This window comes from Rhinichthys klamathensis, unplaced genomic scaffold (assembly GCF_029890125.1).
Source record: "Rhinichthys klamathensis goyatoka isolate OS25496 unplaced genomic scaffold, OSU_Roscu_1.1 h1tg000133l_1, whole genome shotgun sequence".
NCBI classification, from domain to species: domain Eukaryota; kingdom Metazoa; phylum Chordata; class Actinopteri; order Cypriniformes; family Leuciscidae; genus Rhinichthys; species Rhinichthys klamathensis.
The window spans coordinates 4,482,908-4,771,265 of record NW_026606668.1 but is presented as its reverse complement, the minus strand read 5'-3'; the positions used below and the strand labels follow the sequence as shown (position 1 = coordinate 4,771,265).

General features: G+C 40.7%; 4 protein-coding genes across 7 annotated transcripts in view; 2 read left to right on the top strand and 2 right to left on the bottom strand.

The window, feature by feature from the left end:
• Positions 1 to 9,543: 9,543 nt before the first annotated feature.
• chrnb3a (cholinergic receptor nicotinic beta 3 subunit a) lies at positions 9,544 to 45,868 on the top strand. Of its 2 annotated transcripts, XM_056256937.1 has the most exons (6): positions 9,544 to 9,847; positions 29,664 to 29,815; positions 40,286 to 40,330; positions 40,416 to 40,525; positions 44,384 to 45,287; positions 45,376 to 45,868. In XM_056256937.1, the coding sequence occupies exons 1-6, from the start codon at positions 9,787 to 9,789 to the stop codon at positions 45,505 to 45,507; spliced, it is 1,404 nt and encodes a 467-aa protein (XP_056112912.1). In that variant the 5' UTR covers positions 9,544 to 9,786; the 3' UTR covers positions 45,508 to 45,868. The 2 variants fall into 2 exon arrangements, with proteins under 2 accessions (XP_056112912.1, XP_056112913.1); XM_056256938.1 differs by lacking the exons at positions 9,544 to 9,847; positions 29,664 to 29,815 and adding an exon at positions 39,835 to 39,861.
• A 33,167-nt stretch (positions 45,869 to 79,035) lies between these two features.
• On the top strand, positions 79,036 to 187,449 carry chrna8 (cholinergic receptor, nicotinic, alpha 8). Its single transcript, XM_056256936.1, has 10 exons — positions 79,036 to 79,216; positions 96,654 to 96,793; positions 139,375 to 139,419; positions 149,338 to 149,447; positions 177,612 to 177,691; positions 181,187 to 181,354; positions 183,934 to 184,128; positions 184,250 to 184,336; positions 184,462 to 184,571; positions 186,864 to 187,449. Exons 1-10 carry the CDS (start codon positions 79,144 to 79,146, stop codon positions 187,398 to 187,400), a joined length of 1,545 nt encoding a protein of 514 aa, XP_056112911.1. The 5' UTR covers positions 79,036 to 79,143; the 3' UTR covers positions 187,401 to 187,449.
• Positions 187,450 to 188,369: 920 nt separating this feature from the next.
• On the bottom strand, positions 188,370 to 270,841 carry dnah6 (dynein, axonemal, heavy chain 6). Its single transcript, XM_056256930.1, has 78 exons — positions 270,489 to 270,841; positions 269,215 to 269,388; positions 268,861 to 269,126; positions 267,979 to 268,246; positions 267,646 to 267,780; positions 267,234 to 267,348; positions 267,026 to 267,140; positions 266,259 to 266,427; positions 265,365 to 265,472; positions 265,135 to 265,245; positions 264,946 to 265,035; positions 262,785 to 262,905; positions 262,531 to 262,682; positions 262,194 to 262,346; positions 261,793 to 262,044; positions 261,020 to 261,148; positions 260,774 to 260,887; positions 260,285 to 260,428; positions 259,471 to 259,626; positions 259,209 to 259,259; positions 259,033 to 259,125; positions 258,771 to 258,890; positions 258,497 to 258,677; positions 258,161 to 258,257; positions 257,850 to 258,060; positions 257,575 to 257,739; positions 257,391 to 257,501; positions 257,084 to 257,209; positions 256,606 to 256,761; positions 255,913 to 256,074; positions 254,133 to 254,270; positions 253,865 to 254,032; positions 252,653 to 252,801; positions 250,211 to 250,318; positions 248,931 to 249,486; positions 248,695 to 248,817; positions 248,309 to 248,491; positions 247,379 to 247,522; positions 246,033 to 246,254; positions 245,783 to 245,930; positions 245,546 to 245,703; positions 243,381 to 243,512; positions 241,915 to 242,086; positions 241,213 to 241,359; positions 239,750 to 239,823; positions 239,397 to 239,551; positions 239,000 to 239,231; positions 237,205 to 237,357; positions 236,917 to 237,057; positions 230,730 to 230,972; positions 230,322 to 230,489; positions 229,872 to 230,107; positions 226,524 to 226,785; positions 226,233 to 226,356; positions 224,903 to 225,099; positions 224,407 to 224,610; positions 221,225 to 221,350; positions 220,651 to 220,815; positions 219,548 to 219,615; positions 218,846 to 219,026; positions 217,596 to 217,775; positions 214,252 to 214,485; positions 213,345 to 213,480; positions 213,037 to 213,209; positions 211,950 to 212,140; positions 207,936 to 208,096; positions 199,815 to 199,903; positions 198,993 to 199,139; positions 196,703 to 196,841; positions 195,937 to 196,056; positions 193,198 to 193,319; positions 192,969 to 193,098; positions 192,719 to 192,846; positions 192,373 to 192,558; positions 190,014 to 190,086; positions 189,700 to 189,851; positions 188,935 to 189,157; positions 188,370 to 188,566 (listed from the first exon to the last, which is right to left on the bottom strand). Exons 1-78 carry the CDS (start codon positions 270,765 to 270,767, stop codon positions 188,463 to 188,465), a joined length of 12,489 nt encoding a protein of 4,162 aa, XP_056112905.1. The 5' UTR covers positions 270,768 to 270,841; the 3' UTR covers positions 188,370 to 188,462.
• A 2,029-nt stretch (positions 270,842 to 272,870) lies between these two features.
• The window catches only part of kdm4c (lysine (K)-specific demethylase 4C), a 24,614-nt gene continuing 9,126 nt past the window's right edge, over positions 272,871 to 288,358 (bottom strand). For 2 of the 3 annotated variants that reach the window (XM_056256933.1, XM_056256935.1), the window contains 10 exons: positions 288,222 to 288,358; positions 287,905 to 288,124; positions 286,696 to 286,772; positions 286,508 to 286,563; positions 286,199 to 286,307; positions 279,401 to 279,589; positions 278,440 to 278,610; positions 278,094 to 278,213; positions 277,904 to 277,996; positions 272,871 to 273,072 (listed from right to left, as the gene is read on the bottom strand). The exon at positions 288,222 to 288,358 is cut by the window's right edge and continues 45 nt beyond it. In XM_056256933.1, coding sequence (XP_056112908.1) covers positions 272,911 to 273,072; positions 277,904 to 277,996; positions 278,094 to 278,213; positions 278,440 to 278,610; positions 279,401 to 279,589; positions 286,199 to 286,307; positions 286,508 to 286,563; positions 286,696 to 286,772; positions 287,905 to 288,124; positions 288,222 to 288,358 — 1,334 coding nt within the window. In that variant the 3' untranslated portion in view covers positions 272,871 to 272,910. The remainder of the gene's footprint in view (positions 273,073 to 277,903; positions 277,997 to 278,093; positions 278,214 to 278,439; positions 278,611 to 279,400; positions 279,590 to 286,198; positions 286,308 to 286,507; positions 286,564 to 286,695; positions 286,773 to 287,904; positions 288,125 to 288,221) is intronic. The other variant, XM_056256934.1, reaches the window with a different exon arrangement.

The window sequence follows — 288,358 nt, the reverse complement described above, 5'->3', positions numbered from 1 at the left end:
ATAAATGTTTATGTTCACATGTGGACTAAACAGCAGTTCATAAACTATTGCATCAACTGATCTCAAGCTTCTTTAACTTCAGTTAACAGAAATGAACGAGTAACTGCACTTACCTCTGCTCAGCCATGCACTGGTTGAAAGCTGATGACGTGACATGCAGATAGGCCCGCCCTCACGTGATACTGATTGGTCGATTGATAAGCTTAAATCTGATTGGCTAAAGAGTACGACTGCTCTGTGTTAGGAGTACGACTGCTCTGTTTTACAAGTAAGCGCTGCCAGGAAAGTCTCAAAAATACACACACACACCTCTAAGGCGATTCGTACGTGAATGACGATTTGCACATTGAAATTCAAGGACACTCTCATAGATTTTAAACATTCAAAGGTTTTTGTGCACAGTTGTATATCTACGATTTGTGTTTTGCATTTGTGAAATGTTTTTATGAATATGTAATTTTATTTTGCGCATGTGAATTGCTTTTTGTGAATATAATTTTTTTTCACACACGTGAATTTTTTTGTGTGTAGGTGAATTAGCTTTCACGCATGTGAAATTGTCTACGCACGTGTGAATCATGTTTCATGCGTGAATTATATTTGAGACTATTCTGCTTCCATAGCTAAGTACCGCTGATCATCAGCGCCAGCTGATTTCACTTTACATGGACTATATATTCCTGTGACTGGTATCTCTTGTTGTCAGATCATTTTGGTATGTTCCTGTGTTGGTTCCTGTTCCGTTTCGTGGTGGTCTTCGTGGTCTTCATGTCCTGGATTGTTCTTCGTGTCTGCACAACTGATCCATCTCTCGTCATTCCCGGAGCCTGGTTATTCATCTCAGATCATCATTCACCACCCGGTTGGCTGTCGAAGTCCCTGCGTCACTAGCCTTGTCTGTTGTCTCTGTGTTTTGTGTCCTGACCAGCATTAATATTTATTCTTTAAATAAACATCATTTACTGCACTTTGCTTCCAGTCATTCCTGACAATAATAAAGAGAATAAACTATATATAAACACATCTCAGTAAGATCAACATTTCAAGATCGACTTATGTCGATCTTGAAATGTTTTTTTTTTATCCACTTTAACCCTTAGAATCTCATTGGGGTCATTTTGACCCCACTGGACTTTTTCTTTGATTTTTTAAAAATGTTCCCTTCATCTCAGGGCCATGAAACTCTGTGACTTTTCCTACATAATCTATCTAAACATGCACAAAAAAACTGGGTTCGATTCGGTTGTTCTAAAGGTGTGTAAACAAATTTTTACCATTTAAGGTCTTTGGGGTCAAAATGACCCCAATTGAAAATGAATGGGAAAATGAAAAAAATGACTTTTTTTATTTTGTTTGTCAAAAAAATAAAAGTAAATCCATTATAAATCTGAAATGTTCTACATATAAACCAAGGTCTGGTCCTAGAGCATAAATAGAAAGTAGAACAAACTTTCTATCTCATACACACACACAGACACACACACACAAACACACACATGTCATGACTGCAACAGAGAGCATTTTTACAGAAATTGGCAAATAAAATAAACAAAACTGGCATAAATCTTTAAAAAAAATACATTTAAATCAAGGCCTGGTCCTAGAGCATAAACACAAAGTGGAACGAGCTTTCTATCTCACACACACACACACAAACACACACATGTATGCATATGTATGTATCCTGTTCATTACAGTTTATTGGTGCTGTTGTTTTGTATTATATTGGTTTATTTACTTGGTTTATTTAATTTATTTTGTTCTAAAATCTCTTGTTCTAAAAAAATAAATAATTGTTGATAAATAATTTTCTGAAATAAATAGTGTGTGATTACAGTCATGTCATAGTGCTGGCTTGTAATGTTTATGCAAATGTATGTATAATAATTTGCAAAAACAAATAATTCAAAATATATCAGACAACAACAACAAACTCTAACTTTGACATATATATTTTGTGAATTGCATAAACTATTTTTATCATATATATCAAGTATATCAAACCGTTTAGACCGGTTTAGACAAATGAGTGAAAATGAATGAGTCTCTACCTCTATTGGACAGATGTGGTCATTGCACTTTAATTTCTTAACTATAAGAAAAACAGTTTTTCGACTAACCACCAGATAGTAGTATTTTATCCCTAACACATAGAGCAATGTCCAAAAACTATTTAGATTTAATTATCATCATCATTAAAGTGATTTTTTCTTTAAAAAATCATTTTTCATGTGCCAATTTATGGCCTAGTTATGTAATTGTGCAGTAAATATGTAAAAAACCTAAAAATTTCCAAAAAAACACAGCATTATTGTATAGTTGAGGAGTGAATAAAAAAAATGATATATAGTTTTCCATATAAAAAATGTATATATCCGTATGCAATCACTCTTTAAAAGTTTGGGGTCAATATGACCCCAAAGACATTTTGTGTTGTCTTTTTTAAAGTTTTTTTTTATTGTTTACATTTGTATCATTATTTACATTTATATCATTAGACATTAGATAGATAGATAGCAAAGGATCCATCTGTTGTATTCTTAATTTCATGGGAAACAAAGGACGCATTTGGATTGGGACAGCCTCTGTCGTGCCGCGGTGACGCAATTGACTGTTTAATGTACCCTTCGAAGGATGCAGCCTCTGAATTGGGACTCAGCTTATGTCTCCATATATTTTTTCATTGTCCTCTACTTGCATGTGTGCTGCATTTTCCTTAGCTGTGTGTTAGCACTAGCTGGAAGAGATTGTAGCGTATCTGGACTGTGTCAGGATGACTCATTCAATTCTACATGTGAAAATGCTTTTAACCCCTTTGACTCTTATCCGTAACTCTGGCCTGGCACCATAGAGTCTGCGTTAAAATTGCCCATTGACACCTTTACGGTATGAGTGTTTACCCAAACACCAATAAAATAGAACTTGCCCGAGTCATCAAAGAGAAAGCTCCTCTCTTCACGCACACTCACAGACTTGTACATTAAACTCAGAACATAAGCCATTGCCAACTGTATATGATACGTTCCTGTGTATATGCATGTTTCCCAGTTCATATTAGTCTACTTATGATTTCCTAGTGTATCAGTGGAACTCTAAGTGCATGTAATTATGCATTTAGGTGTATCTTTGTATTCCTATTATGTGTGTATATCTTCTTGGTATCGTTTTAATCCTCTCTAGCTCACAGAGTTAGACACATACAGGAAATTACAGTAAAATGTATGATTCTATGTGCAACCGCTTTCTGGTTAGAAATTGCATCTTTTAACAAGGCTGTAAACTATGCAGATGAGCTGCTTTGACAGGACAAAGGAAAACTTTTCCCTCTCGAAATCCTCGAAGGAGATTGGCCGTTCACCCCAAAGGAGGTGTGAACTCCATTGTCCTCAAAAGGATGGAACGCCAGTTCCTCCTGGTCTTCAGTCTTCAGCTCTTCATCTCTTCTCTCTTCTCTCTTCGACACTTCCTCTTCAAGATCTTCTTTTCAGTCCGTTAGTTTAGTTTTCTTTTGTTTTCCCGTTTCGTATTCTACTTTGTTAATTTCCACAGATGAGTGAAATGAACTTAGCCTGAATTATTTTTCTTTGAGTAACTTCACTTCAAGGGACCTTTAAATCCGCCGCTCCTCCGCACACCGGAAGAACCACGGAGAACGCGTGACGCTCAGAAGGAACGAACGACAACCACGCGACTTCCTTACTCAGCAACATAAGAGAACCATATGTGCAAGTATTCGTTTTATCGAGCATTCAAGGTGTTTAAGAGTTGTTTAGCGCCTTTAGGGTAATTTGATATCTTGGTGTCTCTCTCTCAAGGTTCCTGTCTCTGTGATTTTGCCATACTGTTGACCACTTTCTACCTCTTTTATCTCTCATTTCCTTTCATTGTTTTGTTGCTTTAATCTGTTGTACATTTATTCCGTGTAACTTTAGTTCACCTGTATACGTAGTTTTCCTTTATTAAATACATTATATTCATTTGATTGACATTTGATGTTCGATCAAGCTACGAGCTTTACAAATTTGTCGATACTTAAATAGTATTTTTATAGAACAGGAAAGTTATTTTTCATGGCCAGAAAGATAGCCTTTCTTGCGAGTCTATAAGGGTAATTTCTCTTGAGGATTGATGAAAGATCGTACGATCAGTTTTACTGGACAAAGCAGATCATTCGATAATAAATGATCCCATGAAAGGTTATCCTGACAATCAATCTATTTTAGACAGTTGACATATTAATGTTTAATTATAATTCGTTGTGATTGATTATTGATAGCACAATTGATCTAATTTTGCCTACGTGTATGGAAAACATGACTATAATTTGTTGTATTCTGTTGTCCATACAGAACAACAGAATACAACAATAAGTTGGGATATACAGGAATAAGTTGGTAACTTATTCCCTTTATGGGTAATTTTAATCTATGTATGCGATTACTGGACATATTCATGACCAGTTATTAAAATTATATTCCCTTTATTTGAGCTAAGAATCGCTACAAGATGAACTGCTAAAGTGCTGTCTCAGCTAGAGCTCTGGCCAGTCTCTCTTTCCCTTTCTCAGTCTCTCTTGGTGAAAGCAAGTTTTTTGTGAGGCATAAATATTTTAAACCGACTGAAGTTGTGCACACACAAAGCTTTCCCTCTCTCTTCTGTCATTTAGTTAATTTCAGTGTGTTTTGAAAGGACGATACCTGTTCTGGTTAAACAAATAAATAACAGATTTATAGACGAATGGGAGTAGCTGAACTTCTGCTGTGTATTGTTCTATCTGTGAGTATGAAGATGAGCTTGGCAGAGTGTGTTGGAGAGATCAGGTGCTGGATTCTCTTGCTGTTTGATGAGCTTTTCATGCTTAATTAGACTCACATTTCACACTTCAAAATTCAGAACCTCCTTTTCTTAGTTGCTTTATGCTGATGTGTGATTTGGTTTGCCAGTGCCCATCAGTTTGGGGCTCCCTCATGGCCCAGCAGGGAAACATATACAAACTATTTTACACACACATGTGCGCACACACACACACACACACACACAATCATGCATGCAGTATAAAGGTTTAAGTGTGTAACAGGATCCCTGCTGGTCTCTGTTGATCTGATCAGTGGAGAGTCTTAATTAGTTATGGGAGATTTACCCAGCATGCTTCTTTAAACGCATGTCTCTTTGCACTCTCTTCTTTCTCACAGTCTTACTCTCCTTCTCCTTCTCCTTCTCCTTTACTTTATTTTATTTTACTTTTAAACTGTGTTAGTCTTTTGTCATGTATAGATTAGCAATCTGATAATATTATAGTACAGTTGACTAATTTTGTTTGTGTTCTTGTGTTGCATGTCTTGGAAAAATATTTTATCTTGTGCATTACAATCTCTTATAAAACATTATTATTCCATACCTTGATTGTTTCATTAATCAGTTGAAGTGCCTATATAGTGTTAGCATGCTATCTTGTTTTCATATCTTTGACCAGCTGGCAGGCTAATCTCTTATTTCATTACACGGATATTAAGTGTTTGGCCGTGTCTTAGATTTATTTTTCAGGCAGACCATATTAATGATAATACAAATCCTGACTGGGCCCTGATTCTAAAGTTAGTAGTGGTAAACACTCCTACTGTAGGTATTAGCAAATGAAAAATAAAGTGTCTTTTTCTGTTTCAACATACTTTCAAAGCTGTGGCTGAACGTCACACTTATTATATCTGCAGCACAAGCACACTTTGTCAGTGCATATTGTAAGGTGGGTAGGATTCTTCTAACTATGAGCATGATCACATTAACATAATCACAGTATTCTGTTTGCATTAGCTTCAATTTATTCAAAGTACTGCCATAATCGCATTATAAGGGTAGATGTAAATTTAGCTTGTCTTGATGGCAGAATATAAAATAATAGTTTACTGAATACAATATGGTGAACTAAATAGTGATGAAAGCATTTTGCAGCATCCCAAATACAAAAATGTGTGTATTCGGACGAAGCTCAAGAAAATATTGTGTGCTTTGTGTGGTCAGGCACTGTCCACTTCCTGCCAACCATTAGCCACAACCTTTTTTTTTTTTTCAAAGTATGCTCTGGGTGGAGAAGACAGTCACCTTCAACAGAACACTTGAGTGTCTAAAATTTTGCCTTGGAGGAAGTGGGCTTAGATTTGCCAAGACAAAGAAAAAGATAATGAATAGCCATCAAAAACTGAAAGTCTTAACACTAATGTATTATTTGTATTGGTATTATTTATTATTATATAGTTATTATTGGTAAGAAAAAAATGTGTCCTTGAGAGGATTAGTGAATGAATTTTGACAAATTTATAGATTTTCTATAGATTTGATATGGAACCCAAATAGGGTATAGAAAAAATAACAATGGTCTCAGTGCAGCACCTTGTTGGATTCCACTGACAAAGGTGTGGGATATGCATTGATGGCATGACAAAAATGTGCACAGTCCCAAATCTTTCATCACTGATCATGAGCTGTGACATGATAAGCAGACAGGTAGAAATGTTTTTATACTTCCATTTTATAGTTATAAAAGCATAATAACAATAATAATTCAATATAGGGAGGTATTGTCTCGTTTTGACTGAGTTTAGTTTGAGTTGGATTCATTGTTTCCTGTTTTCCATTTCTGTTTCCTTCCTTTGCATTAGTTTCCATTGTTTTTCATTGTTTGATTAATTCAATCCACCTGTTTCTTCTTTTCTTCCGTTTGTAGATATAGAGCCACGGAGAGCCATGTCTGGCCAAGTGCGTGAGCAGACTCTTATATCCTTCATGGAGCTTACACCTGAGCCCACATTATTCCCGGTGTAAGAAAAGGTAATGAAGTCTGAACAGGTGCGAAATCTTGCACCGATGTCCATTCCAGTGGGCATTTTAATGGAGTATGAGGGAGTGGAGTGGTGCCCCGCCAATTCTCCCGGTGCTGAAGCGAATGTGCAGAGCTGAATCCCTATTGTGTTATTTGAGGAATGGGAAATTACCTATTCTCCAAGTACGTTGTCCCCTCTGATGAGTTCTAAGTCTGTTTCATCACTGCTGGTCCTGCCCAGCTCCAAGTCTGTTTCGGCTCCAAGCACCAAGTCTCCTTCATTGCTGATGCTCCCACCCAGACTCCCACTCCCTCCTCCTATGCCATCCAGTTCTTCTGCCCCGTATCTGCTGGTTGCTCTCAGCCCTCCTTTGGTGGCTCCACCTAGCAGCTCAGATCTGCCTTGGGCTTCCAGGTCTCCAGCTCCACCCTGGTGTGTCGATCTCTTAGCTCCACCTCGGACCTCCGAGCCTTGGATTCCACCTTGGCCTGTCGATCCATGGGCTCCACCATGACCATCATCCCTCAGGCTTCGCTGGGCTCCTTCATCCCTCTGGCTCTACCTTAATCAGTCATCACCCTGGTTGCACCACAGACATTTTTCTGTCCTTTTTCTTCCTTCCCTCCAGCTCCAACATTGACCTCACTCCTGCTGCACCCTGGCTCCTCCCTCCTTCTGTTCCACTGTGGGCCTTCATCTTAGTGGCTCTGTTGTGGGTTACTCCCTGGCTCCTCCCAGCGTCATCTCCTCCCTGGCTCCCCCGAACGTAATCTCCTTTCTGGCTCCTGCTAAACAGTCTTCAGTTCCCTGTGCTCCACCGTGGGGTTGCCAGTCTTGTCAGCTCCAATGAAATGGTCTCCGTCTCTGTCTGCTCCGCCTTGGTGGTCTTTGGCTCCATCTGATCTGCCATGGTGGTCACCTGATTTGCCATCTCCACCCTGGCCACCTGCTCTACCTCAATTCCCATTTCCCAGACCACCTTCTACTTCAGTGGCCTGGCCCTCCCTCATTCTGCTTCCGCTCCACCTCCCTCCTAGACTGTTTTTGGAGCGTCTGGTAGCCGCTCCTTTGAGGGGGGCTATGTCACGGTCCTGGTTCTGTGTTTTGTGTTTTGTAAGGACTTTTATGTCAAAATGCATTATACAAGCATCTGTGTATTTAAGTTTGTGCTTTTCAGTTGTGTTTTGCTAGTCATTGTTGGATCGTGTTTGTGTATTTGGTTGAGAGTTCCTGGATGTTTCTGTCTTCTCGTGTGGATTATCGATGTTTTTGCATTTTGCTATTAAAGTCGTGCAGGCATGTGGATTCTCTCTCCGCCTCGTCTCTCCGCACCATTACAACGTCAGAACCTGGAAGACTAATTTGCCGTTAGTTCCTTTTTAAGATTTTCCTATGGGGTTTTATAGTGGGGTTTTTTAATTTGAGTAAAAACCAGCGGCCAATTTGTCTTCTGGGTTCTGACATCATACCTGCACCAATCTACACGCCCACTGTCATTTCAAAGAATAATACAACAGCTGGCGCATCAAGTATGAACGCCTTGTCCATTTGGATAGGTGTGCGCGCAATGAGCGGAGGCTGGCGGTCGAGAATCAGCGAAAGTATAAACAAGGCTTTATGAGGCAGCGGCAGAAACTTGGGAGGCTGTATGTGTGGCTTTATTCTCTGCTCTCGTCTCTGCTGGTTTTAAAACATGTCTCCGTTATATTGTCATTTTCTGCTCGTCCAGCACTGCAACAAGTTTTACATGGCGTGAAAAAGTCACATAAACCATGCGGAATCCGATCAGAGCATTTCAATTTGAATGGGATTACAAATCACATTTGAATGTAGCTCAAAACAGAGTTGTAAAAATCACATTTCATGTGAATTTTTTTATGCTCACACTTGCCAAATATGATTGGATTTTAATCGGATATGCACAAAGAAACGGATTCGGAATGACAGTCTGAACGAGGCTATATCATCTCAATCTTCCCTCCAGTTGTATACATGCTTTCTACCAGCAGGGGCTAACAGGGCTATACCAGGGCCAAAACCTTGACCCCAACAGACCGCTGAAATTATGGCATATTTTTGTTAGCATCACCCTGGCCCCTTTTACAAAAACTCATTTTCCATTGGCTTTTAGATTTTTGCAGAAAATACAGTAAAGCTCTGTGATAAACAAGTTCTGATCAACATGATAATCTTCACAAATGAACACAACTTTTTAAGCCTAAAAATAATCACCAGAAGCAAAAAGCTAGACATAGGCTATAACGAACGGTAAAAACAAATATGCTAATATAAAATACAATAATTAGTAATAAAAAACTTCCCCCGTTGATTTGCACATGCTATGATACTAGCTTAAGATAATTAATAAAATTGCCTTTTATTAATATCAATTATTTAATTTTTCCTTTGCAGAATATTTCACATTAATAATGTTGCCGGGTCTGATTAGGTAATACAAGTTAGTTTTCGATTGTAAGGACAGTTTTAATGACCTTTTTTACAGTTGTGTGTCACCTGCCTACTGTAAACTCTGACGTGATTAAGCAAAAAACAGTGTCTTTAATGTCTTTACGTAAAGTACATTTTCGTTTCGAAGACTTTGGTTTGTTTATCCCCTCCCCTTCTCGATGCGAGCGCTCACCCTGCTCCGCTGCAGCTGCTCCAATGAATGGCATCTTTCTCGACATCACGTAAACGCCGAGTGGGGGGATATAGATAGAGAGCGTCTTCCTCTGTTGTTCCTCTGCTAGATGGAGCAGGCTAAAAACTCTCTGTTGATGATTAATTTATAGCTTCATCACACTGCAGGTTGCAGTACGTCTGATCGTTTAACAAAACGGCCCGGTGTCCGGCCGTATGAATAAAGGACAGGATATGTATATCCCCCTTTGTCGATGACAGGGACTCACAATTCAAACAGCATGAAATAATTCAATTGCACGAAGGAACTGAATCCGGAAAAGACAGCATGCAGTTACAAATCTCCGGTCTTTTGCTCGTAATGGCTGTAGCCTATGCAACGATAGAGGGTGAGTAATCTACTGCAGACGATCTTAGTTTTCCTGCGTTTCTCTGTATGACATTCGTCAGTTGTATGTATTTTATAAGAATTATTGAAATTATGTACGTGCTTTCGGTTCCATTATAATGTGACTTAAAATGTTAAGACAATTCATAAATGATCAGAATGAAGCAAGAGCAGTCAAGCGCCCTTTTATATTGTGCATTCAACCCTGAATGATGCAAAAGATATCTGTCCCATGCTTAATTTACGCTTATTGCTTGACTTCTAGCGCCCTCAATTGGGTCACTGAGTATAGATGTTGTGTGTGACCTGTTCAAAGTCACACAACCATACACTTTTACTGGTTTCCCATACCCACTCTTTATTTTGAACCAGCTGTGAAGCATAAAGAATGATTTTAACAGACAACCAACACATTGATGAAGCACTAATGCAAGAACATTTGTGTTTTGTCTGGGTTTGGCAGCGTGTAAAAGTGAAGATGGCAGAGTGTAAAAGTGAAGATGTGGGGTTCTTATCAATGTGGAGGCAATGAGTGCCTTCATCTGCAGCTGTAATCTGAAAATGGAGCTGCTGGACTCGATGTTCATTTATCGGTCAGCAGCACTCAGGAGAGAAATACTTGACAACAGCTTTTCTCTTCCTCTCTCTGTTCATTTTTTTTTTAAATGAGAGAAAATTTTTAATCAAGGGGAAATTGCTGTCAAACTTGGCATTCGTTGATTCACAGAATTGCAGTTCTGCTCAAACGGATATTGTACATGCTGTTTCATATAACACAAGGCAAGGCCTATATAATATTACATTTGTAATCTTGCTGTTGCTCTGAATATAAGCATGGCCATATGCTGACTCTGAGTTATATTCCCATGCTGATATTGATTGCAGCTTGATTGCAAGTGTGATTTAACTTTTTTATACAACAATTCCAAAAAGGAGTTATTGTTGAGTAACATTTTAATTTAACATGGCTGGTTATTTTGTTAATTTGACCCCAAAGAAGTCAAAGCAGGATGATTTGACTGTATAGCGCCATGACAATTATTTATTTTGACTCTTGTCTTTTGACTCAGCCCTAAAATGTACCCAAACTATCTTTTACCCTTAAAATCTTGCTTTGACCAGATGGCTTGCCGTAGGGGAGGAGAAGAGGTCGTCTTTTCACATTTGCAGCCAATGAGTAATGAGGTCATGTCTGTGAACTTTGTCCACATAGATATGCAAATACATCCATTTCTTTCATGATTTTTTATTTCATACTGTAAGAAGGAATCATTTTCCCAGAAGAGTCTACACAATGTTGCAACAGATGAATTCCAATGTCCTTGGACTGAGAAGGCTAGGCTATTCATAGTGAGTGTGTGTTAGGCTCTTTTGTGTAATGAGGTTCTATGAATTGAAGCTTGTCTTGAGTGCATTAAAATGGCTTTGAACGTCCTGATGCAATGGACAGTAATCTTACTTCTCTAGAGAAAAAAGAGGAACTCATTAACACAGAGAAATAGAAAAAAGACTCACGCATAACCATTTTCTCACAAAACATTAACCTGTTCTTACACTGAAATAGGTTAAAAGGGCTAAAATAACATACACTTCAACATGCATGTACAAACACATTGTCTGTTTTTCACACTCTCTCTATCAGCCTCCTCCCCTTTCTTGTCTTTTGATTTACACATCCCTGTCCACTCTCTAGTTGGTCGAATCGTAAACCCTGGAGAAATGGCCTGCCCTGCGTACAGTCTTTATTTATGATGTCATTTCATACACTTGCTGTTCCAAGACCCACAGCCCTGCTCAGCTGGGGGGGCAAAAAAACAAAATGGCTTCCTAAAGCCAGGCAGAAAAGCTTTTTTGACATGCAGGGCATGACAGATTGCGATGATGAGGAAGGATGCTGGTTGTTCAGCAACAATTTACATCCTGTAAAAAATGTCATTAAGGTGGTGGAGCACAGAATCGTGTGGCACTAATGGTGGAGGCACCAGGCGTGTGTGCGTGCCTGTGCTTGTGTGCATATATATAACAAATATATATTCAATTGCACGAATAGTACATATACACTCACCTGAAGGATTATTAGGAACACCATACTAATACTGTGTTTGACCCCCTTTCGCCTTCAGAACTGCCTTAATTCTACGTGGCATTGATTCAACAAGCTGCTGAAAGCATTCTTTAGAAATGTTGGCCCAGTTGATGGAGATTTGTGGGATGCAGGGGCGGAGTGGCAATCGGGAGAGTCGGGAGTTTCCCCGGTGGGCCGGTAGTGTTTCGAGGCCCGCGAGGGCCGGTCTGATAATAGTTATACCATGTTAAAGCTGCAGTAGGGAGTTTTGAGAAAACGTTGACTTAGCCTGAAAATTTGAACAAGCACAACTTACAGGTCCCACCCCCTTGCTCTCTGCTGCACTACAGCCCTCCCTCCACAGCTCGTCCTCCACAGCGGAGCCTGTCGTGAACGCGCAGGCTAGTAAACAGGGCCACCGATAACAGCGGATAAAAATGTATATGGCACATTCACTAATAGGGACTAAACGTCAATAATATGCTTTACATTGACTATGGCCTGCCCATACTTTGACTACAAACTTGGTCCTCAAATCATTATGTATTTTCCAATAGCCTACATGTAACTTTATAACGTTGCACTCTTTCTATAAGTTATAAATAGCTAGTAAGATAACGTTAATATAACGGTAAACTAACGTTACAGCATGCAAGTAATTATTCTAGCGATATATAATGCTAGATAAGGTGTGCTAGTACATTATTTCAGCAACATGACAAGCCAGTGAATAGCAGGTTTCAATTGTTGCTTAGCAGAGTGCGTGACATTTTATCTACATGTTATGCGGCTAGAGTTTTGACACCGAGTCAATGGGCTCTGTGTAATTCTTTCTTTTTCGCTTGTTTATCGTCATCAGTCTTTTTCCTTTTACCTCTTTGTTTTATGAGCAGGTGTCACTCGAGAATTGGCAGTTTAGGTTGTTTCTCCGTCATAAGCACAGCTGCAGCACGCCGGCAATCTTGAGTTTGAACGACGGCTCGCGCTCCAGCGCTCGCGCTGTGCAAGAGAGGGGTGTGATCAGCGTGTACACGAGCTTGACTGACACAGCCAAGACACTCCTCTCGGCTCTGATTGGTTGTTTCTGACCGGGAGCGTGTATTTCTTGCAAATGGCAATAGGACCACTGGGAGGAGCCAGAGGAGCTTGATTTTTACACAGATTATCTGTCTCATATTCTACTGTCAGGACATAATGACAGTTTTAGCAAATACATGTTTTCAAAAGTTACCCACAGGAGCTTTAAGTGTTATAGCCATGCGCACTTGAGGCCCAAGCAAGGGAAAAAAAACCCCGTTTTTTTTACATTTTCGATAACGGAGCGTATTTGCACTAAATGCCTGTCTTTTTAACAAAAAGACGCAAGTCGTGAAATAGCTACAGTGGCGTGGGTGGTAGGGTGTGTAGTGCCAGAGACTATTTATATAGAGACATGCCACTTCCCCAATCCTTAATACAACTATATAGGGAAAACCCGTAACGCCAAAGATGGCGGTTGTATGCACATGCCACGCCCCTCCCGCTGGAAAGCCAATCGTCTGCTTTTAACAGTCAAGCCGGAAAACATTTGAGCCTATCGTCTGGTTCCACCGACGCATGCGCACAGTTGAGGTTTGCGACAGCGGAAAATATGTTACTGTTTGAAAAGGCGGCAGATTTGATGTGTTAGTTGTGTAAATATCAGACATCCCAAGTCTCCCGGAAGTTCCGGGAGTCTCCCGCAGATTGATAGCGGCTCCCTGATGACCGCAAATTAGTTCAAATCTCCCAGAATCTAGAGCGAGCGAGCAGTAGCGCGCGCACAACAGAGAGCGAGAGAACCCTTGCGCATGCGCAGTAAAAGTATAACCTGTGGGGAAAAAGGCGTTTTAAACCTTATTTTGGGGCAAAGTCATCACACTTTTTCAGCGATTTTTATCATATTTTATTAGTGTTTGTATACATGCAGTTTTTATGTCCCGGTGACCAGTGAAAGTGCAGTTCTGGGTCTCTGCCTATTCATTTAGATAGGAGCCTGGTCTTGTTAGTCCGAAATAGCTGCCCGGAGGCGTTGCCAAGATGGCGGCCGAGTGGCATGACTTGCCTAAAAGGACTTTGGTAGTGCTTGATAGGAGCTTTTGACGCGTTCGACCCGAGTTCGAATCCGCCTTTTGCCGAACTCTCTCTTCCCCCTTTTCCCAACACATATGAGATGTAAACTACTGCCTATACTATAAAGGTCTCTAGCGTTATATTTTGACAACGAACTAAAATCGAAACCATGATATGGCTTTGTGCCTTTATAAAACAGCACAAGACTTTAATTAAGTATATGGGCATTCTGTTTGTGCTGCGTGATTGAAAGAAAAGTGCGCTCTTTGCTCACGCGATCATGGTGATCTGGTGTTTTCTCCTATAAAAGCTCAAGGGTTTATTTCTTGCAAGTGAAGAAATTAGGACAAACGTATTTTAATTTTCCTATACTATAGTGTAATGTAGGCTAAAATATACTTTGGAAATATTCATTTTCATTTATACAGTACATTTATAGGCTATATGGATTTTACGTCATAGGAATAATTATATAAATCATTATTACATTATTATAATAATTGTTTGGCATCCTAAAACACCATTGATAATGTAGACTGAGACTCTCATAACTAAAAAGATGCTTTAATGTCCAGGTACAAATCAATGCTTTTTCTTTGTTCAACGAGCAGTTCTTGGGTTGAAGCTCTTAATTTTGATCTCTCAAAGAGCACCAGATTGATGCATTTAACCTTAAAATGTAAAAAAATTTCTTGCGCGGGAGCATGCCCCCGAACCCCCCTAGAGGCACAGAGGTCTATGGAGGGATTATTGGGTCAGATTGAAAACTACAACTAAAAAGTCTTAAACGAAAACCAAAAGTCTAAGTTTGAAACTAAAAGTCTAAATCGAAAACTAAAAGTCGAAGTCGAAAATGAATTTGGTATTTAGGATTGGGCATTTGGTATTTAGGATTGGGCATTTGGTATTTAGGATAGGGCATTTGGTATTTAGGATTGGGGATTTGGTCATTTAGCCATTTAGGATTTAGGATTGGGCATTTAGGGATTTAGGATTGGGCATTTAATCATTTAGACATTTAGGATTGGGCATTTGAGGATTGAGGATTGAGGAGTGTATGCAAATAAGGAGGCGTGGTCCAAATACTGGAGGCTGGGTTTGAAATGGCTGGTGCAGATACACCTTATGGACAGCAGAGGGAGCTCCAGTGCTAAGGAGCACACTGTAATGAAACCGAACAGAGCGAGTGAGCAGGTCTGGAGCGAGGACTGTACTTTATAATGTGATAACTTCAACTTAATGACAGCGTTGTATAGGGGTACTGGAACGGTACATGTATTCCTATTGAACCGAAACGGTAGCCTACGGGCGTCACGGTTCGGTGCACGAATTTACACAGAGAATACACGGTATAAAAATAAATAAAACTCTAAATAGCGATACATTTCGCTCTACTCGCGTTTGGTGTGAACGCAGCATAATAAACAGGCTGCGATGTCAAGATTGCAATGCTGGAGTGTGTGTGTGCGCGCGCGCGAGAGAGAGAGAGAGAGGGAGAGGGGGGAGGCGCGGGCGCGATCGAACTAGGTGTGTGTGTGTGTGTGTGAGAGAGAGAGAGAGAGAGAGAGAGAGAGAGAGAGAGAGAGAGAGAGAGAGAGAGAGAGAGAGTGTGTGTGTGTGTGTGTGTGTGTGAGATTTTGGTTGGGTGACAGTTCCCAGATAGCACAAGTCTATTTGATGTTATATTTACATCTGGAAGACGTATTTTTAAGAGTGTTTGCTCATCTGCAAGACGTCTATTGGACGTTTCCTGTCAGATGTCAAATAGACGTTTAGAAGATGTCTTTAAGATGTAATGATTTAGAATGCATGTTAAACTGACATCTTCTAAACGTCTATTTGACATCTGACATCTGGGTTGTAGGTTACAGTTTGACAAGATTTTAGAGTGTGACAAAGGCACAATATTTTATTGCGAGTGTACACAAATATACACACTTTGCAGTTTGAACTTTGCGCACACACTCCAACATTGCAATCTTGACGTCGCAGCCTGTTTATTATGCTGCGTTCACACCAAACGCGAATAGAGCGAAATGTATCGCTATTTAGAGTTGTATTTATTTTTATACCGTGTATTCTCCGTGTAAATTCGTGCACCGAACCGTGACGCCCGTAGGCTACCGTTTCGGTTCAATAGGAATACATGTACCGTTCCAGTACCCCTATACAACGCTGTCATTAAGTTGAAGTTATCACATTATAAAGTACAGTCCTCGCTCCAGACCTGCTCACTCGCTCTGTTCGGTTTCATTACAGTGTGCTCCTTAGCACTGGAGCTCCCTCTGCTGTCCATAAGGTGTATCTGCACCAGCCATTCCAAACCCAGCCTCCAGTATTTGGACCACGCCTCCTTATTTGCATACACTCCTCAATCCTCAATCCTCAAATGCCCAATCCTAAATGTCTAAATGATTAAATGCCCAATCCTAAATCCCTAAATGCCCAATCCTATTTCCTAAATGGCTAAATGACCAAATGCCCAATCCTAAATACCAAATGCCCAATCCTAAATACCAAATTCATTTTCGACTTAGACTTTTAGTTTTCGATTTAGACTTTTAGTTTCAAACTTAGACTTTTGGTTTTCGTTTAAGACTTTTAGTTTTAGACTTTTAGTTTTCAATCTGACCCAATAATCCCTCCATAGAGGTCCACCCAACATAGTTTTACAAAATCCTATGTGAAAGAACAACCATTTATGAACTTTAATCCAGCATAGTACAACAAAGTTCCTTTTAAGTCATGAAAACTGTAAATGCCATATTAAAATGTCCTTGGACATAATATACATTTGGCCTGCCTAAGAGGGGGCCTACAAGACATTGTGCCCAGGGGCCTCTGAACTCTTAATCCGGCCCTGCCGGCGACGAGGGCCGGTGGTCTACGAAATTTCCCGGTAGATTTTTTGGTCCCACTCCGCCCCTGGTGGGATGCACATCCAGGGCACGAAGCTCCCGTTCCACCACATCCCAAAGATGCACTATTGGGTTGAGATCTGGTGACTGTGGGGGCCATTTTAGTACAGTGAACTCATTGTCATGTTCAAGAAACCAATTTGAAATGATTCAAGCTTTGTGACATGGTGCATTATCCTGCTGGAAGTAGCCATCAGAGAATGGGTACATGGTGGCCATAAAGGGATGGACATGGTCAGAAACAATGCTCAGGTAGGCCGTGGCATTTAAACGATGCCCAATTGGCACTAAGGGGCCTAAAGTGTGCCAAGAAAACATCCCCCACACCATTACACCACCACCCTGCACAGTGGTAACAAGGCATGATGGATCCATGTTCTCATTCTGTTTATGCCAAATTCTGGTTCTACCATCTGAATGTCTCAACAGAAATCGAGACTCATCAGACCAGGCAACATTTTTCCAGTCTTCTAATGTCCAATTTTGGTGAGCTCTTGAAAATTTTAGCCTCTTTTTCCTATTTGTAGTGGAGATGAGTGGTGCCCGGTGGGGTCTTCTGCTGTTGTAGCCCATCCGCCTCAAAGTTGTGCATGTTGTGGCTTCACAAATGCTTTGCTGCATACCTCGGTTGTAACGAGTGGTTATTTCAGTCAAAGTTGCTCTTCTATCAGCTTGAATCAGTCGGCCCATTCTCCTCTGACCTCTAGCATCAACAAGGCATTTTTGCCCACAGGACTGCCGCATACTGGATGTTTTTCCCTTTTCACACCATTCTTTGTAAACCCTAGAAATGGTTGTGCGTGAAAATCCCAGTAACTGAGCAGATTGTGAAATACCCAGACCGGCCCGTCTGGCACCAACAACCATGCCACGCTCAAAATTGCTTAAATCACCTTTCTTTCCCATTCTGACATTCAGTTTGGAGTTCAGGAGATTGTCTTGACCAGGACCACATCCCTAAATGCATTGAAGCAACTGCCATGTGATTGGTTGATTAGATAATTGCATTAATGAGAAATTGAACAGGTGTTCCTAATAATCTTTTAGGTGAGTGTATATATGTAACCCCCTAGAGTTTTACACTGTTCTACACTTTTGTTAGTTATATGCAGTACCGTAGTTTCCCTGTAGGGGCCGCTATATGAACTGGTTGACTGAGACGTAGATATTGAGAGAAGAAGACTGTTTATAGCTGACACCAAGGGGGTAATCCACCAGCCGGAAACTGAAGCCTCCCTGGGGGCCGCCATTGGTTAGCAAGCCTTCACCTGCTGTTAGCATTCCATTGACTCCCATTCATTTTGGCGTCACTTTGACAGCAAATAACTTTACATCTGAGGCGTTTAAAGACTCCATTTCTCCATTGTTTATTTCTAAAGAAACACGACAATGTATAAAAGGCTTCATTACCTTGTATCTTACGTTATGGCCCCGTAGAAGCAGTTTTTGTACAAATAGGCTAACGATTGCGTCATAACCACGCGACTCTCTGTCGCACAGTAGAGAAATTACCGTATAGACAGTAGGAGAAGCTTGCGGGCAATCGGGGGGACGTGGAGGCATTAGGTCCAATAAAGTCAAGGGAGAAGCCCATAGAGAGTCATAAAGTTGATCCTGCTGCTAGCTAATGGACAGCTCCTACTCACGCTCTCAGTCTCTGCAAGATTCGGAAGGGAATGATTCAGATTCCTCTTGGCACAGCTACTAGAAGTCAGACTTACAACTGTCAGACAGGTTGCTCACGTCACATCTACGTCGTCAAGCTCAGTTTGAGCCTGCACAGTACGCTCAGCCATCAGGAAGTGAGTGCTTCTAATTGACTTCACTTTTCTCTGTTGAAGTCTATGGGGTCGCTGTGTCCATTTCTTTTACTGTCTATGGCTGATACGCACGAGGTGATCAAGCACTGCTTTTGAAGTGTTACAAGCAACTGCGCGATTTTCTGACAAAAGATGTGTAAACTTTTCATATAAAATTGTTGAAGTATGTTCATGGGTTTCAAAAGGAATTCCCATTGATGTTTATTGAGAAACATTACTTCTGCGAACTCTGATTTTGTTTTTTTTGTTGCCTGATTCCATCCTGTGACATGATCAACTGTGAGCTTATGTGAGCTATGGCGAGCCAGACTGTGATTTGGTGAAGGGCCTACTGCGCGTTTTACTGACGTTCAAGCTGGACCTGCGCATCGTGGGATTCTTTTCAATTACATCTAAGCTGTTACTTTATACACACACTACCCGGGTAGTAGGGGGACAAAAAAAGGCCTCACATATACATTAACTTTACACTACACACGCATCAACTTGCGAAGGAACCAGGAGGACTTTTGAAAAAAAAAATTTTTTTTTAATTTTTTTTAATTTTTGAATATTCCTGGACCTTTCATGCACAACCTGTACTAAATATTGCTTTTCTCCATTTCAGATAGGGTTGTGTTGGAACGAGACATCCATATATTAACTTGCACGTACCATTGTTTATTGTGAGTGTTCTTTTTTTTTTTTTTTTTACTCGACATGATAAAGAAAAGAATTGAGCCGATAAAAGCAACTTTTAAAAGCTTTATAAAAATATTAGTGGGAACCAGAACTGACAGTATGTCGTTTCCTAAGATGAAAATAGATTCACTTCCTCCTGGCTGAACTCCCTCCATATCAACCCCACCAACTTGGGGTGGAGTCTCCATTCCCCGGGCCTCAGCCCCTGCCTCGATAGGATGTCTGCTCCCTGATTCAGGTGACCAGGGATGTAGACTGCTCTCAGGATCTGGTGTGCCAGTTTGTAAAGTAGGCACGACTGCAGACCCCCCTGATGATTTATGTAGAAGACAACCGATGTGTTGGTTGGCTGTCTGGACAAACACATGATGGCCCCTCAGTTCTGGGAGTAAGTGTTTCAAAAGTAGAAAGACAGCCATCATCTCCAGGCAATTTATGTGCCAAGAGAGATGATGACCCCTCCAAAGACCCTGTGCTGACCCTCCATGATGGATAAAGCACACTTGACATTGAGCCTTAACCCCAATTTCTTCATGTGGGCGAGGACGACTTCTCGATGCCAAAGCGCCATCTGCTCCAGTTGAGCCTGAATTAACCTTTCGTCAATGTAATTCAATACACAAATGCCCTGGAGTCACAGAGAAGCCAGACCTGCATCCATGCATTTTGTGAAAGTGTGGGGTGACAAGGCTAGGCTGAAAGGAAGAACCCAATACTGGTACTCTTCACTTCCGAAAGCAAACCTGAAGAACTTCCTGTGTTATGGAAGTATGAATACATGGAAGTATAAATACATGGAAGTATGAATACATGGAAGTATGCGTCCTTGAGATTTATCGTGACAAACCAGTCCTCAGATCTGATTTGAGTCACGATTAGTTTCAATGTCAACATTTTGAACTAGGGGTGGAACGGTACATGTATTTGTATTGAACCGAAGCGGTACGGGCGTCACGGTTCGGTGCATGCATTTACACGGAGAATACACGGTATAAAAATAAATAAAACTCGCATGCAAATTAAGGAATGTAATGCGGAACTACTGTTGTTACGGTTGGGTGTAGGCAGGAAGCACGAGGAGATCAGGATTTCCAAAAACAATATACTTTACTAATAAATCAAACTCAAACTGATACAGGCAGGCAAAGGATGCACAGGTAACATACACACACCTTTCACAAACGAGAACCGACAAGGAGTAAGGGAGAACACAGGGTTTACATACACAGAGAACGGATCATGGGAACAAGACACAGCTGGGGCAAATTAACTAGAAACAGGTGAAGGAACTGAACACAAACGAGGAGCGGGAAAACTGAGATACAGGACTGAACCAAAACACAATGCAGGGGGAAACACAGGACACACATGTAACATAACGCCCCCTCCAAAAAGGCGCGTCCTCGCGCCGTATAACTTCAATAGGGGTGGGGGGGCGGGCGCCCTGGAGGCTGACGAGGGCGTGGCCTACCCTGAGCAGGAAGCCTCCAGGGCGGAGCAGGCTGGTCAGGGGGCCATGGCGGAGTAGGAGACCACCCCTCGGGCGGTCCTGGCGGAAAATCCCCTTCGGGCGGCCATGGCGGAGAATCCCCTTCGGGCGGCCATGGCGGAGAATCCCCTTCGGGCGGCCATGGCGGAGACGCACCTTCGGGCGGCCATGGCGGAGACGCACCTTCGGGCGGCCATGGCGGAGACGCACCTTCGGGTGGCCTATATCCCCCCCCCCAAAACTTTCTTGGGGGGAATCACAGGCTCTGGGACAGGCTCTGGGACGTGGACAGTCTCTGGGTGGGCAGAAGGGACGTGGAAAGTCTCTGGCTGGGCTAGCGGTGAAGGCCCGGCTATGCTGGATGGAACCAGCGGTGAAGGCTCAGAAGGACTGGACGGGACCAGATGGAAGACATCATAGACTCCCATAGACATCATATAGGTAGACGCCCTATCGACCGCTACTGCCTATTGGCACGGACGAGAATTGGAGCCGCCATCTTAAACCGGTCATTCGCTCCGCTCAGTGTAATCTGAATGGCAGGTGAAATGAGCTGTCAGCACATTAAATTAATCATATCTCACTGAATACTGAACTGATTTTCACGCATTTTTTTGCTGCAAAGGTCATTCATGTAGCTATGATACAGGACACATGGTTCGGCGTATTTTAATATCCATAGTAGGCTTAACAGTAATATAATATTCTGATATAAGATATAAAGTGACCAGACACAATATGTGTGATGAAGGATATAATCAGGGTTCTAAATTAACACCCGCCAACCCGCCAAATGCGGGTTAAAATTCATTTTGGCGGGTGTTAATAAAAACTTACTAGCCAGTTTGGCCGGTGATGCATAAGGTTCTGTTCTCGGTCATTTATCCCCCTGGCAGTACTTCCTACATTTCCCATAAACACTGTGCCGTAATGCTACGTGATGACGTTTCATACGCCTATTGGCTGCGCGCAGTTTGCAGTGAAACCAGCGCGAGAAATGATCATGGAAACAAACGGAGCGTACGCGTCCGTCCACCAGAAAACACAAGGAAGATGAAGAACGAGCCAGAGCAGGGAGCAGACTGAAAGAGGAGGGAGCTAGTAAAGTAGCTAAAGTAAAAAGTTAAGATTAAACAAAATGCGGCAGTGGTTGGGACAGACTTCTGGGTTTAAATTTAAATGTCGTTTAACGAGAGATAGCCTACGTTATTTTTTTTTTAAGTTTAAGGTTTTTGTCATTATTTCTTACAAGCTTATACATTAGGCAATAGCCTATACACAACAAGCTTACTATATATCTTAAGGTTTTCTTTTAGTTGAAAACATTAAACAATATGTGTAAACAAAATATATAAACAACAAAAGCATTTGAGCTCAGGCAGCGCAAACGAAAAAAAAGAAGAAGCAGACTGCGCAGTTATCGTACAGAACGTAGTCAGCATACTCGAGTCAGCATATGATTATCGTGTTTATATTGTTTCACGTTCATGTTGAGAAAAACAATAATATCCACATGCTCGAGTGAGAAAACGCGCTGCGCTGACACACAGGCGTTGCAGAGACGCGCGCGTGTGTGTGTGTCTGTGTGCAAAGTGAAGTAACAGCACTTTGCGTTTTCTGTTCTTAAACCTGTCTCCCTCAACGAAACTTAAAGGAAGCATATGTCAAAATCATTTTTCTACCAGAAGATATCGGGGTACAGCTGCTGACCTGCAGTCGTTAATGCAGTGATGGACAGCTGCTTCCTCAGTCGACTGCTGTTTCTTTGGATTTCATGTGATTTCTCATTGTGGTGGTGATATTATGATAATAATTAATAATTGATTAAACGTAATTCCATTTTGTAATAGGCTATCATTTTCATCTAAGTAATTCCATACTTCGCGAGGCAGACAACGACATTATGTGATCAAAAACACTGTAATCAACCTCATGAACAGCCCTACGGTGGTCAAAAACTCTCAACAGCCAGTCAGTTGAATCAGAAAGGGTTTACACTTTATTTCAAATATATAAAACTCTTGATCACGGATACCAGGAGAGAGAAGCATGAGAGAACGGACACACAAAAAGACCCGCAAGGCACAAATCATCTACACACAGTAAGTTTCACGCTTAACACGTCACACAGTGCTTAAAACTCAACGGGACACTACAATCCATAGGCACACAGTGAACACTAGTATAGGGCAGAACTATCCGGTCTCGATTCCCCGACCTCCCTCCCTGGCCCGCTATTCGTTACACACTCACAACAGTTCATTCATACAGGGATAAATTAAAAGCACTTCCCTCCCTCAGGGTGAAGAAGACCCATCCATAAAGGGTAGTTAGTGCAGGCAGCCTCCGTATTCACAGCCGCCACCAAACTGCACGCCAGGCGGGGTTTACAGCTCAAGTTCCTTCGAGTCCGGTTGATGTTCACGTCATAGCAGGTTACTTTTCTGAGTCTCTTGGTATGTAGGTGACAGTCAAGTCATCTTCCGAGGTAATTGGTGACACTCTAATAATTTCCCCCCCTCTAACTATCCTCTCTCGCCCCCAAGGCTGCTAACTACCTAACTATCTTCATCTCCGGAGGACCTATTGTCCCCGAGAGACAGCCAAGACGCTCTCCACAGGTCACCACCCCAGAGAATCTCTCGCTTGCCCCACAACTCTCTTTTAAAGTCCCCTTTGTGTCCTTCCACAGGTGAATGCCATCACAGCAGTCACGTGATCGCCCAATGACGACACGCTACAACACAATCCACTTGTTAAATGCTCCACCCAGTGCATTTAATTATAACTGCGAAAATAAATTGAAGAAAAAAAGTATTAGTATTTTATTTTTTAATAATAATTACAGAGCGAAAATTCGAATATTCGTGCACATCCCTAATAGAGATAGATCCCAAACTTGAAATGAAATGTTTGCACTTTCTGTCTTGTATTGTACTTTATATGTGTTTTTCATGCCAACAATGTTAATAAAATTATCAAATGCATTCAGTGGCACTCATAATTTCTCTTATTTTCACCGGAAAAAATTTGGCTAGTGGAAATTCTAAATGGCTGGTAACTTTAGAAAGTTACCAGCCACATTGGCTGGTGATCAAAAAAGTTAATTTAGAACCCTGGATATAATGTATTTTATCAATCACACACTATAAATATAATAAAGAAGCAGAAACAGATAGTTGCAGTAAAGTAAGATATTTTAATAAGTTGAAGAAACAATTTATGATTTGTGACACGCACATACACACGAACAGACACACAAACAAACACGAACAGACACACACACACACACACACAAACACAAACACACACACTTTCACACACATAACGCAGCCACCGAATCCACCGAACGCAGCCACCTGTAATAAAAATTGAGAAGAAGCTTTTCAACGTGTTTGCATCAGTAATTTCTAAAAATTAAATTCGGACAACATTAAGCCTATACCTTTTTTATTGTATGTGGATGTGGGAGGGGAAAATGTCGAGACTAAAGCCCTATTCGGATTAACTTTACAAGGGTAGATGGAGTAAGTTAATAATGTAATTTTACCACAGGACTTCTGTAATATCAATAGCCAAATCGCATGTAATAAGATATAGGTTATCAATAAAACTAGAAGTTGGAGGGGTAACTCAATTTGCGCATCGCTGTAATGCTTGTATTTACATTGCTTCATATCATGTGCGTGTAACTGGTCTCCTGACATGCGCAAACACAAATAACATACAACAGGGCAGTTGAATGCTTATCTGATAACCTAGAAGCTCTTGTAATTACTACTTAAACAGTTACCCCACCTCTCCATGCCGGGTGAACACCGGCTGATGCAGTAAACAGCATTTCACAACGATTTCAGTACAGTAATAGCAAATATCCTTGCTCCTTCTTGATTATCTGGTAATATTCTATTCACAAAATACAACCAATAGTACGGTAATGTTAAGACTTACTTGTGAAAAGCCCTATTTTCGATGGTCCGACGATTAGAACAGGAAAATGCTCCACAATGCTCTGGCATCTTATCTGCTGCCACGCAACACAACTAGGAATACGACCGGTTCAAGATGGCGGCCGGATTTCTCGGTTTCCAGCGGCCAATAGGGCATCTAGTCTCTATATGATATCTATGGGACGGACGCGTACGCTCCGTTTGTTTCCATGATCATTTCTCGCGCTGGTTTCACTGCAAACTGCGCGCAGCCAATGGGCGTATGAAACGTCATCACGTAGCATTACGGCACAGTGTTTATGGGAAATGTAGGAAGTACGGCCAGGGGATAAATGACCGAGAACAGAGCCTTATGCATCACCGGCCAAACTGGCTAGTAAGTTTTTATTAACACCCGCCAAAATGAATTTTAACCCGCATTTGGCGGGTTGGCGGGTGTTAATTTAGAACCCTGGTGGCGACCCACAAGAGTTAGAGGACCCGCCGGCCTCTTTAAAGCTGCTGTCCGTAACTTTTTTAAGTTAAAAATAATCCAAATTAATTATTTAAAAAAAACATCTTCAGCCAGTGTTCAAAACTATCTGCTTGCCATAGCTAGATTCAAAACAGTTAGCTTGTAATAATGATTTTAATTCCAGTGGTACTGGTGGGTTTTCGCGGAAAATTCGAGCATGTCTTTGCGTCATTACGTCACATCCGTACACATAAAGAAGGAGTTTCGGCTAGCCGGCTATACTGCGCGTGAGGAGATGTAGAGATAGGCTTTTCTCGCAGCACTTTACATGATTAAACTTATGGCGGATCCAGAAAGATCCAGACAACAATCATCAGTGTCAACTGGAGATTAACCAGTTATAAAACCCAAAAGACTTCGTACTTCGGATTTAAGGTGGAAAGAGAAAGAAACCGTCTCATGCGAACACAAGGATACACATCGGTGGGTTTTTGAAAGGTGCGTGAACTCCCGAAGGGGTTCGAAACGGAAGAAGAGACAGCTTTTTCTGCTGAACAAGTAAGACCTTTCAATAGTTCAATCGTGTAACAGTACGTTTTCTTAATTCACACAGTTATGGAGTTTCCTTTGTTGTGCCTTTCTCGTTTAGCTATTATGGAGAATATGAATTCTGAACTACACAGGTAAAAAAAACACATTAAATAACGTTAGTCACGCAATGCTGATGTTGTTAACATGAACAATTTGAGAACAAAGTAGGCTATAATTTGCACGGTTGCTGTAAATCGCATTGATTAAATCTAACGAAGCTTATCATGTCGAATGCTTTTCCCCCCTTAGTTGATCAGAACAAAAATGGATGTTACTTACTTGTTCAGAAGACATTTTCCGGTGAAAATTCTTATGTTGGTCAAGCTTTCAAAAAGTAAATCTGTGATTCTGAATGACAGTATCCACACAGCGCGGTGATTGATAGCAGCACTCGCCTCAAAACACTGTGTTCATCCGCGCTGTTTCATGCCGATTTACAACCCACGTAAAGATGATAATTCCGCGAATCACTGCAGTTACAGATTTCGAACAGAGATGGTGACAAAAAGGGAAAAAGCTACGGACTGCAGCTTTAAGATCGCAAGTTTGGGAAAACTTCGGTTTCCCAGTCAGTTACAATTAATTAAACCAACAAGCTTCAATATTAGGTTACTCACTTTCGCTCTCTCTCTCTCTCTCTCTCTCTCTCTCTCTCTCTCTCTCTCTCTCTCTCTCTCTCTCTCTCTCTCTCTCTCTCTCTCTCTCTCTCTCTCTCTCTCTCTCTCTCTCTCTCTCTCTCTCTCTCGCTCTGGTTAATTCATTAAAAAACAGCGCTACTTTATTTCACTTCAGAATTCTAGATCTGAGCTGTAGATGAACGGGAGGGGAAAAAATCTGAACTATACATATTTTCCGTTTGACCAGCAAAACATTCATGAGTCATGACAGTCAGCTGTTATTTTATCTATTTATCCATTTAAAAACAGTCTGTGGGAGCCAACTTTTGGATATCCATGATCATATTGCATTGGTTTTCATTTCTTGTCCTCAAACAGTGCACTATATGTTTATTTTTAAGTTACACAGTCTACATTGATTAAAAAAATACAGAAATAAATTATTTATAATTCTGATGAGAATAAAGTTAGTGTTCATTTAAAATTTTAAGGAAAACAAATATATTGATCTGAAATATAGCAAATTAATTCATTATGAATTAATAAGATTAATTATTACATTAATTACATGAATTACTCAAATATACTAATACACTAGGTGGTACAGCCTGAGACATGCACAATAAAAAAAAAATTGCCTTCTGCATTTTTGTTTTGCTTTTCCCTCCATTGTACCGAACTGATATCGAACCGTGATGTCTGAACCGAGGTATGTACCGAACCGTATCTTCTGTGTACCGTTACACCCCTATTTTGAACTGTACGTTTTTAGTGTACGATTTAACAGGCGCAGCCACAGATCTAAAATCGGACGCTACCCCCCAATTCTTTTTTGGAACTATAAAATACTAGTTGTAAAACCTGGATTCTCTTTTGGGTGGAGGAACATGCTGTATAGCCTCCTTACCCAAAAGAGCTTTTTCTTCCTGTTTCAATACCAGAGCCTGCTCGGGGCCTACCACTGTGGGTAGGACCTCCTTGAACCAAAGTAGACAAGAACAAAACTGAATTCAGTAGCCTCTTTCTACGGTCTGCAGGACCCATTTGGCTGAAGTTTCCATGCTGCCAGATGGTCTACTAAGGGAACCAGCCTCTCAAGACTGGTCTTTGGTATATTTCGAGTAGTCAGCTCGGCGCCCTGAAGCCGATGGCCGGCAGGGAACAACCGACCTGGCTTCTCTAAAGTCCTCCTCGAAGGGCATGAGTCTCCCAGTGCTCCAACATCTTCGGGCGGACACTGAGACCTGAACTCCCTGGAAACCGCTGTGCCCCAAAGCACCAAGGTTGGCGGGGTTGGTAAAACAGTCCCCTGAGGCCTGCCCTCAGAGGCCTGACAATCCTGGCGTCAGGGCCTCTTAGCCAAAGCCTTCTTAGTGAGAATGACGGTCCTCAGATCCATCTTCCCCTTTGAAGGCTCCAGCCGAGAGTGCCACCCCAACCCCATTTCTTTTTGTGGGGGGTCTCCTGCGCCTTGTATGAGGAGCTAGATGACGGCCGAGGCTGCTCTCGCCCCAGGGCCTTAAGGGACGATGCCGTATCAGGGGACAGATATCTCACAAGCATCAGTTCCATCTTAGGCATTGCCCCATACCTGTGTTGTTTCAACCCCATTATGTTTGAATAATTTGTAATTTGGGGGCTGAAAAGACAGGCATAAAGACAAAAATAGCCAAAAGACCAGCTTAATTTAGTGAGATGTAATTTAGTGAGATGAGAGATGTAATGCAGATCTGTGACCGCAAGATACTGGATAATATTTTTTTACTTTTGTGCGTTATAATGATGGCTTGTGAAACTGAGCAGCTTTTCCAGTTCATATAGATTTAAACCACATATACACCATCCTACACTGACTACAAACACATTTCCTATCATGTATGGCTATGAAAGATAGAGTGAATCAGAGTAGGTATGGGGCAGAGCAACATGTGCAGCCCCACCCCAGGTTTAACCCCGTCCCGTTCTGCAGGCTGCAGCCAGGTGTTCTTGCGCCAATCTGCCATACATAACATTGTAATAAGAACAGTATTGATTGAATGTTGTAAATTCGGTAACGCTTCCTTTTACAGTACAGTACTTACTTGTACTTACAGTGTACTTACCTAGAAAGTACTGGCTAATATAAGGTTAGTACATGGGTTAGGGGTAGGTTTAGGGGTAGGTTCAGGGTAAGTACCCAGTTATTACCCAGTAATTGTAATTACTATAGTAAGTACATAGTATGTACATTGGAAACAGGACTGTAAAAGGAAGCGTTACCGTAAATTATTTGTGGTTTAGTTGTTGTGTTTTAGTGCATTGTTACGGGAAGAGCGCATCCACAACGGGAGTTACACATTCTGGTTAGCTCGTAACTTAGTTCACCTGTATTTGCATCATTTTGTGCAGATACAAGTTGTAATGTTACGTTTACGTTGTGTATCTATAATATGTGATTAATTTCATATAGAACGGGCTTCAGTTTACTGGTGTTCATTCACTCTTCAGCTTCACCTATTCACCTCAGCTTTTCCTCATCATTCCTTTTAGATGTTTCTTTCAAAATGTTTAAAAACATTGATGCATTATTGATAATCTTGTAGTGTTATTTTTCTAATTATATTTTAATATTTCTATAGACATATTTTCATGTCTTATTTTTATTTGTCATCATTAGTTTTCGTAACAGTGTTTTACTTGTTAAACAAGTACTCGAGGAACTCATTTCTGAGACCTATCTGTAGTACTCAAAATGAAAAAATGCTCATCCTTGTGTATATGTGTGTAGTTGTAGGGTCGTCTTGTTCTCCTGACGCTCTCTGTACAGCTCTTGTCTGAGGTCATCATATCATGGCAATGGTTGCGTCAGCAGAAGGAACTCTGAGGAGCCTGGGCCAGCTTTCACTTCATGACTCTGTGCTCATCTAACACTCGTGGGAGAGTGTGTCTGAATATAATGTGTCATTCATCAAGATGGCATATCAAATGTGGACCTACTTCCTACATAACCAGACTGATCTGTTTATGTATAGGCCTATACAGCACTGAAAATTAGCATGGCAGCTTTAGATTATACCATACCTTATCACCACATGCCACTTGAGGCTTTAATGTCATTAGTTTTTTCTAAATTGTTCTCATATTGTTCCACCCTTGTTCTAGCTCCTGAAGAGTTTGTCTCATTGGCTGAGATGGAGGACACTTTGTTGAGGAATCTTTTTCGGGGCTATCAGAAGTGGGTGAGACCTGTCCTTCACGCCAACGACACGATTACCGTACGCTTCGGTTTGAAGATCTCCCAGCTGGTGGATGTGGTGAGACACACACATATCCACTATAAAATCTGATCTTCAACTAAGTCACAAAATGAATGAACAAATAGCACACACATAGGGATTGATGATAACAATATCATATCGAGATTGCGTTAAAATTTACGTCGATAACGATGATAAGCTCTGGACATTTTTACTCGATGTGGATTAATCTAACAGCCTATCACGCAGTACAAATTAAAGGGATACTCCACCAGTTTTTCTTATTAAACTATGTTATTCCCTTAACTAAGACGAGTTGATAGATACCTCTCTCGTCTCAGTGCGTGCACTATATCGCTCTGTATTGCCGCAAAACTATGTTAGCACTTAGCTTAGCCCATGCATTAAATATGGGCCAAGCAGAGAAGCGACCAAACACTTCCACGTTTTCCCTATGTAAACACAGTTACTCGAGTAGTGTAACTTGACCTGGGCTGGTGACACAAAATAAACCGTTGCGCTTTTCTAAGCGTTTAAAATTGATGACTATATTGTATGGCGGAATACCATAACAAGTGCTTTTGAGCACTTCGACTTGGCGCAATAATATCTTCACTCGTGAAAAGTCCCGGCTCCCGCTTCCTCTCCCCCTCCCTCTGACATTTCCGTGGTGGCGGTATGGTTCTGTTCTGGGCAAGAACTCCATGCGCATTCATGCAGCCTAGCATGGATAAGAGCAGGGAGAGCAGCAATAACCCCCCTTAGGGTAAACAGAACAGAACCAACATGAATGTATTGCAGATATAATTAAAGGCACAATATGTAGGTTTTTTTCGTCACAAGAGGGCGCAGTTTCCAACAGTAACAAAGGCGTAGGTTTATGACGCAGTGATGAGCTGAATGATGGGACTTGCTGTCAAGCTGATGGATCTAATAATGTTTATGGATGAGTGCAAACATTCATGTTTTTTAACATTACAGTGGTATGAAGCAGGTCGCGATTGCTAAAGAGACAGATATCACACGCGAGTCCCGCGGATATAAAGGAATAAGGACATTTAATTCTACCGAACTACCCGCAAGTGCTGGATTACTCACACAGGTCAGTTTATTAGACAGATTAAACTTGTGAGGTAACGCAGCGCTGCTTCACTTGGTCTAACGTTACACTATCGGCATTTAAATGTGTGTTGAAAGTTATAATGTTATACTACGTGTTAGTTCGTTTGCTATACGAAACTAGCAGTAAGCTAGATCAACATTAGAATAACATACTGACCATATTCTAACATTTCATCATGTTGAGCTAACGTTATATAACATTGATTTGTTTTATGTACATTTGCTCACCTGTCTAATAAAGCTGTCAAGTCGTGACTGGTGAAGCTCTGTCAAGTCCAAGTTAGTCGCGGACGTGGAGCTCTCGGCATTTAAAAAACGCCACGCTGATATTGATCCTCATTTTAGTTCTCCTTGTTTGTCCCAAAGTCTGCTTGCCATGGTCTATGTTTGAAAGAAACAAGAACTGCGTGCCGCTAAACGTTACGCACTGCGCAGTTGTTCACGTCTGTCGCCATGGTTACGTCATGGCTATGGCAGTATGAACGGAAACCGAGGATAGCGCGGATATTGCGTCATTGACAGGCGACATTTTTTTTCCGGGATGGCCACTTATTTAAAATTGGAATTTCTCTGAAATAAAAAATCTTTGGAGACTTTTGGGATATTGTAAGTACACAACTGCAGGAAATATATCACACTGTGCAAGTGATTTTTGGATATTTTATTACAAAATTCTTACATATTGTACCTTTAATGTCAATATTTTAATGTACAACATAATTCGAGAGTTTAGTCTGATTCAAGGGGCATCAGAATGCCAAATCCTGACTGGACGAGAGGAGGAGCTGGGGATGGAGGAGGGAAATTCACTCCTAAAAAACGTGATAGCTGCTGAAAATACTGAAGGAGCTTATATATGGATGCTGTGATAGGCGTCGTATTCCTATAGGTAGACATGGATCAGCTGAGAGCCAGCTGATGCGAGCTTGACTAACGTGACCTGCCAGAACTAACGCTACGCTTGATGTTTGAAAACAACCATTTGTGTAACTGGACTTTTGACTCATAACCTTAAAGGACAAGTTAGGTATTTTACACTTAAAGCCCTGTTTTAAGATAGTTTCTGATTAAATAGAACGGTTAAGATTGAAATTTGGACACATTTTCAGTTTCTGTGGTAACACCCCCCCACCTCCACAATGGTTGCATAGGTGCACTGGAACAATCCTTCCTAAAACTCATTAAACTTTAGTTTACAAAGACGTGAAACTCACCGAGTGGTCTGGGGTGTTCACTGATAAGCTTACACAAAACTCGCTACAAAAGATGCTTTCCAACAGGTTTTATCGTAGTTTTTGTCCAACTCCATTGACTTGTATTGGATGTGCTGTGAGGTACGGTATTACTCCGCTGCCGGAAACGGAAATGGGGTTGTTTGTATTCTTCTGCTTCTTCTGTGTATTCAATGAAATGCCAGTGGTTTGCTTGCAATTGGCAAAGGTGCATTATCGCCATCAACTGGGCTGAAGTGTCTATTATTCAAGCTCTCAATGGAAGAATGTACGGGTGTGAGGCGTTTGGAAAAATAGGTCCACAGTTTTACAACGAATGGTAAAACACCTGTTGGAAAGCATCTTTTGCAGCGATTTTTGTGTGAGCTCATCAGTGAACACCCCAGACCACTCGGTGAGTTTCACGTCTTTTGTAAACTAAAGTTTAATGCGTTTTAGGAAGGATTGTTCCAGTGCACCTATGCAACCATTGTAGAGGTGGGGGGGTGCAACCACAGAAACCGAAAATTCTCGGGCCAGCAGCATGTGTCCAAATTTCAATCTTAACCGTTCTATTTCATCAGAAACGATCTTAAAACAGGGCTTTAAGTGTAAAATACGGAACTTGTAACATAGCATTGTAACATCTTCCCTTTGTCACAGCTAGCCTCTGTCTCCTCTGTGGCTTGTCAGGATGCAAAATCAGTCCTGCCTCTGCCATGTGTCTTGTGGAAAATGTGCATATGGTTATGCAGAATTTTCAGATCGGATTTGAGGTTCAAGTGCTTTGAAATATTTTAACATTTTCGTCTATACCTAATGCAATAAACCCGACTGTAAAATGGACAGTTGTGAATCATTCTGTTAGAAAATATTATTTTATAATTATTACATAATTATGTTGATTAGCCCTAGAAAACCTAACTATGCTTTTCTTTCAAACATATTGGCAATCATTTGTTTTATGTTGATGCATTCAGACATTTATTATTCATTAATTTTACCATTGTGAATAAGCAGAGAGTAAAGCCAGTTGAGAAGGTGTAAGGTGCTGTGAGAAGAACCCCTCTGGTCACTATGAATGATCTGTCACTGTGTGGCAAGAGCTGCAAAAGGATTCTTCAGATAATTATTTGAACAGGATACAGGTTAGGAACAATGAAAGTAAATAATCACAGAATTTTCACTTTTATGTGAACTGTCCCTTTAAGCTACTCCCAGTTGCCCACATTAAATCAAATCACAGAGTCTGAGTCAGTGCAACAGACCATAAATCCATAAGTCACGCAATAATGCAATGTACAGAAAGTGTGTGAGTAATTATGTCTTACTGTATGAGCATGTTTGTATGCGACACTTCCCCCGTAACTACTGGCTGACGTTATAGTGAGACTGGCTCTATTTAATAGTGTGGGGTTAATAAATCTACATGATGTGTAAATGTTTAATCTTTTACCTATGAAATATTAATTGCCTTTGCATACTTCACAGGAATCAGAGAAAGGCAAACACTTCTTGGTGATCATTTGATCTTTATTGTAGAGACAAGTTGTTAATACAATTACATTTGATTACGTATTTACAATTATTTCTATTAAAAAAAAACTGAATTTACACTGTGACACGTTCACAAAACAATTCATGCTGAAATGTGCTACATACAGTAAATAGTTTGATTGAAATGAGCATGGACCTAAGCTGCATAAGAATCATATTGTCTATACGATGTCAAGTGTCTGAACACTAAATAGAGATTTTGATATATAAATGTGGTTAATGTTTTAGATTTCTAACATGTAGCAATGGATTTCATTCCTTTTTGTTGTTTCATTAGGGGAGGGAGTTTTTAATTCTGAAAGTTATAATATGTTTTCAAATGAACCTTGTACAGTGATTATAATGGGAATATAATGAATTCTTTAATTTCAGAAGAGCAAAAAAAAGCTTCCTCATATTGCTGTATTCAAGTCCTCTTGAGATGTGCCTACTTACAATTTCACAATTGCAACATGAGGTGCATGAAGTGATTTTATCTTTATTGCTTTATTGTGAAGTATTATCAATATTCTTTATTAAAAGCACACAAAATGTGAACAGACTAAATTGTACCATGAACATTCAAACTTATTATGATCAGTACCAATTTGTTTCTGTCATTATTCTTTAATTGAAAACTTGGAAAGACGTGGCTTAACGAAGATCGAGAGTTTCTCACTGGCAGTTACAACTTTATTGTGGAGTTCATATGTGCTCAACTTGTAAATTTGATCATACCACAAAGATGGACAGAAATAGATTTTTGGGCGAACTATCCCTTTAAAACCTTTCATTCACATAGTGTAGAACGTCTCAGGTTACGACTGTAACCATAGTTCCCTGAGAAAGGGAACGAGATGATGCGTCAACGACGCTTTGGGAACGCCCCCAGCGTGAATGCGTCTGAAGCATCTATGTCAACTAGTCCAATGGAAAGAATGAGCGTCACGGGCGGGTGACGTCATGACCAGGAAGGGATAAAAGCACATCCGGTGCAAACCGGCATTAGCTTCGAAAAATTGCCGAAGCAAGCCGATCACAGGGATGCAGGAAGTATGGCAGGGTGACGCATCGTCTCGTTCCCTTTCTCAGGGAACTATGGTTACAGTCGTAACCTGAGACGTTCCCTTTCAAGGGAACTCGCGATGCGTCAACGGTGCTTTGGGAACGAGAATACCCAAAACACCAGAATTACAAGTACCTGAGTGTTAGTTGGTTGTAACTAAGCACTAAGCACCTGAGAACCTGGGGCAGCATCCAGGTCTAAGCTGTAAAACCTAACGAATGTGAGCGGTGAGGACCAGCCTGCCGCATCACAAACATCTTGAAGAGAAACCCCAAATAGTAAGGCTTTAGAGGCCGCCATACTCCTCGTAGAGTGAGCTCTGACCGCCAAAGGACACGGCTGGTCAGAGTACTCGTATGAAAGTGCAATAGCCTCAATTATCCACTTACTAACCGTCTGTTTAGAAGCAGGAAGACCTATCTTAGGTGATCCAAAGCAAATAAGTAACTGGTCGGACTTCCTCCATGAAGATGTCCGATGAACATAAGTGTCCAATGCTCGCACTGGACACAAGAGGTTCAGCCTTTCCTGGTCCGCAGATGTAAAAGGAGGAGGACAGAAAGCCTGCAGCACAATAGGCCTCGGAATCAAGGTCGGCACCTTAGGGACGTATCCCTGTTTTGGTTATAAGAATGCTTTGACCATCCCCGGCGCAAACTCAAGGCAAGTGGGGGAAACCGAAAGGGCCTGAAGATCTCCAACTCTCTTAAGGGAGGAAATAGCTAGCAGAAAGATAGTCTTAAGGGTAAGAAATTTCTCTGAAACCGAATCTAAGGGCTCGAATGGAGCCCTAGACAGGCCGTCTAGTACTACAGCAAGATCCCAAGCTTGCACCCTAGTGCGAGTTGCAGGCCTCAGCCTCTATGTGCCACGAAGGAAACGTGTAATCAGGGGGTTTCGACCCAACGATGTACCCCCCACCAGGGCGTGGTAAGCCGCAATGGCCGCCACGTAGACCTTGAGTGTGGAAGGACATAGACCTGACGTAAAGCGCTCCTGCAGGAACTCGAGTACTGTGTTCACAGAACAGTTAACCGGATCCCACTGATGTCGGTGACACCATACAGAAAAAACTCTCCATTTAAGCACATATAATTTCCTAGTAGCTGGAGCTCTGGAGCTTAGAATGGTCTCAACAACCTCAGTTGAGAGACCACTCTCTATGAGTTGGGCCCCCTCAGAGGCCAAACCCACAGGTTCCAAATCTCTGGCCAGGGGTGAAATATTGTGCCCCCGGCCTGAGACAGAAGGTCTCTCCTGATCGGGATCTCCAAGGGAGGACCGTCTAAGAGATGGATCAGGTCCGCAAACCAGATCCGACTCGGCCAGCGTGGTGCTACTAGCAGTAGGCTTATTCCGTACTGGCGGACTCGCTCCAGAACTCCTGGGAGCAGAGCAACAAGGGGAAATGCGTACAGACGTAGCCTCGGCCACGTCTGCACCATAGCATCCAGCCCCAGGGGGGCTGGGTGAGTAAGGGAGAACCAAAGTGGACAGTGCGTCGTATGCTGAGACGCAAACAGATCCACCTCTGCTTGGCCGTAAAACTCCCACATTTTCTCCACCGCCTCGGGGTTGAGTCTCCAGTCCCCTGGCCTCAGCTCCTGCCTCGACAGGATGTCTGCTCCAATATTCTGGTCCCCAGGAATATACACTGCCCTCAGGGAGAGTACCTTCCCCAGAGACTACAGGAGGATCTGGTGCGCCAGCTTGCAAAGCGGACGTGAACGCAGACCCCCCTGACGGTTCAGATAAGAGACCACCGATGTGTTGTCTGTACGGACGAGCACATGATGGCCCCTCAGGTCTGGGAGGAATTGCCTCAACGCATTGAAGACAGCCATAATCTCCAGGCAATTTATGTGCCAAGAAAGATGATGACTCCTCCACAGACCCTGAACCGAGCGGCCTTCCATTACCGCTCCCCAGCCGGTGAGGGAAGCATCTGTCGAGATCGCAACTCGATGGCAAAGAGCTCCCAACACCGGACCCTGGGTTAAGAACCAGTGTTTCCTCCATATAACCAAGGCGCGGAGACACCGCCGCGTGATCTTGATTATACGAAGTGGGTTTCCCCTTGGGGAGAACCCTCTGGTCCTGAGCCACCACTGTAAAGGTCTCATGTACAGCAGGCCAAAAGGTATCACGTTGGACGCTGCTGCCAAAAGAACCAACAGTCTCTCGAACTGTTTTACAGTGCGTTGACTGGCCTAGCCTCAGCTCTTCTGTGGCTGTCAGGATAGCAGCTACACGAACGGGCGATAGAGTGGCCCGCATCATCACTGAATCCCATACCACACCAATGAAAGTGGTTCTCTGTACTGGAGAAAGCACACTCTTCTTGGCATTGAGCCTCAACCCCAACATCTGCATATGAGCGAGATCGACACCTCGGTGCCGAACCGCCAACTGCTCTGATTCCGCTAGAATCAGCCAGTCGTCAATGTAGTTCAGAATACGTATGCCCGGCAGCCTGAGCGGGGCTAGAGCTGCATCTACGCATTTCGTGAACGTGCGGGGTGATAAAGCTGGACCGAAAGGAAGTACCCGATACTGGTATTATTTGCCCCCGAAAGAAAACCTTAGGAACTTCCTGTGCTGAGGGAGGATGGAGACATGGAAGTAAGCGTACTTCAGATCTATCGTGACAAACCAGTCCTCGGATCGAGTCCTCTCGAGGCTGGTCTCTGATATTAACGAGACAGCCAGTTCTGGAGCCTGAAACATAATGGCAGGAACTACTTGAACTGGCTGCTCTAGAACCCCCCTCAGAGGGCGCGAAACCGATGCAGTGCCACAGCATAGCATCAGCGACTCGCTGGAGACCGCTGCGCCCCGAAGCACCAAGGGTGACGGGGTTGGCAGAACAGTCCCGTGAGGACCCCGAAGTGGAACGGGCACCGTATTCTGAAGTGTACATCGCTCCACTTCGGTCGGGGCTGTCCTCACAGGTCTGACGCCAGTGACGTCGAAGTCTTCTTCGCCTGAAGAACGGTCCTCAGATCCGGCTTCGACTTAGAAGACTTCGACTGAGAGTGTTGCGCCTGTTTCCAGTGTTTATGTGGAGGTGCACGAGACGAAACACTCTCTTTCTGTTGCGCACGATATGAGGAGCTCGACGGCTGGAGCTGCTCACGCCCAGCAGCCCCAGGGGGCTGGACACGGCGAGGGAGAAACTTTTTAAATGCCTCCGCTTGCTTCTTTGACTCTTGAAATCTCTCAACGACCGCATTGACTGCGTCGCCGAAGAGACCAGAAGGCTCAAGCGGAGCATCTAGTAAAAAAGCCCGATCTTTTTCTTTTATTTCGGCCAGATTTAACCAAAGATGTCTCTCAGTAGCTACAAGGGCTGCCATAGACCGCCCAATTGCTCTGGCGGTCTCCTTTGTAGCCCTGAGAGACAGATCGGTGGCCCGACGAAGTTCTCGAACCTCGTCAGGACCAACTCCCTCACTCCTATCCAGATCCCCCAGCAGGTCAGCTTGGTAACCCTGGAGCACTGCCATAGTGTGCAGACATGCTCCAGCTTGACCTGCTGCCGTATAAGCTTTGCTCACTAAAACCGAAGTTGCTTCAAGCGGTTTAGTGGGCAAAGCTGAGGCCTTCAGAGACGATGCTGGACCAGGTGTCAGATAGCTCGCGAGCGTCTGTTCAGCCTGGGGCATCGCCTCAGATCCGTACTCTTTCAGCCCTCTTATACCTGAATATAAATTAACCTGAGGGCTGAAAAGTCGTGACGAGTACGCCTTATTCCACGATCTAGATAGCTCACTATGAAGATCGGGGGAAAAGGGAAGGCCTCGTGGTGGAGATGATGTGGTTGAAGAAAGGAAGCGCTCGTCCAATTTGCATTTGGGACGAGCGCCCCTTTTCTCAGCTGGCCATTCAATATTTATTTTCTCTACAGCCCGAGACATCACCTCCACCAGCTCCTCATATGCTGGGGAAACAGGTGGCGAATCTCTTTCCCCAGTGTGTGTGCTTTCACTCTCCATACTCATTACATCAACCTCCTCAGAGGAAGAGCACTGAAGTAATGGAGGACTCTCTCCCCGGGCAGAAGAAGCCGCAGAGCGGGCTTCCGACACTGGGGGGAGAGCACTGGATCCTCCGGGTAAGGAAGGAGAAAAGGCCCTCGGACCCGTCTCCAACCCCTCCGAAAGATCCTTTTGCGATTCCCAAGAATGCATTCTCCTTGTTGCCTCGGCAACAGCGGGTCCTGCACCCTGAGGATCGCAAGCCTGACCACTCTCGTCAAAGAGTGACAGGCGAGAGCGGAGCATGCGAAGCGGAAGCATCTCACAATGCTGGCACTCAGCCCCCTCGAAGGGCATGCTCCACTCCCAAACAAATGACATAAAGCTCGTGTGTGTCCCCACCCGTTAAATAACGCGGGCAGGGAGAAGCACACTGTTTGTACATTTGTTTCGCCATAACTCTTTCCAAATATATGCAACAGACAACATTAAATAGACAGAGACAGTATAACACAGATCGCTTGCTGAGGCAACAGAAGCTAATGCCGGTTTGCACCGGATGTGCTTTTATCCCTTCCTGGTCATGACGTCACCCGCCCGTGACGCTCATTCTTTCCATTGGACTAGTTGACATAGATGCTTCAGACGCATTCACGCTGGGGGCGTTACCAAAGCGTCGTTGACGCATTGCGAGTTCCCTCGAAAGGGAACTATGGGTGTTGAAAATGTGGCCTATGCAAGCAGGACGTCGGAAGCTGTCCAAATCGAGTGTTTACATCCACATAACATCCTGCCAACTAAGATGCCTTTATCTGATTGATTTTTTTGAAGGCTGCCTATGATATCCCACAATCCTGCCTACCTGTTTTTCAGTGGTTTGTGGAAATAATAAAAATGGCACCCAATGAAGAATTTAATTATTAAAATAATTTATAAATATAAAATTTTTCTAACTTTACATTTTTTTTAGAAATAAAATATAATACATATTTTAGTCACTAAATATTTACTTAATTATGTTTAAATCTCACTGTAGACCTGACCAGGATAATCAGCGTGACAATATAGTGCTTTGTTGGAACCTTGTTTAGTCTGAGCAGTGAGGCAGCAAGGTTTTTTTTTTTAGGATTCAGGCACATGCTATATATATATATATATTTGTCCTGCAGAGCCACCTGATGGTCATATCCTGTAATCAACATGATATTCAGCACTCACCTTGTTGTCACGATTCGACAGTGTAAATTTTCTGGCTGGTGAAACACTGAACACTGTGGGAAGGAACAATTGATTTTCACACCATTCTTATTTATACACCATTCTGTCTCAGTATATTGGTTCCTATTCAGGGTCTGAATTTCAATTTAATGAAACAAAAGACATAAAATACTATCTTTAGAGCTGCATATATAAATAGCACAGTTGAGTTAATCCTCTGAATGACACAAGTAGGTCAATGGTGAGAGATTTTGAAGCTTTGAGAGAAATAGTGCATTTGGGTTCATTTAAAACATGTTATGTGGTTCAAGCTCATGTATGGTGGTGTAAACGCATTTTAGCAACTATCGAATTTTTTTCACCTTTCATTGTGTATTTTCTTCATTTCTCTCTTCAGGATGAAAAGAATCAACTAATGACTACAAATGTCTGGTTGTGGCAGGTAACCCAAAGAAATGTGGCTTTCATTTTTAAGTATGTCCCAAAATACCTTCTTGATTCATGCTTTAATGGTCTCTTTCTTGTAGGAGTGGACAGACGCTAAGCTTCGTTGGAATCCAGAAGATTATGGTGGAATCACATCCATCAGAGTGCCCTCAGAAACTATCTGGCTACCAGATATCGTCCTTTATGAGAAGTAAGTCTTTTTATGACCTCTTATACGTATATAATGTCATACAGGTGCTCGTATTAGATAATGCAGTTGTGTCTTGGCTTCATCCAATGTTAATCGGACTACAATTGGCCAGTTTTTGTGCGCTTGTTCTAGATGACACACAATTTGTATTTAAAGCACCCTGTTATGCTTTTTCTGATATTACCTTTCATTTAGTGTGTTATATAGCTTTGAAGAAAGATCAAAAGGCACAATAAATGGAGCTATTGTCTCCTGAAAGAAAGAACCGATTCTGAACTGCCTGAAACAAGTCGTCTGTAATTCCAGGCTTACTTCCTGCTCAAACCTACGTAGATTTGTAACAAATGTGCATAATGCCAGCCTATGGTCTTCATTGGCTGCCTGTGAACATCTAAAAAACTGTAGTTGTAGCTGAGGCTGGAAGAGTTTGTTTCAAGCATAGCAGACATAGAACAACTGTACCAGGAGAGCAAATATTGCCAATATCCAGCAAAATTAAAAAGCAGGAATTGTAAATATTTTATTTTTATAACTATTTTATTCATAATAAATTTAAATTATTAAATAGAAACAATAACATTACATTGAATTTTAATTTAGTCTAATTTTAATTAAAGTTTAAGTTTGTTTCATATTTAATCGCACCTATGGGTTGTATTTAAATACCAATTTGACATATCAATATTTAATATCAAATAACTATTGGGGAGAAAGTACAAAAGGTTGAGAAACACTGCGTCAGACAATTTTATGAAGTTTTTATGAAAGTATCTCCTCTGGACCTTCCAGGACACCATAACGTCATGTCTAATGATCTATAACATATTCAAATAGGCAAAGAAAATGCAAATACTTATTAGAAGAGTAGAAATGGAATGGAAATTGAACATTCGGTCACTGAAATTAACAAAATTATTATTGTTTATTTAGCTCATATTTAAATAGTTAGATAATGTTTTTTATGCTTTGTTAACAACTTATTAACTGTAAATAGTTCTCACTTTAGATTAAGTCACGGAAAATCTAAAAAGATTTCATTAAGTGCTTTAAATCAACCTTTATTGGACATTAATTGCATTAGTATTAAGTGTTCCTTAAAATGTTTGCAAATACATTAAGCTATTGTTGGAGAACTTACAGTTAAGACCCAGGACCAGATATTATAAAGACCAGGAGTCAGAGTTGCAATCAACTGAAGAAAATTTTACTGAAAGCGGTCATATAATGCCATTTTTGTACAAGCTAATATGATTCTTTAGGGTCTAAATTAAAAGTTTGTAATATACTTTAATTAAAAATTCTCATTAGTATTGTAAGAAAACACTTATTTTACCTGGTCAAAAACAGCTCTGTTTTCAGCACGCCGTTTCAGTGCATATGCCTTTAAATGATCATGAGCTTTGCTCACCCCGCCTCTCTGTTCTGTGCATACACCGTTTGTAACACAATAACACAATAACCATAACGGTTGTTCATTATAAACGTGGGATTATGAATTATATTGAGAACGTTGTACATAGAAAACATGCCGTAATGTACCCTGAGTGTAAACCGACGCATTCATCGTGAAGCGTGCAGCTGGCGATTTGCAAAGATTAATATAAAGATTAATAAAACGTTACACTCACTTTAGTTCTTCTGAAGGTTCAGCAGGAACACGAATAGGTTCCGATCCTTTATTCAGGTGCAGCTTCTCAGCAAAACCAGCTTTACACTGATCCTCGTCTATAAAGCAGTCCACTGAGAAATGATTCGGCAAACATGAGAGCATTGACGTTGCTCGTGGGGAATATTCCCTTCGAAAACAAACACAGCCACTGCGTCTTCAGCGGTTCGGATTTAGGAACATTAAAATGACTGCTGTGTTCGTTATTGCACCCAAGAACAGAACACCACAATCGCTTGGACGCCATTCTGCTCATAGACAGTGCTCCAGTATATCAACAATGACCGCGCCTGTCCGCGCAGACTATGATTGACAGGACGAGCGAGGGCGGGTCTGTGTTGAAACCCGGCTGTCAATCAACAATCGCGGAAGGGGCGTCCGTTTTATTGACGTCACAAAAACGAACGGCTCAATTTGAGGCAGGGGAAAACATATAAGGAGATTAAAACAAAAACACTGGATGGATTTTTATCATTATATGATGGTTGTGTACAGGCACTGCCAACACACATTTCAGTACAATCAACTTGTAAAAGTGCATGTACCATTATATGACCCCTTGAAGAATAGTTTGCTGCTTCATCAGCAGAAGTCAGCTTCACACTCAGCAAGGAGTTTGTAGGTCGCTCTGGGTACACACTCAATACAGCAGCAATTATACTCTAACACAGGTCACTAAACTACGTCATCAGGTCAGGTTGAATGATTCTGATTGGTTAAGACATAGATAAACTTCCAGGTACGGGCTGTTAGTCAGAAGCATATCTCCATTGATTGTCTGGATGACACCCAGGATCCCTGAGGTCACACATCTGAGTTTCTAGGCTCCAGTTTGTCTGTCAGATGGTCATTTCATCTCCCCTGGGGGCCAGTTGCTCACCTCACGAACATCAGGTCCTATAACAAAAGGGTACTGACAAACACGCACACCCACAGACACACAGCTGCGTGCTTAATGTATTTGTAAACATTTTAAGAAACACTTAATATGAATGCAATTAATGTCCAATAAAGGTTAATTAAAGGTCCCGTTCTTCATGTTTTTTGAAGCTTTGATTGTGTTTACAGTGTGCAATATAACGTGTTCATGTTTCGCGTGTAAAAAAACACTGTATTTTTCACACAATTTACTTATCTGTATACTGCTGTTTTCACTGTCCAAAAAACGGCCCGATGACTTCCTTGTTCTATGAAGTCCCTTCTTCAGAAATACGTAGCGAGTTCTGATTGTGCCAGCGGTTCCTGTGTTGTGATTCGACAGCAGCTTATCGCACGTTGCCCGGAAAGGTCTCGCCTCTTACCATAAATTGGAGATGCATGTGCAGATGAAGTGCTTCTTCTCCGTAGGAGCGCAACAAGACCACACCCCTTTTTTGTGTATTCCCGTGGGCGGAGATTAGTCAAAAAACTGTTCTAGTTACGTCATTAAAAAAGGAAGTAGAGGGATGTAGTCCAAACAGGCCGTTCGCTGTATGCTTTGAAAGGGGACTTCTGTTAAATAAAATATCTCGCTAGGCATTGAACTTTGAGCTTTATAATTTTACAGGTATTATTTATGCTCTAACAGCAACATTACACACTAACTAAAGTTTGAAAAATGGAATCGCGAAGAACGGGACCTTTAATGACATTTTCTGACCTAATCTAAAATGAGAACTATTTACTCCTGATAACAATTAACAACTCCCTTTAAACTACTGGTTTAAAATACTAAACATTTATATATGGTTAATAAGTTATAAAGCATAAATAAAGCATTTAAAACATTATTTTTATGAGCTAATTGAACAATAATAATTTTGGTAATTACAGTGACAATGAATGAAGAGCACACTATTTGTATATAGCCTATTATTAATAATGTATAGACTACAATATATATAAATATTAATAAACTATTAATTAATAGTATGCAAATGATTTGTACATACTTTATTACTGTATACTTAATATAAAGTGTTACTGCAATGTCCAGAACCTCTGAGCATTGCAGCATTGACATTTGCATGGGCAATAAAAAAATGTGAAATGTAGTTGCTAATATCATGTCTGTCTGTCTCTCTCTCTCTCTCTCTCTCTCTCTCTCTCTCTCTCTCTCTCTCTCTCTCTCTCTCTCTCTCTCTCTCTCTCTCTCTCTCTCTCTCTCTCTCTCTCTCTCTCTCTCTCTCTCTCTCTCTCTCCATCTCTCGTAGTGCTGATGGTCGGTTTGAAGGGTCTCTAATGACCAAAGCCATTGTAAGGTCTAATGGTACCATCATGTGGACTCCTCCTGCCAGCTATAAATCCGCCTGTACCATGGACGTCACCTTTTTCCCCTTCGACAGGCAGAACTGCTCAATGAAGTTTGGATCATGGACATACGATGGCACTATGGTGGACCTGACCCTGGTAGATGCATACGTAGACCGTAAAGACTTCTTTGACAATGGCGAATGGGAAATACTGAATGCCACCGGCCAGAGGGGCAGTCGGCATGACGGCATTTACTCCTATCCCTTCGTCACATATTCGTTCATAATGAAGCGTCTCCCTCTCTTTTACACACTCTTTCTCATCATTCCATGTCTCGGCCTGTCATTTCTTACCGTGCTGGTCTTCTACCTTCCCTCGGATGAAGGAGAAAAGCTTTCCCTCTCCACATCCGTCCTTGTGTCTCTCACTGTGTTTCTTCTCGTCATTGAAGAGATCATCCCATCTTCCTCTAAAGTCATTCCTCTGATAGGAGAGTATCTGCTTTTTATCATGATCTTCGTCACATTCTCAATCATTGTAACTGTCTTTGTCATCAATGTCCATCACCGTTCTTCTGCCACATACCATCCCATGGCACCATGGGTTAAGAGTCTTTTCCTCCAGAGATTACCCAGACTGCTCTGCATGAGGGGGCACTCTGATCGGTATCAGTACCCAGACATCGAGCTAAGGAGCCCAGAGCCAAAACGAGGGATGAAAAAAGGGCAACAGAAGAGTGCCGGAGGTGGACGAGGGGGGTTAAAGGAAGATGATAACCAGGCCTGGATTGCCCTGTTGGAGAAAGCCACTAACTCAGTGCACTACATTTCCAGACACATCAAGAAGGAACACTTCATCAGAGAGGTACCACTCAATCAATTATCAAATTATTGATAATAAGTGCTTGCTTTATACTGTGTATTTAGTGTACATGGGTCTGTTTGTTTCTCAGGTCGTTCAGGACTGGAAGTTTGTGGCTCAGGTGTTGGACCGGATCTTCCTATGGGCCTTTCTCACAGTTTCTGTGCTTGGGACAATCCTCATCTTCTACCCGGCTGTGCGGGTGTACCTTAGCTCATCGTAAAAACCCACAAGATTTCAGCCTACCTAATCTCTTTTTCTCAAAACAGCATTCTTATGACCCCTTTGAAATATATATGTAGTCCCCACAACACTACAGTAATCCTTCTAAAAGTCCTTTTCTGACTTAGCCACATCTGTAATCCGCTGCAAATTCAGCTTCTCTCTCTCTCCCTCCTAGATGCTGTGTTTAATAGTTGGACTGAAAATAGCAAAACTCAGCTGAAATGAAGTTTAGGAATCTTCTTCCCATTAAACATATAACTAAGAGGCAGCTGATACAGTTGGAGGGGTTTGGATCTGTGTATAATCACTTTGAGGGGATCATGGTTTTAATGATCTTCAATAAATTGACTTTATTGTGATGTATGAGCCTGAGGTGAAACCACAGGTCTTAGGCTTCTCATTTTGCTTTCAGATTTATTTATTTATTTATTTATTTATAAAATTATTTATAAACATGATTTACCAAATATTTTTACAGGTTTAATGTGTCCAGTGTACGTAATATTTTACTGTAACAAACCTATTTGCACTGCTTTTTAATTAAATTCACCACAATGCAATCTGTATGGAGTTTAAATCCGAAATGATCACCATGCAGGCTTAAACATATATTAATCTTACTGCTCACATTTTGTATTAGGTGTCTTTAACTACTATACTTACATCATCATCATAAATAATAATAATACATGTTAGGTACCATGTAGTTATTGTGTTCATGTTGTAATGCAAACACATATAGGTAAGGTTAGGGTAAGGTTTCGAGGTATGGTTAGGTTTAAGGGCTGGTTAAGGTGTAAGGAAAGGGTCAACAATGTAATTCTAAATGTAATGACAGAAAATTAATTACAGCTGTAATTTCATGCAGGAGTTTTAAATACGATGTATGTGCACAATAACTGCATTGTAACAAATGATTAATTTAAATGTTAGTACATAGTTGTTAAAGACACTTCATATAAAATGGGCCCCTTTTATTAATAATATAACGTTTTTTAATAAGTCTGGATGATAACTTTTTCTTTTAGTAAGTATAATCAATTATAATAGTATCTCTCTTATTGGCACATGCGATATTTACTGTACAGTCTATAATCTATTTTCCTAGTTTTTAGTACTGGTAAATGCAGTAGTATCATGCCTTTGGATGGCATTATGCATATGTACATTTTATTCAGATGAGGCCATGCATAATACAAAACGCACGTGTATGTATGTACAATCTTCCACCATTTGGAATTTATAATAATAACTTTGCACTGGCACATATGGTTTTATAAATCTTAATATCTGTCATTTGCACTCACGCTTACTTTTTAGGATAAAGTCTACGGCAAGTGTTACACACAAGGCCCTAGATCTTTATGGATACTGTTGCTGATCCAATGGTAAGAGCACATGGCTGGTATTAACTGATCACAACTAGTTGTTTATTAGGAAGGACTGGGTTATGACACCCTCCTTTATTTCTGGTCATTGTTGTTGTATCATAGTCTTATGTTGTTTGAATATTTAATTGTACAAAACAATTAATAAATAATCTTGTCAGTGACCTGTTTTCTAATGTCTTATACTCCATAGTGTCATATCAGAAACATCTCTCTGGTTCAGAATAGCCTGGCATTTTGCATTGTAAACTTTGAGTAAATCAGTGTTCTCTTACGAGAGTATCTCTTGTACTGCGTAATAGCTTACGCTATGGGGAAAACCTCTTTTCCACGAGATATTGAAGCCAAAAATTATCCATAATTTTTTATTAATGTAAAACGCTTTGCAGCAGCAAGCAGACACAGGCTAAACAGCTCATGCGCCTATTGGCTGCTCTTGCGGCAAATGCAGCAGCCTATCGAGAGAGACTCTGCGTGACGTAATGACCAATGGGGGCAACTCGCGCCCATATCGTCACATCCCGCCAGAAAGGGCGTGGTCTCATTCTATAAATATGCTCGGTAGGCTGGTACAAGCTGATTTTCATCTCTTCAGCGAAGCACACGCATCGCTGGATCTGGAGTGAGAAGCCGCGCCGTCGAAGCAAGCTTTTCAGCGGGACGAGCTCTGGAGCTCCCGTCGCTGAGTGCCGCGCCCCACTCAGCGACGGCCTGCCTGGGTGAGGATCACGCAGCCATCGCGCTCGCTGACGGCGGATGCCCTCATTGCGAGTTTTTGCCTATGGTGACTCTGAGGACTCGCCTGGCATCATTCTCCGAGCCTTCACCACAGCCCGCCGTGGTGCCGCGCCCCAAGAAGCGCCGCGCCCAGCGCGCTCCCGAGCTCTCTCCAGCCCACCAAAGCTCGCCGGTTCGCCCGCCGGCTTCGCTCGAGTCGCTCACTGACGGACAACGGCCGCCGCCTGCCGCCGCGTCCGTCCACGAGTTCAACGAACCCACCGAGGCGTGTTCTCTTCTGGCATCTGATAGCGAGGATTGGGCGAGCTCCGTGGACCTCCCCTCCGCTAGCGTTTCCCGCCAAACCACTGGTAAGAGAGCCGGCATTGAGACTGAGCTGATGCGTCTGCTCTCTCTGGCCGTGGAAAGCATCGGCCTCGACTGGGAGGCGCCCGCGCAACCGCCGTGCAACAGGTGAGCTCTGTGGACCTCCCCCTTCTGTCCGCGAGTCGTCAGGGAAACGGGCCAGCATCAAGACCGCAAGCCCTAAAACCGCGGCTAGCTTTCTTTACGTTATAAGAAATCTACCCCGCCCCCCATGGGCGTGCGTCACTGGCAAATGAGAAAAGAGTGTGTTTTAGTCCCCGCCGAGGCCGGACTAATCTCCATTTCTCAAACATTTCACATCTCCTAGTTTGAGCGGCTGAAAATGTCATTATTGCAGCAATGAGCCTGTTGTATAACACGCACACCTGCATACAAACGCCGACACACACAAAACTGTGATGACACTCTCTTATCTGCTTGCGCTAATGTAGTTCTCCCTGTGGCCCAGTGGCGGAACCCGAAACCTTTGCGTGAGAGACCCGTGTTCGATCCCGGCTCTCGCAGCAGATAAAAATTTTGTCTCGCCGCGGCCAGACTTCCACCGAAACTTTTCGCTCGTTCAGTTCCAGAAAATGCGACTGTTCCAGTGTATTTTGCAGTAAACAAGCTGGTACCACGGCCCGCTTGCCTGCACATAAGGGCCGTTTCCACGGTGACCCAGAAAAATCATGTAATCATTCTATTTCTGGTTTTCCGGCCACAGCCGATGGTGTTATAAGTGTAATAAAATGCTCACAGCCCAGTGTTCATTTCTACACACAAACACAGCCCGCCACGGTACAGGGCTCGCACAAATGAAATCGACGCATGTCAATTGTGCATTAAATGTAGTGAATGTGCCCACAACCCAGTGCCCACAAACACTACCACGGTTTCTGTAAAACGAAACCAACACAAGTCTTCCTAGCCTCCTAGGAAATCGACAGTGTTTCAGTCTCGCCGTGGCCAGACGTCCACTGAAATTTTCGCTCGTTCAGTTGCAGAAAATGTGACTGTTCCAGTGTATTTTGCAGTAAGCAAGCCAGTACCATGCCCGCTTGCCTGCACACAAATGCTGTTCCCACGGCGACCCAGATAAATCACATAAACAGTGTATTTTCTGGTATTCCGGCCACAGCCGATGGTGTTATGAGTGTATTGAAAATGCACACAACCATTTCTACACACAAACACCGCTGTTTGAAAAACCGAAACCGCTCATTTCTACACACAAACACAGCCCGCAAAAATGCAGGGCTCGCACAAACAAAATCGCCTCATGTCGATTGTGCACTAAATGTAGTGAATGTGCCTACGTCTCAGTGCCCACAAACACTACACACCACATGTCCCACGGGTTCTGTAAAAACGAAACCAACACGCATTCAGTCAGCTCAGGCCGACGGTGTTTTTCAGTGCAGTAAATGTGCCCGCTGTCCTGCGCCCACATTCACTCACAGACATGTTAAGCCCCACGGGGCTCGCCCCGCTCTCTCTCCCTCAGCAAACTGCTATAAGGGTTTTGAGCGCGGCCAGGCTGCCCGCCGCGATCGGCGCGCCCCCCGCCTCACACACTGTAAACACAGTGTCTGCGTTACAGCACGCCGGAGCTCCCTTGCCGTCACTATGTCTCTGCCAGAGCCCAGATCTCATTCTACCCCTAGCTATTCACGCAAAAGTGTGGGCACAGCTTCCTGGGGTATCAGAATGGGTGCTGAACACTATAAAAAGAGGCTATTCGCTACAGTTCGCTCGACGTCCCCGCCGTTATACGGCGCGCGTCGAGACGACGGTGAAAAACGAAGTATCTCATCTACTTCGAGCCGAGATAGCGAAACTACTGAGCAAAGGTGCTGTAGAACCTTTATCTCAAGCTCAGAGCAAAGGGGGCCTACACAGCAGATATTTTCTGGTACCGAAAAAAGATGGAGGTCTCAGACCCATTTTAGATCTGCGACAGCTGAACAGAGCGCTTGTGAAACGCCAGTTCAGAATGCTTACGACCAGGAAAATCCTCGCGCATGTGCGCCACGGGGACTGGTTTATGTCAATAGATCTGAAAGACGCCTATTTCCAAATACAAATAGCCTCCCATCACAGGCGATTCTTGAGATTCGCTTTCGAGGGCCAGGCATATCAATACACAGTCCTGCCGGTCGGCCTGTCCCTAGCACCTCGTACATTCACGAAGTGCATGGACGCGGCGCTCGCACCCCTGAGACTTCAGGGCATGCGAGTCCTGAACTACTTGGACGATTGGCTGATTCTAGCTCGATCACGATCGGAGCTCATAGAACACAGGGCCGCATTACTCGAGCACCTCGAGGAGCTGGGCCTCACAGTCAATTGGGCGAAGAGCTCACTGTCTCCCAGTCAGAAAATTTCCTTTCTGGGAACAGTGTTAGACTCGCTATCCATGACGGCACGCCTGTCACCAGAGCGCGGACTAAATATTCAGCGCGTCGTGAAATCCTTCCGCCACGGCTCGATAGTTCCGCTCAAAAGGTTTCAGAAAATGCTGGGGCTGATGGCCTCAGCGGCCTCTGTACTCCAGTTGGGCTTGCTTCGCATGCGCCCACTGCAGATGTGGCTGAAAGCGTGGGTTCCACCCAGGGCATAGACAGCGGGTCTGTTTCGCCTCAGGGTCGACCTACAGTGTGTTTCAGCTCTGGAACCTTGGAAAATAACCGACTGGTATCAGTCAGGTGTGAGTCTGGGGACCGCTTCGAGTGTGAAGGTGGTGTCTACGGATGCCTCCACCTTGGGGTGGGGAGCGCTGCTCGAGGGCAGACCGCTAGCTGGCCTGTGGTCAGAACGTGAAAAGCTCCTTCACATAAACTGCTTGGAGATGATAGCAGTCGACAAAGCGCTACGGCGTTTTTGTCCCCAGGTAACAGGCCACCACGTCTTGGTCCGGTCGGACAACATGTCAGTGGTGGCATACATAAATCGCCAGGGCGGCGTCAGGTCACGAAACCTTCACAGGCTGACGGAACGCCTCCTGGTCTGGGCTCAGCACAACCTGCTCTCACTAAGAGCAGCGCACGTGCCTGGTCACCTGAATGTGGGACCAGACAGACTGTCCAGGAACAATGTTCCAGCAGGGGAGTGGTCGCTGCACCCGCAGACGGTCCAGCTGCTGTGGAAAACGTTCGGCAGAGCACAGGTGGACCTATTCGCATCCCACGAAAACGCTCATTGCCCGAAGTTTTTCTCGAAAAGCAAGGACGCGCTGGCTCATGTTTGGCCCCGCTGCCCCCTATATGCTTTCCCTCCTGTCTCGCTCCTGCCTCAGGTGTTGGAACGAATCAGGGAAAACGGATGCCCAGTGCTGCTCGTAGCTCGTAGCACAAACCAGACGTGGTTCCCAGCCCTGATGCAGCTGACCAGCACTGCCCCATGACCTGTACCATTGAGGAGAGACCTCCTCTCTCAGGCGGAGGGCTCGATTTGGCACCCTCGCCCGGAGCTGTGGTCCCTGCACGCATGGGCCATCAACGGGTACCCGCTAGCCTCCCAGAAGGAGTGTTAAACACGATCGCGCAGGCTAGAGCTCCGTCTACCAGGCGGCTCTACTCCTCGAAATCGTTTGTTTTCTCTGCATGGTGTCAAGCCCAGAGCTTTTCACCTGTGGAATGCGGGGTTTCGGAAGTGCTTTCCTTCCTTCAAGAGCTACTGGATAAGGGCAGGACCCCATCCATGCTCAAAGTATATGTGGCGGCCATAGCAACGTTTGCAAAACCGGTGTCTGGCCAGTCGCTGGGGAAGAACGACTTAGTCGTGCGTTTCCTTAGGGGAGCTAGGAGGCTAAACCCTCCCAGGCCCCCTTCAGTCCCGACGTGGGACCTTTCCACGGTCCTGGAGGCCATGAAAGGCGCCCCGTTCGAGCCAATTCAGCTGGTGGACATGAAACACCTGTCGTTCAAAACAGTGTTTCTCATGGCTCTCGCTTCAGTGAAGCGCATAGGGGACTTGCAGGCGCTTTCAGTAAGCGCGTCATGTATGGAGTTTGGGCCTAATGACTCGAAGGTCATTCTCAAACCTAAGCACGGGTATGTTCCGAAATCCCTCAATACACCGTTTAGGGCCCAGGTAATTTCCCTGTCCGCCCTTCCGGTTCTCAATGAGAAGGAGGACGCGAGTCTCCTTTGCCCCGTCAGGGTATTACGAGCTTATGTGTTGCGCTCGTCCGTTTTCAGACAGACTGAGCAGCTTTTCGTTTTGTTTGGCGGGCGCTCCAAGGGACTTGCCGCCTCAAAACAGAGCCTATCCAGATGGATAGTGGATGCCATTGCGCTCGCTTACACTGCAAAGGGCCTGCAGTGCCCCTTGGGTGTCAGAGCGCACTCCACGAGAGGCGTGGCCTCTTCGTGGGCATGGTCTAGCGGGGTTTCCCTGCAAGATATCTGTACGGCCGCGGGCTGGGCCTCGCCGTCTACATTTATAAAATACTATAACCTGGAGGTACCCACCTTACAAGCTAAGCTTTTGGCGGTCTAAAATTCAGTGCTATCTGCCCCGCTGTGCGGCCCAGATGCTGAGTTTACTGCAGCCCCATGAGTGTTGACACACGTATGGCCACCCAGATCAGGCTGAAAGCTTTCACCCTGGCTGCGCGTTTTATTGTCATATGATAGCCCCGCTGGGTGCTATTTTATAAGGAATGACGCTTCCAGCCTCTCTTCCTCCACTCTATGTGAGTTTATGGTGATTATGCACTATATGAGCCCTGGGCTTCGGCCCCTGGGACTTTGGTGTTGGATCCCTGTACGCACGGCGTGTTGCATTGTGTTCCCCATAGCGTAAGCTATTACGCAGTACTCGCTCCCTCTCTAGAGAGAACCGAGGTTACGTTAGTAACCGAGTACGTTATTATTTATCCCTTAAATCAGTGTTTCCCAACCTTGTTCCTGGAGGCACACCAACACTGCACATTTTCGAACTCTTCCTAATCAAGCACAACTGATTCAGCTCGTTAGTAGGGACTCCATGACCAGAAATATATCCTTCAGGAACAGGGTTGGGAAACAATGCCTTAAAGGCGATTTGTTCCAGAAACATTTGTTATGCTGGTTGAAAGTCTCTTCACATCCTGATAGCAATCACTAAGTTAAGTGGTCTAAATGTATTTATTATGTACACTCACCGGCCACTTTATTAGGTACCCCATGCTAGTAACGGGTTGGACCCCCTTTTGCCTTCAGAACTGCCTCAATTCTTCGTGGCATAGATTCAACAAGGTGCTGGAAGCATTCCTCAGGGAGTTTGGTCCATATTGGCATCACACAGTTGCCGCAGATTTGTCGGCTGCACATCCATGATGCGAATCTCCCGTTCCACCACATCCCAAAGATGCTCTATTGGGTTGAGATCTGGTGACTGTGGAGGCCATTTTAGTACAGTGAACTCATTGTCATGTTCAAGAAACCAATTTGAAATGATTAGAGCTTTGTGACATGGTGGAAGTAGCCATCAGAGGATGGGTACATGGTGGCCATAAAGGGATGGACATGGTCAGAAACAATGCTCAGGTAGGCCGTGGCATTTAAACGATGCCCAATTGGCACTAAGGGGCCTAAAGTGTGCCAAGAAAACATCCCCCACACCATTACACCACCACCACCAGCCTGCACAGTGGTAACAAGGCATGATGGTTCCATGTTCTCATTCTGTTTACGCCAAATTCTGACTCTACCATCTGAATGTCTCAACAGAAATCGAGACTCATCAGACCAGGCAACATTTTTCCAGTCTTCAACTGTTCAATTTTGGTGAGCTCTTGCAAATTGTAGCCTCTTTTTCCTATTTGTAGTGGAGATGAGTGGTACCCGGTGGAGTCTTCTGCTGTTGTAGCCCATCCGCCTCAAGGTTGTGCGTGTTGTGGCTTCACAAATGCTTTGCTGCATACCTCGGTTGTAACGAGTGGTTATTTCAGTCACTGTTGCCCTTCTATCAGCTCGAACCAGTCTGGCCATTCTCCTCTGACCTCTGGCATCAACAAGGCATTTCCGCCCACAGAACTGCCGCTCACTGGATGTTTTTTCTTTTTCGGACCATTCTCTGTAAACCCTAGAGATGGTTGTGCGTGAAAATCCCAGTAGATTAGCAGTTTCTGAAATACTCAGACCAGCCCTTCTGGCACCAACAATCATGCCACGTTCAAAGTCACTCAAATCAACTTTCTTCCCCATACTGATGCTCGGTTTGAACTGCAGGAGATTGTCTTGACCATGTCTACATGCCTAAATGCACTGAGTTGCCGCCATGTGATTGGCTGCTTAGAAATTAAGTGTTAACGAGCAGTTGGACAGGTGTACCTAATAAAGTGGCCGGTGAGTGTATATCTATATATATCTTCTGTGGAAGGCGTAGGACCATAAAATGTTCGTCCAATCCTGTCTGTCAGCATATGGATTTTTATACCTCCGCACTCCCTGCTCGTGCAGACATCATATAAAAATTCCCTCTTACCTTTAAATTAATTAAAATAATGCTTAAGGTTTAAAGGTGCCATGTGGAATGTCTGCCAAAAAATAAATTCATACTCCACATATTCCATACCGGACCCCATCCATGCTCAAAGTATATGTGGCGGCCATAGCAACGTTTGCAAAACCGGTGTCTGGCCAGTCGCTGGGGAAGAACGACTTAGTCGTGCGTTTCCTTAGGGGAGCTAGGAGGCTAAACCCTCCCAGGCCCCCTTCAGTCCCGACGTGGGACCTTTCCACGGTCCTGGAGGCCATGAAAGGCGCCCCGTTCGAGCCAATTCAGCTGGTGGACATGAAACACCTGTCGTTCAAAACAGTGTTTCTCATGGCTCTCGCTTCAGTGAAGCGCATAGGGGACTTGCAGGCGCTTTCAGTAAGCGCGTCATGTATGGAGTTTGGGCCTAATGACTCGAAGGTCATTCTCAAACCTAAGCACGGGTATGTTCCGAAATCCCTCAATACACCGTTTAGGGCCCAGGTAATTTCCCTGTCCGCCCTTCCGGTTCTCAATGAGAAGGAGGACGCGAGTCTCCTTTGCCCCGTCAGGGTATTACGAGCTTATGTGTTGCGCTCGTCCGTTTTCAGACAGACTGAGCAGCTTTTCGTTTTGTTTGGCGGGCGCTCCAAGGGACTTGCCGCCTCAAAACAGAGCCTATCCAGATGGATAGTGGATGCCATTGCGCTCGCTTACACTGCAAAGGGCCTGCAGTGCCCCTTGGGTGTCAGAGCGCACTCCACGAGAGGCGTGGCCTCTTCGTGGGCATGGTCTAGCGGGGTTTCCCTGCAAGATATCTGTACGGCCGCGGGCTGGGCCTCGCCGTCTACATTTATAAAATACTATAACCTGGAGGTACCCACCTTACAAGCTAAGCTTTTGGCGGTCTAAAATTCAGTGCTATCTGCCCCGCTGTGCGGCCCAGATGCTGAGTTTACTGCAGCCCCATGAGTGTTGACACACGTATGGCCACCCAGATCAGGCTGAAAGCTTTCACCCTGGCTGCGCGTTTTATTGTCATATGATAGCCCCGCTGGGTGCTATTTTATAAGGAATGACGCTTCCAGCCTCTCTTCCTCCACTCTATGTGAGTTTATGGTGATTATGCACTATATGAGCCCTGGGCTTCGGCCCCTGGGACTTTGGTGTTGGATCCCTGTACGCACGGCGTGTTGCATTGTGTTCCCCATAGTGTAAGCTATTACGCAGTACTCGCTCCCTCTCTAGAGAGAACCGAGGTTACGTTAGTAACCGAGTACGTTATTATTTATCCCTTAAATCAGTGTTTCCCAACCTTGTTCCTGGAGGCACACCAACACTGCACATTTTCGAACTCTTCCTAATCAAGCACAACTGATTCAGCTCGTTAGTAGGGACTCCATGACCAGAAATATATCCTTCAGGAACAGGGTTGGGAAACAATGCCTTAAAGGCGATTTGTTCCAGAAACATTTGTTATGCTGGTTGAAAGTCTCTTCACATCCTGATAGCAATCACTAAGTTAAGTGGTCTAAATGTATTTATTATGTACACTCACCGGCCACTTTATTAGGTACCCCATGCTAGTAACGGGTTGGACCCCCTTTTGCCTTCAGAACTGCCTCAATTCTTCGTGGCATAGATTCAACAAGGTGCTGGAAGCATTCCTCAGGGAGTTTGGTCCATATTGGCATCACACAGTTGCCGCAGATTTGTCGGCTGCACATCCATGATGCGAATCTCCCGTTCCACCACATCCCAAAGATGCTCTATTGGGTTGAGATCTGGTGACTGTGGAGGCCATTTTAGTACAGTGAACTCATTGTCATGTTCAAGAAACCAATTTGAAATGATTAGAGCTTTGTGACATGGTGGAAGTAGCCATCAGAGGATGGGTACATGGTGGCCATAAAGGGATGGACATGGTCAGAAACAATGCTCAGGTAGGCCGTGGCATTTAAACGATGCCCAATTGGCACTAAGGGGCCTAAAGTGTGCCAAGAAAACATCCCCCACACCATTACACCACCACCACCAGCCTGCACAGTGGTAACAAGGCATGATGGTTCCATGTTCTCATTCTGTTTACGCCAAATTCTGACTCTACCATCTGAATGTCTCAACAGAAATCGAGACTCATCAGACCAGGCAACATTTTTCCAGTCTTCAACTGTTCAATTTTGGTGAGCTCTTGCAAATTGTAGCCTCTTTTTCCTATTTGTAGTGGAGATGAGTGGTACCCGGTGGAGTCTTCTGCTGTTGTAGCCCATCCGCCTCAAGGTTGTGCGTGTTGTGGCTTCACAAATGCTTTGCTGCATACCTCGGTTGTAACGAGTGGTTATTTCAGTCACTGTTGCCCTTCTATCAGCTCGAACCAGTCTGGCCATTCTCCTCTGACCTCTGGCATCAACAAGGCATTTCCGCCCACAGAACTGCCGCTCACTGGATGTTTTTTCTTTTTCGGACCATTCTCTGTAAACCCTAGAGATGGTTGTGCGTGAAAATCCCAGTAGATTAGCAGTTTCTGAAATACTCAGACCAGCCCTTCTGGCACCAACAATCATGCCACGTTCAAAGTCACTCAAATCAACTTTCTTCCCCATACTGATGCTCGGTTTGAACTGCAGGAGATTGTCTTGACCATGTCTACATGCCTAAATGCACTGAGTTGCCGCCATGTGATTGGCTGCTTAGAAATTAAGTGTTAACGAGCAGTTGGACAGGTGTACCTAATAAAGTGGCCGGTGAGTGTATATCTATATATATCTTCTGTGGAAGGCGTAGGACCATAAAATGTTCGTCCAATCCTGTCTGTCAGCATATGGATTTTTATACCTCCGCACTCCCTGCTCGTGCAGACATCATATAAAAATTCCCTCTTACCTTTAAATTAATTAAAATAATGCTTAAGGTTTAAAGGTGCCATGTGGAATGTCTGCCAAAAAATAAATTCATACTCCACATATTCCATACCAGATGGGGGCAGTATACCTCCAGAAAGGTGGCCTACTCTAGTCTGTTTTTTAGTTTCGGGTTGTTAATCTTCTAAAACCGTCAAATCGTCCGCTTTGTCCCGCCAAAGCCTATTTTGATCGGTGAGTGATGTAGAATATAATGACTGCTGCGCTTGACAGGGCTTATAACGAGCAGGGAGAGAGAGCGCCCCGGCCGCGCGCGCGCACTCTCACGTCTTCAAACAACACGAGCGCAGTCCTCCTGCTCTCTCTCTCCCTCGCGCATATTAATCAAATCAATTGACACGATAGTAAGACCGCAGTTCATTTGGAGATTTTTAGAGATTAGAGACTCAATGAACAACATCTCAACACTAAATTATAAAGGCCGGTCTCATATAGACGCGATTGACATCAGGTTCAAGTACGCCCACAAGCCGTGCGAGTTATTCGTGTACTGCAGTTTGGCTGGTGGTTATGTATGTTGCCCGCATACCGCCTCCCATGGCCGAAACTGGTATTACGACACCAGTCGGGCCGGCGCTAGTAATTTAGCATGCTAATTTAGGTTTATATCTCGGCAGCACTATAACTTGTCAATTTTTTAATGACATCATTGCACTTATTTCTTCTCATTCTTTTGATGCGTGTAGCTCATTTTTTGGATAATTTTACCTCAATTTTTACATAGGGCACCTTTAATGTTTAAGGACCAAACTTTTTTTTTTGAAGACTAGATGAACAAAGTTCAGTTTACATTTATGAGAAAAGTGTTATTCAAAAGTAGATATTGGCAACTTGGATATCGTTAGTCCCTCTCAAAAGCATCCATTGTTTTTCTATTTATTATTCTGATGTCACATTAAAGTCAACATGAAATCTTACTGTACATGATTTATCAGTACTTACTCTGCCTCTCCAATGACTTTTATTAGTGGCTTTCAAAATATGATTACAGAAGTAAAATTAATGCATGTTGCCTTTTGTATTCATGAAGACTACATTACTGAATGCTGCTTTTGTATTGCATCAAAGAGAAATTATTCAAATGTACAGCGCTGCAAGGTGTTGTTGACAGTGTGTTTTGGCTTCTTGATAGACAGGCTTTAATCTCAAAGCACCTCGCCTGGGAGTAATATTGACAGAGCATGAAAAATTTCCATTTCTAGAGCATGTGAATTCCTCAGATAGGCCCATGTTTTCAATCTGGGCTCTGTAATCATTGACATAGCAACCGATAATGTGTAAACGGTAGATTGAATTTCTCGCTGTTGTGGCATCCCTTTCTTTTCAAAGCATGAGCTGTAAGTGCATTCTCTTGAGGCACGTGCTCTTGCAAATCACAAGCTGTTCTCTATGTTAAAATATTCATGGATCAAAAATAATTTTTGACTATTATCAATATCATTCTAATGCATATCATAAAAATAATTTCTTTTATGTTCAAGCCAACATAGGCCTACAGCCAACACAGCATTCTATATGTTGTACTAACATGTAAAACGTCTCGGTTACGGATGTAACCCTCGTTCCCTGAGTAGGGAACGGAGACGTTACGTCGGATGACGGAGAATGGGGGTTTTGCCAGAAAGCCTATCATCTTCGAGTATTAAAAAACGAGCCTATGGCAATGAAATGCCATGGGTCTGCGGAATTTGCATAATGTATCTCCGCCCCACCGCGTGGGTATTTAAGGAGAGACACCTGCAACAGCAGATCATGTCTTCGCTGAGGAGCCGAGACTGAACTCAGGCGTCTACCCAGCGGTACAGCGGAAGTGGCAAGGAGACGTAACGTCTCCGTTCCCTACTCAGGGAACGAGGGTTACATCCGTAACCGAGACGTTCCCTTTCGTAGTCACTCCGAGTTACGTCGGATGACGGAGAATGGGGGTCCCCGTGTAATCACGCCACCTTCACAGCTGTCTTCCAGTGCCCTGCGAAGTCTGACCTCCCTGTTGTGATATAGGCACGGACGAAGGAGTCCTACTTAACACAGGAATACCAAGGTACACTGGGAAGCATATCTCAGGGGAGATATGCCGCAGCATGCCTACCCGTAGGGAGGACTTAGGAATACACATTTGGCCCGAGGGGGCTTCATATGGAGGAACACTGGAGTGACCAGCCCGTGGGGTGGCAACTTTCAACTCCAGGAGTGGCAAGGTGGCTTGCCGAGGGAAAGACACATGCTCAAAGAGGCTTACAGTGGAAATACACATGTGGGGGTTACTCAGAGGAGGAACCATGCACACGGAGGCACCTAGCCGATGCACAGGCAATAGACACTGGCGCCAGCGTCAACAGTGCTGGAGGAACTCAGGGCTTGAGAGAGGAAGGCTCACCTGAGGAAATATCGCACGTATCCAGTCCATGGAGTGGAATGGCGAGCAAGCGAAGACACCTAACGGCTCCCATGTTAGCTTGAAAAAGACAGTACATGGGAGGAGACTGGCTCCACTCTGAGATTGTAGAATCTGGCGAATGTGTTAGTTGTCGCCCAGCCTGCCACTCTGCAGATGTCTGTTAGCGAGGCGCCATGCGCTAAAGCCCAAGAGGACGCCACACTCCGGGTGGAGTGGGCAGTCACACCAAGGGGGCACGGTCGACCTTGCTGCTGGTATGCCAAGGCAATGGCGTCCACTATCCAGTGAGACAACCTTTGCTTGAAGAGAGCCTTTCCCTTCAGCTTCCCACCATAACAGACAAAGAGCTGGTCTGAGGTCCTGAAACACTGCGTCCTGTCTACGTAAGCACGGAGAGCGCGTACTGAACAGAGCAGTGCCAAGGTTGGGTCTGCCTCCTCCCGGGGCAGCACTTGCAGGTTCACCACCTGGTCCCGGAAGGGAGTGGTAGGAACCTTGGGCACATATCCAGGCCGGGGTCTCAGGATCACGTGAGAGTGACCCGGCCCGAACTCCAGGCACGCTTCGTCAACGGAAAATGCGTGCAGGTCCCCTACCCTCTTGATGGAGGCCAGTGCAACCAGGAGCGCTGTCTTCATTGACAGGAACTTAAGCTCAGCTGATTGCAAAGGCTCAAAGGGAGCCCTCTGCAGGGCATTTAACACCACTGAGAGGTCCCGAGAGGGAACGAGAGTAGGGCGAGGAGGATTCAGCATCTTGAACGGCAGCCTGCGAAGGGAGCGGTTCAAGACGCGCAGATCCAGGATTGGCCGTAACCCACCGGTCTTCTTGGGGACAATGAAGTACGGGCTGTAAAACCCTGACCTCATTTCGGCTGGAGGGACAGTCTCGATTGCACCCTTTGCCAGCAGGGTGGCAACCTCCGCTCTCATGATCAGGGCATTGCCACCGACCATCGTAAAGCGGACTCCCCTGAAGCGGGGAGGAGACCGTGCAAATTGAATCGCATAGCCGAGCCTGATAGTTCGGGCGACCCAGCGGGACATGTTGGGAAGCTCTAACCAAGCTCCCAAGAACTGAACCAGCGGAATCATCCGAACCACAGACGTCCCCCCGGAGGGGCAGCGAAGCGGAGTGACAGCAACACTGTAGAGGGGGGCGTGGTCCGAGGACGCATCGTCGGATTGTTCCACACCGTCACCCTCAAGTCACCCTGTCCACCAGCCGAAGTACCACCTCTCGTGGAGGGTGTAGATCGGGGTGTGGATGAGGGGACTCTCTCTCGAACGAGATCATTGAGTCTCGACCTCAGTGTTGCGATGGTCATGTTCCCACAGAAGGAACATGAGTCATCCACAAGCGCTGCTTTAGCGTGCTCTAAGCCCAGACACGCAAAGCAGCGATTGTGCCCATCAAAGGATGACAAATATCGACCGCACCCAGAAGAACACGGGCGAGACATCTTTAAAAAGATGTGCCACGTGCAGCTCTTTTAGAGAGGAAAAACTCTGCGATGCTGGGGCGACCAGGGAGAGACACACAGACAGCAGACCACTGCTCAGATCGCAGGCAATGTGAAGCTCGCTGGGTACCGCCGTAACACCAACACCGGAGAGTTCCCTCGTCTCGAAGAGATGAAGTCACTGATTAGAAACTCAGGATTTGGCTTGTGGAGTGAAGAGATGCTCTTGGCTCCGAAGCGAAAACATGATCTGCTGTTGCAGGTGTCTCTCCTTAAATACCCACGCGGTGGGGCGGAGATACATTATGCAAATTCCGCAGACCCATGGCATTTCATTGGCATAGGCTCGTTTTTTCATACTCGAAGATGATAGGCTTTCTGGCGAAACCCCCATTCTCCGTCATCCGACGTAACTCGGAGTGACTACGAAAGGGATGCAACATGGTTTTCTGAGGGGCCATATATTGAATGTAACTGAACCTAAGATAAATTTCATGATGGGATAAGGAGATTTTAGAGACTTAAAGAGAAAGCCAACTCCCTGGGAAGTTTAAGGTCTGGTGCTACCAGTTTACACTCTACAGGAGGGTGATGTGGCCCCTGAAAATGAGTGAGATTCCCTCATCAACTGTAAGTAAGATGGATGGAAAAGCCAACTCATTCATCCGAAAGTGGTTGGGGTTGCCACGGTGCCTATCTGAAACCGGTCTATTTGGAAAAAACATGCTGCAGCTGCCACTGCAGTCCATACAGTTGGGCTACATGCAAGAAAAGACCAGGTTGGTTCTCGAGCTGAGGGAGTCCACAGACGAGTCAGTAAAGAACGCAAATGCCAAGGTTCCTACTGGCCGCAAGTGGAATGCCCAAACCGAGGTCGATCAAGCTGTCGGTCGGCTACAACACCGGGAGATCATGGGCAGAGTTCAGGTAGGAAGAGCAGGTCTAGGATGGGGAGAGACGCCACGCTTTTGGTCCAAGGCCAATCGCAAGCAAAGGAAGGAGATGGTGGTAGCAGAGGTGACGAGGATGGAGGAAGATCGCTACAAAATCAAGGCCGTGGCGCAGGGTCGACAAGGAAGCTGGACAACCTGGGAGGGAATCATGAACCGGAACATCAGTTGGTCAGACGTGTGGAAGATCCCACAGGCAAGACTTAGTTTCCTTATTCGTTCAACCTACGACACGCTTCCCTGCCCTCGGAACCTCCACCAGTGGTTTGGAAATGAAGAATCCTGCGTACTCTGCAATGCTCCCAACGCAAGTCTCCAGCACATCTTGGCAGGCTGTAAGATCGCTCTCTCACAGGGACGCTACAGATGGCGCCACGATCAGGTCCTGAGAAAGCTAGCCGAAGTACTTGAGGAGTGTCGACAGGGTGGCAACCAACCACCATCAGCAGAGGACCCCACCATCTTTGTGTCGGAAGGAGGGGTAAGGAGAAGCACCAGATCAAGAGAAACAGCAAGGCTCTTCTCCCCCAACCAGGAGTGGGACATGAGGGTTGACCTAGATAAGCAGCTCCGGTTCCCCACGGAGATAACCACCACATCTCTCCGGCCAGACATAGTGGTGTGGTCAACCAAGGCGAGATCGACGCACCTCATTGAGCTCACTGTACCACTGGAGGAGGGGATCGAGGCCGCCTTCGAACGGAAGAAGGCCAAGTACTCGGAGCTTGCTGCCGAGTGCCGGGAGGCTGGCTGGAAGACGACCATCCACCCAGTGGAGGTCGGATGCCGAGGTTTCCTTGGGGTGTCAACCATACGCCTCTTGAGGGAAGCAGGAGTGGCCGGAGGGAGGCTAAGGAGGGCAACAAAGGATCTGGCAGAGGAGGCAGAGAAAGGTAGCTTTTGGCTCTGGCTGAGGAGGAAAGATAGGTGTTGGGGGAAGAACATCTAACCCCAGATAACAGCAGCAGGGAGAACAGCTATCAGCTGCAGGGGGTGACAGGGAGACGTCCCAGTCACTGCTCCGCCACCTGGAGACGTTCCAGAATTAAAGGAGCGAAACGTCGGTGAACGGTGGTTTCTGGCTGATGACCCTGCAGCTGACCCATGGGCACTGGAGGAGGTGCGACAGGCAGCAATGCCCAGCAGGTGGTAACATCTTCCTGTGCAATTACTGAAGTTCTGGCGAACCCAGTGACTACTGTGAATAGGGCAGTTGGAGTCCAGGGAAGACTGGAGGACAGCCAGGAAAGACTGGATGGCAGCAGGGAAAGACCGCACCGGGAGTGGGTGGCTAGTTACCTAACCCACTAGTCTTTTGCGAGAGAGACACCCAAACCTAACTACAAAGAAACGTAACGAGAAACAACCCGCGGGCCCTCCGAGAGGTGGGATGAAAGATGGGCCCAACAGGACAGACCACACGGTGACGACGGCAACGAACATGGACAACGAGAACACCAGAACTCCAGTAAACGAGGAGAAGATCCTCAGAAAGTGTGCATGTGGATGGGAGAAAGTGACCACGTTTAGGGGCTTACGGATTCATCAGGGGAAAGCGAAGTGTGGACAGAAAGGCCAACAGCAACCTTGCACTGCGTTAGCAGGTGAGACAAGAAGGACCAAAAGCCAGGGAAAAAACCACAGAGCCGAAGGACCTAACGTTGCTGAAGGCATGAGAGTCACAGAGGAAGGTCCCCTGGTGGAGGCTGAGCCTCCACGTGTGCATGAAGACCCAGTCCCCAACACGTTAGACAGAACAGAGCCAAATGAAGAGACCAAAGAACCAGCCAGAAGGAGTAAGCTGAAGTGGCCGAAGTCAAATGAAGCAGAGGCATGGCGCAATTTGGACTTGGACCTGATCAAGACCCTAGAGGGATCACTGCGAGGAGGGGGCGAGACTAAGCTTAACCTGATTGGAGACATAATATACCAGACCTGCAAAGACAAGTTTGGCGAAATTGTCCCCAAACAGAGGACCGCCAGGAGAGAGAAGGGAAGGAGGGAAAGGGAAATCCTCCAACTTGTGCAAAGGCGTCGGCAACTCCGCAAGAACTGGAGGAAGGCAACCCACGCAGAGAGAGAGGGTCTGAAAGTCCTGTGGGAGGAGGTCCGGAAAAGGCTAGCCGGGCTTCGCAGAGCTGAACGCATCCGCAAGCGCAACCAGCGGAAGCAGAGAGAGCGAGCCAACTTCTTCAAGGATCCCTTCAAGCATGCCAGACAACTATTGGAGGAAAAGAAGAGTGGCAGGCTCGAAACCACCAAGGAGAAACTGGAGCAGTATGTCAAAGAGCAGTACAGTGATCCACAAAGGAGCGTCCCTTTAGGAACTCCAGGATACGTGCCCCAGCCGGCAAAGCCAACAGTTGAGTTCAACATCATGCCCCTCAAGCTCAGCGAAGTCAGGCAAGTCGTGGAGAAGGCAAGGTCCTCTTCCGCACCTGGTCCCAATGGGGTCCCCTACAAGCTTTATAAGAACTGCCCCAAGGTACTAGAGCTACTATGGTATCTGATGAGAACTGCCTGGAAAAAGCAAATAATTCCATCTGAGTGGCAAAGAGCGGTAGCAGTCTTCATACCTAAGGAAACGAACTCCAAAGACATCAGCCAATTCCGGAACATTGCACTACTGAATGTAGAAGGAAAGATCTTCTTCTCAGTGCTAGCCAGGAGGATGACTAACTATCTGCTCGAGAATGGCTATGTTGACACCAACTGCCAGAAGGCAGGAGTTCCAGGTTTCCCAGGATGTGTAGAGCACTCCACTATGATCTGGGACCAGATCCAGAAGGCCAAGCGGGAGAAGACCGACCTGCATGTCATCTGGCTTGACCTTGCCAACGCGTACGGATCAGTTCCGCATCAGCTGGTCAACTATGCCATGGAATTCTTCCACATGCCCACCTGCGTCAAGAGCCTGGTAGCTCAGTACTATAGCAACTTGCAGATGTGTTTTTCCCTCCAGGACTTCACCACCGGATGGCAGCGGCTCGAAGTAGGAATTGCGATGGGGTGTACTATTTCTCCAATACTGTTTGTAGCAGCCTTTGAGATAATCCTCATCGGGGCAAGGCAAATGGTTGGGGGGATCAAACTGCCAACTGGCAAGAGGCTTCCCCCACTGAGGAGTTACATGGATGATGTCACCAGCCTCCTTCAGACAGCAGCATGCACATCAAGACTGCTGAAGAGGATGGACGAATTGATGTCATGGGCAAGAATGAAGATCAAGCCCTCCAAGTCTCGGAGCTTGTCCCTCAGGAGAGGAGTCAGAAATGACAATACCATCTTCGTCATTGGAGGGGAAAAAATCCCACTTCTATCAGAGCAACCGATCAAAAGCCTGGGGAGGCAGTACACTGCAGACCTATCTGACAAACAGATGGGGAAAACCGTCATGAAGCAGCTCTCCGACGGACTGGCAAGGATCGACCAAAGCCAACTCCCTGGGAAGTTTAAGGTCTGGTGCTACCAGTTTACACTCTACAGGAGGGTGATGTGGCCCCTGAAAATGAGTGAGATTCCCTCATCAACTGTAAGTAAGATGGATGGAAAAGCCAACTCATTCATCCGAAAGTGGTTGGGGTTGCCACGGTGCCTATCTGAAACCGGTCTATTTGGAAAAAACATGCTGCAGCTGCCACTGCAGTCCATACAGTTGGGCTACATGCAAGAAAAGACCAGGTTGGTTCTCGAGCTGAGGGAGTCCACAGACGAGTCAGTAAAGAACGCAAATGCCAAGGTTCCTACTGGCCGCAAGTGGAATGCCCAAACCGAGGTCGATCAAGCTGTCGGTCGGCTACAACACCGGGAGATCATGGGCAGAGTTCAGGTAGGAAGAGCAGGTCTAGGATGGGGAGAGACGCCACGCTTTTGGTCCAAGGCCAATCGCAAGCAAAGGAAGGAGATGGTGGTAGCAGAGGTGACGAGGATGGAGGAAGATCGCTACAAAATCAAGGCCGTGGCGCAGGGTCGACAAGGAAGCTGGACAACCTGGGAGGGAATCATGAACCGGAACATCAGTTGGTCAGACGTGTGGAAGATCCCACAGGCAAGACTTAGTTTCCTTATTCGTTCAACCTACGACACGCTTCCCTGCCCTCGGAACCTCCACCAGTGGTTTGGAAATGAAGAATCCTGCGTACTCTGCAATGCTCCCAACGCAAGTCTCCAGCACATCTTGGCAGGCTGTAAGATCGCTCTCTCACAGGGACGCTACAGATGGCGCCACGATCAGGTCCTGAGAAAGCTAGCCGAAGTACTTGAGGAGTGTCGACAGGGTGGCAACCAACCACCATCAGCAGAGGACCCCACCATCTTTGTGTCGGAAGGAGGGGTAAGGAGAAGCACCAGATCAAGAGAAACAGCAAGGCTCTTCTCCCCCAACCAGGAGTGGGACATGAGGGTTGACCTAGATAAGCAGCTCCGGTTCCCCACGGAGATAACCACCACATCTCTCCGGCCAGACATAGTGGTGTGGTCAACCAAGGCGAGATCGACGCACCTCATTGAGCTCACTGTACCACTGGAGGAGGGGATCGAGGCCGCCTTCGAACGGAAGAAGGCCAAGTACTCGGAGCTTGCTGCCGAGTGCCGGGAGGCTGGCTGGAAGACGACCATCCACCCAGTGGAGGTCGGATGCCGAGGTTTCCTTGGGGTGTCAACCATACGCCTCTTGAGGGAAGCAGGAGTGGCCGGAGGGAGGCTAAGGAGGGCAACAAAGGATCTGGCAGAGGAGGCAGAGAAAGGTAGCTTTTGGCTCTGGCTGAGGAGGAAAGATAGGTGTTGGGGGAAGAACATCTAACCCCAGATAACAGCAGCAGGGAGAACAGCTATCAGCTGCAGGGGGTGACAGGGAGACGTCCCAGTCACTGCTCCGCCACCTGGAGACGTTCCAGAATTAAAGGAGCGAAACGTCGGTGAACGGTGGTTTCTGGCTGATGACCCTGCAGCTGACCCATGGGCACTGGAGGAGGTGCGACAGGCAGCAATGCCCAGCAGGTGGTAACATCTTCCTGTGCAATTACGTGCCTGTGCAACAGATATATGCAAAGGTCGGGGCATCCCAGAAAGATATCCCATAATGAGATGTTGAATTCGACCAAAATAGAACATGATAATATTAAAATCATAGTAGATTAGTTTATTTTTAAAGTATTTATTTACCATTATAAATTCAGCTCTTCTTGATATATTATTTGAATAAAGCATAATGCAATTTTAGACAATGCTACAACATTCTTCACCTATAAAATAATTGAATTACAAAATGGACACAAATGCTTAATGGACCTGTCCTTTAATTGAAACAAACCTAAAACAGACAAGCTCAGGTTTTAAATAGTCTGACTTCATCTCTTCCTGTATAATTCAGTAGAGGAGATGTTATGTGGTGTGACAGCACTGGTGCTTGTGCAGTCTCAAGTCAGAATCCTAACAAGTTTCCCTAACCTACTTTACAATCCACTCTCACAACTTTATTTCTTTTTTTACAACGGTCAGAATGAATCTGTTATGAATGAATATGAATGCTTGAGTCCTTAGAAAAACAGTATTTTGCACTAAATTTAAGGTATAAATATCATTAAATGGTTTGGTTGTATTTGTTTGTTGGGTGAGATAAGGAAACAATGTACACATTTAAATAATTATTTAGCATGCAGGATGATGATGCATCAGTCAAAGTGTTATTAAGGGACACAAATAGAAACATTTGCTAATTCAGTTGTCATAGCACCGGCTACACACAGATTCAATTGAAAAAAATTGATTCAACACACACACACACACAATTAAAATTGATTCATGTCACACAGTTAGCCTTTATATTTTAATGAATAGTGTGATGTCTGAAATGTACATCTAACTAATGGAATTACTGAATAATAACCCAGGAATTACAATAAGAAGCCTATTACAATTTAAAATTATAAGACTAGTAACTACATGTCATTTGGGACCTTTTGTCCCAATTTCTTTCCCCCAAGGGGTGTCTAATTATATATTTTCACTATATATATATAAATATATAAATGTTGACATTCAGATGAAATTGCAAAATGAGTGAAAAAAAAAAAGGCATTGCTTGCCAACAGATGGCAGCATATCCTACTGTAATGACATTGGATGGAAATTATATCCATCTTTATGACCAACATTACTTGTGAAAGATCGTTGACTTAAATAATACATTTATCTGCTAAAAAAATAAAAAATAAATGTTTTTACTGAGTTAAAACTACACTGCAACTCTCTCAGAAGGGGTTAAGCTAATTTTCTGCTCTCATTCCTGTCCTTGATGTGTTCTGGTGTGATCAATCACTTAATTAACTGATATTTGCAAGTTAATGTTCATTTATATTGTGCAATGTCTTCAAGGTTGCCTATAAGTGTCTCAGGTTTGCATTTTCAGGAAATCAAAATGTATTTATTTCCATGTATCTGTATATTCTGATGATTTATACACAGGCAAAAGTGTTTCGTATGGTTAAACAATAGTTTGTTGAAACTTCACATCATGTAGAAATCAGGTGCCATGGTAACATGATAACTAAAAAGGACCCGGTGTCATCTGCTAAAAGTAGTAAAAGTCAGTTTGTATTAAAGGTACAATATGTAGGAATTTTTCACCACAAGAGGGCGCAGTTACCAACAATAACAAAGGCGAAGCTTGGTGACGCTATGAGGGAGAGTTGAACGATGGGAGATGTCGTTTTCACCATCCAGAGATGTTATGGAATTAATGAATCATGATCACGGATGAGGTAATTTATTTGTTTTTGTATTACCTGTACGTCTGATCCCAATATTTTATGTCACCATAATGAATTAACTGCAAGGAACGCGAAATGTTATGCTATATTATCCTGTTACAGCTATTTGTCAAATGATTTGTTGGGTTAATGCTGCGCAGTTTTACATGTTTATGGTTAATGCTGTGTTGTTTTACGTGTTCAAACCAATTGTACTCAAAGTAAATTTGAACGAACATTTGCAAGTAATGGCTAAATATTGTTTAACAACATATCCGATTGTATTTAATTGCACTGCTATAATCTCGGTCAAAACACAAGTGATAAAAAGCATTACCAAAGTACAAAGAGCAATATAACTGTGAATTTTCATCAGCATAACGATCACTTGATAGTTTTTGAGGTGAATCAACATATGCATAATGATTGATCTGTCACGTCATATAGGCCTATGTATCTCGCATTTTTTATAAGTGATATTATTGACAGCTACGTGTGTTGCAAGGAAACACAGATACATCCTTTTGTTTTATGTACATTTGCTCACCTGTCTAATAAAGTATATGCAAGAGCGGTGTTGCTCCAAATTAGTCGCGAACGTGGAGCTCTCGGCATCTCGAAAACGCCACGCTGATATTGATCCTCATTTTAGTTCTCCTTTTTTGTCCCAAAGTCTGCTTGCCATGGTCCATAATGTTTGAACGAAACAACAACAGCGTGCAGCTAAACGTTACGCACTACACAGTTGTCCACGTCTGTCGCCATGGTTACGTCATGGCTATGGCAGTACGAGCGGAAAGCGCGGATATTGCGTCATTGACAGGCGACATTTGTTTTCCGGGACGGCCACTTATTTAAAATAGGAATTTCTCTGAAATAAAAAAATCTTTGGAGACTTTTGGGATATTGTAAGTACACAACTGCAGGAAATATATCACACTGTGCAAGTGAATTTTGGATATTTTATTACAAAATTCCTACATATTGTACCTTTAACACAGACACACTCTCAACTGTGCTACGTCTTTATCTCTATAAAAATTAAATATGTTCTGATGCATCGTTCATAAAATAAGCTTTTGGCAAATGAAATGAAACAGTGCTAGTTATTTTGGTAACGCTTCCTTTTACAGTACAGTACTTACGTGTACGTACAGTGTACTTACCTAGAAAGTACTGGCTAATTTAAGGTAGGTACATGGGCTACGGGTAGGTTCAGGGTTAGTACCTAGTTATTACCCAGCAAATGTAATTACTATAATAAGTACATAGTATGTACATGGGTGACAGGACTGTAAAAGGAAGCGTTACCGTTATTTTTAAAAACATGCATTTCATTTAAAGTGAAATCAAGAAAGCTACTCTTTTTTTCCTCATCTCTTCTTTTTGAGTTGATTTAGGGTCAGTCACAAAAGTTAGATTCCGTTTCTCTCTTTTTCTATGTTTTTTCCCTCGCCTTCTGCCCTCCAATCTCTGGAGCTTTTACTCCAATCTTCTGAACACTCATATTCTTTCTCATATGATGATAGGTGAAAGAGTAAAAGATAGGGTGAAAGATATGGAAGCCTTGATAGCGTGCCCAGGGTCTTCTGAGGGGTTATAAGGGTAATCTGATATAAATCTGTGCCTGGAATGCTTCCGATCACATCTCTCTCTCTCTCTCTCTCTCTCTCTCTCTCTCTCTCTCTCTCTCTCTCTCTCTCTCTCTCTCTCTCTCTCTCTCTCTCTCTCTCTCTCTCTCTCTCTCTCTCTCTCTCTCTCTCCCCCTCTCTCTCTCTCTGTACTTTATAAGCTCATGTTATCTGATTTCTGCTTTTTCTTTTTTTGTAATATTACATTCTAGTATGTGGATATAATTATTTACAAACATTTGTAGCATTTATAAAATGTTCTTATAATACATAATTAAATTAATAATTAAATCTTATGAAAACACATTAAAATGTTTTTGTGAAAGCAGGATGATTCTAAAGACTAGATTTAGAACAAATAAAAATCCTTTGTTTCCTTGATGAATGTGTTGAAAATTTTAGTACAGGTTCTAAAGGATTAAAACTAAACCACATTTCCAATCCAAAGGAAAGTGTGATAATTTTTCAATATCTCCAATGAGAACTTCTCACCTCTAATGTTGCATTCATGGCCAAAGGCTATGTTTAAATATATGATACTTGTATTCAGCCGAATGCAAGATTTCAATGGCTGCAGGCTGCCAGAAAGGAAATGACTTTTGACTCCAAGAAGAAGAGGAGAGCGCAATGAGAATAATGTGTTTATTGTTTTGCTAAGTTAAAACTCTCTCATTTTCATACAATAAAAGTTAGTTCATGCGCTCTGAGTCAAGCTGACAGTGCATGAGGCTTGCCTATATTCCCCAACTGCTCTCTGCTCTCGTCTGATGCTGAGAGACAGTTGTGCAAAGCTTGTGGATGTCGTGAGAAGGAGAGAAGAGGGAGAGGTCACATACCGGTGTCTGCCACCGATGGGGTTTTGGGGACTGTCAGATTCAATGCACTGCTCTCTCATTCATAGTCCTGTGTGAGAATGAACGTCTGCCGGGGCACCAGTGTGTGATGAATCTGTTTGCAATTCATGCGGCTGCAACGTGCAGTACACTGTAGAACCATATGTGCTCCAAGGGCCAGTTCAATTTTTCCATCATTTAACACCAAGCATAATAAAGTGTTCAAATGGATTTGAATGATAATTATTTCGTGCTGGTAATCTCTATTCATTTATTGGATAAAGAATGTATTGGATGCCTTATATTGTGAATACATCCACACAATACAACAATACCATTTAGCATTAAAGTAAAACTACAAACATCTTTATATTTCATGGTGGGCCCAATGTTGGCACGGTCAGGCCTCAAGCCCATACCGTGCCTACATTGTATTTTAACTGATGAACAGTTAAGCATTATATAATAAGATGCTGTTGGTTAATTTTACTTGGCAAACTTGTCATGAATTGTTACCATAGCATTTTATTCGTAGACAGAAAGTAGATACAAGGTTTTAAATTAAAAGATCGTCTGTTTAAAAATATCAGTTGGCTAAAAATTTAACACAATGAAATCACATTGGCACTTTAAATGAAGTTCCTAAACGTAAATTAGGGAGGAGCGAGCCCATCCAATCTTTCAATCAACAAACAGAGTATATAAGCAGCCGCTTACCTCTCCCTAGTATCAGCTGTTCCAGTATGCATTACTGCCGCAAGGAATAATGTCCGACATCACGGAAATCCAGCTCTTTCCTTCAGACGACGAACTGTCAAGCCTTCCTGGGACACAGCCAGTCACACCCCGCGTGAGATCGAATCTTACGGATCATCTTCATGAGCGTTCTGATCGAGAAATCCAGCGCTCATATAAACCACGTTCCAAAAGGCAACGCTCTCCTCTATCTTCAAGATCGCCAGTTTTAACTGAGCCTCGTCCATCTTCTCTCCATTCTTCCGCTGCTAATACACCGATTCCACCCATTTAAAAATGTTCAGTCAACAGCCTACGTCAAGTCCTCTCCAGCTCCGGAATCCATTTCTCCTGCAGATCAGCAAAAGCTCAACTCTACGATCTTTACATCAGTTCTTACAGTTCCAGCATTCCATCAAACACTTCAGCATCTTATAAAAGCAAGACTCGCACCTCTTCTACCTCCGTTTCTCTCCCGGTTCGGCGTTCCGAACCCACACAATCCCAACGCGCCGATCCAAAGCCCGCCGGCGCCGCCGCGCAATAGCATCCAGCTGCAGCTCACACTTCCTTGTCCGCCGGTATTTCCACCCGGCCAGCAACAGCGGCCGCAAAAAACAGTTCCGCTTCTTCTCCAGCTCTCACAAACTTCATGCAGTCAGCCCCACTCCCCAGGCAAGAACCAAACTCACAAACACATTCCTCCGACTTCCCTCTGCTTCTCCAGTTCTCTCTAAACTTCTTTATAATAACCCTTGTGCCAGGTCACCCTCGCACACCGTTACATTTTCTCTCACCCTCAAACCAACCTACTCAAAGAGCGGATCCTAGCGCGAGGTTGCCTTCGCTAGCCATCTTCCCTCTTTCCTTCCATTCCAATTCGCCTCACCCCTTTTTCCCCTTCTATCTTCCAATTGTCTCCTAATATTCTTTCCAGTTCACATCAGAGCGTGAGGTTGCCTCAGCAAAGGATTTCTACACTTTTCCACACAAAACCTCCCCTTCCTCTCACTTAGGCCATGCCAGCCATCTTGGACACCAGCAGTGTTCTTCTTCTTCGTCTTTTACTGGCGACTTGCAACCAATTGGAGCATTATTGCCACCTACTGTATCTTATTTACTTTTGCTTAAATCCTTAGGTTTAGTCCAGTTTGTTGTAGATAAGATGATATGATTTTAAGCACCATCTTTCTGGATTTATTTGAGAAGATATTTGTAATGTTCATTTGTTTGATTCCTTCATGTTCCAGTCCATTCCTTAAATCCATTCTTTGATTTGAGTATTTAATACACTCAAACAGCACATGTTCCACAGTTTCCACCAGCAGTGTTGGGGAGTAACGGAATATATGTACTGGCGTTACGTATTCAGAATACAAATTATGTGTAGGCCCATCTATATTCCGTTACAGTTACAATTTAAATAGTTGGTATTTAGAATACAGTTACATTGTTGAAATCATTGGATTACATTACGATACTTCTGTTTCACGAGTTTAGTGACTCTCTAAATACATTAAGGCAACTCAGCATTTCCCAGAAGCCCCAATGTGAAAACGAAAAATGTGCGGTTTGCGTGATCAGTCACAATGAGTCGGAAGAGGAGCAGCGGGAGCTAGAATAGAGATGTAGCCGGAACTACAACAGAGACGGGGCAAGAATGCGTTTCGATCTCGGAAATTCAAACAGCATTTCACTTTAAAGAAAGAGAAGGGAGAACGAAATATAGCCTAACTGTGCAGTGCAACCTCTGCTTGCCAGCAACCAACCTCCTTTCAGCGTCCAAAGCAAGGGGGTAATCCATCAGCCGGAAGTTGAAGCTGCCTCCGGGGGCCGCCATTGTAGCTGGCTATCACCTGCTGTAAGCATCCCATTGACTCCCATTCATTTTGGCGTCACTTTGACAGCGAAGAACTTTACATCTGAGGCGTCCAAAGACTCCATTTGTCCATTATTTATTTCTAAAGAAACACGACAATGTATAAAAGACTCCATTACTTTGTATCTTACACGTTATGGCCCCGTAGAAGCCATTCTTGTAAAAATAGGCTAACGATTGCGTCATAACCACGGGACGCTCTGTCGTACAGTAGAGAAATTACCGTGTAGACAGAAGGAGAAGCTCGTAGGCAATCGTTTACTGTCTATGAGGCAATCGGGTGGACATGGAGGCATAAAGTCAAGGGAGAAGCCCATAGATAGAGAGTTCATAAAAGCAACGGGACAAAATATTTCAACAACAGATTTGTTTCAGATTTCAATTCAGATTTGTCCCGGCACAGCTACTAGAAGGTCAGATTTGTCCCGGCACAGCTACTAGAAGGTCAGCTCGTCGTCAAGCTCAGTTTGAGCCTGCGCCGTGCGCTTGGCTATCAGGAAGTGAGTGCCCATGTTGGGCTTCAACTCTCTCCGTTGAAATCAACGGGGTCGCTGTGTCCATTTCTTTTACTGTCTATGGTCCAAAGACTCCACCTCCAACCTGAAGAAGCATCTTAAAGTACAATCCGCTTGCCAGCCCATTCACTCTCAACAGCAGTCCATCTTCCAGCTCCTAACAATGCAATCGCCATGGAACCACTACCAGTCCCAGCCCATCTCCGTTTCCTAATTCTATCAGGTGCAACTATCGATCTTCCTTCTCTACTGACTTTCGTCCCTCTCAATGAATCCCACCGCTCGTTTGACTTAAATCGTTGATCTTACAAATTCTGTACAACCTTCAAAACGAGTTCTCTCACTTTCAGAATTTTGCGTTGCTTTTGCCAGATACACAGAAGTAATTTGCTCTTCATTTCCAGCCAGACGCAAGGAATTAAATGACTACCTCTCTACCATAGCAGAGCTCAGTCTCTCTTTCGGAGGTAGTAATTTTTATACATACCATAAGCTTTTCCAGCTAAATCCTAAATGCGCCGCCCGCGTCACACCCTGGAACCAGTGTCCTTACTGGGAGCCTTGGACCTCGAACTATATAACAGAGTCTTCTTAGGCGTTCGAAGCCCTTCTTGCGCCATCTGCAGGTCTATCATTCATTCTACTTCAGAATGTCCCCAAACCAACTCAGATCTTCCGAACCATCCAGCTCCTTTCCAAGAAAAATCCACTTGATATGTCCCTCAATCAAGGAATGACCGTAACCAGATTTCTACCTCAGTTCCAGGCAGACAAGTGTGCAACAGCTTTAATTCATCACGTTGCAACAGACAACGATGCCACTTCCTCCATGTCTGTAATTTCTGTGGCGGAGCTCACGCCCGTTCTATGTGCCCTGTGCGGCGCTCCTTTAGCTAACTTTAACCGTCGACATTCTTAGCGTCTGCCTAACCACTCTCCGCTCAGGTCTTGTTCTCCTAACAAAACAAGAGCCCCAGACGCCATGTTCAATTTGGCTTTCTTCCGATCACCAAATCAAAATGCTAGGTCGATGGTCGTCCCTCGCCTTCGAAACATACGTTCGTTCAGATCTGCATAACATTAGGCAAGCACAGCAAACACTAGCATCCCTCTAAGTCTGGACCGCTTCTCCCTACTATTTTTGCATCTCCCCGCTTACCTAGCCCCGCAGGGCGTGTATTCATCTGGATGCAGTGAGAGCTCTCCCTTTTCAGATGTGCGTGACCTACCACTCCTGGAGTGGGGTCTCCCATCTGAATCGCCGTGTGGGCTCTTCCGTTCAGAAGCATCATAGGCTCTCCCGTTCGACTCGCTGTGTGGGCTCTCCCGTTTTGATCGCCGAGTGAACTCCCTATTTATACATATGGGGGGGCTCTCTCCTTCGAAACGCTGCGGGAGCTCTCCCGGTCGAATTGCAGTGTGAGCTTTCCGTTCGGGCGCCGTGGGGGCTCTCCCTTTCCGAATCGCTGTGTGATCCTTCATGTTTTTAACCATGGAGGCTCTCCCGTTCGGATCGCAGTGTGGGCCCTCCTATCCGAATAAATCAGGACTGGAGGTACCAAGGATCGTACGTCCCTCGAACGCGACGGGCCATTGTGTCTTTATGTGATCTCCGCCCCCTGCGTCAGAAGGATGGTAGTTCTGCTTTTCCTATGTATACCGTAGGCTCCCTCTTGCTGCGTAGGGAGTTTCGCTTCAGACACCGGTGGCCCGTTCGCCTTTAGGGACGAGGACCTTCTTCCCCATTTGTGACATCTGGAAGCCCCATGTTCTCTAACTCCATGGAGCTCCATGTCATGGATGTGGCAGGGCGTTCTCCAACCTCGTACTCAAACCTCCAGTCCCAAGATACTCCCGCAGGAGTAATTTCTGAAAGTCACTGCCGCAGCAGTGCAGCGGTGAGATGTACCCCAGTCAAATTTCCACAAGCCCATGTCGTTTCACTCCACAATGAACGCAGGCACACTCTTTCAAACACAGCTCCCGCCGGAGCTCCACTCATAGCCCCACATGGTGGGCATAGTAGGGAGACGCAGTTCCAGCCAGGAGCCCCTTTAAACATATCACTGCCGCAGCAGTGTCCATCCATGCTCCATACAGCTTTCAATTTCCACTCTTTTGGGGGGTAACATACTTTAAGCTTATAGGCATCCCGTATTTGATCACGTTATTCTAACTTGCTGTCCCAAATATTTATTCAACACTTTTGGGGGGTATATCAGAGCTCGAGTTGAAGCTGCTTCATCGAGCCCCTCTCCAGCGGACAGCAAGCCAAATAAGTTTAACCTAATATCTTAAAGATTTTATGGGCAAACGAACTCGTTAAATGAAGTTCCTAAACGTAAATTAGGGAGGAGCGAGCCCATCCAATCTTTCAATCAACAAACAGAGTATATAAGCAGCCGCTTACCTCTCCCTAGTATCAGCTGTTCCAGTATCCCTCCACCTCCCCAAACTCCACCTTCATCTTAGGTACCTTGCCCTTTAATTAACAGGTCCTACATTTAGCCACTGGGGGGTATATCAGAGCTCGAGTTGAAGCTGCTTCATCGAGCCCCTCTCCAGCGGACAGCAAGCCAAATAAGTTTAACCTAATATCTTAAAGATTTTATGGGCAAACGAACTCGTTAATCACAGTTTTGTATGAAAGTAGAAAGAAGATAAACTTATTTTGCTATAACTGATATCAGAGTCAAAATCTTGTTTTATTTCTCATCATTTTATATAATTAAAAGGTCCTAAATGTGTATTTAATTGATCTTATATCGCCCTACAATCCATCACCCTCTTTAAGGTCACAAACCTCTGGACTTTTAATATTACCTAGGATATCTAAGTCCACTAAAGAAGGGAGAGCGTTTTTGTATTTGGTTTCTAAACTCTGGAATAGCCTTCCTGATGATGTTTGGGGCTTAGAGACACTATCCCAATTTAAATCTAGATTAAAGACACATCTCTTTAGCCAAGCATTCACATAATGCACCTCATAACCTTGTACTTCAGTTATTTCAGATGAAATGCACATGATTATCGTTGCTTAAAATGTTATGAACAGCAGCTACACTAATTACTTTCCATTCGCTTTTCTATTTTATCTCGGGATGCCCATCCTGAGCTACCTAGAGACTACGTCAGCTCCAGTTTGGATCCAGCCTCTTACAAAGGCTTCAGATGCCACAACACCTGTGAAGAGACGACTCCAACTCCTGTGAGGACCTCAGATGACGCCAACTCTGAATCAACACGCACCAATGCTACATTTCTATATCTTATAACATATCTATAAAGATAAATCTTTAATTATATCTATAACTTGTAATAATTACTTTAATGAGCTCATTGTTTCTGTCTAAATCCAGGTAGATGCTGCACATTGGTGGTGGTTGAAGAGATTAAAGTGCTTTGCATGGCGAGAAAAGCGCTATAGGCTATGTAAATAATTATTATGTATTATTAAATAATACATGATGTTAGCTAACTGTGTGAATTGTTAGCTAACTGTGTGATTTGTATAGTACACTACATTTCTGAAATAAATTACTTGGATACATTCACCTCTGATGTAGACAATTTGTAATGTAGACACATGCATTTTCTGTAAAGCTGCTTTGAAACTATATGTATTGTGAAAAGTGCTATACAAATAAATGTGAATTGATTTGAATTGAAAATATTAAAAAGCTTTTTGTAGTCAATACTTCAAAAAATGAACCTGTACCCTGAAAAATATTCACTGAAGTAGAAAGTGTGAAAACTAACCCCGGTCTGCGCTATCCTAACTGCAACAGTCTAATACACACCTTTGACTTCGCATTCCCTCGTGAACAATATGGCCTTAAATGCTTTGCTCATATCATATGGCACAATAGACAGGAATCATGAATTAAACCACAGAAAAAAAATCGACCTTCCGATAATTAGGTAACGTCTTTAACCTCGAAAATAAATAAACGAGAGGAATGTAATACCTTGGCTACTTCAGATTTAGTGCACCGTCCACAAACACCTGATGATGCGCTCGGGCTGCAAACTCATATTTATAAATCCTAACTGAACCAAATAATGATCCATGAAGAACATTGCCCAATAAGAGGCGTTTAAATCTCCCCTCGGATTCAATACTTTAAATGCAGATTTTACAAGCAGTATATCGTGCTTGCAGCATATTAACCACAGCAAGCGATAGAGTGAAATGATTTCTGCGGATAGCGCGTGTCCAGATGGCGTCTTTACGCATAATGTAGGAGCGCGCGCAATCCTGCAAACTGTTTATATTGTAACGCATAGTGATTAGACTTGGCTGAGATTGATTAACCAAAGGAAAAAAAAAACAGTTTATGGGTCACTCACAGTTTATAAGGATAACATGCTGATTTATAGACAGACTGATCTTGCATTGCGGTCAGTGAGTGTGTTTGAGAAATTAAAAGCAAATGGGAGCGAGAGAGAGAGAGAGAGAGAGAGAGAGAGAGAGAGAGAGAGAGAGAGAGAGAGAGAGAGAGAGAGAGAGAGAGAGAGAGAGGGGGAGGAGGGCGCGCGCAAGTGTTCCACCTAAGCACACAGCTCGGATGCTGACAGACTAAAGTTTCGTCGGCTTGTGTGAATGAGGACAACTTCCAATTAAAGGAATGATGCAGAATCAAAGACATTTTGGAATTCTACACCTTGGATTTTTTTTATGGACGTCGTTTTGTATTAAAGGTAGGTGCTGCTGTTTTTCTAGTTTAAGTAATTTGCGTAACACAATTTACTTGATTGATTTGTAATAGGCTAGTAAAAGTGAACTCCGCGAAGGTGCATCGTATCTAGATGAGTTGCTTTTACTTGTTTTAAAGTGTAACTTGGCGTGAATAGTACGTAGCTAAAGTAGGCTATGACAAAATAATTACTTAGACTTACTGAATTAGAGCTAGGATGGATCATTTCACTGTATAAAAATATGAGCATTTATGTTTGTTTTTATGTTCTTGAGTGTCTGTGTGCGATTTGCCTTGCAGCACATCGACCTCGTAATACCCCGTAACATCTGGCATGATCGCACTGACAACTGACAAAAATATAGTTAAACATCCTTAGATCTGCTCGCCAATACGCCGATGTGAGACGCAAGCAGCCATGTAGCAAGGACATGATCGAGGGATTTATAACCTATAATTTCAGGGTAGGCTATAGGCCTAATAGGTTGGCTCATTGCATGAATGCGCGCGCATCAAGTGCATGTCTATATGCTTGACTTTTGATACTTTCAATAACGCCTTGCTCAATAATTTTTTTTTATGCGCGAGTGATATTATGCCTGAGTGGCATTTAATATTGATTAAATCACGTTTCAGACAAAAATTGACGAGTTGGTATTCCTTTGCTGACACAGAAATTTGTTCCAAAAGAAACCAAAGGATCAATCTTTGTTTGTAAACACAGAAAAGCAGGCTGATATAAACAGTGAAATGTCCGATTGACTGTATATCAGCACTTTTGGAACATCACTCAGCCAAACAAATGTTAGGAACGAAACTTTGTATAATCCTCATCTCTTACACATTAGCATTGGAACGGTTCCTCTGTACATTTAGGCCTACTTGGTTTGTGTCATGATGACTTTTGGATAAGCAACACATTCTGTTGCTGAGACATGAAAGAGGTCTCTTAGTGTCCTTTTATTTCCCTTGAAGCCAAAGCAATGAAAGCATGATTAAAACTCTTAGATTGATTTTGTCTGGACATTCAGTGTGTGTGGGGGGGTTTTACTTCTAACCATTTAAGGTCTGGGATTGCCCTAAAACTATTTACAGAGGTCACTCTCACACAGCTGTGCCAATTATGGTAATATTATAATGCGGACTGCAGATTTCTTTAAAAGGTAAAACATTTGCAGACAATGGCCTCTGGATTCCTGGATCACTCATATCTATTCTTTAATAATAAAATTGTGGGCAATGTTGTCTGAATTCAAATTCAAGGAAGTGCGCCAGCGCGAGCAGGACGCAGATCCAGTAGCTCCGTACGTGTTGTGTTATTTTTAATACTTTAAGTGGTTTAAAGCACTTAACTCTTTATATAAAACTTGCTGTGTAAAACCTTATATATCCTATGGATACAATGACTTTTTACGGACAATACAGCGGTGGACAACTTGTTTATTCAAGGGAGAAGCTGCTTTCACTCCAAACAATGCGACGAGCCGGCATTTTTCACCACATACCTGAGGAGTTGAGGAAGAGGCACCGAGGATGCAGAGCCGGAGTGAAGGTGAAGGCTAGACAAGCGGCTAAGCGGTGGAAGTACAAGCCCGCAGTTCCGTCGATAGTGATGGGGAATGTGAACTGTCTGACCAACAAAACGGATGAGCTCGCTGCCCTTGTAAGGACGAACAAGACGTTCAGAGAGTGCAGTTTACTTTGCCTCTCTGAAACCTGGCTAACCCAGAACACTCCAGATGCTAATGTAGATCTATTTGGTTTCACTACAGTGAGAGCAGACCGGGACTGGGGACGCAGCGGCAAAAGCAAAGGTGGGGGACTCGCACTGTTTATTAACAACAGATGGTGCAACCAGGGGCACGTTACGGTGAAGGAGATCGTTTGCAACAGAGATATTGAGTTGCTGGCGGTAGGTCTCAGACCGTATTACATGCCTAGGGAGTTCTCCCACGCCATTGCTGTTGTTGTTTACGTTCCTCCGCGTGCGCACGCAGAGAACGCATGTGACGTAATCCACTCCACCATTGCGAGACTGCAAACACAACATCCGGATGCATTCATCGCCATTTCCGGGGACTTTAACCACGTGACATTGGACTCCACACTGTTTGACTTTCACCAGTTTGTAAACTGCCCCACAAGAAAAAACAGGACATTAGATCTCCTGTATGCAAATGTGAGGGAAGCTTACATCGCCACTCCTCTGCCTCCACTGGAAAAAGTCTGATCACAATCTGGTCCTCCTCACGCCACAGTACAAACCACATATCCAGAGACAGCCCACGACCAAACGCTCCTTTAGGAAATGGTCTCCTGAGGCAGCGGAGGCTCTGAGAGACTGCTTTGAATGTACTGACTGGAGCGTCTTGCAGGAAGTACATGGGGAGGACATTGAGGGGGTCACACACTGCACTACTGACTACCTGAACTTCTGCATGGACGTTGTGGTCCCCACTAGAACGGTACGCTGCTTCCCCAATAACAAGCCCTGGATAACCAGTAATGTCAAAGACATACTAAACAGGAAGAAGAGGGCATTCAAGGATGGTAACAGAGAGGAGCTGAAGTGTGTACAGGGGGAACTCAAGGTCCACTTGAGAGAAGCAAAGGAGGATTACAGAAGGAAGATAGAACAAAAGTTGCAGCACAATAACATGAAGGATGTCTGGGATGGCATGAAAACCATCACAGGCTGTAAGAAGAAGGGCAGTATCACAGGAGAGGGGGATGCTGGGAGAGCAAACCAGCTGAACCAGTTTTTTAATAGGTTTGATACACCACCTCCCATAACCAGCGACACCCCACTACATGCTCCCATGTCCATCACTTCCCCCAATGCCACCACCATGTACATTACCACCTCAGACTGCAGACCACCACCACCCTCCACACACAGGGACAGCTCAACACCCCTCCCCATCACCATTACCAAAGATCAGGTGAGCAGAGAGCTGAGGAGGCTACGACCAAGAAAAGCAGCGGGCCCGGACGGAGTGTGTCCAAGGATGCTTAAAGCCTGCTCTGCGGAACTGGGGGAGCCACTTCAGCATGTCTTCAACCTGAGCCTGCAGCTGGGGAGGGTTCGGGTGCTCTGGAAGACTTCATGTCTCATCCCGATTCCCAAGAAAAAAACACCCAGGGAGCCGGGCGACTATAGACCAGTAGCACTGACATCACACCTCATGAAGACCTTCGAACGGCTGCTGCTCCGTGTCCTCAGACCCCAGGTTCACCACGCACAAGATCCACTGCAGTTTGGATACCAGGAGAAGATGGGGGTGGAGGACGCCATCCTCTATCTGCTTAACAGGGCCTACTTACATCTGGACAAGGAGAAGGGAGCTGTGAGAATATCATTTTTTGATTTCTCCAGCGCCTTTGATACCATACGGCCGCTCCTGTTGAGTGACAAGCTGATAGAGATGAGGGTGGATCCACTCCTGGTAACATGGATTACGGACTACCTCACAGACAGACCACAGTACGTCAGACTGAAGGGCTGGACATCAGACACTGTGGTCAGTAGTACTGGAGTGCCACAGGGGACCGTGCTCTCTCTTGTCCTCTTCACTTTGTACACATCTGACTTTCAATACAACTCCGGGCTCTGCCACGTACAGAAATACTCAGATGATACTGCGATAGTTGGCTGTATTAAGGATGGACAGGAGGGGGAGTACAGGAGCCTGGTTGAGGACTTTGTGAGGTGGTGCAGGATCAACCATCTACAGCTGAACCCCTCCAAAACAAAGGAGATAGTGGTGGACTTCAGAAGGAAGCAACCACATCTACAGCCTGTGTCCATCGACGGGGTGGATGTGGAGGTGGTCAGGACCTACAAATATCTGGGGCTGCAAATGGATGACAAGCTGGACTGGACAGCAAATATGGACACTCTTCTCAGGAAAGGGCAGAGCCGTCTGTACTTCTTGAGAAGGCTGAGGTCTTTCAACATCTGCAAAAAACTCCTGCTGATGTTCTACCAGTCTGTGGTGGCTAGCGTCCTCTTTTATGCTGTAGTTTGTTGGGGAGGAAACAGCAAGAAGAGAGACGTCAGTCGACTGGACAGACTGGTAAGGAGAGCTGGCTCAGTAGTAGGCTCAGAGCTGGACTCTCTGGCGATAGTGGCAGAAAAAAGGACCCTGGACAAACTGCTGTCCATACTGGACAATGCCAACCACCCTATGTATAACATCTTCGCCAGGCAGAGGAGTGTGTTCAGTGGCAGACTGCTGTCTCAGCCTAGCTCCACCAACATACTTAAAAACTCTTTTGTCCCACTAGCCATCAGACTGTACAACAGGGAGGATAATAGATAATTGGACAATTTTTCTACCTTCCACTTACCTGTACTTCTTGTACTTCCATCTGTATCTGTATGGTTTACCTACATCTCCACTCCATTAGCACTATTTACTGTCTTTGCACTGCTTACTGTGGCTACGGTGTTATAAGGTAATTGTATTTTAATTCTATTTTATAGGTTTTAATGTATGTATATTTCTATGTATGTTTTTGTTTTTGTATGTTACTGGATACCTAAATTTCCCTCGGGATAAATAAAGTAAAAAAAAAAAAAAAAAAAAAAAAAAGATTTTTTCCCTAAACCTAACGTCAGTGGGGCAGAAGCAGAAAACGTACATGAGATTGTACAAATTCATATGAATTAGCCACCAATTCGCCAAAACATAAAAAAGTACAAATTGCCATGAGAGTGTGTTGTCCTTACCCACATTTCAAATCTGTATGCCTTTTTTTTCTGCGACACTGTGACACGCTGTGCATATGTGAGAACCAATGCATTTAAAAACAGTTTTTTTTGTTGTTAACGGCATTGGTATTTTCCTTATATTGGCACCACTCTCCCAGCTATCATGGAGGGTTAGAATTTATACCATGACCTTAAAATCCCACACAAGTACAAAGTTTTTTTTTTTTTTTTTTACTTTTGACATAAAGAGTTCCTTAAAATTGAGCCAAGAACCCTATAGTTCTATTTAAAAAAACTTTTTTCTAAGAGCATACGACATGGAATTAAGATTTATCTTCATAGAAATTACAGGAAAACTAGCTAAACCTGTGTTAACTCACACTTATAAATTATCAGATACAGTAAAGTAGTATGCGTATTTGGCGTGCTGTCCGAGAAGAGGGCTCCGAGCTCGGTATTTTGTCCCGTATTATCTCCTCCTGTATTTTTGGTTAGGAAAGTAACCAGGCTAGTGTGAGGAGACGGGGTGGTGGGGGAATGCTGAAAACTGTCGAGGAACTCATGCCTCCACTCATGCTGATTGGGTAGATATGTTGATTATTGATTGTTGACATGGTTGGAACGACGTGATGATTGGGATGGCATGATTATTGGAATTACGAAATGATTGGATAGATAATTTGAACGTGTTCCTCCCAACTTTGTTAATAAAACATCATTGAATGTCTTTAGCCATATACAGTAGTCTACACACCTGCTGTTTAATGGTAAATGGACTGCATTTATATAGCGCTTTCACAGACCCAATGGCCACCAAAGCGCTTTACATTTTGCCTCACATTCACTCACTCATTCATACACCGACGGCGGTGTCAGCCATGCAAGGCGCCATCCAGCTCGTCGGGAGCATCTGGGGTTAGGAGTCTTGCTCATGGATACCTTGACACTTGGTCAGGTGGAACCAGGGATTGAACCACCAACCTTCTGGTTTGTAGACGACCTACATGAACCACTGAGCCACTGCCGCCCACTGCCGTTTAAGGTTATGGTAGAATTAACTGATGTGCGGTCCCAGGTGTGCATATATCGGTAGTGGTTTCGTGCATGGTGTATCCAATCAGAATTTAGACTCTGTTATGTGATTTACAATTAGCCTATAAACACAAAGCTGTGGTAAAGGTGCCTCTCCTAAAAGAGTTCTAAATTAGACTAGTTCTCCAGCGTACACACCACACATTCACACACAACATCTGGACCTTCTGATGCACATTGCATCACAAAAAAAGAGAAATAAAACCAGTTCCACTGTGACTGATTGATATGTACCAGATTGTGGCATTGGGCACTTACGAAAAAGAACTACTACCAATGTTTTCCAACGTTATTCTGCTGGGGTTTTTTTTTTTGTGGGGGGGGGGTATATATATATATTATATCAAACCCCCCCACCCCCTGCATATACTAAGGCTCCTCAAAACTAATACGCAGGAATCTGAGTTCAGTTCCAATCCCGCACCAACATATCTAATGATCAGGTCTTCCAGAAGACTTGTAAGCAAACAGTTGTTCTGCAAAATACATTGGATTGTTGACCAGACTTTATTCAAACAAACAAAAGTCTGGGTGTGTGAGGATACATTCACACGCACACACACACACACACACACACACACACACACACACACACACACACACACACACACACACACACACACACACACACACACACTTTGCAGGGGATGGAGTTGGGAAAAACCTAGTGGTATTTTGAAGGAAAAGATTAGGCAGAGGCATTTTTTACCTCTTTGTGCACATCCAGTGACTGTTCTGTATGCATTCATCACTTATAGTCCACTTATAATTAAAATATTGACCAAATAATCATGATTATGATTTTTGACATAATAGAGATTCAATCATGTAAGACATTTCTCCTAATATAGATCCTTTTTGGCATTCCACTAGTGGCATATTGATGGAAAATATTTGGCAAAAGCATTTTCTACCTCTTTGTGCATATCTAGTGACTTTTCGGTATCCAATCATCACTTAATGCAGGCAGCAATTGGCAGCCAGAAGAGTGAGAAAAAAGAGAGGACTAACATGAGCCATTAAGGTCTAACTTGAAGACCACATGCATCATCATCTGATTCATTTTTAAAGGTGTAATGCTGCATATAGAAAAAAACACTGCTGCAGTCAGTCAGCATAGGAAAGGTCTGATTTTCTTAATATTATAGAGCAGAGGTTCCCCAAAATTGTCATGCTAGGATTCACCAAAAACTTTTTAGAGTGAATTATGTGGGTTAAATAAACACATTTATTCACTATTCAAATATACATACACATACATTACCAATACTTTCAGGAAGACACAGGGATCTCACTTCTCAAATTCCTTCTAAAAAAGTAGCATCTAATATTTATCGCTAAATACTAATTAACAGTTTACTAGATAATTTGACTATTTTAGAAATGGATCTAGAGTAAATCCTATCAGGGAAGTAAGTTTATAAGAAAATACTTTGATCGTGTTAATTTACAACAAAAAATATGTTACTTGTCATCTGATTACAGTATGTAACACACATTACTTTTTTAATGTTCTGTAATTGTTATAAAATGAAAAATAAAAATGAAAACATTTTACAGATTAGGCCTGAATTCCAATTATACTGTAATGATGAATAGCTATATTCAATTAAAAAAATCCATCCATTCAACCGAGGCATCAGTATCAGTATTTAGTGATAGCCTACTGTCCTACATTCACAGTATTACTGTTGTATAAACAAACATTTAAAATGTCAAATATTTAACATCATAACAACATATTTATACAACAATATATATATATATACATAAATATGTTGTTTCATTTAGAGATTAAATGTGAAAATACATTTATGATAACAAATTGTAATGTTTGGTTTGATTAGAAATCTGTACAATTAATTATGGTTTTTTTAATCGGTTGACAGCCTTACTTTTAACACATTACCCTGGATTTTAGCTATAGGACATGTGATTGTCCTCAGAGTTGACAAATCTAAAAGCAATGATTTGTAGGAAAAGTGATAAAGTTAATGTAAAGTTAATAAAGTTAATATTTCACACTCTAAATAATGTGTGACCTTATTTAGGCTCTAGAAAGCAGAGATCATGATAATAAGGGATTAGTCACTTTCCAGGGTTAGTCTCTTCACCCCTATTCTCTCTACTCTGCCCCTTTTAGCCCAGTACTGCCATTAGTGAATGACTTTATAGGGAAAGTGTGCTTTGTTTAGCCCTGTCCCCCCACTATATCTTGTTTTTCATCAGGAAAAGAGTGGTGTGATAGCCATTCAGCTTTTAAAGCCAGACGTTCATCACTAATCTGGACTATATCACAATTCTACAGAGAGTGAGCTGACCCATTTATTCCACAGGGATTTTCTCTTTCTCTCTCTCTCTTTTTTCACTCACTTTTTTCCAAACGCATGAGGTGCAACTTGATGTGTTATTAGACCGGATGATTTGATGTTTGAGTCAAAGAATATCTTGTTCCTGATCAGGCTTCCATATAAAATGATTTACTCTTTATCCTCAGTGGAGAAGAAGAGTAATAAAATGGGTAATTTTTCACATACAAGTGTACCAGAAGATTAAGCCGAATTTACAGCGTTTCTGATTCTGATCTAACTTGTGCCGCCATAATCATACTTAGATAAATCCCCATAAAAGGCCTGGACTATGAGTAAGCAAACACTCATACACACGCAAAGAACATCTGCGTCTGGTGCTTTCCAGCAGAAGATGTAATCAGAGAAAGAAGAGCTTGAGAAATTTAAAAAAATAAATAAATAAAAACAACATCTGTCTTTTTCCATTTCTTTCTTTTTCTCTCTCTTATATTGTCCTTTCTGACTTACATGCATCCTTCTCTTTTCCTCTAATACAGTGGTTCTTAACTGGTGGGTAAAGACCCAAAAATGTGAAATAAGTAACAAGAAACTTTATTTGACAAGACACACACTGAATTTATAGGAAGTGGCCAGCACCATTCAAACAAAAAACAACAGAAACAACACAATGGAGGCTTCCATGTCGTTCCGCCATCTTGAAAAACTATAATAGCAGAGAGGGACAAAAAGCACTAGCCTACCTCAACGCGTTTCCACAACGCATTTTCATTCAGAGCCAGCGTCAGGTGACCGAAACCAGCTGAAATGGACAAGGAGATCAGTGAGAGGCGCTTGTCACTGCCCCGGCAAATTTGAAAAGGCTGCACTGCACGGTACTTCTTATTGCAGGATCATACTTATGCCGACCCACAGGAGAAGCAATCCTCGTCGCCAAAAATTTTAATTTAAAGGTGTAATGTGTAAAACTTTTGATTATCTATTAACAGAAATGCAATATGACATCCAAAACTATGTTTTCAGAGGTGTATAAAGAACTTACTTAATAAACCGTAATGTTTTTATTACCTTAGAATGAGACATTTATATCTACATTACCGCGGGCACCCCCTTCTATGAAGGTCGACATATTGTGACGTCATGTTTCTACCGTAGCCGAACGCGAACAAACAGCGCTACAGAGCGCGTTTCGTCACTACCTTGAAAGAGAAGCAGCAGAAAGCTAGAAGCTAGCCATAAACACCGTGAGTAGTGACTTTTCCCTTGTCAGTGGTGTAAAATATGTAGTTGGACTGTTTCATGTAACTTAGTTCTTCTCCCTCACTGTGTTATGGCTTTGCTATGTGGGGATAAATGTGCTGGTTACGTTCGTGAGACAGCTGATTAGTAGGCCCCACTCTTGTCATTGACCGTAAAAAAGTATGTTACAGGAATCACAACCCGTCGATCGCGGTCGACAAGTCGATCTTGGAAGCAATCTAGGAAGTCGATTGCGAAGAGTTTTCAAAATCAGAGAAAAAAAGCCTATTGTGTGTAGTAAATGGTGTCTAGGGGATGCGGAGGCGCGCGCGCTGTTACAAATTACAATCATGTCATTTTTGCCGCGCGCACCTTTGCGCTCATGCGGACGCGTCAAGTTTAAACAAGGCTTTACGCTTTAACCAGCTCAGCCACAGTAACAGCTCATATTTAGCCAGCTAAACTTTTACTACCCTGTTAGAAAAAATATATAGTTGCAGAGTTTCATGTGGTTCTTCTCCCTCGCTGTATTATGGGTTTGCTATGTGGGGAGAAATGTGCTGGTTACGTTTGTGAGACAATCAGCTGATTACTATTATTATATTATATATTTAGACCGTTGATCCTCACCTGACTATGGCTTTGTAAACTTTATCCATGATGTGGTTTATAATGGACTGTGGTACAGAAACAGTGACAATGTTACACACTCTTGGCTTACTCTGGCTATTCCAACCCGATCTCACGACCAATTCGTACGAATTTGTACGAGTGGCTAATTCGTAACAATTCATACGACCTGACTCGTACGAATTTGTACGAATTTGTAGGATTTTTGCTAAATCGTACATATTTTACGAATTCCAAATTCGTATGAATTCATACGAATGACCTACCCCTGACCCCGCCCCTAAACCTACCCATCACGTGGGTTTAGACAAATCGTACGAATCCGTACGAGTGAGTTCGTATGAATTCGTACGAATTAGCCACCTTTTAATCATTCGTACAAATTCGTACGAATTGGTCGTGAGATAGCGTTGGCTATTCTCTGCTGTCTCAGACGACGATATGTTTGTCCCGTTTTAGCCACCGTAGCTTCTTCGGAAGGGAGGGGTGAGCGGTGGGCTGAGCCCTTAGTGCAAACTCGCAACCGAACCGCTAGATGTCACTAAAAATCACACACTGCACCTTTAAAAGGAAACGTGACTGGCGAATTCAAAAAACGAGGTTAAATATCGGGACAGCCCAGGTGGAAAGAGCTAATGAAGGAGAAAGACTTTGAAAGGGACGCTGAAGTTGCCTGCTTTCTTCTCGACAGGTAAGTCAATGTCACGGTCTAAATTACAAGCTTTTTTTCATTGCTTGGTTGTGTAATTCATTATATAGGCATAGTCAAAGCTTGTAACGGCTACCGTAGTTGCAACACGCATTTGAAAAAGCGAGGCGCTAGAGAGCACTATTCGTTTGAATGCAAAATGGGAGAAATTCCTACACAGTGTACCTTTAACACAATATATTTAACTAAATTTAGAGCCATGGATACAATTTTAGTTAATGCAAACAGAATACTATAAGACAAAAGTCACATTGATCAGGACATCACATTTTCCTATGTCCCCTCTAATACATTAAAGTTGGTACACTTCTGGTACTCACTTCCTTTTGTATTCCCATAAAAACAGTTCAACTTCTGTTTTAACCTCTTTGTCACTAGACTGGTCCATTCCCACAACACACCAGATACTAAACATTTCAAGTCATCTTAATTAAAAAAATGCATTTGAACCATTTTAGTTGTTTTTAAAACTACATTTTATCCAAAGAGGTTTTTGTTTTAACGTTTTAACCTTAAGCCAAATGAAATAACTAAGCCCGTGCACGTACAATTACAAATAAAGATATTAAAACAAACCAGTTTAGTAATGTCTTTTCATTTATTGATCAATGCAAAGATGAATGTATAAGAATCATGTGTGGCATAAATCCTGGCCATCACAGAGTCAAACATTTAAACAAGGATACATTACTTTACATCCCCTCATCCACAAAAAACATTAACAAACCTTTGTAAAGTAAAACAACAACAACAACAAAAATGTATTAAATACAGGTTCCCTTACAAAACATCATATGTGTGTGTGCCTCTTAAATATACAAATAAACAAAAAACGAAATGAATAATAAAACATTTATATTATATTTAATCATAAAAGTAATTGTTATTATAATTACATATTTTGTTGTAATAATACTAATACATTGTTATAAAAATAATAATACAGTTTGAATTTTAATGGCATTTTTGTTTAGTTTTGTAATAAACTAAGAAGTAGAAAAGTGTTGCCACTTGATGGGCAATGTAAAATACTAAAGCAAAACCAGTCAAGACCACTGCACTAACACATTCTCTCACTATTCTTAGTTCTCTTTTTCTCTTCCATTTCTTTTCACTTTATATCCAGCTTTCTCTTTTGTGACCAGTCTCGCGGTCACAATGCTTTCATTATGCTCTCTTCGCTATTATGTTTCACCATTTGCATGAAGTTCAAAAAATCACACATCACACCATCACTGTCAGGTCCAGACTCTCTATGTGCTTGCTGATCTCATAGCTACCCATTTCCCTCTGGAGTCTCCTTGACTGTTGTTATGGGGTTAAGCATTGAATGCTAGCACTCAAGTGAGGTGTGAGGAAAAGTTCAGTGAGCACTTGTTTCCCAAGCAGGCTGAAGTGGCATATACTTGTTCCAGTCTGTTTAAATATGTAATATCACTCTACCCCGCATTGTGTTTCACAGCATCTGTTTCTCAGCTTATTTATTTACCCACCTCCTTTGTGATTTGTGTTCGTAATTCATGGTCTTTTGTCTACTTTTTTTACCGAATGTTTTTTTTTAAGTAAGATTCATCATGTTCTAGTAAAATTATTAGCATCTAATGCACACATTATGGAAGCAATGTTAAAATAATTTAATTGTGTTGATGTCAAAATACTAAAAACTACTTGACAAATTATTGGAACTATAGTTTATTTTTTGGCTTTTATTGAATGGATGGATGGATGGATGGATTTATTAAGAGTGCTTACAAAGTTAATAAAATGGGTTTGTTTCCCCAAGGCAATAGAGGGTTAATCAATGACGGCACATACATTGAAATGAGATTGTGCTGACCAGTGGGAAAAAGGATTTAAATAAGTAATGAAATTTAACGAACGTGATTTAAAGACTTATGTGCTATAGATGTGACCAGAATATTGTTGGTCTGGAACACAACAGCCACAGTATCTCTTTCTTGGTTTCCATCAGTAGACAGTCTTCTCCATGCCTTAAATATGCATTTGAATCACATTCACCAGATACTGCATCTGCCCTTAGGCTGATATGTGCCTGAGGCCCAAACACTTATTCCATTAGGAAGAATAGAGTAATCTGGAATACCTAAACTTTGATGTGTACATTTCACAAGCAAGTCTACAGTGTGTTAACACTAGACTCATTTGAGATGCCAAATGCCTCGCATTCAGTGTAAATGAGAGAAGACGGCTGCAGTCAGGGGAGGAGTGAAAGAAGAGCAGTCAAATCAGACAAATCTCACTTCTCATGTGGATCAGCAATCTACATGTTAAGGCAAATATTGCTTTCATTTTCTTTCTGGCCAATTAAGTGGATATAGTTGAACAAGTCCAGCGTATTAAGCTTCAGTAGATTCTGTCTTTGTTCCTCCATTTTAGTGTTTATAAAAGCATTGTCTCAGAAATATAATTAAAAATCATACATTTTCGAAATTACTGTCAGAATGTTCACATATTATTCACACCGATTAAAAAAAAAAATGTACAGGTATATTACACGAACAAACATAGAGTTAACAAGATAATATTTCAGACCAAACTAAACATCACGTTGTTCTAAGCCAATGATTTCTGAGATGTAAAGCCAGTAAGTTATTATTTGCTTTTAGTCATGTTTTTAGTTTGTGCAGGTGTTGGAAAGCAACTGGATGTCTGCCTCTAAAAGAGTGTTTTGGCACATGTAACATCAAGTTGGACAGCATTTCTAACCGGCATACATTATGGTGGTGATCACCAGTGGTCCATCTGTGCAGATTGTTCATTTCAAATCCTAGCAGGGTTTTCATGTGATATCTCAGTCATATTTTGGCTATTCCATTCTATTATGTCCTTTATGAAAAAAGGTGTGATTGTACTTCAATGTATATAAAAAAACTGCACTTGCAGATAAAAAAAAAAATGAAATAAAAGGCCATTCTCTTAGCGAGTACACTTTCATGAATTTATTTCTGAATACACTCAAGTACACTTCTAAAAAGTTAACTTTGTAATAATATCAAATTGAAAGTTTTACCTCAAAGGACATTTTAAATCATTATATTTCAATAATATTTTTTCATGCTTCAAATGATTTTTTAAAATATAAAATATTTTACATGTACTAAATTGCAACCTCATTAATACAAATGTGTAACTATGTTTAAATACATGACAGACAAGTTTCAATAGAGAAAAGTATTTTAGTTTAACATAAGTGCTTGTCAGTACATTCTGCAGTGCGCTTTAACCGTATTTCAAAGACAATAGAAGTAGAAATGTAGAAATTACATTTAAAGATGTACTTTAGTCCTACTCAAGTCTGTGAAACAGCACTCTAAAGTTCAGTTAATTGCATTTCATATAAATTTAAACTATAATAAATTTTCGGTAACACTTTATTTTACAGTGTAATTGTGTTACATGTAGTTACTATAGTAATAACTATAAATTGTGCATAATTATATGCAACTAACCCTAAACCAAACCCTATTCCTAACCCTATAGTAAGTATCAGTTGAAACGGTAGAGAAAGATTCCAGTGAATTTGTCAGTCTAAGAGTTGGATGACATCATAGTAAATTGGATAAATAACAAGTGCAAAAATGGCTTAGATTACTCTGATTATGTAAGAGAACAAAAGAGAATCTATCATTTCCTCTCTGTAGGGACCTTGTTAAGAGTGTCAGTCATTCTCGTCATGGTCTGTAATCCTTTAGTGTCATAGTGTTAAATCCTCTGTTGCTTTCTTTATTGTCAGTGCTCCATGCTGTATTTGGCGTGTGTGTGTGTGTGTGTGTGTGTGTGTATATGCGTGCGTGACACTATTGCTGAAACAATCTTTTAGAAACTTTCAAAGCAACTTTTAATTATGATTTTTTGCTTGAGCGTTTACAAGCCCAGTCTGTATCCTGTTGCTTGACATGTCATGTATCCAGCAGCTATCACTGTACGGGTTGATTCAGACAAAAAAGCAAGAGATTGAAGTCCCATTCTTTAACAAATGCCCATTCATTGAAATGCATGCATGCCATACATTTCTACAATATGTAAGATTTTTGTAATAAAATATCAAAAAATAACTTGTACAGTGTGATATATTTCCTGCAGTTGTGTACTTACAATATCCCAAAAGTTCCCAAAGATTTTTCATTTCAGAGAAATTCCAATTTTAAATAATGGCTCGTCCCTGACTCGCTGTTCACTTGTCGCCTGTTAATGACGTAATATCCGCGTTATCCCTGGTTTCTGCTCGTACTGCCATAGTAACCATGGCGACAGACGTGGACAACTGCGTTACATCTAGCGGCACGCTCACGCTGTTGTTGTTTCGTTATGGCAAGCAAACTTTGGGACAAAAGGAAACTAAATGAGGATCAATATCAGCGTGGCGTCGAGAGCTCCACGTCCGTGACAAACTTCAACTTGACAGAGATGCCACTCTTGTATGTACTTTATTAGACAGGTGAGCAAATGTACATAAAACTAATCAATGTTATATAGCTCAATATGATGAAAAGTTAGAATATGATTAGTATGTTATTATAATGTTGATCTAGCTTACTGCTAGTCTCATACAGACAAACTAACACATAGAATAACATTATAACTTTCAACACACTCAAATGCAGTTTAGTGTGATAGTGTGGACCAAGTGAAAAAGCGCTGTGTTACCTCACAAGTTTAATTTGTCAAACAAACTGAGCTGTGTGAGTAGTAATTCAGCACTTGCGGGAAGTTTCGGTAGAATGAAATGTCCTAATTCCTTTATATCCGCGGGACTCGCGTGTGGCGCTGATATCTGTCTCTCATTAGCAATCGCGGCCCTGCTTCATACCACAGTCATGATAAAAACATCAATGTATTCTGTCATCCATAAACATTAGATCCTTCGGCATGACGACAAGTTCCATGATTCCACTTATCACTGTGTCATCAATCTACGCCTTTGTTATTGTAAGAGGTTAGCGACGCCTAGCGGTGAAAAAAAAATACATATTAGAAGCTTTAATGGAAAGAATTACAATAGTGTGTAGCAGAGGTATGGCTATGACTTCTGCAAAATAATTTGAAGTGACATGAAGACCAAGTATGGTAACCAATACTCAGAATTTGAGTAGTGAACACACAAGCGGAGAAGCGGGCAGCCATTCACTGCGGCGCCTGGGGAGCTTTCTGGTTGCCTTGCTCAAAGGCACCTTAGTCGTTTCCAGACGGTATTGAGAATCAAACCCACGACCTTTGGGTTACAAGGTCTCTCTAACCATTAGGCCACAACTGCCCCCTGCAAGTATCAGCTGTTAGAAATTTTTGCAAGTATCAGCTGTTAGACTTCTTGTGTTAAACGTCTCTGCCCATTTAGTTGTTGTTTTTTGGACAAAATAAGATACATTTGTTTCTATTGAATTAATAAAGAAAATTAATACATTTTTAATAACAACAGTGATATTTTAGGTCGAGCCAGATTAAAGACAAAGCATTCTTGTTGGTTGGCATGTTTCAGTGCTCTCAGTGCATTGATTCAAAACTTGATTCATGCTAAACAGATTTTATGTGAGCTGCATATAGTCTCTCTCCCTGTCACAGCTACAATCTCATGCACAGGTCCACAGAACATACGCTCCTTTTAATTTCCTCATATGCATTGTGAGTCAGGAGAGTGTGAATGATGCCTCTCACTTACAATGTGAATGTGTTCCTTTGATTTATGAAGGAAATTCTGCTTATATAACAGCATAGCCATACTGAATCTAAACATAGACATCATCACAGATGTTCCAAGAAAATTCAATTATTCACATTGAATTATCCTGGACTGCTAATATTATGTCATTCATTAGTTTCTTGACATTTTCCGTTTCATCTCTCCATCTCATCGTGTTTTTACATTTGAGCAAATCCCATTTGTACACATCAGGGGGCTTTAGTCCACCTTTGTGAAGGAGTGTGGAAGCAGTGTGGATATTTTACACTGCTAATATGCTGCAGTCTTCTCCCATGTGTTTTTTTATCTACAGGACAACAGCAATGTCCCTGAGGGAATTAGTCTCTGTTACTGAGTTGCCTATCAGAGCCTGTGGAAATCAAATTTAAAGATCAATAAAAATTTTTACTGCAAAACATCTCTCGTGCATTCACTCCTGATGAGATTGTTCACAAAATTCTGTCATTACTTACACTTGTTTCAGACCATTATGTCGCAAAAAGGGAGAATTGTAATGGATTTTATTTTACCACGCAATTACAGTCAAGCCTGAAGAAAGGATCATAAGAATGGTCTACAGGACTTGTGTGCTAAATATATGTTTTTTGCAGTCACGTGATAGCTTGCTGTGAAAAACAGTCCAAAGTTTATTTTATTATTCACTGATACTATTGCCTTCTGTTGAGCAGTTAACCGCTACAGAGTGATTTTGTGAACAAATGATTTAGACCAGGTTTGTGAACTGGATCAAATGTTTTATTTAGGTTTTTTTTTAGATCCAACTGAAAATGTTTTATTCACAAAAACAACATTGCTACTCATGAACTCTCATAAACCCTAATATCATATGGATAGTTTTTATTATACTTTAAAGTCACCATGAAATCAAATTGGAAAATTCTAGTTGGGTTTTTTAATGTGCACTGGGCCCCACCCCACGCTTGGGACGACCCTACAAAGAGATTTGGAAAATATAACAGAATTCTAATCTTTCTTTCTTTCTTTCTTTCTTTCTTTCTTTCTTTCTTTCTTTCTTCTTTCTTTCTATAGACTCGTTACAAGGGGAATATCAGCGAAAGTTGTATAAGGAATTGATGAACAACTATAACAGACTGGAAAGGCCTGTGCTCAATGATTCTTCACCCATAGTGGTGGAGCTGGGACTCACGCTGCTTCAGATCATAGACGTGGTGAGTTTCTGCATCTGCTTCTCTTTTATGTGATCTTTCTTTCATTATGCTGGTTTGTATCACACCATCCATATTCCGCTTCCCAGTGTTTTAAGTGGTGATTTGCAGTTGGATCAATCTATTCACTACTGCATCCATTGATTTCAGTTTGATTGATAAGACTCTACATGGAGTACAATGAAGGTCACTGTGCTAGGTTTCGGGCATCAAAATCAAATTAAAAAGTGTAAGACTTTCCTTGAAAAAAACGGGGTAAAGGATGTATCTATGAAGAACAAACAAATGACAATTGTTAAAAAACGAACTATTATAAAATCCCTGAATGAACAATATTCAGACTCATTATGTTTCAAACTCTTATCTGTAGGTCCAAAAAGTACATAATTTACCTCCATTCTACCATATCCCAGGACTGTCCTGGTTCAAAAATGGTCTTTGATGGTAGCTTACATGTGGTGGAACACACATGGTCTCTACACACATAAAGCTGATGTAATTGTGTTTTAAGGACATGGACCCCAAATTTACAGTATGCAGGGCCGGCGATTGCTATAGGCGAACTAGGCGGTTGCCTAGGGCGACAAAGTGTTGGGGGCGCGGGCGCCCTCTAGTGTCGCCCTTGGCCTATTTCCCACAGAATTAGAATGACAAGCGAAACAAAAACATATTTGTTTTAACGGCCCATAAAACTCGTTGGCCTACATCGGTGGCCCATTCGTTTTGTTTTGTTTTGCTTAATTGGCGGCGCTGGGTTACTTCCAAATATATAACTTTCTTAGTTTCAAGTATAGAAATTTGTACAATTTGTACAATACTTATGAAAGTTTCCTTTATTTTTCAGTGCATTTGTTTTACAATATAGCCCATGGCTATTACTGTCATGTGATTAATATTATATCTATTATTATGTAGTAGTGTAATGTAGACAGACACTGTAATTAAAAGAGGTTTGAATTTTTCTTTGTTCAATTTCCACACTGAATATGGGTTGGAGCTTTTAGTTTTGAACTCTCAAATTGCACCAGATTGATGAATTTAACATTAAAATGCACACAATTTTATTACGGGGGAAATACCCCCGAAACCCCCTTAACCTTGTAGCAGCCTAATAGATTAGTAATAATAGTAGGCCTAGTGCTGGTAGTTATGGTCAGATAAAATATATTTGTACAATGCAACTATGATATAAATATCCTTGAAAGTTCTTTGTATCATTTGTATGAACAATTTATTGTTTAAGTTTTTGAGTGACTGTAAGAGCAAAACTCAATATCGCCTAGGGCAACCAAAGGGTTAGAGCCGGCCCTGACAGTATGCATTATGCGCAGCAAAATATCAAACAAAAAATGAGTTTGTTAGAACTATAAAACAATAGATTGATTTAAAACTAAGACACAAGACATTTTCTAATTGTATTTGGACACTAGATGGATATCAAACTTTAATGAAGCATGACCATAGTTAATGTGATGAACTACACCTACACCCCTGAGAGGAACTGACTTTATAGATCCACTAAAAATCACCTTGAAAACAGTTGGTTAAACGATGTGGCCAGAAATGTTAAGTTAGATCTTTATCATAATTTGTGTGCATATGTCACTTGGTTTATCTAATGGAAATTAAATGTATATATTTTATTTGTGGCTCAAATGTCCAAAAGTAGACTTTTATTTTTATTTTGATCATTTACTGTAAACATCAAGAGCCTTCTGATTTGTTTTTGTTTGTTTTTTGCTTCAAAGTCCAAAGTCCATACAAACTTAACAATTAACACCCTTTTATAGGGCTGATTTTAATATTTTGACCCGCTTGGACTTACGAGTAGACCACTTCACCTGGGGACTGTGCTGTTAATTAAAATGTTTGTTTTCTGCTCCTTAGCAGATGTTGTTTTCTTTTCGCCAGGCTCTTAATAATTTAAATAATTTCTTTGTACTTCCGAAGGCAACCAAGTCCCAGTACTCAGTACAGTACTAAACCCTTTAATTTAAGAAAATCCCTATTGTTATAATTGTAAGGGTATTAAAACTATGGGTTTTCATAACTCAAGTGGTTATAATTTTTTTTTCTTCTAATTTTGAGAGAACAAAAAAAAGTTAAGAAGAATTTTATGTTTTATTTTTTTATGTTTTGGGAATCCAGGTGAAAAGTTTATTTTCTCACAGGCACAATTTCATTTTTCTTTTTCTTTTTTCTTTTTTTTATATGCCAGACAAATACATATGTTGATGTTTCATCACAGCGGAAGTCCCTGAGCATGAAAAGATCCACATGAAACATTAATAAGATTACTTTTTGGCTCAGTAGCTGTTGCACTTGACTGCATAATTTATCAAAAATATGTGGGCAATGAATAAGGTGGAGAATCAAAAATACAAAAAAGATGTGCACATCCCACACACCTTAATTGGGCTCAGGTGCAGGACAAAAAAAAAAAAAAAAAAAATGAAAAAAAACATGATGTCCGCACCTGATGGTGCCTGATGAAGACCTGACTGTCAAAACGTAGCACTTTCAGTTAAAGTTGTTTGCTGTCAATTCAGTGTGCGGACATCACAGTTCTTTTTTCCATTAATGAAAAAGGCTGTGTGTCCACCAAAGCGTTTTTAGTCAGCTGAAAACTCTAGGCGCTCTGCAGAAAACGCCTAGCTGTGGGCGCTTGAGACCGGTTTGGCAGCGTATCGCTTTTTTCAGTTGAACCGCTTTGCTTGCTATAATACTGAATATCCGCGAAAGTGTAACCCTGAGATGTTCCTTTTCGATGTTCCTTTTCATTGCATTTATGCTATTGGATCACAATGCCCACGCCACCATGGGACATATCCTAAGGCCCCGAACTGGACATAATGTATTAAGCATCTCCTGCTCCTGAGTTTCAAACAGTGGAGGGTAGAAGGCTTGGAGAACAACAGGATGAAATGATGTTGAAGGCACCCTCAGGACATAATCTGGCCAAGGGTGCAATATTACCTTAATTAGTCCATGGGCAAGACCCGGGATTGAAATGGTGGCTACAAAGAAAATCGTTGAAGGTAAAATTTTATGGCCAAACAGACGGCCAAATCATGGCCAAAATCGCACAGTGTGCACCCGGCTTTAGCCAATATTAGCCAGTCACTGATGTCAATTTAGTAAACTGATGCCTTGGAGTCACAAGGGAGCCAGAGCTGCACCTATGCACTTGGTGAAGGTGTGAGGAGACAAGGCTAGGCCAAAGGGAAGAACCCGATACTGGTAAACATCGCCCCCGAAAGCGAACCTCAGGAACACCCTGAGCACAGGCAATGCGTCCTTTAAGTCTATCGTGATGAACCAATCCTCGGATTGGATTTAAGACACGATAAGCTTCAACATTAACACTTTGAACCTGTAAGTCAATAGGGTGCAGCTCAAGAGACGAAGATCAAGAATTGGACGCAACCCCCCGTCCTTTTTGGGTACCAGAAAGTACTGGCTGTAAAAACCTGAGTCTCTGGGAGAGGAACATTCTATATGACCCCTTTGTCCAAGAGACACTTTAATTCCTGCGTAAACAACACAATCTGCTCTGGCTTCACCGAGCATGCCACTGAGACGCAGAGGACGAAACCTGAACTGAGTTCTGTAAACTTTCTCTATAGTTTTCAGAACGGACTAGACTCGTAACCCCCCTTTTCATCTTGCTCCTCGAAGCTAGACTCCCCAGATGGCAGGTCGTCATCTAGACCTGAAGAAATCACAGAGAGAGCTTCCAATCCAGAGTGGGACCTTCAGTCTGTAGAGAGAGCAAGAGAAAGGGCTTGGACTGTCTCACGCTCTTCTAAAAGCTCCATCTGCGAGCTCCATTTGATTCACTTTGGCCTGGCCTGAACTATGAGGTGCAGAGACAAACTCTTCTTCATCATCAAAGATCATCAGAGATTCCTCTTTGTAAACGCATTCCATTGGATCAAAGCAATGACGCAGCATTGATGTTCCCTCAAAAAAGAACAATAGATTGATATCACGGGCTTATTAAGGAGATGGGGTACATTTTGTCTTCAGAACTATTTTAGTTCAGTCTTTGGCCATTGCGCTCCATCTCCCACTTTTTGAAAACATTTCCAGTATACAGCCTTGCATCATAGCCTCTTTGATTTAGTGTGGCCCAAATGGCCATATGGTTAATCCAGCTCTTCTCAGCATATTAAACCTAACTGTGTACAACGTAAGTAAAAATACATACTGTACTCTGCGCTTTAGATTTTCCCTTAAAGGATTAATGATGTTTAGATCTGCTGATATGTAAGGCCATTGAAGGCACTGAACATCATTCTTGCATTTACAAGAGTCTTGAATTTAACAGCATGCAATTTAGCTTTATCATCCTGGAAGATGAGTGCAACATGTTAGCATAACAGATTATCCTGCAAAATAGTTTGCAATTATCAGATTTAAAGTCCATAATTTCTATGAATTGAGGCACCAAAAAGAATGGTAAAAATAATTGCTATTTGTTTAGTTTTGCTAACACTATTTTACTAATTTTCTTTGAATTTGAATATTGCTTTTAATATTTTAATCACTTTCTGTATGCAAACAATAATTTTTTTTTTAAATGACATTAAATTAAAGAAAATAAAAGTATGCATGCCTGACTGTCCCATTTCCGCTGTCCCAAAGGACCCGTCACCTGGCTGAAATCTATCTCCTTCACCCATTTCACTGTGTGAATTATGAAATATCTGTTTATCCTGTGTGTTAAATCATGGCTGCCGTGGCGTGGCTCTTGCACGGCCCCAGATGGCGAGAGGCCCATAAGCAATGACTGGGATGCTGTGAAACCGTGAACGCATGAGTTGTTCTCAATCAGCTAAGGGGGGCTGGGGGTGGCAGCTGCCACACCATTCTACATCACCGCAGTGCCGGGAGGGTTATGAGTGTGAGGATAGGTGGACTGTGAGAAACAAAAGCTGAACAATTCTTGGCATTGAAAAGGCCTCTTTTTGATTTGTAATGCAGTGTGTCCATTATTACAGCATGGCATCGAATTTTATGATCATGTGCAATAAAAAACTTTACGCAAATGTATCAGAAGTGGCTTAAATGGAAACAGCTTGTAGTTTTAGGAGACAATACAGTAGTTTGGAATTAATGTTGGCTGATGGGAAGCCTAGTTAATGGTCTAGAATTGAGTTTAAATCCAGACAGGGTTGACCAATGAACTACTGAGCTAATGAGCTATTGTACCCTACAATCGATTTTAAGGTTGTATTGTTAACCACCGAAAAATATTTTGACTAGTCCTTCATCTTTTTTTTTTTTAAAAAGGAAAATTATTTTTATGGTAAGACACTAACAATCAAAGTGCATGGGGTCAGGCAATAAACTTAACAATAAACAATAAAACACAGTTTCAACAATTAAACATCATACATGTTAGCATGAGTCTGAGTGAATTGATATTTGCCTAATATCATGACCATATAATGCCGATAATTTGTATTATACACTCACCAGAAATAGGAAATCAGAAATGGGCTGTTTACTTTACAAACGGAAGTCGGTAACTCATAACCAGAATCCAGCTAGAATAGTGTCCCCACTTCAAAAATGACAATTTTAGGCAAATGTACAGCTCAAATAATAAACAGCTTTTTACTGAATAATTTATATAAGTGTTCACATTTCAGCTTTTAAATCTCCTGGAGCACTGGCCCGGTTTACTTACGTTATAAGAGCATTGACAACTACAGTTATCATCTACAAAAAAAAAAAAAAAAAAACACAACAAAACCTCAGAATCATTTTTGCTGGTACTCAACATGCAACATTATACAATTTACTTCTTTTGAACCTGAAAAATTCCTTTTAGAGAGGTCTTGGGGAGCTCAAACACCATGTAATACATTTGACCCCTTGAGTATGTGTATACATGTCCTCATAATGGTTCATCAAACACCTAAAGTGAATTCTGGAAACACAAACAGCAGTGTCAGAGGGGAGGTTTAGTTGAGGGTAGGAAACACTCACGCTCACTACCTGGCCAGAGAAACAGTAACCCCTCTGTGACCTCCATCCTTCTGTCCTCCAGTCTCCATGCTGTACAGGCTTCTCTCACTCACCGTCTGCTGTCCTCAAACCACAAGACAGCCAGTACCACTCTCTCTCTTTTACATGGAAACCTGCCCTCATGGAAAGACCAAAGCATTCTGTAAACCATCCACTCCTATTTTTCCATTTCCCACTCCAAGCTAGCTTACTGAACAATGGTGAAAGAAACCTTGCTTTGAGTTAGCTCTATCCACCATATATTTAACCTAAAAGTGGGCGCGGACATTTTTATGTGCAAGACTTCCTGTGTCAGTCACTTCCAGTTACTCTACCTTTACAAAAATAGTCTGACAATGACCCTTTTTTTGCCTGTGAAATTACACTAACATTCAGCTAATGTGACCGAACCTTTAGTCCATTAAAGTTGTTTTCAATATATATATTTTTCTTTTGTTACTTTATTAAAATTGTGAATAAAAGGGTGGGATCAAGAAATGACCTAAGCTGGACAAGATTTCAGGCTCACCTGCACACAAGTGCAATTGCGCAAGATGTCAGAGCATGTGCACAGCCCACTGGGCTACACTTCTGACATTAACACATGGGGAATTGTTGCTGACATCTAATTGTATTATGGGCCGCTAACGTGTTTGTAGCAACGGGACGAGGTCGAGGGACGTGAGAGATACAAGACCGGTGCATCTCACAGGTGTCGTTCATCATTAATCACGCCACCGGCCTGGTGCCGTTCTCTCACGTTCCTCGACCTCGTCCTGCTCGCCACAGTGTTAAGCTCATGATTGGTACAATCTTGGAATGAGCGAGAACACTCAAAAATGTCCAAAATGCTCCTCGCTCCAGGCAAAAATCATACACTTTACTCACATACTCTGGGTTTACAGAGAGTAAGAGAGTAAGAGAGAGATAGAGAGAGGGTGTAGATAGATATGGCCTAGAACAGTAGCTCCGATTCTCCATAGTTCCGCTCCATTGTTCACTTCCACCTCATATCAAGTGCATATTATTAGTCACATCCTCTTTTTATCAAATTAATTAACACATTATTATATTCTCCATTTAAAGATCCTCCAGACTTATGGATAATCTCCAGTCATCTGCAATGTGTGTTCATTCCACAGCTTTTCCATATGAAAGATTCAATTAATCGGTTCACAGAGCGAAAACGCTCACTCGCCTCCTTATCTATACGATCACAATAGTCCGTCACTGCTCATTACCACAGGCAGGTTTTCATGTGTCTCATTTCCTCTAAGTACTGTTGAAGTGTTCATTCACAGAATTGTGTTAGACATTTGCATTATCTAAAAGCAGTTGCAGTAAAGCAGACATGGGGTGTGTTTCCCGTACAATGATGTAACTCGCTGCTTCCTTACCATAGTTCTATGCATCGTTGAAGAAATCAACTAGCTAGTAACGACTGTTTCCCGAAACCGTATTGTCGCAAAGTGGTCATTCAACCACGTTGGTTTATGACGTCACGCACATGGTGGAGTAATAACTACTTTTAATGAAACTGTTTGAGATCGAATTAACGCTAGATGTTTTGATATAAATTACAGACATGGTATCGGAAGACTATTTCAAATTTTTCTCAGTTATTTTGCTTTATTTCCAGATTCAATCATAGGCTCGTTCTTACATAGTAGAGCACGTTCGCACATGCACAGTCTTCAATAACGGTGGTTTACATTTCTAGACAAACTAAAAGACGTAAATTACATTTGTATGTATTCTAAATAAAAGACACAGGTTGTACTGAATGTCGGCTTGCTTGTTTAGCTCAAGATAAAGATTTATTAAGTCCACATTTCATGCAAACTAGAAACTGTTTTTAACCACAGGTCGAGAGATATCGTTCCAACCACACAGCTTTGCGATGCTGTTTGCGAATGTTCGTTGGAACGATGGTTTCGGGGAAACACTGACTCGTTGAACTATGCTGAGAACGACGGAACTTGCGACCATAGTTGGCTAACGATGCTTTTGGGAAACGCACCCCAGACTAGTTAAACTCATAGATGTTATTGACTGTGAAGTTTCATGAAGCCTGAACAGGTAAATGAGCGAGTCACAATGTTACTCTCTCTACAGCTATCTACAAAATCAGCACTAAATAAGCAGCTTATGAACTCATGATGAACTCAACTTAAATATGCTGACTTTCTGGATATGCAGATTTATATTAATGCCTGGGTTCTTTATATTTATGCCTTTATATTAATATTAATATGTTAAATTTATAGTATGCAATGCATACTGTAAACAGTGATGCAAGACTGTGCGGTAGAATCACAATGATTCTTTGCATTACAGTGATCTCTTATGTATTGACAGATAAACTGTAATAGTGTTCACAGAAATGTGCTGACACTTACAGAAGTTTCCCAGCATGCAATGTGGCATTAACACATTATGTGGTTGCATGTTATCTTGTTGGCTTTCTTTGCTGATCCTGTTGTTGTTTTAAGCTATTTAATTTATAATGTTCAGAGTTTGACCTAAAATATTTGTTGTCACCGTTGTTGAGTTTTGTATGCTGAGTGTTGTTATCTGCAGATGATAGGTTAATACTTCAACCTCATGTTCAATAGTGATGATAACCACTCCTCAGACAAATAGCCCACCCCCTTTTGTCACAGAGTCAGACACACCGTCACAGCCCCAATCATCACTCAATCACCAGGACCCGCCCACTGGTTCACAATCACCAGAGTACTGACTCATCAACACACCCGTTATATGCCCCGTTTACCTTTCACTCCTTGTCTGGTCTCGTTGCAGTATACACTGCTTTATGTCAGACACCTTACCAATCTACTCACCTGAGATCGTCTCGTCCTGTATCCAGTCTTCTGTCCGTCTTCCGTCCGTCATCCTGATCCAGATCGCCTGTCTTCGTGTTCACTTGTCACCTACACAGAGAATCCACTTCAGTCATCACCAGCTAAGTCACCATCATCATTCTACAAGTCACCATCCTCTCACCATCATCTGGTTCCCGTTGTTCCACCACCCCTCTGCTTTTAATAAACACTGTGTGCACCTAAACCTGTCTGTCTCATCCTGTGTTTGTGACAGAAGACCAGACCATCATGCAGAGTCCTGTTGGAACCAGCGGGGAGCATCCACCGGATCAGTTTGCCGAACCTGTGCAGGCGGTTCAGCAAACTCTCTCCTCTGCACCACCCGCTCCTTCGCCACCTGCCTCTGCCAGTCCCATGGCCTGACCAGCGACATACAACAGTGAGCCGGAGGATTGCAGCGGGTTCCTTCTACAATCTTCACTATATTTTGAAATGCAACCACAGCTTTTCTCCACCGAACGGGCGCGTATCACCTTCATGATTTCCCTGCTATCTGGACGCGCACTCCATTGGGCCCAATCCATCTGGCACGCCAACGGCCCAGTCACAACTTCATTGGCATTCTTCATCAGTCACTTCAAGGAAATCTTCGGTCAAACCGCATCAGAATTATCCATCCATGATTGGCTGTTCAACCTCCGCCAAGGTAATACTTCTGCACATTGGCTGCATCTAGCGGCTGGAATGAGACGGCCCTATTGACAGCCTTTCGCCAGGGTCTTAACCCGGTAGTGCGTCACCAGATGGTCATTTATGACAACACCGTTGGCTGTGCGTATCTCTCAATGTCTTTCAGCCCACTCATTGGATAAACCCGCTTCGCATCCTCCCCCCATCTCTCCATCTGTTGCCCTTACAGCACCAGAACCCATGCAGGTAGACACTTACCATCTGTCCAACGCTGAGCGACAAATAAGACTAACACAGCACTTGTGTCTGTATTGTGGGGGAGAAGGTCATATCATCACCAAATGCCTGATACGACCATCACGCCCAGCGGTGAGTACCATCGAGTTTCTGGCCAAAGTTGCACCTCTCACTCGCACGCCTGTCCAAATTCTAACCCCAAAACGTCTTGTTTCAGTGCAAGCGCTCATCAACACCGGGTCTGCAGGAAACTTCATCTCTCATCAACTTCTCCAAAGACTCAACCTCCAGAGGAAACGCTGCTCACAAGAAGTAGCCATTCACACCATCTTTGGCAAGCTGCTGAGCCGTGGTCGTGTCTGCCACTTCTCTCCCACAGTCACGCTCCGTGTTGGCTGTCTGCATAAGGAGAAGATCTCGTTCTTGGTGCTGGAAGGATCCACGGCTGATATCATCCTGGGACGCCCCTGGATGACCCAGCACAAACCCACTATCAATTGGAACTCTGGAGAGATTCTACAATGGAGTGATTCCTTCTTCCAGAACTGTCTGTCATCAAACCGTCTACACGTCGAACCTGTCGACATCTCTCAAAATCTTCATCCAGTCTCCAGTTGAACTCCACCTCCGTCGAAAGCCCAGAGACGGAGAGTAAAACTGAAATCCCTCTAGAGTATCGTGCGTTCCAGTATGTATTCAGCAAACGGTTGACGACCCGTCTATCACCTCATCGGCCATGGAACTGCGCCATCGACCTGCTGCCTGGGGCGACACCACCTAAGGGTAAAGTCTACCCACTGTCCATTCCGGAACAAAAGGCCATGGAGGAGTACATTCAGGAGGCTCTTAAACAACGTTTCATCCGTCCATCCTGCCGCATCCAGCTTCTTCTTCATGGTCAAGAAGGATGGAGGCTTGCGGCCGTGTATCGACTACCGGGCCCTTAACGCACAGACTGTTTAATACAGTTATCCTCTTCCTCTGGTCCCTGCCGCGTTGGAACAGTTTAGTGGGGCTCACATCTTCTCCTAGCTGGACCTGCGGAGCGCCTATAATCTCATTCGGATATGCGAGGGTGATGAATGGAAGACAGCGTTCATCACTCCGGCAGGCCACTTCGAGTACGTATGGCCTGTCCAAGTCACCCTCCGTATTCCAAGGCTACATGAATGAGGTGTCCCAGGAGTACCTCCAACGCTTCGTCATCGTCTACATCGACCATATCCTGATCTACTCCCTGAACCTGGCCGAACATCGCCACCACGTGACGCAGGTCCTCGAGAAGCTGAGAGAACACCAACTCTATCTCAAGTTGGAGAAGTGCGAGTTCCACACACCATCTGTTTAGTTCCTCGGTTACATCATCGAACAACAAGTTATCCAGATGGACGAGAGGAAGGTGGACACCATCCACAACTGGCCCCAACCTGTCACCATCAAGGAACTCCAACGCTTCCTAGGCTTCGCCAACTTCTATCGCAGATTCATCCAGAATTACAGTCTCCTCAGCTCACCTCTCACCTCACTCCTCAGGAGCCACCCCAAGTCTCCGTCCTGGAAACCCTTGGCCACCGAAGCCTTCCAACACCTGAAGGATGCCTTCACGACCGCTCCAATCCTGGTGCACCCCGATCCAGAACTCCCATTCGTGGTCAAAGTCGATGCGTCTACCACCGGGGTTGGAGCGGTGCTATCCCACCAGCAGGGTGAGCCTCCTCGACTCCATCCATGCGCCTTCTATTCCAAGAAGCTGTCCCCCGCGGAGCAGAACTACGACATCGGAACTCGTGAGCTGCTCGCCATCAAGATCGCCTTGGAGGAATGAGACACTGGCAAGGTCATCACTGAAACCTAGAGTATCTCCGAGAGGCCAAGCGGCTCAACCCACGACTAGCCCGTTGGGTGCTATTCTTCACACGGTTCGATTTCACCATGACCTAGATTTCACCGGTACCAAGAATTGCAAGGCGGATGCCTTATCCCGTCTGTATCATCCTGAACCTGAAACCTGTCCTCCAGAACCAGCTCTCCCTCCAGCCATGGTAGTCAGCCCAATCCAATGGTCCCTCGACGATCAGATCTTCCATGCCACCCACACCGAACCTGCTCCGCCGGGAGGTCCTGAGGGACGGTTGTATGTACCATCTGCCTGCCGTCTGTTCCTCATGGACTCAGCACACACCTCTCCGGGCTCTGGACACCCAGGCAGCCAGCGAACCCTCTCGCTCCTACAGGATCGCTACTGGTTGCCCAATATCTCCCGATACATCAGAGGGTGCTCAGTCTGTGCCATCACCAACACGCCAAGGAAGCTACCCGAGGGAAAGTTGGAACCTCTGCCGATACTCTGACGTTTCTGGTCCCAACTTGGCATTGACTTCATGACAGACCTTCCTCCGTCCAAGCATCACACCTGTGTGTTTGTCATCGTCGACCGCTTCTCCAAGGCCTGTAAACTCATCCCTATCAAGGGCCACCCCACCGTATTCGAAGCCGCAGAACTCTTGTTGCAACAAGTATTCCGTCATTATGGTCTACCAGAAGACATCGTATCGGATAGAGGTCCCCAGTCCCTGGGCGGAGTATGCCCAGAGATCCCTGCGCCAATCCACCACTGGGCTTACTCCGTTCCAATGTATCCTTGACTACCAACCTCCTCTCTTCCCCTGGTCCGGAGAACCCTTGGAGGGTCCAGCTGTCAATCACTGGTTCGAAGAGAGCGAGAGGGTATTGGACTCAACGCACATGCAGAGTCCATCAGCCGTCAGGAGCCAGCCATGGAGGAGGGGGTACTGTCTTCCGTCCGTCATCCTGATCCAGATCGCCTGTCTTCGTGTTCACTCCTCACCTGCATAGAGAATCCACTTCAGTCATCGCCAGTTAAGTCACCATCATCATTCAACAAGTCACCATCCTCTCACCCTCTCACTGTTCACCATCACCATCATCTGGTTCATGTTGTTCCACCACCACTCTGCTTTTAATAAATACCTTGTGCACCTAAACCTGTCTGTCTCCTCCTGTGTTTGTGACACCTTTATTATTAATTTAATTTTTTCTTAATTTTTTCATAAAATTTCCCTTGTACCTTAAAGTACAATATTGCACAAAAGTACAAGTAATGATTTGACTTATTATAAAAAGCTTATTTTCTTCATGTAATACAGTGAAATCCCCGGTTACTGACGTAACCTCGGTTCCCTGAGATAACAGGAATGAGCATTGCATGAGAGATTTTCTCTCTCTCGCTATGGTGAAACTCTCAGAATACTGAAGCCTGATTGGTTCAGGTCTGTGAATTTCACAGACAAATGGAGTTTCAGCCCACCAGAATGGGTGGGGCCGACTACCTATATAAGTCGCACTGAAACGGCCATCTAGTCAGATTTTCTGGACTGGAGCAGAGAATCGACAGTGCAGACTTGTGCATATGTGCAGTAGCATGGGATGATATGCAATGCTTGTTCCCGTCATCTCAGGGAACCATGTATGAATCAGTATCCAGAGAGTTCCCTTTCAAAAAGGTTTCAGTCGCAGTGTGTGAGATTTTCTCTCTCTCGCTATGGGAACGGCTGCAAAATGCCTTCCTGCAAAGCCAGAGCCCAGGGGCACTCAGTGAGGAGGGCCCCAGGCAGGCTACTAGTGTCAAGGACTTAGAATGTCCAGAAAAGGAAGACTCGGGAGTGACCGGAGTCTGAGGGTATTTTAGAAAACTCCCCTGAGGGTGGGGCTCAATCTAGGCCGACAGAACCCGTGCCAGGACGTCCAGGATATAGAACCTGATGAAGGTGGACGGCGAGGATCAGCCACCGCACAGATGTCAGCCATGGATATTCCACTAGACCACGCCCAAAAGGAGGCCATTCCTCTGGTGGAGTGGGTCCTCACTCCAATGGGGCACTGTAAGTCCAGAGACTTGTAGGTAAGCGTTGTGGAAATTAGGGTTCACGTAGCAACCCGAAGTGATAAAATAAAATAAAATTCTGTATCAAAATTTATAGGCAGGACAAGTAGTTTGTTTATGCATGGTTTGTAGGGAATTACAAACCTGCGCACATATATTCAAATGCACATAACTATAGAATCAATTCTTAATGCGCATGTGAACGCCATCAGCGTTTATTACAGGTTCGCGTTTAAAGTCTGTTTAGAGAGAACGGTGTCATCTTAGCGGCCCCTAATTTAATAACAAATGATCATTTCAACAGAAGTGAATCAATTAAAACTAACTTTAGCTGGAAAATAACATTATTCAAGAACCGCTATAAAACCAACCAATCTCTGTTACTTTAAATTATATTAAGTTTATCTCTGTAAAGCTGCTTTGAAACAATCTTCATTGTTAAAAGCGCTATGTAAATAAGGGATGACTTGACTTGACTTGACGTTAGCGTTATCGCGTCCACTAACCAATGGGACACCCCATGGGAACAAAAGAGAGAATGGACTCGATCTCACAGGAAATGGGGTCTATAAACCAGGCTCCTGTTAGAAGGTGCCCTAGCCTCCAAGATCGTGCTCATGACCTTCCGGGGAGGCTTGGAAGCTCCCGTCGAGAGACCATAGGTGGAGGCTTCACAACTCGGGTTGGGGTTGCCAGATTGACCCTTTCGCTTGGGAAAGGAGGTCCCTTCTCAAAGGGAGCATCTGGACCATTCCCGGGAACCACGGCTGGTTCTGCCAGAGTGGTGCCATGAGTAAGACTGAGATAGGTAATTTCTTCTCTTCTGTCGCTCACCCCTCCTTTGGCATCCCACAAGGCTCGATCTTGGTACCCTACTTTTTCTCGCTGTACATGCTACCCTTGGGTTCTATTTTAAGTAGACATGGTGTTTCCTTCCATTGTTATGCTGACGACGCCCAAATATATTTACCTATCAAGAGAAATGATCCGTCTGCATTAACTTCTCTTTTATTGTGCTTAGACTAGGTTGAATCTTGGCTTGCTCAAAACTTTTTATCTTTAAATGAGCCACTAGAGATGGCTGTTCGAGCTTTTATTACTTTTTGTTTAGACTACTGCAACTCATTGTATTGAGGTATTTCCAAGTCACAAATCGCTCGCCCTCAACTGGTCCAAAATGCTGCTGCAAGATTAATTTGAAAAAGTCGTAAATATGACCACATCACTCCAATTCTAAGAGATCTTCAGCCGGATCTGGGCCGTTCTCGTCCATGTCGCGGAGGAGCTTGGCCTGATATACTTGAAGGACCCCTATCGTGTGGAGGGCGGAGCTAGCCTAGCCGCTTGCGGCAAACACTCTGCCTGCGAGCACATATGTCATCCTGCATGGCTTGGACGGATGGGAAGCCTTGGTCTTCCATGCCGCTTGCGCCAGAAAAGGGGCATTGGACATCGTGGATGAAGAGCACTGGCGAATCAGCACGCTGTGGGGAGAGTGAGTCCCGCAGGCGCTGGGCCAACATGAGTTCGCTTTTCTTCCGTCTTGGCTCGAGATGGGAAGAGAACGGGAGAGCATGCGAGACGGGATTGCTTTCTTTGAGGAAAACGACCCGTGAGCGCAGCAGTGCAAGACTCATATACCTTGCAGTGCGAGCAGCTGGTCTCTGTGAGGTCCGCCTCTACGTGGGCGCGGCCCAGTAGCTGAACTGACATTTTGCAACAAACATGCTCAGTTGTTGGCGGAAAGCCGCAGGGGAGAAGCGGCAAGTCAGCTGTGAGGTGCCGTTGATCCGCTGCAGAGGCTGTTCTCGATGGCCAGCAGAGGCTTTTTTCTCTTCTTCAAAGTCAGCCAGGAGATGTGTCTTCGTGCTGAAGGAGAGTAAATCTGACTAGATGGCCGTTTCAATGCGACTTATGTAGGCAGTCGGCCCCACCCATTCTGGTGGGCTGAAAGGCCATTTGTCTGTGAAATTCACAGACGTGAACCATAGCGAGAGAGAGAAAATCTCTTACGCAATGCCAGTGAACCTTATCGAAAGGGAACTAATTTGTCTGTAACCCAATTACACTCCTTCTTCTTCTTGTTTAATGGCCATTAACTCTTTAGAAGCATTGTCTCCTCCTACTGTACTGGATAGCAAACCATATTTCTTGCATGGGTGATGTGCCTGAAGTTTAAAATCTGAATCGCTGTTTTATACTCCGTCGCAATCCGTGGACCAATCAGATTGTTTGTTCCTGCTAGTGCTGTGTGTTTAGCTCCTCTTATGGTCGCAATTAACACCCAATTGCACTGACTGAGAGAGGATTAATTATATATATAATTAATAATACGGTCCAAATTCCTAGTCAAATGGAACAGCTTATTTGATGCTCATACAGAATTGGCTGCTGCTTGTGGCTGTGTTCATGTTTCACTAGGTTTCAGTTAGATATTGGAATGGAACTGTAATTTACTTATTGTACTGCCATATATATGCAGGAAAATATATTTGGAAAAGCTTAGCCGTGGAGGTTGTATCCATAAATACAGTAATATACTGTATGTTGTCCCCTGTGTTTATCTTTTGGCGGCACATGTTCAATGACCATCTAATGTATACTGCTCACAAAAATGACAAGAATGTGCTGGTCAAATCTGATTGGCTAGCTGGAACACAGTCTAAAAGTCATTGTGTATAGGTTTATTAGTTTGCCAGGAAAAACACTCCTGTTTACAATGTCTTGGGCAGCTAGCTACAATGAACATTAAGCTTCAAATCCACTAATCATTAGAAATTAAGGTTTATGAGATTGGTGGAATCAATTCTTTGAAAGATATTGTCTGAGGAACTTAATAGAAAGTAAATTAGATTTCCACAGCAGGATTCTTTTCACTGTATGCCTGTGAATTTATGGGTACTTATTTATTTTGGATGGACAGACATTCTGATCGAATTGAACACACATTTCCAAGGACTTCCCCATGCCATTCTGATAGCGTAGCACATCCAACTCTATTTTTGTAAAACATTTATATAGAGAGAAATCACGGTTGCACTTTATTTTACATCACGTGCACTTTCAATGTACTTACTGTGTACTTACCCACGAAAATACTACTGTAAGTAATGTAAGGTAACAATATGGGTTAAGATTAGGTTTAGGGGTAGGTTCAGGGTTAGTACCTAGTTAGTGTCATTACTACAATAAGTACACAGCATGTTGTGACAATCAGCGGCTGGAGTGCCCGCATGAGCCACTGGAGGGCACTCTCTTCCTGCGTTATGTTCCACCATGGACTCATTATGTTTTATTATGGTTTCATCAGTTTCACCTGTGCACCCTCAGCAACCCTTTATCTGGACTGTTCTGTTCTGTGCCCATTGGTGAAGTATTGTTTTACCCAAACTCTGTCTTAGTTTGTACCTTTTGTTTCTCCGTGCTTGGACTTGATCTTTTGTGTTTGAACTTGGACTCTGATATAGTTTTGTGAACCTTTGCTGCCTGCCTCTGACCATTGCGTGTTTGACTACGATTCTGGATTGCCCTTGACATCTTTTTAGTTTTTGTCTGCTTCTTCTCAGTTTGTCATCTCCTTCAATAAATATCTGCGAATGGATCCGACCGCCTCAGCCTCTTCGTGACAGAATACTTCACCCCATCAGGATCCAGCAGATTACCGAACAACTCACCGCAAAATGGAACCAGCAGTTGCTCCAGCAGTCTCTCCCATAGTCGTCAGCAACCGGGCCCTGCGAGAATATCTCTCGGCAATGTTTCATGTGAACCAGTCTGTCCAAAGCTATGCTAAGGACTTCCTCTCCATTTGCCATCTCGGAACGCTCGATGAAATCCAGCTCATAGGCCTGTTTCGGAACGGGCTGGATTACCGGATCGCTCGATGGATGCCGAGCGACATTACCGATTGGACTCTGGACCGGTACATTGCTGAGGCTTGCTTCGTGGACTGTTCCATAGCCACGTTCCCGTCCTATCCGGCCGAGCCAGCTCCTCACTACAGTCTTACCAAACCCGCGACTCACGTATGCCCACTCGAGCCCGTATTCCGCACTGGTCCTGTTGGATTTGCCAATCCGGAGACCGCGGAGGTTCCGTCGGCCGAGTCAAGTGAGTCAAGTGCTGCCGAGTCAAGTGAGTCAAGTGCCGCCGAGTCAAGTGCCGCCGAGCCAAGTGAGTCAAGTGCCGCCGAGTCAAGTGAGTCAAGTGAGTCAAGTCCCGAGTCAAGTGAGTCAAGTGAGTCAAGTCCCGAGTCAAGTGAATCTAGCCCCGAATCAAGTCCCGAGTCAAGTGAATCAAGTACTGTGTCAAGTGAGTCTACCGAGTCTACTGTGTCAAGTGAGTCTACTGTGTCAAGTGAGTCTACTGTGTCAAGTGAGTCTACTGTGTCAAGTGAGTCTACCGAGTCTACTGTGTCAAGTGAGTCTACTGAGTCAAGTGGGTCTACTGAGTCTACTGTGTCAAGTGAGTCTACTGAGTCAAGTACGTCCAGTAGTGAATCTAGCCCAGTGAAGCGCCGTCGCAGAAGGAAGAGAGGGAGGACTCGTTTGGCTCGCCAGGCTCCGGAGGGCGTTCCCAGACTCCTCGCCCTGCCGGCCCCGCCTCTGCGCCTCGCCCTGCCGGCCCCGCCTCTGCACCTCGCCCTGCCGGTCCCGCCTCTGCGCCTCGCCGTTCCGGGCCCGCCTCTGCGCCTCGCCCTGCCGGCCCCGCCTCTGCGCTTCGCCCTGCCGGCCCCGCCTCTGCGCCTCGCCCTGCCGGCGCCCTTCAAGCACCTTCCTCCCGTGGATTTCCCCAAGTATTTTTTGGGGGGGGGGCAGGAGGTACCCTGTGAGGGCCTTGGGGGCTGCGTCTACATGGACCTTTGCTAGTAGGTACCCTGAGAGGGCCATGGGGGCGGCATCTACATGGACCTTTGCTCTACTGCCTACGTCTGAGCTTCCTGGATTACTGGTTCCGGCTAACCCAGTTAGGTGTGTTCGACTCCGTTCCCGTGTTCAGTGTGCTCCGCCCTGTTCTCCTGTCTGTTGTGCTCCGGCCTGGTTCCCTGCCAAGCATGCCCCGCCTGGGCTGCCTGCGAAGCTTGCTTCTCCGTGGTCCCGGGTCTTGCTCCTGTCTCCAGGTCCCCTGCTTCTCCACGGACCTGGCCCTCCATCCCATCCCCCGTTGACCTCCCCCCAGAGCTCTTAGGAGCGTCTGGAAGCCGCTCCTTAGAGGGGGGGTTATGTGACAATCAGCGGCTGGAGTGCCCGCATGAGCCACTGGAGGGCACTCTCTTCCTGCGTTATGTTCCACCATGGACTCATTATGTTTTATTATGGTTTCATCAGTTTCACCTGTGCACCCTCAGCAACCCTTTATCTGGACTGTTCTGTTCTGTGCCCATTGGTGAAGTATTGTTTTACCCAAACTCTGTCTTAGTTTGTACCTCTTGTTTCTCCGTGCTTGGACTTGATCTTTTGTGTTTGAACTTGGACTCTGATATAGTTTTGTGAACCTTTGCTGCCTGCCTCTGACCATTGCGTGTTTGACTACGATTCTGGATTGCCCTTGACATCTTTTTAGTTTTTGTCTGCTTCGTCTCAGTTTGTCATCTCCTTCAATAAATATCTGCGAATGGATCCGACCACCTCAGCCTCTTCGTGACACATGTATGCGAAACATGACTGTAAATATGGGCTGCCGAAATTTCTTTAATTCGGACACTCATAATCATCCACAACTGTGTTCACACAAAACACAATTACAAAACACAACAATACATCAACCAGTCAAACGACATTTTCAATGTCAAAAGGAATTTTTTAATTTGATACTTTTAAAAATATTTTTAGTAACTGATACTCAACTTTTTTTAAAAATGATTTTAAGATCAACTTTAATTTAAAAAAGGATTAATTGTAACAAAAACAAACCCTATGTTGTCAATTTAATTCAATTTGAGAAAGCAGTTAGTACGTGTACGTATAATGTGTCACTAGTCTGGCTCTGTGAGACAAGAGCCGTACAGATGAAATTTTGTTCAGGATTGTGCTGGCACTCTTATTACAGTCTTATCATCCTCCCTGTCTGCTGACGTTGATTGTATGTCACAAGCCCTCAGTTTATCCTTCACAGACAACAGCACGTTATGTTCACTTTCTTCTGCAGGAGCAGAAAACAACAGGGACTTTAGTGTGACAAAGGAAGAGACAGAAGGAAGGAAAATAAGAAGAGACAGAGAGCGAGAACAAGAAAAAAGTAAATGATAGATACTCAGCAGAGAAAAACAAAACAAAAGATCAAACAGGCAACTGATGTGTCATGTTTACGGGTGTAATTTTTAGGGTCTCTCTCTCTCTCTCTCTCTCTCTCTCTCTCTCTCTCTCTCTCTCTCTCTCTCTCTCTCTCTCTCTCTCTCTCTCTCTCTCTCTCTCTCTCTCTCTCTCTCTCTCTCTCTCTCTCTCTCTCTCTCTCTCTCTCTCGCACGCTCTCTCTCTCTCGCACGCTCTCAGGTTTTGACACATATGGAGGATATATAGAGAAATTACTAACCTTGTGTGGGGACCTTATATCAAGATGGCTTAACAAATAGTCTTTTACTCACTGAACCCAAGAGCGAGAGGCAATTATTCTTTCAAGTGACAGAGTTTCAGCAGATAGGCCAAGAATAGTAATTTAACAATAAAGATAAAGAAGGGAAAAAACAACAAAGCGTTGTTCCCAAGAGTGAGAATCGACATCATGAACAAAAATAGTAGAAATACATGACATTCAGTGGCCCTAAAATTGAGGCATCCTTAAAAAATGATAAACAAAAAATACAAAGTAGGATAATTTTATTTTAAATATTTATAATAAATGTATTTAAAGATACACTGTATACTCTTCCCCCATTGCTAAAAATAATCTATAATAAACATAGACTTTTCCTAAATTAAATAATTGCCTATGATATCATCATTGCACGCTAGGTTAATTATAATAATATCTAGAAAGTTCGAGTGTCTGAAATATGAACAATTAATATTTCTTGTGATAATTCAAGTTGTTCTACTTTAAAGGGAATATACCACTGACAAGAAGGGCTTTTCATAAAACTTGTCTGTCTATGAAGGAGAAACAAGTACAAAACATTGAACAATTTGTGCTATATGACTATATGACTAAAGAAAAAGAGGAAAAGAAAAGGGGCTATGGCGTTCCCTTTTGCCAAGAACTTCAATTTTGATTTCTGTTGATCTGACTGTATGCAGGTTAGTGTTCTGTAGTGTTAACAAAAGTAGCCTACTTTTTCTGACAAATAAACAGGGATATCCATGGAAGCTTGTTTTCTGACATGGAATAAAAATCTTTAGGCAATTGCAACTTTTTATTTTAGAATTGTGAGAAATTAATTCTTGCAATTGTGAGTTTATATAGTGCAATTCTGACTTTATTTCTTGCATTTGCAAATTGATATCTTAAAATTCTGGCTTTATTTCTCGCAATACCGAGTTCATAACTAAAAAGAAGTCCAAAAGGCAACTGTGGTGGGCATAAATGCCTTTGAAAGATGCAGCACAAATACTAATCTTAAGCCTGTGTAAACATATGTATAAATATTTAGAAATGTATGTAGGTTATATGCAGATATTTCTTTTTTTTTTTTCCTGCAGATACTCAAGCATTTGTCATCTTCTGAACCACAATTTAAAAACCCATTTTTTTAAAACATGTTTGAATTGGTGTATTTTATCACAATTTAATAACCGTCTCTGTTAATGCTGGAATGTCCTGGAACCGAATGGTTAATGCGTCCACTCTGTAGTTGCCAAAAGAGACATCTTTTGCGCATTAAACAGAAAGCTCATTGACAGAGGGACTGGAGACAGAAAGCAAGCACAGGTTCCTCTTCAGCATGAGTAATCATTAGTGCATTAAAGGAAAGATTTGAACTGAAATTCAAGATCAACTGCAACAAAACTGTTGTCAACTTCATTTTCAGCAGTACTTTACTTCAAATGGCTGAATTTATTTGATCAAAATGCATTTAAAACAGTAATATTGTGAAACATTACATTTTAACTGTTGCAATAATTATCTGTTTTTATTTTAATATTTATTTATTTTATTTATTCCTCTGATAAGCTCCCATAACTCCAGTCTAACACTTTACAATAAGGTCTCATTTGCTAACATTTGTTAAAGCATTTGTTAAAGCAACTAACTAACTAACTAAACCAACTAACTAGCAATGAGTAATACACTCACCTGTTCAATTTCTCATTAATGCAATTATCTAATCAACCAATCACATGACAGTTGCTTCCAGGGCCGGCCCGTGGCATAGGCAGTATAGGCAAATGCTAAGGGCGCAAGCGCCTTAAACCCTAGGGGGGGCGCCAGAGCCGCGTAAGGAACTTTCCGCTTTTATTGTGCACTTCATTAACACTGCAACGAGTGGAGCAATTACATAAGCCTGCCAGTGGCGCAAAAAGTGGGTATACCGGTATGTGTAGCGGAGTAGGCGCCCTCATAAGATTTCATCATAGAATTTTGACAGGGGACCCCCCTCCAATAATATCGCGAGCGGGCGCGGGCGCCGTGAGCGCTGAGCGAATAGGCACGAGTAGTAAGTTGTCGTCGAAAAAGATAGATAAAGCAAAAAAGCGGCCGGGGGCTAAAATAGAAATAGCCCATTCGTTTTGTTTTGCTTAATCGGCGGCGCTGGGTTAGTGCTGGTGTAATGCATTGGTAAAAAAAGAAGCTTTTTTTCTGACACCGCATGAAACGCGTAGATCAGCGGCCCATTGGTTGGTTTCTTGATTGACACTGGGCTGGCCCAATCACATCTTTAATGTGTAGTACAGAAAAATACTCTTTCTATTAGTATAGAAATTAGTACAATACTTATGAAAGTTTCCTTTATTTTTCAGTGCATTGTTTTACAATGAGTATTACCATGGGATTAATATCATAACTATTATTATGTAATGTAGACAGACACTAACTAAAAGAGGTTTGAATTTTTCTTTGTTTAATTTGAACACTGAATATGGGTTGGAGCTTTTAATTTTGAACTCTCAAAGTGCACCAGATTGATGAATTTAACATTAAAATGCACAAAATTTTCTTACGGGGGATCATGCCCCGTACCCCCCTAGCCTAGCCTAATGGATTAGTAATAATAGTAGTGGTGGTAGTAATTGTAATTTATCTACTACAAGTTACATGGTCAGATAATATGTATTTAAACAATGCAACTATGTAGGATGATTGAAATATCCTTGAACGTTCTTTTTTAGCATTTGTATAAACAATTTATTACAGTTCAAGTCATAATTTGCTTGTTGAAGTTTTGGAGTGACTGTAAGAGCATTTTTGCAAAATCAATCTCGCCTAGGGCAACCAAAGGGCTAGAGCTGGCCCTGGTTGCTTCAATGCATTTAGGGGTGTGGTCCTGGTCAAGACAATCTCCTGAACTCCAAAACTGAATGTCAGAATGGGAAAGAAAGGTGATTTAAGCAATTTTGAGCGTGGCATGGTTGTTGGTGCCAGACTGGCCGGTCTGAGTATTTCACAATCTACTCAGTTACTGGGATTTTCACGCATAACCATTTCTAGGGTTTACAAAGAATGATGTGAAAAGGGAAAAACATCCAGTATGCGGCAGTCCTGTGGGGCGAAAATGCCTTGTTGATGCTAGAGGTCAGAGGAGAATGGGCCGACTGATTCAAGCTGATAGAAGAGCAACTTTGACTGAAATAACCACTCGTTACAACCGAGGTATGCAGCAAAGCATTTGTGAAGCCACAACAAGCACAACCTTGAGGCGGATGGGCTACAACAGCAGAAGACCCCACCGGGTACCACTCATCTACACTACAAATAGGAAAAAGAGGCTACAATTTGCAAGAGCTCACCAAAATTGGACAGTTGAAGACTGGAAAAATGTTGCCTGGTCTGATGAGTCTCGATTTCTGTTGAGACATTCAGATGGTAGAGTCAGAATTTGGCGTAAACAAAATGAGAACATGGATCCATCATGCCTTGTTACCACTGTGCAGGCTGGTGGTGGTGGTGGTGTAATGGTGTGGGGGATGTTTTCTTGACACACTTTAGGCCCCTTAGTGCCAATTGGGCATCGTTTAAAGCCCTGCCCTGAAGGCTGATCAGGGCCAGGCCTCACAGGAGCAGGAAGCCTCCAGGGCGGAGCAGGATGTGCAGGCGGCCAGGGAGGAGCAGGATGAGCAGGCGGCCAGGGCGGAGCAGGATGAGCAGGCGGCCAGGGCGGAGCAGGATGAGCAGGCGGCCCTGGCGGAGACGCCCCTTTGGGTGACCATGGCGGAGATGCCCCTTCGGGTGGCCATGGCGGAGAGGACCTTTCAGGTGGACGTGGCGGAAACAGCCCTTCGGGCAGCCATGGCGAGGACCTATAGCCCCCCCAAAAAAAATACTTGGGGGGAATGACAGAGTCAAAACAGGCCTCTGGGACAGGCTCTGGGACAGGAACTGGGACAGGCTTTGGAAAAGGCTGGGCAGACGGGACGTGAACAGTCTCTGGCTGGGCAGACGGGACGTGAACAGTCTCTGTCTGGGCAGACGGGACGTGAACAGTCTCTGTCTGGGCAGACGGGATGTGAACAGTCTCTGGCTGGGCAGACGGGACATGAACAGTCTCTGGCTGGGCAGACAGGACGTGAAGCTCTGGCTCAGCAAGCGTGACGTGAAGGTCTCTCTCGGCAGGCGTGACGTGAACCTCTGGCTCGGCAGGTGGGACGTGAAGCGCAGGCTCGGCGTGGCTGACGTGAAGTGAGGGCTCTGGACTGGACGGGACCAGCGATGAGGGCTCTGGACTGGACGGGACCAGCGATGAGGGCACTGGGCTGGACGGGACCAGCGGTGAAGGCTCTGTGCTGGACGGGACCAGCGGTGAAGGCTCTTTGCTGGACGGGACCAGCGGTGAAGGCTCTGTGCTGGACGGGACCAGCGGTGAAGGCTCTGGACTGCACGGGACCAGCGGTGAGGGCTCTGTGCTGGACGGGACCAGCGGTGAAGGCTCTGTGCTGGACGGGACCAGCGGTGAAGGCTCTGTGCTGGAGGGGACCAGAGGTGAGGGCTCTGTAAAAAAGTAAATTAAGTCCTTCTCATCCGGACTCTGGACGAGGATCAGCGGTGAAAGCTCTGGGCTGGACGGGTGTGTTCCAGATCGGGGACCGACGCTCTCCAGACACCAGATAACGGTCTCCGTCCAGCTGAGTCCGGTGGTGTCTGGAAGGTCGATCCAGTGGTGAAAGGTGGCCCCGAGCTGGAACACGGTACACAACCTCTCGTCGTCAAGGGTGCTGTGGACGGCAATGCATTCTGCCTAGATCTTCCTGCTCAGATCACTCTCACGTGACTCAGCTCTCCTGGTTGAGCTGCACTAGTAGGGTATGTGCCATGTGCCTATACAGAAAGGCGCGCTGCTCTGTATTCCCTATGTGTGCTTATGTACAAGTGATGGCCCGCGTGGCTGGCCACCTTATTTTTTCCACTTATGGGGTTCCCCTGAAAGTTCGGGGTCTCATGGTGGATGCTTGGCACGCACAGCGTTGACAAAGTGTTCCCGTAGCGTAAGCTAAACTTACGCAATACGAGAGAACCTCTCGTAAGAGAACGATACTCAGTTACTAACGTAACCTCGGTTCTCTCTAGAGAGGGAACGAGTATTGCGTAACCGGCCGTGCTCGCGCCACGAGCGACTTCGCTTCAGTCGGCTCACTGGTAGGCTGCAGCAGTTGCCCGCAGGGCAGCCAATGAGTACGCGAGATGGCCTGCTCTAGGTCTGCTAGCTGCTGCACTGCGTTGACAATGAATACAAAATTAAGGATAATTTTTTGGCTTCAATATCTCGAGAAGATTAATCTTTCCCGTAGCGTAAGCTAAACTTACACAATACTCGTTCCCTCTCTACACTGTAAAAAATTTTTTCGTAAAATAACGGTAAAAAGTCTGGCAGCAAAGTTGCCAACCACTTACCGTCAAATTACAGTAAAAAAAACTTAAATTATTTTACAGAAAAATGTTGTTTTTTGAAAACGGATTTTTACCGTAAACATTTTCTGTATTTTTACAGTCAAACTGCTGTAGAAAGAAAAAAAAATCTCATAAAAAAAATGTCTGTTGAATGTTAAACGAATGTATAAATCTGTATAAAAACTTACAAATATAGCAGAAATACCTTAAAATTACATAATTAAAACAAAGACTTCTGTTTTAATACAGTATTATTTGGTATATTTTTAGGATAATCCAATCCATCTACAAGAACTCCTTGTCAAAGTAAGGACTTTTCTATGTAAAACACACAGAAAATGTTGTATAATTACCTTCAGATACCCTAATTTAAAGCCTAATACCAGTATATTGATCGATTTAAACTTTTATTTTATGTCATTATTCAATCTATTTACAGTAAATTCCTGTTAAATATTGGTTTTATCCTGTACAAAAAAAACAAGATCTTGTGATATTAAGTTTCAGAAACATATTTTTAACAGTTATTGCTTTATTAAAACATTATTTGACAGTAATTACAGACACATCTCCAATAAATGTACAAGCTTTTACCATTAATGTATGCAGGTTTACTTTATATAAACATTATTTGACAGTAATAACAAGCAACTCTCCAATATTTCTACATATTTGTACCATTTAAATAGTGTGCTACTTTATATAAAGATTATTTGACAGTAATAACAAGCAACTCTCCAAGATTTCTACATGTTTACCATTTAAATAAGGGGATTCACTTTATATAAACATTATTTGACAATTACAGGCCACTCTCCAATATTTCTACATATTTGTACCTTTAATGTATGGGGCTTTACCTTCTATATACTTATTAACATCAATGTATGAGGTATACTTTATATAAACATTGCTTTATACTAATTAAAATCAACTTTCCAATATATCAACATGACATTTACTCAATGTATGGGTTCACTTTATATACACATTAATAGACAGTAATTACAAGCATTTCTCCAATATATGTAAAAAAATACACATGTTTATTTTATGTAACCAATATTTGATAGCAATTACAAGCAACTGTCCAATATATGTACATACTTTTTCCATTACGGCATGGGGTTTACTTTAAAATGCACATAGGCTAAAATGCACATAAAATACGGACAAGTCCTTCAGTCAAAAAGTTCTTTGTTTTTAGTTCAGAAGCTAAGTTCTTTCCAGTAACAAACAAAGTTAACATATAATCAGTATTAATATACAGATGTGAATGTGCATGCTAAAAAAGTTCATTTGGCAGATTGATATTCACCCACGTCCTTTCAAAATTCCAACGATGGCTATGATCCTCTGTAGTGGCTCTCACCAGGCATTGTCCTGAAAAATAGATAAGATGTATCATGCTTGTAAAAATCGCCAGAGCAGAGCCATTAGGTTGCCCCTTAACAATAATTGCAGTTTGGAGCTTGAATGAAAATTGAACTATATGCGTTGCGACGTTCGTCTGTTATAGGACAACTTAGTTTGAATAAACGAGCAGACACTGATTAGCTACTTGCTCTACGTTTATTTAAAATTAACAGCAAGACGACTAGAAGTGAATGTGCTTTCCATTAAATGAATCACACACAGTAAACAAAACCTTAACAAAAAAAAACTTTGCAATGAAGTCGTTCATCCTCGGATGCGGCGCCGTGCGCACTGTTACAAAAAACCCCGTGCACACAGCCAAGCGAAATGGGGTCTTGCGCACCCAACGCGTCATTTTTGCAAGGTGCGCGCGGACCATAGACAGTAAAAGAAACGGACGCGTCGAGTATTAACAAGGCTTTACTCCGTGTCAGCGCGCGCTCTGATCTGTAAAGGTGCACAGACATCTCCCGAATCATCTCCAGCACTCAGCCTCCGAAGCACCACTAACTCTCCACCTCTGTTTCCCTCGTAAGCTGATAATAGTATTTAAACATTCTCTATGATACATTTTTTTTGTAAAAAATATTTTAATAACGGTTTTGGCGGTTATAGAGTTCTAATGACGGGGTTCAACTATAACCGTCGGTCTCACGGTTATAGGGTTGTCAAAAAACTCGGTACTTCGGTACCAAGTCGGTACTAAAAAAAATGAACGGTTACGGTACCAGCTTTTCTAGGTACCGAGTACCGGGTTGATCCGACCGGCGGGGCTGCTAATGCGTTGGCTCTGAATCCACTTGTTGACAAGAAAGAAGGAAAGAGCCACATATGGAAATATGTTGAATTAGGCTAACGTCACGTTGCCATAAAGGGGCGTTCACACGTTCACATAGCACATTTTTTGCGCGTGCAAATTTCAAATGTAGGCGCGCGGGAAGCGCGCTCATAATAGGAGCGACGTGCGAGCTTGTTTTTCCAGGCGCGTCACTGTTTATGGTTGCATAGCGGAGACACGCGAGAGCGAGCGCTTGTGGAGAGAAGGAGAAAGCGGTGCAAACTGCGCTCTCTGTGATGACGAGGAAGTATCAGCAAAGAATTAATTGATTTCTAGCCCTTGCATTCGAAATCAGCTACAGGGTTCTCAAGTTTTGAAGACAGGCAAGAGTGACATTTTTGGCAGTTTTGGATTAAAATAAAAGTAGGCTACAGTTAAGTCAAATAAAACATGTTTTATCTCCTGTATAGTTTGGTAACACTATAATAAGATACCATTCATTAACATTTAGGGATGGGGCCGATCCGATCCAGTATCGGTATCGGGACCGATACCAGCGTAAATTCACGTATCGGATTTTCCCGATCCAACCTGCGGAGATATCCGATATCCATGAGCCATGTTTGCGCTTTAACGTTGTCTGCTGAAATGACTCCAAAATTGATTCCCGCCGGCTAGTCTGCTAGCTGGCTGCAAACTGTGGAATGGATTTCCTGAACGGAGGCGCGGCTCAAATAGACACAGAGTCATGAGACACGCCTCCGCTCAGAAAATCCATTCCGCAGTTTGCAGCCAGCTAGCAGGAAAGCATTGAGCAGCATTATGTCCGCTGTGTGGAAATACTTCACTCTGGAAACACCGCGGAGCAAGACAGCAAAATGCAATGTTTGCAAAGCTGTAATTCAGAGAGGTGGAAGCTCCCTCGCGTCGGTCAACACAACGAACGCAATCAAACATTTAAAAAAGCACCACGTTAAAGAGCACGAGGATTTTTTAGCCAGTGGGCAGAAAGACAACGGGAGCCGTTTTATTGATAGAGTGTGTGTGTGTGTGTGTGTGTGTGTGTGTGTTAAGGCCCTTGCACACGGAGTCCGACATTTTCGAAATTTTCGCACGTTAAAAAAATAAATACGACCTCACGTTATGTCAATCACGCTTGCATACTGCCACTGAAACTTTCGTCCGTCATAAAAAAAATCTGCGTTTTTCGCATCTGTAGCAAGAAGTTTGAATAGAGTTTGAATGGTGTTTTGACAATTCAGAGCAGCTGAATCACGAATAGCCTACGAAAATGTTGGACTATTGCACTTTTCTTATATTTCTAATATTTTACATTTTAAAACCTTGATTTGTTGATGCTAAAAGAGCCAGTGTACTTGTTTTTTTTGCTGTTGATGCAAACTGTTTTATTGATAGTGTGTGTGTAAGATGTTTACACTTGCACTTTTCTTATATTTGACATGACAATCAATTTGAAACCCTTCCAGTTGCATATTTGCTTTCAGAATGGGATTTTTCCTGTTAACAGGATTTCCTGTTTTTCTGACCTTATACTTACCTAAAGTTGCCTTTTAGGACATACACGCATAGATACGTACATATCATACTTGCCTGTTGAGAGGAGTTTATTTCAGCATCATATAAAATCAACAATAATGATAATAATAATATTAAAGCAAACACAGCTCTGGTATCGGAATAGAATCGGTATCGGCCGATATCCAAATTCAGGTATCGGGATCGGATCGGAAGTGAAAAAATGTGGATCGGTGCATCCCTATTAACATTACTTAATGTGTTAACATCAACACACTGAGTGAACAATATATTTTTACAAAAATTTAATACAAACACTTGATTGTTCATGTTTGTTCACTTCATTCATTGTGCATTAAATAATGTTAACAGATAAAACTTTTGATTTTAAAAATGTATTAGTATATTTTTAAATTAACCCCAAGGAGAATAATTGCTATGTATATAACTATGGTTTATTAGGGGTGTAACGGTACATGTATTCGTATTGAACCGTTTCGGTTCGAGGCTTCCGGTTCGGTGCGCATACAAACCGAACGATTCCTTGGACCATTTTTCCTGCCGACAAAATTCGCGCTAGCGCGATCACCACAACGTTGCGCAACATCAAATGGCAAGCGTAATGATAGCGGAACGAAACTGCGCTACTCATTATTGTGCTTCACGGACCGTTTATAAGTTCGGACCAGCAACATCTGTGCAGCGCGAGCCGATCTCGATCAAGCGACACTGTAACTACACAGCGCTAAGAGATCCAGTGAAGAAAACATTTGAATTCGCCACTGAAGTAATAACATCGCTGCGAGATCTAGTGAGAAGCATTCACATTTCTCCGTTATTAACCGTAGATCTCTATTAGATCAAACAGCGCTGACGTGGACACCAGGAGAAACATTGTGCCGTGAATGAACTAGTAATACTTTACGTCCACAGACCAGCAACATTCACCATGGATTTAATATAGTAACACTAACTGTAACCAGTTTGGCTGGAATAGTGAAATGCTTTCAAGTACTTCACACATCTTTTTCCAGCACTTCAAAACTCAAATATTATATAAATAAATATATGAAGAGTTCAGATGCAAAAGCCTCTAAATGCCATTTGAAATTTTCTTCTAGAATGATCATTTTTATGAAGCTTGTATATTTAAGTTCAGTAATTTCACTCAAATGACAATTAATAGGTAATCTTCATTGCCATTTAAGTGAAATTACTGAAGTTAAATATACAAGCTTGATAAAAATGATCATTCTAGAATAAAATTTCAAATGGCTTTTGCATCTGAACTCTTCATATATTTAAATGTTATTTTTAATGTGATGATGACCAAAACATTATTTGTTCATCCTTCAAAGATGACCCCCATTTATAGACCTGAAAGTTTCAAGATGTAGGAAAACTCATACTTATTTAAAAAATATTATTTCATTAAACAAATAGGAAATTCTCTGGCATTTCTTACTCTTTGCTGTATCGAAAACGTACCGAACCGTGACTTTAAAACCGAGGTACGTACCGAACCGTGATTTGTGTGTACCGTTACACCCCTATGGTTTATTGTTCATTTTATCTAATGTTATCTAACAAATAGAATCTTATTGTAAAGTGTTTTTAATACTACAGTTTCCATCTTTGTAACACTTTACACTTTATATATATACACTTTAATATATGTACATTTTATCTAAATTAAGCTTTGGTACCGAAATTGGTACCGAGAACCGTGGATTTTCACTGGTATTGGTACCGAATACTGAAATTTTGGTACCGTGACAACACTACACGGTTATATAATAACCTTCACACCCCTACGGTTACGTGTTTGCAAGAGGCAACAGTAACTTGTAAGATGTAACGTTAAGTTAACAGCTAACGTTTTTAAATTAATGTTAGTCAACCAAAGGTATTTAACGTTAATGTTATGATGGCTGATGCATGTTTCACATTCAGGGCTAACGTTAATAACGGTTTAACTTTATTAGGACCAGCATGTTACATGCTAAAGCTAGACAGACTTTTATAAGGTTAATACATAATGAAACAAACGGCGATTTTTTACGTTAGCCCTGCTGACTCGACATAATGTTAACTTGCATATCGTTAGCCTCATAGCATAATTGCCTAAGTCATTTTGTGTTTTTTCTTGTTTTACAAAGACATTGAAATATGACTTAGGCAATTATGCTATGAGGCTTGTAAAATGTATAAAAGCTGCCGCACTTAACAAGCACATTTGACATTGTGAGGAAACATAAATATATATATATTATGTATATGAAATTTATTTCAATTGTAAAAATGTTATCTTTGAGTAATATCATCTTTGAGACTGTTAGTTGTTACATGATTAAAAATGTAAACATACACATAAAGCATGGCAATCCCGTCAGAAATGTGTATCATAGAAAGGGAAGCACACACACAAAAAATGCCAGTTGGTACACCAAAATCAAATAACCCTAACCCCATCAAATAATTTTACCTGCATCTGAGGGTCTTTCCCTTGCTAATGTTTCCAGTGATTAAAGAAAGGACTGATGAAGGTGAAACGAATCTCCCCTTTCAGTGCGCCACTTCAGCAGAAGAAAGACAAAAGGACAGAAAGTTACTCAGACTTTCCATCAGTAAAAGTATGAAAATCACACTTAATAGAGCTGGTAAGTCCCGCCCATCCGTAAAACTCCAAGTGGACCTCTAGGTTGAAAAAGCGTCAATGCAAGTGAATGAGAGAAAATAATTATTTTCTGATCCCGTTTGAATTGTGCCATGAATGTGAACACATGTTGTCTGTGAATTTTTTATATAATTTCTCATGTAACGAGTTTGACAGTATATTGTATGATTCTTTGGCTAGCAGTTGTGGAATAGACATAACGAGAAAGACTACACGTCGCATGTGATGTCACCGCATAACACATTTTCCCTCCACAAATCACGGTGCGATAATCTAAGGAATTAGATCGAGATGCCTGTGTGTTTTGTACCCAAATGTCACCATTCAAACAAAGGCATGTTTAGCGGGATCCGTGTGCTGGTGGTGGTGACGTATATCAAACGCGTCGAAAGCAGCGAAGAGTTGTAGTCCACAAAGTGCTCTCACACAAAGTCTAACCGTATGAAAATTCTACCCGCTAAATTGTAGCATTCTTTACACGAACATTTATATAAAAAATTCACAGACAACATATGTTCACATTCATTGCAAAATTCAAACGGGATTAGAAAATAATTATTTTCTCTCATTCACTTGCATTGATGATTTTTCAACCTAGAGGTCCAGCGCTGTAAGCGGAAGGGGCGGGACTTACCAGCTCTATACTATCCCAGTGTAGGTTTTCGAACAGTACGTGGGTAAAATTGACTTACTGTAACGTTAGTTGGTGAATGGGTCTTTCTGTTGGGTGTTCTCCCCCGATAAACATCTTATTCCAATGCTTGATCTAAAAAATAAAGTAAACAAATATCTTTTCAATATGTTATCAGTGTTTGAAGAGGTTATGTAAACATACTTCTAACGAATAAATGACGGTTTTATCACTTTACTCATTCCCACGCTTTTTTACCTCTCATGTTAACTTACCAACAACAAAACACAGCAATGTTAAATGGTACTAACACATTGAAATACGTGCTAATATCGCTACGTTAATAGTGAAGCAGTACAAAAACACACACAGAGATAACTTATTTATCTTATGAGGTTGCAGTAAGCCTATGACAGGTAAATTACCCGTGTCCCTAAACGTTAGACTGTTAAGGACTGAAAAATGTTTTCTTACCTGATATCGCCAACAGACCACGTACGACCCCTTCCTCTGTTCATATTCCAGCTTTTGTTCTTCATTGACATAGCAACTAAAATTCGCTCAGAATTTGAGAATTCAACAGGCAGATATAAAATAATCCAGGTCTGACCGAGTAATCAACGCAAACAGCAGCTGCTCACACCAACCGAGAGTAACGGACGTATTTTCAAACTTAAAATAGGCGCGCAGAGCCGCGCACATTCTCATTGGACAGTTTCCTGGAAGACAGACAGATTAACCTATCATGCTCAAAGTAAAACGGAGAAACAACCAATAACAATAGCAATAGTTTGCGCGAGTTGCAGTCTGTATTATTATTTAATTAATTGGTCAAATGACATGACAGTGTATGAATATATAATAATGCAATGTAAACTGTTAGGCAAGCAGACAAAATTGGCAAGCATACAAAATTGTAAATTCACACAAAATCACATAAAGCAAAAGGTTTCTGCTGCACTGCTCTGTTGAGGGTGAAACTATTGTTAATGATAATACTTATATTTTAACATATACATTGAAGAACTGTTATGAAAATCAGAAAAATCATTAAATGCTAATGAATTATCATAATAATATGTTAAAAGGCAGATATTTATGTATGTTATTGAAAACATTACGTTGTTTCAACGTACAGATATTGTAGAAAATTAAACGTTGATTTAGAAAGTGTTTTTGTTAACCTTTTTCAACCATTTAGCATTAAACGTTGTTTCAACGACTGGCATTATTTCAATCATATTTCAACGTTGAAGGTCGGTCATGTGCCGGCTGGGTATATTAATCTACCTTTAGTGAAAGCTGAATGCCGATATCGTGGAAATGTTCCATACTTTATCCAGGCTCTCTACTGCTTCATGACGTATCCCCCTCCCAAAGTCAAACAATATCATTGGTCGAGATTGCCTCTGGCGTATGATTCGTCCAATGATTGTACAACATTCAATTATTTGAATCTGCGCGCACTTTCTTGATATCTAAAGCAAAGAGAAAACAATTAGGATGTTTGTTTACACGTTGTGTAATGTTTCAACCATTTTAATGTCTTCAATTCCTTTACCCCCAGTTTACCAAAGCTCAAGTTTATGCTACAAGAGCCTTGGTTGAACTCGAGCCCCAGAATAAATTCCTTGTCTTTCACACATTGCTCACCTATTGTAAATTAAAAATATATAGCACCCCATTGCAAAGCTTTATTCATAGTGTGGCGGTTTGTTCCCATCAACCGAGAAAATTGTGGAGTGGCCTAATGATTTCACTGCAGTGAGGGCCTTGAATTTTGTTGAAAATAGATTGACTTTGTGTCTTAATGCTTCAACGTTTTTAAAGTGGATTTACAGCCTTTACTTTTAAATTAAATCACATATTTTCTTCTCAAATAAGCATATGAGATACGTGTCAATATAGTATATGGTCAGAAAATCACTGTCAGGGCAGCATTTCAAACAGACAAAAAGGACAATGTCACCCTTAAAAGCCAAGCCAAAAGAGGACATATCAGCACACAAGATTCAAGAGTCCTTTCACACCAACAGGCAGACAGGCATTAGGAGGTTAGTGTCCAGCATTCTTGAGCCTGCACTGTAAAAAATGTGACCAATGGTTACTTAAAAAATTTATGGCAACAAAGTGACACGTAATATAATTGAATAGATTTTAAGTTCTACATCTTTGATTAAAAAGTATTGAATAAATTAACTAAATTTAAACCAAAAAAAATGAGTACATGTTCATAAAAGCAACACTTAAAATGTGTTGAATTTAGTAATAGCATGCAAAATTTTAAGCCAAAATATTATTAGTAAATCCAAATCAGTTTCACAAAGAAAATCAATTTATGTTTAATAAATATCTGAGCAAAAGTAATTTAGGTTTACTAAATATCTAGGAGAAATTGCTTTAGATTTACTAAATATCTAGAAGTGAATTTAGATTTACTAAATATCTAGGAGAAATTGCTTTAGATTTACTAAATATCTAGGAGAAGTGAATTTAGATTTACTAAATATCTGGATAAAAATAAGTTATATTAACTAATATTTTAGCACATTTTTGCCTAATTCAACACATTTATTCTGCGTTTCATATATATCCGTACCTAAATGAATTGTTTAAATTGAAGTTTTAATTGGTATCACATTGCTTTAAATCTATTCAATTATATTGGATGTCACTTTGTTGCCATAATTTTTCTATGTATAATACACTCAATATCATGCCTTCTTGGTGCCACAGGTAACTTAAATTGGGTTAATAAATCATCATGCATAACAGCAGGTAAACATTTATTTGTCAATTTTTTTCTAAACATGTTTATCTGACATTTTTCAAGTTGTTTAGTGCAAAATGTCAAAATACAACAATAAAACACAGAAAGAGACTAAGAAAACAAAGGCAGAAAACATGTATGCGTACAATAGGGACAATATAATGGCATTTGGGATTCGGATGTTAATAAATGTTTGTTCATTTAATGGTGTTTAATTTCTGCTACATCATTGGCTTAAATTTTCCAGTGATTTGTGATGTGATTTAAGGTTTAGTCCTGTTACTGCATTTAAATTATGACCATGACAGTTATTATGGCAGTTTTTAGTCTACAAATTTTTCTTACATTTTCATTTAAAATATTTTATTACATGTGCCAATTGAAATCGTCAGGGCCATTATGTTATTCAAACGGCTAATAGTAATTGATTAAAATATCACATGGAACCTGGGATAAGGTCAAGTAATTCCATTAGCCTAAATTTACTTTTTGCTTAAATAGGTCTCACTTAAACAATCACATGAATTTGTTCAAATTTCTCAATTAAAAGATGTTTAATGGTGTACACAGAGGAATCACAATGTATAATAACAGCTGCCTGTGGCAATATAAATTCAAAAACACAATGCCAAATGAGTATGGTTGGTTTGATATTTCTGAACAACCCCATGTTGCACTGAAAATCAATATTTTTCAGTTACTTAACAGTTGAAAAAGAAAATGCCCAAACATTCATCAAGTGGAAGAAAGTTAAGAACAATCAGGGCAGCGTGAACAATCTTTATGGTGCCTTTTTGTTTAATTTGGTCACTTTTATGAAGAGTAAAGTAATCTTCAAATTCCAAGTCCGAACACTAACGACTGAACTCATCAGAAAGTCCAAAGGTCTCCTTCAGTAACAGTTTGCAGTTCCTTCACAGTGAGTGGGTAACCGTGTGACAGTTGTTACAGTGACTTAATTGTCCCCTTTCATTCTGCGAGGGTCCCTTTTCTTAAGCTAGTAGCTTATTCTTGAGGCTGTTCACTTTTGGGGACAGCTTTGAACAATCCAGCTCAAGGAGGAGTTTCTGGAAGACTTCAAGCGTGTACCTGAGCTCCTTGGGATAGGCAAGATTCACTGCATATGCCAAGCCAATGACCATGAGCAAGCCCTTGGAAAGTTACCCAGAGCAGTCAGAACTTTCACGCCCTCTACTACGATACCGATGTCATCAGGACCCTCTGGCGTAGTAGGCTTGATGTTGTAGATTTTAATCCTTTGTACAGCAAGGTCCTGTGACACACTGTCTTTATCAGCGTCCTGAAAAAGCAACAACATTGGGTATTTCAGACTGCACCACCAAAGGAGAAGATTCTAATTCAACAACTCCCAAATTGTTTTCAACCCTTTGGACAAGAAAACCTGTGGCTATCATGGCTGTTGCACATGATTTACTTCAGTTACAGAAAAAAATCAGAGATAATATACTTCCATAAGCATATTTTCATGCCAGGTAATTTAAAAAGGATCTAATCAGCTGACCACCACATGAAAACAATTCAATGACACCAGAGATGATGGTCTTAATTTAGTCACAGTTAAATCGGCTAAATTAAATCCATTCATTGCTACAGAAATGAATTTCTTCCCAGCACTTGTCTGTGCACTTTGTGATCTATTGCACACATATTATTCTACATTCACTGACACAGGCTGGTCACCTAGTGACCCTCTGGGAGTACTGTATACTGTAGTCTTTTTCCTGGTGCACATCTATGATGTTAAGTTAACCTTAGCCAGCCAAAGAGCAGCATCTTGGTAGATCTTGGTAGTACAAGCATGCTGCATGCATATTGGCTTGGCTGATGAGATTTACTCCTTATCAAATTTGGTACAGAATGACCAGGCACTTTTTAATACTTGTCGAAGCAATTTGGCTGTCGACACCCAGCCCTAGAGATGAGACAGATCACCTTCTTTATATTTTAACATGTTCGTCAACTTACATCATACTCCTTTAAGAGGTGATCTGTGGATTCCCCAAGATACACCATCAAACACCGAATGACAACATCTCTGGTCATGCTGATGCTAGGGTTGCTTGGAGCCTGAAATGACAAACATAAACATAATTCAAGTTCATGATGTAAAAATCATTTAATGACATAAAACATTCTTAAAGCTGCAACTTTTAACAATAGGTGGCTTACATTACTGCTAAACAAAATGTCTTAGTTGTCAACTAACAGTGCATATGAACTCCCATAAAACCACACAATTTTTACACCTTGGATTTTGTATGGATAAAACAAACAAGACATAACATGTCAATCGGTGAGCTTTATATGTGCTGGTAGGCAAATTTTTTGGACAGAGCCAGACTAGCCGTTCCTCAACGTATTCCTTTAAGCAGTAAGTACACAGAACTGAGTGATAACTGGCGCTAAACGAGTCTAATAGGTCTAATAATTAAATGATGGATCATGACATGTAAGAGATTGGACACCTTTGATTTCAGGTACATATGTTAAATATTAAGTTTTTGTCTGACATCTAATTTTTGCAATAAACCATTTTAAAGAAAATTTGCTTAATTAGTGTCAACGTAATAAAATTCCCTTAAATGGTAACTAGGATGTGAAAAAGTATGTACAAACAATGTGTTATCATAACTTAATTGTATGTCTATGAGACATGTTATCAGTATTTCTATTTTTTCTGCTGTTTAAATTTCAAATTTAAGTTGGAACTACAGGTTTTGGACATAATTGAAAAAAAAAACCTGCAGGTAATCTGCTTTTAACCAGGAAATGTTGATACAAGAAATAGTAATAATCAACATGTGAAATGTGGTATCACAGCTTTTTTTTGTTTTTCATACAAGTCAAAAACATACCTATTGATAAATTTCAGTCAAAGTTTCTTCATGCATCTGAAAAGAAATGATAAATGAGCTTAGATTTAATTTGAAATTGTATTTTACACATACATAAGAGGAAACATAAGGAGTAACTAAACAAACAGTAATTATTAAAGCTTAAGAACACTGAAACATGTAATATGCAAATAAGAATAAAGAGTGAACCTGACAAAGAAAATTCCTAATATACAGTGATAATTTGTCTTTTAAACCTACAAGGGTGTTATATTCTACAAGAAGGTCAATCGCCTAAATTAGTTATTTACTCTGTTTTGTGGAGACACGTTCATGACAGAATGAGGATATACTGAGCATGAAATGCTAACATAATAGTGTTAAATGATAAATCTGTTGTTGCAAACAGACGGACGATGCCTCTCTCTGGCAGCACAAGTCCACATCATGCTCTAATTTAGTGACCTCAGACGTAGCTCGCCGGTGTAATCTGTCAGCACGTGCTGAAACCGGCTTTAATGCATACTCCGACAGAGAAAAACTTTTTGCCATCTCCCGTTGTGCCTCATTGTATGTTACCGTGAATTGCGACTTGAAACTGCGTGGCTAACATTACTTAACATGGAGCCTCTGTGAATTTGGGATTAGCACACCATCCAGGCGTGCGCAAAACAGACTAACGTTAGCTAGCTTGGGGTGGGGGAGGGGTGGAGATGCAGGCCGATGCCAGGAAAATTGGCAAAAGTAGATTAACATAGCTGGTATCTTAAAGGCCATTATCTATAACGTTATACTTCGAAAAAAAAAATTGTGATATTTAAACGACTAGGTTACTTTTTCAGTCATTAATTACCACGCTTTTAGTCGAAACAGCAGGCAGAATCACTGTTACTTTACATTAAGTTAACATATCTTTATTTTTACTTTCAACCAATAAAGTTGGAATGTTGGATAACTTGCAGCAATGCAAAACAATGTTCAACTGCTAACTGTTACAGCAACTCCTTGTAAAATGATTATTAACTTATACAAGTCTTACCTTTGGGAAAATGGCAGCCAGTCTCTGAAATGTTGACGATCCATCATGTGGCTGAAAATAGCTGGACCGGAAGTGTGAGGTGATTAAATCCAAAGACCTCCCAATGAGTAACATTTACCAATTTTCTGCATCGTTGACTTTCCTGATAAAATATAATTAAATTCTACTTAACGATTCACAGCTGATTTTATTCAAACAAAACTGAGTAAAATGTTATTAATAAATAACTAGAATTTGTTGAAGTCAGCTCAGTGTGATTCCAAACTACAAATAGTCTTTTTTATTATGTATATGTTACTAATGTTTGATTATTAAATATTAATTGACGCCATTCCCAGTTTTTACAGTGTGGTTGTCTTGCGGAAAAACTGTCCCAAAGCATGATGATCCGAGACTTGAGGCTGCAGCACCAGACAGCAGCAGCTACAGTGCACGGGGTGTGGTCTGAAAATGTTGCCACTCAATTTTTTCTCTGCCACTTATGAAATTGTTACAGAACACTTCAGAATTGTAAACACTGAGTCAGTGGTACCTGACAGTAGAAACAATGGATATAGGATGCATAAACAATCACTGACTATTCTTGATTTAATTTTATATTAAACTTAAGCTCAATTATTTCATGTACAATAACTGTATATTTAGTTACACTGTGCAACAATATCTCATACTGTATTCATCCATCTTTCAAGGCAATATTTTTAGATCTGTTTCTGTAGTATAACACACAGTAATTATTATGTTCAATTTTTATTTACAGCATATCTGCATGAAAGGTATAGCCTACATAGCTGTTTTTTTTTTTTTTTTTTTATGTATATATTTTTTATCTATCACTCTTGTATCTGCACTTGTTGAATCTTAAGCTGATGTGGCCAGCAAAGTTTATCTTTGCTTCTGAAAAATATCTGCATTGGTGGCAGGGGACTTGGAAGTTTTACATTTACCCTGTATTTGATAGGTGTGAGGTGCTAACCTAACCCTAACCCTATACATTAATGGTAAAGTAATGTAGATATATTGGATAGTTGCTTTTATTTACTATAAAACAATCTTTATATAAAGTGAACTCCTTGAATTAAAAGTATGTAGATATATTGGATAGTTGCGTTTAATTACTATAAAAGTAAGTTTATTCAAAGTAAACCTATACATTAATGTGAAAAGTATGTGTTTTACATCTAAAAATCTGTACTTTGACGGGGAGTTCTTGTGGATGTAATTGATAATGTTATGAATTTACCAAAGAATACTGTGTAAAAACAGAAGACTTCTTTAATTGTATAATTGTAAGGTATTCCTGCAATAATTTCCAGTTTATATGCAGATTTATTCATTTGTTTAATGTTCTACAGACATTTTTTTAATGAGATTTTCTTTTCATTCTACAGCAGTGGAACTGTAAAAATACAGAAAATGTTTACAGTAAATATCTGTATTTTAAAAAACAGAATTATTCCGTAGAATAACTTAAGGTTTTTTACTGTAATTTGACGGTAAGTGTTTGGCAACTTTGCTGCCAGACTTTTTACCGTTTTTGTACGATTGTTTTTTTACATGTATTTACCTTAAATTTAAGGTTTCACAGTAAAAAAACACATAGTTGTCTTAATTTTAAATAAGCGATTTTTTTTGTCTTTTTACATAGAATTTAATGTAATTTAACATTCAAGCCAAATCCTGTAATACAAAAGAATAATCCTGTAAAAAAACCGAGGTTACGTTAGTAACGTTTTCTGTTAGTAGTCTGCAGCGCGCTTTCAGAAACCCTCCACCTTCCCCAGCTCCACCTGTATAGATCTGCTACGGGGGATATTTCGTGAATGTTAAATGTACTGTAGCAGCAACATGTCTTACATGCTCACAGCACCATGTCTGTGAATCTATTGGCATTAGCAAGTCTCAGTACTTGCAGCAGCTCTGCCAATATTTATTACCATTACCATGCCAATCTCTGAGAGTTGACATGACAGAGCTAATGTTAACAAAGGAAACCTTATTGTGAAGTGTTGCCCCATTTTAAAAAAAATTTTTTATCAATGTTAAAAATAGTTGTGCCGCTTAATTTATTTTTCTGGAAAACAACATTATTTTTTTCTTCCGGTTTCTTTCTTGAATAGAAAGTTCAGAAGAACAGCATTTATTTTAAATGGATTTTTTGTGTAAAGTGTGTACTGTCACTTTCGATCAGTTTAATGTATCCTTGCTAAATAAATATTTCTTTTAAAAAAATCATATTGACCCCAAACTTTTAAATGTAATGTATAATGTAAGACATATTGAGATCCCTATAGTCTAAATATCACACCATGGTTTGTGATGATATCAGACGTTAATGCAATGGTACTTTGATATATACCGTGGTACTGCATGAATAACATATTGATATACTATAATATTTACATGGTAGCCTAATCCAAGACAGTACAACTATTGTAACAAAATCCATGGTATTACTAATAATATACAGGCCTACATGGCAATACCACAGTACTTTTTTGTTAGTGAAACTCACTCTATAAACCCACTTAAATGAGATATCTCTTCTTTTTTTTTCTTTGATTATTATTTGAAATTATCTTTGATATTGTGTATAAACTGTGCTGACACTTGAACCTGTCTGAAGCTTATGCTGTCTGTTCTTATCGGTCAGTTACTTATTGAACTATAGATGAAGCCAGAAACAAGAATATCTAAGGGTAAAAACATGAGAAATTGATGACACTGTAGATCATCCCTGGTCCGAACTGAATGTAATGTGAGGCAATCAGAGCTGACACTTCTCTGAATGAAACCAACATCTTTGATCATTCAAAGCTGAATGTTCTTGAGCTCAAATAAACACAGAAAGATTCTGACACCGATCAATGCATGTTGAAGTGAAGCTTTAAATCCCAAGACGTTTACTATAAGATCTGTATTGTAATGGTGATTGTCACATTGTGAAACTGCTTTAAGGTTTGATTGCTCCTATTCATTGAGTGTTATAGCTGGGGATTGTTGGCCTTATCTCAAATGCTCCAAAAGGCAAAGTCTGCATTTGTGTGTGTGAGAAAGAGAGAGATAGAGAGTGAATGGTACACAGAGGCCAAAAAAGGAATAAACGTCTTTGTTCATAAAAAGGGTTGGGATTATAGAAGCAGAAAGGAGAATTGTTCAATTTGAAGTAATCCTTCATTTATGTCCTCATTTGATACCAAATCTCTTTTTCTCTCCATTTTCTCTGCCCCAGGATGAAAAAAATCAGGTATTAATAACCAACGCCTGGCTACAGCTGGTGAGTTTCTACTTTCATTTTGTACTCATGCATTGTGCATGTATGTGTAAGTGTGTGTAGGTCAAAAGTCCCTTTAAGGAAACTACTACTTGGTGGCCATTTTGGTAATGTCCCATGCAGGCAGCTACAGTATTTCCTTACTATTTACCAAGTGTCACAGCTACTTTTGGGGATGACCACATTTGTTTTGACTTTTTGTCAAGATTACATTTCAATAACATATTTTAAATCAGAAATAAAACCCAACATAGGCTTATTGAAAAATGTCCCTCTGTCTACATTTTTGCAAAACTCAAAATGTCAAAAAAAAGTACTTATACCATGCAATGCAATTCTCTTCAGTTTCCATCTTAAATTAACACTATAGTGGCAGTAAAACAATAACAACTTTTATTCCTTGTTAAAATTAGGATGACATGGGCAGACTTTTTGCACAGTTCCTTGCACAATAAGGCTTCAAAACCATACACTTTACCAAATTGCATGACTACACGTATTTTAAATACATTGCATACATGTTGCCGTTTGCATCACATAATCAGCTCCATATGTACAGCTTTTCTGACAAAAACTTGCCCGGTAGTTTTGCATATTTTGCATATCTCCCTAATCAAACACATCTGATTCAACTCATCAGCTCATTAGTAGAGACTTCAAGACCTGAAATGGTTGTGTGTCAGATTAGAGAGACATCCAAAATGTGTACTGTTAGGGGTACTCCAGAACCAGGGTTGGGAAGTTGGGAACCACTGCTGTAAAACACAAGTCGTGACACTCAATAAAAGAGCTGAAAAACTTGTAAAAACAAGCTAAAATGGCATGGTTGTTACAGCAAATGCATTTTTATCTAACATTTACAAATGTGATTTTAACGTTTTCGAACTGCCAACGTCCAAGTTGCCAGATTCACATTTATCTGTTCATAGAAAATTGTTCCGTGAAACGTGCAAGAAGCAACATATCATTTATGCAGAAATGTTGCCACAGGCATGCATGTATTTTTTTTCAATGAGCCTGGGTTGATAAAATCTGATCACATTATAATAAATAGCATTGCTTCATTATCTCAAAAATTTATTTTACTGTATTTTTTCTGGACAATTGTGCCTTCTAGAGTAAATTAACACTATGAAAGGCAATCCTCTCATTCCTATAGCCATCGTAAATGAACGATATGATTTCTCTCCCTCGTTCACTATACTGTAAGGCCTGCCCAATCGGTCCAACAACAGTTTCCGATAAGCGGGTGAAGGTTTACTGCGTGTTACTGTCTTTTCCGCGTGGCAAAGTAATTTAATTCCAATTCATCTGTTATCTGACTCCATTTTATCAGGACCTTGAATTTAGGTTAGATTGCCAATTGGTTTTTGGTTATTTATATAATAGTTTAACAATACATTTGATTATTCCATTTAACTCTTTACTTTATATTTTACCTGTTCATTAGGAATCTATGTCGCTCAGAGAGTCCCGCGCCAGTCGTTAATATTACGCGGATCTCACGATCACAAACTCGCCAGTCTGATCGATAACCGGAGGTTATGGCTTAAGCAGTTTAACAATGCCGCAACACGCTTGCTATTGTTAAAAAGTACCCATGTAGCCCCCTACAGTCACCCACATAACAACTTAGTTAAAGCCCAAACAATAACCAGAGGTTATGGCTAATACATTAAGATAATGCTGCTCCAAACGCTGCTATTACCCCAATAGTATTCTTATCTAGCCCCCTATTTGCGACTGCATAACAGCTTAAAGTCAAGCAGTTAGTCAGGAATCTTGAATCCCACCAGATGTGCCTCACGCTCCATTTAAAATGGAATCTAGTATATATACTTAACCCTGAACGCAGATTTGCGGAAACATAAGACTTCACTTAATCTACTTGAGAAAATTATTTCAGAGTAATTCAGAATAAAATCAAATGTAACAATTTATTATGTCAGGTCAATGTATCATGCCAATTTCATAATCAATTCAAAGATAATCAATACAATAACATCAAATGCTCAGAGATAAAGAGTAAAAGATGTACCTGACTCAAGAAATACATGATGCTGAGTGTCTGAGAGACACTCAGCATTATGGGCTGATCTCATTACAAATCGCCCTGAGCCTCTTGTGCTCTTTCTTTAAATACCCAGACCGAGACAGAAACTTCTTTCACATGGAAACATTTGCTAACAATGGGAATTTGCATTCAGAGTTTACACCTTTTGAGAGCAGGGTGCCATTTGCCTGGAAGACACAGCCTCCTCTGTTATCTTTAAACTCTTAAAAACTTTATTACCTTTTGGTTTACTTCTGTGGAGAATGAGTCTTTTGTACCAGTCGCACTGAGACATTCCAAATGATACCAAACATGTATAGTGTTGTATTATAATTGTTCACATTAAACCATATAGATTTTTGGGTGAATTTCAGGTGATCTCAGCATGAGAGAGAGAAGGAATGGGGGAATGGGGGGTCAAGGGAAAGAGATGTAGATTAGAATGATGCTTAGGTGAGACTTGCGTCTCGAATGGTGATGCTAATTTCGTCACAGTTCAAATGTTTTTCTGTCCTGCTCAGTTATGCCGCTCAGCGGCACGTCTTCCTCAAGTGCTCATTGTTCAGACATCACCCTGGAAAGCAAAAACAACAGCAGAATTATTTGAAATTTAAATAGGTTGTTCCAGTTGCATGGCAGGTCACGCTAACAAAAGTTTCAGACATCAGAGCAACAAGATAATGACATTTCAATGGCTTCTAGGTTTAATGTCACATCCCTTGGTCACATCAGGCAGATTTACAACTAAAATAACAGCTTGGAGCGGAGCAGGTCTATGTCTGGGAGCTTGACTTATAATGGCCTTTCTGACTTGATAACTTACATCAAGCTGTTTGCATTTGGAACGATCTGTTCAAGGCTGCCATCCTCTGGTGCACTCCTTCAGACTTCCCCTTTTTTGTAGCATATATTTTGTTTCACTTTAAAATACAGTTCTACAATAAGCAAAGCAGTATAATAAGCAGTTGCTACTAAGTAAAACTAAAAAGAAATTAAAAATATATATATATTATATTATATTAAATTATAGAGACATCTGCATACATCACTTATGTTTATTCATTTCACTGCAGGATTTAAATGAACATCATAAAAAGAGCATATGAACATTGCCATAAGGTTGTTAAACTATTTTCAGCACCCAAGAGTGCTTCAAGATGAGCAATGATGTCAGAATTTGAATAAAGTAGAGTTCTGCAAACCTCATCTGGATATTATTTACTTGAGTGAAAGCTTCCATGATGAGAAACATTAAAAACCTAATTAAATGCAAAAATATCCAGGCCCACTAAACGTGCAAAACGTATGCATATATTTGGTAAACACATAATCAGCTTAAAAGCAGGCAAGTGTGAAATTTCATGAAAGACATGTTCATAAATGTGTATATGCTCACAAATGACTCCAATTGGCTGATGCCAACAGTGAGTTTTAGTTGTTGAAAGGTGTTTCTATCTGTCTGAAACACTCCTTGGCTCTAATTCACCTTTATTGACCTCATCAGCCATAATGCATGATTTTAGCCAACTGAGCACTTAACCATGAAATTAAGCTGGATAAGAAATTTTCCACTAAGGAGCTGCTCTGATTATGAACCCAACATCCAGACCAGTTGCTTTCCAAAGTGCTAAATGGATTTAGAGACAGACCTTGCACAGATGATCACCCATATATTGACTTGAAGGGTTAGTTCACCCAAAAAAAAATAAATAAAAAAAAAAAATTGTCATCAATTATTCACCCTCATGTTGTTCTAAACCCGTAAGACCTTCGTTCAGCTTTAAAAAAAAAATTGTTCCGAAGATGAACGAAAGTCTTATGGGTTTGGAGCAACATGAGGGTGAGTAAATAATGACAGAATTTTCATTGGGTGAACTAAAGCTTTAAAAGATTCTTTGACGTTGTAGATTATGGCAGATAGACACCACATATTAAATGTAGCATTAGAGACACATAAGATTATGATTGAGATAAAGGCTGAGAGAGAGATTGGAGAGATCAGGGACGGTTGTAACTAGAATTATGCGTTTTGGTCCTAGATCAAGTGTGCCAAACTCAGCAACTGGAGTGCACACATTCTTGAAAAGTTTAGTTCCAACCCTGCTCCAACACACATACCTGTAGTTTTCAAAGGACTTGGTTAGTTTGATCAGGTGTGTTTAATTAGATTTGAAGCTAAACTCTGCAGGACTGTGGTCCTCCAGGGAGTTTTGTACCCCTATGATCTCTCAAATTTTAGCATAAAGATATGTCTTACGAACCTCAGTTGCTTTAATATACAGTTGTGGTCAGAATTATTTGCACCCCCAGGAAAAATAAATCTGCATTGTTTATCCTTTTGATCTTTCATTAAAAAAATGAAATGGCCAAATTATTGGCACCGTTTTATTAAATACTTTTTGCAACCTCCTTTTGCCAAGATTTTTTTTAGTTTCATATGACCATAAAATCTGATCTCTTTTGAAGTTCCAGTCGTGTCTGACAAATGAAAATGCTGGAGTTTGTTTTTGGATGAGCGAGGAGGATTTTTCTTGAAACCCTCCCAAACCACATGTGGTTATGTTGGATTATAATTTTATTAGGCTTTCTGGCCCCAAGACTCAACTAAACTCTGCAGTTCTCCATCTGTAATCCTTGGAGAGTCTTTGGCCACTCATACTTTCCTCCTCACCGTGCATATGTACAATATAGACACACATAATATTATATTAAACTATACAAATATTGTAAGTTATTTAAACATTTTAAAATAAAATGATTAGAATAAAAATATCAGCACAAGTCATAAAAATATATAATATAAAATTGGTTTAAATGTACTCTCACCTCATATTTTTTGGTTCAAAACTTTTTAGTGTTGTTTAAAAACATGAAACTGCACGTGACATTGGGAACAAAGTGGATCTGGTCTTTTCTTGGACATGGAGAAATAGTATGTTCGAAGTATGTGTTCTAGTATATAAAATATGTGCAGCGCACATTCCCTGATCCTATCATGTCAGTGCCGAGCAAGCCATTGTGTCCGCAGAGAGAGACATCGCCCCAGGGAATACGCTCACTAAAGCACACTGGGACATCTGAGCCACAGAGAGATGTGTGGGACAGAAACTCCTCTTTCCTCCTGACTGATCTGATCTGATCTGATATGTGAGGATGAAACAAACATCATTTCTCCATGTTGTTTGAACTTAATTAATTGTGCATCAGTGAAAACACACAAACAAATTATCAGAAATAGTTGAAAGGTTGCTTTATAATGATGACAATATGTGAACCTGAAAACTGGCAATGCAAGATATAAAGAGGGACAAATTAAATGTATAAAAAATGTATATTTTTTTTTCTTAAATTTTTTGGAAAGTGCTTAGGGTCTTCTACCGAAATAAAATATTTTAGAGAGGGAGTAACCCTCATGTTGCTTCATACCCATTTATCTTTCATTCATCATTAGAACCCAAATGAGGATATTTAAGATATATTATTTCAAAATTCTGTCTCAAACATGCATGCTTGACATGTCAGAACAAACCTCATTGATTATGTACTTTGTACTACAGAAAAAACCTCATTTGTTATGTACTTTGTACTACAGAACAAACCTCATTGATTATGTACTTTCAATGGACAAAATGATGAGAGAATATTAAAAATATCTTACAAATAAAATATTCGTGTTTCAAAGATGAACATAAGTGAGTCTTGTGGGTTTGGAACAACATGAGGGGGAGTAGCCTAAATTATTTTTTCACTGACCCGACAGTGGAAAAGCTAACTACTCGCTGGGCAGGGCCAATAAGCTCCGCAAGGAGGAGGGAATGGCTTCAGAAACTCCAAAATGGTCGTGGCTTCCTCCCATTGACAGACAGACACGACATGCATCCGTGTATAACAAGAGAACATAAAAAGAGAACACATACTTATTCAGTCACACCAGCTTCAATTTATTTGTGATCACAGGAATGCACAAAACAACTCCATTAAGGCTTTTATATGGTGGCCCAGTTGTGCACAACACAACGAAATTTAAAAAGCAAACATAAGTTCACAACACAACAAAATGAATCCACAACAGAAAATGTACAACATAACAGAAATAATACGGTGGCTTTAAGTCCAAAGGCTTACACATTTAGAAAAACTGTGATTATAACAGCATGTTTACGTCACATTTTAAAAAAAAGAAAATGAGCATTGGATGTTTGAGCGAACTCTCCCATTTCACTATACTGTTATCCTTTCAGCCAGAGCAACAGAGGGAGCTCATGGACAGAAAACAGGAGTTGTGTGATTAACTCTTTCCCCACCAGCATTTTTGAAAGAAGTTGCCAGCCAGCGCCAACACTTTTGATCATTTTTACAAAAGTTGCATGGCCCCCAGAATATTTTGCTGTATGAATATCTGAACATGCTATATATCAAAAGGAAGAACAGACCCTCTGCTTTTAAACAAACTAACAAAAAAAAAACTTTTATTCTAGCTTCATGCATTCTTTTTTTATTAACACTTGAATGTGGGTAAGTTTCATAAAAAAAGCAACATTTTGAGCAAAAAGCTGAGAAAATCGTGTTTTTGTTAAAGACTATTGGCCCTATTTTAACGATCTGAAACGGGAGTATCAAGCGCGAAGCGCAAGTATCTTTGTGGGTGGGTCTTGGGCGCTGTTGCTATTTTACCGGCGGGATAAATGACTCTTGCGCCCGACGCAAGTTTAAAAGGGGTTGGTCTGAAATAGCTTCATTATTCATAGGTGTGGTTTGGGCGTAACGTGAAATAAACCAATCAGAGCGTCATCCAACATACCTTTTAAGAGCAGGTGCGCATGTTGCATGGCGGATTGTTATTATTATGGCGGATTTACCAGGCGCGCGCCAGGAGCGGTTCACAGCCGAGGAGACCGGCGTTCTTGTCAGGACCATGAAAGACAGAGAAGTGACGTTGTATGGGGATGAGAGATTTTTTTTTTTTCTGGTTCTTGACGGACAAACTAATTTGTCAGATGTCCTTATATACATATGTGTCTTGCCACTATTGGGCAAAGTAGGTCTGATCCGTCATTACTACAATTAGCCTGAAAGATTTAGGCCTACATTTTTTTACATCTTCATGGACACCACAATGGTTTCCCTCATGTGTTAATATTTTTCCTTGTTCTAATGTATGATTTGCAAAAATAAAAACTGCTGCATCTGTGTTGATGAGAGAATCAAAGTGTATGCGCGTTGTGCACCCGCTAAATTATGGCCAAGCATACGCGCTTAAAATAGCATTATGAACAACGCACAACGCGCCACTGACTTTAGACTAGGTTTTTTCTGGTCAGTGGCGGAATTGTTTTCTGGAACTGCAAAATAGCACTAGGGAATGTTTGCGCCGAAACACGCCTCCTTTTTGCGCCGACCCGCCCAGGGAGCGCTAGTTTATTTCCTAGTTTACCGACGTGCATCTGTGGAGGGAAAAGCCCGCTTTGCGCGGGTGCAAAATAGGAATGATACATGCGTCAGTGTACAAAGTCATTTGCGCCGGGTGCAAGATAGGGCCCTATGTCTAGATTGTATTCAGAACAATGATCAAAACATAGATGAAGTAGATCGAGTCCATCAACACTGCTAATGCTTGCACAGTCTTATAGCTTGTCTTGGGTCGACATTTCATTCAGTAAAATTAGGCAGTTTTGATTTGTATGCCGTTTAATGTTGAGGATCGCGTTATATCACATATGCATCTGCTTATATATGCTATCAATTGTTTCTGCTTCTTCTTTGTCAGTGTTTTGATCAGGAGATTCAGTACTCTTTCAGAAGATGTGTCATAGCGCCCCCTACCGTATAACAGTGAAATCACGAAAAGACGGAAATTGCTTATTTTCCCATGCCCACGGTCAGTGGTGGGGAAAGAGTTTAATGAGTTAACCGGAGTGTATGTAATTATGACATATGGGGATCCATAAGTCCGGTATCAACAAAGGCACAGGGAAAAGACAGATGAAACATGAAACCAAATAAAACACAATTATAAATCATACATGATTTGTCTAAGTTCTTCAAGCAATCTCTGATGTTTTCCATAATCATATGTGTATTTATTATCGCAATGGTTAGCAAGTAGCCTTTAGCATCACATATAAATATATTTCTGCCTCATACAGCGATCAGAATTCCTATCGGATCTCAATTGACACACTCGCTGGTGTCTGAAAGTGAGTTTTGAGCTGACAATTGTTTTAAATGTTTATGTTTGCTGGTAGCCTGATATGATAACATGGGAAATGAGAAGCAGCCCTGACCCTGTCCTGACTCAGGAAAAACTCCACCTTTGTTCATGACCACTTCTCAAGCCACAGTTGGCCCACTTTGGACCAAGATAAGTGTGGGTATCTGCAGGTTGCTGAATGGGCGCGATGAAAGGAAGAGATGTGCTGAAAGGTCTTTACAGTTGGTTGCGAAAGCTGCCTGTTAGGGTGTCGGGTAGGGTTAGTTTCTGTTGTAGCATTTCACCTTTCAGCCCACCCCAACCTTTCGAGCCAGAGCAAGCCTTGAAAGTGACAGAGGAAGCGCGACTGGCCCTGGCATGCACTTGCACGCTCGACAGTGGAAGCGCAGCTAATTATAGATTTTAAAGCTGTGTTTGTGTTTAAGTATAATTAAATATTCATAATTCCACACAGCTTTGTGGATGAGTAAAACAGTTGTGGCTAAGTTTAAACTCGACACAAAACACTTATGACAAAAAACACAAAACAAAAATGAACTATTTTTACATTTTCTCTGAGGATCATTAAACAATGGAAACATTTGTTCTAGTTATCAATGCAGCAAGTCTGATTTCAGCCTATACTGTTAGTTATTGATGCAATGTCTTGTTTGCCTTTTGTCAGTTGACGATAGTCTTTCTTATTGTAATGTATATCCCAGTGAAATGGCTTTTTGAACAAAAAAAATGTAGGTAGAGACTTAATTTTGATTGGATCATTGTGGTGCTTTCATGTGAATGACAGGTCGTTCCACCCTCATGCCACTAAACGCATTAGAGAAGAGATGTCACTGCAAGTGGGAGGGGAATATTCCATAAATATATATATGAAGAGTTCCATCTGAAATTTTCTGAAAGATTAGTAATTTCACTTAAATGACAATTAATAGGTAATTTTCATTGCCATTTAAGTGAAATTACTGACCTTAAATATACGAGCTTGATAAAAATTATAATTCTAGAAAAAAAATTCAGATGTCATTTTGCATCTGAACTCTTCATATATATACACTGTATATATATATATATTACGCTGCAATATTCCATTTGATTTCATGGTGACTTTAATAACATAGTGTGCTTCCTGTTGCTTTTAAGAAAGACTGGTAGTGTGCTGCTTAAAAAAAAAGCTTTAAAAAAGCTTATATTACTCTAAAATCTGCTATGGCACCACATATTAACCTACCCTATAATACAGCAGAGACGCAACTTCATAGGCTAGAGAAATAATAGCCGAGGACCATCTACACCTCGGAAGAGAAATCAGATACAGCTTATGCAAGAAGATGTCAACATACATTATTCATACTAAATAGGTTGACTCACAATTACCTTATTTAACTTTAATTATTGACATTTAAGTGGCTATTAGAGACTGCTTAAGTACATTGTCATATTCAACTTAAAGTATTGCATATTTATGTGCCTTTGCTCTGTGTTGCATGTTCTCTCTTCATTTCCCAGTGGTAAATGTACATGTGTGTACCCTTGGCAGACCCCAGCTGTGTGATTGTGTTATTGTGTTTACTGGCTGTGTGTGTGTATTTGTATATGTTTGTCTCTTTAGCAATCAAACATTTTAATGTTGCTGAATCTGATGTATGTTTTGTGTGTTCAGGGATGGACGGATGTCTATTTGAGCTGGAACCCTGATAACTACCCTGGTGTTCAGACCCTGCGTTTCCCATCCAATCAGATCTGGACACCAGATATTTTGCTCTATAACAGGTAACGGAACACATTCACATTTACATTTTTCTGTTTTCTTTTAGCCTAAAATACTCTGTTTCTTCTTAAACATGCTTAATAATCTGCCTTAGCCTAACAAGGTTATAAGCCACAAGAGGCTGTTCAGTGATTTTACAATCTACACACACAAAGTGTTTTTATAAGACAACAGCAACATACAAATGATCATAGAGACTAATCACTTAAGTGGTTAGAATAAAATCTTATAGGCAAGAAGAAAACTATTTTCGGTTGCCAAGAAACATACATTAGCATGGGTACATGACATGTATATTGTATGTGATCAAAAATGTTGAAAAATAGTGGTGTAAGCATATGCAATAAGTAAATGGAATGTGCAAACACAATTACATTTATCAATCAATACACATGAAGTGACTAAGAGTAAATTTGTACTTCTGCTCTGTTGAATTGTGGCCGACGGGGACAGAGAAAGTGTATTTAAAAATACATGAGCTCTGATCTCACTCCAACAGGAGAAAGCCAAAACAAATTTAGAGGAAACAGAGGTTTTTCATTTGGCCAAAATCACATGTTATAAAAGATGAAGTGCTACTACAAATCCACCTGCCAACAACAGCAGAACCATTCAAATATTTACATCGAGAAAGGCTTGATCATAATATTAAAATAATGAATTTAATTATTTTAAAATACTTTAAATATTTAAAATACATTATTTTAAAACAATAATTTAATTATTAATTATTTTAAATTGTAATATTTCACAATATTACAGTTTTTTCTGTATTTTTGATCAAATTAATGCAGGTTTGATGAGCATAAGAGACTTCTCTCAAAAACATTAAAAATAGTAATGTTTCCAAACTTTTGACCGGTACTGTGTATATATGTGTATATATATATATATATATATATATATATACTCACCTAAAGGATTATTAGGAACACCTGTTCAATTTCTCATTAATGCAATTATCTAATCAACCAATCACATGGCAGTTGCTTCAATGCATTTAGGGGTGTGGTCCTGGTCAAGACAATCTCCTGAACTCCAAACTGAATGTCAGAATGGGAAAGAAAGGTGATTTAAGCAATTTTGAGCGTGGCATGGTTGTTGGTGCCAGACGGGCCGGTCTGAGTATTTCACAATCTGCTCAAGTACTGGGATTTTCACGCACAACCATTTCTAGGGTTTACAAAGAATGGTGTGAAAAGGGAAAAACATCCAGTATGCGGCAGTCCTGTGGGCGAAAATGCCTTGTTGATGCTAGAGGTCAGAGGACAATGGGCCGACTGATTCAAGCTGATAGAAGAGCAACTTTGACTGAAATAACCACTCGTTACAACCGAGGTATGCAGCAAAGCATTTGTGAAGCCACAACACGCAGAACCTTGAGGCGGATGGGCTACAACAGCAGAAGACCCCACCGGGTACCACTCATCTCCACTACAAATAGGAAAAAGAGGCTACAATTTGCAAGAGCTCACCAAAATTGGACAGTTGAAGACTGGAAAAATGTTGCCTGGTCTGATGAGTCTCGATTTCTATTGAGACATTCAGATGGTAGAGTCAGAATTTGGCGTAAACAGAATGAGAACATGGATCCATCATGTCTTGTTACCACTGTGCAGGCTGGTGGTGGTGGTGTAATGGTGTGGGGGATGTTTTCTTGGCACACTTTAGGCCCCTTAGTGCCAATTGGGCATCGTTTAAATGCCACGGCCTACCTGAGCATTGTCTCTGACCATGTCCATCCCTTTATGGCCACCATGTACCCATCCTCTGATGGCTACTTCCAGCAGGAAAATGCTCCATGTCACAAAGCTCGAATCATTTCAAATTGGTTTCTTGAACATGACAATGAGTTCACTGTACTAAAATGGCCCCCACAGTCACCAGATCTAAACCCAATAGAGCATCTTTGGGATGTGGTGGAACGGGAGCTTCGTGCCCTGGATGTGCATCCCACAAATCTCCATCAACTGCAAGATGCTATCCGATCAATATGGGCCAACATTTCTAAAGAATGCTTTCAGCACCTTGTTGAATCAATACCACGTAGAATTAAGGCAGTTCTGAAGGCGAAAGGGGATCAAATACAGTATTAGTATGGTGTTCCTTATAATCCTTTAGGTGAGTGTATATATTAGATATGCACCGATGTATCGGCCACTAATCGGTATCGGCCGGTTAAAGCTATTATTTTCGCTTTAAAAACAGCCAATGATCAGTGCCGATTATATCCTGTCAATCAAAAGGGTGCGGAAAAACATGTCAGATTGCAACTCATACTGTGTGTGAAGAAAATCTCTCTTGTGTTGAATTTAGGGCAAGTTAACGCGACCGCTATAACAGTTATAAAATAACGACGTTAATGGAGGCTTTATTTGACCCTTTGAATCACCCGTAGTTCAAGCCAAGGTTGTCTGATCTACGTTTTTTTCCCTATATTAAACATTATTTGTAGAGCCTCCCATCCAATAATCACAAAGAGCTTTGTTACTTCTGATAAGAAACAAAGTCGCAACTTTCAAATTATATACTTTTTTTTTACGAAATACCAACAAAAAATGGCGTTTTGACGCTCTTAAATGTGACAGATCGCTGTAGTGCCTCAGTTCAAGCAGCTGTTTTCTTCCACTTCAATACAAATTACATCTAGAAAAACATGCATGAATATCAGAAGGTATGTTGAAAGATACAGTACAACTTACCGAAATCTGTATCATGACTCGTGTATCTCACTCAATCTGTGTTTCAACCGCGGAAAGACGTCAATAAAACAGCTTGTAAACAATATCACTTACACCGTCGGGCCGAACGGTTCAAAGAATGGTTAGGAATGGTTCCAGTTGTATTTTTGAATTCTCTGCACGGTTGTCTGACCGTAAATATCTGATCAACCTCCTTAACGCAGACACCATTTACAGTACATCTCATATCATCTGTATATTATTGCGTTAACAAGGCAATGATTGATGCATTTGTATTACATTCTGAAGAGTGGCCGTTATCAGCCCCAGAGTGGAAAATGAAACCACATCTGTACCGGCTGGCCCAAATAGGCACGGAATGGAACAGTTAAACAAAGAGAACATTGGAAAAGCGGCTAATGTATACCAACTTTGCCTCAGCATTTAGCTTTTTTGCTTATTTCATATCTCATCTTTAATCCAATCCCACATACTTCTCTTCTTGGACAGCAGATGTTCAGATCTTGTAGATGTGATTAGAACAAAGTTTACAGCAAACAAACGTCTCAGGTTACGACTGTAACCTATGTTCCCTGACTCTGAGAACAGGGAACGAGACACTGTGACAGAACGCTATGGGGAATGCTTCCACGTGAACCGGTGTCTGAAACGCTTATCTAATTACGGCAATCCTATTGGCCGGCGACAGCCTATGACATCATCTCTAGTGTGACCCGGAAGTATATAAGGGGAGCCTGGAGAACATGTCAACAACTTATCATCTGAAAGGGACTGTTCAGCAGGCATCCACGAGGCATGCCAAAAAGACGCAGTGTCTCGTTCCCTGTTCTCAGGGAACATAGCTTACAGTCGTAACCTGAGACGTTCCCTTTCGAAAGGGAACTCGCACTGTGTCAGAACGCTATGGGGAACGATCTACCCACGCTGCCATGCTGAGGGGAGTGCATGCCAAATTATGGCTGTGACGAAAAACGTCAAAAAACTCCCCCTTCGGGTCACATACAGGCTGTCAGTGACAGTATTCCCTACGGCCACTGCCCAAGCTATAAGTCTCAAAGAGGCCTCCGATACAATGAAGGCCAACCACGGCTGCTCAAGGCTTTGGAACCAACAACATCCGTGGAAGGGGTTCCTTTAAGGGAATATGGCCAGGGGGTCCAAAGGAGTCCCGTCCAGTCACTTTCTGAGGGGGACATGAAGTCAACCCCACATACCACCAGGGAGGCTGACCTAGTCTAATTTAATGACCTAGTCTTGCCAACAACCTGTCTGTTTCCTAAAACAGAGTCTCTAACATATTTTGCCTCACTTGGAGGCATCCGATAGGGAGGACTGCAGATAGTGGCAGTGATCGCTCACAGACCGGATCATAGACGGGCATCCTGGAGAGTAGAACTCAGCATAGCGCTTTCTAACCCTTGCGAACGAGGGGAGTAACTCTACCCAATCCTGGATCTACACAGTGCTTTAAAGCCATGTGGAGGCTGAGCCCGTTCTCATCCCAAGGCGTAATATACTGACTCTTTTGCCAAAGCGTCTACATCCCACGCACATGGCACCCTTTAGCGTCATATGAGACGCAGATATATGGCGCCTCCTAGTGGTCTAACCCTAACACTACCCCAGACCTAAACCTACCCAAAACCGAAGCGTGTTATATTGACGCTAAAGGGTGCCATATGCGTTGGATATAGACGCTTTGGCAAAAGAGTCAATATATTACGCTTTGGGATGAGAATGCGTTGGGAGGCTGGGCACTCTGAAAGGGACCCTAATAGGGGAGCGCTTCCAGCTCTAGGGCTGATCTAACAGGGAGGCCTCGTGAGAGTCCTTCGACCTTCCAACCAGACTTAGGGAGCTAAGTATTCATACAGAACGATCCTCAGATAGATTCTGAAACACTATACTCAAAACCTGATAAGTATTGACCAGGCTCTGGGCTAGATTTTGCCTTTGCAATGCTAAGCATCCAACTCGTTGGGGATCCGCCTTCAAGGGGGCCTGTCTAGGCCTAACTACTTGATAGCGGAACTGTTAGCAGAGCTAGTCACAGAAGTCATGTGCTCTCACAGACATCTCTGTGGGCCTGGTTATACTTATTTCACATTGCCAACAGGCAGTGTACTCAGCAAAAGCACTATCGACCCTTTAAAGCAAGGGGAGTACAATCTTACGCTACTGGATTATCGAGGAGGCCTACTGTAAGGCCTAAGCAGCTTCGACTTTCACGGACGTCAGCCCCGGCAGTGCTTTTTAAACAGAGTCTCTAAATAACTCAAAATAGGTCCAGCCTCAGGCTGATGCAAGAAGCGCTTGGGGTGAGAGATTTAAATGCTTAAAATCTGTCAGCAGATCAGCCTGGTATGCTTGCAACACCGTCATTGTGTGCAAGGCATCACCAGCCAGACCCGTTGCTGCGTATGCCCTGCCATTTAAGTGTGCTGTCATATTTTAGTGGCTTAAGAGGCAGGGCCAGAGCACTTAGTGTCGATGCCACTCCAGCCATGAGATAGTTCGTGAGCATCTCGTCAATTGGGGCATCGACATCCCCTCAGGGTAGTTCGCTGATGGTGATGAATACGTGCTGAATACCTTTTTTTTTTCATGCCTTTCCGATCTCATTGTGTAGATCCAGCAGGAATGGAAGGCTCACGAGAGCTTGAGCTTTATGGCTGGAAAGAAACCATTCGTCAAGTCTGTCACGAGGGGTCTCTTCCCTCACACGCTCCAACAACAGCAGAAGTCTCGTTGAAGCGCGTTCCATAACACTCAACAGCTTAACACACGCGGTGCAGGGTGGCTGTGAGGGTTTGGGTTGTATATCCTCTTCACCCTCATCTGCCATCTCCTGCTCTCTTGGGCTGGTTGTTTTTATACACATCAGAGCACTCGCTGCTGGATCAGAGGATGTTAGTGACAACACATCCTCAATCCTGCCGCTCACTCTCGCGAGTCTCTGAAGGGTGTGAGAGATTAACAACTCTCTCAACCTCCTTATCGAGCTCCCTCTGAAAAAACCCACGATTCCAGTCTCTGCTCTGCCTCAGCGCGAGTGGGACCTGAATCGCCTGGATTCAGATGTCTGTCCCTCTTCCCTCGAGAAGAGAGCAGACAAGAGTGGAGTTTTCTCAAGGGAAAAAACTCACAGAGGCATAAGCAGATCCCTCAGGAACTGATAGTGCATGCTCTGAACCCAAACAATAAACACACAAGTTGTGAGTCATCTTAGACACGGATGCACACACTTCTTGAAGCGTTTTCACAAGCCATGATTACCTTTTTGGAGTTTTCAGGTTGAAGCATACAAACAAAACAGTCCCTGAAGACTAAAAAGATGTTGACATGTTCTCCAGGCTCCCCTTATATACTTCCGGGTCGCACTAGTGATGATGTCATAGGCTGTCGCTGGCCAATAGGATTGCCGTGTTTAGATAAGCATTTCAGACACCGGTTCACGCGGAGGCGTTCCCATAGTGTTCTGGAGCAGTGCGAGTTCCCTTTCGAAAGGGAACACTTTAAGTTGAATACCACCAGCAAAAGAAAAAAGAAAAGAGAAGAACACAGACAGAGAAGTTAGTGATGTGAGAAGAGAATTGCACCCATCATTAAGCTGCTTATCCATAGATCAACTCCTGATGATGGCAATCTCATTCTTCTGAAAAGAAACGAACAATAAAAGAGATTCAGTTTAAACCTTTTTATTTCTTCTAACTAAGATAGATGAACAGACAGACAGAAAGCACATCTGAACGAAAAGGTCCATATTTTTCTCAGACTACTACATGTGTGTATGTCAGCAAACTCTATTTAAAAGTCTGGGTAAATAGACCTATTTGTTCAGTCACACTATAGGGTATCTTTAACCTACTTGCATCCAAAAAATGTTAGGTAAAATGTAAAAATTGTGTTCATGTTGTATTGCAAAACACTTTTGCTGTTATTGAAGTGGAATACGGGTTTATTATTATGCTATATAGTTGTTTATTATGCTACTTTAACGAAGACAGTGGGGCTCGACTAGTCTTGTGGTCAAATGGGTTGGCGCGTATGGTTGGGTTGCGGAGAGATTGTGGTTAGGTCACATGTGAACTACGAGGAAGGAGCAACCTCAGCAGCAGGAGGGATGTAAAGGTCAGTAAGCTGGGCTGAGTTGAGTGGGGGAGGGGTGGGGGTACTCTGGGACGCCAGAGTCACTGTCGAGCCCTCTTGAGGTGTCGTGGGCTAGTCGACGAAACACTGAGGACGGAAGGTGCCCACTTGAAGACCCTAGAGATGTCCCCTACTCGGCTCAATCCAGACGGTTGTCGTGCTGGTCCACTGGGGAGACCACACTGTAGTTGCAGCTGTTGTGTGTGCTGACGCGCCAAGTACACTGCAGCCGTTAACGCCGGACAGAAGGAGATTCACATCACCATATGGAAGGAAGCATAAATGGATGGAGAAGCATTGGTTACTGTAAAGCTACGTCTTAGTTTGTGCTTATCTTGGCGAAAGCCGAGTACAAATCAGCATGAAGTTTTAACATCTACTCTCATGTAATGGAAATCATTTTATATATTTAGGGATTTGTTTCATATGGTTAGGTTTAAGGGTTGGTTAAGGTGTAAGGAAAGGGTCAACAATGTAATTATTGATGTAATTACATATATTAATTACAGCTGTAATTACATGCAGGTAATTTTTGGTTACACTTTATTTTAAGGTGTCCGTGTTACAGTGCAAGTATACATTTAAGTAATAATAATTAACTACATGTACTTACTATAGGGTTAAGATCGGGGTTGGATTTAGGGTTAGTTGCATGTATTTATGCATAATTATAGCTATTACTACAGTAACAACATGTAACAAGGACACTGTAAAATAGTGTTTCCAATTTTTTAAATACAAGTAGAATGTAAAAACATGTATTTACACAGTAAGTGCATTGTATCAAATTATTTATTAAATACTTAAATGATACTCTCTGTGGTCATTAAAAATCCCATGGCACTTCTCGTAAAGAGTAGCGGTGTAACCCCGGTGTCCTGGCCACATTCCACACATTGGCCCCTGCCAATCATGACCTCCTAATAATCCCCATCCATTAAATTGGCTCTATCATGCTCTCTCCTCTCCAACTATAGCTGGTGTGTGGTGAGCGCACTGGCGCCATTGTACTGTGGCTGCCGTCGCATCATCCAAGTGGATGCTGCACACTGGTGCTGGTTGAGGAGAGAACCCCTGATATGATTGTAAAGCGCTTTGGGTGTACAGTAGTACATATGAAAGCGCTATATAAATGCCTCATTCATTCATTCATTCATTAAATGATACTACATAGAAATTAAAGTGGGACCCAGAACAGATGGCGACTCTACAATGTGTGCCGATGTACTCTACATATATGAATGTATTATGCTTAGCAGTCCAGTGTAAACCCCAGTGTAAACACCCTCTCACTTCACACTTATTGCCCCCTCATCTGTGATGTAAAACACGCTGTGAGTTTGTGCATTGGCCATGTTTGTGTGCACTGAGAGAGGACAGATGCAGTGTTATGTATTATTTAGACAGAGCTTTGTGGTCAGCTTCACTTTCCCTACCACCACCCTCTCTTTATTTAATGGACTGCACTGATTACAAAACTTCCACTCCTCATTTCTTTCTTTTCTGTTCTTCCATCACAGTCATTTGTGGTATTCAGCAGGAGGGCAGGTTTACTTCAAATTTATAATTGTTCAGTGTTGCCCTTTAGTTCCCTCTAATGTTTCTATTGGACATGTTGATGGCCAATTTCGCTGGTACTTGTGACTAAGGGGCTGTTTACCTGGCCACTTCATGCGTTTTCTCAGATCGGATAGCCATCTGATTTATCAAAACGATTCCATTTACACCTGGTCACATAAATGTGTTTTTGCAAAACGGATGTAAATCCGATCTTCAATTCCCGCGCTACTGTATATGCAGATTTAATGGAGTGCACGTCACCAAAAGCAACAGATATGAGCTGCATTTTATTGATCATCAGCTAATTTCAAAATCAAAGACCGCAATAAGAGAGAGCGGCAACAGCCCTGGTAAGATCATTTCGTTTCTTAACTTTTAATGAAGATGATTGTGTGTTAAGCGTCTGCGACTTTCTTTCACTTTGATTTGCGATAGTTTGCGGCGCGTTGGCTTGATGAATAGATGCTCAGCTGCTCATCTGCGGTAATGCGTGTTGCAATAGCGTCGTCATATCTGACTATAACATGACATATAGCATATATAAAACGCTCTCACACGTTTATTTTTTAGCATTTTTGGGAGAAGTAAAATTTACACATGTGGTTTCAACAACCAGATGCATTTACACTTGTCCAGTTTCGTCTGGAATGCGGCCCAGACCACCTCCTGAAGGTCCGTCTCAAATCCGTCTCGAATGCGTTTCGGAGGGCATTTAGGCTACACCTGGTCTTTTCACGATCGGATAGCTATCCGATCACAGAAAACGCATGAAGTGGCCAGGTGTAAACAGCCTCTAAGTGACAATAAAGGGTTTACTACTACTATTGTTGATCATTTGAGAAGATGTGTGGTTTGACCAAATAAAAATTCTAAAAATATTCCAAGCACTATTTAAATAGTAAGTATTTAATTATATTATAATAGTTTTTTTTTATTGTTTTTTTTTTTTTTAACCAGGGCCTCATTTTGTTTTTATGGGCCTTTCACATCACAGGATAGTCAGTAAAGGTCTTGGGACTGTGTTCATGGCGTTGTGTCTTAATAAAGAGATTTACAATAACCTCGTTTACTTTCCTTTCCTTTAGTTTAGATCATCCGATTACATGGCTGTTTTATAAGAGTATGCCTGTGAAATGATCAGGGCTTATTATATTTGGACTGAGTGCAACAATAATTAAAATGAGCTTTCATTTTGTTGCAGAACTGCAACTACATATTGTGTGCCAGATTTTGTGCGCAACACTTATTTATAGAGCAGATTGCAGCTGGATGATTTTATTAGTGACAAAAATAACTGGGCTTGAAAGACAATGTAATAAAAAAAACTGTTGGTGCTTCACTAAAAATCTTTCACTAGCTTGATTCATTGAAAGGGGTAAAAGAAAAGAGATTGACATGGGCAAACAAATCTAACTTGAATAACATACCAGAGGAACTGTAAAATAGTGAAAGAAGCTGTTGTTTATATGCGCATGTGATGTTTGACGGTTAAATCCATTCAGAATTTTGCAGATTTCCAATCAAAACGCAAAAAAACTGATGGTAAGATGAATAAGACACATAATAACTAAGTATATTTTGTGTTAACTGGATATCCAGCTGGATTATAAGTTAAATGGCAAGTTTACCAAAGCCTCTTGTTTGTATGAATGAAAAAGTATATTTGACTCTGAACATCCTTCATAAACATATCGCACAACAGCAGAAATACTGGAGAAACTGGCATGGTGCTATACAACATCTGCCGTTCACAAGGAAATGGCTTGGGTTGCAAATGCAAACCGATTCCCTGACAAGTGAAACGAGATGCTGCATCTTGGTGTTGACACTTTTGGGAACGACGTCAGCTCGACCAGTGTCTGAGCATGTGTAAACAAACGCCAATAATCACTGGCAGACAGCAGTCTATGATGTCACATGCAGAGCGCCTGAGAGTATAAAAGGGTGCCTGAGTTACACGTCATCAACTCTTTTGTCTGAAGGAGATGTGCAGGCATGCCCTACAGAATTGCAACAAGATGGAGCATCTCGTTCCCCTTCTCAGGGAACTGGGTTGCATTCATAACCTCAGACATTCTCTTTCGAAGTGGAACTTTGATGCTGTGTCTTGGTGTTGCATGGGGAACGCAATACCCTATGCCATGCTGAAGAAATGTCTGCCCCACTAGGGGTAGAAGAGCATGAAGAGCATGTCAGCACCTAAGGGCACTGCTTATGTGACATGTGCAAGAGATGCACAGTGGCTCAGCTCCCCAAACCAGTATCCACAAGTGTTTAGGGAATAACCCCTAAAACTTTTGACTTCAGATGAGGGAAGTCCAGGTTTAAACAGCCCAATCCTGGAACTAGACAGGTCTTAGGCTGAAACCCTGGAAACAATGCTATAAGGGGAATACAGAACAAAGCCTCAGCTATGTTATGCTAAGCCTGAGAGCCTCATAGGGAGGAGTCTACCAAGGGAGCATACTAGCAGTCAGTACCTCCAAGCGGAGGTTACCGAAAACCGCTAAGTCCAACTTTACTCTGCCCATAGTTACAACCTTAGTTTCGGCCCTGTCCAAGGGGGAGCATATATCCCAACCACAAACAAATCATAAGAAAGGGAGGCAATGGAAAGTTGTCATGATCCGGGTTCCTCCCTTCTCTGTCTCCCTCTTGTGGTCACACATTACATTCACTCTCTACACTTTCTCTTTTGTCTCATCAGGTTCAGCTGTTCCCGTTTATCTTAATCTCCCCACACCTGTCTCTCCTTTCCTCTAATGCTTCCTACTATTTCTAACTCTCTCTTTCTCTGTCTTTTGTCAGTTTATTGCAAACTATACATGCAGATAACATTGCTCTTACCTCTCTCATCAAGAGTCGCGTCTTGTCCCGTCCTGTCCTGTCCTGTGTGGTTCGTGTGGATGCTTCGCCTTGTGCTGGTAGATTCTTCCGTTATCTTGCACGCTCACATAACTCTGCCCTGCCAATTCAGACGCTGTGTTCCTGGCCAGACGTCGTATCCAGTCTACGGTACACTCAACGGGTCTCGTCTCTCTCTCGGCAGTCTGCACTGGGGTCTCAGCCTCGCCAAACGCGTGGCCGCGTTTCAAGTTTCCCAGTGACTATACTTTCTACGTCCTGCTGTTTGTGTTCCTTTTCTACAAGTGAAGATTTCTGTTTGGACTGGTACCTGAGAATCCTGAGAAGATTTATGTTCCTTATTTAATTCAGTGATTCGTGCCTCTTTTCATTAAAGACTGTTATCATTGTGAAAACTCGCTTTTGGTCCTCTGTTCTCTAAATACCGTAACAGAATAAACTGACCAAGGATGGACCAAGCGAGCGGCATTCCCTTTCAAGCGGCAGTCGAACTTCAGGGTGCCATGCTGGGCAGACACGAGCAGGAGATATCCACCGCTCGCCAGGCTGTCGACTCTCTCGCTAATCAGATGGCGGACCTCTCTCATCAGGTTCATCTGGTACGCCACGAGCCACCCGCCTCTGAGACCCGTGAGGGCTCTGAACCACGTATCAACAACCCTCCTGTCTATTCCGGTGAGCCTACTCAATGCCGCTCATTCCTCACTCAATGCGAGGTAGTTTTCTCGCTACAACCTGCCACTTACGCCCGGGAGCGAGCCAAGGTCGCCTATGTAATCTCTCTCCTCGCTGGACGGGCCCGGGACTGGGGAGCGGCTAACTGGGAGGCAGAGGGTGATTGCGTCTTTGACTTCACACTTTTCAAGCAGGAGATGATCCGTGTCTTCGACCGGTCAGCACATGGCGAGGAGGCTTCACGACTTCTTTCGTCTCTTCGCCAGGGGAGACGTTCGGTCACTGACTTCTCCATTGAGTTCCGCACCCTTTCAACATCCTGCGGGTGGAACGAGCCGGCTTTGGTTGCGCGCTTTCTGGAGGCGTTGAATCCTGACCTTAAGGACGAGATCTTCATGCGCGAGGTGCCGGCTCGACTTGATAATCTCATCGATTTGGCGATCCGGATCGAGAAGCGGTTTGACTTGCGTCACAGAGCACGTAGGTCCCAAGCCGCCCTGGTTCCAACTTTTTCCACTAACGCTTCTCCTCATGCTTCTGACACGGACCCAGAACCCATGCAGCTTGGTGGTCTCCGTATTACCTCTAAGGAGCGCGAGCGACGCATTACCAATCGTCTGTGTATGTACTGTGCGTCAGCCACCCACTTTGTCACTAACTGTCCGGTAAAAGCCAGAGCTCGTCAGTAGGTGGAGGGTTACTGGCGAGCGTGATGTCTAGGAACTCTCCATCCAAGTCTTGTACTACCCTTCCGGGACTTCTTCGGTGGCCCGTTTCATCTGTCTCCTGCGAGGTTCTGATCGACTCAGGGGCGGAGGGGAATTTCCTCGATGAGGGGTGGGCTCAGAAACAAGGTATTCCTCTCATAGACTTAAAAGACTCTACCCCCCTCTATGCCCTAGATGGTAGCTTCCTTCCCAGGATAAAGCAGAGGACTATCCCTCTGACGCTTACCGTCTCGGGTAACCATAAAGAGACAATTTCCTTTTTAATTTTTCGTTCCCCCTTTTCTCCTGTGGTACTTGGTCATCCGTGGCTAGTACAACATAATCCCCACGTCAACTGGTCCGACGGATCCATTCTGTCATGGAAATTGTCTTGTCATGTTGAGTGTCTAACCTCTGCTGTTCCTCCTGTTTCCTCTGTCTCTGTTTTTCAGGAGGAGCCCGGTGATTTGTCTGGAGTTCCGGAGGGTTATCACGATCTGCGGGAGGTCTTTAGTCGTGCCCGGGCCACTTCTCTCCCCCCCCATCGTCCGTACGATTGTAGTATCGACCTTCTTCCAGGGGCCACGCCCCCGCGCGGCAGATTATATTCTCTATCGACTCCCGAGAGGAAGGCGCTAGAGAATTATCTGTCCGATTCTCTTAATGCCGGTACTATTGTTCCATCCTCGTCACCCGCCGGAGCAGGTTTCTTTTTTGTCAAAAAGAAGGACGGTTCGTTACGTCCCTGTATCGATTATCGAGGGCTGAACGAGATTACGGTCAAGAACCGTTATCCCTTGCCTTTAATGTCGTCAGCCTTTGAGATCCTACAGGGAGCTAAGATTTTCACCAAACTTGATCTTCGTAACGCTTATCATCTTGTTCGTATAAAGGAGGGTGACGAGTGGAAGACCGCTTTTAATACGCCCCTCGGTCACTTTGAATACCGGGTTCTACCGTTCGGTCTGGTCAACGCTCCGGCCGTGTTCCAAGCCCTTATCAATGATGTCTTACGAGATATGCTAAATATATTTGTATTTGTCTATCTCGATGACATTCTCATTTTCTCTCCCTCACTTCAAGTTCATGTCCAGCACGTTCGTCGAGTCCTTCAGCGTCTGTTAGAGAATCGACTCTTTGTCAAGGCAGAAAAATGTTCGTTTCATGTCGCGTCGGTTACGTTTCTGGGCTCAGTCATTTCGGCGGAGGGAATCAGTATGGATCCTGCAAAGGTCCGGGCGGTCACTGAATGGCCCGTTCCCGACTCTCGGGTCGCGCTTCAACGCTTTCTTGGTTTTGCCAATTTTTACCGTCGATTCATACAAGGCTTTAGCCAAGTAGCCGCGCCCCTCACTGCGCTGACGTCTGTTAAGTCCCGCTTTAGATGGTCAGAGGCTGCTCACGCGGCTTTTGTCCAGCTAAAGAGCCTCTTTACCTCCGCTCCTATCTTAGTCTCTCCCGTCGTCTCGGAACCGTTTATTGTTGAGGTCGATGCCTCGGAGGTCGGGGTCGGGGCCGTCCTTTCTCAGCGCTCTTCTACGGACGGAAAGGTACATCCCTGCGCATTTTATTCTCATCGCCTCACGCCCTCCGAACGAAATTGTGATGTTGGCAACCGTGAACTGCTCGCCGTTCGTTTGGCGCTGGGCGAATGGAGACACTGGTTGGAGGGTTCTCCCGTTCCTTTCGTCGTTTGGACAGATCATCGAAATTTAGAATACATCCGTTCGGCTAAAAGACTCAATGCCCGTCAAGCCCGCTGGGCTCTGTTTTTTACGCGTTTTGACTTTTCCATCTCATTTCGCCCAGGTTCTAAGAATGTCAAACCTGATGCCCTTTCTCGCCTCTTTGAGTCCCCCACCGCTGCCGTTACCCCTGAGGTTATTATTCCTCCCGGTCGTGTCGTGGGTACCGCCGTGTGGGGGGTCGAGAGGTTAGTCAAACGCGCTCTATCTCAGGTTTCCGTGCCGCGTAACTGTCCTAAGGATCTCCTTTTTGTTCCCATGTCCGTTCGCCGCGCTGTTCTCCAATGGGGACATGCGTCCAAATTGTCTGCCCATCCCGGCGTTCAGGGCTCTCTTGCTTTTATCCGCCAGCGCTTCTGGTGGCCCACTATGGGACGCGATACACGTCGCTTTATCGCCTCTTGTATTACCTGCGCACAAACCAAGACCAGCAATTCTCCCCCAGCTGGTTTGCTTCGACCGCTCCCTGTTCCAGCTCGACCCTGGTCTCATATAGCTCTTGATTTCATTACCGGGCTTCCTTCGTCGGCTGGCAATACGGTTATCTTAACTGTTGTCGATCGCTTTTCAAAATCCGCACGTTTCATCCCACTCGCTAAACTCCCATCTGCCAAAGAGACAGCCCAGATAATGGTAGATCATGTTTTCAAAGTACATGGGTTACCTACCGACGTGGTTTCTGATAGAGGTCCGCAATTCTCCGCTTTCTTCTGGAAGGAGTTTTGCCGTCTCATTGGGGCTACTGCCAGCCTCTCGTCGGGTTTTCATCCCCAAACCAATGGGCAAGCCGAACGCGCCAATCAGATTGTTGTCCGCATTCTCCGCAGCCTTGCTCATCGTTGTCCCACGTCATGGTCTGAGCAACTGGCCTGGGCAGAGTATGCGCATAATTCCCTCCCATCCTCTGCTACGGGTCTTTCACCTTTCCACTGTTGCCTCGGTTACCAGCCTCCTTTATTTTCGTCTCAGGAGACTGTATCCAATTCACCGTCGGCTCAGGCCTATATTGACCGTTGTAAAAGCACTTGGAGGAGGGTGAGAACTGCACTTCGTCGCTCTAACACTCGCATGAGCATCACCGCCAATAGGCGTCGGGTTAAGAGTCCGCGCTACGTTCGTGGCCAGCGTGTGTGGCTTTCCACCGCAAATTTGCCATTACATTCTGAGTCCCGTAAGTTGGCGTCCCGTTTTATCGGGCCTTTTCGTATTATTAAGATCATTAATCCTGTCGCGGTACGACTTCGCCTTCCACCCTATCTCCGTCGGGTCCATCCTGTTTTCCATGTTTCACATATTAAACCCATCGTTCGCGCGCCCTCTCGTCCTGTTTGCCCACCTGTTCAGATTGATGATTCTCCTGTTTTCCGAGTTCGTCGCATCCTTGACACACGTCGCCGGGGTCGTGGTCACCAGTACTTAGTCGATTGGGAGGGGTATGGGCCGGAGGAGAGAAGCTGGGTACCCTCTCGGGACATCTTGGACCCTTCGCTTATTGATGAGTTCCTCCGTTCTCGCCAGTCCTCCTCCTCGGGAGCGCCAGGGGGCGCTCGTTGAGAAGGGGGTACTGTCATGATCCGGGTTCCTCCCTTCTCTGTCTCCCTCTTGTGGTCACACATTACATTCACTCTCTACACTTTCTCTTTTGTCTCATCAGGTTCAGCTGTTCCCGTTTATCTTAATCTCCCCACACCTGTCTCTCCTTTCCTCTAATGCTTCCTACTATTTCTAACTCTCTCTTTCTCTGTCTTTTGTCAGTTTATTGCAAACTATACATGCAGATAACATTGCTCTTACCTCTCTCATCAAGAGTCGCGTCTTGTCCCGTCCTGTCCTGTCCTGTGTGGTTCGTGTGGATGCTTCGCCTTGTGCTGGTAGATTCTTCCGTTATCTTGCACGCTCACATAACTCTGCCCTGCCAATTCAGACGCTGTGTTCCTGGCCAGACGTCGTATCCAGTCTACGGTACACTCAACGGGTCTCGTCTCTCTCTCGGCAGTCTGCACTGGGGTCTCAGCCTCGCCAAACGCGTGGCCGCGTTTCAAGTTTCCCAGTGACTATACTTTCTACGTCCTGCTGTTTGTGTTCCTTTTCTACAAGTGAAGATTTCTGTTTGGACTGGTACCTGAGAATCCTGAGAAGATTTATGTTCCTTATTTAATTCAGTGATTCGTGCCTCTTTTCATTAAAGACTGTTATCATTGTGAAAACTCGCTTTTGGTCCTCTGTTCTCTAAATACCGTAACAAAAGTATCATATGTAAAGGGGAGCACATGTCCCTACTTCAAACGCAAGTTGGGGAGGGAGGTAAATGGAATAAAAAGACGCTGCGCTGACTGCTCATTCTAACTCCATCTACCTATATTGACCCTAAGGAAGAACTTGTCTTAAAGGGAAGATTGTAGCCATACTTAAATTCTGAATAATCAGAGAGGGCAGAAAACAGAAGTGTGGGATGCCTAGTGTTCCAATTATCATGACTCATACTACCAAGCCACCCATAGGGAGTGTACATCCCTATGTGAAGCCCAACAGTGGTTCGGGAGGGATATGGAATGGAGGGATGCTCAGCGGACTGCCCAAAACAGTTTCATTTACCTTGTATCACCACTAAGGAAGAATATGACTGTAATGAAGCCATTAGCCCTACTTGAAACTCCAGTATACTGGAGAAGGCGGTAAAAGAGGGGCATGGAATACTGGGGTTCTGCCCATGACAACCCTTAACATCAGGTTTCATTAATAATAGCACCCATCCCAAGTCCCTACTTCAAGCTCCAACCATAGTTGGAGAGGGAGGTGAATGGAATAAAGGGACATAATGCAGACTGCCCACCATAATTCTATCTACCTATTATCGGCCCTAAGGGGGTACTTATTTACGGGGAGCTTTCAGCCCTGCTTAGAACTCCAATCCAGAAATTGGAAAGGGCGGAAAAAGAAGAGCGTAAGACGAGTGGCGGTCTGACCAATGTGACTCCTTTACCAAGCAACCAGGCCACAGGGGAGCACACAGTCCTACTTAAAACCCAACAACAGTTAAGGGAAAAATGCAAATGAAAAGTGGGACGCAGTGCAGATTGTTCATACTCATTCATCTGCCTTAATCCTGAGGAAATAAATATACAGAGGGATGCTCTTAGCCCTACTTAAACTCTGAGACAAATAGGAGAGGGCAATTAAAGAGGAGCATGAGACGTGTACCATATTGCCCAGCAACTCTCATACCTACCTACTTTAAACCTCAACACTAGTTGGGGAGGGGGGTAAATGAAAGGGAGGGATGCTTGCGGACTGCCCAACAAAATTACATGTACCCTGCATCAACCCTAAAGTGTCCTTGTCTAGAGGGAATCTGGAGAGGACGATTAAAAGTAGCGTGGGATGCATGGTGTTCCACTCAACACGACTCCCTTTACCATAGCTTGGTGTCTACTGTTGACCTGATAGCAACCCATCCAAAGCATTATCCTACTTGAACCTTTCTCATAAGCGAGGATAAAGAGAGATTACTATATTCCTCATTAGCTCTACCCTAGGAAGAGCCTACAGAAAATTAAGCAGAATAACTGACCTGGGCGGTAACAGAAAGATGAATGATTCATCTCGGTTGCGGTAGTCCACTCTTCTACCAAGTGAAGAGGGCCGGATGCCCTCGGACATACAACAGACCACCAACACCATGAAAAAGTCTCTGCATTGCATGACAGTAATATTTGCACTATCAGTGTGCTATACAAGAGACAGAGAGAGCAGTCAACTATCATCCTCTTTCCCTTATTATTTTTCCCCAAAAAATAGAGAAAATCCTGCTTTATTCTCATGCTTTCTTAAGCAACAGTTGCTAAAAGAGATAGTTCACATACTCCCAAGAGGAGCCATGAATGACATACAGTTGTAATCGAAATTATTCAACCTGGTTGCAAATAAGGTTTATTGGCAAAATTTACAACTGTTTGCAAATAACGAATCAAACAAAAGTAATTGAAATAGCTCAACACAACAAATGTTTCAAGTGGTTTCTCACTTTTAATGACTTCTGCAGTCTCAAAATTATTCAACTCCTTCATTCAGCATCTTTAGTACTTAGAGGAACACCCTTTTGCTGTTATGACCTGCTGCAAACGAGATGTATAACCTGACACCAGCTTCTGGCAGCGTTTCTGAGGAATCTTAGCCCATTCCTCATGAGCAATGGCTTCCAGTTCAGTAACATTCTTGGGTTTACGTGCTGCAACCGCCGCCTTCAAATCCCACCAGAGATTTTCTATGGTGTTCAAGTCAGGTGACTGTGATGGCCACTGTAGAATCTTCCAGGATTTCTTCTGCAATCAAGCCTTGGTGGAATTGGTGGCAAGGTATGCGTGGCATCATTGTCCTATTGGAAGTTCCAATGGCGCGGAAGCTTCAGCTTTCTCACTGACGGCATGATGTTTTAGGATTTTCTGATTCTTCAATGAATCCATCTTGCCTTCCACACGCTGCAGGTTTTCAGTGCCAGAGGAAGAAAAGCAGACCCAGAGCATCCCGAGCCACCACCATGCTTAACTGTAGACAGAGTTTTGTTTTCAGCATATGCTTCATTCTTCTTCCTCCAGACATACCGCTGATCCATAGGGCCAAAAAGTTCCAGATTTGCTCTGTTGCTCCACAGAAAAGAATCCCAAAACTTCTATGGGTTATTTATATGATTTTTATCACTTCTTGTGCTTTTGGGTCAATAGTGGTGTACGTCTTGGAGTTCTGGCATGGAAACCGCATGCATTAAAGACCCACTCCGATGAAAATAATGTTTTTCTAGGTGTTAACATGTTCTTGTGGCATTTTTCTGATGTTAGAGGACATACCTTGAGAAAAATAAGCTCAAAGTTGTATTTCTGAGTATTTCTACATTCAAATGGCTGTGAATCAGTAGCAGACGCTAAAATGCCGGCTAAAATAGACTGGAGTTGTGACGTAGTAACTCCACTGGGCGTCTCCACACGCGACGTCTTGGAGTGAAATAATGATCGGTGATCGGTGATAACTTTGATTAACTTCGGATAATAACAATTAACGTGTATATAATACTGTTGCCCCACCGGTATTGGGGGTGTAAGCTAGCGGGAGAGACAGAGCTCTCAGCAACAGGCAGGGGGAGGGTCGTCTCCGTGCCAACGGCTCCACCCACAACGCAGAGGCGAATTGCTAATGAGCTACTGCCGCTCTGCTGAAGCGAAGTCCCAGAAAACGGCACAGGTTTTGTGATTTTGGCTAAAAATGGCATAATCATAATTTAAAGACCACTGGGAATGTTTAAAAATAGCTCAAAATATGATCGGAGTGGGACTTTAAGTACTCACCTCCTTTCTCCAATTTGTTTTTTTTAAGCTATATTATTCTCCACGCCTTTGCGGTTGCGATGTGGACGTACCATTTTATATACTTTGGACTGCTGTTTTTAATTGTGTACTTCACCTGGATTAACCTGCAACGTCTCACGGAGAATTATCTTACCGAGAATCAACGCAGTGCTTCGGCGGTGTACGTAGTGCACGAGGACTCTGTGATACTACGCTCACGGTGTGCATCGAGGATTCAACGCTGTGATCCGGCTGTGTACGCGGACTTACTGATTATGGCTCTGAGGTACTCTGCACGACAACTTCTGAGCTTAAAACGAAACTCGTATCGTTTAGTTAAAGACTCTTACGAACACTGTCGAGACGCTGGCTTGCTGCGTTCTAAGCGATATATTCACCGGGGCTCGAGGTGCAGTTTTTCCGTCTCATCCTCTCCTAATGTTTTTGTCCCTTGATGCCGGCGTAAGAAAAACTACCTGCCTTACGTTGGTGCTGTTCACAGACATTTAATATCAGTTCCCCGTGTGGAGACTAAACTAATGTCATCTCCTACTCAGAGCCTGGCCTATGCTGGATTATTTAATGCCCGTTCTGTGAATAACAAGGCACTTTCTTTATCGTTTTTTTTTTTTGGATAGAAACCTGGACTTGCTGTTCTTAACTGAATCATGGCATAAAGAGAATGACGGACTTCTGTTTAACCAGATTACTCCTGCTGGTTTTGGAGTTTTAGATCTCCCGAGGTCATCTGGCAGAGGGGGTGGCATTATTGTGGTTTACAACCAGCAGTTCAATTTAAGCACTGTGTCTGTTCCTCAGTTTTCATCATTTGAGTACTTGGTTTTGAGTATTTCCGCTCCTACTTCTACAATCATTGCGACAGTCTACAAACCACCTAAGACTAAGCCACATGCAGTTTTTCTGTCAGAATTTGCTGATTTTCTGTCAATGCTGTCCTTAAAGTTCCACAAAATTCTTATTGTCGGGGACTTCAACATTCATGTGGATCAAAGTGATTCAACGACGGCTAAGGAATATTTATCGCTGCTTGACTGCTTCAATCTCTCGCAATTGGTAACTGGCCCGACTCATTGTGAAGGCCATAGTTTGATACAAATGAGCTATTTGTAATCACAAGATCCACAGTTATCATCTGTTGATATTGGATTATCTGATCATTCAGCTGTCTTTTTTAATCTGGTATTGCACAATTCATGTGTGCCTTCCACCCGAACGGTAACTTTTCGGAAGTGGAAGTCTATTGATCAGACAGTATTTTCGAATTCTGTTGTTTCCACCTTCAGTGATCTGCACTTCACATCTTTGGAGGAGAAAGTCTCACAGCTGAATAACGCTCTTGCTGTTAATCTAGACACTTTTGCTCCCCTGAGGTCACGCAAGGTTACTTTTACTCGCACTGCTCCATGGTATAATGACAATCTGCGCACTAAGAAGGCGGCCTGTCGGAAAATGGAGCGAAAATGGCGTCTCACTGGCTTGAATGTTCATTATCTAGCCTGGAAGGATCTTCTAAGTGACTACGGAGCATTAATTGAGATTGAAAGATCTTTGTATTTCTCTCAGACTATTGAAAACAATCAAGAACACCCAAGACATCTATTTAAAACTATAAACAGACTCCTTCAAGTTAATGCTGCTACTACCATGCCTGCTTCTCAGCCGCTGTGTAATTCTTTTCTTCATTTCTTCAATTCAAAAATTGATAGTGTTCGTAAACAAATCTATGTCTAATCTGTTTCTACTCTTTCATTCCATTGTCCACCTAGGTTCACTGGTACTTTTCTAACTAACTTTCCTCTTCTTGATACTGAGACTCTTAAAAGGAAGGTATCAGGCATTAAAGCTTCCACTTGCTTGCTTGATCCTCTTCCCACATGCTTATTTACATCTTGCTTTGAGGTCCTGTCTCCGGTTGTTCTCAGTATTATGAACGACTCTTTGCAGACTGGGGTTGTTCCAGCAGCATTAAAGATTGCTGCGGTAACTCCAGTACCAAAAAAAGAGAATTTTGCCCTGGATGATTTTAATAATTATCGTCCTATTTCAAACCTTCCGTTTCTGGCAAAAATACTTGAGCGTATTGTTGCCACCCATTTGTGTAAACATCTCACAAGTAATAACCTCTTTGAACCACTTCAGTCAGGATTCCGTAAATTTCATAGTACTGAGACGGCCCTGGTTAAAGTCACCAATGATCTGTTGATGGCTTCTGACTCTGGTGCAACATCTATTCTCATTCTTTTAGATTTAAGAGCCGCTTTTGACACTGTTGATCACAGTCTAATGCTTACACGTCTTGAGAGAGTGTCTGGCGTGTCGGGGACAGCTTTGAAGTGGTTTCGGTCCTACTTTGCTGACCGTTCCCAGTTCATCTCAATGGGTGACCGTCTGAGATTAGCTCTGTTCTCACTGGTGTTCCCCAGTGGTCAGTTCTGGGCCCTTTACTTTTTAACATCTATCTATCTATCACCACTTGGCTATCTCTTGAGATCGCTCGGCCTCCATTATCATTTCTATGCCGACGATACGCAAATTTATATACACTCAAAATCAGATGAGCGCTCCAAAGTTGATTTTCTTTCTGGCTGTATTACTGAAATAAAAACCTGGATGAGTAATAATTTCCTGTGTTTGAACAGTGATAAAACTGAAGTTATGCTCATTGGTTCTCATCATCAAACCTCCAAAGTTGGTTCTCTGTCTTTGACTCTTGATGGCTCTGTTTTGGGTATCCAGAGTAAAATGAGGAACCTTGGAGTTATTTTTGATGCTAATCTTTCATTTGATTCTTTCATTCAGAGTACTGTTAAAACATCTTTTTTCCATCTTAGAAACATCGCTAGATTGCGGCCAATGTTAACTTTTCCCGTAGCTGAAAAGCTGAGAAATTCTTTCGTCGTCTCTCGGATTGACTATTGTTTCCAAATCTACACTACACAAGCTTCAACGTGTACAAAATTCTGCTGCTAGGATCTTAACTGGGTCCAGAATATGCAACCATATCACTCCGGTTTTGGAATCCTTGCATTGGCTCCCAGTTAGGTTCCGAGTCAGTTTTAAGATTATGATGCTTACATATCAGTCTTTGCACGGTCTGGCTCTAAATTATCTATCTGAACTGTTACACCCCTACACTCCGAATCGCAGATTGCGCTCCTCACAATCGAGCATGCTGGTTGTTCCTAAAACTCGCTTAAAGTCTATGGGTGACAGGGCTTTTTCCTTCTATGCACCTGTCCTTTGGAATTCTCTGCCTCTTGAACTTATGGAAGCCCAGACTTATGCCATTTTTAAAGGTCAACTTAAGACATCATTTTTTAAACTTGCATTTACCTGTTGATGTGTTTTCCTTTAACAATTGTCTATTGTGTGTACAGCGCTTTGAGAAGCTGCTTTTAAAGGTGCTTTATAAAATAAAGGTTATTATTATTATTACCTTACTGTGCAAGCTGAAACCTTAGTGCCTGTTGCCACCAAGTCTTGCTGCAGGTCTTTTATAGTCACTAGAGGGGTTTTCCGAACCTGCCTTCTCAGAAATCTGGTTGCAGCCGTTGAAAGCTTATTTTTTCTGCCCTGTTCAGGTAGTTTAACCACCGTTCCTTTAACTTTGAACTTGTTAACTATGCTTCCAATGGTGTCTCTAGGATTATTGAGTGCCTTCGTCCTCTTTTTGTATTGTGTTCCTTGTTTGTGAAGGGCAATGACATCTTTTCTTACCTTTTTCAGATTGTAGGTCTTGCCTCGGAGGTGCAGAAGAGTCAAGAGGGCGAGATGGGAGCATCAAGGAGGAAAGATTTCTCCTTCTCCCTGATCCCCAACACGTTTAGCCACAGGTGTCTCTCCATAACCACCATCGCTGCCATCAAACAACTAATTGCCGCAGCCAACTGTTTGGTGGCCCAGAGAGCCAGATCTGTGGCCTCAACCGACTTCCTGTTTCTGATGTAACCAAGTCAGACTTAAACTGGCAGTGTCTCAGGCTATCACATCCAAAAATTCCCTGTATGCAGGGCTGACAGAAGGAGTAGACTCTGTCATAACACTATCATATCTCTACTCTAATTACATCTAGTTCCTCAGAGAACAATGTTGTCTAGCTCTTCAGAACTAGGAGCTGCCAATAGCATGCTTTCTGCCAGATCAGAAGAATCCGTAGAGGGGGCTTCTAAATCCAACAAATCGTGTAAACTGGCTTGAGGAGACTGGGAAATTGACACGCCTTTCCCAAACTCCTCCACAGGGCCCGGTCTGTGGAGTGCAGACTTTTGTCCCTCTCCCAAGCGTGAGCAGGGCTTCCTTACAGTAAACTTATCACAGTGAGCACATCCAACTCCTTCAAGAGCTGAACGTGCATGCTACACTTCGAGGCAAATGACGCAGAGCTCATGCAAGTCCTCAGGTATAAAATAATGCCTACAGAGGAACCCAATGTTGTTTGCTTCACGCGCTCGCTTGCAAATAAACGGCTCCTGAAGAAAAAAAAAAGCTGATGACGTGTAACTCAGGCCCCTTTTAAACTCTCGGGCAATCCACTTGTGTCATCATAGACTGCCTTCTGCCAATGATTATTGTCATCAGTTTACACACGCTGTCCGTGACCAAGGCGTTCCCCATAGCGTCAACACCAAGACACAGCATCAAAGTTCCACTTTGAAAAGGGAACTGTTTGGCTTTACTCAAGGGGCATGAAGTTTGTTGAAGGAAGGAAATGTATCAACTGTTTAGAACTTCTTAGTACATTAATCCATATCTTCAACCCTACTCCTGGGGACGCACTGTCCTTCAGAGTTTAGCTTCAACCCTAAACAAACACACCTGAATCAGCTTATCAAGCTCTTCAGGAAAGCTTGAAAATCACAAGCTGAAGCAGGATGAATGTGTGATCATCCATTTATTCCGTTATTTGTTTGATAATAGATTGGATTACTTAAAGTCACTTGGATTACTTATTGTTTAGTATGTGACAGTGTTATTTCACAGAAAAACAATGCATTGTTTTAGCAGGAAGATTGATGGAGAATGCTTCTGTGCATAATAGAAAGTTGTCATCTTCACCTTATCACAGTCAGGCAAGACGATAAAGAGATTATTTTTTCCTCAGCTTAATCTGTTGTCCACTTCAACACTAAAACAGATTTTATGACGTCAGCTACTAACTCATTGACAAAAGAGCATTCATTATTTAGTGTCAGCATGAAACGGAAGTCTCGATAGTCTTTTCTTCCCTATTGTGATGTACAGTATATCCGAGTGAAACAGCTTCCAAACAAGACAAAATGTAGGGCAGAACTCGATTTTGTCCATTGGAAATTGATTGGATCATTGTGGTTTGCTATTGATGTGATCTCATGTCAGTGACAGGTTGTCCCGTCCTCACAACAAATCAGAGAACAGAAGAGCAGAAAGGGAAGTTATTTTGATTAAGGATTATGAGGGCACATGAATTAAAAAAAATAATGATGTGTATGGATAAATCATTTATAATAAATAATACATTCCTATATAAAATACTACAAAAAAAGAATTGCCCATTTTGATTTTATTGTGACTATTGAAATCAATTTTATTAAAATAAAAATGTTATTGTGACTATTATTGTGAGGGATAGTTCACCCAAAAATTGTATAAAGAGATCTCGAAACGAATCCATATGAATTGAGTGGTATAGTCCAACATTTTCTGAAGAGACACGATCGCTTTATATGATGAAGACTGAATTTACACTTTTATTTACATATAAACATTCATCAACTCACACATCAGTTGTGGTAAACAGAAGCTCAAGCAGGTTTTCTTGGTTTGAGCTTCCGCTAGAGGTTTGTTCTCGCAGTTTTTGTTGAGCTTCCTGTTATTTTCGCTGATCAATGTTTATATGTCAATAAAAGGCTAAATTCAATCTGTTCATCATATAAAGCAATTATTGCTTGTTTTTAGTATGCTTGTACAACATTCCTAATTCATATATTTGTAATTGTATATATGTTAATTTCATAATTTACAAATACATTAAATTCAAAAGTTGTATTTTTTATGTTAATGCACTGTGAACTAACATGATCAAACAATGAACAGTTTTATGTGAATAAGAGGTATGGTATGCTAAATAAATATAAGTATAAATAGTTTTGTGGATTGCACGTTAATTGCCCAGTGGGGGCATTTAACTGTTAATGAGGTAGATGGCCTTCTTGTGCCTGGCTGTTCTGGTGCTCAGTGTAGGACCGACCAGACAGCAAGAGTTCAAAGAGGAAGTGGCCTGGATGTGAGGGGTTCAGAGTGATTTTGCCAGCCCTTTTACTCACTCTGGATGAGTAGCCTATGTTCTTGGAGAGAAGGGAGGGGTGTACCAATGATTCTCCCATTTTTTACAGGCATGTATTGCAAATGTTAAGCAAAAGCATCATTGTGAGCATGACAAGTGATTTGTATGGCAAAGTGATAATTTGTAGGCTAATTGCTGTCAAAATAATTATTCTGTATCATAATGTGAGGTATTGCTTTTTCTTTTTTTTAAACCATCTACTCATGGCTGTCAACCAGACAGCCTCCATTTAGTATCGCAGGTTGCAATCTGCCAAACCACCATAAAAAAGGACAGCTTTCTGAGAAATGGAAAGGATTAGAGACAATATTATCTTGGCAATGTTGCTGAAAGGTCATCCTTGATGTCCGACAGCAAAGAGCAGAGACAAGTTATAATCTCACGGTATGAAACTTTGAATGGGATTTTTTCCTCTGACTTTGAAAAGAAGACTTTTAATACAAGTTTTAAGACTGAAAGGAATGCCACGAGCGTAATATCCCAAGTGGGCAGTATCTTGCATCTTGTTTTATGTTACATAATGGTATTTGTGTTTTAACTCAAAGCCAAATATTTAAAGAGTAAGTGTGCAGAATGAGTAAAAGACTGAAAGAAACTTTTTGAGTGTCGAAAAAAAATACTGCTAATCTAAAACTAAAACTATGAACAATTATTTTCGTTAATTGAAATAAAGCTGAAATAAGATAAAATTTACATATTAGATGAAAAACGGTAAGTTTAAGTACTAAAATGACTAAAACTGTAATAGATATAAATTAAAGCTAAACAGAAACAATTAAAATGGAAAATTCATAATTTAAATATTTAGTATGTATTAATATTTAGAATTAGCTTTTATTTTTATATTTTCAGTTTTCATTTTAAGTTTTAGTTGAAAATTTAGTAATTTTATATGTGCTTTTGTCATTTTTATTAGTTACACACACACAGATATATATACATATATATATACACATATATATATAAATAAAAGTGGCTATATGATGTAATGGCACATAGTGCTTACATTTTCAGTAACACTTTATTTTGATGGTCCCCTTTAGACATTCTGTTAACTATAAGTAACGTTTCACCTACATGTCAACTAACTGTCATTATAGTTTTAAAGGGTTAGTTCACCCAAAAATTAAGTCAGAAAGCTCTTGGATTTCATCAAAAATTTGTGTTCTGAAGATCAACGAAGGTCTTACGGCTTTGGAACGACATGAGGAATTAATTAATTAAATAATTCTACTAACCCCGTATTAACCTAACCCTACCACTACAGTCCACTAATACTCAACTAATACTTGAGTTAGTTGACATGTAGGTGCAGCGTTACTTAAAGTCAACAGAATTTCTAAAGGGGACCATCAAAATAAAGTATTCATATAAATGTATAGCCTGCATAACTCATAAAATGTACATTTTAGCATTTCAACACACACACACACACACACACACACACACACACAATGCATATTTGTGTTTTCACACATTATACCCCCACATCCCTGTCTACTCCCATACACACACGTACAACCTGTACAGACATATCCAAATACTAATTAATTTGACTTTTGTGCCAAATAAATGATCAGGACATGTTTACTGACATATTTAGAATCATATTGTGTGCCTCTTACATTCTAATAAGCCCTAAATGTCACAGATGATTTATGACATTATTTTATGAAGGTATTATCAATTTTACCTGAATTTCATTTCTTAATCATACTGCTAAGAGTGCTTTGGTATGTATGATTCATTTTGAATAATACAACTGCTGGACTACCTCCTAGTAACCACAATGTCAATTGAATTGGACATTTTAATCTAAGGAATATTATTCCTCTGGTATGAGAAAAGCAAAAGGACACATATATTATTCTACAGAGAGCGCATAGAAATTATTTTAAGTTGCATAATGACCCATCGCATAGTATGAAGGCAATAACTGGCATTTGATTGTTTAACCTGTGTGTCATTTTATTCAGATTACAGGGCAGCTAACATTTCGGGAACAATTCCTGTCATGCAGTTGCAAAAATATTTTTATTAAAGTTTAATCTGTATTTTTTTGCTCACACTCTTCTCTGCAGTGCTGATGAGAGGTTTGATGCTACCTTCCATACGAATGTCCTGGTTAATGCATCAGGTGCCTGTCAGTACATACCACCAGGTATGAATTATCCTTACAACTTTTAATCATCCAACCACACAAATATGTGTGACCTTGTCTAAGTCTGACAGATTTAAGTTAGGGATGCACAGTAAATTGGTAACATTTTGATCATTGGCCGATATTAGATTTTTTTTTTATCGGTATTGGTTAATATTGGACATTTAATTGTGTGCTCATTTTCTGTTTCTACATTTAGATTACCTTTGCTATCATTTCATTTAAAATGTAAAGTTAATTTCATTTAAACTGTCTTAGGTTATGCATGTAACCATGGTTCCCTGAGAACTCACACTGTGTCCTCTAAGGACACTATGGGGAATGCCTCCGGCATGACAGGTGTCTGAAGCACGTATATAAACGCGACAATTGTATTGGTCTGCGACAGCCAATGACATCATTATTAGTGCGGCCGTGGGTATAAAAGCGCACCTGAGGAACACATCATCCACTTCTTTGCCTGAAGGAGAATTAGCAGGCATCCCAGAAGCATGGCAACAAGACTAGGGGTGTAAATCGGAGCCTTAATGACGATTTGATACGATACCGATTTCTTAAGCCAACGATTCGATTATTTTCGATACTTCAGAATTTCCCACGATACGATTCGATTCGATTCAATACTCGATATTTTTTTTGTACATGATATCTAGTTTCAAATAAAACAAAAAAAAATATATAATAATTAGCCTTTTATTGAGAATACAGAAACAACATTTGTGGCGAGCAGGACGCGGCTGACGTGAGAGAACGGCGCGAGGCCGGTGGCGTGAGTGTTAATGAACGTCACCTGTAAGACGCACCGGTCTTTCGATCTTCAGCTCGTCGCTCGTCTTTTTATGCTTCCGCTTCTCCGTGAGAGATCCGAGACCGGTGCGTCTCACAGGTGACGTTCATTAACACTCACACCACCGGCCTCGCGCCGCTCTCTCACGTCGGCCGTGTCCAGCTCGCCACAGTATTCTATTCACATAATGTGTATGTTACACTATAGCAGTCTTCTTTGCAAACGGCAACATCTTTTTACATCTCTTACCACTGCTGTTTTCCTGAAGCCAAAATACTTCCACACCCATGACTTGACGCCGACTGGAGTGTGTAACATTTCACTTTCATTGCCAGCTCGCTCTGACGGTTCCATCGCTCTTGAAAGTCAGACTCAACAATGTGTGTGAACATAGATAGACTGTGAAACGTAAGTAACTCGTGTGAAGCGGTGTGAAGTAGAAGACAATAATGAGGTTAGCGCCACCCGCAGCTTAGGAATAGGTTGTACGCATATGTCGGAGCTGATGCTGAAAATAGACAGGCGAACAGACAGGCAGCAAAATAAACACATTAATCGATACTCTTGCGGACGCATCGATGCATCGAATCGTCGGCTGTATAATCGATGGATCGATACGAATCGATTAATATTTACACCCCTAAACAAGACGCAGTGTCTCGTTCCCCTTCTCAGGGAACCCTTTCGAATGGGAACTTGCACTTGGTCTTCTAGAGGAAAATATGGGGAACAAATACCCACTCTGCCATGCTGAATGCATGCCTTGTGACATAAGCACTCAACATTGATTACCAACCTGAGGGATTACAAAAATTCCCCAGAGGATGCACCAGTTAGCTGCCAGTGACACTACCCACTACTGCACAAAATACATACCCTAAATGAGGAGGATACAGTTCTTTGCTCTCTCCCTTGCAGGGCCAAATAGGTTTGGCTCAAGAGTAAAGTTCAAAGGCTTGGAATCGTGCTTAAGAGATTCCTTAAAGGGAATATGGCCAGGGCCAAAAATACATTAACGGAATGAACGTCTTGTACGCTGTTCGCGCCTTCACCTCCTTGAATTGAACCCACAGATGTCTCTCCGTGGCCACCATCGCCGGCATCGATCTACCGACTGCGGCAGCAGTTTGTTTTGTGGCCCGGAGAGTGAGATCTGTGGTTGCGGTGCAACTCAGCTACCACTTGTATTAAGGGGCTTGGATGGCAGGGCCGGAGCCTTCAGTGTCGATGCCTCCCCTGCCGAGAGATACTCTCGCAAACTTTTTTTCAATAGGGGGCATCGACAAAAATCCTTGCTCTCGCATTACTTCGATGTTAGCATAGTTGGCATGCTGTTGTCAATTGATGCGGGCCGAATACGGGTTGCCTGCTGCATCAGAGGATGTAAGTGACAATACATTCTCTTCCAGTAGTTCGCTCTCGTCAGCCGCTGAGGAATGTGAGTGAATCCTCTCTCAAACTCCTCAAAGCTCCATCTGAGACCCCCACGATCTCAGTCGCGACGCCAAACAAACCACGCATAAGTCGTGTGTATCATTTGGTGTCAAAAACCGAGGACACGGATCGACAATTCCTGAAGCTCTTCTCACTAGTTTATATCTAGGTCGCTTAGTACCTCACAACAAACGGTCCCTAAAGACAAAGAAGAGAATGAGGTGTTCCTCAGGCCCCCTTTTATACTCACGGTCGCACCGTTAATGACATCATAGGCTGTCTCCGGACAATGCAATTGTCACATTTATATATGTGCTTCAGACACCAGTCATGCCGGAGGCATTTCCCATAGTGCCTGCTAGAGGACACATTGCAAGTTCCCATTAGAAACAAGTGTTATTTTAGTATAATTGATTTACTATTATAGTTTAATTTTTACTTTGAGTTAGTTAGTATGTTAGTTAGGCTCAATCCCAATTCACCCCTTGCCCCTACCCCTTGGCCCTACCCCTCCGTTTTGGGCGTTCACGTCAAGGGGTAGGGTGTCCCGATTCTTGTTTAGATCGAGGGGTAGGGCTAAGGGGTAGGGCTACATAGCCCTCGAAACGGAGATTTTTCAGAGGCACACTCCAAACGGAGGGCTACGAGAAAGTTCGCAGAATACATCGCGAATCACCGGCGAGATGGCTTCACAAACGGTTTTAGACAAACATTTAACACAAACACAAACATTTAAATTTAGCGCCAGATGACACCACCGTGCACTTTATTTACTTTTATAATAATGAGTCATTTAAATTAAGAAATTGTATAATAAATGACCTTTCCGAAACAGAAAAGACATACATTTCGAGGAAGGAACGTTATAAGCATCATGTTTCCTCAAAGTTAAGAGCAGCTGCGCTGATTGTCAGTCGTTGTCATGGAGAAATCCTGTAAAAACTCCGTAACTGCAGAGCCATCGCCGACGACTGATGACGTATCGGGTTCATGAAGGGTTGTTCCATTTCGTAGGGGAATATTTCAACCCCTTGGCCCTTGTAACTCTGTTTTAAGGGCCAAGGGGTACACTCGAAAACAAGGGGTAGGGCCAAGGGGTGAATTGGGATTGAGCCTTAGTCTACAGTTTGTTTTGTAGGTTTACCAATTGTGATATATAGTGTAATATTTAAGATAATTTCAACATTCATTTACAATCCAGCATGACTTTCTTTATTGCCATTATTGATTTTTTTTATATGCTGCAGTATGTATGTTTGTGTGTAACCACGCAGGTATTCTGAAGAGTACTTGTTACATAGATGTACGCTGGTTCCCATTCGATATACAGAAATGTGACCTCAAGTTTGGCTCCTGGACTCATAACGGATGGTTGCTGGACCTACAGATGCAGTCAGTGGACATCTCTGCATACATCCCCAATGGAGAGTGGGATTTAGTGGGTAAGAGTCCCAGGAAACTTGTAAATGGTCATTTTCATATTTCAATATTTCAAGTTAGTTTCAGTCCTTGAATTGGATTGGAAGGGTGGTGTTCCAAGTTATATAGTCCGACAGTTATATACTTTGAAAACATTCCACCTATTTCAACTTAGAAATTTAAGGCAGCAGCTGAACTTAAGTTTTTAAGTACAATCAACTTGGTTGTACAAGTAATTTCAACTTAAATTATATTAAAGGTGATATATTATGCCCCTTTTCACAAGATGTAATATAAATGTATGGTGTCCCCATAATGTGTCTGTGAAATTTAATCTCAAAATTTGCAAAGCTTGTCAAATTTGCCCCTTTTTGGGTGTGAGCAAAAACACGCCGTTTTGTGTGTCCCTTTAAATGCAAATGAGCTGCTGCTCCCCGCCCCCATTCAGAATATGGCCGATCCTTTACACAAGCTAAATTCGGATACAATACAAAACACGCAAATAATCTCACTCATCCAAAATCTCAGAAATAACCAGCAGCGGAGTGCAGCCTTACAGAGAGACTCAGGAAGAGGTTGCCACTTTTAGACGCACCTGGACGTTTCTGAATGGTTAGTGGATACATTTATGAGTTGTTGTGGAGTTACATTGATTCATCTTATCGACTTGCATGGATAATTTGGAGAATGTCTTGACTCTCATACCCTCATGAGAGCATTTCTTCTGTTATTCTTATGGATTAAGACAACACAGACAGAATTTTAACATCCTGTCGACCACAACAAAGTAATTTACTTTTATATGTGGCTTTATATTATAACATTATATTATAATATTATAATAAAATAACATTGTTATATAATATGAATTCTATGTATAATATGACAAGAAATTCTTGTAATTGTGCATCATAGGATGTTTTAAACTAATATTCGAAATATTAATATTAGAAATGAATGTTTGCGTGCATGGCGCAGGTTTTCTAATCTCATAATCTGGTCGTGTTTGGATGTTTAATCTCTCCGTTTCTGTCTCAGTCTTTCGTTTTTACGCTTTCATTGCCAATGTGACCCAGGGTCTGTTCGACAGATGGGGTCCTGATGGTAGTTGGCAGTGCTTTGGCACTGATTCTGCCTGGCACCAATGGCCAGTTGGGTGCCAAGGTTGTGCAGTGACACGGGCAGTCTGAATGGGCATCTTTAACACCGCAGGGAGCCACAAATTTGCACACACAAAGCCGCAATCTACTGATCACTCTGTTGCACAAAAGTGTAAACATCTATGATAAATAACAAGAATCTTTCTACATCTTTATATCTGTTAATAGGTTGTTTTTCCTGTTTTTGCATTTATCTGACAAATTTGCATAACTATTGTTGTATATGGAAGTTCCCTCCCCCTTCAAACCCACACACAAACCACATCACTCAGGTATGTCTTTTGTAATCAGTTAAATGACTCAAACCAGCCATTTGCTTTGATGTGATTGTCTCTGAGTGCCATAACAATTCTGACCAGCGTGAAATCCTGATGAAAGCTCTTCATCCGCCTGCCTAGTTTGATTAATTACAATTTTGATTTCATTTTTAATCAATTGGAGAGGAGGGCTGTCTGACCCGGACAGATCAAGGCTGTCTCATTTGTTTCCAACATGTCATGTCATTGTTTTCCTTTAGTCTTGCAACTGGTAGAAATAAGGCTTATTTCAAGAATTTTTGAGTTTGGGTTGACTTAAGGTACTGTGTATTATAGACGACATTACTGTGTTTCATATCATTAATATTTGGGTTAGCCTTGTTTGGCTACCAAGCACAGAATTATTGAATTTGATTGGTATTTTGGAGACCATTGTAGGATTAAGTGGATTGCATTGCAAAAATTAGAGAAAAGGAAAGCAAATATCCGTACTGTAATCACCAAGTTCAAGGACAAAAAACAGAATACACAATGGCTGATTCTTGTGAATGCTTTAGATTTAGCAACAACAACAAAAAGTTTTGGGAAAAACTCTTTTTTCGGTTATGCACTTTAAAAGGTCATGAAGATCCTGTCTGTGATTTTGTCCTGTAACAAATATGCTCGTCTTAGCTGACAGCCTCTATTTTAAAAAAAGGCCTTCATCTCATTTATGTTGTAGATGAGTCACTTTGAAGTTCTGCCTTAGCTTTTACCTTAAACCACTCTGCTGGCTGCCTTTTTAAATATACTTTTTTTAAAATCAAATTAAATGTTGATCATCCTCAGGATATCAAACAAAATATCGTATGAGCTGTTTTTTGTATGAAGTGTTTAAATTTTACTTTAAAATGTGGTTCAAAATCATGATCTTAAAATCAATTTTTAAATGAACATCTGAATTTAACAGACAAAATGTATCAAATAAAATAAAATAACATTTTGAAGAAAAAAAAGCTTAAAACAGCCACTTTTCATGCTATTGTATGTTAGACAATATCTAATAGTTCTCACAACAAAAAAACATGGGATTTGTGCCTTTACTGCTTCATAAAAAGTAATGGGACACCAGAATGTACTGTATTTGTGGAAAATGCCTGCTGTTGTACGACATAAACCTGATTGCGTTCCTTTGTGTTTTGGCAGGGGTCCCTGGGAAGCGTAATGAGCTGTATTATGAGTGCTGTAAGGAGCCTTACCCTGACGTGACATTTACAGTAACAATGCGCAGGCGAACATTGTATTATGGTCTGAATCTGCTCATTCCTTGTGTCCTCATTTCTGGCCTGGCTCTGCTCGTTTTCCTGCTGCCAGCTGATTCTGGAGAGAAGATATCACTGGGTAAGATAAACATGCAGTAAAGCTTAATCTTTTTTATCATAATGACCAAATATGCATAATTATGCACTTTTATGACATTATTTTATTTTACACTTACTTTTTCCACTTTCCTGTCTGACAGGTATAACTGTCCTCTTGTCATTAACGGTCTTCATGCTCCTGGTGGCTGAGATCATGCCGGCCACCTCTGACTCAGTTCCTCTCATAGGTAAGTTAAGGGCTTCATTCAAATTGGAAATTGTACTGAATCTCATGAAGAACTACTTCTTCGTTGATGTGGTTTTAGACAGTATCTTGCCAATTTAAACGGTTGTGTCTTCTTTGGCTCTGTAGCTCAGTACTTCGCCAGCACCATGATGATTGTGGGCTTGTCAGTTGTTGTCACTGTCCTCGTTCTGCAGTTTCATCATCATGATCCACAAGGGGGAAAGATGCCAAGATGGGTGAGTGACAACTCTTTCAATTGAGTAGTTCTCTTTCAAAGTGGACCTCAACACTGCATCATCAGCGTGACCAATGTCTGAAGCAAATGTGTAAACGCAACACTTTTATTGGCCGATGACATTCCATGACATCATTACCGGAGCGCCCGTGAGAATAAGAGGGCGCATGCGATGCACGTCATCAGCTTTTTTGTCTTCAGGAGCCGTTTGTTTGTATTAGCACATATTTTGACACCTAAGGACACACTCTGCGTTATGTGTTTGGGTGAGGAGCATGCGCGTTTGGTTCTCAAGGGATCTGAATGCGCCCATTGTGAAAAATTCACATTGAGTAAGCTCTGTTTGCGCATGGCCCTATTTTCAAGAGACGGGCTCCATGGTAACTGTGGCACAGCGGAGACTGAAGTTGTGGGGATCGCAGGTCGAGGTGGCTGAGGAGTTTGAGAAAGGTATGGCTCTCGCGTTCCTCAGTCACTGGCTTGATTGATCTGCTGGATCAGGATGTACAGTCTCTTGAATCTTCTGATCCAGCAGATAGCATGTTTCTGGCACCATCCAGCCAGGATGAGGCGGATGTGGTTGAGGAGGGCGAGGATATCACTTGTAGTGAGCCCTCTCAGCCTGCCAGCCCCACATATGAGGAGTGTTGGAGGGTGAAGGGGCGCGAAAGACAGGAAGTTGCTTGTGGCAGACTTAACAAGCGGTTCCCTGTCAGGTCATAACCGCCCCGCTCCAATGAGCCTTCCGTTTATTCCTGAACTTCACACTGAGATGAAGTCATGGAGAAAGTCATATTCAGCTCGCATCTATCCCTTTCAGCATTCAAATTATTTGAATTCCATCTTCTTTGCCTCCCTCCACAACCACAGTTGGGTTTTAAGTAGGAATATTGCCTCCCTTTTGAGGAATAGACCCGTTTAGTTGACCTTGGTAGTATACAATGCTAGTTAAGGATGTTCACATGGGGGGGGGGTTGTTTTTTGTGTACGATGTTTTTAAGACACTGTGTTAAGAAGTTAAACTTTTAAAATAGCTTATTGAGACCATGCACTTTTGCCATTCTGCTGCAGTGTCTTTGATTTTTAAACAAAAAAGAAAACAAATTTTACAGTTAGAAAAAATGGAATGAACTTGCAAACTTCACCACAAAGTTGAGTATTCCTCAACTTTTTTTATGCTTTTCTGTCATTCCCACAATTTAATGGGTGAGTGTGTTTCTCAACTCCCACAGATAATGTATTGGCAACGTCCACTCACTCCACACAAGTGGATATCTAGAGCTAAGGCTGGAATACTGTACATTGCACAAGTTTTAAAATCTGAACAGATTTTACACTAGGCATCATACAATTGCAGACTTTGTAAATAGAGGAAAACTGGGCATCATACAACTTGTGAGGATCACAAACTGCTAGACGTTCAAGTCACTCCGGACATGCGCCTCGTTGCTAGGAGACACATGACAGATGAAAACAATATATGTTAGAAGATATCAAACATGTTTTGAGCTAATTGTATGAGTAGATGGAATCAAAGTCTGAAGCTAAAAAAAACAATCTGTGTCTGAGTCTGCCCATCATACACAACATGATTTTCTGGAGAAATCTGTCAACATCGACAGCCCAAATTCTACAGACTAGCTTTGAATTTCCCCAACTAGCGCTGACTCTTCCAGACAGCAAATTGGGGCAAAAATCTGTACAAAAATCATTTATTCAATTCCTTTAGGCTTTTTCATCCACCCTAAAGTCATTAAATCTCTTCACATTTTTTTGCGGAGCATTACTCCAACATTTTTTTTAAACTTTTGGAACAATACAAACTATCAGGATGTATGCAATGTTTAACTTAAAATACTGCTTTCTGTTCAAGCAACTACTGCTGCATTCACAAACAATCCAAATTAAAAAATTGCTTCTGACAATAATCGGAGAAAATCTGAATATACACAATATGTGGGTGAGTTGTAGAATGACTCTAGTGCAATTGGCATTGTGGTCTCCCACTGGAGAGGTAATGAGGTCTATTTGTATTAAACTTTAATGTATCCTCAGCTACTCTTATGAGAAGAAAAGCTGTCTGGTGTTTCTTATTTGGTTCATGTCCAGTGGGATGAACCTGCTGCTTGAAGCATCTGAATTTTTAAACACACAAACCTTTAATGGACACTTTCTCCCATAATCTAATGAAATATACGGATTTCATACAGCATATCATCATAATAAAGAGAGGAATGTCTTGTTCACACATCTGAGTGCTTCATCTTTAGCAGATTCTTCCTGTTCTTCTTAGGTGCGCGTGATCCTGCTCAACTGGTGCGCCTGGTTCTTGCGCATGAAGAAGCCGGGCAAGGAACGGAACAACAAGTATGACCACTCTCCAGCGCACCATGCCAGCGCCAGCAGCATTCAGATGGGGGTAATGCCCGGTCAGCCGTCCTCTACCAACTCAACCACCAATGGTCACATGAACCTGTACTTCGGCTACCACTCCATTGACAGCGCTTGCTGCCCACCCAGCAGCGACTCCGGCATGTCTTGCAGCGTTGGTCGAGTCGGCGGGTCGCCAAACGAAGAACAGCGGGAGGCAGTGAGGGTGTTTTCAGGCGAACAGGAGATCCATCACATCCTGGCGGAAGTGATGTACATCGCTCAGCGATTCCGGGACCAGGATGAGGCAGAGGCAATCTGCAGCGAGTGGAAATTTGCGGCAGCAGTCGTGGATCGGCTCTGTCTGGTGGCGTTTTCACTTTTCTCCATCATCTGCACCTTTACCATTCTCATGGCCGCGCCAAACTTCATTGAGGCAGTCTCGAAAGACTTCACATAATTGTAATAGCGTTGCATTTTCTTTTTTTTCTTTTTAAAGATATAAAATAAAAAAACACGTGATTGAGTCCTTCCTTTTCTCATCGTTCTGAGATCAACGTGAACTATTGTTACAATAATTAAGATAAAAAAACTTGTCAAAGTTGTGTATTTTTGAACTTTTCGAACAAACATACAGACCCTTGGACAAGCTGTTTGGGTGATATTGTATGTCTTTATATACTGTACTTGGACTGAGCACTTGAGGGTTTATGTAAAGATGTGTTCTCAGTATGACAAACTTTACAGACATAACTGTGTCTAAAAGTGTTATGTGAAATATAAACAACCAATCCCATAATCGCTTTGGAAATATGTTTCTTTTCATTTCTTGGCTTTAGTAATATTTTTGACATAATTTAATATTGTTAGAATGAAAAGTTATCACTGAGCTGTAATACAATTCGTAAATTTTAGCAAACGTTTTCTTTATCAAAGCAACAATAACCTATGTTAACTGTAGAATTAATAAGCTCTGTAACTGTCATCATTTTGACATTTTTGTATAAATAAATATTACAGTTATTAGTGTGTTCAAATCTCTCACTTGTGTCCAGTTTGTCCACATAATCAGAGTGTCATTATTTTGTCACTTCATTCTGACCCTGTGCTCTGTTGTATTATGTAAAAATACTATGTAAACACTGTGGATATAAGTAATTTTGTTAGAAAATATTAATTAAAAAAAATAATAAAACAATTTAAAGTTCTAGGTGAATCCATGTATTTTGCATAAGTACTTCTTGGCATTTAATTCGCACTTTCTGTATATTGTGTATGTGGCTGTGTTATGTTTACCTAGTTTTGTTTAATTTACAACTAGTATTTCTACTACTATACATGTATTGTAGGTGCATTTATTCATTTTAGAGGGGAAGGGAAGAGAAAAATCAACATTACAGGTCATTTTGATTTATAATTCAATGTTTAATGGGTTTTTTTTTTATTCTTTACTGTTACTTGTGCTCAAAAACATTAAAAGCTCTGTTGAAAAATGATCTAAAGTTGCGAAGGAAAGCTTTGCTTATTCATTGAGTTGGCAGAGTAGTGCAGAGGCTTTTGAGATCCAGTAGTCACTGGGCCGATTGGATGGCAACATCACAGTTACCACAAAATTTGTGGAGTGTCCTAATAGACAGAACAAAAACATACAATTTAATAAAAGAAAAAAGTAAAAATATCATAAATAAGATAACATTTCAAAGCTAAAATCTGATACTGATGGTTTAAACAGTGGATTTTTTTAAGCAAGTTTAAAAAAAAAAATGTATAGCCTACTGGAGGTAAATATATAGATGAATGTTTCTGCCTCAGAAGAATAAAAAAAAAAAGTTAATTGTGGGTTAAGTACCTACTGTATATTGTAAACAAAGGTAATTGTGAGCTGAAGTTAAAGTCATAATTGTGAGATTTAAAGTTACAATTAACTTATTTTTATTTTCCTCTGTGGCAGGAACAGGATAACAGTTTAAACTTCACAAGACTCATAAACTGACCTGTAGTTGACAGAGTTCCAGCACGAGCAGAGGTCTTGTACAGTGGTGCCTCGTAGAAGGTGGACTCAGGAACATAGTTTTGCTGAGGTTCAAAATGCACCACAGGCAGCACGGAGTTCATCACCCTTGACAGTGCGTCTTCAATAACCATGTTTACGTCATCCCAGCGACAAGCATCCATGTACATCCCATGAACCAACACACCATCTTCCATGGAGGGAAGCTACAAAGGCAGACCATAACATATTGACAACATTAATGATGTGAGATTTAACCATTTTGACAACATTTTTCTCTTAATCTGTTGAAATAAAATAAATTGCACTTTGAAAACCTACTGAAAGGCTAGTTTTAGAACTCAAATTTCTGGTTGTCCTTCGATATATAGGACAACACCTATACTGTGTTTTTTGAAAGCCATTAATACTTTTGTTCCACAAGGATTAAATTCATCAAAAGTGAAAGAAGAGACATTTATGATGAAATTTCTATTTCAAATAAATGCTGATCTTTTAAACTTTCTATTCATCAAATAATCCTGCAAAAAATCCTGTATCACTGTTTTTCAAAGAGGAAAATCATTAAAAAGTAAATTATGACTGTTATTTGTGCTTAAAAAAGGACCTCAGTGAAAAATAAAAATTACATCCCTTGATCATGGGATGTTAATGTTTACAGTATATATCTAAAGTTTTTGTTGTAATCATATTCAAAAATATATGTTAAAACATCTCTGCAAGTATTCCTGCTTGTTTCCAAGCTGACCTCCTTGTCCATGTCAAGTTCCTTCCCTGGCTCAAGGCTTTTCAGAGCTTCAGTGACAAGAGTCTGGTCTCTGTACACTGGTACCACGTTGAAACGGAAATTCAGCTCATCAATGGGCAGGTTGTATTTACGCGCATGATTCTGCAGTGCACCTGTGAGACAGAACCAACTCGTTATTGAACAAAGGTGTTTCAAATGGCCATTTGAAAAATCCTGTATACATACGTTTTGATTCAACCTATTTTCTAGGGCCTAAATCTGTTTGGGATTTATTTTATTTTCCAGAGCAGGTATTAATGCAAACTTGTTCTTACCTGTGAGGAATCCTTGAGGGAAAAATAATCCAGAAATCCAAAAAGACTTGGGCTGACCCCTTGTGATCCAACTCTGTTTACACAACCACACACACAACCAATGGTACTTTACAATCTTGTGAATTCAAAATGGAAAGAACAAAGGTCATTCAAAGGAAAACAAAACAAAAATCTTTTCCCCTGGGAGGGCAAACAAAGTCGGCTCAGAGGTAAAGCCGACAGATTTGGATCATTTCTATTTCAGAGCATGTGAAAAAAATCAGTAACTAGAGGGTTTAAGGTTCTAGTTGATGGACACAACTACATAACCTTAAAAAAAGACCCTCAAATCATACAGCTTGTGGAGGATATCAGGATATTTCTATCAGGATAAGCTGATAAATAATAAATGCTTATATTAGTGTGCCATAGTCTTTAGAGAAATGGTTCACCTCATTTCCCCTCAAAAAAAGTTTTGTGTCAGAAAAAAATGAAAATCTTATTTATTCAGTGAAAATCTTGCCTTCTGGCTTAGCTCTCAAATCTCATTCACCCTCCAAACATTTAAACTTACAGCTTCACAAGAAATTAGACAAGAATGTCAATGAGATATGTGTACATGCATGTTCTTCTTTACCTCCTCCTTCCCCTGCTTTTCATCATATCATTCTGGAAGGCATTTAGTATAGCACATGAGTCATACGTAAACTAGATTACTTATGGTCCTTTTTGACAGCCCCATTTCCCATGTACATCCATTATGTGGAAAATATGTTCAACAAATGAAAAGAAATTGTACACAACCGTTCAAAAAGTTTAGGTTTCAAAATGTTTTTTTGTTTTTAAAAAAAAACATTTAAATGAATGTTTATTTAGCAAGACTTCATTCATTAAATTTATCAAAAGTGACAGTAAAGACATTTATAATGTTAAAAATTGTTTCTGTTTTAAATAAATGCTATTCTTTTCTACTACTTTCATAGTAGGAAAAAAATAGTATGGAAGTCAATGGTGTGCCGTCAACTGTCTGGTTACCAACATTTTTTTAATATCTTTTGTGTTTAACAGAAGAAAGAAACTCATATAGGTTTGGAACAACTTGAGGGTGAGTAAATAATGGCAGAATTTTCATTTTTTAACTATCCCTTTAAGTTTTCTCTCTCATATATGATGGTGGGCTTAAATTATGCAGTGTACCTCAGTCTATTCATGCTGATGTAGAGGAAAATTTCTCACTTCACTGCTGACATTTTAGCTGGTCCAGTTACATATGCTGAGCCTGTTCGCCGAGTTCAGAAACACACATTTTTCTGAAATTCATCCATATTAACATGAGCATATCGTGTGTGTGTATGTGTGTTATATAACAGAGCACTCAGACCAGCCACACGGAACAGCACATCCAGTCAGAGATAACAGTTTGGTGTGCCCATCAACCCGTGCAAGAACGCAATCACCATATGTAAGTGCCAGACAGTGAGGCGAGGATATACAGTAAAGAAATTGTAGTTGTTTATGTAGCCTCTTTGAGTGTGGTTCAGAATGGCTGTGAGCCCCTCTGGCTCCATTCATGAACTATAACAACAGCACACAGCTCATATATCACTGGCCTTTACTGGAATCCCCAACCCTGAGGAAATTGTCCATGTACAATGAGAGTGAACCTCCTGAATACAGAGGAAAAAAGCGTGTGCGTGTGTGTGTGTGTCTGCACACATGCATGTGAGTGGAGTCTTAAACCTAAGACTATTTTTAAGGCCTTGCCTTTCTGAAATACGATAGTACAGATTTACAGATTGGCTTCAAAGCCTGTGAGCCATGTATTAAAATGCACGATACATTGCAAATGCCATGCAAATGGCATTGACTTGATTTGTACCTGGACTTTAAAGTAGACAAGGCAAGGCAGTACACTCAAAATGTAGGAACCCAAACAATTTGAATATATAATAATAATCATCATCATAATAATAATTCTAAGTCAGAAATATAAAATTATTGTAATATAACTGCACAGTAAAAATAAAAATGACATTTAAAAATAATTATATATTTTACTTTAAACTACAGAAGTAAAATTAAATTACAATGCTTATTTTTTTATTTCTTCTTTTGCAAGAGTTAAAACCTTGAGCTTATTATGTGTTGGAAAAACTGCAGGGAGACCTTTAAGCTTTTGTGTTTAGTTTATAAATGCTTCTCATTACAAATCAAGTGCAGTTCTGTAAAATTTTCCACAAATTTTTTATGTTTTAGACATCTTTTATGTTATTATGAAAAGTGTCAAATATTTTCAGTTCTTGATGAAACTGTGGCTGGATAAATGATTGGGCTGCCACATCTAGGTAATTAATGGGAAATGCTGGTGACATAGACATACCTCTACAAATGCTGTGCGCAGGGTGAGATCTCTAACCCAGCTGCCGAGAGGTTTGAGAGATGGGTAAGCAGCATTAGACCAGTGAACAGGAACTTGGTTATTCAGAAAACTGTTATAAATCTTCTCAATTTCTTCTGACATCACCACTAGACCTGCTATTGCCTTCTGCAGATTACATAGTGAAGTCTGCAGGAAATGCATGCATAAAAAAAAAATAAAAAAATTAAGATTGGGGAAATTAGTGTGATCATTAATTCATTAATTCTTGTTTGATTAGCAGCTGTAATCAATTCGTCATGTGTAGTTTACAATAAAAAAAAAAACTGTAACAAAACCTTTCTCTTACCTTCAGCACACGCAACAGGACGTTAAAGCGGTCTACTTCCTGACCAAGCACAGTGGTTAGGGAGTTCACTCTACCATTCGAATCTTGCAAGAACAGACTCTCCACTGCTGCATCCATATCTAATTTCTCTGCTCAGATGCACACACATCATCCACAGAGAAACACACATAGGCAGGTTAAAAAAAACTCATAAAACCGATGAAGTTACAGTAGACTTGTGTGAAGGGAGTTACAGGGGTTTGAGACTAACCAGGGATCTTTGCTAAGATGGTGTCAGCCAGCTCATGGACCACCTCATCATTGCTCTTCCCTCCACCAGCTGCTGAGGAGCGGGGCTGGACTTCCAGAATGGTGCAGATTAGTGTCATTGTCTCCTGCCTCTGTTTTCAAAGATGGAAAGAAGACCCATGTCTAAAGATGTGCTCTTCATCTCAAGATTTTTTGTTATTTTGTGTACAGCAAGAAGAGGTGAGAGTTACCTGGAAGGCCAGATTAGCGTTTTCATGCATGCCAAAGACCTCTGGATCATCAATAAGAGGCAGATCATCAATATAATTCTTATACTCAGTCAAGCTGTCTGAATCAGGAGCAAAATAAATCCCTACACAAAAGGAAAGAGAGCCTTTGTTATTTAAAGTTGAAGTGTGTAATGATCTACTGGCACTAACATGATGTCTGTAATAAAGTGTAGTGGAACTAAAAAAAACATAAAAAGGTTTCGTAAACGTAACACTCCCCCCTCCCCTCATGCTTTTCCACTCTCAACGGGTTTGTATGAACAGTATGCAAACTTAACTTTAACTTTATTGTCCTAGAACGCTTTTTTTGTGTGTAGATAGCAGTATACAGTACATACACACACAAAATAACACACATTTATAATAAGTCATTTAAAAACATGATTGCAGCAGGAATAAAGGAATTCTTATATCTTTTTTGATTTCCACAAAGGGAATTTAAATCTCCGGCCTAAAGGAAGCAGTTGAAATTCAGTACACAATGGATGGGTGACATCGGAAAGGACTAACTGGCCCTTCCTAGTCCTACGTTCTAAAATTTGTGTGATAGTCCTTAAGTCAGTCCCCACTATTTTGCTGAACATTGTAACTATACTACTCAACTTACTCCTATTCTTTACATTAAGATTGCCATACCAACAAATAATGGAAAAACTTGTCACCGTTGGAACAAGCCCAACGTAGAAGTTGCTCGCCATAGAAAAGCACCTCTTCAGCGGACCGAATCACAAGCTGCGTTTGTGAACGCGCAAGCAACTCCGCTGCTGTGCGTGCTCCAGTGAGAAGACGAACAAGAAGCTGAGCGTGAGGCGCTGTCAAAGAGGATTACTTTTTTTGCAATTGGCACTACCATAGAATCTTCCCAAAGTCAAGGGACTTCAGAAAGTTGAAATGATTTATTAAAAATAAATTAATAAATCTCTGAAAGCTACTCTGCACAGTTCCTCAACAGTCTTCCACCAATGTGATCAGAGCCTGGACTCTTCCTTACCTTAACCTGACCAAAACAACTACGTACATCAGCTTTGCAAATTTGAAGTTTAACAGGAGTGTCCAGAGTCGCTGATTTCACACAATAATCAGACAATTCAGATGTAAAATCATGAGTATCAAAACGTGCATAAAATGAGTTAAAATCATCTACGTAATTCGTAATCGAGTTTCCATCCTAAAGTAATACTTTTTGTCTTCTGTTTAGTGATCCTAGGCTTGTTATTCGGAAATACTATACAAGGTTTCTTTTGAAAGACCAAATCTTCACAAAATACAATATAATTAGTCACAGTCTCTGTAAGATCATCTAAATCAGTGCATACGGATTTAAACAATTCTCAATCAGTACATTCAAAGCATCCCATTAGCTCTTGAACTGAGTCATCAGACCACACAGGAACTAATCTTTTCTCTGTTTTTTTTCCCTTTTCAGGCCAGGTTTATAAACAGGGGTCAGATAAACTGATGGTCAGACAGGCCCAGAGGGGCTCTCAAGGACGACTTATATGCCCCTTTAATAGACCCATAACAAAGTTTCCTATATTTTCCACATCTGGTAGGACAATGCACATATTGATCAAAATGGCTTAGTGATTTCTCCATTTTACAATGAATAAAGTCTCCCATCACAATGTTAGGTGCGTCAGGAGAGATGCTTTGCAACCGATACACTGTTTTACATAAGCCCATGGATGTATACAACAGAGATGAATATTTGTAGAAACTCCCAGGGGGAGGAAAAGGGGCGAAGTGATACCGACAACAATTCAATTTTGGGACTCACACATATTCCCTCAGAATCGCAGACTTGCACCAATGTTGGTTAATGTAGATGCATACACCTCCACCCAAAGATTTTCCAGTCACAGTGGCATCCCTGTCCAACTGCAATGGGACACCGAACTTCAACAATGTCAACTTTATCTTTGCAGCCAACACTGACTCAGAAAACACTAGTTTATTAATAAACAATTAAAATGTCTCCTTGCTATTTTTAGACACATTCATAATCATTAGGTTACTTTTGCCAGTGCTTTGTGGCAAGCTTTATGTGTGCGCTTGAGCTCGAGGCATATATTCTGCCCTGCCCGGCCTACCTAGCCAGTAACAAAGCTACCTAGCCAGTAACATTTAACTGAAATATCTAAAAAGTCCATTTTACCAAAGGTGACTGTTGGGGAAGTCAATATAACAGTACTTGTGATTATAGTCGTCTCTGCACATTAAAACTGGGATAGTACAAAGTATTTCAGCGTTGGAAAAATACACACTCCATCTTTAATTTATGTAATTTGCAAGTCTGAATACCAGATGGTATTTAAAGAGTGAAGCTGAATCTATGTCTGTATTATTTACCAATTAAGAGAGAGAGTGTGTGTGTGTGTGTCTGTGTGTCTGTGTCTGTGTGTGTCTGTGTGCGTGCGTGCGTGCGTGTGTGTGTGTGTGTGTGTCTGTGTGTGTGTATGTGTGTGTGTGTGTGTGTGTGTCTTCTGTGTGTGTACCTACTTAACCATATTTTGGGGGAAAATTTGTACCCAGAAGTGAGCGAAATCTGACACAACTTTCATTGGGGACAAAGTGTTTTTTATTATTATTGTATTGGGGTTAGGGTAAGATTATAGTATTTAGAACTAGCTGTATATAAAAACAACAGAAGTCTAAGGAATTTCCCCATTTATTAAAGTAAACATGTGTGTTTGTGTATACCTGATTTAGAGTAGGTATAGCCGTCCTCTAATGTGGCTGGGGAGAAGAAACTCTTGAGTATGGTGCGCAAGCATCGCTGATCCCAGGCATCCGTCACCCTGCCTCCATATGTAATCTCACCTACAGAGACAATAAAACAAACATACCACATTTCAATTAGTTGCATGACTGACTGACACCTTGCCAAAACATTTATGAGACAATTTGACATTGTGTAAAGCTTCCTTAATGAGTTTTTCCCAAAGCCTCTCATAACAAAATTACTGGAACACTCTCTCGCACGCCATCAGCTGCACCAAATTTAATGATATTTATTGTCACCAGCTGAGCTGATGGTCTGTAAAATGATGCCTACATATGAGAAATGCATTTGTAACAATTCTAAAACATTTTGGAAATTTTTGTGAAAGAATCCAAAAGATTTTTTGAAAAATGTAAATAATATTACACAAATATTCATATTTATTTAATTTATTTAACAGACAAACACATAGAAACAAAAACATTTTACCGGTACCGGTATGATTACCGGTATGAGCATGTACAAGCTCAGAATGCGGTGAAACTAAAGCGCTTCTCATCTAGGTGGATGAAGGATCCGTGTTTAAAGATTATTTTCGATGATTGTCATCACAGTTTACCAGTATGTGTATTTTATCGGAAACGTCATTCTGGTAATTTTACAGGGTTTTTTCCCGGGATTGCTGTGTGAAAGGGGCTAATGACTGATGCTATAAATACTTCTGCAATAAACACACACATATACCTGTGATATATATAAGAGCATCCCAGGGTATATGTCCTGTCTGGCAGTAGAGGTTTTGGTTGAGAAGAGCACACTCTCTGTCGCTGTCATTGAATTCATAACGGATGTTCCAGCCCAGAGGACCAAATTTCTTCCTCTCCTATACACACATGAATGCATACACACACAAAGGACATCACAGATAGACACAGAAGAGAACGATTTAGAGGATGTGAATAAGTAAAGCCATCCTGAACATCTATTGTACTGCAAATAATTGGCTTTTTTTTTTTTTTTTTACATTTTGGTAACACTTTAAATGAAGACCATGCTTAAAAATAAGTATTAAAGGGGCTATAATTAATTATAAGTATTACCATTCTATAAATATATTTACAAAGACTCATTAAGACCTATACTGCATTATAAGAACAGTTATAGTTCAGTTATAGTATACAGTTAAATACAATTATTTTTATAATTACTTATAAGTTATGCATTTGCTTTTTCAATGTGCATGCTCATAATACACTGATTTATAAATGATCAAATATAAAATAGATCCAGAGACACTTGTTTGCTGTTCCAGTTAGTTATCAATTATGTCTTTAATAGCTAATGTTTGCATTAGAGGTCATGAATGGTAATTCATGCTAGTATGTAACATAAAAAATATATATATTTATTCAACTGTTTGTATTAATGGTTTCTGTTTTTTTTCCCCATTATATTATTACAGGAATTATTGTTCATTAGTTACAACTTAAATGTATAATGAGCAAATCTTCATGATTTATTAACATTTGCTTTAGGAAAATTACATCTTATGTTTTCACTTTACTTAAAGCCACCAATTATGCATTTATGGATGTTAGTAACTGTATTATCACTCATAATACGTATTTTTAAGAACACAACACGGCTATTAATAACAATATATTCACTTATTTGACAGAAATAAATCTGAAATACTAAAATGTCATTGTAACTATAATATAACAACAATATATAGCAATGCAGGTTGCCTCTTTATAAATACGTATTATGAGTGATAATACAGTTTCTATGAAGACCTTGCTGATAATGAATTATAGCTCCATTTATACTTATTTATAAGTATTACTAATTTATAAATATATTTATAAAGACTTAAGACCATACTGCATTACAAGACCAGTTATAGTTACATGTATAATATTTTTATAATTACTTATTATAAGTCATGCATTTGCTTTTTCAATGCACATCCTCATAATACATTATCCAGTGATTTTCAATGCACATTCTCATAATCAATTATATACAGATTTATAATTATTAATTAGTCAGTCGTATGGTCTTAAGTCTTTATAAATATATTTATAAATTAGTAATACTTACTTATAATGAATAATAGCTCCATTTATACTTATTTATAAGCAAGGTCTTCATAGAAAGTGTTACGGACATTTGTTACCTAGATTATAGTAAAATTTAACAAATGATTTCTGTATCAAATAAATTGTGTACTTTTGAGTTTTCTATCTTTTGATACTTTTCTATCTCGAAAAGTATCAGTTTACACAAAAAAATATTAAGCAGCACAACCATTTTCAACTTTTAAAAGAATATTTAGTCTTACTAATTAGAATGATAGTATGATTTATGAAGGATCATGTGAAGGATCAAGACAGACAAGTAATGGCTACTGAAAATTCAGCTTAGCCATCACAGGAATAAATATATTAATATATAATTGTAATAATACTTCACAACATTAATGTTTTTACTGTATGTTTGATTAAAAAAAATTAGCCTTAATGAGAATTACATTAAAAAAAAACATTTTTACCAACCTCGAACATATGAATCTATAACACATGTGTAGGGTATGTAAATACTATATTTACAAATATCAACATATTAAGAATTTTAAATCTAGACCTTGAATAAAAAAACAAAACTCTCTCTCTCTCTCTCTCTATATATATATATATATATATATATATATATATATATATATATATATATGTTTTTAAGTATATTCGCATCAGACACAGCTTATAAAGTATATTTTCCACCACCTACTAGGTAAGTGGTTTTCGGCTGTTAACAAAAATCATAGACATTAAAAAAATGCAAACTTAACCTCACAAAGAGAAACAATTTAAAGTTACTCCAATGCAAATTTACCATATAAGCTGCACAAGAGAAAAGTTTCCATCTAATCATTTTTATTTAATCATAAAAACTGCATTCATGCTTTTAAATTTACAATCTCTTGAGGCTTCAAATTGAATAGAAACAACATTTTCAACCCTTGAGCCCTGACCTGAATGATGGCGTGGAAAAAACACACTCCAAAAATGATCTTCCTCCATTTCCTGCCAAGGATGTGTTCCTCAAAGAACGTACTGCTGATCTCAGTAAAGGCGCGTCTCACATTGGCACGGAGACCCTTTGGGGGCTCGTTAGTAACCTACCATTACAATAACAAAGGCTCATTAGTTTCCTGGCAACACAAACATATTAGCAACAAAACAAAAATTAGAGCCAAAGACAAAATAGAACTGCTAAAATTAATAAAAACTAAGTTACAAACTCTAAACAGTCTGACCACTTAAAGACATCCATGTCACTGCACTTTCATTTTAATGAAATATTGTTTATGGTCTTATAAACTACTATTGGTTCCAGTGATTTAATTAAAGCTGGGGTTTAACTGATAGGGACGTTAGCACAGGGGTGTTAATGTATTGTAAAGAGTTAATAAAATATGAAAGCGCTCCTCCTTGTGAAGTGTTATCTTCTTCTTGCAGGAGTGTGTGACTGCATTAGTGTGACTAAAATGTTAATTTCATATACATGCAGATGTAGCATCCAAGTCCTGGAAGGATGAATGATGTGTAAAGGTAAAAATATGTGCATGTCATCAGCATATGGATGCCACTGACGCATGAAACTTCGCTCTACATTGATGCATGTTTTCATCTCCGAAAGATTAAAAAAACTGAGATAAAGGCATGTGCATACTTTCCTGAAAAATTTGTACTTGTTTATGAACTATCAGTGATTATTATCCCTTTTTTTATAAAGCTTTTATGTGTGTATGCATGTATGCATGTATGTATGCAAGTTTGTGTCCTTGTGGTACCTTGACAGAGTTTTGTAATACAGTGACAGGAAACACATTGGTAGGCATGGAACTAAGGAACAGTCTGAAGTCCTCATGGATAACTGTGTCTGCAAAGGCCATACAAGAACAGGACAACATAAAACAGGCCAACAAAAATTGCTTCATAATGGATTCACATGTTTAACACACAATCTGTAAATAAGGTTGAAGCAGGTACGTGAATATGTCTTAAAAAAGAACAATAATATTTCCACTGAACCATACAAACATGTACACAGACACAAATATAAACACAAAAAAGTTACTTCATAAATCGAGTCATTCATTTGGAAGATCATACTAATTTAACAGTGTCAGCTTCAGTGGTTCTAGAGAAATTATAGCGACCACATATCAAGTGTTTATATATAATATTCATAAAGTTTTGATGTACTAAGAAAAGCACTAAAAGCGAGAGATGGGTCACAGATCTGCCTTTAATTCTTTAAGCAGGGGTTTTCGAACTTTTCAGGCCCACTTATTTTTAACATTTACTTCATATGTTTTAATGCGGGAAAGACAATCAAACATATAAAGTACACTACCGTTCAAAAGTTTGGGGTCAGTAACATATATATTTTAAAAAATAATAATTTTTTTATTCACCAAGGCTATTTGAAAAACTATTTTTTGAAACAATGTAAAAGTCCTTACTCTTTAGAGCTGCAGTCCGTCACATTTGTATACATAAAAAGGTGTCTCGGCTAGTAGGCTATATTGCGTGTGAGGATGTTGGTGCGTGTGATGATGGTGGAGGTTTATAGCCTTTTCTCACAGCACTTGATATAATTAAACTTAACAATTTGATGGCGGATCCAGAAAGGTTCAAACGACAATCACCAGTGACAACTGGAGATTCACCCGTTGTAAAATGCAAAAGACTTCGAACTTCGGAGTGGCTACAGAAAAAAAGAGACTGCAACCGGGCCCATGCGAAAACAAGGATAAATCGGAACGGCTTTTGAAAGGTAAAAATTAGATTCCAGTTTTAAATATGCATCTGGAACAGCTAAAAACTACGGACTGCAGCTTTTAAAAAAAATCCTGAAAGGAGAATACTCCAAAAAAAGAAAAAATGTATTACAGTTTAAACAAAAATATTAAGGAACATAACTGTTTTTAATTGATAATAATAATTAGACTAGGCAGAATTTCTTAAAATGTGCTTATTTAAAGTGCTGGAGGCATTTTGTGATTATTTATATTGTACAACATTTCTAGGGGTATTAAGGGGTGCTGAATCCAAATCTGCTGTATATGAAGCTCAAAAATTTCCCAAAATGCCTCAAAATTGAGAAATTCAAAATGGCCGCCACCGTCAGGCTGAAATCTATTTTTCAGTATATCTTTTTGACTAAACAAGGTACAAACATGAAATAAATGTGCTTTTGTAAGTTTTGCTACATGGGCATTTCAATGCCATATTCAGATTTGAGATGTAATGTGAAGAAACTGCTTAGATATTGCAAAAATAGTTGTTTTTAACTACAAACTATTATTAACTCATTATTAATTCAGTTATTATTATTAATATTATCAGGCTTCTTTTACTTAGTTTGTATTTTGTTTTGAGGTCAAATGTGTCAAATGTGCTGTAATGCACTCCCCAATATCACCCCACCCCCAAGGGTAGCCTTTCTCACACTTCTCAGAACGGCTGATCGGAAACATAAGACAGCTAACAGGTAAAGTCATGTCCAGTGTATATTTTCATAATGTGACATGTTTTCATAAACATCACAAGGGGATCAATAACGTTTCTATCTATCTATCTATTAAAGCTGGGTAAAAAATATTGATTTCTCGATTTTAATCGATTTTCATTTTTACAAACCGATATCGATTCTTAAATCCCAAGAATCGATTAGTCATCCTGTTTTCAGTTGATGAATGAATGTAGCGCACATCCCATATATAGCAATAATCTTATCTATAATATATCGCAATAATCTTTGTGCTTGTTACTATTGATATTAAACAAAGTCTCAGATTTCAAATTACATCCGTTTAATTACTGGCTCAAAGAGCTAGCTAAATGAATACATATCGATGTGTAGAGGTTCCCAACCTTTTGACTGCTGAGGCCCAAATAAAATTCTGAAAATCTTTCTACAGCCCAACCAAACTTTTTTGTGCAAAAGTGGGTCAGTGCAATTAGCGCGATTAGCACACTAGCGCGATTAGCTAGATAGTAGCTGCATGATTAATCTAATTTTAATCACAATCACGATTTTGGCTTCCCACGATCAAATTCGCGTGATCTAGCGATATTTAATCATTCCGATATCATGATTTGCGTCATTCCGTTAACAGAACGCTCCGTATCAAAGTTTTTGGGGTTTTTTTGCAAAGCCAATCTAGCGCTCCGTAAACCACTGTCTGATCAGTGCACGAGAGAGACCGAGTGTCCTAGAACGCGCTCGACAGTGCGCTCGAGATATCAAATCAAAGAGACCGATCGAGTGACAGTGCACGAGAGAGTCCGAGTGTGAGCATTAGTAAATTGCATTAGTAAATTGGTAAATACTACATAGTAATATATATAATTACTATATAAGAGGCATGGAAGTTCGATTAATGGACTCCAATAATCAGTAGGCTACTACAAACGTCTTGTTTTGAACTATTGTTTAATAAATAGAAATAATTCGAGCACATGAACTTTCATATGGAGGATTAAATAAGATTCAATTTATGCAGTAAGATCACTGACACTACCACAACCAGATTTTACATTTCTTAAGCATCAAATAACAATGACTCTGAATTTTATGCATTAATCGAACTTCCATAGTGCATAGCTCTGCCTTGAAATTTTCTTATTTGGTTACATTCTGTTATGGAATATTTGTTTTTTATTGATTGTATATTTTGAGTTTTATTCATATCCATTATACAGGTACAATTCAAGTTTATATTTTGCTTCCTAAAATATATTTACACAATGTAAAATGTAAAAAGGGCCCTGTTGAGTTTTGCTACATTTTCTTTATTGTTTTATTTATTTTTATTTATTCTTTAAGGAGATGCACTGAATTTTGGTGAATAAGACGACCTGTTTTGATGCACATATCTGTACATTAGCAGGAATGTGGCACAATATAGATGTGAAAGCAGTTATAATTAGCCTACAGTATGTGACAATAAATATTTGTTTTGGTTAAAATCAACAAATAATCGTGATAATCAATCGTGATCTCAATATTGATAAAAAATAATCGTGATTATCATTTTGGCCATAATCGTGCAGCCCTACTAGATAGCATCAAAGTCAGCAAACTTAACACACTTGCTTTTACACTGACTGATTGGGGGAAAGACTGTTTAAATTTATTGCATTTATTTCATTTAATTTATTTGAATGCAAATCTCTTTGGGTATTGTTCTACTTGAACCATTCAATCCCTTTTAGTAATCCTTCATGATTTTTTTTTTCAATTGAAAGGCCTCCCACGGCCCACCTGCAATACCTCGGCGGCCCATAGGTTGGGAACCACTGTCTTAGACTTTGCATTCGTATTCTAAGAAAACTCTTTCTTGTAGGTCTGAATTAGTCAATTGGCGACAAAAACCATGGCTGAAAAAATAGACTATACCCAAGAAAGCTTAATGTCATCTGAGCCACAGTTATGCATCATATGCCAGGAAGACAATAAGAAAAATCTCATGACAGTTAGTATGGATGGCCTCCAGTCAGCTGACACTATAAGACAGCTCCGGATGAAATTACACCATGACAATTTCCGAGGTGCAACCAATCGACTTACTGAGATACTTCAAGGAGACTTGCCTCAGCAATTCTTATGGCATAAGGACTGCCGAGCAAAATACATGAATAAACGTGAAATAGAAAGAAAATTGAAGGCAGAATTGAAAAAAGATACCAAACCAAGTTCATCTGCATCCACCCCAACTCCGCAAAATGTTACTCTACGGAGCAAAATACCTCCAATAGATTGGAAGCAGTGTATCTTTTGCCAACAAGATCAGAAAGAAAAACTACATCTCATACAAGAAATGAAATTCAGCAGCAGAATCCTACAAGCAGCAAAGTGTGATTCATTCTTAAGAGTGCGACTAGCTTGTGTAAATGATCTTATTGCTGCAGAAGGAAGTTATCACATGACTTGCAAGACCAGGTTTGAACGTAGGACCAAACGCATGGAGTCACTTCCGAGCACAGATATGCCATTAGAGTGGATCTGCCAAGAACTTGAACAATCAGCAAATCAAGCGGATATTCTGGATCTTGTACATGTGTGGGACCGGTACTCTACACTAGCTAATGAGGCTCAATTAGATATACCATCTAGATTTCTAAGCCGAAGGAACTCCTTCAAGGAACAAATAGCTGATCGTCTTGAGGGCATATACGACTTTGTTGTACTGCATGATCAGCCTCGAAATGAACCTCGTACTGTCTTGGTTCCATCCAAATACCGGCATATTCCAGTATCAACAATGTTGAAAGACGACACCTCCAATATTCATAGAGTTATTCCTACATTCAAACATAAGGATCAAGATATGTTCCTGAACATGGTCCATGTGTCATTGCAGATCCGAAGAGATATGAACTCACATCCAAAACAAGAGGGGATAGAAATCAGTGAAAACAGAGCAATAGACAGTATACCCAACAGCCTGTACATGTTCCTCAATTTGTTACTAGGTGGTCAGCGCCTGCTGGAGGATGACGTTGAAGATTATGATAAAAACACAGCCAAACGACAGCTTAGAGTCCTCAGCATTGCACAGGATCTTATGTACACAGCTAGTGGAGACAAGTTCCTCACTCCAAAGCACATAGGACTGGCCAGTACCCTTCATCAAGCTACACGTTCGAAGGAATTGGTGAACATGTTTCACCAGGCAGGTCATGTTATGAGTTACCGTGAGGTAATCAAACTTGACACTGAACTGGCTAAGACAACCTTGGAGACCATGGGGGATGATGGTGCCATTGTTCCACAAAATCTGGTAAAGGGTCGTTTTGTTCATTTCCCAGCGGACAATGTTGACATCAACGAATACACTCTGGACGGAAAAGGGACATTCCATGCCACTCAAGTGGCTGCCTGGCAACGTGGTCCACCTGAAGGTGATCTCCTTGAAGGAGTTGATCTTTACTCCAGGTCAGACACCCTCAACATCCCCAAGGCAATGACTGATATCAAACCTGCACCAAAGAGAGGAATTATAGAGCGGCCAATCAGTGGTGTATTAGCAGCAGACTGTTTCACACAGTCATCTGAACAATGTCCCGCAGCACAGAAAGCACAAGCTACAGACATGGCCTTCTTCATGTCCAGGACATCTCAAAAACCAAAGCCTTCCTGGACATTGTATAATCAAAAGGCAAGCACAGTCAACCCAGAGAAAACTACAGTAGGGTATCTACCTATCATCCTGGCTCCTGCATCTGAACTCGATACACTGAACACAGTCGTCAAGCGAGTGCTCCATGTTTCCAATTCAATGGAACAACAGCATGTCATTCTTCTGTGACATGAGAAATTCCAGCATGAACTCATGCCCATCCCGCTATCTCTGGCCATAACTAACGGCAGTCTACATTCCACCAACAAATCTGTTTTAGCAAATATACTGACAAAAAATATCGAAACCCCTGCAGATGTGCCCCTTCAGGAACCCAGCTGCTTTCTTATTGATGGCCAAGCACTTGTAATGGCACTTGGGAAGCCACCTGACATCACAACATTCGGCAACTATGCCAACAAGTTTGCTGACACAGTGTTGAAGATGGCAAAGAAGTACCAGAGGGTTGATGTAGTCTTCGACAGGTACCATGACGAATCCATCAAAACAGGCACAAGAAAGAAGCGTAAACAGCGCCACCGACCAGTACGCAGAGAGATCGTGAATGATTCTGTTCCACTTCCAGCAGACTGGTCGAGCTTCATGGCACTGGAAGAGAACAAAGCAGATCTTGCTCGACTACTCTCAAACCATCTGATAGAACACAGCCCAGAATATGAGCCAGTGGTTGTAGTATCAGGTGGGTTTGCTGAAACGACCACTGTCAAGTCATCAGATCCAGAACTTGAAATCTCCTCTCTGAGTGCTGACCATGAGGAGGCTGATACACGACTGATTTTGCACTGCATCCAGGCTCCTATGGACACAATAGTCGTGTCAGCGCGTGACACAGACGTGCTTCTTCTACTTCTAGCACATCATGACAGAATTGGATGTACCCATCTCTACATGAAAGCCGGGACATCAAAGGATCCAAAGTATTTTCCAGTACATGACATTCGCAAGTTACTCTCTGATGATCAAGTGGACACACTCCTTGCCTTCCATGCCATCACTGGCTGTGATAGTGTATCTCAGTTCAGCGGTCACGGAAAGAAAACAGCCTGGCAGGTGTTTGAGCAACATCACACCGATCTTACTGGCCTTGGGAAGGGCCCTCTCACAGAAGATATTGTGAATTCAACTGAGAAATTCATCTGTAAGATATATGGTGTGCCTGAGGTTGATACATGCAACAAAGCAAGAGTGAAGTTGTTTTGCAAAGGTCATCCACAAGAGACTCTGCCTCCAACCTCAGATGCAGTGAAGTTTCATATCATGCGTTCACACTATCAAGCGACAATCTGGAACCAAGCTCACCTGCCACATCCTGATCTTCCTCCAGTGGATGAAATGGGATGGATGCACAAGGAAGGTCAATTAGTGCCACGGCTAATGTCTTTGCCACCTATGCCTAAAGCCTGCAGGGAGTTCACTTCATGTGGGTGTACCAAGGGATGCCTCAGCCAACGCTGCAGCTGCAGGTCTGTGTTTAGGGAATTAGCTGATGTTGATCATTGTGTACAAGAATGTACAAACATGATAGACTGGTAGAGTATTCCAATGTACCTGTACTTGTACTTGTTGTAATCTTTCTATTCAATTCTTCTATTATTCAGAAACAGTCGCATGGAATGTATAGACGCATGCAACTGCAGGAAACTTGACAACACTTGCCAGAACATTGAAGAGGACTATGAATAGGCTGTCACTGTAACTTCTACTGGGATATAGTTCAATTAATATCACCATGACCCATGGATCTTCCTGCTTTTGGATCTTATTTGATTGACAACTTCTTTATTCACTAATGACCACCTTTTTCTCTATACTTGTTTGATTATCAAGCTGATTATTGACACTTGATCTAAATCAGGACAGGATGTTAAATTCCCCATGTGTGAAAACCTGTGAACATTTAATTAAAGTTTGTAACTTTTTGTATTTGTTTGTACATTTGACCTCAAAACAAAATACAAACTAAGTAAAAGAAGCCTGATAATATTAATAATAATAACTGAATTAATAATGAGTTAATAATAGTTTGTAGTTAAAAACAACTATTTTTGCAATATCTAAGCAGTTTCTTCACATTACATCTCAAATCTGAATATGGCATTGAATTGCCCATGTAGCAAAACTTACAAAAGCACATTTATTTCATGTTTGTACCTTGTTTAGTCAAAAAGATATACTGAAAAATAGATTTCAGCCTGGCGGTGGCGGCCATTTTGAATTTCTCAATTTTGAGGCATTTTGGGAAATTTTTGAGCTTCATATACAGCAGATTTGGATTCAGCACCCCTTAAAACCCTTAGAAATGTTTTACAATATAAATAATCACAAAATGCCTTCGGGGTTCTGATTTTGTGAAAATTGACCCTGTCTAAATAGTAATAATAATAAATAGCACCATTCTTGAGCACCAAATCGGAATTTTAGAATGATTTCAGAAGGATCATGTGACACAGAAGACTGAAGTAATGGCTTAAAATAGAGCTCTGCCATCTCATGAATAAATTACATTTGAAAATATAAAAAAATTAAATAAAATTAATTTGCAATATCATTTCATATTATTACTGTTTTTGCTCTATGACCAATAGTGTAATTGAACTTCAGCTTTTAAACTTTAGCTTTGGCTGTTTGTTTGTTTGTTTTTTTAACAAATTTTGATATTACGCATTAAATGACCTCTGGGGACTGCAGGGATCAATGCTGAAGATCCCTGCCTTAAAGGACTAGATTCTGATGCAAAACCTCACTCATACACAAACTAACCAGGTTCAGTGAAGGTTTTGATGAGCTCCTCCATTGCCAGCATCCAAGACACAGCAAGGTGGCAGTTTTGAAGGAAGATCCAGTCACCAATCTTCAGAGCTTCCATAATCAGCTTCTCTGCTATAGGACCCTGACCCTGACCCAGCGAGATAGATTTTAACCTGCAATACAAGAAAACGTCTCCGGTTATTATCGTAACCTCGGTTCCCTGAGAGGTGGGAACGAGACATTGCGTAGCAACGCTGCGGGAAATCCTCCCTTCTCCACTTTTGTTGAAATTTTATGGGCTAACGCCAGCTTGGAACAGCTAGCCAATTGTCGCAAGTATGCAAATACTGACAGGCTCACGGGCAGTATAAAATGCATAGGCGCGACAATTGTGTCAGAATAACGACTGAACGCTTGCACACAGCTGATCTAACAGCGAACATGGCGGCTAACGCAATGTCTCGTTCCCGCCTCTCAGGGAACCGAGGTTACAATAGTAACTGGAGATGTTCCCTTTCGAGAGCGGTAACTCTACATTGCGTAGCAACGCTGCGGGAACTGTATTAAATCCCGCTGTGAGAGTAGTGAAGATAAGCCCGGAGAAACCAGTAGCACCTCATTGCAGTACACGAGATCCAGGGGGCGGAGTTGGATCCAGATCTAAGGGGTGGAGATGGGTAGGATTAGGGGTGGGGTTAGGGATCAGGGGGTGGAGATGGGTAGGATTAGGGATCAGGGGGTGGAGATGGGTAGGTTTAGGTATATGTAAGGTGGGAGGAGTTGGATCTGGATCCAACTCTTCCCCCTGGATTTCGTGTTCTGCAGTGAGGACCATCTCGGAGAAACAGGGTCAAGCTACACCAGCCACGGAAGAGACAGACAGTCAGCCAATAGCCGCACTGCTAGGAGTGCTTGCATCTGATAGGCGGAACTAGACCAATGAGACATCAGCTCTGACCCTATCAAAATTTGCATATCCAAACGCAAAGAAAGCAAAGGCTGCACTGATCCAGGGCAGACACAACACAACAAGCTCTCAAGCATGAGGTTTAAACACAGTGTCAACGCCGGTAGCGTTGACAGCTATATTAAACACTAGTAGCCATATACACATAGTCAACAGCATAGCGGTAACCACTGCATACAACTAGAAAGCTCACAATACATGAGTAAGAAACTTAACTCACTGAAAGCACTTGCGACACCACAGACGCATAGCTGTCAACCCTCCCGTTTTTTCCGGGTTTCTCACGTATTTTAGCTCTTTTCCCGCTGTCTTCCCGTTTTAGTATTTTCCCGTAAAATATCCCGTATTTTTACGCTCTGATTGTGTGAGACGTACAAGCTCGGGCAGATTCGGCTTGAAGTCGTTCATCCTCGGATGCGGCACCGCGCGCGCTGTTACAAAAAAAGATGTGCACACAGCCAAGCGAAATGGGGTCTTGCCGGTCTTGCGCACCCAATGCGTCATTTTTGCCGCGCTCGTGCGGACGCGTCGAGTATAAACAAGGCTTTACTCCGTGTCAGCCTGCGCTTTGATCGGTAAAGGAGCACAGACCTCTCACTAATCATCTCCAGCAGCCCCCGAAGCACCACCGTTTCCCTCGTAAGCTGATATTAGTATTTAAACATTCTCTGATAAAAATGTTTAACAAATGACACACTGTTTCTTTCTCTCACATACACACACACACACTTTCTCTTTCTCTCTCACTCATATGTAGTTATAAACTCTTTAGACTTTTAATGATTAGTGCTTTATTTTTTAAGTTTGTGGGTAAGAATCGTGTCAATCCAGCTTGTAAAATCTGGCGAAGGTGTTCTGAGAAGACCAGCCAGCAGCATAACATAAATCCTGGATAGACATAGGCCTACCTCTAGACCAGTGTTTCTCAACCCTGTCCTGGAGGACCCCCAACACTGCACATTTTGAAAGTCTCCTCTTTCTGACACACCCATTTCAGGTCCTGGAGTTTCTTCTAATGAGCTGATGAGTTGAATCAGGTGTGTTTGATTAGGGAGACAAAGAAAATGTGCAGTGTTGGGGGTCCTTCAGGTGTCACAGCTCTGTCACTTCTGCTTTTGTTACTAGTTTTGTGACAGAGCTATGGCATTTCCTGTCTGTCTCATGTTTATGATAAGTCTAGTTTCATGTGAGCACATGGCTTCTGTGTATTCATGGCCATGTGCTCTTCTGTCTAATTGTCAGCCCCGCCTATCTCGTTATCTGTTTAGTGGTTAACCTTCCTCACCTGTCGTGTCATTAGCCTTCTGTGTTGTTCTCTATTTAGTCTCTGTTGTGTTTGCAGTTCAGTGTTGGTTCGTTTGTCCAAGTACCCGGTTCCTAGCGTTTATGTTCATGGTCTGTATTTTTCCTGTTTTCCCCCTTGAGGGAGTTTTGATTTGTAGCTTGTGTTTGTTTGTTGTTTCATTAAATTCACCCTTCACCTGCAATTGCATCCACGCTTCCTGATTTATCCTCACGTGACAGAACGAACCAACCAAGAATGTGGAAGCAGCAGAGTGAGAGGGTTCCTTTGGGAAGAGACAGAGTACCTCCAAGATCTCTGTTCGAATATTTAGCAATAGCCGCTCAAAGGACTGAGGAGCACATGGCAGTCGGCGGTCAGTGGAGAGGAGGAGACCACCGAACTGCAACTGGCAGCTCATGCGCAACTCCAGCTGGGTCGCAATCTTTCAGGGGAACCCGCTTGGTGCAATTCTCAGGGACCCGTGGAGGCCATGGAGGGGGACAGGATCGTCGCGGACATCAACATCGGTCTGCCGTCCAGTCACCTTTCAGTCAGGTTCCGGTACACGTGGTTCCCCCCAGTACGAAGCCCTCACCGCTGGTTTCGTCCAGCACAAAGCCTTCGCCGCTGGCACCGTCCAACACAAGGTCCTCGCCGCTGGTTCCGCCCGGCACAAGGTCATCACCGTGGGTCCCGTCCAGCTCAGAGCCTTCACCGCTGGTCCCGTCCAGCTCAGAGCCTTCACCGCTGGTCCCGTCCAGCTCAGAGCCTTCACCGCTGGTCCCGTCCAGCTCAGAGCCTTCACCGCTGGTCCCGTCCAGCTCAGAGCCTTCACCGCTGGTCCCGTCCAGCTCAGAGCCTTCACCGCTGGTCCCGTCCAGCTCAGAGCCTTCACCGCTGGTCCCGTCCAGCTCAGAGCCTTCACCGCTGGTCCCGTCCAGCTCAAAGCCTTCACCGCTGGTCCCTTCCAGCTCAGAGCCTTCACCGCTGGTCCCGTCCAGCTCAGAGCCTTCACCGCTGGTCCCGTCCAGCTCAGAGCCTTCACCGCTGGTCCCGTCCAGCTCAGAGCCTTCACCGCTGGTCCCATCCAGCTCAGAGCCTTCACCGCTGGTCCCGTCCAGCTCAAAGCCTTCACCGCTGGTCCCTTCCAGCTCAGAGCCTTCACCGCTGGTCCCGTCCAGCTCAGAGCCTTCACCGCTGGTCCCGTCCAGCTCAGAGCCTTCACCGCTGGTCCCGTCCAGCTCAGAGCCTTCACCGCTGGTCCCGTCCAGTCCAGAGACTGTACTTCGCCGTCAACAACGGCGGAGGAGGAGAAAGACTTCCGGCATCCCACAGGGTCCGAGGGTCAGGCCTAAGCCTACGGTCAACCGAGAGACCGTTTCTGGACTCCTCGCCCTACCGTTGCTGCCCCAGCGTCTTTCCCTGCCGTCGCCACCCAAGCGCCTCGCCCTGCCAGCGCCAATCCAGCGTCTTTCCCTGCCGGCGCCACCCAAGCGCCTCGCCCTGCCGGTGCCGCCCCAGCGCCTTTCCCTGCCGGCGCCACCCAAGCGCCTCGCCCTGCCGGCGCCAATCCAGCATCTTTCCCTGCCGGCGCCACCCAAGCGCCTCGCCCTCGCCCTGTAAAGCTACGTCTTGGTGTTGCTTATCTTGGCGAAAGCCAAGTACAAATCAGCATGAAGTTTTAACATCTACTCTCGTGTAATGGAAATCATGCCACTTAACTAGGAAGTGAGCGAGTAAACAGTGTGTATAAATGTCAATAAGTGCACAGTACCGATCCTGGTATCCTCTCTCGTTGGCAAACCGCTGAAATGCTCCCATTGGATCTGAGCCCGTGCTTAGAATGAAGACCAGGGGAATGGTTGGGGACATGTCTGTGTACAGGGTTGAAAGATCCACTGGGGGATTCTCCACAAATTGTTGTCCCAAACCAATGATAACAAACTGAGTCACTGCAAACACAACCTGGAACACACAGAGTCAGAGACTTGAAATACACTTCAATGATACCATATTTATTTATACAGCAGATAGTGATACATAACTCACGGAGACTCACATGAAACTTGACACACACAGGCACCGTAACACACACATCATTTTTATGTAGTACACACACATCATTTTTATGTAGTTCAAAAATGACCCCTAATACTACCCCTAAACACATTCCTCATAGAAAACTTTCTTCATTTTGTGGGGACATGTGTACTATTCTTGTGGGGACAAACACAAACAAATCACAGCTTTAATATCAAATAGATCCATTGTGGTATTATGTACACTAATGTAGTGTATGTAACTGTGAATAAATATAGTGAAGTTGTAATTTCATAGAGAAGAGCCTCTCCTGAGATATAATATGTTGTTCTGAACTTGCAATTCTGAGAAATAAATTATGAGGAAAATAACTCAAAATCGTTAGATATAAACTTGGAATTGTGAAACAAAGAAACAAAGTCAGAATAGTGAGACAAAAGGCTGTAATTATCTTTGTTGACAGTAAGACTTTTTTTCTGAAAAATTTATACTTTTATTCAGCAGAACAAATCTGAGAAGAATTATGAAAAAAGTGAGTCAAAATCGCCAAATATAAACTTAAAATCACAAGAAATGAAGTCAGAATTGTGTGTAATGAATTTGCAATACTGAGAAAGTAAGTCTGAATTGTGAGATTTTAACTCACAATTGTAGCTTGGAATAAACTCAGAATTGCAAGAACTATATATTTTTTCTGTGTTGAAAACAGTCTAACTAAATTTTCTGCTCTGTTACTAAAAATGTAATGCAACAGTTTTGACATTATGTGATTCAATATGAATTGTAATTACTGTAATTTTTTATTATTATTATTATTTTACCTTCTCCTCCATAAAACTCTTTATGAGGATGAGTTTCTGGAAAGCCCCAAGCCGCTGGTTCCAGTAACCTCTGACCTGTGGGTTTTTCTCAGAGGGTATGTCTTCTGAGAAAGGAGGAAGGTCAGTAACATACCCGTCCCACTGCTTCGGGTTTACTGTTACCTCCAGTTGCCCTAAAGAGAGGGGAAAATACACATCCTAGTGTTAGGATAAGAATTACTGTATGATTTCTATTTTATGATTGATGCATTTCAAGAAATAGTACAGTATGAGCCAGTGATATTTTATGGAAAATTAAAAAAACATACCTAGTTTGACAGATATAGGTGTGGATATCATCTCTTTTTTAATGCCATTAAAGCATGGTAGTCGGTCTTCTAAATTACAACAAGTCTCCCAGGCAAAATCAGACAACCATGGCACTTCTGGCTTCTCTGACAATTCCTGCAGTGGGAAAGGGGAGTGTTAAGAACAGAAAGTGCCTGTGCATTTGTGCATAGGGCTGAGTAATATTTCATCATACTGATATGCCAAAAACAATCAAATAGCATGAATTAAGGTTTGAGACTTTGATCAAGCAATTCATTTGAGTATGAAAATTGACAAACATTGGAGAAGACTGAAATATAAAACCAGCCAAAATTAAGAAAATGAACTAGAAACAGTATATTGGATGATTACACTTGGAATCTCGTTTCTCTTATTTCTCTCCCAGAAGAACTTTTCTCCATTTTTCACAATTTCTAAACACTATTAACATCCTATACTAAGAAGTTTGTAAATAACGACAGGATGAGATATCAAGTTTAATACTTAGGGTGGTGTATATATCTCTAGCAACAGAGATGCTTGCCTTAGCAACAGAACAGAAGTGGACTCTGTTTACTGGTATACACACAAAAAAGCACTGTTTCAACACGTAAAACAATATAACAGTGTGCGCTGTGAAAGAAATGCCTTTTTGATAGGGGCATATAGCGCAGGCCCCTGAGGAAAGGGAAAAAAACAGAACACAGCTCTCCAATCTAACAATTAACACAATTAAATCACATTCATGACTTGTAGAAGGATAATTGCCAACTAAAGAATTATAATAAGAACACACATACATAAGCACTCTCTCTCTCTCTCTCACACACACACACACACACACACACACACACACACAGGTGTTCTTTTTTTCTCTCTGTCATATGCCCTTTCCACATCCCTGACCTTCTCCATGCCTCCAGCCCCTCTCAGGAAGAACTGCCACTCCTGCTGGGAGATCTCTCCCCTCTGCATCATGATCTCCACACACAGCATGAAGCTGTAGATCGCCTTGTGTTGCTCAAAAAGGCCACGGGACACGTTCGTGTAGGCACTTAACAGAGTCTGATCCAACAGGATCTGTAGTCTCACACTCAAATCTCTGTGCTTCTCTGCTGACTCAATAGTATTGTTGAACAACTGTGAAGAAATTTCCAGGGAAAGCGTGAAATGTACCTTAAATGCACTGGAAGTCGCTTTGGATAATATATATATATATATATATATCCATATATATACAAACACACACACTATTGTTAAAAAAAATTATCAAATAACACAGTAAAGACATTTATGATTACAAAAGATTTCTATTTTAAATAAATTGTTATTTTGAACTTTCTATTCATCAAAGAGTTCTGAAAAAGATGTTTCCACAAAAATATTAAGCAGCAAAACTGTTCCCTTTCAAAGTGGAACTCAACACTGCATCTTGGATGTACGCTGTGGGGATGTACGCTATCAACTGGCCATGTAGAATCTAACAAGTAGAGGTTAAATCGCTTTTTAACAACTCGTCTTGTTATTAGGCACCTTTGCAAGGTGCTGGGAGTCTTGAGACCCTGGACAAGTCCTACTGTTTGGGTTTTAAAGTAGGGTCTTCCAATCCCTGTTGGAACCTAAACCGATCCCTTAGAACCTGGCAAGTAGAGGTTAATTTGCCTTCTGGCAGCTCTTCTTGTTATCAGGCACATTTGTCAGATGCTGGGAGTCTTGGGGTCCTGTACTAGTCAAGGCAGGGTGTGAGTGCTTTCTTCCAATTGTTCTGGGGTAGTAGAGCAGAAGCTCCATTGAGGCTTCCTAGAAGTTAAAATTCTATGTAGCAAGGAGGGTGAATAGTTATTCTAAATGAAAACCCCCATGTTTGCTCCCTCAAGTGGTAGTGGTAGGCTAGGGTAGTGTATAAAATAGTCTCCCTGGGCCAGTATTCCCAAATAGCTGTATCAAGTTAAAGAAGCTGATGTAGCTAAACCTTGAAGATCTACTTCTGGGGGCACAGGTTGCTAAGGCTGGGCCCACAAGGAAGGCATATGAGCTTGGGTAATGGTCGAAGGGAATATTACCACTTGACGGTCTATGAGTCTTAGGCTGTGCCCTGTGTGGTTGACACTTCTGACTCCGGCTAAACAAGTCCATAGAGTCAATAATGCTATGCCCATTGTGGTTGTGCATAGGCACAGCTAATGAGGCAGGTATTCCCTCAGCATGGTGGAGTGGGTATTTGTTCCCCATAGCGTCGATCCAAGACACAATTCCCTCAGCATGGTGGAGTGGGTATTTGTTCCCCATAGCGTCGATCCAAGAGACAATGTTGACTTCGAAAGGGAATGTCTCAGGTAACAAATGTAACCATGGTTCCCTGAGAAGGGGAACGAGGCACTGCGTCTCATTGCCACGCCTCGGGCTTCCCTGCACCTCTCATTCAGACAAAAAAAGTTGATGACGTCTATTGCAGGTGTCCTCTTTTATGTACGGGCTAGTGTAGTGATGTCATGGACTGTCGTCGGCCAATGAAATTGTCGTGTGTATACACATGCTTCAGACATCGGTCACACTGATGCCGTTACCCACAGCGTCGATCTAATACGCAGTGTCTCATTCCCCTTCTCAGAGAACCATGGTTACATTCGTAACCTGAAACGTTTTCAACAGAACAATAATAAGAAATCAGCATATTAGAATGATTTCTAAAGGATCATGTGACACCGAAGACTGAAATAATGGCTGCTAAAAGATAAATTGACAAAATGTAATAAAACCAGAAAAGACTTATTTAAAATTTTAAAGGTGCCCTAGAATTTCAAATTGAATTTATCTTGGCATAGTTAAATAACAAGAGTTCAGTACATGGACATGACATACAGTGAGTCTCAAACACCATTGTTTTCTCCTCCTTATTTAAATCTTTTGACTTTTGAAAAACACCCCTTAAAAATAGGCGAATCTCCACATAACATCGACTGTGACGCAACAGTCGGGATCATTAATATGTACGCCACCAAAAATTTGCATGCCAGCCCATGTTCAATACCAGGCAGAACTGCGCAGCTGAATCATCGGAAGTTCTGCAGGTGAAGAGACAAGCGAGGATCAAAGGGAAAATGGCAGATCATGGAAACAAATGTTATGTTCTGTGCAGGGGATGTGAGGACTTTTCATACCCTTCCCACAGAAAAGAAATTGCAACAGGCGTAGTTGATGTTTATCTATAATCGGATACCGCAACAGTTTAATTCGAAGTTGTTAGTTTGCTCTGCCCATTTCACCACAGACTTATTTTCTAACCTGGGACAATATCAAGCAGGCTTCTCTCAGCATCTCGTACTGTAGAAGGGGGGAATTCCAACTATATTCCCGCAAGCGGTAAACTAGTGATTTTATTATCGATAATTACACTGTGTTATCTAGATCCAGCGCAAAATCCTAGTACAGTAACAATAGCAAACTCCAAGTAACGAGCATACATAACTAAATAGTATGACAAAGTATTTACGCTGAGGGTTAATATTTCTTGCCTGTGTTGTCATATAAATCTACAAAATAATACTGTAGATACATATGTAAATTCCCTTTTGTCAAATAATTTTACTTTCGTCTATTTCATCAACAACACGTCAGGGGCTAACTACGTTAGTTTAGTTGCTCACAGATAATGTTAGCTCACTCGATCCTTCTAGCTAACGTCACATTCTCCACCACATAAGTTGAAGCTATTTATTTGACAAGGCATCTAACGTTAGTCCATTTGTTAAAATGTTTTAAGTTTTGAAAACTGACGTATGATTATTTTACACGCTTGTATTTCAAAAGTGTGTGAAGTGAAACAGTGAAACAGCCAATCAGAGCAGAACTCCTCATTACTATTCACGACCCTTCCAAATAAGGTAAAAACAGACCATTTCATTCTAGGGCCAATTTCTAGAGTTGAAAATGGACCTGTAAAACCATTTTAACATTTTAAATGCCCTTAAATAAGCCACATACCCTCTATGTAGATATCAGAGACAAAATTAAAATATTATTTCAACACATTCTAGGGCACCTTAATAATATTTCACAATATTACTAGTAAGCTTTTTACTGTATTTCTGATCAAATAATGTCAGCCTTGGTGAGCATAAGAGACTTAAAGAGAGAATTTAAAAAATCTTACCGACCCCCAAACCAATAGTATAATATAAAAATATTATTTTGATATATTATATCCTGAAAATTTTTTTTATAGAATGATTACTCTTAAAGGAAATTACCTGTTTAAAGTACTTTAGGGAGAATTGGTACATGGGGTCAATCTCAGACAGGCTGGCAATGACAAAGTACATGATGGAGCCACGTGTGGCAACAGGGCGATATTTCTCTCTGGCTGCATTGATCATCTCCTCTGTCGTCTCTGCCTCCAACAGCCGAGACTTAATGGCCTGAGATGTCACCTGTACAAGAGAAAAGAGGATACATTGTGAGCTGATCTGCTTTACGTCAAGTATAAGTGTTATATTCCAAACAGAGACAAATGTAATGACTTGAAAGCTTAAAGAGCTCTTAAAATGCAAAAGGAGCTGTAAAGCCGTCCACATCGACAGCATTATAAGTGTCAAAGAGATACATGAGACAGTAGCAAAGGTGTCAGAGGGAGACAGAGTTTTTGTCTTTAAGACAGACATTTCGTTCATTGCCTGCCCAACTTGTCATTTATCTATCTATCTATCTATCTATCTATCTATCTATCTATCTATCTATCTATCTATCTATCTATCTATCTATCTATCTATCTATCTATCTATCTATCTATCTATCTATCTATCCATCCATCCATCCATCCATCCATCCATCCATCCATCCATCCATCCATCCATCCATCCATCCATCCATCCATCTATCTATCTATCTATCTATCTATCCATCTATCCATCTATCCATCTATCCGTTCCTCCCATTCAGGCCTTCAAAAGTGACAGACAGTGATGTGCTTGCTAGTTGGCAGTGGCACAAACATACTATTTTGAGGGAATTTGCTAAAAATGTAGTGTGCTAAAACAAATCCACAGAAGAAAAGCTATGGATTAAAGTATGCGTCAGCACTCATTCCCAAATAAACACATAATCACTATCAAATGAGGCTATTTTCTTTTTAGTTGAGTGTGGCATTTGAAATGATTTTAAAGTAAACATCTCCTTTTTATATGAAGCATTTATTAGCATTCGGGGGGGGAGTTTTAATGACAATTATTAAATAAACAGTGGCAACCAAAAGAGTTTAGACTCTTACATTGACATGTCAAAGACATTTATTTTTTAATGTCAATGTTGCCTTGGTGAGCATAAGATAAATAAAACAATTCCAACCCCAAACCTTTGAACTGTAGTTTAATAAGTCAGTTTAGAGAGTAACCAGTTTAAATTCCATAACCTGCTTTTCTACATAATCATTGACCTGCTTTTGTCTACTACTCTGCTCAAATGTCATTCCCTCTCTTTAAATTTCTGACCCCAAACCACTGACCTTTGACTCTTGTAAAGTTTTTATAAGATCCACATTGTCGAGGATGTTGCCCTCAGAGGTGAAGAGCAGTTTAAGGATTCGATCCTCAATAGCTTTCAGCTGGTTCCGGTCTGTATTGATGCGAACTATTAGCTGACTTCTCTGTTCTTCCAAGTCAGGACGCTCCAGACGGACTACATCACTGGGCACAGACACAGATAAATTATCACAACAAAGTCAACCAATATTTTACATAGTGAGCATTGGCAAGAGAATAATAAGTTAATCAACATCAAATAATATTTTTTTGTTAGACAGCTTATGTCATGAATTACAAATGCACCCAATGCAGTTGTAAATGTTAACGTGTCTTGGTTGGTCAGTTTTGACTGGAACACCTAAGATGGATGGTAGTAGAAGGTGAAAAGATGCCAAAGTGAAATTCTATTTAACTCTAATACTGTGAGCTAGTTAGCCTCTTATGCTGTACTATATTATTCTATATTCTGCTTTTAGAAAAAGAAAAAACACTGATTCAGCTGCTGTCTTTTAGGTGAATATTTAGACCTTTGGAGGATTCAAATTTAGGATTTATTTATTAAACTTTATTAAGTTTTTCTATATAGGAAAAAAATTGCAAATAAATTCTCATAAAGTTTAAAATTCAACATCATGTGTCCCGGGTGTTCATTTTGAATCTGAACAGTAAAAGCAGGGGATTACCTGAGGATTTGATCTTCCAGTCCAGACTTGGTAACAGTGAAGTTTATGATAGTCACTTTGATGCACACCTGACATAGAAAATTGGTTTCAAAACCATTATGAATGTACAGTCCCAACATTAATTGAAAGCAAGATATTATAAACAACTTTTTCTAATTTAGATGTTGATGATGTGATGATGATGGCTCAGAGAAAGGTGGACATGGTCATGAAAAATGTAATTGAATAAATAGCACAATCTAAACATGTATTCTTTATGGGCATGTAAATAAGGATTGACATTATCTGCTAAATTAATCCCCCAAGAGATGCTGCTGTTGTCCCTTTCCTCTCTAAAAATCCTCTGGAGGCACACTTTGATTGGCCCTGTGTGTTTTGTATTTGCTGTCTGTCTGTGAGAATGTTTCTTTAGTCCAGACTGGTCTGTCAGCATAGCTCATCTCCCTTATTTAAGCTGAGATGACAGGTCTGTCCTGTCTCTAATGCTGGAGCTTACAACGGCACAGCCCCGTTTGACAGGCAACCATATTTGGTGGTGTGCTCTCTGCCTGCTGCAAGCGCTCTTGCCCGTGGTCCTGTCTGTTATGATTGCTAGGGCATTGTCTCTTGGCAGGTGGGCGCTGATCCGCATCCACCCCAGAATTATACAGCGAGAGATGATATGGCATGGAGCCAGAGAGGGATTGGTGCACAAGGTGGTGGCAGAACAGATATGTGAAGGGCTGGTACCAGCCATGTCCACTTTGCTACAGTGCCAAATCCAGTTGACCTTAAACAGGTGTCAACCTCGACCCCAGAATCCCCTTTCTAAATCCCCCCTCATTGTTTATAAAATAAACAATGAGCTGCTAATGAAACATACAATAATTACATCAAACAAACAAACAAACAAAAAACTGTAGGGGTCAGACATTTGCATGGAAGAATGAATTATCATTGTCTCTTCCAGTAGCCAATGAATCCATGTGATTGACAGGTCCACCATACAACAAATATTTTAATTAAATAATATAATAATAATAATCATAAAATTAAATGCAAAAAAATTATATAATTTTGTGTTTCTTGTAAATATAATTATATGTATTTCCTCACACACACACCTCAGGAAGATAGTGGGGATTGGCCATTTTGGTGGTCATGTAGAAACGGAAATTTTTATCATAGTCAATGTCAGAATCTCCCAGTCGGATCAATGTTCTGCCACCTAACACAAACGTCTGCTTCAGAAGAATGGGTTCCAGAGCAGGGTCTAGAGTTTCTTTTAGCTGCAAACACACACACAGACATGAGTGAAATGCATGATATTTCATCATTTTGCAGTTATGATTAATATCATTCAGCATTCATTTTCAATTTCATGTTAGATCTCTTTTTGGTACAAACTGGCCTAAAATAGTGGGAAACACTAAAAAAAAAGTGAAAAAAGTGGGAAAGTGAAAACAAGGATGACTGAAACTAGATTCATCAGATAAATCACATCTGGCAAGAGTCAGAACTAATAAACACACTACAGAATCACTCATTTAAGACTGAATTAAACCATTCAAAGCCAATCAGATCAGTTTGGAAGTGTTATCGGTTCCTCACAACTGTAATTCATAATTTAAAATATTTATTTGCTTTTTTTCAGTAGTGAATTTGACTAAAAAGTGTCAAAGGTGAAAGAAGGGTTACCTCCTCCAGAAGTACAGGCATGCCCAGCCGGATGGAGTTCTCAAGTGTTCGGAGGAAGCCTGCATCCGTTAGCTTGATCACCTTTAGACCGTTCTTTGCCTCTTTAGATCGTATCCAACGGTTTGCCTAGATACAAAATGAAAAAATAGAAAATGTAGGTTGTAAAATGTCATGTAGTGTGACTCCCCAAAAACTTCATAAATTGATGCCAGATCATAATATATTTAAAAAATTATGCCAAATTATTAAGAATTTCTTATAAGAAGACTTTTTTTCTTCATTATGACATTAAGACAGTTGTATGCCCCAAAATATTAAATATAAAAATAAAATATCAATATCAAAATCAGAAAATAATAACATGCTCATTCAAGAATAGGCATATGCATTGTATGTATTAATTGCATTGTTAATGTATTTTAATAATTTTAAATAAACTAAAGGTAATTAAAATAATACATAATCTAATAATACATTTTTTAAATCATCATGTGTGTGTACGTATGCGTGTGCTTGAGTATATTTGTGTGTACGTGTGACAGAGAGACACACAGAGAGAAAGAGAGAGATATAAAAAGAAAACTATCTTTATCAGATGGAAAGGATGTGACAGTTGACCCTTTGTAAAAATCTGGGCGGAAGTAGATTCTGCTGAAATCAAGAAAGTAATGTACTACTATATAGAAGTGTGTATGTGGAATCAAACCATCATGCCATCAGTGCCACTAAGCAGAGTGGAGCTGAGTTGAGTGTAGAGTGTTTGTGTCATGGTATTTGTGTGTATATAAATGCGAGACAGACTGATGTTTGAATGTCTGTTTCAGTCTCTCTAGAAGACAGATTCTCCCGAGAGAGACAGCCGGATGGAGAGAGAGCAAAACACAAACGACAAGAAAGAGCAGAGAAAAAAAGGAGAACGACAGCCAAGTGTGCTGAAACCGGAAGACAGTAATGAAAATGGAGAGGGTGGAATGGGAGAAAGATATTTGTATGGTAATGCAGAAAGTCTGGTTGTTTTCCTATTTGAATTTTGAAGGCTGTACTTCGTACCAGTTTGACAACATCTCCAACCAATTGAACAACACTCAGCTATTAAAGATGTCCTTCACCTGACGTGTTCATTTATGTCACAGAGAGGTTATGAAATGCAAAATGGGAATCCAATGGGAATAGATCTATTGAGGTGTCAAGAATTATTCCGCAAGCATCTTTCAACAAGTCAGTGTCAGTTTAGCACCATATTACTTCCATTTGTCCCTAAACCTAAGACTTTCATGGAATAGATTGAAAATATGGATACAGCTAGACTAAACTCTTTACATTTACAGTACACCATTTCAAATTACCTGTCTGTGCTACACTGATCCAATCATCAATGTCTTTCATTTGACTCATAAATAATGCATGTAGTGCATATACTGTGAAGTTTTAAAAGTCAGTTTAAACACACTACTGTTATACACTGATGTTTGGGATCAGTAACATTTTTCAGAATGAATACTTTTATTCAGCAGGGATGAGTGACAGTAAATATATAATGATACAAATGATTTCTATTTCAAATAAATTATGTTCTTAGGAACTTAAAAAAAAGAATCTTGAAAAAAACACAAAAAATATTAAGCAGCAAACAGCACAACCAAATCAGCATATTCGAACGAATTCTTAAGGATCATGTGACTGGAGAAATGGCAACTGAAAATTCAGCTTTGCAATCACAGAAATAAAGTGCATTTTAAAATACATGAAAATAGAAAAAAAAAGTTATTTTAAATTGTAATAACATTTAACAATATTTTTGTTTTACTGTATTTTGATTACATAAATGCAGTCTTCTTTCAAATCAGTAAAAAAAAAAATCTTACCGACCCCAAACTTAACATTTTCCAAAGTTAAAATACTTTGCCTATCCAATCTGTTATGTAGAGGTTGATATGCTTAATATGCAGAGGTTTCCGCAGGTTTTATGAAGGTACATTTAAGACTTTTAAAAGACCTTTTTAAGACCAAGTAAAGAAAATTTAAGGAATAAATTAATGGGAAAACAATATGTTCTCTAAATGTTCATGTCTAGGGAGAAACACAATGAGTTGTATTAGCAAAACTTTAGAGCTTGACAATACAAATTAATACTTTTTAATTCATTTTACAAAAACAAGACCTTAATTTCTGTTAGGGTAAAGTTCGACTTTTTAAGGCCTGCAGAAACCCTGATTTATGGGTTAATTTCCCCAAAACGTGTAAACAGTGTGAGTTTAGGGTGGGTCTATTTGATAGCAGACAGAAGGAGCATTCTGCTGAAAACTTATGAACACAGACATTTTTGCAAATCCATTTGATGACGCTAATGCTGCAGAAATGTACATACTGTACTACGCCTGTAAGAATAAATTAATATGAAACAAAATATGCATGAATATAAAATAAGACAGAAAGGAACACTATCTGTACATGCACAAATATAAACAGACAAATAAAGTATATACACTTTATACTGCAAATCTATAGGGTGTCTACTTCAAATAATGCAAATTACCAATTTGTAAAGCCTTTTCAATTACATTAAAAAAACGTGGTAGTGTTTGATGTAGGATGGTTAAATGCACAAAAGAAATGCATAGTAATTGTCGTATAGTAATGGAATGTACTGTAGCGTATGGTGTCATGTGAGAGTTTATGGTATCAAGCAGCCCCTTGCCAGTGTCCTCATTAAGAATTCAGAGTGCTTGAGGGAAGTAGCTCCTCCTGAGCCTATCCATGCAGGTCATGAGACCGCAGTAGCATTTACTTGGCCGCAGCAGTGGGGAAAGTCTGTGGTTGGGCTATCATAAATGTTGATGTCACCATCAAGTTTGCATGGGGTAAACTATAATGATCATCCTGAAACAGTGTGTGGCAGCTGTTTTGCCTGCCAGAAAAATAACTTATTAACTTCCTTTCGACCTAAAAATAAGCTGCTTTTGAATACACTGATCCTTCTTAACCCTTTCATGAAGAGTTTTAATGTTTATGTGAGGTACTGTAGTCTAGAAACAATATACTGTTTTGTACCATTTAAAAGGACTATAAATGTTATTATTAAATTAGAATTTGTTCTTGTGACTTGCCTTGCTAATAAATTAACAAGGTACTGTATTGGAACACAGAGCACTGATGGAAGGTTTGGAAATGTTAGAGGTCACCTGATCTTGAGGGTCAATCATGAGTGGCCAGCGGCGTCCCCGCATCACAAGTATTCCATTCTCTGTGGAGACATTATCCCGTGGCAACCCTTCGGCATTCCACTGTCGGATCTCGTAGGGATCTCCTAGAATGCTGATAAGACTAAAGTTGTCACTGATAGGAATCCCTAACTGTTGACAGCGTGTGATCCAGTGATCTATAAGCTACAGGAAAAAGAAAAATGTTTATTAAACACATGCGCATTTCCCAGAAATAAGTGTTAGTGTTCAGTAAGCTGAAGGGGAAATTCTGTTTTAATGCGTCATAGTTTGGTGTGGTTGGTGGGCGAGGGCGACTGACATAGGTCAGGAGAAAGAAGATACGACAGGCTTGACTTTAAAGACATTCTAGAAAATCTTATATTCTCAGTGGCATTACATAATCAAGATATGTTAAGAAGTTAAGAAATATGTTAATATGTTAAGAGTAAGAAAAGGTTGTGATCTAATATACTACCAATTGTCTGTAATGGGAGGTGAAGGCTCCATAATAAGCCACACAAGCTGCAGCGATGAACACATTTCCAATGACGTTGTGGATCTCCTGCTCAAACAGAGTAATGCATTCCTGCCATCGCACCTGCTCATCTCCCAGAGCAGATGTTAACTTTCCCGACCGACCCAGGCGTGCTTCAGTCAGAGCCCTGGTTTTAGCTACAACCCACATACAAACATGCATTAACATACACACAAATTCATATAGACACATGAAAATGGAAAGCAACCTATCCTGTGTGGCCCCTTAAAAATAGTTCACTATTTTAACATTTTTTAAATGTGTCTGGAGACCCCTGCAATTTGTTGTGCCATGTGTTTTTGAAAACAAGAATGCGAGTTATGTTCCTTTAAGAAATCCATTTGAACTGGTCCAGGCTTCCATAACACTGCTAAACTAGAAATGTCGACAACCTGACTAGTGGACATGAAAAAGTGTAGTTTTGTACATCCCTAATAAAACATAAAAATACTTATTACACATGCACAAAATTCCACTATTACTGGACCCACAGCGTATATAAAGCACTGCATTGATGACATATTTTTGTAGGGCAACTCAGAACATCACCCTGGTTCCCTCGACAAAAACCCCATAGGACTGGCTTTTGCATTATTGCAGAAAATAACAACTCTTGAATTGTGAAGCCTAAATACAATCGGCAGAAGCAAAAAGCTAAATATAGGCTGTAAAGGAACTACACCACAGTCATATGACTTCACCATCACTTCCAACAACTCTTTCAATTTTTATTTAAAAAATAGTTAGTTTGCAAGAGTGCGATTATAAACACAACAAGGCTGTGAAAGCGGACTAGCGATTAGATGAGTTTTCCTGTTTGTTGTGATGTTGCTTTGTGTCTCCAACAACGAACTCTGTAGTCCGATTTAGCCACTTGTTATCAACTGACTTTTTAAAGACAAGTAAAAGCTTTAAAAAACCATAATAATTCACAAGGGAGTATAACTGATGTATTTTATGTGATAAAGACAAGCTTAAGATATTTTCCCATTTAATTTTAACTACAGACCGTATTTCAGGCATTAAACTAAAAACCCATCAATGGGACCGAAAGTGCTAAAATGGTAGCTATTTTTTGGATTTTGGCCAACAAAAATATGTCATCCCTGCAGGATAATGATATAATGATGCCTTTATTTGTTATAAATAAATATAAATGCTTTCTGTCATTTAGTGCCCTCAGTGACACATTTAACTAATTTAAATAATTATAAAGTTGTGAAAGCTTATACACTATCTGTCTCTTCATTTCTCTCTTTTTCTCTCTCACCTAGCGTCTCTTTTTCAGCCACACTGGACTCAAACTGCTCCTGCAAAATTTTGATTTGGTTCTCCACATCTTGTAGTTTCTCTTGCTTTTCTTTCAAGGTGGACATTGTTGTGTCCAACTCGGCCTGATAAAAACAAATCAGATTAATAATCACAGCAAACAATACACAGTGAAAATCATAATGGAATAAAGTAAATTATACTCATAATGCATTATTATTAACCCTGTATCTTTATCATGTTCTCATTTAACACACACACACACACACACACACACACAAACTAGACTCACCTGAGCAGTAGCCAGTTTTTCACGTTTGGGTCCAACCTCCTTCACAACTCTTGAGTACAGATCCATGGCTCTCACCCACATACACATGGACTTGCAGGCCTTGGACACTTTTTCCACCTTTTCAGGTACAAAGTCTGGATTGTTAATGTACTTCTGTAGCTTCTGAAGAATCTGAGGTTTGATATTGTCCTTTTCATAGTCCATCAGCTTTTTCAGGAAGTTGCCGTCACCCAGGACCTGCTTTGCACTGGCCCAGTCTGTCCTAGTTGGAGGGAAACAAGGGAATGAAGGGACATGTAGACTACAGCTACTGTAGCAACTAAATCAATAGGTTTCTTTGACTCAATAGCCAGTTTGTCACTATGAAATGTAGAATTAGGTAGCTAGGAAATAAACAAAATAAAAATACAGATACTGTGATTCCGAAAACTGCCTTATTTGTAATAACTGAATAAAATGATGAATGTCCTGTTTCATGAAGAAAGGTAAAGTGGATGTAGAGTAAAGTGTTCAAATCCTACAAGACTCAAGAGGTGTTTTCAAGTGTATTTTGTTATTTTCTTTTGACAAATGATTATGGCCGGTATATCTGAATGTTCAACATATTACAACACCCCCACATCCATTCCACCAACCCTTAATTACATTATTAGATTTAACACCAGCTGGATGAGTACGCAGCTGGAAATATAAAACAAAGGCGATTAGAATAGCAGTTGATTTAATGTAGGTGATTTCCAGCTGCACCAAAGCAAATCACATGAAATTAATTAATAAATATTTAACACCTGAAAAAAAAAAATCAGGCAATATAGAGAGAGCAAGGTGTCTAATTATGTACTGGAGTTAATATTTTAATCTTATACTGTACATATAAAATGTTAATCTAGAGCAAATACAAGTCTCATATTAAACAGCAAATAAACTGCACACTGTTTTGTAAGTAATATTACAAGTCATTACGAAATGCTGTTCGCAACACATTTTAGTCCCATGAAGTTAAATATCTCCAAGTGAAACAGGATAGTTAATGCAAGTCGAGTTGAGTCAAGTATGGCCTGATTTTATCCATTGTAAATTAAATGTATCATGAAAAGTGGTCTATATGACAGGTGGTTGAAAGTGAGGGGTTGAAAAATATGGATGAATAATTCACAGTAAGACCAGGAACATGTATTAAGAAAGTAAATGGGGTCAATTTTGATTTCATGTTGAGTTTAAACTCCACTAATCTGCCACTTAGATACAGCAGAGGTTTAATATCATGAGCAAATTGAACAATTAGAAGGATAAAAGAACAGCGGAGAGAGAGGGATGTGAAGGGACAGAAACACAGACTGTTCAGTCTGTGTTATGACATTTTAAAACACCCATTAAATTGGTGTCTTATAAAGTTAATAATGAGTAGCTCAGCTGCAGATGATGATAATGATGCTGAAAGTAAGGAGATGGAGAGGGATAAGATTGATGATTGAATGAAAAGAGCACAGATGCTGCACAGTCAGACTATCTGATGGCACATACTGAGTCACACTGTGGAGGATCTCAGAGCCAGAGGGGGTTTATGATGTGTGAGGACATGTTTTTTTTCTGCAGCTAGATTAGATACCTAAAAAGATTTAATATCAAAACTTCACGAACCTGATGAAATGAAATACCAGAAATAGTGGACTACTGTAAAGGTAAATGTCCCAATCATTCCTGCTTCTTTAGATAAGTCTTGTCTGTTATCTATCACATGCTCAATGCAATGGCAGTTCAGTGTTTTTTCTTTACTCTGCAAGCCTGGCAGGACAGGTGTCTGATCACAACCATATTATCTCGGATTAAATATGATTCTGCACAGCCCCCCCTGGAGCAACATGGGGTTAAATGTGAATGTGTAATTTTTTCATCATTTAAGTTTTACCCCTGCAGAAATGCTAGTACCATTAATAAATATGTTTAAAATCCTGTACACTCACATGAGATGAAGACCTAGGCTATATCAAAAGAAAAGTGTTCTATAAATCTGCAGGAATGACATTTTTGTAGGCCAACCTGGAAGTTGGTTGCTGGTTCCCTCAGCAAAAGGCTGTTGGTTCCCTCAACAAAAATTCAATAAAATGACTTCAGCTCCACCAACACTAAGTTACTAAACAACAATAAGTTAAAAGTTTCCAACAACACTTTTAACTTTTGTTTTAAGATACAAGTTGGAAAGTGAGATTAGTTTGCAAGAGCACGAGTATAAACATAACACGTATAAACACCAGGTAATTACCTCGAAACACAAGATAACACGACCACATTTAATGGTTTCATCTGCTTGTTTTGTGGCTCCAGTAATTTACGATGTAGGAAAAAAGAGCCACAGTGGCTTCCCAGATTGCAACAACTTACATTTTTATTACAGATATTTTGCAGCAATTTCCAAGGAAGTTATGATTTTGTTCGCTTGAACCAGTGTTCATTTTGACAGCATATTTTCATTTAGTTTTAATCATAGTCTTTTGACTAAAATGCCATTTGGTTTTATTCAGTTTAGTCATCTGAATTGTTTTAGTCTAGATTTAGTCAATTAAAATTTAACAAGTCAGTAAATAATAAACAAAAATAAGAACAAATACAATAGAACAAATATTCAAATGAAATAAACAGTGATTTAATTTTGTCCGATAGGTCTAACAGTAGTATTCAGGTAAGAGATTCTACCTACAGAAATTTAATAAAGTAATCAAATGTAAAATAACAGTGCATAGTTTTTCTTTTATAAATCCTTATTAAAGCTACTAAAGTTACTCAGTCAAGAGCAGCGAGTGACTTCCTCTTTTTCTTTTGTTATTTGAATTAACATATGGACTCAGGAGCAGGTTTATTAGGCTAAACTGTCACTTTAAGAACTAATGGAAGGATCCAAATAGACAACCGATTTTCTCCAAACTGTATATAAATACTAGAGCTGCACAATTCTGGATAAATTGAAAATCACAATTTTTTTGTTTGAAATGGAAATCGCGATTCTCCCACAATTCTGAAGAAAAAAACAAGACAGCTATTAAAACAACATGCAAACTAGAGTTTCTGACAAAATGGCCATTGCTTTAGTCTATTTAAAAGATTTGTTTGAACAAATTTGAATAGGATAAGAATAGTTATAGGATGAATCAGTGTTTTTGAATGAACACATGAGATGGAAAAGGTGCTTTATTTGCAAACGTTTTATGCTATACTTCAATTTTGCGCAAAGGTTAAATGCCCAACTTTAGGTTGAAACATACCCACTGTTAACTCATTTCTGCATTTTAGGACTCCTTCCTGCGAAACTAAATCTAATACAATATAATGTAATATAAAGATAAAACCCACTTGTTGTTGAGCAGAATGCACACCGCCTCCATTACAGTCATGACGAGGTCTGGTGGTTTGGTGAAGACACGGATCTCTGATATGTCAGCTTTATCCAGGGAATTCAGGGCCTTGTTGGCACTGTCAAGTGCAGGCAGAGCCTCATCCAGATCACGCTGTGCATCTTCCGCGATGGCCTGAGTCTCTTCTGCCTTTACCTTAGCTAAAGCTTCATCCTCTTTCACAACCCTACGCACCTACAGGTAAAGATAAAAGGAAATGTTAAACTGTTAGAAGATCCTTTTAAGAGTATTATTGAGTACATATCATAAATTTAAAAGTCATAATTTGTTTTGGGATTTTCAAAGTGGACAACATTTCAAGAGGAAAATTTTTAATAAATATACAGGTAATTGAGAGATCCTGTGAAAAAAAAGAGGCAGAATGGTTGTATTATTAATATACACACACCTGGTCAGCACTCTCTTGGTCCACAGCAAGCTTCTCCATCAGAGCATTGACATCGATCGATTTCTGTTCAAGCACGGGCTCCAGTGCAGAGAGGTCTTGCTTCATCTTATCCACTACCTCATTTGTCTCCAGCAATTTAGTAAGACCATTTTTCACGCGATCTCGTGCCTATGCAAACAAATACATGTTACATTCCAAAAATGTATTTCTTTGTCTAGCTCAGATGAGGCCTTTACTCTAATAAATTATCAAATTGTTACATCCATTAATACAATAATTTAAAAAGATAACCTTTTGTCTTGAAATGTATTTAAAAGAGTGTTATAAGTTCGTAATTTTAAGTAATGATGTAACAACATCAAAGATTTATGCATCTTGCATCGCTCATCCATAGCTTCGCGTCCTCACCGCCTGCAGCTGTTGTCTCTTTTCTCCCAGCATGCTCAGGTATAGGTTAATGAGCTCTAAATAGGAGGTGGGCGTGGTGTAGTAGTGTCTGCGCAGTTCAGAGTAAAAACGTTCTGCCATGTCAGTCACACTAACATGGATCTCTACACACATCTCTGAAAAACACTGCTTCATCTCCTCACTGCCAAAATCCACGTTCTGGAAGAAAGTCTGGGACACAGAAAGCAGAGCCTCACGAGGCCACTGAAAAATAAACATGGAAAGAAAGAAAAAATGTAACTGACTGCCACAAATGTATTAACATATCATAGAGTGAATTGCATATAGCAGTTGTTGTTGCTATTCCTTTAAATGTTCATTTCCTTTTCATGACTTTTTTTATGTATGGTAAATTATTAGCTTCCACAAACCAAGTACAAAAATATCATGCAGATTGCACTGAAGACATTATAATAAACTATTCTTTCATTTCATTCAGCAAGAACCATAGCTGTCACCTTGAAATATGTGGGGCGAGTGTGAGTGTGTGTTTATACAAAAGTAAACAAACACGCGGTGATGGAAACAAATCAGGAAATAAAAGCAGGTGAACAGCCGTATGGGCTTGCTGCTTAACGCTAATGAGCAGCTGCAGTTGGCAAGCGCTGAGTCATTCATCACACCCACAAACACAACACTACAACAGACAACACAACAAATAAATTCGACACTAGATGCAAACGCACTACACACACTTTATAGTAATTAGCAGAACACCTCGTGCAACGCAACAGCCCACAGAGGTCAGTCAACATGCGTCTCCTTAGATAATAGAATGAAACAAATGAATGGAGTCAAACAGATATTGAATGATGGGGCCAGAGCATCTGTATGTGTGTGAAGCAAGCCCCCTCCCTTTTTTAGAATCAGATTTCCGTCTCTGCGTCATTCCATAAATAAGTACCATTTGTGTCCACAAAATCTAACGAAAAAGCTAATATTAAAGAGGCCCTTTTACAAAGTCTTGATTTTGTTTTTGGGGTCTACTAGAATTGGTTTTCATGCTTGAATGTTCAAAATTTCACATATTTTACATTGTTGCCGCACCTCTCCTCCCAGTCTGTCACTGTCAGTAATGCGGTCTCTATGAAGCCCCTCCTTCTGAAAAGCTCAACGTTGGCTGGACCAGTGTGTTGTGATTGGTTAACCCGTTTCCAGCATGTTTCTGAAATGTCAAGCCCCTTACCATAACCACAAGTTCAACATACTACTAACGCAACTCAACCAGGCCTCGCCCCTTTTTTTGCGTATGCCTTGGGCAGGAATTATTTAAATGAGGAATATGTTTTTGTGACGTTTACGTTCACGGAAGAAAACTCAAGACTACAATCGAGGCATTTCAGGGAGTTCAGAAACAGTGCTTACTGATATAAAGAATAACTCCCTTAGGAGTGGACTTTGTGCTTTATAACTAATATAAATAACATTTTTCATTTTTCACAGCAACAAGTTCAAAATGTAAAAATAGCATAATGGGTCTTCTTTAAGTGTTCTGAAAATGACATATTAATTCCAAATTAAATCTAAACTTATTCTATTAAAATATTATGTGATTGTGGTGTATTTTTATAGACATTTATAAATAGGTTTATGCATTTTACATGTCCGTATAGCCAATCAAAACATTTTTTAACAAATATTTATTTTAGAGATTGCTGCAAAATATGTATTGGTTTTTCCATTCAACCTCCTAGATCAATCGCAGTTTTATAAACCCATTCATTTTAAAATATGACAATTCATTTGCGCTTATTTTGATTCCACCAGTTGTTTTTACTTTTTAACACCACTTAGGTTATTCATGCATTTATTCATATATTCATGCATAAACTATAAGATATGGAGTTACTCACTCTTGAAACGCCACTCAACCAATCAAGATTCAAGGATGAGAACTAACTGTTGTATAATACCCTTTTATAGCCTAGTCAGGGTAGCAGCATATTTAATTTTTGACAAGAATGAAAACGAGGCAGTGAGGGAAAGAAGTACAGTGCGTTCAATGGATTGTACTGTTGTTTAACAACATACGACTGTTCAGCTGTCAAAACGTCTTTCCGGAAAAAAAACTTTCAGTAGAGAAAAACTCCAATAACCAGTTTAAAAAGTTGTGATTTGAGAAAAGTATGTGATCTAGGACCTTTATACAGTGCATCCCATTGTAAGTCACAGCCTCGTTTTTATCCGCGTTAAATTCAATATGCCGTCTAATCTGACTAAGTCCTATTCATTTAGCTTAAAATAGCACAATCTTTAGCTGTTTCATTTACTCATTTTCCATTTTCCATCTCCCCCTCTCTCTCTCTCTCTCTCTCTCTCTCTCTCTCAGGGCCTGAACCAAAACCAGCAAAAACTGTGTGAAACTGAACTGAAGTGTAGGGGTGAGTGAGGACGAAACACATAAGTAGTCTTTTTAAAGCATAAAAGTATATAAAAGAATGGCAGCTGCTCCTTATCATAGTATGCTGCTGCCTGTCTGGCATAAGTGACACTTTAATATGTGTAGGGACTGGGGTAGCAATTTCCCTTATCAATGTTCCATGCTATTACTGGACAGATTGGCCCTGAAGAATAGATGTGCTCATAATCCTGATGTACACCAAGACTGGTCAGAGCATTTGAAGGCATATTTGTAGAATTTCTTGCAACACAGAATTTGAGTAAATAAATTATTCTGTTTGGTCTCATTCTAAAACTAACAGTGTCAGAAATATAGCGACCTAAAAATAGGTTTCTATTTTTGTTTTTTAAGAACAATTGTTTAAAAATGCTTGAACACTTTAGTTAAGGTGATACATGGTTTCCAAAAAATATTAAGCAGAACAACCGTTCACAATATTACTGTTTTTACTATATTTTTGATCAAATAAATGCAGTCCTGGTGAGCATAAAAGGCAAAAAAAAAAAAAAAAAAAATCCGACCACAAACCTTTGAACAGTAGTGTATGTATATGACATATTTCAGGTGACGCAAGGATGCCTCTGGTTTTAACTGAATTTCTATTTAATTTCACATTACTTAAGGGGGAATTCACTATGAACAATTGGGCCCACTAGCACTTTTTTCATTGCTGTTTTTATTAAGTTTTAATGAATACTTTCACAACTAACAATGTACACCACATGTCTATAACAAGATACCTAATGCATAAAAACAGAAGAAAAACACACAGGAGACCATATAACATTAAAGGTGCAATAACACAAACCAACATTGTGTTAATACAATTTAAGGGGCTGTTGAATGCCTAATTCTGATTGGTTGACGAACGTTCTAAGGTGTGCAATTATTTTCAAGGAAACGCAGGGCTAAAGTACTTCCAGGCAGGACATTACAGTTCCATATCACTTCGCCAAATGATTTCAGTTATTTCAAATGTCCTTACAGCCTACAACAGCAAAATAACCAAATCCCACAATGACACTGACCGAGCAAATAAATATATTAAATAGGATAAAAACAACAAATTATTTCCGAGTTTTTTGCATTTATTAGTTACTATGGAAAAGCACATATCTCTTTCTCTCGCTCTCTCTCCCACTCAAAAACACACACACACACTCGCGTGTTGTCAGAGCTGCTCTGACGATTTTATCAGTAAAATAGTTTAGCAACTTAAAAAGCTACATGATGTTTCTCCCTAGCGAGGTGCAGATAAACGCAGTTTCGCTATTAGTGGCTGGTGCCAAACACTGTTGAGAGACGCACAGACGGAGGTAATTCACACACGCTCTCTCTCTCTCTCTCTCTCTCTCTCTCTCTCTCTCTCTCTCTCTCTCTCTCTCTCTCTCTCTCTCTCTCTCTCTCTCTCTCTCTCTCTCTCTCTCTCTCTCTCTCTCTCTCTCTCTCTCTCTCTCTCTCTCTCTCTCTCTCTCTCTCTCTCTCTCTCTCTCTCTCTCTCTCTCTCTCTCTCTCATAACTGCACTAGTCTTCTATCAATGGCTCAAGCTTCCGTTACTAAAAATGACGTTTTGGAATTAAAGGTGCTGTAGGACATCTGGGAAAATGCTAACTTTAGCCTGATAGCAGTAAAAGCCTACGCTCCACCCTCCCTGCAAATCGCCGTCCAAAGCCACGCCTCCTGAAAGCATGAACGCGCACAGCCAAGAAGACCGGAGACAACGTTACATCATGTGTCATTCACCGGTGAGAAAACTTTATAGTACAGTGAGTAACAGTACTACAATACCAAACGGAAAACAAATTCTTAAAAACATAATTAGATTAGAAGTTTTCGGTTTGTTTAGCTAGCAAAACTTGTCAGTGTGTAATAATATTTCTTGCATGACAGGGTTTCCAAGATGAGAGTCTGCTTGGCTCCGATGAAGATTTATAGATCATAGATCCTTTGCCAGTGCCACTTGTTGTCGGTTCAGAAGGAAAGTTAGGTTGTTGCTGCTTGCCTGCCATTCTCGCTCTGTCTGCACAGCGTACGTGAACGCGCTGATGACTTATTATTTCTGCGTGAACAGAATGCGCAGTGGTGTGTGCAGTGTGCAAACACACGTTGACTGACAGGGAACATGCTATAGGACGGTTCGGACCGGACGCAATGATTGAACGAACATTTTATGGTCCTACGCCTTCCACAGATTACTTAACAGGAGTGATTGCTATCAGGATATGAGGGGACTTTCAACCAGCATAACAAAAAATATTTCTGCAGAGAATCACCTACTACGGCACCTTTAACAATGGAGGCTTGGGATGAGATGCACAAGAAATCCTACACACAAGAGCATTTCAAGGACGAAAACCTGACAAACATCTTGAAATACATCATCAGAACGATGTTTTGGGGTGTGGTAACCATAGTATAAGTGGAATAATTGACTCTGAATAATTGGGCCGTTGAATTATTAGAAAAATAATGCACACCCGAGGTCATGGCCGCATTACCACCTCGTGTGTGCATTATTTTTCAAATAATTCAACGGCCCAGGGTCAATTATTCCTTACGTCTTTTGGAAGCTAGTGATTATAGTTCAAAAATTGTCCTTACACAAACGCATGGCTTCACTTCAGATGGCCTTTATTAACCCCCTGGAGCCATATGAATTACTTTTATAATGGATGGATGCACTTTTTTGGGCTCCAGCCATTCACTCCCATTATAAAGCTTGGAGGAGACAGGACATTTTTTAATATAACTCTAATTGTATTCGTCTATAAGAAGAATGTCATATACACCTAGGATGGCTTCAGGGTGAGTAAATCATGGGCTAATTTTCATTTTTGGGTGAACTATCCCAAACAGTGTCGTAAATACGAGTGGGAAGCTCGGGATTTTCTTTAAGACCCGATCTTTACAAGTTGGGGGCGTGTCAGTGAGAAACATAGCGGAATACCCACAATACTTAAAGGTATTTTGCAGTGATATTGTCAGGCTTATCTATTTACAGCGAAGTAAGCTAATTGCCTGCACAGATTATGATAATAGCATTATAATATAACAATATAATATATAACAATAAAGTTTGCAGTGGCTTCATAAATTAATTAAAAACATAAAAAAGCAAAACACACCTGATGCACATTTCTTTGTTCTTCATTTTCTAGAACTAAAGTTTAAGAACCTGCTGTATTTTTGTGTAATTAATTAAGAGTAAGTACACCGCCATTTTACTCCGACGAAAGTGACTTGATCGCACCTGCCGTCATAAACACGGCTTCCCACTACGTGAATACGAACTTCTCAGGAGGACTTGAACGCACCATTAGTGCTGAATGTTATTTGCATGACCTTAATGCAACCAGTTTAAAACTCTGCTTACCACCAGCTTTTTGTACATTTTTGTAAATAAGGCACTATCTGTAATAAGCCATTATGTGATGTGCCTGTACATATTTAAACATTGTATTCTTTTTAGTACACCCATGTTTCCTCTCTATGAAACATGAGGAAACGTGTGCAAACTTAATTTAAATATGCACAGTGAAGTACTATTCCAGCACATACAGCAGCTGGTTAAGTGTGGTTGCGGGTGGAATCTGAATAGAACACAGGGTTTTCACAGGTGCAGTGGTTTAGTGGTGAAGTTTAATTAATTCACTGCTCAGTAATTTTGGTTTAAAGAAGCACAAGTAAGATTCTGTCTGAAAGGATAAGAGAGTGATAAAACTAAAAGGGAGGAGGCAGATTCTCACCTGTACAAACCAGTCAATGGTGCAGCAGTTAACTAGCGAGGGGAACATGCGGCATCGTGAGCGGAAGGAGTCGCCCACAGGGCTCATGCACAGCACTATATGCAGCTTCTCACGAACACGAGAGATAAAGAATTGGAAGACCTTGAGACACAAAGACATAAACAGAGATTAGACAACTGACCTCTATTTATTCTCAGCTCCTCTACTGCTCTGTTTAGTGACGATTTGCACAATTTTTCGTTTAAGGTCATGTTGCGAGATTGGATTGTTATTGGTTGTATCACATACCTCATCCCTGTTTCCTTCAGAAATGCCAGCTTCTTTGGCCTTGGGGCTAATGGCAGCCAGCACCTGTTTTAGTTCATCCTTCTCAAAGAGGTTTGGTACTTCACCAGAGTTCAGCATGTTATTAATGTCCTCCAGGAACTCTTCCACCACAATCTGAAGCAGATGAGAAAAACAAAATCGCATGGTCAAACAACATCATTCGGCCAACAAAGATTTAAACATTCTGATGCATGACTACCAAGAATTAATGCCATCTGGCATCATTGATTTAAAATCTGGCATGTCTTGAAGGACTGAGTTTGAATATGTTCATTTTTAAATTAGATAAATCAGAGGAACATTTTCTGTGAATGATTACTTAATTTTCATTCTGTTCCTCACTCAAACCTATCACACTTAGGTCTGCATACACACACACTCGTGGGTATTTCAGATATAGAATTTAAACTGAAAGGTCACACACACTCTAAGGGCAAGTTTGAAAAACAATGTTTCGACTGTGTGACTCCCTTAAGTTTACTCCCTTAAGTCTATCAAAACACTCAAATAAATGACATTTAAAACAGCCTATACAATCAAACATTCTTATTCCCATTAGTAAATAACTGTACAGATGGGCACACAAGCACACTTCACAACATATATCTCATGTCTATAGCACCAGTCTGTGTCTGTCTCGTTAGGAATTGCTCATGAAATAATTTAGGGGGTCATTACTGCTGCAGGGCCTGAATGCTGAATCACAAAGCAGTAGCATTCTCTGCTTTCATGAGGCAAGACAGTACTTTACAGTACTGGCAGAGGGCCCGGAGTCATAACAGAGATGACCAACTGTCTACTCCACAGCTCGGAGAAAACCTCTCTGCATCCAGATTCATATCAGGATATCAATAAATCATACATTTTGAATTGGATACAGGAGGCTGTTGGAGAGGTGCGGTTTTGGGTTAGACTGGGGCAAGCATTCCAATTTCTAGAGCCTTATTTTAATTCACATCAATCAATCAACAACAAAAAAACTCATAAAAAGAAATTTGTAAACTGGCATTGAATTGAAATTTAAGACATTAGGACAATAGCTGTTGCCCCCGTTGAAAGGACAGAATGGAGCAGAAATGTCATGGATGCAGATGCTTTTGTGGGACACAAATTCAAAATAATCCAACATTTATATATCATATTTTCCTATATTCTATGTACAGTAAAAGTGATGATACACAGGGCAACTTTTCTGAGCAATGTTGCCAGGCAATGTTGCAGAGCGATGTTGCTTGCGCACTTTCCCATTGAGAATGGGCAACAAATTTCTATCTGGATACTTTAGATCGGTCGTGAGCCCTGTGTCTCACCTGGTTGCCCGTTGACGGCAACATTGCCAAAACAGTTGCCCTGTGTATCATCACCTTTAGTGTTTGGGACTGACAATATGTCTGCACAATATTGGTAACATATCAGTTATAGGCTGATTTTACATACATTTTCAAAGTAAATTGGACAATATTGGACACATATATCATATTTATAGTGATTGTACATGATCATTTCCCTTGTTTTTATATTCAGAATGCCTTTGCAGTCATTCAAGTTAATTTTTAAAAACACTAATCATTTAAAAGTTAAATGTGACCTTTAGCAAATCTCAAAATAAATATCCATACAGTACATTATTATATTGTGATGCATAAGTTTACTTGTAGCATTTAAAATGGCTGATTTTAGTTTTTAGTTGTTATTTGTACAAAATCGTATAGAATTATAGTAGACCATTTATAAACAGATCTCACTTTGATTGTACCTGCGTGTCTGTAAAGAGGAAGACCATGTCCTGGCCCTCCACACCTGCCATTCTGTAAAGTTTACGCAGATCTTCGTGGAAGCTCTCATAATTATAACCACGGCACAACTCAATCTGAAAGCAGCGGTAACCACACATGTGAGCAGCCAGACGTGTTAGAGATTGCTTTCCTGTGCCCCCCACACCAACCAACAGTGCATTGCCACGTTCTTGCCGAATCATGCGGGCAATTCTGTTGACAGGGGAAGAGATGTATGGTAAGAAAATGTGGTCAACTGGTTGGTTGATAAAAAAAAAACATTCTATTAGTAAACTGATCTCAATGCCTAGGCTGAATGGCAGGGTCATCTGAACACCTTTTATGATCACCAGATGAAAAGGCAAGCTGCTTGCTTACCGAGACACGTGTTCAATGGCATCTTGGAAGAACACAAGCTTGGTTTCCTTGGCAAAGGTCGTGTTGTAGTCATCCAGGTAGTCCTGCAGCACCTGGCGAATCTTTTTCATGTCCGTTAGATCCTCATAGACACGGTCAGTCTTGTCTGCTCCAACCTGCACAATATGCATTCAATAATTTAATTTTTAAAAATACTATCTAAACATCATTAAATCAAAAAAGGACCCTAATCAAAAAGATGACTATTGCTCTAACTAGCTAAATACTGCAGTTTAAAACAGTAAAATGTAAACACAAACAGCATTCCACTGACAGATGCAAAACAGTCAGAACAATCCACAAAGTACTTTTACCTTGATAAAATCTCCAAAAATGATGGGCTGATTCACAAAGTACATTGGCTCTATATTTATGCTGAAATGTTTACCTGTTGGACAAAAGGAACAGTTCAGGGTACTAAAGTTTAATGTAGGTAAAGGGTGACAGATTGGGGACAAAACAAGAATAAATAGAACATTCTGATAAGTCACACTGCAAAATGAGAAGGATTATAACATTGTTTTAATCTGACGTACTTGTCTCTTTCTAAGAAGTTAAATTTCATAAACTAATGTTTGAAAAATCCCCCTGTGGTGAAAACCAAGCTTTTAAAGTTGTTTATATGTATATGCGGTGTTTTTAATATGCTTTAAGACAGACCATGTGCAAATTCATGTCAACACCATTGCTGAGTATTTTCTCCTTAAAACTGCAGTGAACCAAAGACAGTCTCAATGCGGTTTGAAATCGCTGGTGTTATTGACATCACAAACTACCTTGTAAACCAAGGTGAGTGGAGGCAGGGCTGATTTGCATATTCATAGAACCGCGTATACTAAATGAGGCAAGGGTCTAGAGTTACATTCAAGCTATTTTAAAGGGTTAGTTCACCCAAAAATGAACTATCTGTTGTCAATCCGCGTTCACGAGTCCGCAGTGACGCTGATGACGTAAGGCGCTGCTGACGTGTATCTGGTGCGTCCGTGTATTCGGGTTCAAATAAATATGGCTGGGCAAAAAAATGCAAGTCTTCCTCTGTGTCGAAATCCTTAGACATGTTTGCGAAGATTGTTTTGTTTACAGCGTGCGTCTCCCTCAGACTGTGAACGAAGCTCTTTCGCACCAGATAACACGTCAGCAGCGTCTTACGTCAGCAGCATCACTGAACGCGGATTGACAACAGAACCGGAAGAGAATACAATGCTGAATAAAGTCATAGTTTTTGTTCTTTTTGGACCAAAATGTATTTTCGATGCTTCAAAAAATTCTAACTAACCCACTGATGTCACATGGACTTCTTTGATGATGTCTCTATTTCCTTTCTGGACAAGGACAGTATACCGTGTATACATTTTCAATGGAGGGACAGAAAACTCTCGGACTAAATCTAAAATATCTTAAACTGTGTTCCGAAGATGAACGGAGGTCTTACGGGCTTGGAACGACATGAGGGTGAGTCATTAATGACATAATTTTCATTTTTGGGTGAACTAACCCTTTAAGGCATTAAGAAATGTTTTTCAAGGGGAAAAAAAACGTTTAAATATGTCATTTTGGTGATCAAAGGTGAGTTTTAAGGGATACAATTGACTACAGTGGGACTTTGAGGCTGCAATTATGAGTTAAACTATAATTTTTCCCTCTACCACCTACTGTAAGACATTTCAACGTATATTGTATTGCAATATTCCATTAAGAATATATGCTTTCAAAGTTGTCTGGACTAAACTGGACTAAGAGATTAACAGTGAAAAGGATTCAAGGGTCAGAGACTTACTGGCCATCTCAGAGATCATGGTATTGAAATAGCTCTTGTCCTCGTTGTTGATGAGTCGATCGTGGAAGACACGTTGACACTCGTGACAGAACAAACGGAAGATCTGGGTTTGATCTCTCACTGTAGTTGGCTCACACTGCAACATACCTATACAGAAACACACATGCACAGGCAGAGAATATATATGATTTTCTTTAACATTCATACAGATTCTTCATTATATCTTTAATTTTATAAGGATGACTTCTGGTAAAGAATCAATTCTGTGTCTACAGATCAATGAACAATAATAGATTAACTTGTCTGTGACCTTTCGTTAATAAAAACACACATAAAAACATAATGGTGGTGGGGCTGATTGGTTTTAGTTTACATTGTCAGTATTTATACTAGCCTACAATTCAGCCCCTGGATGGGTCCTAAAGGATAAAAGAACATTTTAGCAGCCCCCAAGTCTCCTGTCAAATTACGAAAGAGCATTTTTATTGGTCATTTGGAAGCTCAAAAACAAAAGAAGCTCTTTACAAGCCCTTGGTGTATTTAAGCACTAGAGTTGCCAAATACTCAGGACAAAAAGGCTATGATTTATGGATGCATTGTGATTTTAAATGATTTGTGTGCAATTTATAAATGGCAGCCTTGGTAAATTCTTTGCAAATGTCTCTGAAGATGTGTGTTTGTACAGTTGTCTGTGTCTCTTACCTTGCACACATTTAGAGAGGTCTCTAAGGTTGAAAACGTAGTGAGATTTTGCTGGTGTAGGCAGCAGGTCTACACTCATACGATGGTAGATCTCAACAGCAGCATCCACAATGTTGTCAGCTGCCTGCTTCACTGCTAGGGGAAATTCAGTGAGGAAACCCCCTAAAATTGCCTACAAACATGCACATATGAGAACAGAAGTCAGTATGCGCAGAAAGCGTAGAGTTTAGGATAGTAATATTTCTACGCATAAAGTTTGTCTGACGACCTTTACCACTATGGACAGCTCCAGCATTGACCAGTTAATGTGCTTAGACTGTCAGTTCAAAACCATGGACAACTCCAGCTCTCAGGCTGTGGCTTCAGAACCCTGGACAGCTCCATTTCCTAATGAGCTACTCTGCTGTCAACTTTCTATATAGGAAGCTACTAGAGATATGGAAAACTGCATATTTTAAAACTCATCTAGTCGGTGGGTTGTCTTAATGAGGAAGCCCAATTATGCAGGTTAAGGCTCATGCCTACTGAACACAATTCAGACGCTTAAGGGATTCTTAAGGAATGTTCACATAATATGAATTCAAAAACAGCTAGATTGACATGCAACATCATGGAAAAGAACAGATTTTGACATGTGTTCTTGAAAACAAAAGGTTCAGAAATGTCTTGTATTTGTTGTTGAAAGGTATTAACTGTAACAATAAATATTTGGCAAAATAGTCCCAAGTTAATTTAAATATTTTTTATCATTATTATTCAGTGTTGAATACAATACATTTCTCTCAACTCATCCATAATCTTGTCAACCAAAAATTGTTTGTCGCAATGCATTCTGGTACTGACTTTCTGCCTGGATATGAAATTTTGCCTTAAATGTTGGCCAACACATGGTATTGGCATCTTAGAATACTAATAATGTTGCCTACCTTTTCAAACAGCTGTAAATACAAGTGAAGTATACTTTCAGCTTTAATATGCTGTCTAGGTAGGCAGCTCACCAGGTTTGGGAACACAGCTCAAGTTGGCTCAAGATCATTGCCTTTTCTATGTCAACAGACTGGCACAGCATGCAACAGCTTTAAAGTCAACATGAAACAGTGCTGGCTACCCATTGACTGTCATGCATGCTGTATATGTGACATATTTCTGAATGAAACAGGTTCTTCAATGAGAAAAAAAAAAATTAGAGCAGGACTTGATTTTATCCAGAGGGACAAGACTGGATGTTACATAAAGAATGGAGCCAGGTGGTTAGAAGGAAATCATAATGTCAACTAAAAAGGCAAGTTGTTTCAGATGCAGAGCAAGTTATTTATTTTTGATACGTTTATTTGGAACAATGTGCACCGGTGACTCAAGCACAATAAGACCAAGAACATAAAAAAAGTAAATAGGTCAATTTTGATTTCATGTTGACTTTTAAAAGAAAAATGTTCATTCAAAATGAGTGCTACCATATGTCTGACCTTAAAAATCTGTTTGAGGCTGTGCTCAGAGGGCGTTGGGAGGCACAGCAAGCTGAAGTGGCGGATGAAACGAGGAGTCACAGGGTTACGACCTCCACCGGGTGGTGCACAGGCTGCGGCTATAGTCATATCCTTTAGGGAGGAGGAGGAGAGAGAAGATGGTGAATAAGTGCACATGAAAAAATATCCAAGGGACATCATTTAACTTTTTTGACACTTCCACTAATCTCATCAAACCTTTACTAGAAGAAATTAATGTAATATTGATTACAACCCAAATTAAAAGAGCCTTTTTGACAGCTAGAAACTTAATGACCAACTTCTCTTCAAATGACAGAAAAATCATTCAGGAAATGTTGCTGTGTCAAAGTCAAAGCACTGTCATATTCAGCAACCAAAGAGCTACACTAACCCAAATCAGTTTCTCCAAGGGCAAAGCTAAATTGATTACCACAAATCATCCTTTTAAACCTCAGCGGGTTCTTTCCTCTTGTCATATTTCTGACTTTTATTTTATCGTAACTCATATTTGAGATTGATGAGTACTGAGGTCGACTGCGATGTCTCAGATCACCATATTTCTCTGTAACCTTGCCAAATCGCATAATTGTCCTTGTTTATATTATTCACTTTTATCTTTGTTTGTACAAGTGTATGAGTGTGTGTGTTCAACAAGCAGAGGGTTTACTTGATGCTGGTGTGTGAAAAATACATAATTAAGCATCATTCCCGAGGTGAGACAACAATCAAATGAGAGCAGCTACTTCAAACATCAAGAATTAGTGCCGCTCATTATATGATAAACATTACAACATACATTACTTTCTATCCCGATAGAGAGAAGGCAGAGAGTGAGAAAATGTTTAACGATTAAAACACTTGATAAAATTGGATTGTGGTTCCTGAGGATTCTGCGCAAACTGCTGGTCTCACAGCAGTTGCCCAGGATTAGGGATGGGAATCTTAAGAAAAGGTAACAATTCTGGTTCTAGTTAACAATTATAATATGTATTTACAATAAAACTCCAAAATCCACACCAATTAGTAATTAGACAGATTTAAATCTCATTAAATACACATAACAGAGACTTAAAGGGTTAGTTCACCCCAAAATGAAAATGATGTCAGTAATTACTCACCCTCATGTTGTTCCAACCCCGTAAGACTTTCATTCATCTTCGGAACACAAATTAATATATTTTTGATTAAATCTGAGAGCTGTCTCACTCCTCCATAGGCTTCTATGTTATTGAAACTTGCCGGCCCACAAAGTTATTAAAGACAAAGTTTAAAATAGTCCAAGTGACTACAGTGGCTCAACCATAAGTTTATCAAGAGACGAGAATACTTTTTGTGCGCAAAAAAAATAAAAATAACGACTTTATTCAACTATTCATTTTCTTCTCTGTGGGCCTCGAGTGAGTTCACGTAGTGTCACAGCGCAGCGCTTCTGTGTTGTACGTCACACGCATCACACACACATGACCAGCGTCTGCCAATAGTGAGCCAACATTCTGACGGATTATTTTAAACATTGTCTTTAATAACTTTGTGGGCTGGCAATTTTCAATAAAATAGAAGTCTATAGATGAGTGAGACAGCTCTCAGAATTAATCAAAAATATATTAATTTCTGTTCCGAAGATGAACGAAAGTCTTACATGGTTGGAACAACATGAGGGTGAGTAATTACTGACAGAATTTTCATTTTTGGGTGAACTAACCCTTTAAGTACACATAAGAGTTTATTTTGACATTACAAAAACTTAGTCAAGATCCATTCTGATCAATTCAAGGTGTCCAAGTGAGTCATGAGATGGTGATGGATTTGTGAGCAAGATTCAGTAAAAAAAAGTGGCTCATGAGAGTTCACAAATTAGATTGACTGTGCTGTATGTTTGTTTTGTGGTAATACTGTGGGAGCTTTTTAGTGTTTTTGAAGAATTCTGACCTTCAAGAACCGAACAGAACAGAACTTTATTCAAACTACACTCACTGTTTATTTTTATTTATTTTTCCTTTTAACTAAACCGGTTATGAATAAGAAAGAATTTTTAATTCCCATGCCAGGCCAGTAAAGTCAAACAAGGACAAATCTGTTAATATTTCTCAAGGAAACATGACACATGATTCTATTTTCTATGTGTAAGTGTCTGGGTTGCTTACGTGTATCTCCTTCCAGAAGAACTTTTCTCTGTCATAGAAGCCATGAAAGTCCTGGAACTGTCTAAGCAGCTCTATAGGGGGCTGAGAGCCATAACTGTCCAACTTTGGCATGTTCAGATCATCCACAAACACCACAATCTTTTTATTAGCAGGAGCACCTGAGATACATAAACACACAGATGATTTTCAGTATGGCAGTTTACACACCCCGCATAATTGTATCTAAATTCCCCTTACCAAGTAAATTCTTTCTCTTCTTCTCCAGTTTTGACTCAATGATCTCTTGGGTTCTGGCTGATGAAGTTTGGGCTGAGAAGTTGATGTAGACGGGGACGTAACCTGCCTTTTCCTGGACACTGTTCAACAATGCCCGTGCCACAACAGACTAAAACACACAATAAGCCTAGTAAGCAGTTTCTAGTAACAAAACATAAAACTTTACTGCTTCACACACTCTTACATCACACTAAACATATGCCCGTCTTACCTTTCCCACTCCAGTGATGCCAGTAAAGAGGACAGAGTGATTAACAGACAGCAGTTTTTCCATCAGGTATCCATACCTCACCGTGTCTGTGGTGGGTACCAGCATCTCAAAGAAGGGCAACTCACTGTTATAACTAAAGGGAGGAATGATCCTCTCCCATGGCTCCAAACATTTAGTAGCAAAGTTCATATATACGCTCCATAAATCACCTCCACTGGGCAACTGTTATTGAGAGAGAGAGAGAGAGAGAGTTCACTGAATTATGTATTCCATTTAGAATGCTCTTTTTCATGAAATGAAAGTAAATGGGGACAGGTCAAGTTTCTAAAACGACAACATAAAACCAAATAAAAGTAGTTTACATATGGTTTGTGCACTGTATTTCAGGTTTTCTCAATAGTTGTGTGTGAAAAACAGTTGAGGATGCAACAACTAATTTTTGTCAATTTCAACAGACGGATGAACGGACGGACTGGATGGATGGAAAGATAGATACTGTAGGTAGGCTTGGATGCTTCAATATAACAATTATAAGGGGGTTTGTTCAAATAATTATAACAGTAATAGCAAGAGTCTGAGAATAAAAAATAAAAAAATGTGTTTTGGGATTCTGTATTAAAAGGGCAGGTTCTAGCACCCTTGTTCATCTCAAATTAACCACTTCCTTTTCTTCTGCTCGCCCCTCCTCCTCTCCTCCCTGGATCATTCTGTCTACGTCTGTGGAATACTAATTATGACACTCTCCACTGCATTCCGACCTTATGAAATAAACACACCTTCCCTTAATCCTTATACAAATGTCTTGGACATATTGTTTTTCTTCAATCTATTTCCCATTAAATATTCCTGAGGTCACATTTATGAATGTGACAGACACACGAGACAAGACACAGCTGTCTATATAAAAAGAATTGAACCAGTCAGGTGCTATATATAATTTACAATGACCTCTCAGTCAGGTTAATGTGCTCTTTTCAGGGTCAAAGCCCAGAGGAGGTTTGCAGTGTCTTCAATGTTCCACATCAGTTGTTTAACAGGAATAGCTTTTTTGCCTTTTAACCCAGGAATAAAAATGATTACCTTTTGAATTATGTAAAATTATGAAAACATTATGGCTGCAGATCTGTAAAGAACTAAACATGTTCATCCAAATCTTGCAGCACATAATGGTCTTTTCCTGAACAAAATGCTATTAGAAAGCTAATATGATTGTCATAAATTAAGGCAATGATAAATTTCCATAAATGTAAGCATACTTCACAGGTTTATCAAAATTATCTGAGATTATTTCAGAGTATATGAAATGTACCTATGCATTACATTGCATTTTACATTTATTCCTTTACCTTTGTATCACTGTTGTCCTCAAACTGCTGCCTGACAAAGGTGTCGAATGTGTCCCAGTGGCTGTCAATCAAATTACCGCCCACTGCCCACAGGTAGCAGAACACAAACGTCTGACATAACATATTGCTCAACTGGCTGGACTCCTACAAATACATATACAAAAAGCACATAAAGCAAACAGTTGGATATCACCACACTGCAATTTCTACTGATGTCCATATGAGAGTGTTTCGAGTGTGCATATAGGCAGTTTTGGGGTCTGAATGTTCTAAACTGTGCCAGTCCAGGGTTTTGATTCGTGGTATTTAACTTTCAACTCAAGTTCCCACTCCTCTCTGAATCCTTATATTTCCGCATTTTTCTTGCAAAGGTGAGAAACCAAACATTCAGAGAGAAGTGTAAATGTGAATTTATTGTAATGCTTAATGGAATAGAAAAGAACATATCTCAGATACAAATAAATCAGAATTTCTCTTCAGGTTTATTAATTTAACATTACAAGTGTGGGGGGGGGGGGGGGGGGGGGGGGGGGAGGGGATAAGTCAACTTCATGCAAGTAAATACAATGAGTCTGTGATACTTTTTTCAGGATTCTTTGATGAATAAAATGTTCAAAAGAACAGCATTTATTTCAAATAAAAATCTTTTGTAACATTATAACATTGTACTATGAATTATTTAATTTTTGCTTTATAAGCAAGTATTAATTATATTTTATTATCAATTTAATGCATCCTAGCTAAATAAAATGATTAATTTCTTTCTTTCTTAAACAAACAAACCTTGAACTACCTTGAACAATATGGGTAGTGTAGATCTACTAGGTTTTCTTTAACCACATTATCAATTAGACGTCCTGTAGAAGCTTTCTAAAATATGTTAGAATGCTGTGTCTGATTAATTTTGGTGATAGCTATGATGCATAATACCATTTTGAGGTTAGGGGCTCCATCGCTGAACAGTAACGCTTCCAATAGGCAGCAGAGGGTTGTGACTTTACTAATGTCCACCTGTCCAATAGCCTGCACACAGTGCTTTGAAACAAACTGCAGGCCCTTCTCCACATATTTTTGAAACAGCTCCATCAGATATCCACGTACAGGCTCTGTAATCTAAAGAAAAGAAAAGAAAAACACACATTTCCCAGATGGTAATGGGTCTACAGTTCTAAAAACAAACTAAAAGATATTCTAAGTCCAACCTCTTTAAGGTTTGCCTATAAAACTATTAATTAAGACTCTTTCTACTGCGTCCGTGACTGTAAAACAACGTGAACACTGCTTTGTGAGTCCTCAGGGAGTTTTAATGGCTTCACCTTCTCGGCTAAACCTGTGAGCCACGTTTGAACATACGGCATCCACTTAAGCTCCTCTGGGTCAATGTACACCATCCCACAACGGCTAACTGTGGCAGGAGACGCCACTGCCAGGTCTTGAACCTGATTGAGAAAAGTGTGGCATGTAAGCGTGCGTGACTAGCCTCTAGTTAAAAGCGGGAAATGCATGTGGAATTTTAACAAACGGGGAACATGTACACATTTGCGCATCTCACCTCAAACAACATGTGTATGGAAGGCGTGAGCTTAATCCTTTCACTGTTGGCCAAGCAGAGCATCTTATTATCATCCAGGACTGTGTTCATATTCTCAATCCACAGTGCATCCACCGGGCCATCACTGATCACCCATTTGTGGTCATCACTGAAGTCCTGAACTGCTGCCCGCACACAAAGCGCCATGAGACCATCTCGCCATTCCAGCGTCAGCGGGTTCACCTCCCCGTAAAGCTCGCCCATGCTCACTGACTTTGGGTTGAGCACATAGGTCTTAACAGGGCGGTAGAAGGGATTTTGGTGGCCAGCTTGATGCAGGGTATCCAAGGTGTCTGCCAGCACACGATAGACAGTAGTCTTGCCACTCCCGGCAGGCCCCACGAGCATTACCCCATGGCGGACCAGCATGGTCTCATACAGCTGGATGACCTTGCTTATGATGCATGGGAGGGGCTGGAGGGAGCGTTGGCACAGAGATGAGTGAATGGTAGACTGCAGGACACCGTAGTCATGCTCTGGGATGGCGACGCCAGGAAAGAGGTCTGACAGGATGCCACTAAGGGAAAAAAGAGTGGGTATTCACACACAAATATAGTGGCCCCGAGAAATCCCTTAAGTCACACTTAATTTCACTGATTTATTTTTTACTTTACATCTAAAGAAATAATTGGTACTTCTGACAAATAATGTACACTCACATGAGATAGAAAAAGCTATTTTATTCTACGTAATGGTGGCTCCCCCTCATGGTGGGTGCCATGGTCAATAACTATCTATCTCTCTCTCACACAAACACATACTGTGTGTATGTAGGTTTTTTTCTTTTAGGATTTTTATACTGTATAAACTTTACAGAAAACATTCTGCATTTTACATTTTCAAAAAAACTAAATTTAGTATGATTTATAAGCTTGGGGACCAAAGAATGTCCAAAGATTTCTTTTATGTCCTTTCTCACTTATAATGTTTCAAATTACTCTACTTCAGATAAATGCAGATCTTTTTAACTTTTTTTTTCATCAAAAAATCCTGAAAATAATACACACAAAAATATTATGCAACAAAAATGTTTTTAACATCGATTATAAAAAGTAACTACTTGAGCACCAAATCAGTATATTAGAATGATTTCTGAGGGATCATGTGACTCTGTAGTCTGTAGTAAAGGCTGCTGAAAATTCCTCTATGTCATCAATTAAATAAATTGAAATTTCACAATATTATTTTAAAATATTACTGTTTTTACTTGTTCACATGCGATATTAAAAACCTGTGGTCACCTGAAAAGCACTGCATCATCTTTGAGGAACTTGGGCAGGTTCGAATCTCGCAGAGCTCTGATCAGCACAACATCCTCGCTCAACTGAGGGTTTTCTCTTTTTAATGACCTGAACACCACACACACATAATAAATAATATATTAACATTTGTTCAGAGCAGGAATACACAACTTGCACAAAAACATTGGATTCTCTCCTTATTTCTACACTGCATGCACACAGGACATCACACGATAGATCTTATTATAGATGGCATTCACAAATTAAACAAGATTTTTACATTTTCTGAAGAAAATGGAAGCGATGCTCTGTGAGTGCTCTGTGAATGCTTTTAGTGCATTGCTATGTGGTTGCTAGGGTGGAAAATATGAGGTAAGTGGTGCTTGCTCGCCACAATATTAGGATGTTGTAGGTGGTTTTGCTATGGTGGTTGCTAGGTCATTTCTAGATGGTAGCTCTGTGGCTGCTTCCTGGCTTAGGCTTTTTTTTTTACACATTTTAAATGTTTTAATGATCAATTCACACCTCTCCTCAACAAGACAAATGATTCGAGGTGTCATTCATGCCTTGATAAGCACCACTAATTAGTACTGTGGGAATCATAAAAGACATCCAAGCTATTAAACAGCCTGTATTAATTCCATATCAGTAATTTACACAGAACATGTGGTCTAATTTACTCTCACTTTTTAAACACTCTCGCCTACAGCTGTTCATATATTCTTGTAAATAGTTTAGTAGCCTAAATCAAATTGACTTAAAGACAGACCTTTTGAACCACAGAAGAACACAGTGAAAATAAAGAGACAATGAAGTGAATTTATACTGCACATAAAACCTGAGTGCTAATAAAATGTGCCAGTGACATGAGGTCAACACACACACACACTGAAGACTTGCTGTTGGCCATGATCTGCTTAGAGGTTTCTTGCATAGCTGTATTTTATTGGCCTTTACCCCAAACACATCACTGAGACTGAGCATGTGCAAATTAATTCTCAATCAAATGCTGAGTTGTTTATAAAACAAAGACAATAAAAGTGTGAGAAGACAAGAGTGGCCTAGAAAAGCCCTAAACAAACACTTTCCAAGATTGATTTAAGCTATTTATGTAACGTTCATTGTTGAAAGATTTCTATTTCAAATAATGTTGTTCTTTTAACCTTTCTATTCATCAAAAAATCCTGAAAAAATGTGTCATGGTTTCCACAAAAATATTAAGCAGCACAATTATTGATTTCTGAAGGATCATGTGACACTGACTGGAGCAATGGCTTTGCCATCACAGGAATAAATTACATTTTAAATTATATGAAAATAGAAAACAGTTATATTAAAGGTAGGGTATGTAGAAATTTCCACAAAAAAAAATGTGTTTATACCGTCTTTATATATCAATGCATAATTAAAATCTAAGTACTCTGGAAAAGAAATTATATAAATTGAATGTCTGTAGTGCTCTCAGGGCTGTAATAAACACAGCTCATTATTCCATCCGGGACGAATGAAGTGATTGGCTAGGGCGACTGTCAATCTCCCTCTTCCATGGCTCCTACCCCCTGCTGCAACAGTGCTTTCATCGTGGAACCTCTTACATGCAAAACACCATATATGTTATGAATCTTACGCGAAATTCACCTACATCAGTGTAAGTGATGATAAAGGAAAACGTGTATCAACGAAGCTATTTATAGCTTTGCCTTATTTTACTAGCTCGTTACCGAATCAAACTCAATATATTTTAAACTTTACCAGTATCGATATGCGAGCTTGATAGTGAGTACTAACAGCCATGTTAGTTGTTTACAGTAGGCCTATATTCATAATGATAAAGTTAGTTATTTTATTACTTGTGATTCTGACATGATGTCACTACATGCACGGCGCTCCTCTCCGCTCGGCGCTGGTAAACGCGTCCTCCAGCTGAGCGAGCGGTCGGCAGCGCGCGTTCATGTGTTTTGGGGGCGTGGCTTTGGAAGGAGCCGAGAAGGGAGGGGGTGGGAGTGAATGGAATAATGAGCTGTGTTTATTAGAGCCCTGAGAGCACTACAGACACTCGATTTTTATAATTTCTTTTCCAGGGTACTTAGATTTTAATTATGCATTGATATATAAAGACGGTATAAACAAATTTGGAAAAAAGTTTTTTGGGAAATTTCTACATACCCTACCTTTAAGTTGTAACAATATTTCACAATAAATAAAAATAAATAAATACAGTATTTTACTGAGAGTTTAATTAAATAAATCCAACCTTGGACAAACCTTGTACGCAAACCGGAAATTTCCGCGTGCGCACGCGATAGTCTTTATTTTTTGCAACGGTCCCTTTAGGGGCTCCGTACTTTTGAACGGTAGTGTATGTGAGATTGACTCATTGAGTGATGTGAAAATGTGTTTGTGCTGTAGAAAAAGAGCAGAGATCAACCCTGAATGCCTCACCCTGCCATGACTAGCACAGATTTGACAGCTCTCATGCCAAAGTCATAGTGATCCTGCTGAGAGAGCTGCTCACTGCAGAGCTTGTACATCTGAGTCATCTTCCTAGCAAGAGTCTTACTAGACTCAAAGCCCTCAGAGTACAGGATCACCTACAGGGAGAGAGAGAGGTTTTAAGGTTAAAGATACTGTGTAGAACTGTTTGGATTGTCAGATAAAACATGCTACTATTAAGAGAATTTTATATAGGACTCATGGAACTCCTCTAAGGCTTGGTTTCTGATGAGATTTCAATAGTTCCCTAAAACAGTTGGTTCTTTTTTGAGAGTTTGTTTGCTTTGGACAAAATCTAGTGAACTAAAAAAATACTAATATTTATTATTATTAAGGTTGCCTTAATAATAAGGTTTTTTTTCTTTTGTAAAAGAAAATAAATCTCTAAATAAGATGCTCAAACCAGGGAATGTGAGCTAAAGTTGACCCTTTTTGATATGGCCTGCAACACTATATCGCAAGAGGGGGGAAATGCTATTGATATTGGTATGTTCATTCCAAATTCATCTTTAAGTTATAAAAAAAAATTGTTTTATTTTTCAATTGAAATGTAGATTAATAAGTGATTTTAAGTCAGATATAATGCAACATTTACTTTCGGCCTAAAGCACTTGATCAAGTATGATTTTTGGCCTTTGGAGCATTTAGAGCAGAGGTGCCTAAACCTTTTACTGCAAATTACTTAATTTCATCATTTTACACAGGGAATAAAGTGTGTATTGAAGTTAAAAGTATATTTTCTAACCAATGAATTGTGGAAATTTACAAACAGGAAATCACAGTGGTAAGACACCAGTTTCCTCTCAGGAAAGGCTAATTCTCACTGCACCAACATACGTCGAATGAAGCTGACAATCACCAGATTACAGCACATCACTTCTCGAACATTCCACTACCCGACAATGTTTAATCTGCGAAAACAAGCGCTGAACAATGGCAACAGACGCAGACTGATGACACTTTGATCCGACAAATCCAGAAGAATGTGTCTGTTCCCATTGGTCTGTCAGTGCAGTGTGAATTAGCCTTAACGCACACACATGAACAGAGAAAAGCTTTTAATGAGTACACACATTAGGTGAGCAGTGCCATCTCTGACCCCTCCACCTAGTGTGGTTTATCATCATTACTGGGATCAGATCAGGTGGTTTAATCACACACCTCAGCGATAAGAGCATAGTTGGGCACCATCATGGCTATGGGTCGGAAAAGGGCTTTCAGGTTGTCAGGGAGTTCGGTTCTGCCGGCGTAACCGGGGTTCATAGTGATGAAGGCAGCACACGTCATCACCAATTTAATCTCTCTTCCCTCAAACATGAACCGGGGTAGCTGCAGAAAACAATCACAATCCAGACACATGCAGTTGCACAAAAATCCAGTATAAGTACATGTTTGTGAGCATATGATACTGTACATGCATGTGCTTTACCTTGGCAGCCTTGGCATTTCTGATAGTGATGAGTTGTTGAGCGATGACTGACAGTACCTCGATGTTGATGCGATTGAACTCATCAAAGCAGCACCAGGCACCCGACTGAGCCAAACCACTGAAGAACGTCCCCATCATCTGAACACACAAATGCAATATAACACTTGTAGCAAGCTGAATACTGAACCCCCTAAGGGCTTAGAATATATAGTAGTACATAGCATTACAATACGACATAGCTAAAGTAATTAATAAACAAATAGTTGAAAACTCAATACTATTTGTACCATAACACTGCCACAGAGTGAATATTTACATATTACATTTACATATGTTCACCTTAAAGGTAATGCATAAGAGTTAAACCGTAAGCAATTGTTGTAAGTGCAATGACTATGATAAATACGCTGCAGCGACAATTTGGCAAGGTTGATTAACCCCATGTTTGGCTATTTCAAGATTATTGGCCAAAAATCATGCCTGTCTAGCGAATCCTTTCATTATAACCAACAAAGTATAAACATGATGGCAATAAGAGATTCACTGCACAGCTTTATTGATTATAATGGGAGTTTTCACAAGAGTGCAGATTGTGTACCTCGCATTGTAATTGACAGCTTCAGTGATTATAATGGCAATGACCTTTGATCAACACTGTATGAAAAAACAAGTCTGCCCATCATTATAGTGGTAAAATGCGTGTTTGTTTCTACTGTCTTGAGCAAGATCATCTTATCAGATCAAGATCATCAGCTAACTGTGAGTACTGGAAACAGAGGAATCCCTCTGATCAATTCAGATGTGTTGGTGTTGCATCCGTTCATCCTGTCTTAGATTCTTCTTCTTTTTTAACTCAGTCTTTTTTCTACAAGCCTTTCATGTTGTCTGGATCAGTAGCCCTCACTAAGAATTCAAAACCTACACCGATCACCATATTGAGAGAGACAGGAGCAGGCCAGGCTCTCGTGGTTGAAAATGGATAAGTGCAAACTGGTGTTTGCTCCAGAATTCCTGTTGATGGTGTTGACCTTATTCTAGGTAATGATTTGGATGGCCATAAGGTGTTTCCCCAAAAGACTGTAGAAAATCCTGGGTGATGTGTAGATGTGCTACTGTCACACCCTTAAAATCTGTAATTTGAAGTTTAGTGGTGCAGAAATCTGTCGAAACGGGGTAACGTGACGTATTGTGTATGTGTTGCTTTGTTGGTCCTGGTTTATAAAGCTATAGAAAAAAATATTTTAAAAAATACTTCCAGAATCAATGCCGCTGAAAAAGTGAGCACTAATTCACTCTATACTGATCCACAGGATGTCATTCTCACATGCCACCCATGTACTGAACTACAGCAATAACAATCCCCAGCCTTGCTAACCCCCAGGGAAAGGAATGATCTGAAAGAGCTATATGGTAAATTAATGTTCCTGTGACAGAATAAAAAAAGACAAACAGTGAACAATGACTGTGACTGTTTTTAAGGCCTAGTCAAAATCTTTAACATTTTTATGACATAACTCCCCCAGCAAACACTAAACACTGGCCATAAATAAGGACAGCCTGCTGGGTAAAGCTCTCAGAAAGATGTCTACAGTTGTTTTTATGTAATGTACAGAGAACTTCAGTTGGAGCTCTGCTGCCTCCTATTGACAAATGCAATGAATGAATTCACTCTAATTTGACAGAAAAACAAGCATCTCTAGGTCATACTGGTTATAGCTCCTTAAACTTATGAGGAAAAAAAGAAAATAGAAGTTGAACTGTAATAGAGACAGATTAGTACCTTATAGTCGAGTCCATCTGAGCAGTTAAAGACCACACATTGGATTGCCAGAGCTTTCGCAAGGTCTTTAGTGGTCTCAGTTTTGCCTGTGCCAGCTGGACCTGCAGGAGCTCCCCCTAGATCCAGCTGCAGCGCCCCCATAAGGCAGAGGTAACATCGATCCTAAAATGAAAAAAGTAAATATATGCAGTTCGCACACACATTATTAGTACAATCATGCTCCTGATAAATCACGCACACCACACTGACATAGAACTGAAATTTCCATACATGCATAAAAATATTAATTTATTTGTTAAACTTGTATTTCTTATGACGTGAAAAGACGCAAACTGATATTGGCCATGAGAGCATAAATGCCACCATTTTAATTTTAAAATGTAGCGGCAAAAAAGGCCCAGGGCTGCATCATGACTTAAAATGAATTCCAGCAGAGCTTTATTTGTTGTTTGATAACTACATTTACATTGTGCATCTATAATTAATATGTGCATTTTTTTACAGCTACTTTTGTTTTTAATCTTGATTTGATTGAAATTAAGTTAAAGCCATCATTGTTCAAATTGCAAATTTATTTACATTATTTGATATACTTGGGCAAAACTCAAGACATACAGCATATATAAAATCATCATAAATGAGGGGAGGGATGAAAATAATTGTTCCCCTTCATAAAAAAGTGAATATATGTACCGTCAGTGGCGTTATCACCAGACGAGGACACGCTCCCAAATATTCATATCCATAGACATATTGAGAGAGAGCCATCCGAGCCACACAATCATCCAAGTCCACATCCCAATAATACCGCAACTGCCTCTGCCACTCGAAATTATCGCTGGAGTCCACCTACAAACACATAAGCACATACGCAATAACCTCTTGAACTATCAGACATAATAGGTAAATAATTGGCACATTATGTATGGCAGTGGTTCTCAACTGCTTGGTCGCAGGTCTATTCTGATACAACTACAGGTCTGTTCTGATGGTCACGGACAACAGGGTTAAAATTAATAAAATAATAAAATAAATAAGCTTATTGACTTCTAAAACAGAGCAGAAAAGACTGTTGATTCTGTCACTTGATGAACTTTGTTGAGAATTACTGATCTATTTGCAAACAGGCCACGTTTTCTCCATCCCTGTGACAAGAAGCAAATACACAAACCTTCTCTTTGACAAGCTCTGTGACAATGTCTCTGGCGTGCACATCTATGGTGATGAGAGCTGTGATGATGTTCCGATGAAGACTAGGCAAATTCCCACGGACCAGAGCAGCAAGAGAATTCAGTCTCTGTTTATACAAACAACAAAAGATAAAAACAGACAGACACACACACGTATGCAAAAACCACATGAATATACCACAAATATATTCATCTAAACTGTAAATTACTTGCAAGGGAACTTCAAAAGTAACTAACACATTCATACAAAGATACATAATTTGGTCAATGAAAACAATATGTTGTCACCTCAAAGTTGGTGAGCTCAAATTCTTGTAATGCATGATAGTGGTCATGATCTCCCTCTAGACAGTTGTCCATGTCTCTGCACCACATGAGCTGGGAGATGGTCAACACCACCTGCAGAAAATCACAGGTGAGAATCAGAGACTCAGAGACACACATAAGCAATCTCACCTAGGTGAGCACAAACCTGTGAGGGATGCCCAGCCACAACCCACTCTACTCTGGCTTTGCTCTGGTAGTCAGCAATTGCAGCCTTACTGAGTCTCCTAAGAGAGGAGAACATGGCCTCCTCCACCTTTCCCAACCAGTCCTCTACATTTCCACGAGCCTTCAGCCCTTTCCCCAGTGCCACCTACAGCACAGACACACACATATATATTTCTATCCTTTGTAATTTTATAAATCACTGAAACAATTTTTTTTTTAAATTAAATTAAATTAAATAAAAATGTAAGACTTGACCTTTTCTCCCTCAGGTGACACCATGGCTAAGATGTCATTATTGTATTGTATTTTTTCGCCAGTCGCCTCTCCAGGTGTCGTAGGGGTAAGCAGGCCGAACTCCAGCTGTGATATTGCATCAAAACACTTTCTCAGATGAGGCTGCACAGCCTGAGGGTTTCGTGTCTGAGCCAAAATCTCCAACAGTTCATCATTAGACAGGAAGTAGAACCTGAGCCACCGAGAGAAATGAGTAAAGTCATGGCACGGCATCAAGAGAAATCCGCATTCTGATGAGAAACTGCTGTGCGTGTGTGAGTGCGCATAGACACCTTGGGAAGATAACTCTCTTGGACTCCAAGTAAGCCTCCAGGCATTTCTGTATCCGCTCCAGGAGTGCATTATTATTCTGGAAACTATCCAAAACCCCTGGAGAGACAGAGTAGAGGGCAACACTGGTGAAAGTCATTTATAATTTACACCATTTTTCATTGTTGCATTTCACCTACAGCTTTCATTTAGACAGTGAACCATTTTGCAGATACAAACTTTTTGACACTGGACAAGAATTTTGTTTTTGAATGTAAATGTGTTAATCTAATGTTTGAATTGTAGATATTAGATTGTCTGTGCTTTATGTGTGTTTCCTGAGCTACATCCTATCAGACCTGATTGTGTGGCAGCACGAAGGGCATTGGGTATGCGGTTGACCCTCCTCATGATCTCTTTCCAGGATTTGTCCACTTGCAGGAACATCTTAGACTCAGCAGGCAACTGCCTCTGGATGTCAGGCGCACTGAAAATACTCTCAAGATAAAGCCAGCTTCTCTGACATACCAACCACTCATCCTAGAAACAGTAGAAGAGAGATAGAGAATGTTTGATTTATCGAAACAAAACAAAACAAAAATCAATGTTTTTGATGATCACCACTCTGATTACCAAGGTCTGGCTGAAAATAAAGAGCTGTCTCTGCCACTTGTCTACTCTGGCCTTGACGGAGCCTGCATAACGTGATGAAGCAACTGTGGCGACATTGACTATACTGTCATCGAGAAGCACCTACAAAATTTACATTCACACAGACAAAATACAAATATTACTAATAAGCGAGGAAATGTTAGGTTTTAATGATAATTACGCATAAATCTAATGTTTTAACAATCTGAAAACTCTGTGAACAATGGATCCAACACATTCCTACCTGAATATCATCGGTTCCTCCGAGGATAAACACATCCTTGGAGTCCCGATGAGACAGCACCACAAACTCTGTCGTCTTCCAGGATTCCTCAATCTATCAAAAGTAAGTGTGTGTGAAGATGAATATAAGGACATGTATAAATGTTGTTAAAAGAGAATTAGAAACATAGCTATCACCTTTCTCAGAATATTCTCCAGAGATGCTTCTCCTGAGGCTTGTGCTGACACCTGAGAGTTTAAGAGGATTCATAAGGTTAAAAGAAGAATCTTTAGCAACTATACACTGATTTACTCCTTCCTGTCAGGTTGCACTTTAAAACCTAGTGAGCTGCATACCAAGACAACATGTTATGGAAATTTGGAATGCGTCTATGATGCCCAAAAATGTTGTTTAGGAAAGTATATCAGTAGGTTTTGAGAGCCTCAGTGTTTCTCTCACCTCTTGTATTTGTGGTCCAAAGTTGAAGATGTTGAGTTCTTGCAGGAAGGCGAGAGTCAGTGGCTCTTCCAGTAGTTTGGCTTCCACAATTTCCTCCAGCATTTCCCAATGACGAGCTTTCAGACATGGGTTACGCAGGTCTGTGATCACTGGCAACTACGCAAACACAGAACGTTAAATACACAGATGCATACATACACTACATTTTTTTTTCTTCTATTAAACAGGATGCTTCTATTCACAAAACACTAAATTGATCAAAAGTGACAGTAGACATTTATAATGTTACAGAGGCGCTTTCTATTTCAAATACATGCTGTTTCTTTTGAACTGTTCATTAATGAAGACTGAAAAAAAGTATCACAGTTTACACAAGAATATTGAGGAAAGCAACTGTTTTCAAAATTGATAATATATATTGATAATATGAAATGTATAAGAATGATTTCTGAAGGGTCATGTGACACTGAATACTGTAATACTGAATATATTGTAGCTGCTGAAAATTCAGCTTTGTCGTCACAGGAATAAATTACATTTTAAAATTTAATACAGTTATTTTAAATTGTAATAATATTTGACAATATACAAATAAATGCAGCCTTGGTGAGCTTAACAGACTTTTTTTAAAAACTTTTTTTTTTAAATCATACTGACCCCAAACCTGGTAGTGTATTCCTAAGTAGGCCTACTACACTTTGTTATGGGGTTTAGAAATTTCCCAATGGGCCAAAGCAAAATACAGCAGTCAACTTCAAACGAGGAGACAGTTAAAGAGCAATGACACACTGGAATAAGTGCCAACCTGACCCACCTTTTCTCGCATACTCTCCACATTCTCTTTGAGGCAGGGCACCACATTGTTTGGTCGCAGTCCTTTTTCCAGCTGGCTGACATATTTGCCAAACTTATTCACCTGCCTGCTCAGCAATTCTGGGTCCAGCTCATCAAACTTATTCTGTATCAAAGAGATAATTGACCATTTGACATTTAAAGGACACTTTCATTCAAAATGGCTACCAGCACACCATTTGCAGGGACACTTCATCTGAAGCTATAAATTATAAAATGCCTTGTTTAAGGCCATAATTATGACAAGCATGACTGTGTATCTCAGTAACTCTTTAGTTGCTGTATCCATGCTCCACAGTACTGAGGAACTGGCCTTCCACCTTTTTTCTTCTTCTTTTCCTTTGCAGTTTAATTGTAAGGAGCTTTGTGTGTCTTGACTACCCTTAAGTGGATTTCAGTGAAAGAAAAAAAAAAATATTTCAAAAGTAAAAAAGGACCCCCTTAAAATGACCTGCAACCAGCTGTTCTCTAGATTTTCCCATTCTTCCAGAGAGTCCCAGAGTAGCTGCTTCAGCTTCACTTCAGCAGTCAGTCCCTCTAAAGCGTCATATTTAGTCACCTCCACCTACATAAACAAATACAGATTCATTTTGTTATTTTTATAACTCATGATGATCAGACAGACAAACTCAAAACAAAATGTGCAGAGAATAAATAAAGAAAATGCGCCCTCTGCTGGACAGAGAGACACACTGACCTTAAAGTTCTTCTGGTGGGTTTTATATTTGAAGGCTTGAGCCTGCAACTCATCGATTGAGATCTGAATATCTCCCAGCAGCCGGCGTATGTTAGAGCGATCTGCATCAATGTCAAGGAGCTGATGGTTCTGGAGAGACAAAATCCATCCAACAAACACAAAAACAGGCTGTGAGTGATTCAGCAGGGTTTCAGTATTTCACATTACCAGTTCAGTACCATGTTAAAATTGGATATACACTACTGTTCAAAGGGTCAGTATGATTGTTTTTTTTCCCATGTTTATGCTCAACCAGGCTGCATTTATTCAATCAAAGAATACAGTAAAGATAGTAATATTCTGAAATATTAATTTAAAATAACTGTTTTCTACATTTTAAAATGTAATATATTCCTGTGATGGCAAAGCTGAATTCGCAGCAGCAATTACTCCAGAAACATGATTATCAATGTTGTCCTGTGCTGCTTAATATTTTATATAGTTTTATATAATATTAAGGTTGCTTAATATTTTTTAACAAGAACTGTTTAACATTTTTTCAGGATTCTTTTATTAATGTTTTAAAGAACAGCATTTTCTTTTTTAAATATATAAATCTTGTGTAACAATCTGACTACTTACTGTCAAAAGTATTAATTTCTTTCACACAAAAAAATCTTAATGACCCCAAAATTTTAAACAGTATGTATATGTGTATATTTACTTAGTATATCAGAATAATTTGCTGAAATCATTTATAATATCACTATTTCTTTCTCTCTCCTTTCTTTCACCTCCGCTTGCTCTTTTACTGCCAGCACATTGTTGTTAAGTTGGTTGATATCTTGCTGGAGGTGTTGGCAAAATTTGTCCACATAAGAGTCCCGCTCTCCCACCGCTTTGTCGATGGTGTTCTTTATGGCAGTTACACATGGCGGCAAAGTGGCATACACTGCAATATCCTCAGGAGGGGTGGGGACAGAGTAACTCTCAATCAACTTGTACATCTCACAGACAGTCACAGTCTCTTTTTCAAGCACCTCAATCTAAAAAAAAAAAAAAAAAAAAAACGAAAGATAATTTAAATGCATCTGAACAAACAGCCGTCTTATGTCTGACACTCAATAGATCGGAAGAATGATTGTTTAAATCACTACAAAACTTATTGATGGGTCATGGTTCTCTTGATTCTTACCCTCTTCTGAATTTCCTCCAGGAAGTTAAGGGAGTTGACGTATTCGTTGGTTACTGTTGGGACAAAGTCCAGTTTGAACTGGGCATCCTGAGCTTCTGCAATGATGTCATCCATCTTTTTCTTTGCTAGCCGAGGTAGGATGTCATTAATGGCCTGAAGAAAGGAGTTCAAAATGAGGTGGGCAATCTGTGCATTTATGTGCCCAATTGCCAACTGTGTTGGGGTAAATGGTGTGGACCCACTAGGTCAAACAGTGGGAATGCAAATATTACAGGAGGAATCAATTTCTATTTCTGTATTTTCTATTTCAATGTGTGTGTTTCTGTCAGTGTGTTACCTCTATGCAGCGCAGAGGGGATGGTATAAGTTTGTCCTTCAGTTGTGTAGTATCCACCAGCAGAATTCCCAGGGGTCTTTTCTGTTTGATGGCTAAAGCCTCTTTATGCTCTCGATGATATTTATCCAGACTGTCCCCAAAAAATGCAACTTCTGCATCCACATACAACAAGACACATACACAACATAAGAAGTGTGAGACAATCATGATTTTGACAATGAGGAATGTTGTAGATCATGATGATGATGATGTACCATGGTCTTGCTCTTTGAGAGCCTCCAGGTCCAGGTCTTCATTCTCTTTGTAAAACAGTCTGAATGGCTCAAATGTACGAGCATACACATTAGCGGTATCAAATGCAATCTGAATAGATTTCTGACGGGAAGAAACATAAAACATTTTCACAATTAGAGACAGTTATGAACACATAATTTTAAAGTTCATGATAAACGCGAAATCCCAATTGTTCTTTCTTGGATTGCTCTCATTTATTAAGCATGGTGGAGCTTCTGTTTATCACATTAGATGCGCTCTATAGTGTATGTATGTGCAGAAGACTTGGATTAAACTGCTAGATTCATTTGGATTACCTTTACAACAGTGGTCTCAAACTCGCGGCCCGCGGGCCATTTGCGGCCCGCGGGGTGATATTTTGTGGCCCCCTACTTGACATTAAATTTTAATGTTAGTGCGGCCCGTCGTTGCGTGTGCCGCGTTTTAATTTTTATTTTATTTTTTTATCCCTTATGGGCTACCATAGATAGTCTCGTGACAGCTTACTGTGGGTTTGTTGTCAATAGTTGTCATAGACAACCGCGAAGTACAAACATACTGCGCCTGGAAAAAATGAGCGCGTCGCTTCAATTATGAGCGCGCTTGCCGCGCCTACATTTGAAATAACGAACTTGACCGCGCAAAATATGTGAGCGCGATATGTGAACGGCCCCTTGGCGAGCTACCACCAATCAGGCCACGAGCTACTGGTAGCTCGCGAGCGACGTGTTGGAGACCCCTGCTCTAAAACAATGTGAGAATAATCATTTTGAGCTTGTAATATGTGTCCAACAGGTTGATAAGAAGGTTTGCTTTGATTTGTGCAGTCAGTAATTTGAGACACTATACATGTGTAGAAAGAATTCAATAAGACGGGCAGACATGACTGCAAATATTTGTATTTCAAAAGCAATAATTGTTTTTCTAAGTATAATAAAAGGAAATGTGCCTTCCAAAAAAAACATTCAATATCATTAATGTGTTGTATAAAGAAAATAAAAAAAACATAAGCAAATATAAATATCACAAATATGTGTTATAGACATATGTGTTGAAGAGTAAAATGAACTTCAACTGTCAGAAGAACAGCTCATGAAGAACCAATCATGTACAGAAAGGAATGTTGAAATTCAGAGGAGCAGTTCAGAAGGAACGTTAATCATTAATATTGAGAAGATTGGATCAGTTGTGCTCCTTTTTTGGAATACTTGAATACTATTTTTTGTGGAATACTTGATGCGGCCCCGCCTGACCCCGACTCTACCTCCAGCGGCCCCCAGTTAAGTTGAGTTTGAGACCCCTGCTTTACAATGTCATTTTGCACTTCTAGAAAAAGAGGAGAAAAGTATGCACATCCAAATTATCTTCAACAGGTGCAGGATTAAAACGAAAAATATGAAAATTGGTTATTTTGTTTTTGTACTATTAGAAACATGAACATTTTGGTTGCGTAAACTGTCAATGGATGGACAAAAATGATGAGAGAAGGTAAAAAACATCTTCATTTGTTTTCCACCGGACGTCTTGTGGGATTGGAATGACATGAGGGTGAGTAAATGATGAATTCATTTTTGGGTCAACCGTTCCTTTAACCTTAACACAGATTATTTCTCATTTGAGAACAGCGGCTATTATGTACAAATTCCCAAATGTCCAAGTATGCAAATCTAAGCAAACAATGATTAGTTTAGTCATGAAACGAACAGACTGATAGGTCCTTTGCATCCAATCATATCACTGTCATTAGCATCTATAATGCTAAACTATCATGACAGAAAAACATTTAAATAAGTAAATTACATTACGGTACCTGAGAACACTGTTGTTTACAGTAATGGCATTGTTGGGTGCTAATCTTTAGAATTACCAAATGGTGACACTTATCAACACGATATTAAAGAAACCAATACATGATTTCTCTAACTTGAATAAAAAACATTTAAATACTGGTATAAAAAAAAAACTTTAATCTTCCTTTGGAAAACTCTTTTTCCAAAGGAAGATTAAAGTTTTTTTTTTATACCAGTATTTAAAAACCAGTAATTTTTAACTTAAATTTTTAACTTAATTTAAAATGGTGCATGAAAACAGTTTATTTCTTACTGCATTTAGGTCATAGTCATATTAGAATAAAATAAAAACCTTAATATTGAGGATGATGTTCTGCAGATAAGTGTCATCTTCCAGGATTTCTGCAAGACTAGGGCCATCCCCACATGTCTTCTCCTGAACCTGAAACACCACGCATACACATGTGCAGACACACATCAGCCAGGGTCAGATTATAAAAGAGCGTGTACATTGAAGAGGTAAATGTTGGTCTAGTTTAACCTTTTTGTTGATAATTGGTTGAGTAAAAGCATCAAAGTAGGTGTCTTGCACCAGAGTATCCAAAGACAATACTGTGTTCTCAAACCGCCCAGTAATTTCTGCTACACACTCCTGATGTTCACACAAACACATGGAAAGCATAAACATACTTTAGTGTACACATATACACACTGGGCATGCTGCAATGTTTGCAACACACAAAAACTGATAGTGTGCCTAAAAACACAAACCTGGAAGTCATCAATGGAGGGCTGGTATGATAAGGAGTGTGTGTCCAGCATCAGCTCAGTTATGAACATTGGCTGGTGGGGAGCAATGACATTCTGCTCTGCTGTGACCTGTAACACACACACACAAACACACACGTTTGTTTCACTATATTAGTGTGGACATCTCAGACTTCCAATGTTTTTTTATCATGTAAATTATTTCTATCGCCTAACCTGACTCCTACATAACGCTCACAGAAACCGGTGCAAAACCCTACATTTAAATATAAACATGACTTGACTGTTTTAAAAGTCTTTTTAGTTCTGGCTCACTAGTTGGTGTTCAACAGGTTTGTCCATTAACATTGTCCAGCAGTTTATTTTTTCTGAAACAATATGAACATGAACACCACAAAATGTTATTTCCACCACATCTTAGGCTATGCATTGTGTGTTAATAATATTCTGTGGTGGAAATTACTTTCTTATTTTTTTTAAACAACTAAATGAAAAATAAATAAAAAATAAATGTAAAAAATCTAAAATTAAAATTAAAAACTGAAAATAAATAAAAATGCATTAAAGCTTGGTTGAAAATGCTGCACAATAAAACAGTTGATAATACATGTGTGATGTTTATTTTGTGTAAAAATAAATATTGATATACTGTATATATTTCTTGACATTATTATTATTATTTAAAGTCTTATTAATATTTTGTATGATCAATTTTCATATTTGAAAATCAAGAGAGTTTTAATCAGTTTGATATGTTAGTTTTATTTATTTTTAAATCAAGCCCTAAAAGTGACTGTAGTTAAAGAATCACAGAGATATAAACATATCTCACTTTCCAAAAAAAAAGAACAAGTTGAAATATTTCCCTCTATCACATAAACATACAAGCATACTAACCTTTATTTCAGGATCATGGCTGGTCTCGCTGCCTGCCCAGCTCTGGATGAGGGTGAATGAAGGGGTGTGTGTGTTTTGCTCCTGAAACACACTCAGTAGCTTACAGACCGAGTTGACAACAAGCATGTGTGTGGTGTTCACAATCAGATAATCAGTCATTCTGATGAAACTATGGAGACCAAGAAACATATTCGACAGTTCACCAATAAAATTAGTTTTTGTAGCTTAACAGAGGGGTCACTATAAACTGTCATTGTGAAAGAACTGAATACATTTTGGTTTGACTGTATATATATATATATACAGTCAAACCAAAATTTATTCAGACACCTTCAACATTTCTCACATTATCACAGTTTATTCGCTATAGTTTAGAAAATGGTAATAAAATATGACAAGAACTCAGAGTTATCAAATCAGTTGATATTTCACTGGTTTTGGCCATCCTTCTGTTAGACTGTCTCACAAATAAATTAGGTTGAATAGCTGTCAGCTGTTAAATTTAAGTACACCATTAGATGATACCAATTTTGGTCAACCAATTAGCAAGCAATGCTTAATTTTGTTCAGTCTGTGGTGTAAAAATGTTGCATTAGCAATTAAAGAAAAAACAGGTCAAAGTGTTTTTGATGAAGATAAATAATGACAGCATTTAATTGTTCCTTGTTGTTTGTTTACTTTGCCACTTCATTAAAATCTCTGCATATAGATCCTCGCTTCTGCCTGTTTCCTCTCGCTTTCGCAACATGACAGAAATGTTGACTAACCAAGAAAGACGTTTGCAGTAGTAGCTCTTGTTTGCTTGTTGCGTGTAACTCATCTTCTCAGGTGTGTCTTCAAAGAACAATCCAAAATCAAGTGATGCTAACTCTTCATTACCATCTGATACATGCATGTAAGAAAAAAAACACTCAAATTCTCAATATACCAGCTTTTTGAAACATAATTGCTTGTGTGTCAGGATAAAATTGTCACCAGTCTCCAAGTCGCCGTAGTCCGGTCTGTGTCCAAACTCTTTCAAAGCATTTCGACAGGCACTTCTTGCCACTTCCATTGCTAGCTTCCTGAACTTTTCAAGACGGGAGGACACCTAGAACACGGATCCACAAAAATAACCTATCATAAATGACAGAAAAAAGACACTTCCCACTGTACAGCGAACATAATACACTCTTAAAAATAAGCGATCTTTATTGGCATCTATGGTTCCATGAAAATCCTTAACCTTTCCATTGCACAAAAGATTTAAAATGTTCTTCACACTAAGAAAAAAAAAAGGTTATTTTAAGAACTATCCACTGAAAGGTTCATTAGGGAGTCAAAATGGCATTGTTGTAACCTTTATTTTTAAGAGTGTATAACGCATGCAAACTCAAGTCTCTCTCACCTCCTCCAGCTGTTTGTATTGTGCGCTCTGAAACTCCTCAAGTGTGTATGTGTGGTCTTTCTCTAGCCGACACAGAGGCATATCACTGATGTGGTAACACATTTCCCTGATGTCAATCAATGCTGGTTGCAGAGACTGAAATACAGACATGATCATTTTCACCATACTTTTTGCTGTCTTTTTATAAAGAAGGTGATGCATTCTGCAAGAAACCTCGTTGTAAGTAGGCTATATACAGTCTCTCTCTTTGATGGATCTTTTTTTTTTTTTTTTTACAAATCAACTTTTCTGAAAGCAATATCTATATAAATTCACAAACAAAAAACTTCAAACCTCATTAAGGACGAAGAGATGCTCTTGCAATGAGCGTCTGCATTGGCTGATTTTCTTATAGCGCACATTGGTACGCCACACACGAAAAGCCTTCCACTTTCGGAAGAGGGCAAACACAGGGATGCGCAAAAGCTTCCGGTGATATTGGTATTCCTGCTCCCAGCGTTCTAAGGGCAAATAGTCCACCTCAGACCCACAGTAGTGCATCACTGCATGACTACTGACCGTATAGTAGTCTGACTTGTTGACATTGTCAAACATTGCAATTCTGTTGAAAGAATATTTGGAGTATTTAGAGACAAGGATATGGTTTAACACACAGTTAACAGTTCATGTGTATTTTCTTTCCATACTTTACTTTTTCATACTTTACTATCATTGATAGTGATCATGTGATGTCACACATTATTTAGAATACAAATGAAAAGTTACTGAATATTAACCTTTATTTGATGAAATTTGTGAAATGGTTTGAACTGAACTTAAATTATGAATTTAAGCAAAATATATTTGAATATATTTTAAAATGTATTTTATTCTTGTAATGGTAAAGCTGAATTTTCAGCAGCCATTACTCCAGATTTCAGTGTCACATGATCCATCAGAAAATGCTGATTTGGTCCTCAAGTAACATTTCTTATTATTATCAATGTTAAAAAAAGTGAATATTTTTTATAAAAAACCATAGTACATTTTTCCAGGATACCTTGATGAATACGAAGTTTAAAAGAACAACATTTATTTGAAATATAAATAAAATCTTTGTCACTTTTGATCAATTTAAAATTATTAATTTCATTAATTAAATCTTACTGACCCCAAACTTTTGAACAATAGTGTACAACCACACCTCTACATAATTGCAAAAACAGGATTTCTTACTTGAGGTTGTATGTGTCAAATTTGATGGATGATTTAGGTGCTGTAGATGTCACATAGAGGAATCCCAAGTGAGGGTTATTCCGGATGGTTTGAACAATGTCGGGTGGGGAGTGAATTTTAGCACAAATTACTTCCTCTACAGAGTTGAAAAGCGGTGGAGAGAGGGTGTAGCTCAGAGGTGAAACTGTAACAGGACAACCTCTAGATGACCTCTTTGTTCTTTTAGGAGGGGATGGGATCATGAGTGAGCCCTGCGTCAACTGCACCTAAAATCATCACATAAAAAGCACGTCATTTTTTACTAATGTTACAAGAGGCATCTGCCAGAGTTGTTTATGAGTAGAGTGGCCAGACCTGTCTATCTTTGACATGGTCAGGAATTCTGGGCAGCTGTAGCGTAGAGGGTCCTCTCTCCAAGGCAGGGTCAATGGACTGGACCTCATATGAGGAAAAAGGCATCTTAGGGCTCAAGTTGAACCTTTGGATGTTTTCCAGTTTCATACTTTCACTGCGTCTCTTCAGAATTGGCTAGGGTAAAATACAGATCATGCAGTTAAATTGTTAACACGAATGAGTATGACGGGTTTTTTTTTTTTAACCACTGTACTTTTATTTGTTTATTAATATTTGGGTCAACGACATACAACAGTATCAAAAATATTTAAAATATCTAGTTCAAAATGCATGTTCATAGAAATATACTCTTTGTACTCATGTTGGTTCCATTGCACTGAAAATGTTCGTACAATCTTCAAAAAAAGTTTAAATTTAATGACTCTAAAAATGTCATGCAGTATAACCATCAAGTAATAATGCATTTAACTTGAATGCAAATGAGTGTCCACATCTGTGATTAATGATTATTTTTAAAGTTTAGTTAGGTTTTTGGGGAATCCCACCATATTTAAAACCTGAACTAATCTTAAATTTTCATAAAAATAGTATTTAATATTCAAGATAATTATTCAGGGTCTGCAGGGATCTTCTCTATTATATCATCTCTCTCTCTCTCTGCATGTTTCTGCATGTTGGATGGACCACGTGGTTTTCAAATCGCTATAAGATGAATAAAGAATTTCCATATTTTTTTCTAGATAATAATAATAATAAAATATTATAGTAAAATACTTAATACGAATTTTATTCTTTTGATGAGGCTTTTTTTTCATTATGACATCAGGGCTGTTGTATCACCCTGATCTTTTTTTTTTTACTTTATACTCCCAAAACAATATAAAAATAAATTTAAATTACAGTATTAAAAAGATGCGAATAGGTGTATTCAAGCGCTGTAAAAATATTTTCATGATTTGTTATCACAACATTTTTTTCTTTTGTCAAATCACCTTTTAGATCATTTATGTGGTTCAGACGACATATTATTTTGAGTTTCTCTTGATTAAACCAATCTCCTGTATTAACTTTTAATTTCAATGAGATCAGATTTTCAAGGCAACCAGATTACTTACTTTTTTACAGTTTATGTGAACTTCATTTTCACATTTATTTTAGATTTGTCACTTCATCTACCCAATTTTGACAGCCAAAGGGAATTAAAAGAATGAATGGACAAACAAACAAACAAACGATTTGTACACTGAGGCCTCATTTGATGGTATTGCTCTTACAAACATCTCAACTTGTGCTGGTCTTTGTGAGGTCAGTTGTCTCTCCTGAGCCTTAGTTCTGTGAGGGAATACCAGAGCATCAGCGTTCGTCTGTGGACGTCTGGGCACTGCTGAGATAAGTCTAGCCCTCAGCTGCTCCACATCAACAGGTGCCAGAGAACCAGGTGCATTAGTAGACACAGGTAAAGAAGACTTAGCCGTCCCAAACAGCTTCTGTTTGCCATGATCTTGCTCTGGCCCTGCCTGGCTTCTGGAGGTGTCTTTCTGAAAAGAGTTCATGACCAAACTTTCCTCTTGTTTTGTGTTCTTCCCACAAAGTTTCAATTCCTTCTCCTCGGAGTTATTCCTGGACAGTAAACACTTTTAAATACAGTCAAGACAACACAGCATGTTAGTGAGAATCGCAGTGAACTGCTACAACTGTAACGTTACAATAAACTGATTAGATAGTGTTGCTAAGTAACGTGCGGGAAGTCTCGTGTTGTTTTTCTTTTAAACTTTGTGACAAATTATAGAGCAACATTATCCAAAATATTGTAGTTTATTTCGTCATATGTGTAACGTTATAGGCATATCTTCAGGCGTTTTAATATTTTTTTTTAAAGTCCGCTCGTTAGCAAACTATAAACGGCGCACTGACTTTCCTGCAACAAGACAGCAGCAATACTTACAAATGTGTTTACAAGTCCCAGAGTATGACATGCTAGTCAGTTGCAAACTAAATTAGCTGCTGCCAAGCATTCATGAAAAGCGACGGCATTTTTATGTCTTCTAAACGGGACAACTGAGTGGCGGTTATTATCTTCTACTGGGCTGTTTATAGTTACTTAGCAACGAAGTGTACTTTTCAACACTTCCGCTTCAGATGAGCTGCAGGACAGATGCAAATCGATTCTTTTGAACAATTTTGAAGAACCGACTCAAATCATTCAGTGATTCTTTTAAGACAGGACAGGACGTAAAATGTGTAATATTACAGTATATGATCATAAACTTTTCAATAAAACTATGTGAAGACACATAACTCAAGTTTGTAGCCGCATGATCCAGAATATAAAACAAATATCAGAGCAAATAGTATAGTTTGCATTTACATTGAAAACTCCCTTAGCTTCAACTTGCACAAAAAACCCAACTCTTTTTCTCACGCATGTTAATAATATTGTTATACAATATTATAAATAATTTGTAACATTTACGCTATTTTGGCTATTAAAGTAAAGTTCACTGCGGTATCAACACTCATTGGTGGAAAGAATTTCCCGGTTCAATGATTCAGCAAAAATGTTGACTCGAAAACCGTTCGGACGATGGTTCGGACAGATTTTGGTTTTGTTCACCTGTTCAACCGAATCATTTAAAAGATCCGCCTCAAACGAATGATTGATTCAAAGCAGGCATCCATCACGCGGCATGTGAGCACACGAGATAATCCAGTTTTGCGAAGCAATGTACCATTTCTCAAGAATTTTTTTTTTTTTTTTTTTTTTACAAACGAGAATTTTTTTTTTTTTTTACAAAAAATCCGATTTAAAGTTTAAATAAATATGCGCTGCGCCTTTTAATAAAGTATGACATTTTTGTCACTCCATATGTTTGTGTGTATCTCGCAGCGCTCGTGCTCACTCTTGATCAAGTTCAACTCTTTTTACAGTCTATGGTTCAACACCTTACTGCGTGAAACAACCTAACAACGTGAGATTTTCAGCCATCAATTTCTTTTCACCATCAAAAACTAAAATTGTGGTCCTGGTTACCCATCCACTTCTGTCTTTGAACTGGTTAAGATCAGATTGTGATTGTTTAAAACTGCCATTTATGTTTCTGTTGCTCTTGCAAATTATATTTAATAAATTAGTATAAATCCCTATCTATATATCAGCTATATATATTTTTTTTTAAAGCAAAGTGTGAAGTATTTCATCAACTGAGGTCAAGGCACAGACCACAAAGCAAACATCTTTAATTTTTGTCAACAGCTGTAAGCACCACATAGAAAAGAAAGAATAAACCCCCAAATAAATAAAGAAATCATGACTATAAGTAAAAGGTGACATGTGCTTTGCTGGACATCAGTAGCAACTTTTTTTTTTTTTGCCATTTATACCATTTTAAGCTCAACGCTAAATGTTTCAGTGAAGGAATGGTGCATGACAAGACAAATCATTTACAAACCAAGCATGCGGGTGAAATTAGTCTCAGCAGTGTTGGGGAGGAAATTACATGATTACGATGCTACAGAATACCATTTGAGGCAAGAAAAACCTCTGAAATATAACAGGAAAAACTTCTAATTTAGAAAAACATTCTTGTCCCTGACTTATGAGACCACAGTATTTCTGCCACCTTTTAAAATTCATGATCTCACTGATGTACAATCTTCAAGTTGTAATTCAAGGGCTCGTTTAACTCCATTCATCTTTTAGTTGGCTTTGCTGTGCGTTTCTGAGATCCTGGCGAAGGTTCGAGGGCTGATATGGGCGATATAATCCGTCTGGAACCGAGAATTTGGAGTGCGTCGCCTTTTCCTTTCACCTTGTGTGGTAAAGAATGCATCTTGGAAACGCATGCTGGATGCCGTGGACTGCAAAGGGGTGAAACAAACACATCAAAACATCATTCATGAAGAAAAACAGAACAGGACAATATTTGAATATTTTTCTCATCATTTTTGTCCACCCATTGAAAGTCCAAAAATGTTCAAGCTTCAAAAAGGATATCATCCATAAAATTAATCCATATAAATCGAGAGGTTTAATCCAGTTCTTGATGTGTTCCGAAGATGAACAGAAGTCTTGTAGTTGGGTCATCTATAGCATTTCCGTGACCGTGGAGAGCGAAGGTTCGTTTCTCACTGAATTTGTCATCTATAAAGGTTTAAGAAAAAATGTAGCCGGGGTGCCCCTCACAAAAATGTGGGGAAATGTTGTGAGAGCCCTATATCCAAAATGGCTGCCGTCAGCCAAGCTGGAAATGAACTTTTTAATGGTTTTGCCCACAGTGCTGCATAATTCATGGTTTCTGAGACTATTAGGGTCAAGAAATTCATAAATTATGTAGATTTATTGATTTGACCTATTTTTGACCTTCAAATTCAAGATGGCCACCATTTTTTGGCTCTTTAAGGCGAGACACTACAGGTGAATAGGGTAAAAATTTTAACTTACAGATATCACCATGAAACTTTACCAGTTGATTACTCACATGAATAGGAGAAAAAAAATGTATTGCGAGTTTTCTGTAATTTTATGTTTAAATATGCTAATCAGGCTATATCTAATTAAATATGCACTAATTTGCATATATTTTGAAGTGACGAATCTGACCATTGAAAAAAACAAGTTTCAAAATTATTTTAGCATTTTGTTGATATATTCAATGAAAAGCCATCACCTGAGGGGATTATGAATATCTCTTTTTGTTACACTGTAAATCAGAAAATACTGCCAATAGCCTTAAATTGATTTCCGCCCTATTTTTAGGCATAAAATGCCATATAAATCAGGCCAAGAATGATATATCAACAAATCCCTCTGGACAAACCTTCACAATATAGTTAGGATAAAACTGTACAGTTTGGTGTATGTAGGTGCTACAGACGTGGAATATCGTCACTAGGAGTGTGAGAAAAAAACGTCTCGGTTACGTATGTAACCCTCGTTCCCTGAGTAGGGAACGGAGACGTTACGCCGAGTGACGATGAATGGTGTTTCGCTTAGAAAGCCTATCGACTTCGAGTATTAAAAAACGAGCCAATGGCAAAGAAATGCCATGGGCCTGCGGGATTTGCATGGCGCAACTCCGCCCCACCTCATGGGTATAAAAGGAGGACGCCGGCAACATGCAGATATGTTTCTTCGCTGAGGAGCCAAGACTGAACTCAGGCGGTCCCCGCGGTACAGCGGAAGTGGCAGGAAGACATAACGTCTCCGTTCCCTACTCAGGGAACGAGGGTTACATACGTAACCGAGACGTTCCCTTTCGTTGTCACTCCAAGTTACGTCGAGTGATGACGAATGGGGTTCCAGTCTAATCAAGCCAGCTTCAAAGCTGTCTTCCAGTGCCCTGCGTAAGTCTGAGCTCCCTGTTGTGAGCCTGGCACGGACGAAGGACTCGTACTTAACACAGGAATACCAAGGTACACTGGGAAGCATATCTCAGAGGAAATATGCAAATAGTGCCTGCCCGAAGGGGGGACTAACAGAATACACATATGACCGGGAAGGGGGTAGCATACGGAGAACACTGGGGTGTCCAGCCCGAAGGGTGGAATATTTCAACCCCAGGGGGGCAAGGTGGCTTGCCAAGGGAAAGACACATGCTCAGAGAGGCTTACAGTGGAAATACACATGTGGGGGTCGCCCAGAGGGGGGACCATGTGTAGCCGGCGCCGTCTGCACTTCGCTGACTACTGCGTTGTGTTCTGGTGCACTGATGACAAGACGCTGACGTTCCTCAAGACACTTTATTCTGCACACTGCACAATTCCAAAGAGAGCAAAAGATCAGGATTCTATCCATCAGAATCAGCCTCTCTCAGTCAAATAGACTGCAGACTCAGCATTTGATCACATTCAAAAATCAGAAAATAAAATACAGAAAAATAATTATAGAAAATAAACATATTGCATGTCATTTCTGTTATTGACTAAGGGCTTTTAGCTTTTATAACATGAAATAAACCATCCTCTTTCCAATAATACATACAGTAATATGCACAAAGCAAAATGTACATACTTTACATCTAGGCTGTTCAGTGCCATTGAACATCAATCAACACAAGAAAACTTTAAATTAACACATTAGGCCTATACTCTAAACCTGGTATTGGAAGTACATACCTGCACAATTCCAAAGAGAGCAAAAGATCAGGATTCTATCCATCAGAATCAGCCTAACATAAGAAAAAGGACAACTGAAACATGTGGGCTACATCAAAAGAGGATAGAATAGTGAGCGCTAGCATACAGCAAAACAAAACACGAGGTTAGCTATGTTAGCAATTTCTTATGCTCTCAAAACAGAAAAGTTCTCAACTCATCTCAAATAAATGTATGTGCACTGCACTCATCATTAAAATGCCCTAAAACTAAAGTTACAACAGGTAAACGTCAAGTTTACATTGCACTGATGTAAATAAGTACCTCTCTCAGTCAAATAGACTGCAGACTGAGAAAAGAACGTGAAAATTCAGTATATAGCCACCACTTTAGCCTCTATCCAATAGAGGGCGCACGTACACAACAAATAACTCTCCCAATACCGATAAGCTACCATGAAATAACAGAACAATACCAGATTTTGGTGAAACAAACTCACAAAACAGAAAATGAAAGGTTGCAATAATATTTATCTTTCTTTAACCTGTTACACATGCACACGGAGGCACCTAGCCAATGCGCAGGCAATAGACAAATAGGCAAAAGACACTGGCGTTGACGTCAGCAGTGCTGGAGGAACTCAGGGCTTGACGGGGGAAGCTCACCTGAGGAAAAAATCGCATGCATCCAGTCCGTGGAGTGGAGTGGCGAGCAAGCGAAGACACATGAGCGGGTCCTAGTACCGGCTGGTTGAAGCAAGTACATGAGAGGACACTGGCTCTACTCAGAGATTATAGAATCTCGCGAATGTGTTGGGTGTCGCCCAGCCTGCAGCTCTGCAGATGTCTGTTAGCGAGGCGCCATGAGAGCCCAAGAGGAAGCCACAATCCGGGTGGAGTGGTCTGTCACACCAAGGGGGCATGGTCGACCTTGCTGCTGGTATGCCAAAGCAATGGCATCCACTATCCAGTAAGACAGCCTTTGCTTGGAGAGAGCCTTTCCCTTCAGCTTCCCACCATAACAGACAAAGAGCTGGTCCGAGGTCCTGAAACACTGCGTTCTGTCTACATAGGCGTGGAGAGCACGTACTGGACAGAGCAGTGCCAAGGCTGGGTCTGCCTCCTCCGGGGGCAGCGCTTGCAGGTTCACCACCTGGTCCCGAAAGGGAGTGGTGGGTACCTTGGGCACATATCCAGGCCGGGGTCTCAGGATCACGTGAGAGTAGGCCGGCCCGAACTCCAGGCACGCTTCGTCAATGGAGAATGCGTGCAGGTCCCCTACCCTCTTGATGGAGGCCAGTGCAACCAGTAGAGCTGTCTTCATTGACAGGAAGTTAAGCTCCACTGATTGCAAAGGCTCAAAGGGAGCACTCTGCAGGGCATATAGAACCACTGAGAGGTCCCAAGAGGGAACGAGGAGGGCAAGGAGGATTTAGTCTCCTCACTCCTCTCAGGAACCTGACGATCAGGTCGTGCTTTCCCATGGACTTACTTTCGACTGCGTCATGATGTGCGGCGATAGCGGCAACATACACTTTCAGGGTGGAGGGAGACAGCCTTCGCTCCAACCCATCTTGCAGGAAGGAAAGCACGACACTAATCGAGCATCTCCGGGGGTCTTCTCGGCGAGAAGAGCACCAGTTGACGAAGAGGTTCCACTACCTACCTCCTAACCTGGACACGCTGATCGGATAACATTCCGATCAGAAGCGCGTTTACACTTGTCTTTTCAATGTGTATGTGGACAACATCCGGATACAGGTCGCATGTAAATGCCAAGTGTAAACGCAGCCTCTGACGGCAGATCGGAGTAACTGGAACTAGGAGCGTCAATTTAAGGCTATTGGCAGTATTTTCTGATTTACAGGGTAACAAAAAGAAATACTCATAATCCCCTCAGGTGATGTCTTTTCATTGAATATATCAACAAAATGCTAAAATAATTTTGAACCTTGTTTTTTTCAATGGTCAGATTCGTCACTTCAAAATATATGCAAATTAGTGCATATTTAATTAGATATAGCCTGATTAGCATATTTAAACATAAAATTACAGAAAACTTGCAATACATTTTTTTCTCCTATTCATGCGAGTAATCAACTGGTAAAGTTTCATGGTGATATCTGTAAGTTAAAATTTTTACCCTATTCACCTGTAGTGTCTCGCCTTAAAGAGCCAAAAAAATGGTGGCCATCTTGAATTTGAAGGTCAAAAATAGGTCAAATCAATAAATCTACATAATTTATGAATTTCTTGACCCTAATAGTCTCAGAAACCATGTATTATGCAGCACTGTGGGCAAACCCATTAAAAAGTTCATTTCCAGCTTGGCTGACGGCAGCCATTTTGGATATAGGGCTCTCACAAAATTTCCCCACATTTTTGTGAGGGGCACCCCGGCTACATTTTTTCTTTAACCTTTATAGATGACAAATTCAGTGAGAAACGAACCTTCGCTCTCCACGGTCACGGAAATGCTATAGATGACCCAACTATTGTGGGTTTGAAACAACATGAGTGTGATTCAATTTTGACAGAATTTAAATTTTTGGGTGAAGTGACCCTTTCAAGAAAGAGTTCAGTAAGTGAGAACTCACCAAACGACCTTTGACTTTTTTGGGCAGGTCTTCATCCAGTGTATAAATGTCCTCTCTCTTCGCCAATACTTGGGATCCATCTTCAAATTCCACCTACAAGAACACAGGATATACCATGAAAGATTAGAGAGGTACTCTAGTAAAGCAGCAGTACTTGAGAGAATACGTGTGAGAGTATGTGTGTGTGTACCTGGTACATATATGAAGTGTTAGAGCCAAGGTACTTGGCTCCATAAAAAAGTCCATCGGGCCACTTCACCTGAACAGCCTCCCCCACTTCAGGAGGTCCAAGCTGGGTACAATCTCTGCTCTGCAGGGTGAAAGAGAACAGATTCCACTCAGACGCCGGGATTAAAAACTAGAAATATTGGGCTCACCCTTACCAACGCATGAGAATTTTCTGTGAAAAATAAGAGGCTGACAACTTTGTAAGCTTATATTTTGTATATTTAAGTTTGCATTCATCAGTTCAATGAAAACATGGCACAGATTATTCATTAGAACAACTACTGGCTAGCAGTGATAGAAACACTCACTACAATGTCTTCAGGGAATGTATCATTGCTGAATGAGCCATCATCAAACATGACTTCATAGAATGTTTGGGCCGTGACCTGGGTAACACGTGAGCTGTAGTAACGAAGATTCTTGTGTTTGGAGATCACTGTCTGGCCCACTTCTAATTCACTTCTGCTAACTTTCAATTTCTGAGGGGACAAAAAAATCTTGATGTTAAAGGGTCAATTATGTGACAGTTTTTTTTGTATGAATTAATTTATTTATAAAAAATATATATATTTATAAATGGAAGAGCTTCAACCGTACTTGGTTGACATGCAAGAATAAATCTCAGTGGTTCTTGCAGAAGCTTGAACATTCTTGCATTACACGCATGAACAAACTTCATTGGTTCTCGTGTGTCAATCAAGCATGTTTGAGCTTTATTTAATGTGCTCTATGTATGTGTGTTGATCAATGTTTATATGCGAGTAAACTAAAAGCCTAAATAAAATCTATCCATCAAATAAAGTTGTCATGCCTTCAGAACACTTGGATTAGACGCTCGATTCATGTAGATTCCAGGGACAGATTTTTCTCAGGTTTCATTAAAAAATCGTATTTGTAGTTCGAACATGAACAAAAGTCTAATGGGTTTGGAATTACATGAGGGTGAGCAATGGATAACAGAATTTTCATTTTTGGGTGAACTAAATACTATACCATACACTATAAACCTATGAAAAAAAACAAACAACAAATTCATGATATTTGTAAAAAAAAAAAAAAAAAAAAAAAATCATATATATATATATATATATATATATAGTAGAAAAATAAAGTATTTATAAGAAGGTGGTGCATTCTGCAAGAAACCTCGTTGTAAGTATATACAGTACGTAAAATTCAACATCTCTCTCTCTCTTTGACAAATCTAATTATTTTTATTTATTTTTTCTCCGAATTGCCCGGAAGTATTTCGGCTGCGAGTGTACTCACAGCACTGGAGCTCCGTGACTGGTGTCTGTGACAGGTGATAAAAACCACATATGGCCAATCATCAGGCTCCATGGGCACTCCAGCAGCGTGTGCACAGGTGACATGGAAAGAGGTGGGGCAACGGCCACATGAGCACTGAATACATGCTCCAGATAGCTTTTGTATCCTGTTACGGCAATATATACACTTCTACAAAGGGAAAGGAAGAGAAGAGAGAGAACGAGAGAGAACACATAACACAACACATTAAAGCTGCTGTCCGTAACTTTTTTAAGTTAAAAATAATAATTATATTATAAAAAAACATATTCGGCCAGTGGTCAAAACTATCTGCTTGCCATAGCTAGATTCAAAACGGTTAGCTTGTAATAATGATTTTAATTCCAGTGGTACTGGTGGGTTTCCGTGGGAAATTCGAGCATGTCTTTGCGTCATTACGTCACACCCGTACACAAAGGAGTTTCGGCTAGCCGGCTATACTGCGCGTGACGAGATGTTTAGGTGTATAGGCTTTTCTCGTAGCACTTTACATAATTAAACTTATGGCATCCAGAAAGATCCAAACAACAATCATCAGTGTCAACTGGAGATTCAGCAGTTATAAAACCCAAAAGACTTCGTACTTCGGATTTAAGGTGGCTAGAGAAAGAGAAAGAAACCGTCTCATGCGAACACAAGGATTTAAACATCGGCGGGGCTTTTGAAAAGTGCGTGAACTCCGTGTTTTGAAGGGGTTCAAAATGGAAGAAGAGACGGCTTTTTTCTGCTGAACAAGTAAGACATTTCAATAGTTCAATCGTGTAACAGTACGTTTTCTTAATTCACGCAGTTATGGAGTTTCCTTTGTTGTTCCTCTCGTTTTGCTATTATGGAGAATATGAATTCTGAACTACACAGGTAACCATAAAACACATTAAATTTAACATTAGTCACGCAATGCTGATGTGATGTTGTTAACATGAACAATTTGAGAACAAAGTAGGCTATAATTTGCACAGTTGCTGTAAATCGCGTTGATTAAATCTAACGAAGCTTATCATGTCGAATGCTTTTTCCCCCTTAGTTGGTCAGAACAAAAATGGATGTTACTTACTTGTTCAGAAGACATATTCTTATGAAAATTCTTATGTTGGTCAAACTTTCAAAAAGTGAATCTGTGATTCTGAATGACAGTATCCACACAGCGTGGTGACTGACAGCACCACTCGCCTCAAAGCACTGTGTTCATCCGCGCTGTTTCATGCCGATTTACAACCCACGTAAAGATGATAATTCCGCGAATCACTGCAGTTACAGATTTCGAACATAGAGATGGCGACAAAGAGGAAAAGCTACGGACTGCAGCTTTAAAGAATGCCAAGACTTTGTCGAATCATTGAAAGAGCAGTGTAAGAAACATTCAGGTAACACTTTCAATAAAGTTTCATTGGTTAACATTAGATAACTACATTAGTTAACATGTAATAACAATGAACAATACTTCTAAAGCATTTATTAATCTTAGTAACTGCCTGGTAATGTTAATTTCAACATTTAGTCAAGTGAAGTCACATTTATTGATTTAGCGCTTTTTACAATACAGATTATTTCAAAGCAGCTTTACAGAGATAACAGAAAAATAATGCAAAAAAGTTTGTTTCCAGAAGAAAATAGCGTCACAGTCCAGCTTAAGTAAGTTCAGTGATGTTTCTTTTTTTTTTTTTTTTTTGTTATTAATTTAGTTCATTTATATATATATATATATAGCCGCTCTGGAGTAAACCGTGATGTCAACGAACGAACAGTGTATTATTATGATTCAGGCAGCATTATAGGTCAGAAGTCAGATTAGTTTGGACCAATCAGAATATTGGGTTCCATCCCAGTTCCATCTGGTTGAAGATCGGAGTCACGTCGGTATGGAGACGGGTTTGTTGAGAATCAGTGCCGATGGCTGCCGTGTCGATGAGGTCTTCACAGGGGAGAGTCCAGTTGACACAATCTCTGCTGATACTTCAGGGATGCATTGTGTTCGTGTCTAGGTACAGGTCCACCATCTGATCTGGATACGGCCCGGATCCGGCTGACTACATCATGCGTTGTGGTCGTGTCTAGGCGATCCTAGATCCTCAGATTTACTAATACATTATTAAAATTAAAAGTTGTATCTGTCAATATTATTAAATGGACCTGAGCTAACATGAACTACCAATGAACAGTTGTATTTGTGTTAACGTTAACAAAATTAATAAATACTGTTAAATGTTAAAGCATTAACTAACACTAACTAATGGGACTTCACACCATGCACACATGCACTTTTAAGAAGCTGTGTCAAGATAAATACTTAATCATACTAAATGAACATGTTAAATTGACAACCCTAGAGTAAATATTTATTTTATGTATGTCTCAGAAACTGTAGAGGAAAGTGAAACTAAAGAACGAGAGAGTAAAGTATTCTCTTTCAAACATTTGTTCGGTATCTCACTATGGGAAATGCCTAGGATGTGACCAATCCTGGAAGCACCAAAAGGGAGGGAAAAGAGGGAAAGATCCCTCTTGCCCGTGTGTGTGGGTCTATGATTACTTCTACGAACTTTCACCCTATGTGCATAGCGTGTTTGGTAGTTAGACAAGGACAGGCTGTGCTCGCTAATCCCGAGTGCTGCCTGCACCGCTCTCATTTCCCATCAAGGGTTTTAGAGCATCGTGTATGAGTCCCTAAAGGGGACCTGAGTCTTTCTGCGCCTCCCCCGGAGTCAGTTGAGGCTGCTCCTCAGCCCTGGTGCAGCTGGAGAGAGTTGATGATGAGATCTCTCTTGAACTTCCTCCCCTCTTTGAGTCAGACCCCTTTGCGGGGGACAAAGAGGAGGATGATGAGGCGATTGCTTGTCTCTTGGAAGAGGATGTTATCCTCCCTCCTAATCTTTCTACTAGGCCTGGCTGTGAGTCCCCCTCCCCATGCCAGGAGAATTGGATCTTATTGAGATGTGTAGGAGAGCGGCTGCTAAACACACTATCGACTGGCCATCGAAGGCAAGAAGCAAGAAGGCCAGGGCGCGGAGATGGATTTAAATGACGGGAAGAGTCTGCAGTCGCGCACTTCCCGCGTCAAGCAGAGGATTCCAGCCATCCCAGTATGTGTCGCAGAGATGTGACATTTCTGGGACAAACCCTTCTTACATAGGGTGCCAGTTAAAGGTTTCTCCTGGCTGGACGTTGGGGATGTCCAACCAAGCGTGGTCACCTCCACCCCCCAATCGCCGTGCAGCCCTATCCTCCGCCTCTCCTTCATTGCCGGGACAGACAGAGTCTGCCTCTCTTTTTAAAAAATGTATTACTCCTCTGCCCTGGCTGTTAGAGCCTTGAATCCCACCTCACTGCTCACAGAACATCAAGTTGAACTCATGGTGGAGATGGGGAGGCAGATTGATGCTGGGTCACCAGATTCAGTGTTGTGGGAAGAGATCTGTGTCATTACAGGCAACCTGCTCCGCTCATCCAGGGGAGAAGTCCAAAGCTGCGGCCGCTGCATAGGCTTGGCCGTGGTGGGTGAAAGAGCCCTGGATTGGGTCTGTTAGGCTTTTCGGAGAGGGAGTTCCTTGATGCCCCTGTGGAGCTGAAATCCCTTTTCAGTGCTGCAGCAACAAATATGCGTCAACAGAGCGACTTATGCAAGAAGGATAGAGGTTGCCTTCAAGGGTGATTGAGATTATTCAGAATGTGAGAGCGGCTTCAACGCGCTCTGCATATGATCAGAAATGGAATGTGTTTGAGTGATTGTGCGCACACAGACACATTGTTACTTTTCTCTGTTCTGTTGCGGATGTGTTATGTTTTCTGCAGGAATTTTTGGATAAGGACAGAGCCTTTTCAACTTAAAGTTTATCTTGCCGCAATTTCTGCGTGCCATGTGGGGATTGACAGGAATATCATAGGTCAACACCTGCTCGGTGCACGGCACTTGAACAGGGTCTCAATGTTTCACTAATTCTGCTGTGGGATCTGTCTGTGATCTTTAATGCACTATCTCAGCCCCCTTTTGAGCCTATAGATAGTAGGGCAGCACGATTAATCGCAATTTCCATGTAATCGCACTTAAATCGAGATGGCTTATCAATATTTTGAAATTGCAAATGCTGCAATTATTTTGTATGTGCAGCTTGTCATTGATGTACGGCTCTATAAACGCTGCTCCATCTGAAAGCACTGTGAGTTTGAATCACTTATAACGAGCATTTGAAAAAGCAACACGCGTCAAACAGCTTTCCAACCATGAGAAACTGAGTGTTTCACCCCTCCTTTAATAACCTCTTGTCCAGCCAAAGACAACATTTGATAACATGCTTTTACTCCAAACTCACTTCATAACAACAGTTGAGCATCCTTCTGTGAGATGATGCGGCTTCTTAAACAGAATAAGGCAGTTGTGTGTTTATTGGTCATGTTTAATCAATCAAAGCATTTCAATCTCCTGTTTATTCAGCTACAGCGATAGGGATTTCCTGGAATGACGGGTGTTATCTACTTCTGTGGCGGTACATATTTGGCATGTCTGCACGAGAGCGCCCTCTGGTGTTCAGACGGAGCAGCATTTACTACCAATCGGCAGCACTGCACCGACAAGCTATGCATAAAATAATCGCAGCCTTTGCCAAATCGCGTGCGGTTTCAGTGCGATTAATTGTGCAGCCCTAATAGATAGTATTGATTTAAAGCTCTTATGTAACCCCAGTTTCTCTGATAACAGAAGTGAAGTATCTCACCACACTTCCCTCCTTGCAGTTGCATGGCAGGAGGGAGGCGGGACTCCCGCATCACTGTCATGATTGGTCTGCCAACTAACAGACAATGGTGTAATTGGTGCTTCCAGGATTGGTCACGCCAGAGGTGTTTCCCATTGTGAGATACCTCACTTCTGTTATTAGAGAACCGGGGTTACCAACATTCATTTTAGCTTTAGTTCTACACTATTGCTCCAAGAGACATTACATTTCTCAGCTCTTATGGGCCATCGCTCAGTTCAATGGGAGATCTCCAAAAGACATGGAAAGGCAGAGGAATCAGCATACATACCAAGATGCGCTTGTATAAAGCACTGATCCAGCCAATAGCGCTATATGGCTGTGAAACTTGGACCCTTAAAAAAGCGGAAGAGAAAAAACTCCTTGTATTCGAAATGGCTGCCCTAAGGAAGATACTCAGAGTTAGCAGATTAGACAAAATCTGTAACGAGATAATACGACAGCGTACGGGGTGCCATCAAACGATTGTACAAGTAGTACATGAGAGGCAGCATAGGTGGCTAGGGCATGTGCTGAAAATGAACGAAGACCGTATAGCAAGAACGGTACTACAAGGAAAAGTAGATGGTAAACAAAAACAAGGAAAACCGAAGGCCACATGGATAAGATCGATCGAATATCGGACAAGTATGAGTTTACATCAGGCATCAATTGTGGCACGGGACAGAAATATTTGGAGAGAACTAGGTGAATGTATTGGAGCCCACGTCGGACTCACCAGCTGAGTGCTGATAAGGCGTAGAAGAAGAGAAGATGGGCCATTAAGAGTAAGACACATTTGCAATTTACTTAGCTGTTTCTACTGTCTATGAGACTGTGTGTGTGTGTGTGTGTGTGTGTGAGTTGGTTTATGTGATTTATGAGGACACAAATTTGTATAATGACGTGTATTACACTGGTATTACAACTTATGGGTGGTTTATGAGGACATTTCAAAAGTCCTCATAAATCAAATGGCTTAAAAAACATAAAAAACAATGTTTTATTAAAAAATTAAAAATGCTGCATGTCTCCTGTGATGGGTAGGCTTAGGGATAGGGGCAGTGTAGGGGGATAGAATATATAGTTTTTACGGTATAAAAACCATTACGCCTATGGAGAGTCCTCATAATGCTGTTGCACCAACATGTGTGTGTGTGTGTGTGTGTGTGTTTCTTGGTAAACCCTATGCTTTTACGCTCCATTTCCAACAGTTCAGATGACAAATAAATGCATACTCCAAGAGCACTCCACAAGATATATTTGATTATACCATCTGGATGCTCAAAATTGGTCTATGTTTTAAACAGCTTATTGTACATGTAAGTTAATCGCTGTTTAACACAGATCGCCGTTTAACACAGATCGCCGTTTAACACAGATCGCGCGCACACAGAAACATTCAGTAGCGCAGAAATGTATTCTGTGATTTATCAATAAAATAGCTTAGAAACTGAAAAGTTCTTGCATATATTTCTTAGTAGCTAAAACCCACACATGTACTAATGCATTCATATAAATGTAATCTTTACTGTGCTACTTTATCTGTCTGATTTAAAACAAGCGGAATCATTGAAAAATATAAGCTGTTATGTAGAAGCAATAGCCTTGTGGGCAGAACTGTGTCATATGCCATTGCCATGGTTCAGGCTTATTTGTTCATTAATGACGTTATCAGCGACAGGTCAACGTCGACTCGACTTTAATCACATAAATGTCAACTTTTAAAAATCTGAAGTCGTTCAACCTCAAGTGTACAGGTTAGCTATACTTGTGAGAGCCAAATGTCCTCACTCATATAGTGAGGACAAACTACTAGTGAGGACATTTTACTGGTCCTCACTAGTTTAAAAATTGGCCAAAACATGCTTTTATTTAAATCTAGTGTTTTGCACGTTTCTGTGATTGGTAGGTTTGGGGATAGGGCTTGGTTAGGTGATAGAACATATCATTAACCTGATATAAAATCAATGGACGTCTATGGAATGTCCTCACTAATATAGTGAAACAAAAGTGTGTGTTTATTACTCACCAGTTTATATCTCTGTACAGGTATGGCACTGATGTCAATAGGAGCTCTCTTCACCACATCTATGAACTTCACCTCAGGGAGACCCACAGCACACATCACATGGGCCCACCTACAACATGTATAATCCATGAGCCGCTTGACTCATTCACTATTATCTAAAAACACTGGCTTTGCTGAACTCGTATTTGCGCATTCTGTCTATTTTAAATACTGGAGGACGTGTGTAAAAAGCATACTGAGTCTTCTGCTCTGTTTAGTATTTAATACAACACTATATTAGTATTAAGGAATCTGAATAAGGGAGCTTACCTGTCATCTGAGGTTCTCTTTAATGCACCTCCCCTCAGGTTACACAAACAGCATCCCTGGTATAAAACAAACACAAAACAGATACAGTATAAGATATCAGCCATAATTTAACAAAAGCGAGCAAACATATAAGTAGTCCATAAATTATACTGATACAGAAAATGTTGACTGACTGCATGATTACTTACAGCTGCCAGGTCTCCGCTCACACATCGGTCACATGTCCACACTGGGCCGACATCATGAATAGAAACACCGTAGCAACCTGTGGACCAATCAAACTGTAACATTCTCTACTATGCCAAACTATTTGTTTTAAAACATGCATTTTTTAGGGGCGTTAATGTGTATGCTTAAGATATTAATGATTAAAGTTAACACAATAATTTCTTTAACACACATACATAATTCTGCTTTCTAAAATGTCAGAAATGAGATCATGAGATAGATTCAATTACTTTATTCTACTAACAGCCCTAATGCATGGTACAAAATTTTTTTAAGTAAAAATGTTTCTCTTCCAGTTTATATCTAACATTGCTCTAGAAGGGAGCAGAAAAATATAACAATTGAATACAAAGTAGAGATAAAGATTTTCAGATAATATAATAAATTACTTATTAAAATATATATAAAAGCCATATAAAATATAATATGCTATATAAAAGCCAATTATTTAATTTAAGAAATAGCATTTTGTTTTTTAATCATGATTAAAATCAAAGTCAAATAAAACAAATGTAAATTAATGAATAATTATTATAGTATGTATAGTATAAATGGATAATTTAATATTTATAACTTACCAATTAAATAAATTATAAAAACTACCATTTGAATTGTTTTTAAAGAAATTAATACTTTTATTCAGCAAGGATGGAGTAAACTGTTCAGAAGTGGCAGTAAGGACTATTACATTATTACAGAACATTGCTATATCAAATACATGCTGTTTTTCTGTTTCATAAAGAATCCTGAAAACATGAATATATCATCACAAAAATATTAAGCAGCACAGCTGTTTCTTGAGAACTAAATCAGCAAATATAATGATTTCTGAAGGATCATGTGACACTGAAGACTGGAATAATGGCTGCTGAAAATTCAGCTTTGCATCACAGGAATAAATTACATTTTAATATATATTTAAAATAGAAAACAGTTATTTTTAATTGTAATATTTCACAATATTACTGTTTTTACTATTTATTTTTTTAGCACCAGAGACTTCTTAAAAAAAAAAAAAAAAGATTACAGACCCTAAACTTTTGAATGGTTTTATATTATTTGATAATTAATTATATTTTACAAAGTCCGGGTTTCCCTTGCCAGAGGATCATGATATTTGGGGCTTTTTCAGTTGTTATTTGTGTTGTTAAGTGATCTCAGTGACGTACTGGCATGAACTTGAACACAGCAACTGTTGCAGCCCACAAGAGGACTGGATCCATCCTCCTCCAGTAGTGTGTTCGAAGGGCATGGGCCCTCCTGGTATGTAAAGCAAATTTCAGGGATCAGAGGTCGCGATCTCAAGCCTGCCACCTGTGAACATGACCCCTGAGACTCTGTGGCAGGATTCATCAAGACATCATGCCTTCTTTCCTCTAAATTCTCAGGCTGTGAGAAAAAACAAGAGTTTGAAATAAATGTTTTTGCATCACATAGCACATATACACAACCAGATTAGTACCTAGTATCTGTCTCCATAAGTTACCTGATAGTATGGCATGAAAAGGGTGCAGACAGCACAGTGAGGAGCAGTTTGAGCTGCAGCTGTGTTGTACTCTCGTTCATATTGAAGATGAGCTTTTCTCTGTTGCCACAGATGCACTAAAGGCTTTGCCCATTCCT

Bases quoted from the DNA above. Each gene is read 5' to 3' on its own strand.
- chrnb3a (XM_056256937.1), top strand. From the start codon at position 9,787: ATGCAGTTACAAATCTCCGGTCTTTTGCTCGTAATGGCTGTAGCCTAT. The intron at 40,526-44,383 runs GTAAGTCTTTTT...CATCTCTCGTAG, and splicing joins GATATCGTCCTTTATGAGAA to TGCTGATGGTCGGTTTGAAG. The intron at 45,288-45,375 runs GTACCACTCAAT...TTTGTTTCTCAG, and splicing joins AGGAACACTTCATCAGAGAG to GTCGTTCAGGACTGGAAGTT.
- chrna8 (XM_056256936.1), top strand. From the start codon at position 79,144: ATGATGCAGAATCAAAGACATTTTGGAATTCTACACCTTGGATTTTTT. The intron at 96,794-139,374 runs GTGAGTTTCTGC...TCTCTGCCCCAG, and splicing joins TGCTTCAGATCATAGACGTG to GATGAAAAAAATCAGGTATT. The intron at 139,420-149,337 runs GTGAGTTTCTAC...TTGTGTGTTCAG, and splicing joins CCAACGCCTGGCTACAGCTG to GGATGGACGGATGTCTATTT.
- dnah6 (XM_056256930.1), bottom strand. From the start codon at position 270,767: ATGAACTCTTTTCAGAAAGACACCTCCAGAAGCCAGGCAGGGCCAGAG. The intron at 257,210-257,390 runs GTGACAACATAT...TTGTATAAACAG, and splicing joins TTGAGCTCACCAACTTTGAG to AGACTGAATTCTCTTGCTGC. The intron at 189,158-189,699 runs GTCAGCTTGGAA...CTGCCTTTGTAG, and splicing joins AACTTGACATGGACAAGGAG to CTTCCCTCCATGGAAGATGG.